General features: G+C 38.7%; 3 protein-coding genes and 2 long non-coding RNA genes across 11 annotated transcripts; 2 read left to right on the top strand and 3 right to left on the bottom strand.

Annotated features, from left to right (window-relative positions):
* Positions 1 to 45377: 45377 nt before the first annotated feature.
* LOC102083508 (cytochrome c oxidase subunit 7A-related protein, mitochondrial) lies at positions 45378 to 56255 on the bottom strand. 2 transcript variants are annotated; one of them, XM_065058327.1, is made up of 3 exons: positions 55821 to 56255; positions 47948 to 48082; positions 45378 to 47072 (listed from the first exon to the last, which is right to left on the bottom strand). In XM_065058327.1, exons 1-3 carry the CDS (start codon positions 55890 to 55892, stop codon positions 46929 to 46931), a joined length of 351 nt encoding a protein of 116 aa, XP_064914399.1. In that variant the 5' UTR covers positions 55893 to 56255; the 3' UTR covers positions 45378 to 46928. The 2 variants fall into 2 exon arrangements, with proteins under 2 accessions (XP_064914399.1, XP_064914400.1); XM_065058328.1 differs by lacking the exon at positions 47948 to 48082 and having other exon boundaries at positions 55821 to 56207.
* Positions 56256 to 56280: 25 nt separating this feature from the next.
* LOC135579120 (uncharacterized) lies at positions 56281 to 84088 on the top strand. Its single transcript, XR_010471600.1, has 3 exons — positions 56281 to 70378; positions 76406 to 76529; positions 83412 to 84088. It is a non-coding gene; the product is annotated as an uncharacterized LOC135579120 (long non-coding RNA).
* On the bottom strand, positions 71690 to 85173 carry KCNG3 (potassium voltage-gated channel modifier subfamily G member 3). Of its 2 annotated transcripts, none has more exons than XM_013370160.3 (2): positions 84083 to 85173; positions 71690 to 75247 (listed from the first exon to the last, which is right to left on the bottom strand). In XM_013370160.3, the coding sequence occupies exons 1-2, from the start codon at positions 85156 to 85158 to the stop codon at positions 74602 to 74604; spliced, it is 1722 nt and encodes a 573-aa protein (XP_013225614.3). In that variant the 5' UTR covers positions 85159 to 85173; the 3' UTR covers positions 71690 to 74601. The 2 variants fall into 2 exon arrangements, with proteins under 2 accessions (XP_013225614.3, XP_064914398.1); XM_065058326.1 differs by having other exon boundaries at positions 84116 to 85173.
* An 18677-nt stretch (positions 85174 to 103850) lies between these two features.
* Positions 103851 to 237311, top strand: MTA3 (metastasis associated 1 family member 3). 5 transcript variants are annotated; one of them, XM_065058321.1, is made up of 20 exons: positions 104317 to 104470; positions 106672 to 106739; positions 108641 to 108734; positions 127588 to 127714; positions 142042 to 142105; positions 143323 to 143440; positions 159092 to 159194; positions 168479 to 168578; positions 169899 to 170087; positions 175603 to 175677; positions 180865 to 180923; positions 182512 to 182636; positions 183226 to 183377; positions 183887 to 184109; positions 192743 to 192829; positions 197968 to 198114; positions 207658 to 207689; positions 214956 to 215110; positions 220409 to 220436; positions 233053 to 237311. In XM_065058321.1, exons 1-20 carry the CDS (start codon positions 104443 to 104445, stop codon positions 233062 to 233064), a joined length of 1986 nt encoding a protein of 661 aa, XP_064914393.1. In that variant the 5' UTR covers positions 104317 to 104442; the 3' UTR covers positions 233065 to 237311. The 5 variants fall into 5 exon arrangements, with proteins under 5 accessions (XP_064914394.1, XP_064914395.1, XP_064914393.1 ...); XM_065058322.1 differs by lacking the exons at positions 104317 to 104470; positions 220409 to 220436 and adding an exon at positions 103851 to 104054 and having other exon boundaries at positions 233053 to 233384; XM_065058323.1 differs by lacking the exon at positions 220409 to 220436 and having other exon boundaries at positions 104315 to 104470; positions 233053 to 233384.
* Positions 237312 to 263246: 25935 nt separating this feature from the next.
* On the bottom strand, positions 263247 to 270213 carry LOC110365680 (uncharacterized). The gene is made up of 3 exons (XR_010471961.1): positions 269675 to 270213; positions 266489 to 266819; positions 263247 to 265068 (listed from the first exon to the last, which is right to left on the bottom strand). It is a non-coding gene; the product is annotated as an uncharacterized LOC110365680 (long non-coding RNA).
* Between the last annotated feature and the right edge of the window lie 18145 nt (positions 270214 to 288358).

Below are 288358 nucleotides of genomic sequence, written 5' to 3'. Positions count from 1 at the left end.
GTCCTTTGGGTATTGGCTTCAAGTTCCATTTGGCTCTGCTCTGCTTTGTTAAAGGCTATGGAAAGAAAAAAAAAAATAATTATGTTTCTGCCTCAGCTGAATTTGAACAGGAAAGATGATCACTTTTCCTCAACAGCTCTCCTAGGCTTTTCCCTCATTAGAAGACTTGCTGGAAGTTCTTGCTTCTGACTAGGTAAAGGAGTGCTTGGTTGGCTATGAAACCTCTGGAGAGAGGAGATCATATGCAGTCCTGTCTTTCATTATGTTGGCTGTTGTCTGGCTTCAGGGAGTTTCCTGCTCAGTGGCTTTCTTGTATCCCTATCTTTTGGAAAGTTCTGGTTTTTCTTGTCTTGTGCAGGAATGCTAGATGCCTAGCTAGGGATTTAGATTTCACTTTGAGGCACTACTCTTTATAGTTTAGCTTTGAAGCTCTTAGGTCTTTTGCTGGTTCAAGGCATTAACATATGGGCATAGCATTAACATAGTAAGGAATTGCATCTGGTTTATAGACATTTACCTAAGCCCTGCTTTGTCCCTCACACCCTTGCTATTCTCTTTCTTCCATATCTTTGCTTCCATATCTATTTCGTAGCTTTCCTGTAGATCCCTTACATTACAGTACACTTCAACAGTTAATTCCGTAAAGATCAGAATCTGCAACATTGTCAGGTTTTAAAATGCCTTTTCCCAGAAAAACGGCTCATTTATTCTTAGGAGGCTAGTGTGGTAAATGCAAACTGCCCTAATGGTTTCCATATATTGCTGAAGGACTATTCTTCTGGTAATCTTGACATCAGAAAATGTCTGGATCAAAAAGATGCAGACTCCAGATCTTTTCATTCACTCTCCTTGTCAGGTAGCATAATTTTCACTTGTCAGTAAAAGTTGGATTAGTGATTTTTTTTTTTTTCCCTCTTTCCATGTCAGTGCTCGTATGTTTGAAGTGTCAGCACTTCAAAGTCCTTGCTTTCAATAACTGTTTTCATTGTATTAGCCAAAGCTTTAAACAACTTTTTTTTCTCTACCTTTTCAGTTTCTGGTTTGCCTTAACAAGACTTTCTATTGTATTTATTGTTGTACTAAATATCCAACTCTGATTCTGCACCTTTTCCAACATATTCATTTTTATCTTGTCTTTCATTATGTTATTTTCCTACATCCTAGTTGTTCAGTTGAGGTTCACCTGCTTTAGTGTTAGCATTAGTCTTCCAAAGTAGTCAAGTTTGGGCAATGTAAGATTAAAGGAAGGGGAAGGAGAGAATAGAAATGCTTCCTATCTTATTTAAAAGGAATAGGAATAGGAATAGAATATGTTTCCTTTGCTACTACTGTTCTAACTTAATGACCTATGCAATATAATTTCCTCCTAAGTATTCCTCTGGTGCTGTTTTAGGCTACTGGATCGAAATAGTCGTTGCCGCTGTCATACTCTTCTCTGTCAATTAATACATTTAGAGTTTCTAGCCATAGTCTTCTCTAAAATGACCTGACTACAAGTTTTAATAATGTGAGGAGGTTTGTGGATCTCAGTGATGAGGTGTTATTCTCTAACATTCCATTTGCTGCAGCCTAATTTTGACATTTAAGCTTTTTTTTTTTTTTTATGGTATTGCAATGAAAGCACCTGAAATTCTTGCTTAGTTTAACATAGTACTAAAAACAAAAGCAGCAGACTATGTGCTGTTCTAGCTGTCTAGATAAACCCAAGGTCCATGAAACTGAAAACCATTTGGTGCTTAGATCACCTGCTGTTTGTGGTATGCCACACAAACATTTATTTCCTTCTGCATCAGCTGTTTGTGCACAAAACTGTGGAAAAATAGAGCTGAAAAAAGCTTGGCAAGTTATAGAGTCTGCTCTCCCACAACACTTCTGACTGTATCTTAAAGACTTACCGTGATGGAGATCCTGATCCTGTCAAAGCCACTTATTCCAGTGCTGTAGTATTCTTAGCATTAAAAAGTCTTTCTGAAGTTCAGTTAGCTCTTGTTTCACCTCAGGTCAATAATTTCCTGCCCTCCCTGCTACAAATATGGAGAATAAGCTGCTCTATTCCTTTTTTGAAGACAGTTAACGTAGTCTTGTTTTTCTTTAGAAGAAATGATCCTACTTCTTTCTTCATTTTTCTCATTGTCCTTGGGATACTTACCCTCCCACACATACACACTCTCCACCCTTGACTGCAAGGGACTTTATTGTTCATTTGAAGTGGACACAGCAGTGGTAAGGATCTCTTAGGTTAATATTCCCCAGTCTTTTCCTTGAAGATACTTAGTCACGTTAACCTGAATGTGGACTCCCGTTCAGCTTGAGATCCAGTGTCATCCATAGGAGACCTATGCCTAGCTCGTTGTTTTTCAACCAATTAGATCCATTTAAGTGCAAAAGCTTGCATTCATCCAGCTTTTCATGGTAGCTTTGAATTATAATTTTGTCTTTCAGCATCCTCCTAGTCCTAACTGGCTTTGTCATCTACAGATTTGTTGTCCATTTCATATCTATTTCTTTCTATTGACAACATGGGGAACATAGCTCAGCCATAGCTGTCCAAATTGGAGATTTCTAAAGTCGGGCAAGGTTAATACTCACCTGGAAGATGGAGAGTTAAATTTAACTCACATAGGAGTAACTGAGAGCATAGTTGTTACTAAGTCAAAGTAAGAAATACATGCCTAACCAACTCCTCAAAAAAAAAAAAAAAAATCAGGCAAAAAAACTCCACATCAAAGCCAGCTGATTTTCTATATCTGTCAAGTGAAGGCAAACACTTGGATAGATCTGAGAAGGTGCCTTTTTCTTCTTTACATAAGAGCCAGCATTCTTGCAAAGGGCTGGGATGAGGGCGATGGAGTGAGAAGATACTACAAACCATTATGCAGACCATGTGGATTGTCAGTTGCCGAGGGGAGATTTTCAGGTCGCTGAGCAATGGCAGCACAACTGCTACTCCTGGGTCCTTGTAGATGTGCTGGTAGTACCGTATCGGGTACTTCAGCCTGCACTTGTTAGGTGAGAAAGTCACCTCTCCCCCTGTGTTTCATTTTTCCAAACATGACATGAAGTTTCAGATTTCCTGCATAAATATTACATGGGCCTCAGAAATTATTTATAACCAGTGCATTTGAATTCAGAACCAGCCATAGAAATAAATGTCCAGTACTTCAGAGGCAGTTTTACTTGTAGCAAATACAGATTAAATATGCATTTTGCCAGTTTATCACCTCTCAAAAACATAAGGAAAAAAGTGATAAATGAAGTTATTAAGATCCAAGCATGATATCAAAGTGCCTGAGGTTTGATTACTTGTAACTCTGCATAAGTAATCAAAAGGATGGGTACCAAAATAAAGACTCACTATGCCTCCATTAATAAATAGTGATTTTTGAATCTTATATCGATATGGATGTTTGTAAAGATGGTACATTGAGTAATTTGGAGGGAAAGAAGTAACCTGCAAACTACCTATCCTCGAGCTGAGCCTGGCAGTCTTCTGACTACATCAGTCCCTCGAAACGGGTAAGGAATAAGCTCAAGAAAAATAGTAAAAAGTGTATTTGACTGTGTATTTAAATTCTCTACTGTTCTGCCAAGATCAGCAAGTAGCCTGCCAGACTGGGAACAAGCAAGTCATAGTGCTGCAGAAACTTTGCATTGTCCTAAAATCACTAAGGGCATCAAAATAGACCCTGGGGAAAACTTCTTGCGTAAGAGAACAACCTTTTATTTTATTTTTTAATTTTTTTTAGACTGTGGCAAAGAGGTTTTATTAGCAGGGAGAGCACAGGGGAGAAGGGAACAATAGGGACTGCGAGGTATTGTTTTGGGCTTTGAGGCTCTATAGGGCTATAAGAAGCAAAGTGTGATGCCGAGTGCTGAAATTGTTATAGATGGTGCCTGGAACGCACAGTATATGTTCTGGTTATTATTATTCAAATGTAGCTTTATGGTTTTTCTGAGTCATCAGAAAAAAAGATTCAGGAACAAAATTGACAGTTTTGGCTCTTTGTTTCACATAAACAACTGAAAGGCACTAGTTTGCTCCATATTTTCTTGAAGAGGACTTATTGCAGGATGTTTTTTAATTCTATTGGGATATGATTGTTTACAAAAATTAAAAATAAAAAATACTGCTGTCATAGTATTACCCATTATTTAAAGCTGCAAACGCATTTCTGTTCCGTTCGAGAGTCAGATTCCAAGTACGTTCATCTTTGGGCACGACATTAATTGTTAGTGCCAACCTGAAGGTTTCTGGGGCAAAATGATATATTTGAAACTACTCTGGAAAAAGAGAACAAATACTCCAAGTTAGAAAAATGATCTCACAGTTCAGAGAAAGAGAAGTATGAAAAGCTGATTCCAGGGTAGCCCTAGCCTTTACTTTTTAAAGTATTGCATGGCTGAGGAAGTATAAAGTACACTTTGAGCAGCTTCAAACTATCTGCTTTCAGAATATATATGTTTCAAAATGCCATGCTGTACGTCCTGTCCTGTGCTGTGTCTTTGAAGTGGCTATTTCAAATGCAGGTTCAGCGTTGAGGTAGCAGCTGAGAATCTCCGTTCTGCCACCTGATGATATCTCTGGCCTGAGTCTGGAAAAGCATTCTCATCTCATCAAACTGGAGGCTCAGTGCCCTTCAGGAGAGACGACAGAAACCCAGACACAGTCCAGAGGGGAGAAATAACAATAGCCAGGTTTGAGGAAAACATAGATTCTGAAAGGAAGCTGAATACATTGCTATTATTTAATCTATATAAAAGCAGATTAATTGTAAGAGTCTTCTATAAAGACAGTGAGAGAGTGAATTAGAGTCGCAGACTAATTCAGGTTGGGAAGGCTCTCAGGAGGTGTCTAGTGTAAGCTCTCCTGGAAAGCAGAGTCATTGCTGAGTTCAGACCAGGTTGCTCAGGATTTTGAATCTCCAAGGAGGGGAAGTCCACAACCTTTTCTAGTCTTTAATGATCCTCATAGTGAAAATGTTATCTTGATGTCCAGCCAGAACCTCCCCTGTTCCAATTTATAACCACTGTCTCTCTTTAATTTATGGCCACTATCTCCTGCCATGCACCTCAGTAAAGAGCCCAGCTCTGACTTCTCCATAACGTTCCCCTAGGTATTCAAAGGCTGCTATTAAGACCTTTTTAAGTGTCAACTAGCTATTCTCACCATCCAAGATACGTAAGACAAAAATAAAATAACAGGTCGCCAGCGGAAGTCTCAGGTTTAACAGAAGAATTCCCAGTAGTGAGCACAGAGATGCTAAGAATGGGGATGTCAGCAACGTCCTCTGTCCTTGGAGGTTGTTAAGAATAAATTAGAAAAATGTAGTTATCCATCCACAAGGTGGAAATGCCAGAGGATGCTCGACAATCCCTTAAAGTTCCCTGCAGCCCTGTTTTCTGCTGTTTTGTTTCTATGCTAGAAGAGCATGTGAACACAAGCTCTAGTGCCAGCTGAGGGCCACAGAGCTATGTACATCATCAGACTGAGCCCTAAGTGCATAACAAATTTCAGCACTTATTAATATTTCAGAAAGTTATGAATGCCTGACAGTCATCAGGGAAAGATAGTCATAATGGAAATAATGTTGTAGCCTGAATTATTGCAGAGTTAGCATATGTCCATTCTGCTTATGTCCAGTCACCTGAGATAAAATAAATGAGTATGCTGCCTTTTTTTTTTTTTAAGAGGTCAAGGTCTACCAACAATGGACCTTTAAAAATGTATTGCCTCTACTACCAGTCAAGAATAATTATTTGTATTTAATAATTTTAATTTAATATTATTTGTCCATGTGTCTAAATATCTACTTGGAAGAGATTGCTCATGATATTACTATAAATACAGTATTACTATAGATACTATAGGTGTGGAAACTGGGACTTAGGTTATCAAGCATACTGTTATTAAAACAAGAAAGAGAAGTGTAGATTTGTTGACATGCCTTCCCAAAGCATCCATGCCATCCCAAAGTCTTCCCTGGAAACCAGCGGACTGAATTGCTCAGACCTCTCTCTTTACTAGTTAGGTTCTCGAGGTGTGTGCACAAAAGCACTTGAAGGACTCCAAATTAGTGGCCACTTGTGGAAATTTTACCTTTCAGTCACTCAATAGGAGGACACTTGACAAAGTTAGACCAGGATTAAGGGTAAGCCAGCCCTCAGCAGTCTGACACATCCCTCACCTCACTGGGCAGCCTGCGCGGATGTCTGAAGTAGTATGAAAGCAGCATGCAGCAAAAAATAAGCCGGGCATCGCTTTGTGTGTCTTCAGACAGCAGGGACCCCTTTCTGACCTATTCAGTGTGCAACATTGTTCTTGCACTCTGTTTTTTTTTCAAATCCTTCATCATTCTTTTCACCATCTCCATTGTATTTTTACAAAGAAACATGTTTCCTTCAGCAAGGTTTTGATACCCAGCGGAAGAACACCCACCTCCTCTCTGTAATCGTTTCTGCTCTGCTGCCACAACCTGCTGATTGCAGAGAGGGCATTTCACTTCCATTATCGTTTAAATAAAATGAGAGGCTGGCTACATAGGGAATCCATTAGCCTTTAGCAGTCTAGTCACCATTAATTACAGTTTTTAGACTTCAGAAAGCCGTGTCAAAATTCTCTATTTTTTTCAATGGAAAGCTATAGACATAGCTGTCTTCTGTGCACTGTTCATTCCCAGTTCTGCTGCTCAAAACTCAGCAGCAACTCTTCTGTGGTAAGTGAACATCTTTTTTTTTTTTCAGTCTGAGCCCAGAACAAAACCTAAAGCAAAACCCTCATTAAGCAGAGTTGACTCCACAGGCAAGTCATTTGTTTAACAGTTTGCTGGTGTTAAGTGGAAAACACCTTGTAAAGCTGAAGCTTGTAATGTTATCTAAAGGACAGAGCTGTGAAGGAGAAAGTGAGGTGACAGAGGCAGTTTGGCAATGATGTTATTGCAGTGTTTGAGGGTTTCTCCAGAGCAAAGTCTCAATTTGGGAGGGGAGCCTAGAAGGGATGTTTATTGAAAATGGAAGCCTTTCAAATGGAAATGGATATTTCATGTAAAACCTTTTAGTCAGCTGTCATTTTGTGTTAAGCTTAAAAAAATCTCAAACACAATGCTTTGCATTTTTTTTTTAATCATTCCTACCATGCAGTTGAAGGAAATAATCTGTAAAAACCTCAATACTGCAGGTTTACCTTTTTACGGTCTGTTTTGAATGCAGCGGCTAAGGCCTCAGTGCTCTGCTTGCATGCGAGCAGAAGAAGAGGGAGGGAGACGCAGAGTGCACGGCCTCTGCCACCCACCCTTCTGCCAGAACTGCTCGGAAAAGGGGGGCTGTGTTTGTAGAAAGGCTGTATCCTCTTGGTTGGGTGTGCTTGGGCAGGAAAAGTCTTCCCGGCTGCTGTCCCGGTCGAAGCAGCTCCCAGGGCAGCTTGGGGAGCACCATCAGGAGGTTCTGCTCTCCCCAGGACCGTAACACAGGGTAGGCAGGAGCAGGGGCTGCTGCCTGTCTCCCATCCCGATTCCTCCCACAGTACAAAGCAGTGGCAGAGGGGCAGGAACACAATGAAGCACAGGACAAATATAACACCGCTTTCTCCTCAGGAAACCTAAAGGGAAAAGTGCTAAGACAGTTTGGAAGTTGTAGTTTGGGGTTTTGTGTGTGTGTGTTTTTCCCCACTTTGGTGGTAATTCCCAGGTGGTAGCATCTAAAACCACAAATAATTGAATGTGGTGAGAAAAGTTGTCCTTTCCTGGCAGCATATTAGTGTGTTAACTGATAGAGGCAAATAGTAGGAAGACTTGCTGAAGGGTATAAAGGGTTCAAATGAAATCCAGAGTACCAAAGCCACGAGAATTTCAGTGGGCTGATTCAGCATGAAGTATGGACTGCAGAGAAGAATGAGAGTCACTGCACTGACGTGTTATCACCTCTTTCTCACTTATTTCATTTTTTCCTTTATAACAAAACAATTCTTTTGTTACATAATGAGAACACTTTCACTCAGGAGATAGTTGAGTGATGAAGTTAAGGCATTCAGGTCAGATATCTGCAACACTGTCTAAACACAAATTAGTTCAAAATAGTGAGTTAGCTTCACGTTATACTTCATTTCCCACTGAAATAATCTTCAACAATTGTTTGATCATGAAAATTCAAAACGGTGACAGAGTGTCAGCGAAGTAGGAGTCCAAGCCTCATTTGACTTGTGCAGAAAGCCATTGTGCTAGGGTTTAATATCCAAAATCTTATAAGCTGCTAAGTCTGGGGGATTTTAATGATCAGTCTTTGAAGACATTGCAGTACTACTTTTCTTGATGCATTTCTGAAATGTGCTTAAAATGGTAGGGTCTCCACCAGAGTTCAGTAAGTAAAAAATTACATTCTCATTTAATGTGGTCATGCTGTGTCTGTATACGACCTAGTCCTCCCATATATAAGTTCCTAAACTTTGTGGGAATAAAGTATTTATGCACGGTGGGTGTTTAGCTGTGAGCATACTCTGTTCGAATTTCTGAAATGACTGATATGCTTAAATGTTTCAGTAGATCCGTACCTCTACCTTTATCAGTTTTTCTTTGATAATACCATATAAATAGCAGAAGAATGAAAAAGAATGGGTTTACATGTGTCAGTGCAGGGATAAATATAGCATCATTCAGGTGACTTCTCTTTATGACTCATCTTTGGTTAGAGTGACAATTATTTGAAAGTAATTTAACATAGATTCATGAAAGGTGAATGGTATTTTTGCTTTAAGGGAACTGAATACAACACAGATTTTGCTTGCAATACGAATCTAACCTTCATTTTCTTTAACTGCTCTTCTAGAGCAATTTCCTGTGAATCTATTAAGCTATAAGCAAGCTTTTATTGAACAGAGAAGCCTGCATTAAGGTAAACTTAACACAATCCAACTTAAAAGGTTATTTGTTACCTAATGTGTCAACGTCCTTACAAAAAGTAGTTGTTCATTTGTTCATTTAATTATTGCTATTAACATTCAAAACAAGTGTAATCTTGCAATTTAGAAACACAAAATATTACTTCCCTTGATCTGTACGGTCAGGCATCAAATCCTAATTACGGAGGTACTTCCCTCTAGCGGACAAGAAGATATTTCAATCGCAGTATTTTACAATCCCCTTTCCAAATTTGATCAGGATCTAGGGAAGAGCATGCCTTTGGAAAGGTAGGGAGCAGGAGTGGGGATGAGCAGTCCCTTCTCATGGGGGAGAGCAGTATGAGGAGGGAGATGTCTGAGAGATGGCTCGGGGCCAGTGTTGCTGGTCACCGAAGGCGGGCGATCGCAGGGTGCCACCGCTTGCAATTGCTACAGGAATAGTCAGGATAGTCAACACAAAGCTGCCTGAGGGACTGCAGCAAGCTCTCCTGATGCTGTGAAACTGGCTGAGTGATAAAACAGCAGGCAGGTTTCAACACTGATAAATGCAAAGTGTGGTGTACCTGAGTTAAATAAAGCAGGTAAAATAATAGGCTCTATATTATCTAGTTGTCAGGGCAAGGTCCTGGAGTCACTGTGATCTTGATGTTTGTTCTCCAAAAACATCATCAGTGGTAGAAAAGGTAAACTAAATTTTAGAAACTATTAGAAAAAGAACGGAGTTAAAAAGAAATATCATGCCTATGTATGCAACACTTTTGAGATTATAGTCCCTCTGCCTTAAAGATTGAGAAGAATAATAGAAATATGGAACAGCTTCCACTTGAGAAGAGACTAAAAAAAGACCATAAAAACTAGAAATTAAATACAAGAGGACACTCCAGTCAGAAAGAGGCAGCTATAAGAAGGTATACTGGAAGTATATCATATCGTGAAAGGTAGGAAGAAGGTGGATAGGGCTTATTATTCCCGTTTCTCATCTCAGAAGGAAAGAGACATGTTCTAATATCCTCATTATCACAAAAGGTTGAAAGTATAAATAGCCTCCAAAAAGAACTGACAGCTACTAGATACAACAGTCTCTTTGAAGCCTCTGTCTCAGAAAGCCCCTGAACTGCTGACTGTGAGACACTACCTGGGTTGGCCATGGGGAAAAACACTAAGGCTGTTCTGGTTCCATATGCTCTTTTTATAAATACCCAACACTGGGTTGGGAGATTGACTGGCAATTTTAAATCTGTATGTGAAACACAGACAACCTCAGTCATCCTTACTATACTACATATACCCATAGGTTTTTTTTTTTTTATAACCTATTCAAACATGTAATTATCATTTGCATTTTGAGTGGATACATTTGCCATGTTACCAGTTCTTGAGATTTTTATCACAAGTCTTCCTTGCATTAGTTGGTTAGTTTTTTTTTTTTCTGACAGTTATAACCACAGGTGATCTTGTAGTTGAATGCATAATTAAAGAAAAAAAAAAAAAAAAACCACCAGAGATTAAAAAAAATTCTAACTGCAGTTTGTGTAGAAAAGTTTCACAATGCATATACATTTATTTGAAAAAGAGGGAGTAAACATTAAGAAAAAAACCAGCATCAGTTGATTCCATTTTTAAAAAAGTCAGTAATCTTATGAGCTTTCCTTATTAATGTCTGGACTTGCCAGCATGCCTTTTTATAAAAGCAATGGTAGTGAAATGTTTTAATTACATGCTATGTAAGTCAGCATTAAAATCTTGGGTCCTTGTATATCTTGCAGGAATATGGTTTAAATTGTGTCTAGAAAGATAATGTAATCGGTTTCAAGGCAGTTTCTCTTAAGTATAATGTGCATGTTTAAAACTCAGCAGCATAATATACTTCTCTATATACCATGAGAATTTGTAATAGTGGTAGTAAATTAAACATCAGCATTTACCTTTCTTCCTTGATGGCTTAATCACCAAAGCCCAAGAGCTGCTTAATGTCCCTTTGATGAATTCTTAGAAGAAATAAGGAGCCAATAACCATAAGAGCCGTGTACTGTACATAAGTATGTGTTGCACATCACTCAGACACCTTGTACACAAGAATATGCTACAACTCATTAAAGGAAAAACAGAAGCATGGCTGGAAAGCAGGGACATTTGTGACTGCTGAAGCAGTGAAAGGACTGAAGGTAGCTGGGCATAAGAAAAGGTTCATGCAAAAATAAAGTTGGAAATAGAACTCAGGGGAGGAGGGAGGGAAACCACCACACACAAACACCTGCAGAACCATTCACAGCTCATTTATTTCTGCCTTAGTGGAGTTTTAATAAATTTTATGTTTGAGTACTTGAGAGTGAAATTTTCAGGTTCCCTTGTAAATAATCACGATTAGTCAAACATATTACTTTCCAGCATTTTCTTTGCTCAAAATGCTAAGCAGGTCCTTTAACTAACAAGCTATTTCAAGGTTCAAACAGCGTTTTTGGATGTGTACTTATTTTGTGAAAGCAGAAGGAAATTCATTATAAGATCTTTTGCTTTCTATCCATTCTCTGCTCTGCCACACCATTCCCATCTGGGAGGACAATGTAGATACGTGTCCTATTTGAGCAGATCTACTTTTTTCAGAAGTGGGAAAAGGTGGGAAGGTCATGAAGAGTGTCTGATGACTCTGAATTATCCCCAAACATTGAACTTTCCACTGTGTCATACCTTGTTTCTTATAGCTTGTATGCATTCCCAGATGAGGATGTGAAAACATACTACCTTTTCCATAGAATATTTCATTAAAATAATTCTCTGCTGTCATCAAGTGATGGCCCATAAAAGAGTTGGGTCCCCAATAAAAACAGGACCCTTAGGGCTTTTATATACTCCTCACGTGTTTGTTCCATGCCAGAGAGCTTTCCTGGCTGACATTGTTCACTGGAAGACAATTTGCCTCTTAGGCATGGTTCTCAGATCAGCTGCAAGTGTTTTATTTCACAGTGAAATGTATGGGATGACCTAGAGCCCTGATGAGCATTTTCTGTGCCCTGGCATATTGAACGCTGCTGTTTACCAGCTCCTGCAGAATCACTCTTCATTCAAGCCAAGTTAAGATATGAGTAAAGAAAAATGTTTATTTCTAAAACAGCCAACCTGGATAGAGAAGTTTATCAAGACAAAGGAGGCAGAAATTAAAGATCTATCTTCAGTCTACCTGTGTGGAGATCAAATCTGAGCTGCCTCGCTGTGCCGCTGGCGGTGTCTCCCTAACCCAGGTTGTTGGGGACTCAGGTCTCTTGCACACCTGCACGCTCAGTAAACGTGCTGCCAAAACACAGAGTCTTTTTTCTCAAACCCTTTCCTTGGACTTCCATTCAGCTTCTTTTTATCAAAGATTATTGATGTTTAACTTCTCTGGAAGAAATTTTGCCCTTCTGTATTCTGAAAATGCTCATATGCCTTCAGCAGAACAGTTGTGATCTCTTGTACATGACTAAATTATTAGGAAATTGTTAACTTATAAATGGGAAAATACGAAAATCACATTGAGAATTTTTTACATGTTACATACGGAGCTAATATTTTGTATTCATATGTTAACCACAAGTACTCCGATAGAAAAGTGTAAATATAGTTGATGTATGTAGCTTGTTACTGGCTCTGGCTCTCATTCAAAAGCAGAAGCCTGCGTGACTCACTATTTTGAGGCGAGAGTGAGCTTGGGGCAACTGAATTCAAGCAATGAGTTATTTACTTTATTCCTTAACAAAAATTGTTACCTCTGTGCCTGATGGATAGAGCCCACACCATCTTGAAATCAGCAAACACACCAGAAATTAAGAGTGTTGCATAATGTACCATCAGCATAAGGAACAGTATGCTTGTCAGAAGTAAAAATCACAATTAAAAAGATTTCAAGAAATAATATAATTATGCTTTGGAAATGTCAGTATAATCATTAGAGCTAGGAACAATAAAGGCACGGCAGGATGATTTCTGCTCTGTCTGGATTAGCTAACTAATGCAGGAAGAACTAAGCTTTTGCTCTTTAGCATCAGTAAAGGGGAAGGGGACGTGAATCTGTCAATGTAATATCCCTCACAAGGAGGACCAGCCAAGGTGCTTTTTCCATTGTTATACTCAAATCCAAGCAATGAAATCTGCCAAGGCACAAAATGTCCTTTGCTTGGAACATCATCATGTTCTATGACAAGTCTAAGACAAGTTGGAAGAGAGAAGTTGAAGATGAGGTGTCAGTATGTTGCTAATACTGTTCAGATCTATGAATCATTACCAACAGATGTAGAATAAGTGAAAAGTTTTCTGTAAATTACAACAGTGAAATTCAAGAGCTGCTCTAGTGGGTTTACTTTGGATTTCTATCCAACTAGCTGATAGAGAAGTATGGTGCAAAGATGCTAAGCTTCTTAAGAAGCAATGTTTCCAAAAGAAAAATAAATAAATAAATGAAAACCAATAGCAAAGTAAACTTCACTAAAACTAATTTAATCGTGTGCTTAGAGAAAACATAAGTATAGCTCTAATTGGGATTTAGTGGTCAATCTTTGTTCAAGACACTTGTAGGGCCCCGAACACATATCAGCATTGTGACCTAAACCTTGTTGTTCAAAGCAGCAAAAATCAGCATGGTTGTGCCCAACAGAGTTTGCCTTAACAGAAACTAATGATGCACAGGAAGTAAACTTCATTTTGAGTAAGGTAAGAAAGGAAAGCATGTGAATTGTCTCCTTATCTTAGTCCTACATTGAAAATGCTTGAAATGCATTTGAAGCAAGAATTCAAAATGCACAGTTTTCTTTAACATTATAGTTTTTTTCCACATAATCTATATTACATATATATTACTTTTTTACTACTAGATAATGGTGTATTCTTCCCAGAATACATCTGAAACTTCAGGAATAAGTCTTATGCTGGAGAGAACATCTCTAGAAGAACTGAATTGCGCATGACTGGCATTTTGTCTGGCTCGCACAAAACATGCCCTCCATCTCCTCAGACAAACACACAGCGGTGCCCTTTTAGGAATACATTGAAAATGAGGTATGTGAAGAAGTCTGTTTTTTAAAAAAAAATAGAAAAGAAAAAAGCACACCTCTTTAGAACTCCGGACTGTATTTCATCTGTTTAATGTGGAAACTCTATAAAGTGCGGAAGAGGTCATTAGACTACAGGTGTTGCGACTGACTCTTTTTAAGTTTTTTGTCTGCCACTTATTTCTGGATCATCAGAACATTCTAGCTTCTGTGAAGCTACAGGACAAATTCGCCCCCTTCCAATAAATGGGGCCTCTGATAATTCAATCATTGATGGCTTTGAGTGCTCCCTTTTTCCTCCGTTTCTGCTGTGTAATACCACCTTTGCCATATAAAGCTTCTCCTGTTGAAATTTCTGGTTGAAATGAAGGAAAAAAAAAAAAAAAAAACAAAGGAAAAGCAGAAATAAAGGAAATAAAGTTCTTGGACAAGTCTTCTCAAGTGACCTGGCAGTTTAAGGAAACATTGCCATTATAAGAAATGAGCTGTGAAAAGTGCAGCACACATACATATGTGTGTGTGTATGTATGTATATACATATATATATCTAAGCTAGATAGAGATATTCTACCTGGGGTGTAGGTAGCAGTCCGGCTCCAGCAGTTCAGCTGGATCTCTTGCCATGACTTCAAGTAGCTTCAGAGTTCCTTAAGCTTTATCCTTAGCTTTTTAAAATCTTATACCATCTGTGTGCATGCTTGTACATCTGTCTTTTCTGTAATTCCTGTATTTCTAGGTACAAACAACTAGCCAAATTCAGCAAAATACAAGGAATAAATCCTGGATGGTCACTAAAGCCAGCAGTATCCCCAGCTCTGGAGGCTGAATTACTGCCGGAGTTGCCCAGCCTAGGCTGCATTGCATTTGGTACCGGGTATAGTGATGGACAAAGTGTCAGGGTGTCAGGATAGATTCTGCTTCCTGCCAGGTGGCTGCTTTTCCTCAACCAGAGCCAGCAAGCATAGAAACTGTCCTGATCAGTGGCTCTTTTGATTTCAGCCATGAGAAAGTTCCAAAGAAGGGCTGAGAATACATACAATTTTGAACCTGAGAAATACAAAAGAGAGAAGGCAAGTGTAGTCATTGCTCCAAGACCACAACTAAACAAACGGTTCTGATTTAGCCCTTTGTATAGATTTTTAATAGAACTTGCAATGTCAGTGCGCTCCCAGGCCCAAAAAATCCTTTCTTTTGATCTTCTCTTCTGAAGTATCTTCTTGCCTGTTTTGAGTGCTTTTCTAGATTTCCTTAGTTGATATAGTGTTTAATCTACATGCTGTGCACATTTTTTGATATGTATGTTTTTGAAGATTTGATTTTTCTTGCCTTGAATCATCAAATTTGACATGTTTTTATGTAACTGCTTTTTTAACTTTATAGTTAATTAAACTCAGATGTTATGCTCTAACATAGAATTGCCATTTTCAAAACAATTTACTGTACTTTTTAAATATTAGCTTGCATAAATTTAGGAAAAGGGAGGGAAATTCTTCAATGTACTTCTCAAAAACATCTAAAAGTAGCATAGGGATTTAAAAGTACAAGTCATTTGACTTGGAATAGATTTTCTGCAGCTTTCTCCCTTTGGTGTGTGGTTTGGTGTGTTGTTCTGTTTTTTAATCTACTGCTATGTGTTTAATACATATTTTAAAATTGCTTGGAAAACAGCATTAGCCACTTTAACAAGGACTTTAATGATTTAGATGTCTGTGAGACTGAAAAGATACTCAATACCTATATGGATACCTTTGTTAATTCATTCTACATTAAAATGCTGAAACTCATTTTGAGTCTTATTTGGCTGTTTGGTGGTTTTCTTCCTTTACAAGTCTACTCATTTAAAGTTTTAATAGGTTTTTCAATTTAGATTAAGTAAGAACTAAGCCAAGGACTAAAGAGAGACAGCATTCTGAGTAGAATTTTCAAAGCCTTTAACCACAGGTCTACATGTAGTCACTCAAATATTTACAGTGTATGATGTGAGTGTGTATGATGTGAGTATCTAGGTTACCCATATCATAATTCATGCACAACGCTGCTTTGGCAATGCAGAAACAAAATTTTTTAAAAAAGGAGTTATAGTGGACAGGTACCTATCCTGTATATGATCTGATATCTTAAAACTTGACTCAGTTTGTCCTGAGCTGGTAGTTCATTAAGTACAAACTTATCCTAGCTGTCAAATATTTTAATTCCACAAAAAATGGGAGGTTGCAGCCACTCAATCTAGCCAAAAGTTGATGTATTTGGGTAAAAAGCATTGATTTCCTTGGCTTTTAAATTGGATTCATATTATATTCTTTTTCTCCAGGAAGAAAGGCAGGCATTTAGATTAAAAGTTAATGCTTGGAGTAAAACACCAGATCTGCTAGAGCTTTTCCCCTAATGCGTGGGATTCGTAATTCCCTTGTACATATGTAGATGCCTTTGTAATATATTTCATCAATTCCATATGAATACATTTCAGAACAACTCTCAGTCCCAAAACTGTCCTATTAGCTATGGAATATGCTCAAATACCATGGTGACAGCCACAGAATAAGAAGCCTTGTTAGGTTTTTTCTCATATTTCCCACGTACTCTTCCCAAACTAAAAGAACATGTTTTTGCACAAAACTAATTTATCTTTGTGCAAATGTTGTAGTACCTTGCAACAAGGGAAAGTCTGTCCTACATACTGCTTTTATACAATAAGCTTATTGAATATTCTACACTTCCCTTGTGCCTTTGAAAGCAAGAACCAAACATAAAGCTCTAGTCCTTGAGAAAGAAATGTGAACAAGTTCAGATAAATGAGTTCTGTTTGTGATATATTGCCCTCAGCCTGACGTGCAACTAGCAATTACTGTCAATGTATATTGCACAAAAAAATCTGAATTATTTTCTTTCTGCATTTTACATTCTGCTTGATTTCCTCCCTCCCTCTTCCACTGGAAACTGCTACCTTTTCCTTTGAATTCCGTATTCCACAACATTATTTGTTTAGAATAAAGCCTTGTGTGTGATGACTGCTACCTTGTTAACTCCAGGAGCCACTGGAGACAAAAAAGGTTGTTTCTCTGCCTACCTCAAAGCTGGGCCCTGGGAAATTATTGAGCCCTCCATGATCTGCAGCAAGAAGGGACAATGCAACATACCAAGGAGCATCAAAAGGCAGAAATGTCCTCCTGGCCTCAACCTTATCTTGGTACAACCTCAGTATGCACTGGCACTGAGGTCATGCTGAAAGCAGTAAGACTACATGAGCATAGTGTTACATTCCCTGCTAGAAAAACCTTTATGCACATTATTCCCAGTGCCCTCTTAGTGATGAAAAAAACTCTGAGCTATGTTTCTGCCCCATTCCCCATTGTGCACTGTACACATGACACCGAAATTATGTATTCAAGAGTACAGTGCCATTTCTTCTTGAAGATTGCTCTGTGTCTACATTAGCAAACAGTACAGTGCAATAGGAGCAGATCTATGGAATCAAGCAGTTGATGCTGTGGATGCAGCACCCACGCTTATACGTATTTGTGGAGACGGGGCAGTGGGTAGGGCAGCCAGACCAATTCTTGCCTGGAACTGTGGGCTGGCTGCCTCAAAGTGGTTGAATTACAGTAGAGATGTTCCCTGGGCATGTTTTTCAGCTGAGCATGGATGTGGAAGGAGCCAGGTTTGCGTGCTCTGAGACAGCTTCGCAAGGTGAGCCACGGCACAAGAAATGGGTGTGGACTGGAGATTTACTGCAAAAGATTGATCCAAATACATGTACCTGCTGTTAGCTCCTGCTTCAGCACCCACTTCAATAAAACTCGACATGTGGAACGTTAAAATCATCTGAAGGTATGATCGGTTAGCACCAGCAGATGAGTGCTCTTAGAAATCTGGGTCTCACCTACTAGCTTATATGGTCAGGAAAACTTAATTGCAACATTAGTCATCTGAATACACAGCCCTGAAATCTTAAGAATCTGGTCTGCAAAGGTTCTGGTTCAGCTGCTTATTTGTGAAATGCAGTGATGTGATTTACTGATGCCAGTTCTTAGACTTTTATTGCGAATCTTGTGATTTCAGCATCCTCTGTAAACTTTAGATCCAAGATTCATGAGACAAGCAGAAAATCTTCTCCCTCATTTATGAAGCAAGTTTCACAGCATACAGTTTTAAGAATGCTTGTAAGTGAATCCCATTAATTGAAAGGTATGTATTCTAATTTTTAAGAATTCTTCAATAGCATTGCATATTCTTACTATTTGTCTTTTTTGCGCATTGACTGTTTCGCAATCTGATAAAGAGCTTACTAAAGAAGCTTAAAACACAGGAACGCAGTTAGTAAGGGGTTGAATAACATTGCACTTTCCTGCCATTAGGCAGGAAAGATGAAGCAAACATTGGTTTTGTACTTTTTAGGAGGCAAACCTGACAAAGGCAGAGGTTTCTTTGATAAAATAATATTTCTTTGAAAAGCACGTACAAGGTTTTATTTCCCTGTATGCAGTTGAATAAACCAGCAGCAGATCTGTTTCTTTGACCCCAGCTTGCATCTAATTGTGCACTTGGTCCACAGTTCTCTGTAAGCTCATCTTGAGTCTTTCAGAGCACTCACCTTGTTTGCTTCTGGGGTTTTCTGTCTTCAGTCTGCAATTTGCAAAACTAAGTAGAGAATGTCAACATCTATCCACACATTTACATACCTACGGAAGTAGTACACAATGCCATGCAAATTCCTGAGTGGCCTGGCATGCACATTTATATTTAATTCTTACATGCAACTGAGTTTTGATGTTAAAAGTTGAGTTGTTTCATAAAGGAGCTTATCTCTTTCTGTTCTTTTAAGCAGAAAAAACAGTTGTGCTCACTTGCTTTGATATATTTTCCCCAGTTCACAGTAAAAAAAGTGAAACTCAAAATGTGAAGGTGTTTCTTCAGGTGGCTGAAAGGTAACAACCTTGTTTTGAAGGAGGTTTGTAATATGAAACAAATTTAAACAACTGCTAAGGCTGTGAAAATATCAAAATGAAGTCATTTTGGCAGAAAGTGAAAGATGAACAGCTTTCATTTAGCACAAGATCTCCCCAACCAATACTTTAAAGCGGTTTGCTAGATGGCACGTCTGCTTCACTCAGCAGAGAAGACAGATTTTTCTTGAATAACACAACTCCTCTTTTTTTTTTTTTTTTTTATTATTATTCTTAAGCTCTCTTCATGCCATGTGTCAACAAAATCAGGGTGTCTGAGGACTTTTTTTTTTTTGGTCTGTAACTTGGAAAAGTAACATAGCAGCTCGGACTACAAAAGAGATGTTAGATGATTCTTGAATTCTGTAAACTTCCACCTATCAAAAATCCAGATATGATCTTGTGATACACACACCTTGCAAGTGGATGTCTAGTTTTCCGTGTCAGAGGAACACTTTAATTATTTCAGTTACTAAAATTCTGTTACCTTGCTTCTCAAATTAACATCCTAACCATAGGCTTGACCTGCAAAATGATGAGTCGTTTTACATGCTTGGTAATATCTTTCATAATACATCAGTTCAGCTGTTTTCTCTGCAATCACCTTCCCCCTCATGAAGTTTGTGCCAAAACATAAAACTAAATTTAAAAACGGAAACTTTCATTTAAAAATGCAATGTTAGAAATCTGAAAATTCATGTATCAGGGAAGAAGACAATTTAAAAGAAGGAGCTCAAGTGTGGCAAGGTGAGGACATGCCCTTTAACACAATAATTTCAATTTGTAATTAAAAATGATTCAATATAAAGCAAGCAGTTCTTGCAATATGGCCCAGGTTACACAGTAGAAGGGATTGTTTGCGTTAAGTCTGAGCAGGATTTGAAAGCAGAGAAGGATGGGGAATGTAATAATTTACAGGACAATGTCTTACAGAAAGGTTTGGTAAATTTTTATTTCCCAAAGCTTTCTGAGGAGTATCTGAAATGAAGGTTAAATCAAATCTAATGTTGTATAGCAAATGGTCCAGAAAAGTAGAATCAGATTCCATAGTGGGGTAAGGTAAATCCAAACGAAGAGATGAGTAGACAAGTTCTTCTGCTCTTGTTGCAACCTGTCAGTCATAAGCACATGGTTGTAATACATCCGTACCATTTTCAGAGTGGAAATACCAACTACAGGAGATAAAGATTTGGGGTTTGTCTGCATCTGTCCATGAAGACACATTCTTAATTCTGGAAGAAATCAGTAATGAGCCTGGCAGAAGCTCTTAGGTAAATTATATCCTCATAAAAATTCTATCTTCTGCATTATTTATTGCTAAGACAGCTAATGACCTTCCAACTTTCAGAAGCTTGTAGCTGCTTAGATGGAGCAAATGGTACAATTCATTTCTGTCCTGATCACATAGCTGGTGTCTCAAGATTTGCCAGCAATACAGGTAAAGCTGAATTTTGCCATTCCAGGAAAGAGATGGCTGAGAATGGGTCAGGGAGAGCTGTATCCTGGAAAGCCACTTGTGTTCATATCACTTGCAACTCTAGCAAGAGCCACCACCTCTCATGACCAACCCTCTTCTTGCACAGCAGCAACAGCTAGCCTGGCTGTCCAGGTGCCAGCAAAGGTGGTGTGGCCACGCAGCTCCCTAGGGCATGCCATTGCCTTCTTTTGTGGATGGGAAGAAGCACAAATTACGTTTGTATACACCATGTTTAGCTTTCAGTAGAACAAAAGGACTGTCTTTAAAAATCCTGAGACTCTAGCACCAAATGTATTGTTATCCACTGGTAAAGAAATACAAGGGGTACTCATCCAGTACCTGGATGCTACCTTCGATGGTATGACTGTAGATGAAGAGTGACTTGTCTTTTACCGTAAGAGCTTTAAGCAGTACATATCACTAATATCACAATATGTATGGTTAAGCTTTTTCTAATACTCTTCAATCCTCTTTTTAGGTTGTGACCCTAAATATTTTTGATCTGACAGAGAGAAAAGTATTCTGTTTGGTATTTAAATTAAGTGAAAAATGTTCAAAATCAAGCCATATAAATCTTGAAAGATAAACCCTCATATAACAGTTTTCACTAAGGTACAAAGATTGCATAAAGCTACTTCTGAAAACCCATGGTGGATGGTATGGACTGGCCACACCTCCACTGTAGCGCCATGGGACAGAAACACATGGGGCACAGTGAGGTTGCATTGTAAGGATTATTAGTATGAAATTATTAGTTGTAGTTACAAGATATGTTTTGTTTTCCAAGAAGAACAGTGAAGATGAAATCCTGGCTGCAGAGAATGCCAGAGCAAATTCCTGCAGACTCCATTCCATGGTGTTTTCACACTAAACTGTTTTTTCCTCTGTGCTTCCCTCAGTGAATTTTCTCATACCCCACTTTCCTGAAGGGTTGTGGTTGATGGGCTGAAGATTTTGCTCACTAGCAGGGCTGTGCATTTCTTTCTGCCCAACATTACTAGTCTTAAGGGAGTCCACAGCTCCAGGTTTGACCCTGAAGTTCCCCTGCACCCAGACCAGCTCTGACTGAAGCTGCCCAGCAACCTCTGCCTAGGAAAAGCTTTCACATGCATCCTACCACTTGCAGAGAGAGACTCAGATGCTGAAGCCCAATCTTTAAGGAAGCATCCTTGTTCATCAGGGTTCACACCCAAAAATCTCCTTGTCAGGGTGCAGCGGGGACTGACAGTTCCTTGAGGCCAGTAGCACTGGCTGGTCCCCAGGGTGGCAGGACAGGGCCCGGCAGCCAGAGCCTCTCCTACGTCCCACCATCCCAGCAGGGCAGCCAAGGGCACTGGGGCAGCCCTGGGCATTGGGCACCTCCCTGGGGATAGGCACAGGCCCCACAGGCTGGGTCACGGGCCCATGGATGGGCACAGCTTGTGAGAGCCCATGGCTGAGCAGGGCAGGGCTGTGGGAAGCTGAAGACCAGCCCTGCTGCAGCATTGCTGGGGCAGGGGCTGACATGAGGTCCTGAGCTGTGAGCGGGTGAGGGGAGAATTGTCAGAGGATGTGACAAAACCAAAATGAGAGCAGGACAGGAGGGACAAATTGAAGAACTGGGCAATCACCAGCCACATGAAGTTTAACACAAACAAGTGCTGGATTTTGCACCTGGACACGGCAACCCTGGCTGTACCTACAGACTGGGGGACGAGATGCTGGAAAGCAGCTCTGCAGAGAGGGATCTGGGGGTTCTGGTTGACAGCAAGTTGAACATGAGCCAACAGTGTCCCTGGCAGCCAAGAGGACCCATGTTCTGGGTGCATCCAGCACATTATTGCCAGCCAGGCAGGAGATGATTGTCCCACTCTGCTCTGCACTGGTGCAGCCTCACCTGGAGCACTGGGTACAGGTCTGAGTGCTACAGGATAAAAAAGATTTTAAGCTACTGGAGAGTGTCCAGAAGAGGGACACAAAGTCGGTGAAGGGTTTGGAGGGAAAGCGTATGAGGAACTGCTAAAGTCACTTGGTTTGTTCAGCCTTGACAAGAAGAGACTAAGAGGAGACTTGATCATGGTCTACAGCTTCCTCACAAGGAGGAGGAAGGGCAGGTGCTGAACTGTTCTCTTTAGTGACCAATGACAGAACCCAAGGGAATGGCAGGAATACGTGCCAGGGGAGGTTCAGGTTGGACATTAGGAAAAGGTTCTTCCCCCAGAGGGTGGCGGAGCACTGGAACAGGCTCCCCAGGGAGGTGGTCAAGGCTCCAAGCCTGACAGTGTTGAAGAAGAGACTGGACACTTGGTGTGAACTGTGGGGTTGTCACATGCAGGGACAGGAGTTGGACTTGATGATCCTTGTGGGTCCTTTCCAACTCCAGACATTCTGTGGTTTTATGATTCTGTGACTCTTCACAGCCTCTGCTGATGTTGCTGCAGCTGCAGCAATGGCTGGGCCGGGGGAAGAGGAGGATGGCAGAGGGGCAGGGGCTGCCATCACCCGTGGAGTCTGTAAGGAGTAGTGTCCGCTGGGGAGAAGGTGTGGCCAGGCTGACTTTGTCTCATGCTGCTTGAGGTGTCTCTCCTGCAAACTTGTGATCAAGGTCATGAGTGAGGCAACTGTTCTTGCACGGAGAGATTTCAAGTAATTTCAATGTAACCTTCAAGATATTTTGTATATAACAGAGAACAATCAAAATTTTAGAGTAAGTATGCATTTTTCCACTGGCTTCAAAGGGCTATGAATCACACAGACAAATTCTTGTTAAAATGTTTCTGTCAATAAAGCAATATCCCTGAAATGGTCATATGTTTCCAATTATTCTTTCAGAGGTGTTTTTCCCCCTTCTCTAGATAATTTTTATCTTGCTGTATTATGTTTGCAATAACTTAGGAAATCACTAATGGTCAAAATCAACAGAAAGCTTTATTCTGTTGTATAATTGCTCATTTAAAAACTCTCAAAGTTAAAAAGTTACTGAGCTTGGTATTCATTTCAATAAATATTTTATGGCAGCAACAGTAGCTGAAGATTATGGTAAATTAATACTTGCTCTTTAAAAAAAAAAAAAAAAAAAAAAGTTAGACAAATCCTGCTAAAATTACAAGGAACTCTTCCATTTTCTTAATTCCGGGTGGCTTGATCAAGGCAACCCACTGAGTACTTCATTCTACACAAAGTAGCATTCAAAACATGGCTATTTTTGGACTGTATTTGTCTGAAACAGCAACATGACAATCTAACCACTGAGTTGAAAGAGTGAAGTAGTGTGATACTGGTTTTACTTTTACTAGAGAGGATCCCAGGACCTGACTGAGGAGATGAGAAAAATTAATCCTGGTAGCTGGTTAGAGACACCCTCAGGCAAAATTTAAATTTACTGAGTAGTATGTTCTAGACAGAGACTGAGGAGACACCATTCAGATTTCTTTGCTGCATAGGCTATAGACCAGCCCCAGTACTTGCAGGGGTTAAAGTAAGGGCTTATTCAGTGTGCGTAATGGAGACTCTAGAGATTTCCAGACAGCTGCATTTGTGCAATACAATGCACCATTGGATAGAGAGACAGTTCAGGGTTTAAAGTGGCATTGCCACGTCTGCCTGAGCCTGAGCTTGTACATCTCACCCTCCCCCTAGCCCTTGCTGGCCTGGATGCTTTGCCCCACCCTCCGGTGCACAGCCTAGTTGTGCCTTTTGTAAAATACAGAAAGTAGGGGAAGAACTGCAAGTTTCTCTACTTTTGTTCTGATATGACTTGGTACAACATAGCTGCTTTTCCTCAAATGATGCTAAGCAATGTCCTCCTCCTGTTGGGAGCTGTGCTGCTCCCTGAGAAGATATAAAAACAATGAGATCCTTGTTGCTGTAGCTCATGCAGCAGTATGAACTCTCATCTATTCCAACAGCATCTTCTGGGGGTGATGCATACTGTATATTATGTGGCATAGGCTTCTTGTGTAAATGATGTTCACTAAAATGAGGTATAAACACCTGTCTTATGGCTTTTGGCACATATATTTGTTGGTGTGTGCAAACTATGTCACTTGTCACTGTCATCTGCTTGCTGTCATCTGAATATGTAAGCTGTATATATTATTAACACGGATCTAAAAATGTAATGCAAACACAATTAAATGTGTCAATGCTTTCACCTTGGCAGGAATTGCCCTTTTCTTCTGAAAGCTTCCAAGATGGGTCCTCTGCATGACTTTCACTGAGACAAGCACACAGCATACATTTAGACTTTGATAGATGCTTTGCTCAAAAGGTGGAGAAACAAAATAAGCAAGAGATCAAAGCAGCACACAGAATCTTATAAGTTTTAATTAAGCATAAGCAGCTGCATCCTGTCTTCTTAGAGAAGTCCCATCATTTGAGCTATGTAACATTAATGCTCACTGAATTGTAAAGCTCAGGGGAACTCCAGGCACAATTTGCAAGAGACAAACATTTGTTTTTCAGAAACAGATTCATTATCATTTGAAGTACTGGTTTAATCTAACCAGAGATCTTATGGGAATATCTTTGAAGAGTTCTGTCTCTGCAAATCAATTTAGTTTGTAAGAAAAGGAAATAAAGTGACCAAAAAGGACCAGATTAGTATTGCAAAGAGAACATTGATGATATTTCTTCAAGGACACAATGACATTTTACCTTTCAGAAAATCACCAGGAAAAAAATGTACACTAAAAAGAATTTCAAAAAATTGATTGTTTTCTACCTCATGGAGTGCTGAAAAACATGACAACGGAGATGATTTTGGCCACAATCTCTCCAAGGGGGATTTGAACTTTTGTCTTTCCAACAAAACAATCTCAAAGTGGCTTAGAGCAGTACTAATAACAGCCAGATATTTCTCTAGAGACCCTGGGAACAGAAGAAGCACAGCCTCAGTGTAGCTCTCGTAATCCAAGCATGGCTTTGGAGTACGTGCCCATACCCAGCCTCTGCTTGCACTTGCAAGAGCTTTTTGATGGAGTCTGTGTCTTCAGATGTGTGGTAAAAAGTTGGGGTTTTTTACACAAAACTAATCATATAGGACTGAATAAATCAAATGTTTATCAGACTGCTTGGGTCTGATTGATTTCTGAATTGTACTTGATATTGGAAATAAAACTGATTAAGAAGATACCTTAACATAAAAGGCTTGTACCATTGGAAAACCTCACCAGGGCTGAAACTTTCTAGAAACACGAACTAGAGCCAGCTCACTATCTTCAGTCAGTCTTCAGTCTTCAAAAATAGCTGTTCCTGTAGTACTTCCATTTTTCATTTTCATTGCACACATTTAATCATTTTCAGTTTATTCAAAGGAAATTGCAAGAGATTCATGTTTGTTAGCACCTGCCTACACAGCATCAACACTTCAGGAGAGCAATGTGGCCACGCAGCAGCTCAGGATAACAAAGACAACTGGATTTTGCCAGCTGAGTCCCTCAGTCATTACTTGTATTTGAAATGTTGTGTGATGTTATTATTGATCATTAATTCTTGTTAATATGTTTGGCTGAGAAAAGGAAGATGTGGAGTACAGCACCTCAAAGAGGACACAACCTGAGCTGTCTGGAGCTGTTCAGTGTGTTATTCAGTGGTTCATGTTAGATACATGTTGACTGGTTAGCACTTAGGCAAATCCCCATTAGACTTCCCAGCTGGAAGACATTATTGAAGAGTACCAAATAAATTCAGATCCTATGACCAGCAATTAAACTGTCTATAATGTTCCTCAAAACTGTAAGCCTGTGCCTGGAGATACTTCTCATACCACAACACGATAGCTCTGAAGCTCTTCCATTTCTTCATAAAACTACCCTAATGATCCCTATAAAAAAGACCTTTTTTTAATGTAATGAAAACATCAGTGTGACTGGTGAACAAACCTTTGACCTGATATTATCCCTTTTTTGATGTCAGTTTAGCTGACAGAGATGTGAGCATGCCTATAGCTAATTGACAACCTAATTGTTGTCACTAGGCAGAATTGGCTAAAGGTGAAAATCTACCTACCTGTATAGGTACAGAAAGGCAGAAAGAGCAGCTGAAACTGGATGTAAAACCATGATGACACCTTCTTCGCAAACTGTCTTTGAATAAGAACTTAAAAATGTGATGTATTTCCATAAATATGATTTTGAAATGGCAAACAAATATAAAAGATACTAGAATAAGAAAATCCTTGAAGAAAAAAAATGGACTCTGAATATAGGGATTTTTAATGTTGTAAAAAGATAAATGCTTGGAGAAGAGTTTGCGCTTGTGTTTTTTTTAAAACCATTATCACTCTATCTCCCTAATACAATTATAAGAGTATCTAAGGAGGTCAAACATTTTCTGCAGAAGTCTTCATTTGGAGTGTTAGTTCTTTAACTAGAATAAAAGATAGAAAATTATCAAATATAATAGCTGATTTTCTCTACAGATCCCTAAGCAGAAAAGAAAATCTTCTGAGAGAAAAGAAACAAAAATCTATTTGAAATAAACTTAAAACTCAAACTATGGGATGAGTGTGAGTCAGTTGCAGGCCTGGCTGCTCATTTGTTTCTAACTTCATATGAAATTAAGTTGGTGATTTTTCTTTGGATTTTGTTTGCTTTCTTACTTGAAAAAAGTGTAAAGATGTATTAAATCTCTTGATCCAATAATCAGACACAACAGCATGCCCTTTAACATGTGTGCTTTACTTTTTCAAAACAAAACATTTTAATAGTTTTCTTTTATAAGGGAATATCACTGAGCACAAATGATTGTCTCAGCCCTCAAAAGGAAAACTAGGCTTACTTAGCTTGTCCTTGCAAACACAGGTGTGTTGCATCCCAAGTTATCTTCCAGATTGCTCCCAACAACATTGGCAATTCTCATATCCAAAACCGAATTGTGAAGTCTAGATTTTCACAGGATGTCTGTTGGGTAAAAAAAAACAGTCTCTAAACCAGCTTACCCTTCTAGGCAAGTTCTTTTGTTTCCTAATGTTCATGTTTCTGTTTAATGGTTATTTTTGCAATATTTCTGAATATTCACCTTTTATTCTTATAATGATGGAATTAGGGACCAGACAGAAACAAAGCTTATGTATACTAAAAATTTTGCTAAAACACAGCATGTAGAAATTCTCATTCTTCAAAAGAGTGAAGACTTGAAATGGGAAGAATAGAAAATGATGCATAAGGTGTACGTAAAGCAATCAGTGGGACTGCAGCAGTGGTAAGCTTGTTTTTCTGATGACTGCTTATCTTTTCTCTTCTCTTGAAAAAGGAGGATTTCACTGTGCTTTCAGAGTTTTTTTCCCCTAATTTTTAGAGTAAGACCTTAAGGATTTTCTACCAGAGAGGAAAAAGAGTAGAAGGACAGATAAAGCAATACTGGGATTAATGAATTGCACCTGGAGCCAGTTAGCAAAGTAATAAATGCCAAGTCAGCAGAGAGTGGAAAGTATCAGCTCAGTCTTGCCCTCACTAGTTGCTTGGGGATTGTTCTTGCTGCTGTTGCTCCTGCAGGAAATTTTCCTTGGTTTGATTCCCTGCTACGAGTCCTTCCTCAGCTCAGGAACAGCAGTGCTGTAACAGTTCAGCTGTTCTCAGAGGTAAGTGAAGACCTTCTGAGTAGAGATTGGTAGTTTCCATGAGGTGATGGTGGTGACCTGATACACCTCAGAGCCTGGAAGCAGAAGAGGAGGCCCTTAGGTGAACATGACTGCGTTATGGGATCCCAGGACCTGGGTCTGCCAGTGCTCACCCAGAAAGGAGAGTTTAAAACTAAATGTAACCCTGTCAATGTAGGGCAGGATATGCCTGTAGGATCAGATCTAAACTATTCTGAAAGCATCACAGTGGAAGACATGTTGTACATTAGTCACTTGAAACTAGACTTGGAGAACTGAAAAGCTGAATTTTGTCTGGAGACTGAGCATAGAGAGGGATTTTTGGATGAGCCAAAGTGAATTTTCATATCTCTATGAATAAAGGTATTAAAATTGTATTAGTTTTACAATATTCATACTGTGTGATATAGTGTTCCTGGAAATAAATGTTAATTGCTGACAGTTGTTCAGAGTGCATGAATTAATTAAAATGACAGCTAATTGGGGTGCTTCTTGAATTTAGCATTTATTTTCACTAGAAGAAACAGGCTGTGGAGGTCATTCTGAAAGAAAGTATCGTAGTGTATTTTGATATTGCCTGTGTAAGACTAAAAATCTTGTGAAAACTCTGGATGCTTAATTTTGATAGGGTAGAAGTCTGGTAATCTTGTGCTGTTGAAGTGTGTGTTATTTTCTTTAGTAAAACACATGTTGATGGAGGCCTTCTGTTACTGCAATTGTCAGTCACTGCAATTAAGGTTCATTTAATCGTTTCCAAGTAAACTTTGCAACCATGGACAGGGAGACTGCTGTCTCCCCAGCAGAAGAGAATTTAGTTTCTTTAACATCTCCTTATACCTTCTGGAAAGCAAGCGGGGAGGGAGGAATGAAAATACTTTCTGTCTAAAATCTTGAGGGACTCATATCCGTCATATCTCCTTGACTTCACACGGGGTTCTCCCCTTCATAGTTTCTGGATTCAAATTACCCGTAGCAGACTCTGCATAGTTGTTGGTTATTTTGTTGCACTATTTTAAAGGCAAGAATAAAACTTGGTATTCTGCTCACAAAATATTTTGAGGTATAATACCTCTGTGAGCTGGATTTCCTGGCTTAGGGGAGAAAGAGTAGACACTGCTAAAGAGTTCTTAGATCCTCTTTATGAAGTAACAGTTTCTGTAATGTTAGGTTTTTGGAGGGTTTGTTTGTCTGCTTGCTTGTTCTTTGTTGTTTGTTGTGGTATTGGGTTTTCCTATTTGTTTATATTATTTTTATGTTGGTTGGCTAGAACATGAAGGCTTTTCCTTCAGTACTGACAACTTACAAAAACATCCCTATCAAGACTTCTCTTTCCAAGCTGTAAGTAATTTGGTCTAGGTGTCTCACTGAATAATTACTCATCCCTTCTGGCATTTCATGAAGCTATTTAATCTCTTATTCCTTCAAACAGCAAAAGTTCCATAGTTGGCAGGTATCATTTTTAGCTTCTTTCATAGTGCAGAGATAACATTCACTTTGGGGCATGGTAATACCACCCTGCTCACTCATTAACTTCCCACTTATGTTCTCACACACTCCTTCAAAGTCATCATCTGGTTGTTTGTACTGAAGAAATTAATCCACCAAAAAAAGAAAGTGTTTAATACTTATTTCAGATATTTCTTTGAATCTTTCTGGCTGTAGCTGCATTTCATGCTGTGACCTCAGGTGTCAGCTATTTCTCTGGCAGTGGTGTCCTAAGTCTGTAACAGAGACTGTTGTCCTGCAGCCTTATACCTGCATGTGGGGTGAGATGGCCCTTTTTCTGAAGAACGTGGAATAAATGTTGTGTGGGATCTGCAGAGATCTGAAGGGAAGTGACTCTTGCCTTCTCATGGGCTCCTTTTGGAAATACATGATGCAGCAGAAGCCACAAGCTTGCAGGATCTCCTTTATTGCCCCACATGTACTGTGGTTTGTAGTTGGCCTGATAAGCAGGACAGAAACACATAAGTCTGTGATCTTCTGTCTCTCCTTAGAAGTGGCCCTGAGGAAGAAGCATTTAGGTACAAGTAATTGCTATTCCTATGTGGCATTTTCTTGCAGATGTAAAAATGGTGGCCTCTCTGCCTTAGTCGTAGCTTTTTCTGTTTGGGTACAGAAGTAAGTTATTATTTATGGTGAGTTTCTAAGTGACAAATAATACAAGTATTATTCTTCATGCCATTAACGAAGTTTAAAAGTAGTCATCTTGGTGTTTAGTTGGCTTGGAACCATGCAAGTAAAATGATCAGTGTGTACTCTGCAGCTGTGAAAACAAATTTTGGCTTCATCTGAATGACTAAGAGAAAGACAAGGAAGGGAGGGAGTTGTTCTTGATTTTTTTTTTTTTTTTTTTTTTTTTTTCTTTTAAAGGGAAACTGTAGTGTATGTGTGAATGTGCAGCATTCAAACTAAATAATTTTGGTAACTCATAATTAAAAACAAAGGAAATGGGACAACACAATTTTTTCCCTCCAATCTGTGACATAGCACAGTGGAGTAGTTGAATATTTACCTAGGAGAGGCTGAAGACCAAACCAGAGAGTGAGAACATTATGTGCTATTTGATAGAGCACTCACCTGGCAGAAGGTAGACCTCAGTCTCAGCTCCTGCTATGTAGTCTGTGCGAAGTGCAAGAGCATCAAGACATCAGAAGCAAGCCACTGAGTACCCTCTGGCAGATACTTGAAGCATTTCTTTGGAATATGAGAGGATAAGGTGAGTTTATAGGCAGGAAAGGTTTGATCCTGAACTGCTCTGAGTGTAGCCCTTCATCAATATGTGAGCATGTACTCTTATTAAGAAGGACTTGATGTGTTTATTTATATATATCTTTATAAGGATTTGATCAATATTTTTAAATATCTCAAGGGTGGATGTCAAGATGATGGGACCAGTGGTGCCCAACAATAGGATGAGGGGCAATAGGCACAGACTGAACCACAGGAGGTTCCATCTGAATATGAGGAAAAACTTCTTTACTCTGGGGGTGCCAGAGCACTGGAACAGACTGGCCAGGGAGGTTCTGGGGTCTCCTTCTCTGGAGACATTCAAAACCCACCTGAACACATTCCTGTGTGATCTGCTCTGGGTGAACCTGCTTTAACAGGTGGGTTGGACTAGGTCGTCTCCAGAGGTCCCTTCCAACCCCAGCTGTTCTGTGATTTGGTGATATTGCCTGTAGTGAAAAAAAAAAAAAAAAAAAAGGAAGACTGGGTGGCCGGGCAGGAGAAGAATCCAAGGAAAAACTAAGTTGGACAGAATTGAGCAAGGGGAAGACTGGAATTAGAGTCATAGAAAATTGTAGGTTGGATGGGACCTCTGGAGATCATGTGGTCTAGCTTCATTCTCCAAGCAGGGCTCACTTCAATGTTAGATAAGGTTGCTTCACCTAAGTGTCCCGTCTGGTATAATTGGACTTCCTCTAATCTTCTCTCTTTTACAAAACAAAATCCTAGAAACTGTTGGAAAAAATATCTCCTACATTTGCATTACATTGGTCTAGTTCAATAAAGCATCATATGCCAGTTGTAAAGGTGACACTGAAGGAAGGTGTTTCAAGCTATGCTAAGGAGTAATAAAGAACTGCGAAACTAATCTAAGATTTGAAGACACAAATGATACATAAAGAACCAACATAGGAAGGTTAAGAGAGGGAGCACAACTCAAAGAAAACATCAGAGCAGAAAAGTTCAGCTGCTTAATAATTTTGCGGAGTTAGCAACAGCTAACATGGAACAGGAGGCACAGACACCTTTGCAAATCTATCTTTCTTTTTTTTTTTAAATTAAAGATCAGGAGATTATGGTGTTGGAAAGGGAAGGATTAGGATATCCAGAGATTGCTCCTGAAGTGGTTAGTGTGAAGATAAAAACTATAATGGATTATATGGTTCAGAGTATAAGAGCTGGAAAATTGTAGTATGACAACTGGAAGAAGTATTTTAAGGCAGTTAAAATAATGGTGTTTCACTGGAAGCACAAACAAGTGTTCAATTTGAAGTCTATGAAGATGGAAGGAAACAGTATTTAAAACTGTCAGCCTGAAGAACCCTCAAAGTGTTACGGTGCCTGTTCTCAGTGCTATTCAGCTTTCAGAAAGAAAAATTATACCTTCATAAAGGGGTTTTGGTGCCTTTGAGAACGGTACATGGACAAAGAGTGTTTTCCTGCTTGCTCTCATCATCTTCTGGGAAGGGGAAATTAAATTATTGCAGCCTGAAAGGGCTCAGCTGATTTCCTCTTGCAGGTGGCTGGGTGCCCTGGACCAGAGGGTAGTTGGGCAAAGAACACAGCAGGGACCCATCCTCTGCTTTATTGAGTAACTTTCTAAGAAAGCTGCAAATGATAGGGCTTTGCTGAACACTAGATCTGGATACAAAATTTGGATCTTAAACTGGGTAGGACGGTGAGAAAAACCTTTGGTAAGGCAAGGTGAAGCCATAATCACCTATTAACTGGAAGAATCACTGGGGTATCTGTGTGGCTCATGCTGCATTTCATCACTGCATTTGGATTTTTGTACGCCCTTGCTGTTTACATAGTAAGGGTAACATGGAGAAGCCACAAGGTGAAAATGTGTCCGAAAACAATGTAGTTGGTGGGCATGAGAGGTCTGGCTGTGCCCACGTACCTCAGCGTTTCTAACGTTTCTAACATTTCAGGGTAGAGTTTCTTTAAATTTCATAAATTATAACTCATTTTCTTCACGTAGCTAAGAGGTTTGCTGCGCTGGGTGTCTTTCTCTGACTCTATTCAGATTCCAAACTATATATCATATTTCATATTGGAATATCTTTGAACTTTTTTTTTGTTTTGGTGGGTGTTTCTTTGGTCATTTCAATATTCTTTTGTTAGGAGAAGGTGTATTTTCTTCCTTTGTCTTCAGTTTTTTTTCTTAACCATCTAGTGCTCATGTTTCTTAAATGCAGCCTTGGATAGAAATTTGTCATGTTCCAGCTCAAAAAATAAGGATGAATAGGTAACTAAAAACTGAAATTAGACTGAAAATGTGTGTACAATCCTCTCTGCAGATGTTCTTGCACTGTGGTACCCAATAGTTTTATGAACAGGACTCAACTTTACAAACAGATGTGAACATATATGTGCCTATTTTACTGATATTAAAGACTAGAAATACAGGGGTTGAGTTGTTTAGCTGAAGTTGTTTGTGTTAATAGTCAGCAACAACCCAGTACTGTGAAGCTAGAATAACAACACTAAGGAAGGAAATTAATGAGCAGTAATGTAGTCAGATGAGGAAGGATTTAGAACATGCTAGTACCTGGCCTGATTACAGATGGAAAGAGGTCTGTTTAATTTGTAGATAAATTTAGAATAATGAGTCTTAGAGTGTAGACTACAGTGAAAGAATAGCTGCTAATTGGAAAGTTGTTGCTGAATGCTGAATAGGAAGATGACTGGTGAGCTAATTTAGAAATAACCCTAGAAGATTTCTGATTAAGGCTCGATGACAGAAAAGAAAGGGCATGAGGATAAGAAAGGCATTGAGGGTGAGCCAGAACCTTCTTTTTCACGGCTTGCAAACACAGGATTAGCTTGAATTGCACTGAGACCACCTCCTTGTCCTGGCATTAGGAACTCCTCTGGTCTCAGTGGACAGCCACCCTCCGTTTGCAGGGGAGTTTATAATCCTGTGACAGTGAGTTCAAGCCTCTGAAAGAAAAGCTGCAAAACCAAAGATATCTCTGCTCAGCAAATACTTTCACTACCTCAAGAAGATAAAATGCAAGTGTTAAATGTCAGGAGTGGAAAGGAAGGCTTGGTAGTGAGAAATGCTATGGTTTGAACTGATAAGATTCTGAACATCTGTGTGCAAGCAAATACCATTGGTACCATTTGGTGAAATTCTATTGGCAGGGAGGCATCTGGCAGCACTATGATGTGGTATTTCAGCTATGTGACCAATGCCAACAAGTGGGAGTTTGTGTGAATTTACCAGCCTGGCTATAAACCAGTCTGTCAGCTATTGTCCCGCCTTCTCACTGGAACAGAACCATGCCCAGGGGGTGGGATGGTGGGACTGAGACTCATCATGTGCTCCACGATCTCTCAGGGCAAAACAGTTCCCACATGGGGTGAGTTGAGGTTACCTCCTCTGCCTGCCTGACCTGGGACCAGGAGGCACCCTTTAGCCTCATAGTCCTGTTCAGAGTCTGGGGAGGAAGCCACGGTGCCTCCTTTTGAAGACTGACTGACAGGAGGGGGTGTGACACAAGGCCTTTGCAGTCTCAATTCCCATTCCCTCCAAATTCACTGAAAAAGAGAAATACTCAGTAGGACTCACAATCCTGTCATTAGGTGGAATGAACTGGGAGTTGTGTATATTGTCTATAACTGGAACTAGAAGAAGGTTAGATTGCAGGCTTGCCTTCCCCTTCATGGTGGGCATTGAAAACAGTCCAGGTTCAGTTTAGTAGCAGATGTCTTGCATATTAAAGAGAAGTGCTAACTGCGTGGCTTCTGAACATCAGCATCCTCGCCAATAGGAAACGTCCCTTGTCCTGCTTCTTTCATTACTTTTTGTTTAGAAAGCGATTCAGTGCTCCCTGTTGAGATGCAAGCTAGAAACCCTGTGGTGGGGGAAAGGACATCTCATAGACACCATGGTTGAGAGCAATGCTGCACAAGTAGAGCTGTGGCACTCAGCAGCTTGAAAGGACAAATTTTGGATATCCTCTGTGTCTGAATCTGCAACTCAAAGGAGTTGCATCCCGTGCTGTGTGTGGCAGCCATACTAGTTAAGAGAGTGCTCTGAGAACAAGTTTTGAAGGGCAGGAAAGATAATTTCTCAGTAAAAATAGTTCATCCCAAACCTGAACCCCTGTAAATTGATTCAGAAGTACTTCACATAAGAGCAGAAACACATTAATATGGAGGGTGAAGAACAAAACAAGATTAAGTAGAAGTTTCATCCAGGAGGAGGCATCTGGGTTGTAGCTGAGTCAGGAAAACATAGGGCACAACAATGCTGAAGGTCTTCCCTTACCCTAATTTCCTTGTGAAGCAGAGGGCTGCAGTCCTCAACTGTCTTTCCAAGGACTGGAGGATTATACTCTACAGTAACAGTTCTGCTGCTTTTAATACAATTCATGAACTTCTAAAATCTTCTTAGTGGACATGGGCATCCCATGTGCCAGCCTAACAAGAAGCATTTCTAAGAATAAGGCGGAGGGACTACTGTGGTAGGGGAAATAGCGGAAAAAAAACATCACCATGCTGGGTGCTCAGAGCTTGGTGGTTAAAGCTAAAACTTATAGCAACCTGCCTGGCTTCCCCGTGCAACTGCTCAAAGCCAGTTTCAGCACACAGCCCACTTTAATTGCTTAGACCTTCATTTTCACAGGATTCATTTCTCCCTTGGGGGAAAAGCCTAGTGTGTACAGCTCTTCCTTTTTACCCTTTCCCCAGAGAAGGCTTTAACATAAACCTGAAAGCACCCTGAGAGGCTATAGGAAACTGACTTTTTTTTTAATTTTTTTTTAGGGCAATATGCAACAGGCTTTGTGGATTCTACTCGTATACAGAATTAGTGTAATGATTTTTAATGAGACAACATATTATGATTAAAACACCAGCTGGTGAATGAGAGCAATGAAAGTATTAGAGGTTTTTATCTTCTGAGTGTTGTGGGCTCATAGCTCACTAATAACCTTGGGACTTAGATTGCTAATAATAATGCTTCATGTTGCTAGGGAATGATGCTGCATGATACACGGTGAATGCTGTGTGGAGAGGATATGCCTAAGGCATGATGGCAATTTTTTATTATTTTATGGAACATAAATACTGTTTGATGACCCACAAAATTGGATGTGGTTTACAGTGTGTGTTTGATGTTGCTTGTCCTGATTAAGTGATTAGCTAAACAGCATTTTGCTGCACACTCATGTTTTCAATTTTGGTTGCTGGTGACAATACTCTAGATGTAGTAGGATGCAGTGAGTAGGGTTCTCCAAAGCTCTGGCTGTTGTCTGCCACTGAACTGCTACATGCCTCATTGTACCAGCTTGTACCTTTGCCTACAAAGATGAGGCTTACCAGCAAGTATTTTATGGCAAAGCCCATTTCTTGCTCCCTTTTTATACTGTGCGATTTCCATATTTAGGTGGGGAAAATACAAATTTTCAGGTCTGTGGGGTTTTCTTCATTCAGATATTTAATTAACATTGTTATCAGAAATGCACGTTTACTCTGCAGTATAGAACTGCATATTGACTCCAGTGCTTCATTTAAAAAAAAAAAAGTTAGACCTTGCAGTACCGCTGTGCCTGGCAGAAGACGCAGCTGAATTACCGTACTCTGACAGATGGGGACAGGGAACAGGGAAGCACCCCAAAGAGGACAGTCATGCTTGCAAACCAACTTGGACACATCATTTGGGTCCAATGGGCCATCATAAGCTACATCAGCTACTACTCTTACTCCTACAGAGCATTAGTCTTGATGCACTGTCACCTCTTTGCTTTGGCCAAAGGACTCATTTGCAGCTCTGTCTTCTCTATCAAGGAACAAGGTTTATCGCAATGCAGTGAGTGAGTTAAGCAATATGTGGTTTAATCTACTCTCCATCTATCAGTCCCCCACTGACAATGATTTAAACCTGTTTGTTGATCTCCTTTAAATTACAGAAAATTAAATTCTTGGAAACATCTTAAAATTGATGCCTTGACAGAGTAGAAAGCTGAGAGATTTGTACTCCCAGTGTCAGGAAAAGTGGCACAATTCAGCTGCTGCTTGTGATTTGTTGGGGCTAATTTGCCAGCTGCAATCTTGTCTGTCAGGCTGTCAGTAGCTCCAGATTATCTGCATGTTGCCTATTACCTGATCAAAATACTAAAGAGGACCTAGGATAAGTGTTACCTTGAAGGGAAGGAAGCAAGTTTGAGAGAAACCAGGACTAATAGCTCTGGTGCACACAGAGCAGCTTGTCTTTAGTTTTACCTACATCTTTCCGTGCTGCCCTGTGAACATGGCATGCCCTTTCAGCTTTGGCTGGAAATATCCTCTCCTAGGTGGTTAGTTAATACAGATTTATTCAAATACATCACATGGATGAGGTTTTGACACAAGAAGAACCTCCAGAAAACAAAATACTGGGCACAGTGAGACCACAAGGCAGGTAGGCATCATATGTACAACTGTGTGTTGAAACAAATCAGTTCTTAGAGTTTGAAGATCAAAGCCTTATTGTTCACATGTTTTTGCTTCTAACTTTGGTGTTCTGCCTGCTCAAAACATGTCCTGAGCTCTGTCCCTGGCCCTCCCCCCCCAAGTTTTTCAAACAAGATAAATTTCTAAGGTCAGTCTTGAGCCAAATCATCATGTAATGCTGTCAAGTGCTGAATTCTTACTGTTTCCTTCATGAAGCCGAACTGCAGGTGTCTGAAAATCTAAAAGAAGCCATGGTGTTCACCAGGGTGAAGGACCAAGTCAGTGTTGGATAGGGACATTGATAGGGCTCATCACAAAATATTGCAGATTTTCAGTAAAGTTCCTATTACAATAATTAAGTTATTTGAATGGAAGAAAACCAAAGAGAATATTTCATTTTGCCAGCCTTTTGTGTTTCCTTTTCGTCAGTCTCTATAAAACAGACTTTCATTTCTGTTTGGTCTTAATGCCTCATGTCCCTTTTAGGTGCTGAGAAATGTTCTTCTGAAGCCTGTGTTTCTTTCAAAGTGGCAGTCGGTCTTGGCACAATCTTACGTTGCACTAGTATTAGATTAAAAATATTTCAAAGATATGATTACTTTATTAAGTCTTCCACATATTTCGAATGGAGAAGGACAGGTCATCAATAAGGAAGAGATGAACATATTTACAAGAAACACTGCAACATTAACATTCAATAGCTATGGTAAAACACAGAGATCAATGAATCAGAAATTATTTCTAAATCATTCTAGGTAGAAGAAACAGTATAGTCACTTTAATTAATGAGTCTTAAGCACCAGACAGAAAACACTACCTTATGTTGTGTTGAACTCGAGTGTTCTGCATCATCAAAGTTCTACTGAATAGTAGAAATCAAATAATTTTAAAGTGTTCATCCACAGGCCTTGTCATCTTGAGGCCTATGATCTCAGCATATATTCATCTCAGAAACACTTGTAAACAAATACCCTCTTCACTGAGATGTCTGAACACCCTTGTTGCTCACGCAGAACTCTTAATGGTCTGTAATGGAAGGTCTGCCCCTGCCATCCACTCCTAGACCAATGTCTACATTGTAAATTTAATTATTTGTATTAGCCCTGATAGAACAGTAAGAAGTAAAACTATCTGGATTATGACTTTGCATAACAGCTTGGACATTCTAGGGAAACATTGCAGGGAAATTCAGTGTCATAATTTATATAATTTCAGTTACTTGGATGTTGCTTTCAGTTTTGCCTTTATGAAGCAGAGTGTAGGTTTCAGCTCATGTATATGAGTCTAGTTTTATTAAAATCTGTAATAGTTTACTGTAAAACCTCAGGTTTTTATCTCCATACTTTTTTCTTACAGTCTTCATTATGCTAAATTAGCCTTAAAATTAGTCTCTGTCCTAATTTCCTATTATCTTTTGCTTTGTATGCTCTATTCTAGTGCGTGCACGCTGGTACTTTAGCCCTGTGAAGTATAAATGCACTTGTTAGAACACCATCAAGCCATTTACACTAGAGCCAGATGAATTTTATTCTGTTTTAATAAAAACCTTCTGTTCAGGGACTCAGTTTCTGTGGAAGCTAAATGATGCTCAAGCTTGGGTTGAATTCAGTGAATAGTTTCATCTGCACAAGGAGGAAAAAAACAGTAAGAAACAGTGTATGTGTTTCTGTGTGATGGTCTTATTCCAAAAGTTCTAGTGTTTCATGGGGTTTCTTTGTCATTTAAAGCTTCAGAAATAGTACGTACTTTTCTTTTAAAGTTAACAACATCTGAAGGTTAGATTACCTGAGATCAGAACATCTTGTTTCAAACTGAATGGACTGCTTTAAGATCAACTTGAAATAGAAATGCCCCAGAATTATTCTTAACCCTAGCTGCCCACTAAGCTAAAACATCATTGTCCTAAGCTTACTTTGAATGGATATAATAATTGCAGCATATAAGTGAGAACCAGACCTCCTCTTTCTTTTTTTCCCCCAAATTCTTCTTGTGCAAGCTACGAAATACATCTCAAGCTTTTTATTTCTGCATTAAAATAAATATCCTGCACAGATACTTTCTAACAAAATGCTATTAATCAAGGATTAATAGAGTAAGTCACATTTGATTTGTAACCAAAATGATATAAATAGCTAGAAATAGAGGATCATTTTGCATTTGTCTTTTCTAAAAATTGAGCTATTGCAATTAATATTAGAACTTGTCTTAAATTCTACAAAAATAAAAATGTATAGTGATAAGATGATGCTCTGTGGCTGTTCAGGCTGCCAGATCTGATGGTCTTGTCTGGCTCACAGAATGCAACTGCTCATCGCAAACACAGCCGTGAAGTTGCTTATAATTTCTGGTGCCACCACTATTTAAAAATGCTGCTGTATCATATAACAGACTTTGTGTGAGACAAAGGTGATTTCAGAGTAAACCTAAGAAATTAAATCCACTTTGGATTTATTCTAGTGTGTCCAATCCTAAATAGTTCTTTGTTGCAAAAGTTATAGCAAATATGCAGTTATTTCTATAACAGATTCTGCAACTCTCATATATCACTCAGGTGAAATTCCAGCCAAAATTCACACAGACTGTAACATTTGGCTTCAGTGACATGGTTGGGTGCATTGTAATGAGTGCTATCAGTGGATCAAGAGAACTTTGATCAAAATCAAAAATTATAAATTGTATTATATACAAAATATAATGCAAGGCTTCAAGGAGCTTTGTATCTATAGAAATATGTTATGAAATAACTGAAAAACTTTCAGTCTTAATGGTACAAAACTAGTTCTTGCTCCTCCTACATGCTTAAGCATGATAGATTATTTTTTTTTTGCATATTACTCTTGCACTCTTTATTTTCCCTGTTGGAGTAAAGAATAAAGTCTGAAAAATAAAACAAATTAAAACAAAGCTGTAGTGCCAGGATCAGACAAAGCACGTTTGTCTTTGAGGTGCAGTCAAATCAGCACCCCAGGTTTATAAATTATTTGGTACTCAGTGCAGAGAAAAAAACCAAAACACGCACCACCACCAACAACAGGAAAACTTGGTGATAGCTGTTGACAGTGTTTGGTAAATGGCAGACTGCGAGTCTACCATGTGCAGTGCTTTTACTAAATGCTCTGGTCTCATCACAGAAAATGGGGGGGAGATCTAAAACCCAGCAATGTCACCCTTCTTGCAGCCTCTAGGTTATATTGTCTCTGCAGATGGGACAATGAGAACTGCATTTGTTTCACCAGGCAGGTATGACAATGAAGGTTTCTGTGGGATACCTTGGATGGCAAAATGACCATTTTAGTATAACTGCTCTAGAGTTTGATCTATACTTTGTGTCCTGTAAACTTTTTCAGTCCCAAAAGATAATCAAACTGGGTCACATACACTGTCACAAATTCACAGTTAGCACTTCCATTGACGTCAGCATGAGTCCCATGTCTGGAGCTGCAGAGATGCGGCTTATTACAAACTGCTTCAGAAGAAAGAAATTGCTCTCTGCTATTTGATTTCTCTGATCGGGAGAGATGGAATGTGAAAGGAATCTCAAGAGGAGAAAACTCTGTAGGGATTTCCTGTCATAATCTGTAAAAATGGACAGAAATTCTCCCCGGTTTTTTTTTGGTTTTGGTTTGTCCGTTTTGTTTTGTTTATCCTAAAGCCCCTTATTCTAACCTCGAATGTTTGTGTAACAGACCATTATGACAGGAATATAAAGGACTTTTCTTTCACACGTGTCATTTCCACTTTGGCCTGGATTTTGCCAGTAGGAATTAAACTTGAAGAGGTTGCTATGCAAACCTGAATCAACATAAGTTCTGCTGACAAAATAGTAATGAGTATAGAAATACAGCCTGAAAATGAGTTTATACTTTGCCAGAAACAAGACTTGTTCCGATTCAGACCTAGGAGAGACAATGTTAAAATACAAATATAGACAGTGCAGTGACAGTTAAACTCTAAATTGTCTAGAGTGGATTTCAACAGGTTAGATATATTATTTTGTTAAACTTCTTCTTTGCCTTGTGAAGACAGATTTTGCTGGGTCTTTCATAGTTTAATTTCTTCAAGCCAGTAGTGAAACTATGCAAAACGCTTGTTACAGGTTCTGGATTTTGTTCTTTTATTGTCGCTCCTGGAAATATGTTCTTCTTGAAATGAAACTGAAAAACAGAATTAAACCTGAAGGCCTTATGTATGCATATGAGCCTGTTGATTCTGAGAAATAAAGGTCATAATTGCTCATTCATGCACTGAGTTCAGCAACTTTCAGGCTCAGTTATTAGAAGCAGAACTGTTCATACAAGAGAAGATACTGTATAGCTCTGTTGAGCAAAAACTTAGTAGAAATACCTAATAAAAGCAATGGAAGTTAAAAGAACAGTTTAGGCTTGATCTAGCATTTGAAGACTTTTATGCAGCCAGTTAAAATTTAGAGAGACAGAAAGATAAACACAGACCAATGATCCTGATGAGATGTGTGTATCAAATGATCTTTGGAGTTTGCAGTATGTAAAAACAAAAGGGCATATGCAGGTGTTCACACAACAGATTGTTATATAGCTGGTGAAAGTTACTGACTTTTGGAAATATGGAACCCAAAGCTTATATCTGAAATAACATATGCACATATTTTAGATATATATATATATGGAATAACTGTCTGACACATGGTCACAAGTGGCGTTCCTCATAGACCTACTGGCGTTAATGTAATATAACAAGGGCAAGTGTAGAGTCTTACATCTGGGCAGGAACAACTCCAGGTTCCAGTATAAGTTGGGGCTGAGCCAATGGGAGGCCTTCCCGCCAGATGGCACCGGCCAATCAGTGGGCATCTCCTCGCTCCCCTCAGACAAAACGGCGGAAGGTTAAAAAAGCCAAATTTGTTCCCGCTTAAATATTAATTTAGTAAATTATCGATAAATAGATTTTGTGTGGCTTTTTCTCGCAGCCCTTTGGTCAGTGAAAGTAAAAAAAAATATCACGCACAGATGAGAAATTTCTTGAAGGGCGTGTGCCTCTTTCAATTATTCAAACATTTTAACGTTGTCACACTTGAATATTTTACCATGATTACATTTGCTACATGTTATAGAAGAGAGAGATCAGATACACAGCTTCTCTGCAGGTAGACCTGACGGGCAGTATGGATCAGGCTCTGCAAAGCTGGGAACTTGTCTGAACAAAGGTTCAGACCCATGTCTAGTGAGCCATTCTTCAGTGGCCATGGGAAGCTGCTACAGAGCTTTACAAAGTTCCAACTGAACTTCTGGGAAACCAGTAAGTCTCTGAGGTTGTCAGAAATCATTCTTTCAGTCTGTTTTTGAAGTATGTTTTTCTGAAAATAGTGTAAGGAGGGCACAGTGCTGAAAGCAGTTTGATTGGTTTCCCTGCGTCTTGGTGAGCCCACGTGGACCCCAGCCTGCTGTACCACAACGTGGCGTTCTGCTGCTGCTCTGGTTTAACGAGAGCCTCAGTCGTGACTCCTGCTCATTCTGCAGGGTCGGGCTGCTGACAATCGCTGTGCTGAAGTGTGGGTTTTGTTATGCATATAAGCAGACTTGCTCAATCAGTTCCAATTAGAAGACTAATACATTTTTCTTCGGCTTATGCAAGAATAAACTTTAACAAGCAAGCACTCGCTCTTTATGCCAGAAAAACAGTATTTCATTGGTTTTGCTTTCTTAGCTACATGTCAGGATTAAGTTGGCGGAATTGACACAACTTCTCTACTCCTCCAAACATGCTCTCTTTGCCTTCTTCCAAAGAAGTGCTCTTACAGTTCTAGTTGAAGACACAATTTGCACTTTTGCAGTATTGTGAATTAGACAATGCTCCATCTTCTCTTGTGAGTAGGTAAGCGACTAAAGATTACACAGATTATATTCCTTACACGTAGCAAGAGGAACAATGTGAAATGCTCGGGATGACCTTGTGTGGTCAGAACACGTGGCTTACGGTAGTACGTTGCACCAAACTCTGCTATAGATACTGTCAGCTGTCTCTGCTCTATGCCTCAGGTCAAAGTTTTGTAATAGACACACATTATAACTAATGCTTAAATTTCTGATTTTGGGTGCTCAGTGATGAAATTGGAAAGGGAGTCTAAGATGTTTGAGGCAGCACCACAACACAAGCAATTAACATCAAGACTGATGCATGTGACTGAATTGCAAGGAAGATATAAAAAGGGTATCATACACATTTGAGGTAACATGATGTGCAGGTGTAACAGTTTGTGACAGGAGTGGAAAAAGCTGATCTGTGAGTCTTCCAAAGCCTCTTGGAAGGCTTAAATTTAGAGGAAGGAGAGTAAAGAGAGAGCAAGTACTATGCTTATATTTGTGAGGAAACAGCTCCTAAAACATTCTCTTCAGCTTTTTGATGTTTGCAAGATTAGATTCTCATTTTCCTAGTTTCTCTTGCTTTTATTCCTTACACTGCCTTTTAATTTGACAAGTTTTACTTTAAGGCAAGACCAATCAATTAAGGTCTTAGTATTGAAATAATCCCTATTGACAATCTAAGATGTTAAGACAAAAGCCTGTTGAGATGGTATGGTCATACTGACATGGTGCAGAGGATCCTCTCATTAACATTTATTCTGAAAGCAGCTGAAAGACATATGTGCACACTACCATCTTTTCAAGCACATTTACTCTCCTACTCCCACATAGAAAGCAGGAAGGGAGATCTTATTTTAAAACCACTACAAAGATGTAACTATTGAATTCAGATTGCTGGACAGAGCATTTAAGAAGGAAAATCACTGTCTCTCGACAATAAGATAATGCCATGGGGGACGGATGATGATATAATTTTGTTCCCAAGTATTGTAAATATCAGCTGCTTCCCCTTCCAAGCCAGGCACCTTGGGGTATGAGAACTTATTATCATTTATTTTCTACTGTGCATTCAAGCCAAAACACTAGAGTATGCAAGCTATCACTGAAACACGCATCTTATTTTCTCAGTTTTTGGTACTGGTAGGTGGCATAATTTCTAGGGCAAAACTGAGAGGGTCTTTAGAAAAAAAAAAGGCAGAACACAATACACATACAATAAAGTTGTAGTAGGCAAGTCAGATTCTTACTTCTGGGAATGACAACTCAAAATGTTGAGTAGCCTTTTCGACACTGCAGTTCACTCCTGGTTGTCCTTACTGAAGACCATATTTAACATCAGGCCAGGGCCAGACTACTCCTTTTAAAGGTAAGGATGTTCTTGAAGGCTTAAAAATAAGATTAGGTCTCGCTATCACAAACAATAATTCAAAACACTGGAACTCTCTTCAATCCTCACAGAAGTCTAGTGTCAGAAATACTTTAAAATAGATATTTAACAGTTTTTCTCCTCGGAAGAGAAAGGATTTACCATGTTGTAAATTCTTTATGATGTTCTCAAAGCTAATTGAGAAAAGGGGCAAGATTTTGCTGCTGCAGCCCAGCCTAACCTTCTGGTTACAGCTTGTGAGCTTTCCTGTTCTTCAGAGCACTTTCTGTGAGAATATAGAAACACAGTCTCCTCTTTTGCTCGCAACTGGAGCCCTGCCCAATGGCTGCAGACAGGCCATGCCTTTTTGTTCTGTAACCTTCAAGTGAACCAGGGATGTGAATCTGACAAGCTGAAGCAGCATTCTCATCCTGTTTCAACTGGGTCAGTTTTTTTGAGAAAGGCAAAGTGAAAACAATTTTTCAAAATCTAATCACTGTGAAAGCAAAGGGTTATCTAGTATCTGTTTTGGTGGGGGGGGTTGTTTGTTTTTTTGTGTGTTTTTTTTTGTTTGTTTGTTTGGGGTTTTTTTCCCCCAAATTTGATGGTGTTTTCCCTTTAGCATGTGTTTTTAGCTGCTGACAAAGAGCTGGAAAAAGCTAGACGCAGGGCAATAGGAAGACAATTCTGATACTTGTAGCTCCACCCATGACCTCTATAGCAATCCATGAACCCAATTTCCTATTTGAGTTCCCTTTAAGCAAGCTGGTCCTGAGTGATAAGTCTGTGGTTGTTCTTTCCGCAAGTACTTGGAAGAGTACTTCCACTGGTTAATGAGCTAAAGTTTAGTTACTTTATCCACACCTGCCTTAGCAACTAGCAAAGTTATCCTCTATGTAAATTCTAAAATAGTGTTCAAAAATAAGAAACCAAAACCTAAGAGCATAGAAATTCTCTGAGCAAAAATCATCCTCATTAAAATCTACCTGTCAACTTTGTGTGCAAAGTATCCTTTATTAGAAGATTCTTGTAGGCAGTGCTTAATATATGATATGCACGGAAGACAGAAAGTAACCAACCATGCTGCTTTCTCTTTCTCTCTTTTTTTTAATTTCCTTTTTAACAGCCTACAGCACAAGATTCTTAGTGCCACAGAAGCATAGATTACTGAGGATAAAATATTTTATCAGTAGAGGAAACACAGCTTTCAGTTCCTGGATAACTGAATAATTCTCTGCTATTCTTTGAGTCTTGCTGTCCTTACAACTTCATCTCTTAATCTCTCGCATCCTGAAATACCAACATTGACTGAAACCCAAGATGACAGTACAACCAGCTCTTTTCTTTCCTATGGAACAGTAATAATGCTTGGATTTAACTTGACTGGAAAAAAATCAGAATGTTTTTAGTAAAAGATTGAAGAAATGGGAGTTTTAGGTTCCTTTATCAACTGTTTTCCTTATTAATGTGCAATACGATTTCTGCACGGTTCTGGGAGAGATGGCTCATTACAGAGGGCAGTGACTTCATGCTTATCCATAGCCTGGGTGACTAAGAGTGAATACTTGATGTTCACAGAGGAGGATATATCAAAATAGAACATGATTTTTGTGAAGACTTGAGTGAAACTTGCAGTTCAAGGCTATGATATTACGAAGAGAAGAGGATGAATAAAGACTTTTATTGGCTTCTCTGTCTTCCACACAAACAGCAAAGGAAATGTGTATGTGTGTACACAGATATGTGCATACACTGAAAATAACACACAGCTGCGCTATGAAAGGGACCTCTAAGGGAGGGTTTTAAGAGGATAAACCTCTCAAAAAGATTACAGTAAGGTAACTGAATCAATTGTCTGATTTGAGATCTAGAAAATGAACCTGAACTGAAGTGTATCATTGTTTTTTTCAATACCAAGCCAGCTGTGGTCTGAAACTTTCGAGAGTTGCCTGATTTATTATTCATGTAGTTATCGTTATTGCACAATAAGATAGTTTGACAAATTAAAGTCCAAAAATTGCTATAACTGCTGCTACAATACTGGTGCACTCTGCTGCATACAGTGATACTACATTATGGAATAAAACCACTTTGAATGCTCCAAGTAGATAATTCCTTTGTCCTACCACCAGAAAGAAGTACAAATACTTAATAACATACCAGCAGTTGGAAAAGTTTCACTGCCACCTGCTTATGTAAAATGAGCTGTATGACAGAAGGTGGTTCCTAGTATGTTATAAGAATTACAGAATTTGCTTCTACTGTTTTGGAAACCAGCAGCATCCTTCCACTAAGAAATGTGGAGCATAGCCTGCAAAGTATTTGTCCTGTTCTATCTGTAACATTGTTTAAGTTGGGGGAGGGAAAGAAAGAAAAGCTTAACTTTCTCCAATTGCTCATACACTCCTGCAAGACAAAAAATGCAAAGCTACAACCGTATGTTAGAATGAAGTCTTTAAGTATGTTTATATTGATTTCTAAATCACATTAGGCAACCGATTTAAAAACATTTTCTCCAATAAATTTGATCTGAATAACGAATGTTACATGATCACAGAATTACAGCAAGTGCAGAATGATAGATACATGCAGGAGGTCCTTCAGAGAAGTGTCCTGAGTCCCATGAGTTGTGGTTTGTTTACTTTTGGTTTCTTGGTTGTGAGGCCATGTACAGTGCTATTAGACAGTAGATAGTCCCGCCTATAGTTAGAGCCATAGTGGTCCGATAAAGCAGCTTATCTGGAACTCCTCTTTTCAGGTGTACTGGCAGTCCATCTGCTTTCTGTGGAAGAGTTTAAAAAGAGAAAAAAAAAAAGAAATGAACATCCACATCAAGGCCACAAGAACAAGCTACTTCAGGTAAATGAAGAGACTTCCATAAAGGAAATCTCCTGACAAATAGGCTATCTACAATCAAATGTATTACGTGTTTTCATTTAGCAAGACAAATGCAAAAGCAAGTTAATTTTGTTAGTCAAAGTTGCTAAGTGCAGGCAGAAATAACATATCTTGAAATATTTCTAAAGAGGTCCTGGATGGGAAAAGTGTCACTAACAAAAGAATGTGAAAAGATATGTATAAAAGGTTATTCACCGAGTCAGACTGACACATTCCAAATGCAAGTGGCATGTAAGAGAGAAAAGGGTACATTTATATAAAGTACATCCTTGATGTTTTGATTTTTTTTGTTTTTTTTTTTTAATTCTTCATTTATTCATTTTATGTCGTCCTCGTACACTTAGAAATTGCATAGCTAACAAAATGTATCTGAAAACTTTACTGTGCTCTTCTTATTCTGCATTATAAACAGCTTCAGTAATATTCAAATTACTATACACAAACCAGCAATGATCTGCTTTAAGACATAGGCTTGGATTCCCAGAAAGAAATTGCTTCCAACACTCAAATACTACAACAAACATCTTCTGAAGCCAGCAAAAAGACAATGCTACTGGACTTTCTATTTCTGTATCCATCTCCTATACAAGGCATATATACCTGGTAGTATAGTACAAGTATACAGGTTATACTGTACTTAACACTTTCTTAACTAGACTTTACAAAATGTGGTATTGTAGAATGACAAAAACAGTTAGCTACTTTAAAATAAAGATATGTCCCACTCTCATTTTAAGGTATGCTGAAAGTTGTTGTTACCTGAAAAAGTTTCTGTAGGTCTGGCACCTTGTTTTTACCCAAGAAAGAATCAGTTGCTGGTAAATCTGAAGCAAGCTTAGTTGTTGTCCCAAAAATCAGAGCTGGGGATTCAGTGGAAACTATTGGTTTGAGTCCCTGCATAAATAAAGATTAAAATATCAAGGTATATAACACTTGCAAATGCAGCAATTGTCACATTAGGCAGGCACACTGCCAGTCATTACAAGGATACATTATGAAGATTATTTATCTGGTATGAAGACCTGTGACAATGAGCTAAAGAGACATTGTTGGCTCACTCATTTCTCAGCTACTTCAGGTCAGTGCTTAGCAAGAAGAACAAAAGCCTTAATTTTTTTTCATTACATAGATTCATATCACAAGTTTTTTCTGTGCTGGTACTTGGTCCAAATTGCTGCTTGTTTTTTGCACACAGTCAGCCTATCCAGGGCTCTATCCAAGTAATAGGTTTAGAAGCAGGGGGTCAAGCAGAGTGAGGAAACTACACTGAACTCTTCCTCCTGAATGATTTATAGCTACTGCTTGCATAACTGGACATTAAATAATTTGGATGTATAGTCTGAAGAGGGGAAAAAAAAAGGGGGTTAGGACCACTTGTTTACTACAAAAGTAGCAAGTGGTGCTCAAGGACACTCCAGCAGCCCTGACATGGTAGATATTTTATGCAGGTGTGATTGCACCCTATAATTCACATGCTGCTGCAACTTTTCACCCCTCAATGAGCAGCATAATTTCATTTCCTTTCACTTCAGGTAGTTGTACTCTACATTTGCCATAATTAAAAAAGTACATAATCCAGTTCTATGGATAAGATTAAGCGTATAAAGTCACAGCCATCATGAAGTGATATCCTTGCTTTTATTTTTATAGTTAGATTTAACAGTTATGCCTGGGCACATGGCAGTGATGTTTTACATTATGGCTCCTGAAACAGCTGTATTTTTTTTCTAACTTGCCACGGAAATTAAAAGCACTGTAAAAGTAGGTTAATGCAAAATGTTTTCATCACAAACAGAAGTAGTAATTCTCTCTATGGGTCAAGGCTGCACTGAAATTCTAGCTTCTGTTCAAGGGACTAGTTGATGCATTTTGTATTTAAAAGAACTGCTTGAACAATATTTGGAGCTGGAAGCAGACTGGCACTCTTTCTCTTATGCTTGCCATAGACCAGACATGTTTTTTCCATATGTATATTCTCTGAATTCTCTGACACAACAGACACCTTTAGCAGAAAGGCTGGATTTCTCTGCATCCCAAAATAGCCTACGAAATGGTCACCAGGGCTCCATCCTGAAGACATGGGTCCAGCTTCCTACTTCTTTAGTGCCTGAATTAACTTAAAATCCCTTCATTACCTTCTTGGTTATGTTTTGAAAGACAGCAGCCAAAACTGGATTCTCTGACACATTCCATAACTAGTGCCTTCCTATGAACAGGCTTGCGCAGAAGAAAAGTACTAAATTATTTAAGACTAAGCAGTTCTGGTCACACCAGTAAGAAGGAAGCATCTAAGAAAGTAATATTAGCCAGGAGAAGTCCCTGGTTATATAATCAAAGCTAACTGCCAGCTACATCAAAATACTTGAAGAAAGCCATTTTGGACGTGTATTTTTGTCTGCAAGAACTTTCAGTACTTTATTAGATTAGTCTTAAAAGGTTGGTGGCTTGATAGGCAGAACTATAGAACAGATGTTTATACCAAATGTGCAGGTGACTTTTCCTCCAAAGCTTTTCTTACATTCTTGTTTGTCAGCATTGCAGTAACACGCATCTTTCACCTTCCTTCAAGTTTCCATATCTGAATCTCACTTTTGCATTCCTGAGGGCCAAGTTTTTCAGAAGCAGCCTTTGACCTCACTTCAACAGTTACTAGATCATGTCAATTCCTACTTTTTGTGTTCATGCCTACTTTATTTCATGAGCTACCTGTAGTGTATAAAAACTGAAAATACTGAGGACTAGAGTAAGCTGCAAACTACTTCAAATAGTTCCATGATAAACATACTTCTTTCGTCAGTCCTAAATTCACAGATAGGGAGCTTAAAAATGTGATTATCCACCCCCATCATTTCTTATTAGTGCTAAAACTCCTGCCTCTACAGGATACCATGTAGGTGCAAGACACACTCTATGAATTACTATGAGAATAGTGAAATCAGTTGTGTTAACAACTGTAAGTTATCACATACTTTTTCAGGCTTTAGAAATACATTCCTGTTCAGATAGTTATAAGTTCCTCTTCTGCTGAAGCAACAGGATATTCAAAGCTGTCTCAGGTCACTAATTTCATCATGAAATCAAATGAAACCATTTCAGAAAACTCATCAGTGTACTCTTGTAAATTACTTCCAAAGCAGCATGGCATCAGTTTAGAATATCAAATTGCAATTTAAATAAAAATCATTGATATGGTTCATTGGCATCAGGAAAGATTACAACAAAACACATCCTGCAGAACACAGACAGTTGAGTTTGCCTAACACTGACATTGCATTACTCAGCTAAACTATAAGAGTGTGGCTGTTCCAACTCAGTGCTTGTTGTGTTCATCAAGAGAAAGTGGCAAGTGCTTTATCTCACAGCCAGCTTCTTGCTAAGCTTAGTGTGTGTGAAGAGAAATCCTCAGTACTACACGTAAGAATTTCAATGCAGATCATTTTTAAGCAAGTCCTTAAGACGCTTTAAACGACCATGAATTGTCACTTGTATATGACATGACTAAAACTGCAGTTTTACTTAATAACATCAGTGCCCCACTACGCTCAAGATGGTACGCAGGAATGAATGGGTCTACACATTTGACCTATGCTTCATAGGAAAATGTTTCACATTGATAATTCCTCTTCTGATATTAAGGTGTTAATCTTTTATTTCTAATCACATTAACAGGAATTTGTTCCAATTCTTGAACAAAGTACAACAGATCTACTGGTACAGAAGAGTCAACATCAGCTGATTACATCAGCACACTTACAGCAATTATTTCCTCAAATGCTGAAGTCCTCCATGAAAGGTCAGGACATGTAGCTAATGCAAAACAACACAATTCTCTGCCTAACCCTTCTGTAAACGGTGTTTGTTTTCCTGTCAGAGGTCTGAAGGTCTTAGAACGCAATCTATCTGTTGGTTGGCCAACATACTCAAAGTTGAAACAAACTTATGCCTTGCTAGAATGAATTCCCAAACTAGATTTATGTTTTTTCTGACAGCACAAAACAGTTAAAGATTTGGAGCACAATTTAATGGAGATAGCACCACGCTTAAGTTTTTACATGTTAGGAGAATTGCTCAAACAGATCAGAGAATGAGAAAGTAGAGAAAACTGAAGGACCAAAATGAAAAGGGGAAACAGGAAAGTTAAGCTGAGAATTATTCTTGCAGAACATGCATCAAAGTAACTTTCATGAACTTGCTGAACCTAGACACTTCTAACCTAAATAGCAGATCCTTGATAGAAGAACATACCTCACTGTGTGAGGTTAAATATATTTGTTATTTCTAACACAAGAATGCTTTCAGGTAGGATTACTAGAGTCTTTGTTTGTATTGGGATGACACATATAAGTAAAAGTGATTTTGTATATATTTTAAGTATCATCTACAGCATAAAGGGTTAATCATTATAGTTTCTCAATGAACTCCAAAAAATTCACAACAGCTAAAATCAAAAGATCTGTGGAGGTTTTAAATAGCTACAAGCGCAATAGGTTGTATCAAGTGAAGATAGGGTAATATGACTTGAATTCCTCCTAGGATCATGGTCAGCCTTTGAAGAACTAGGGAAAAGTTCATATAGTCATCCTCACCTGACAGCATTTTAAATTGCTCCCACTATTCGTACTTTAAATGTAAGCCAACTCTTTGAATTAATGGTTTTTATTGCATTTGTAATGGTTATGGCAGTCATTATCCTCCTAAACACAAGCAGTAGTTTTTAACCTGACTCCCCACCTGTACAAGCCGAGAAGATTCCCATTTATTCAAACAGGCTGAATTGTTCATACTACTTTACATAACTTTGTTAAATGAAAAATTAAGTCTAAGAATGCTAAGACTGAGGTGAAAAGAACAACACAGGTTTCAAATTAAGCAAAATTTTTTGTTAGTATAAGTTGTTAGTTATGTTACTGTCAGCAAAATAATTTCTGAAATACATTTTGACTGATATTTTGCAAGCTCATAATAAGCTTAAATCTGCATCCGAACAACACTCCATTGGGAAGCATCAAAATGCAACAGTACAGAATAGAGTAAATTATGACACTGCATATTTTATCAAGCAAAATTTGAACACGAGGATTTCATCATTTTGCCAGAAACATCAAGATAAATAGAAGCATAAAAAGCAAACCATTTCACATGCTGAGCTATGTTTTCATTAAATATATAAATGAAATCAATAGGAAAAAAAAATTGCTTTGAACTTAACACTTACTTACGTGATTCCTTTCATATTTTAATCTCTAGTTATTTTTTCTTTTATATTTTAATCTCTACTGCAAACAGTTCTACCAGTGTCACCTGGGAGTAAGTTGAACTACAAAAAAAAAAAACAAAAAAACACCTACTAAACCTATCAAGAGCTGGCCTAAGAATATTGTAAAAGGGGACTGAATGTACCTTTTAAAAATGCAGCTATTCTATTGCACAGCATGTTTGCATGCCTAAGTTGAGGACTAAGCTGTGTGAATGGTGAGCCAGATATGAAAGATAGTGTTTCCTTCATCAATATGAAAAAAAATTATAAACCAAGACAATATTCATAAGATCGCTGTGAAATGCTCCTGCTTGAATACAATCTTATCTTCTCAATTGCGTTCTCTTAAAAGTTAGGTTTTAACATTTCAGTGATGACACTGAAATGAAATACAATGCCCAATGATGACCTAAAGAGAAATCACTACAATGTTCTAGAAGAAAAGTATTTGTTCCTTGGACATTCTCTTTCCTGCCTTGCAGAGGACAGAGGTGAGATCTATCTATTTATTTTTTTACCTATCTGCAATGATACCTATATGTGAAGCCAGTTTTGCATAGAACCTTTACAAACTGATTTTGATATATGACACTACAGCATTTTAATCTACATGATGTCTAGAATTCAGAATGCATTATGTCTATCTGTATTTAATGCAATGATATTCATACACACCTAATATTCATTAACAGAACAGAGAATTCTGTAATCCCCTCTTATCTTGCTTTTGCCTTTTTAACCCCTAAAACATAAAGATGTACTTAAAACGGGGTGATTGTTATAATGTAATGGACTCTGCTGAACAGAAAGGTAGCAGTATTCCACAACCTGGGCTCCAGCAGCCCAGAGTGTTGTCTTTAGGACAGCTTTATTCCAGGCGGTTATCAGAGCTTTCTGTATTCCTGTGGGGAGGCTTTTCTCTTAGGATCCTAAAAAGGATGCATCATTTGCATAAAAATAGTCACAATGACCTAGAGACTAACACATAATGTTCTACACTATACTTTTCCAGAAAGGAGGTACTTCAGTGCTTGGGCTTGAAGTCTTCCCTGCCCCATTTCCCCAGTGGTAACCCCAGCCTTTGTTTTCCTCTACACAAATGAAGTGTCAATTAATTTTTATTCTTTTAATATAACTTTGTGTAGAAGAGGTAAGAAGTGCCCCAAACACTGCAAGAGTGGCAAGAGTGTCTTCTAGCACAGGTGCCTGTTGGACATAATCTTAATGAACTGACATACTTTTAGACTAGAACATATTATTTATTGCACTGCCTTCCCTGTGCCCCGCACTCCAGCTCCCCAGTAGTCATTCAGGAAGCCTTCCAAAGAGTGATGGGGAATGAGGATAAAAAGCTTGGGATAGAAATTGCCATATCAGAAAGTCATTGGTACCTCAGTGTTTACTCAAGATCGTAGGTTAGGTGAGGATGGAAGAACCCTCAAGCTCTCTTCAGTCAAAACTGACGTGAAACCAGGTTGCTATGGGTTTTGTCTGGTCTGGCCTTGAAAGTCTCCAAGGATGGAGACTGTGCAGCCTCCCTGGACACCCACTCCGCTGCCTGACTGTTCTCACCACAAAAATGTCCTTCCTTTGATCCAGGCTGAAATTCTCTTGATGCAGCTTATGCCTGCTGTCTTTTGCCCTCCCACCATTCACTGTTGTGCAGAGCCTGCCTCCATCATCTTGATAACCTCCCTGTAGGTGCTGGTTGGTCTTAGGTCCCCCCTACACCTTCTCTTCTCGAGGCAAAACAAGCCCCATTTCCTCATCCCCTCCTCACAGAGCAAGTGCTTTGTCCTCCCGATCATCCTGGGGACCTGTGCTGAACTTGCCCCAGTTGATCAAGAAAATTCTCATACTGGGGGGCCCACAACTGGATGCGGTACCTGGATGTGATATGTGTTATAATGCACAACTTTTATTTCATTTCTGTGTGTAAATGTTTCTACTTTTTTTTTCCTTAAAAGCCTCATGTCATATGAGGTAGGTTTGCTCTCCGGAGGCAGTTCTTCAGAAGGCTGACTTTTTTTTTAAAAAAAACCACTCTTCCAATCCTTAACCTCCATGTTGTGATTTTTGTTGTTGTTTTGTTTGGCTTTTAATTACTAAACTGTCAAAACTTAAGTTTTTCAAAGTCTACTCAAACTTCAACACTCATGCTGCCTTCATCCTGTGACAGAATCACTTTTAAAATCTTCCTAGTATTACATAGGAATCTGCACTGATGTACATAGAAGAAAACAAGTTCTGTGATTTTTTTTTTTTTTTCCACTGCTATGCAAGTCTCCAAGGCCTTGAAATACCCAATGTAATCGGGATCCATTCTCCCGTCCCAAAGAATGAACCATGTATTTTAACTATAAAGTATGGAAGTATAAGCCTGTTTAATGAAGCCTTTAACCTCTACACAACTAGTAAATAAGCCAGCATCATACAGAGGAAACGCTGTTTTTCATTTTGCTTTAAACAATCATAGAATGTCTTGCATTGGAAGGGACCCACAAGGATCACTGACTCCAATTCCTGTCCCTGCACATGACAACCCCACAGTTCACACCATGTATGAGGGTGTTGTCCAGTCTCTTCTTGAACACTGTCAGGCTTGGGGCTGTGACACCTCCCTGGGGAGCCTGTTCCAGTGTCCACCACCCTCTGGGTGAAGAACCTTTCCCTCACGTCCAACCTAAACCTCCCCTGGCACATCTTCCTGCCATTCCCTTGGGTTCTGTTATTGGTCACTAAAGAGAAGAGATCAGCACCTACCCCTCCTCCCCTCGTGAGGAAACGGTAGGAAATGCTAGGCCACAATAAGGTCTCCCGTTAGTCTCCTCCAAAGAGACTTGTACAGATGTGTGTCTTCTCTAATAAGGTTTTTAATGCTTTCGGTAATGAGTTCTTTGGCATGCATGAGACAGGAAGACTTGCTGCAGTGCTGCCATTTTAAAACACCAGCCCCCATTCTAACTCAGGAACGGTCCTTCATGACGAAAGCGCGTTAACTCCTGCTGGAGCACTCACCGCGCCCCAAAACTGAACCAAGAGCCGCCCCGCAGCGCGAAGCGCCTCACCCAAGGTCACACGGCGGGCCCGGCTCGCCGAGCGCAGCGTGGGTGCGTGCGGGGCAGCGGCAAGGTCCATCCCCCGCGAAATCGCCGCCGCCGGGGCCGCGACCAGAGCAGCAGCCAAGCGCCCTCCGCCCGGGAACGCGCACCCGCCCGCCGACTCCAGCTCCCCGCGGCCCCGCCGCCTCCCCTGCCTGAGGCTCCCCCAGCGGGAGGGGGCGGCGGGCCCGGCTCGGTTCGGTTCAGCGGCCCCTGGGGAAGAGGACGGCGAAGGTCACGGCCGCGAGGGCGCCCAGCGAGGCGGCGCCGTTACCTGCGGGTTGTAGGCGGCGGAGGCTGCGGCCCCAACCAGCCGCTGCGTGACGCCGTTGAACTTGTAGTACATGGCGGGGCCCGGCGCGCCCGCTCCCCACGGCCCACCGGGTGCGACGCGCCTCGCGGAAGGACCCCCGGCCCGATTTTTTTCTTTTTTTTTTTTTCCCGACGGCTGAACGTGCAAGGACCCAGCGGCTCGCGGAGCACCCCACGAGCGCCTGCGGGCGGGGAACGAGAAAGCCCTGAAAGGAGCGGCGTAAAAAAGAAGAAAAATCAGGCGAAACACACGAGTCGTTACTAAAGCAGCGGGACTGCGTCTTCCCTTCCAACGCCTGCCGCTCTCTAAGTGAGGCCGGCGGCAATTTTCACTCAGGCAGCAGGCTGACCCCTAAGAGGCTGAGCTATAGTGCGCGTGCGCACCGCTGCCCCCCGAAGGACAGCCGCGGAGGGATGCAGACTGACGGGTGCTCTGGAGGGGTGGGGTTGCCGTCAGCCAATCAACGCAAAGCGGGTACGAGACCCCGCCCCCGCGAGGGGCGTAGCCGGGGCGGCAGTGGGCGGTACCGCACCTGTCAGGTTTTAGGGCCGCGCTCCCGGCGGCGCCTCGGGTTGGGCTGCGCTCATGGACGGGAGCGTCCGGGGCGTTCTGCCTTTGTCCTCTCGAGAGCGGGCGGCTCCGGCCCCCTCAGGCCGCCGCCGAGGTGATCACGGGTGTCCGGCCTGGGCGGCTGCAGCTGCTGGGCCCCGGGAGCTGGGAACTTGTGGGAGCACCGGCGGCGTGTTCTGGAGTGTTTGGTTTTTGGAGCACAAGTGTGATGAGGAGCGGCTGAGGGAACTGGGGCTGTTTATCCAGGAGAAAAGGAGGCTGAGGGGAGACCTTATTGCTCTCTACAACTACCTGAAAGGAGGTTGTAGCACGGAGGGTGTTGGGCTCTTCTCCCCAGTGGCAAGTGACAGGATGAGACAAAATGACCTCAGTTTGTGTCAGTGGAGGTTTAGGTTGAATATTAGGAAAAAATTCTTCACGTAAAGGGTTTTCAGGCATTGGAACAGGCTGCCCAGGGAAGTGGTGGAGTCACCATCCCTGGAGGTGTTTAAAAGGTGCTTAGACAATGTTCTTAGGAACGTGGTTTAGTGCTAGTTAGGGTAGGTTATGGTTGGACTCAACAATCCTGAGGGTCTCTTCCAAACGAAATTATTCTGTGATTCTATGATAGACATAAGGTTGTGACAGCAGCAGTTTTGTGTTCCAGAACTTAATCTTTGTGTCCCTGTGTTATCAAATTATTTCCTTCTGTGGCACCATCTTCTGGAAGCATCTGAAATCTATCATTTGTCTCATGAGATAGGCTTTCATTAAATGAAATCAGCATCGTGAATGAGGGGCATGTGATGCACCGCTACTTTTGTGGTGAACTTAATCTTCTCCAGAAGTCTGGCAGCCTGAAGGTTCGGTGTGGCAGGGTTTTGCTGTGCTTACAGCTTGGCCTGTGGGCAATGAGTGCTAATTTGGCTTCTGTGCACACCTTGAGTCACAGGCAGTTGCAAACTGAGAGTTTCTTTGTGGTAATCCAGAGCATCCTGCTATTGTCAGGGTCTGACAGTGCAAATGCATAATTTGAGTTCATCCTGTGAAATGCCTGCTGTTGGTTAAGGTTAAACATAAGGATTATCTGTTGGTACTGTTTAATCGTTAATCATCCACACCAGTTAGGAGCATTGCCTGTTAGGAGTCCCACATACAGTTTTGCATATATATTTGCTATTAAAATGTCTGTGGTTATGCAGCAAGTGAAAACTACTAAAAATATACTTTACTTATAAACTGGGGGAAGATCTAATCATATGGGATGTTTCAGAAAGTAAAACACCCATATGAAAAGATGTATAATATGGTTTCTTTACCTACTTATAATGCCTTCTACTTGGTTTTTAGAATTTGAGTTTGGTGGCAGCAAAATGGATCCTTGAGCCTCCGTGGGTTTATTCCCTTCTTAACAGACATGTCCTACACAGGGTAACCACTGCTTGGTAATGAGGAAAGCCCCTGCAAGCCCTGTGTGTCCCTTTACTCGTGAGAGCAGGGCTATGAACCTGAAGTGTAAGTGCTTGCTGCACCAGTTCTTTTCTGTGCTTGTTGCCCTGTAGGCAGGTTTTCTTCTTGGTGAGACTTCAATTCTACAAGCGCTGTCTCTGCTGTCCTCTCATCAAGAGAAGCAGCTGGGTGCCTCATACGTGATACCCTGAGTTGATGTTCTGACTCTGTGTTAGGAACATTAACTGGAGAGGTTGTGTTATTTGCTTAGTAAGTAGGAAATATATGGTATTTTGTAAATGTTACAGGAAGAATTGTGAAATCCCTGTAGCTTTCAAGACTAGGCAGCATTAATGAGCTGGAACATGTGCTGTGTAATTTATGGTAGAAAAGAATTTGCTGATCAGGTTTCTATTTATTTCTGAGAAAGCTAAACTGGAAGTTTTGTTTGATTACAAATCTGCCTGTAATGCAGCAGAAGACCCAGAAGATGGGATGTACGTATTCTTTTAGAGTGGAATGCTGTGAATCATGGCTAGGTTTGTGTGGAGGGAGTCCTCACCTGTTGAAATTTGTGGGATCTGGCTTGTATTATAACTGCTCTGGAGCCTTCCCTGCACATATCTGTGCAGATGTGCTATAGCTCTTCTTGTCCAGGTCCTTCAGCAATTTTCCAGAAGAAATAGGTATGCCTGGCAAGCTCCTTTACTAAGATATTTTATATCTTTCTCTTTTACCCTTTTTCCCAATATTAATACATGCTACAATCCCAGAGGAGCACTTTTTTGTGACAGGTCATGCGTGGAGATAACACCATTGTATAACTAGTCCTTGCTCCACTGACGCTCTTGAATCAAATTTTTGAAAAGTCATTCAATATCGGCTGAAAGCCACAGAAATGAAAGGTTTGTACCCTGGAGCTCTGAGGCGGCTGTGAAAAATATACAAATTTAGCTCCTTTTTCAGTTGATCAATTTAAGTCATGATGCTTAAAGGTAAGCTGTGAAACTTTGCTGCTGCAAGCTGTTGAAACAAAACCTAGGTGCTGTCTCTGTCCTGTTTTAGCTCACAAAATCAAAGATGGAGTATTGTTTACCTTGTGAAAAAGATGCACAGGAGGATGACATGAATAAAATTACAGTTACAAATGAAGCTTTTGCTGTTTTTCTTTTAACACAGGAGCATGGGGACATTCCGTGAAAAGGGAAGTAAAATCAGAATAGCGTAAGGCCTTTCCTTTAAAGGAAGAAACTTGTTTGTGCCTTAGGCTTTTGGTCCATCTTTTGCTATAGTCTCTAGACTTTTGCCAAGGCTGCTTTGCTTATCAGACTTTCTGACGTATTGGGTAATCCAGCTGTACAATTTACTGTCATAGGAAGCAACTGCGGCAAAATGAGGCCACTCACCCTAGCAGGGTTCAAAGAAAGACTGGGCATTTTCATGGGACACAAAACTATGTGCAGTTAATGCAAACAAAGTGTCCCAGAAGGAAAAGACTTCCTGCACTGGACTTGAAGCTGAGCTCTGACTTTTAGACACTGAGACAAATAATTCGTGGACACTGGCAGTTCTACATCTGGTCTGTTAGGGATTGGTATCTTCATCTGCAGTGTGGTATTGGCAGCAGCTAAAGACAGTACTATCCTATAGGCTACACTATAGTTCAATCTATTCAATTTTTTCCAGATTTTTAAGACAACTTGCATATATGCAAGTTTGTTTATCATGGCTTGTTCCTGGAATAGCACTGGGGTTATGCTTCAAGACGAGTAGATTTCTAGGAGTGAATGAAAAAAGCACAATACCTTGAGCTTATTCTGCTTTTTTTTTCATGTCATTGTTGTGAGTTTTGTGTATTTATTTTCTTTTTGAGGATAAAATAAACAAAAAAACAAGACCTTATTCTGTTGTTTAATGAACAAAACCTTCATATGCTGATCATTATTTCAGCACAGATGTCTGTAACTCAAACTCTATGAATCTGCCCATGCAGCTCTGTTTTTGAATTGCTGAGAACAACTGTGTGGGTGGATTTAGAACATGAAATTGCTGTATGTGCTTATGTTTTGTTTATGCAGTACTCATTTTTAAGAGTACTAGACTGGATTTGCTTAATATTTGCTTTGTGTGTCTCTGTGTGCGTATACATAATATATACAAACCCCCAAACTAGAAGATGATCGCTAAGCATGAGCTCTATTAATGCAAGAGTTTGTGATGCTGTAAACATGTTGCATTTGAATCATGTTATCAACTGAAAGAAATAAAGTCAGTCTATGCACAGAATAAGGTGGTAGTTGCTTCTAAAACTTGTGCCTGAATTTGTTGGTGCTTTGTTGCCCCTGTGTACTGATACAGCACAGGTGACTCTTGGAAACAGACTGCTATTGTCCACTAAGAGATTTCTCTTTGACAGACTTAACAATACTGAAAATTAATAAAAATAGTTTTTAATTATAAAACTGTTCATGCAGTTACAGTATTAATATAAATTGAAGCAAAGTTTTTACTATATGTCTTTCTCGTAACAAAATTGTTGCCTCTTCAATCCCATCTCCCTCAGAAAAAAGAGGCAGCCATTTATGTCTTCTTTATGAATTTAGAAATAATGCCACATTTCACTTCTGTTGAATGGGCACTTTGTCTTGACATAAGGCTTTTACATGTGAAATACTTGATAGCAATAGTTACTTAATAGCAATTTTGGCAATAAGGCCATTGTGTTAACTGTAGTATGATGGGCATCAGGAATCTTTTTAAAGACGTTGATTTTTATTAGGGGTATCTACCTCTTGTATAGTTTTATTTCCAGGTTCTCAGGCAGAACTTGTACGAGAAAGTAATAGAAAATTTGACGATCTAATTACTATAAAGCCTAATGATTGCATAATGCTTCTGGGCCAATAAGTTTTGCTTCTTATAGGCAGTTTATCTGCAGTTACATGTTACCGGTATAAAAGCAGAACGGAAACTGTGAAAGTAACAGTTTATTTTAGGTTAGCAATGAAGTATACTTTTATTCTCCAGTCTCCAGATGTAGAAAACATTATAAGAGCCTACAGTAAATTTTGCTTTCACTACGTTTCAGCTTTGTTGTCTTTGCTTTTTTTCCTGCTTTTATTTTCAGAATTGCAGAAGTGAAGGTAGATTTTTCATCTAATTTAGACATCAGTGTTGGCTGTCAGTAAAATAATTACATAAAAGCCCTATTTATTCTACTTTTGAGAAAGTAATCTTGCTATCTCTATGGCTTGTAACACTTCCCACTTTTGAAATGCTGTACTGGAAGGCTGGATACTTTGCCTCTTGCTGTTGACTTTGGTAGGGTCAACCACAGCTCGAAGTCTCTGTCTGCTTTCTGCTGTGACATTTTTTTTTTCTCTCAATGGCATTACCTTATTCTTCCTGAACTTTTGCTTTAAGCATTATACAGCTAGCGAAATAGGTTTCCAAATAAAGTGAGCATTATCTCTGGACATCTAGAGGTAAAATGTGTCTGCAAGGTTGTCTGTTTTCACACTGCTACCAAAGTCTTCCTTTACCACCTCCTTCTTGCTCTCTAGGCTGTAAGTGTAATGTTTATTTTTCTCAGATCTATCGTAGCTACTGGGAGGATGATGCATTGTCCTTCTATTTAATTTCTTCTTGGCAGCCTTTTCATATGCAAATCCACAGACTGGAGTCCAGAGGCAACCACATTCTCAGTCCAGTATTGTAACAAACTTCCCTGAATAAGGCAAGATTTATAGACAAAAAACCCCTCCTCTGCGCCTGTGTTAGAGGAAATGTTATGTACATTTGTATAGTGTGAAGCAGAGAGTATTGTGATGGGGTGAGGCAAGATCCCATGCACGGTTTCTCAGTATTAATAACTAAAACACAGTTGTCTTGGAAATGCACGGGGCAATTTATGCAGGTGGCTTGACTTGAATACCTAATTATTTTGCTTTCTTGGTCCAACGCCCACTTGTTAGTCATTCGTACTTAATTTTAGTTATTTTCAGTTACGTTTCAGAACTTAGGCTTAATTTACCCTTTCCCAACAGCGACACTGACCCGCGTTTACTCTAACAGCTCCTTGGCAGAGACAATAATCAATGAACATGCAGGATTGCCAACACCAGCTGTTCAAAAATCATGAGCTTGGCTTTAATAATTGGTCGATTTATTCATGTTTTAGCACTTGATCATGTTTTACCACTTCTCCCTCATGCCTCAGGGATATAAGGAACATGAAGAGATGAAAACCTTGTTTCATATGATGGGTTTTTTTAACAACTATCATAGGTAATACATTTCAAATGTTGTCAACTTCTGGGTTGTGATTTCCTGAAGGAGATATTGAGTCTTGAGGGTGGAGCTCTAATTGATCGCTGAGGCGATCCTCTTTGACAGAGTGCATTGAATCCATGCTGTTCAGGACAAAGAAACAAGAATAACAGCAATTCTTCCACCAGGATCACTGTTTGCTAACGAGTCTTAAGGTGGTGCCATCAAGTAGCAGTACTTTACATCTAAGCATCTTTGTGACAGGACTGGACATGTCTTGTAAAATCTTTTGTTTCTGTTTTTAGCTAAGGATATTGTCTAGGAAGCAGAGCCAGATTCATCTCCTGGTTTGTTCCTGGACAGAGTTTTCTATGGGTAGGAAACTACTGCAACCTTTGCTGAGTCTCTAGCCTGAGCACATCAGAAACTAGGACCGTGCAGTGAAGAATTTTCCTCTAGATGTACTCAACTAAGAAGCTTTTAATCAGAAATGTGCTTTTGAAGTGAACTTCCAAGTTCTACCTGTGCTTTAGTTGGTATCACTGAGCAGGCTTGGAGCTCACAGGTGTGATACCTTTTTGGATGAAGCTGGACTTTCTGGTGGACTGTAAGATGCACTTAAAGAACAAACCTAATATGCTCCAGTTGCTAATGAGTGTTCAGACAATAGGACCAGACTAGAACTAGTCTGAAGTAACTCCCCCTCTGAAATGTGTTGGGTGTGGGTGTCTGGTCCTCAGTGTCAGCTGTTTCATTCTGCACATCACTCCTCTTGTCTCTGCTGCTTCCCACAGTAGCCACAACCTGGTAATTTGTGGAAGACAGGATGTGAGGATGGATTTTCTAGATCCTAATGCCTGCCTAGAATCGCATTCACAGCTACTCCCTCTAAGCCCTTCTTCCAGGCACTGCCATGGGAAAAAGCCATTCAGAGCTGACTGAACTATCTCCATACTCAAGCAGAAGGTCCAGCTTTGCCCAGATTTTGTCATCAGGCTGTACTCTAAGGGGTTTCTATTTGACTGATTTATTTTTTTTTCATTTTTTTTGAAGACATGCTTCAATATAGCAATACTAATGTCAACTGTGGTTACTAGAGAAATCTTTCTCATAGAAAATATTCATGTTTTATGAATAATTTAGCTCATCAAAGGTAACATAATAAAAATAGATTGCTGCTATGAGATCAGTGTCTCCTGCATTGAAAATAATGCATAGTTTTTACTACATTTATTTTTGAGGATCATGTTCAGCCAGCAGTAGGAACCATTACCCTGTGGTACCTTTACAACTGACAGTCTCCTAATTATCTTTCCTGGAGAATCCTATAAGCTCACTGGCATTCTATAAGCATGTAACTATTCAGGTTTAGTCTCTTTGTATGGTAGGGTAGCTTAAATCTGTTTCAGGAAGTCTTGCAGTTTTTTTGATGTATTTCTTCTTTGTCTTGCCACATTATAAATGACGGTTTGGGTTTTTTTTTTTCTTTTTTAAAATTCTGTCAGCTCTTCTTACTGTCTGTGCCTTCTTACTGCCATCAGAATAGGGACACTGTAGAACTGGGAGATTAAAGAACTTACCTGCTTCCTTATCACAGCATTTCCCTGCACAGGAGAAAGAAGTTCAGAAGATTCGGTGACAGTGTGGGAAGATACTGATGAAGCCCAGAGGGAGGGGGAGAGGGAAGCTCAGTAGCAGCTCTGCAGAAAAGAAGGACTGAGGTGTGCTGGAGTGCATAGAGTAACAGCAGGGAAAGCTGATGGGGACTGCTCCTGTGCCAAGTCAGTCCACGCATGGAAGGGTGAGATAGATGGAGAAGTAGGGAGCCCTCCAAGCTGTGCTGCCTGCAACATCTGCCTCTGTGCTGGGCAGGAGCCTAACAGAGCCCAGGGTTAGATCAGGGCTCTTCATGCTGCGCTTTGCATCTCTATTTATAGAGGTGACCTGTGTGAGTGCATGGATGTGTACGTGGATGGAAGCAGAGTGATTCTGTTGCTGACTGCACTTCTGAGCAAAAATCATTGTTGAAAACATGTCTTTTGACAATATCCTACCTCCTAAACATTTTTCACAGTAAATTTTGCTGAACTGGATCTGGCTCCCTTGTCAGGTTTTCTGATGCCAGTTTTAACTGAGAGTTTCATTTGGCTCAATATAGAGGAGCCTGGGCTTTTTAATGGGAAAATCTGAGTTCTGTTTTCTGAGGGAGTATCAGAGCCTGCAGTACCATTGGTGATGCAGGCATGTTCATTTAGGAGTGCTATATCCGATTCTGCAGCCTGAGGGGACTGAAAAAGGGTGGTGAGGAGGTGTGGAAATGGAGATTTGGCACCAAGATTTTACTTGCTTTTTACTTTGCATACTCTTGATTGTTTGCTTTCCCCAATATAGTTCTCTTTTTCAGATTCTGCAGTGTGGCGCTGATGTGATTATGGTTTCCTGAAGGATTCCCTGTCTTCTCTAGACTACAGTATTTGTTGCTCATCGTTCAAAGGCAGAATGAAAACTTGCTTCTATGCATCCTCGGAATTGCTGGAGGCATGGCTTTGACCCCATTAAATTGCTTGTCCTAAATCCAGTTGCCACCAAACAGACGGTATCAGATTGATATAATTTGAACCCACAAACTCAAGCTTCTTAGCAGCAGCTAAACACTTGCCTCATAGTGTAGAGATTACACTAAAATAATGGGAACCAAATTACTCCAAGTTCTTTCCTTGCTTCCACTAGATTATTGAATTATATCAACATGTTTATAGTGCTTCAGGGAGAAATGAATTAGGAGTGAGATCTACACGCTTGCTTTACAGGGAAGTTTTATGGGTAGAGACAAGGGAAGCATTCTCCAAATGCTATTAAAAAGATTTTACTTAAGATCCCATATATTTTCAGTGTAATCTAAGAGCTGACCTTGATTCACACATAAACCGATTTGAACTTTGGAACAATACCTACGTGTGTTCCCTTTTGGGTGATTGCAGTCTTAAAGCTTAAAAAACTTTCTTAAAGCTAGTTAAAAAAATCATAAAATATGATTTGTACATTTGATAGATGAGGAGGAAATGAAAGACCTAGTGGAGAATTTATGGTTTATTTATGGCTACTGGTAAATAACTGCAGGTTTCTACAATGGACTTAGCCAATCTTCCCTCTGAACTGTGACATTCAAGTTGAACATCCTTTGATTCAGGAGACCTGTTTCTCTCCTCTGAGAAGTGAAAATGCCTGATCAAGTACTATAGTGAAAGTTTTCTTGCTCTAGTCTCCGAGACAATGGGTGGTGATTTAGCTGAACTTTGTTTTATGCTCTTTTGAAAAGCAAAGTAGTACATATTGTTTGTAGTATATCCTGGTTTAAAACAGTAGGAGAAAATGGATAAAGATGTTGCTTGAGAGCCCAGGTTAGGGAGCTGGAGGCAGCAACATTTGCTGCATGTGTTGTCATTAGCCTGAGAACACCAGGAGTTGGCTGACATGGTGCTGACCCCAACTTTAGTCTGTGCAAGCAGCAAAAGGTTGTGCTTAGTGTAGCAGCTACCATGATGAAAGGTGAGCGGAGGGACCCTCCATGCTGAGCTGGCACACTACCATAGAAATTTTCAGTGGTCATCTCTGAAAGGAAAGGATGTAACTTTTGGGGAGGTTTTAAATCAAAGCCCTCTGTCTGTTTCTGTGCATATTTAGAGTTGTAGCCTGGAGAATCCAGTCCCTGGGTTCCCATGGTGTGGATGCCTTGTGCTTTTTGGTAGTCGTTAGCGCCCAACAGAAAGGGAAGCGACTGCTGAGTGGCATGAGGTGGTGCCAGGTTCTCTTTTATTCTGCTGACCTGAGAGACTGCATCTGCAAGCAGACACATTCAGAAAACATTTAGAGGGAAGTAGTAAATCACAGATGCTGGCAATAGTTGTTGTCACAATGTGTAACCCAAAGAAGTGGGTGAAAGTTTTTAGCAAAGTGGGCAGGTATCAGTTGGGATTGGTGGACTGGGGAACTGCTTTTTAGCACAGTTCCTTGACGGGCAGGATGCTCTATTTGTATAAGTGTGTGCCTATAAAAATGACAGTAGGACAGAGAAGAATGGTCAGAATGGGATGGCAGACAGTGGACTGTCACTGCAATTTCAGAAATACTTGGTGCCAGTGCAGAGGCCTGCCAGTGTGGCTAGCAGCAGAAAGAAAATGGGGCAGCTAGAAAAAGGGTACAAACCCTTTTCCTCCATGAGGAGGAAAAGAGTTGGGTGATGAAAGTCTGGCAAAGGAAGCAAGCAGAGTATGGCAGGACAGTAACAGTGATGTAGAAGAGGGCTGAAAAGCACAGCAAAGTCCTGTTGTGTCTAGTGTCTGAGAGTCATCTGCATTGCATGATCTTAGCTTTTGGTGACTCACTTAGCAAGGACTTCATTACTAGCTCAGAGCCTTTGCGTTGTTGGATTTACTATTTTGAACCTCTCCCTATCCCTCCACCCCATTTTCTTTTTCCATTAAAAAGTCTTCCACCTGCTCTGCAGTGTTCTTTCAGTTGACATGACAGTCCTGGACTCTGAGTAGGGATAAATCTCCAAAGCAGGGAACAAAAAAAGTAGCAATTCCCCTTATGGATCTTAAAATGGGATCTTTAATACTAGAGTGAAAGCCTACCAGTTTCTGAGGTTGTTGGTTGCTTCTAGCATGACTCTATTACATGCTGGTGGAAGTGGACCAGCCAGTGGAAATGTACTGTCCAAGCCGGTCCAGTTTGGTTTACAGTTTCTTGGTAGAAACACCAATTTAGGGTAATCAACCAATAAGTGAAGAAGTACAAATCTGTATCTCCATGTTGGGAGGACTAGGTGGCCAAAGGTAGATGGGTGATCTCTATTGCAGAGTTGTGAGTGGATTTGAACGGTACCAGAGTAAGGCTGTAGATGAAGGGTGGGATGTGGATGATTTAGGCTATTTTGTGTTGCTTTGTAAAAGCTTAGCTTTTCATGACTGTTTCTTCCCAAAATATATGACATTTATTGTGGGGGAAGAAAGAACTTCTTATCCTACACTGAGACAGAGAAATATATTGATGTTTGTTCTTAGCTATCTAATCTGGAGTTGAACTGCATTTCAAATGTGAATGGGACAGTCTATATGAAGAGAAGGCAAAGGTAACAGCAGCCTCAGTTCCTGGAAGTTAATGTTTAACCTTGGAGCTCCTCGAGTGAGGATCAGGTGAAAGGAGAAAAGTCTAAGAAAACAAGATAGAGATGCTGAAGATGGAGTCTGCTATAAAGAGCGAAGCAATGAGCTTCATGGTTGCTGGTCCTGTTGAGGGTAACCTGGCATTTACATCCAAGACTTTGTCTTCCATAAGCCAGATGACAAACAGATTTTCTAAAACAAAGCAAAATTCATCTTAGCTGGCTTTTATTCATTGCTGGTTGCCTGACTCCCTTGAAGAAGATTTCTGGAGACCAAAAAGCTGCTATAGGCTTAGTTTGTCTCAAACGACCCAACAGGTACAGCCTAAAGACACTGCACGCAAAGGCGGGGGTACTCAAGGAATCCATATAAATTTGAGGGCTATAAGCAAGAATCTCTGATAGGAATCCACACTTCTAGATTTGTTTTTGTGTTTTTTTTTTTTAATTTAAATAATTAATTTTGTTACTGATGCTTTTCAGTGGGCCTCTGCATGACTATACTTAGTGTATACATTGTTGGGATTGTTTTTCTCTTTTATTCTTATATGGCATCTACATAAGAGCATCCTTATATAACGTCAAGAATTCAAGATGCTATTCTAATAAATGGATCCAATTTTACTCGTTCATAGCATCCCATCAAATGACATCAAACTCAAATGTTAAACCCTAACAACAAAAGTCATGGTTAGAGGCTGTGCCATCTTGGCACAGCCAGTACAGCTGACAAGGCCTTTAACAATGTAGGAAGACTGTCTTCTAAGTGCTGTGTTATCTGGGAGCCTCTCTAAATTGAAGAGAAAAAAAATACGTATTTGAACACTTAGTATTTAAAAGTACCTCAGACTCAACAGATAAGCTACACTCATGCTACAGTGAAATGTCGTGATGTTTGATTGTACTGTTGTCTGCATACAGCTTTTGATTTGTGTATCAGTCTTGGATCATATGGTTTTGGGGAGCAGCACTGTGATTTGATTCGTGGCTGTGGAGCTCTTAGTACAACAGAAGCCTGGTCCTCACTGTAGTTCCTAGTTGCTACTTAGATATGGGTAGAAGAACAGTGAAAACAGGGGGTACAAGGGAAATAATTCCAATTTTGAACTTCTAGATTCCCTAGATTTTAATGAATCTCTTTACTGTTTTCCTTTTTAAATTCTTATGACCAAAAAAAGTATAAAATGTTCCTGAAGACAGCAAGGATTGACCTTATTTGTGGGGAATTCTATGTATTTACAGATGCATCTCAGATTGCTAGGAAGTGCAAGTGGTGAGCATATCTGTAAAATAACAAGTGTTAAAACATTAAAAAAAACCTTTCTGCTTCCAAAATATTTTAGAAGTTCTTTTAGAAAAACACTTGTAAAATGCACTTATATGACTATGTGGACATCTGCTTCATTTCTTCACTGATTTTATGGGAAGCTTTTAAAAATAATAAAATATGAGAAGTAGAAATGTTGATGACTTCTAAGCGACAAGTCAGTTCATTTTCATAATAATGCTTTGGACTGGTGCCAGAATAGCTCATAATTCAGTGATCTCTTAAAATATTCAAATTTTTTTTTAAAAAAAGAACATTAGTTGCAATTATTTTTGGAAGTACTTCTGAAATGGCTGCATTTAAAGCATCACCAGAGTGTCTCTCATCCATTCACAATAACGGGAGCATTGCACTGGTGAAATTTTTGGTTGTTTTGAAATTCCAAAATGAACACCATGTTGATGTGTTGGGTTTTGTTTTTAATATAAATACATTTCAGTGAACCTGAAGTCAAATTCAATCAATTTCTCCAGATTTATTCTTATCATCCCTGAGAAATAATCTATATGTTACATGTTACTTTTTCATTTTGTTTTGACAGTTCTGTTGTCCATAATTGTAACAGATACTAAGTTGCTGAAAATAACCCTGTGTAGGTGTAACTTTTTTTTTTTTTCTCAGATTAATTTCTGGATCAAATATTCAAATTTCCTATTGAGTAAAACTCCTATGTTCTAAATATCAGACTTCTCAGCAGCCAAAAATTGCTAAAGGAAAAAAAATTTGCTGAGGTACAATACCAATATGAATAGCCACATAATTCATTTGTTGAAAAGAACACATTTTACAAACATTTGTGTTTTGACCAGTAGTCCATGAAATATAGCAACAAGACCAGCATATTTTATGATGTGATTTTATGCATCGAATTCTGCATTCTCATCAAAACCCATTTATTACCTTTTCAAATTATATTATACATTTTTCTTTATGGATAAGCAAACAATATATAAAATTAATGTTCTATAAAGTTATAAACCTTTGCGCTTGTAAAGAATAAAGGAGTCTAAAATGTGGAGTTGCAAACATTCACATGGTATTAATTTGATTGAAGGTTTACATTCTTCTTCTTCTGCGGCTCTTAAAATCTCTTGTCAAGCAGGTTGGCAGTCTTGGTTGCTCACTGTGCAGCTTTCTTGATGCTCAACCTCTCCTGTCGTCTGCAAAAGATACTCCCTACTTTGTGTTGCGCTTCACAGGTCCCACATCACATTAGTTTTTCACTATGGAACCAGCAATTCTTGTTTCTTCTGTATGGGCTGGGGCAGCTCTTCAGCCGCTGTAAACTCTTAGAGCTCTAGCAAAGCTGGGAGACCTTTCTCACTAAGTCTATTTATTTTCAACAGGGATCTGTTTTATCTAGCAAATTTAACTAGCATCACACATACTGACCTGCATGCTTGCTTTTACAAACAAATAACAGAAAATGAGAATCGATTTCAATTTTTTACAATTATAGTGAAAAAAAAAATTATGAAGCAATATATGGGGTTCTTTTGCTATGCACAGCTTATTTAATCTTCCAGCAAATGTCTCCTCAGAAGCTTATTTGAAAGGATAATTCTAAAATTCTCAAGGTAATTCAAATGATCAAACTTTAATCAGTAGTTGTATCCTGAACCTCTTAGGTGGGGGCAAATTGAGAGCCCAGCAGCCTTCGTTGGTTGTGCGGGTTCCCAGAAAACTGGCTGGTTTGGCTGCTGAATTCAGCTGGCTGCTGTGTGCACACATCCACGTCCTGGCAGACCTTCAGATCTGGTAAGATTCTTATTGTTGTTACCCAGAGGGGAAGCGTTTTGAACCTATAAGGACTTCAGTTTTATTTTGGAAATGAGAGGGTTGAACACTACAAGAACTGAAGACCGATTCCTTTACGGGCACAAACTGGCACATACAGTATGAAAATCCAGTACCTTTTCCTTTAAATACATGGGTAGCAAGATGTGAATCTTATAGTTACAGGATTGTTATCTTCCTCAAATTTGCTGCTATGTACACCAGGATAAGCCATTGTACAGTAAGAATGAACATCACATATTTAAATGGCTGATCTCTTGTGCTGTTAAAACTGTTTAAAATCATCAGTCAATCCAATTAATCTTTGTGTGTGTGTGTGTATTCATCAAGACAATATCATTTCCAAGTCTTGCATCAAGGGAAATGATAATCCTCCATTCTTTATGATTTTGGGAATGGTGCTTCATGTAGAACTGTAGAAGGAAAATGCACCCTAGACAGCTTTCCATTCCAGTGATTTCATTAATGATCAAATGCTTTTAAGTGGCACACAGTAACTAGAAGGATTGCAGCCAATATATGGTTCCCAACAGGTCAGTCCTAAGGATTGAACCTACCATATAATGTATGGTTAACCTTTGTTGCCATCAAAACATACAACGGCAGTTCCAAACTCCTTGGCATTGGTTTTAGTTTTAGATTAACAGAAAAGCTGGATCACAGTTATATCCCCAGTTTTATTATAGTTGTATTTCATCTAATTTGTTCCAACTGTGAGTATTTCAAATACTGGAAGAGGTGCTGCTGATGAAATACTTTGTTGTATAAGGTTCAAACTGGCACTGATTAGGGATGAGCCGGCTTGTCTTCACTTGGCTTTGAAATGCTGTATTTCTAAATAGATCACTGCACCCCATGTCTGCATAAAACATGGTTTCAAGTAAACTTCTAGTAAAACAGTTCCATCTGTTTAAAAGCGTGCTTATTTTTGACTACACATTTAACTAATTTTTTTAAAGTTGCACTAAAAAAAAACACTGGTCCATTGCAAATAAGATGGCATCTGTTATTAGAAGTCAGGAATCCTATTTACTTTATATTAAATTATGTTTTAAGGCTACTGTTGAGATCACGCTACTTCAACTTGGTTTTTAAGAAAACTAAAGTCTACACGCTGACAACCATACAACAATAAAAAAGAAAGCAAACAAAACCACGAAAAAAAACAAAGACCCAAAACAAAACAAAAAAAAACAACCAACCAACCAAACCCCAAAACCAAACAACAAAAACCAAAACCACAAACCACCCCAGTATCTCTCCTTAGTGGGCTTATATAGAGAGCAGTTTCAAAATAATATTTTATTGTAACTCAAATTGAAAAATACATTGGTTATTCTGTTCACATTTTGCCATATAAAAAGTGAACATAAACTGTTAATTAAAAAAAAAGTACAACTTAAGATCATCTCCACAGACTTATTCCTTTACACAATTATTTTCATTACATAATTTTTTTACACTGGGAAAGGATTCTTTAGCTGGAAAACACTTTATAAAGGAACAAACATTTTGTTTGTATACCACATATACCCTAAATCTTTGAAAACTTCCTGACCTTAATTGCTTATACAAAATGATTCATGGTACAAATTGCTATTCAGAAGTTATTATATGCCATCATTTCTATTTTTCCCTTTGTACGGGCATCTAAAAATTAGATTTATGGGTAGTGCTGAAATGCTTTTTATTTTGTCTTGAAATCAAGATTGCAACGTACTCTAAAGTATATTCACATTCTGTATGGATTTCGAACTATTGTGGTTGTGATGACGGTTTGGGCGTCTTGAGGGAGGAGGGTTGTATCTCAGAGTATTGGTTTGGTTAAACCAATACATGGACATGGACAAAAGACAAAGTAAGTTTCCCAAGCGTTAAAAACAGCATAAGAAAATCTGTAGGGCTAAGTTCTTATGTGTTGGTTGGCAGGGGGGGAGTTGGTTGTTTGTGGATTTTTACCTATTTTTAATAGGAAAAAAAAAAGGGGGGGGGGGCGTTTTCCTCCTAAAAACCAGTTTTGATTCTGTCAACATGAACTTTTCATTAAAAGATGAAAATGTCATTTTCTCCAACAGCTGTGTTTGGATTTAAGTCTGAAATTTCAGTTTAGTCAAGGAAGAAATTTTTTGTGAGAAGAAAAAAAAATTGTCTGACTATAATATATAATATATGCAGGATATATATAGGTACACATGCAGGAATACAGAGCCAGCATCTCCACTGGTGTGAAGTCACAACTTAGCTAACGAACATCAGCTGTGAATCTCACCTTAGACAGAAATTTTTGCTTATCTCATTTTCACCTCTCTGTGGAATGCTGGAGCCAGTTTCTGAATGACGTGGTTCTGATATAAAAGGAATAAATACAGTAGTACAGGGAACTACAGAGGAGCTAACCTGAACACCAGGATGCATCAGTGGCAAGAAACAGAGGTACAGCTGTAACATCACTTAATGATGTAGTCTTGAAAAACTATTGAAGGTAAAGTCAAGCTTGTCTGCAAGAAGGCTACTTAAATTCTTTTCAGGTCTTCAGAAAAAAAAAATTGCATTTGCAATGTAATTCTTTAAGGCTACGACCACTTAAAATGATAATGAATTTTTCAGCTCTCAGGGTAGAGCCTTCAATGTTGGTTACTGACCAATGTGGTACTTTTATTTGAGTGAGCAACTCCGGAGATGTGTTTTCTAGGTGGTACTCGTTTCACTTCTAAAGCTTTTAACAAATAAGTTTATAAAAGATGCTTCTACAGCACAGTACTAATAAATGCAGTATTTTCAGGCAAGCATACCAAATTCAACTATGCTGATGACTCTGAACCTTCCTGTTAATAAGAAAGCTCCCTGTTGATGTTTATTGGTAGCCAGATTTGCAAAGCTGCACCTTAATGTGTTTTAGTATCTAACGGCACATTTCTACGTAGCAGCCTTTCAGAATTATACTGAATGACGCTATTAAGCAGTACTACACAAGAAATGTAGTGAACAATATTTCAGAACCTAACTTGATTCATTTTAATTTTCTGGTTACATTGGAGAATATACCATTTTGCCAAGTACAACTCGCACTTCTATATTTTACATTCTTTGGTATGCTCTGGGCTTTTTACAGTTGTTTTTAAAACTTCTATTAAATTGTATCCTTCTGTAAGGATTGCAGAATTAAAAGATCATGAAGAGTCTCATCTGATGGGGAACAGCTACTCCTATTTTCCAGCACTTTCTCCAGACTGTTTCAAGTGATGAAGTGTTATAATCTATGATATTTGTGTTTAATTAAATGAGCAGGAGGAAAAGAAATATGTGCTATGAGTATGCAACCTCAGATGGATGGACTTGAACTGACCGTAGGTAAAATTTGGATAGTTCCCCCACTAAACTACCAGAAAATATATTTATCAATGCCTGATTTTTTTATGCTGATCTTTATAAAGTACACCACTTGCATCTACTAACAATTTGGTTCCAGAAAAGAAATTAATTGTGGCTAAGGAAGTCCTTGCTACAACATTCAGAGGTGTACTTCTTTGAATTATCAAATTCTGAGCAATGCCATTGACTTCACTGGTTTTCCTGAAGATTTGTGTGCTTCATCAAAGATCAGAATCAGGCCTCAAGACTTTTTGTCCTACAGACCTATATTCTTCATCTTTCCTGAGTTACAGAACCAGCTCTGCTGTGTTGCGAAGCTCAAAAGTTGCAGTAATTCTCCTTCAGTATCTAATTTGGTTATTGGAGTTAAAAGCAGAGATAGTTCAGGCAAAGAGTCATTAGTGCCTCTGTGGAGCATTTAGATTTTGAAATCTCTGAAAAACTTCTGCTACAGGTTGCTTAGAATGGTATAGGATGTCATTATGGGAATGACAGATCTCAGCGTTAAGCCCATTTTTTGTTCTGCTTTTGTATGGAAAGGGAATCCAGAGACCAAACTGGTCTGGTTGAGGACTTCTGAATCCTCTTTTGCTAATTTTGTTCTCTCAAACTTGAAACATGACTCCCTCTCCCTGCAAGGTGCCCAAGGCAGATGGCCATCCTTCCTGTCTGAATGGTGATGGGCTTTCTCCAGGCTGGCAAGAGTGTTGTTCCATAGGACCATCCAGTCAAGGAGGACACGTGAAGGGACCTTCCACCATTCTCATCTAAGACAAAGCTTAGCAAGTAACTACAACAGAATGCAATTTTGGTCAGTTTAAGAATTCGGCAGAAAGGCTTCTACTGTACCTAGCGGATCGGAACTTGAGCTCATGGTAACATTGCACAAAGCTGTGATAAATGAAAGTGATCGGCAAGGCTAATAAAACGATGCCACTAACCACACAAATTCCTCCAAGAATCCTTCCTGGTACAGTGATGGGACACATGTCACCATAACCAACCGTGGTCATCGAGATGATCACCCACCAGCAAGCAGCAGGAATGCTGGCATAATCCTTATTCTTTGTTCCCAAGTCCAGCCCATTTTCAAGAAGCTGGGAGAGTGCACTGAAAATTGCCATAGCAACACAGATAAAGACAAGTAGCATCACCATCTCTCTGTAACAACGCTTCAGAGTCAGACCAAGAGTTTGAAGGCCAATGAAATGACGAGCCAGTTTAATCACCCAAAAAATCCTCATCATTCTTAAGACCCTCAAGGTGACTCCAGCCCTCTGAAGCTGCGAATTTTCCCCTGTGAAAACTGTCATGAGAACAGAGATGTAGTAAGGAGTAATTGCCAGTAAATCAATGATGTTGAGAGGTCTTCTGACAAACTCACACTTGTTTTTGGAGACGATGAACCTCACAATGCATTCTGCAGTGAACCAGCCTATGCAGATAGCTTCAATTATCCTGTCAAAAGAAACAAAGTACAGCATTCATGTTCTGTGCAAAAGTTTTAGTGGATGTTTGGTTTGTTCACAGGTATTACCAAATTGACACTCAGACCTTCACAAATGACAAACAGAAAGACACGCTATTCTTACCCTACGCATGTAGCACCAGATTTCAGCAATCAACCTGAGGATCTAATGAGGAGTTTGAACTGATCATTGCTAAGAACTCAATCACTGATCATTTTCTTCGAATTATAGATTAATACTGGTCTTAGCACTGGGAAAACATGCTTACAAAAACTGGAACCATACAGGAAAGGGTATGCTGTCTGTGCCAATGGGTTACCTAAACCACTTTTTTTTTTTAAGTTGGTTGGATTTGGGGAGATTTTGTTCATTTTTTGTTCTCTTTTAAATCTATGAGGCCTGATCCACTTGGGAACACCAAAGACTGTGGATCAGTGAACTGGCAAGTTAGGAACAGCAAGGGATAGAACCAGACTGCTAAACTAAAATGGCAGTGAAGACCAAGTAGGCAGAAATCAGCTTTTTCATTGGATAATTCACGCAAATTGGCTCTTCGGGAACCAAACTAAACCAATCTGCCTGATTTGCATTCCAAACAGGGGCTTACTTAGAACTATTTTCAGAACTCTATAGATATTGCCACTAAATACAGATGTTATTTTATTTTTCATCATTGGGTACACAAAGTAAAAAGATTTTGTCCTCCAATTTACCACTATGCTCTGCATTACTGATTTTTTTTTCTTTTGTTTTAAATGTAACTCCATCCACACTGTGTTGCAGCAAAAATGTCAAGATACCCAAAGCAATAGGCAAGATCATCTTTCCAAATACAAGTATGGCCTTAAGAAAAGAAATCCTGGAAGGTGACTTCAGTATGTTCTAAGTATTTCCAAGTCCCAGTGCAGAGAATGAAACTTGATAATATCTCAACTTGAAACCAGTGGAAGGTAGAAACAGAAGATGAAAATGTTGCTCTAAGATTATTTAATAACTATTGTGCATGTAGTCTGAAATCTCCCATCTGAAAATAACCCTTTTCTTAATAATTCAGGCTGTGCTTGCTTGCTTAATAGAGGATGCGAATGGGAGCTAATCTTTTCCTCTTTCCTTTGTTTATCCTTTTTCACCAATGGTTTGAGCAAAGAAAAAGCCAGTTCCCGATGCCTTCTCAGTACCAACAGGTCTGAAACCCAACTGATGTGAGACTTGGGATTTGAAAATACTACATACAACCAGAGCTTTTTTGCTACTGCAGGAATCCTGACAAGGTAGTGTCTATAGAAACGTAATGATTTGCAAGTAATAATCCCACTGTCTTTTCAAACCTAAAATTTTGTTTCCCTAACACATCTGCATAATTTTTTTACCAGTTATGAAATCTATTGTTATTATTAAGACAACTGCCTGTTAGAAAGACAATTTTCTTCTGTAACTTCTGTAATTATACTAATAGCTATAAGCTAACATTCATAAAAGTTTCATACACTGAAGTTTTACTTATTTGATATTAATTTAATCTTATTTGTTCATTCACTTTAGTTTTACACTAAAAAATGGAGGAAACAGTAAGAGTCAGTTGATGTAAGGTCATAAGGTACACTGTGACTCCAGCCACAGCAAAGTTAAATGAACAGAAATTAATTACTTAAAGGAATAGTTATTCATATAAAATAAGACCTTGCTTTACCTTGTTTCATGACTAACCATGAAAATTCTGTAAGCAAGTAGCCTTTCTTCATAAAACACTTGTTCCTGTTGGCACCTTTTGATGGAAAGACCTATGAATTTCAAAACCAGCTTGCTCGTAAGTATTATGTGTTGTCTTAAAAATTAAGCTTTTTTTTTTTTAAATACTATTGCTTCTTTTAATAGTGACAGTGAGTGCTAACTACCTCAGAAATTGATTTAATTTATTTTTAGCTCAGATTTTTATGCTCAGATCATGATGTCTTCCAAGCAGAAGTCATGTATAGGATATATGAAAGTTATTGTATGAACGTGGATTATGTTTCTTTATGTTAAAAACATAAAGAAAAAATGTTACTGGGTAAGTTCTCGTAGACCTTTTTTACACATGATGAGGAAATATCTAAGACTTTTCCTAGTAAAATCAGGCAAACAGCAAGACCAAGGTAATGGGCACACTGATAAAGTCTGAATGTACTTATATGTTGGCTAGCTGAGATCTCATGTCATGATTAAAAGAGAAATTGCATCTGAGTAGAAAGTTGCAGCCAGGAATATTCAACAATTTCAACAAACTCGATTTAGTTACGTTTTGCGAGATTTCTCTGTTAGTGTTGCCTGTATCCTATAACATGGAACATTTAAATGAAAAAGCAATTCGCAGTTAGACAATTTAAAGCTTTTTCACTCTGCATTTCCTCCTGATGCCCTGATAATGTTGGAAATGTGATTCCTTGGTTTTGTCACGAATGAGGCAGGTTATCTCGGGGTCCAGCTTTAAGGAGGTTTGGTCCTGATCATTGTGACTCAGTGGAAGACTTCTTTATGAATCAATGCTGATTCAGTGGTATGGTATAACTTTGGGGAATAGCTGTGCAAGTGAAAACAAATGAAATGTGATCGATCCATTGTTTTACTCTGGCAGTTCCCAGCACAAGAGCTACTGTAAATCAGTCTGCTTCAGTAGGAAGGACTGAAGAAGACTTGTAGTGTAGAATGGACTTGAAGTTAAGGAACATCACTGATGCAAAAATGACCAAGCAAGATCAAGACAGTGGGAGATGCATTACTGCCACTGCATTACATATTGCACTTTCATTTCTCCATTCGTTACATCTATCCTTCCTCATCAATTATATGCATCCTGGATAGCGAGAAGATAATGAATAAGGGTGTCCCTTATTTTTTCCTTTCCTCTCCTTACTTCTAAGCCATTTTTCATTTTCTCTCTCTTGTCACTTCTTTTTGCCTGTGTAGATGGATTTTGCCAGTCCTGGCAAATCACGTAAAACTGCTTCAGTGAGAAGAACTAGAAATCTCTGGCCTGTTGGGAAATCTGGAGTGCTACATACTATGTTTCCAATTTCCCCCTCCTTGTAGTGACTTATCTTTATAGCTAACCTTGTTAATGGATAAATAGCGTCTAATAAGGAAAGCAAATTTAACAGCTAGTCCTCAAGAGAACTCAGAACTGAGTATGAAGCCAAAGCCAAATAAAATGCATGCACTCAGAAGACTAAAATTACTGTTTCTTCAGTAATCAATTCTTCAAATATTTGCTGCATATTCACAGGACAGACTGCCTTTTATTGCTTATTCCTGGAATAATGCTGTATTAAAATCTATAACCATATAATTAAGTTATGAGCTTTATATGGTAAAATGCAGTACCTATTTTATAAACTTCCATCAGTTCAGCTTTAAAATATCTGGTATTGAAAAAAGGAGAGGGGAAATTAAAAACAAACTCATGAAGTGTTTACTTAAGATTCCCCACAAAATCTATAACTAATCCATGAAAATACTAAGTCCTAATTTTTATTCACTTACAGGTTATTCCTGCTCAAAGTTATTTTGTCCCAGACCTAGGCACATGAAAGAGGGTTTTTCTCCTAAAATTTTAAGCCTCTTGGCACTTAACAGTCTTTCAAGATTGCTCTAATGAGTCTTTTGTCCATAAACGGAAGATCAAGCCTTTGTGAGCCTAATTTCTACTGTAATCCCATCACTGTTCAATTTTCTGTTCCATCTGATAACTTCCTTTCAGAATAAGCTATTTTATGTGTAATGAATTAAACTACTTCAGAAATTTTTTCATTCACTAACAAGATTAGTTTGTTATTACTAAAAAAATCATATTCTGAATATCTTAGAGTATTTCAACTTAGCATTATTCTTTGCTCCAGTATGCCAGTTTGGATACTTTCAACATCCCCTAGTGAGCTGGCTGAAATCTAGCCAAAATATTTGTTAGTGACACTATTATCTATTAAGCTTGTAAATAAAACACGCACATCAACAGGACACATGAGGAAAACAGGTGATATGATTAAAGACAGTATATGACAGGATTAAAGTCTGTCAGCACTGATTTGTTAAATTGTTGCTAAAGCCTATTTCCATGTAAAGCACATTAAACGTGAGAAATGTCCAGCTGGTAGCCAGAATGATCAAATTCCTGCTCAGGATGACTCCTAGTCATTTCAGCAAAGGTCTTTTTTTTTTTTTTTTTAATCCTTTTGAAATCAACGGGTTTTCTGTCTCGCTATAAACTGCAGAGTAAGTGCCATGAAACAGCTCGTTTCCCTGCATTAAAAACCTTGCTGGCTTTTTTCCACTCTGTTGCTGTTTGGGTAGCAATAATGCGTTTTGACGCGTTAAACTCCGGTTTCCTATGTGGGAGGCTGCAATGACCCAGCACTCCCCAGGGAAGGGGCAAACGCCTTTCACAGCTCTGGGAACACCTGGATATGAACATCTTAAGCCCTGGAGTCATCAGCATCTTTGCCATATACTTGGAACACGAGTGGCACCCAGCCCTGGTGAACTCGCTAAGGTTCTCCTGTGGCCAGGCAGCGATACACATCTGTTCTTTGTGTCATCTCTATTTCTCAAAAAGCTCATAAATTCATTAGAAGAATCCACAACCATGTTTTTAACTTAGGTCTGTAGTTCCATTCTTTACCCTCAGCCTACTGTTTTACTGTTTTAACTTAGCAAAGATGCGGTGTTGAGGTTAGATCTTACCCAGGAAAGAAGTTTTGGTTCTTTGGTTTGTTTTTGGTTTTTTTTTTTTTTTTTTGAAATAATGTTGGATGTGAGCATTCAGGTGTTCTGAAATCTCACCGCCATAAAGGAATAATGATTTTTGTGTGTCTAAATTAAGCTGATGTTTTGCAGAGATGAAAAGAAAGCCCACTGGCAACAGTTGAGAGATGCTGAACTTCCTGTGTTTATTTGCTTTTGCTTAAGAACACAGCAATCATATGGGCTTGATAACCGAGTGATTCTTTCAAATTTAATCACGATTAGTAAGTGGAAAAGGGGCAACAGTCCCTCCCCCAAGCTACTTGTATTTAGCATTAGGAAAATAGTTTAATGGCAGGTAGATAGAACTACGCTGGCAATAAGTCAGGCATCTTCAAATGACTTCCTATGACAAGCTTGAGAAGCTCTCCGCAAAAGATAATGCTTTTGATCAGTTTATGGATGTGTCCCTGATCAGAGACTCACCGTATGCAACTGCTGGCAGTGTTCAGAGGAGAGCAAAGATGACTTGAAATTGCCAGAAGCAGCAGAAGGGGATACAGGTGTCCCTGCTGTCTGCTCCTAAACTGTGCAAATCTGATGCAAATCTTTAGCTCTGATGAGTGAAACGTGCCAAGGCAGGGAAGAGAGCAAAAATCTTAAAATGTAAGAAATTTAATAACTCATCCTTCTTCCTAAGAATGGACCTGGGGAAGGCAATCCCTCTGCAAATCAAGGAATAATATTGTCAATGTCTGTGAGGTTTGTGAAATTCAGAGGTCAGATTCCACATCCCCCTCTCCTTAAAAAGGCTTACTCATGGAGTTCTCCGTTGCCCTCTAACGGGTGTTTCTCCAGCAGCCATAGGCTGTTCACCCTTAGAGAGTGTGGTCAGCATGAAAAGTCATAACAACGTAATGGTTTCTGAGAAACGTTTGGTGGACTCAATTCCTCTTCTGGTGAAGAGGTGTTCACACAAGAAAAATAAACACAGCTGGTATTAGCTGACAGCCACACTAACCCTCACTGCAAACCTCATTAAAGAGGCTGATTTTGAACGTCACAGCGTTAGTGACCCACTCCCTCACATCTAGAGATGATGTTCAGGTCAGCTGGAGACACGGGGCCAGAGTTGTTTTCACTACAGCTGCCCAGAACGGACCTGGGGACAGTTACCACAGTTCAGCCACAGAACTTATCCATGTGGCACCTTTCTGAGCTGTAACATAACATCAAGGGAAGGACAGGGGTTTTTATTAAGAAGCATTTGAGAGACTAAAAATATCAAAGTTGCTGAATTTCATGAGGCAGTTCTCGCCTCTTCTAAGCAGTGGCTTATGCTGATCTGAATAGTTGGTTACATCAAAAATCTACAGCCTAAGGACTTCTAGATAAACCCATTTCATTTTCATTTATAAAGCTTTTCAAAATATGATTTGAGAATAATGTAGCGTTTTCATACTAGTAATTACAGTGCCATGTGAATCAAAACTCGTATACAGCATTAATGTCACAATTTCTCTTGACCAAAAAAAAAAAAATTATCATGCTTGATAGAATTTCTTTATTTCGATGAGGACTCTTGGTTAACAAAAAAAGACAGAATTTGGCTTCAAACTGTATCAGAAACTAGCGGCCAGACTTTTAAAAGCCTTCTCACCTAAGATGGACAGTATTGCCAGAATACACCATCCCAGAGACTCCTGTGTAATTTCTGTGGTCAGACTTCCAAATAAGACACTTGGCTACTTAGGTTTTGAAAACCTACTTCATTTTAAATGCAATAACTACAAACAAAAATAAAAGGAAAAAAAGTCAAATGACAACTGGGCATGTTAGGTCAAATCTTAGGGCATGTGTAAGTAGTCGTAACTAAACTTGATCACTCAGTTAAAGGCAACAGTAGCTCACCCCTTTTTTTCCAGGCTTTTTAGTCATGATGCAGGACACACAATAAAGGAAGAAGTGGTTCTCGTAAGAGAACTAGGCCACCTTGGCAGGTGACCAGCTGTGGACAGAAAATAACACATTGGTATCTATCTTTCCTGTGCACATGGGTTAAGTCACATGTGAAATCACCCAGCATGTACTGGTGTTTATATGTGGCAGATTTTTGCAAGAAGATGGTTAGAAACCCTTTGGCCACAACTTTTACTGTTATTTCTCTTTTTTTTGTTGCAACTCCATGGAGTACTATAACCAGTACTGAAGAAACCCTACTGTTGATAGCAGTCCTTCTAGTTTGAAAAGCAGCCTTCACTGCCCTGTGAAGTGTTTGGCTGCACTGTACCTTACAAGTATTTAGGAGTTTATCCTTCAAATGCTTGGTATAAAATATGCGATTGTTCAGAAGAGTAAAATTATGTGTGTATATAATACACACATGTTCTTGAAGACAGAGGCACTATGAAAGGAAAAATTACACTTATATGCCTTGTTCCTCTGCAAGTTAAACTCTTTCAGGAAGAGAAAATTGCTGTTGACTCCCACACCATGCAGATGTGAACAAAGATATGGCCGATGTGGCTAATGCTGTGTTAGTGTTGCATCTATTTTTCCCCTGTCTATTGAGGATATCTAAGCAATTTGCTGACTTACAAAAAGATCACCCAGAGCATCCATCCTTTGAAATAATCTTGCAAAGCTTAAGTAACTCTTTTTAACTGGAAGAACCCCTAAAGACAACTTTTCACATATCTGAATCTAAGCAGGAATCAACAGCTTCTCAGTCTATATCTGCTTTCTTTTTGTTCATACAATTAATTCTTTGACTCAGCCAGAATGAGAAATATAGAAATACAATTCCATTAAGCTAATGGAAACTATGAAAATACTTTCCAAGGAATTAATTTGGCTACTAAGAGATAATATATCACATTCCGATTAACTCTATGGTAAAAGAGGGTGATTTCATAATGACACGGTTGCGATTTTACTGTAAGGCCCCTTTAGCAGAACAGAAGCTGAAAACTTTTTATTGAATATCCTATCTGCTTTAAAAGAAGGGAGAAGCTAGGAAATACAAGAAACATTTACTTCTGTCTTTATGTGTCAGCCTTATTTACGGGAGAAATCCTACCAGAGTGGTCTTGATTCTGTTCTCTAGGGAACAGGAAAGAGAGAGAGAGAGAAAGGGAGAGAGAGAGAGAGAGAGAGAGCGTAATGATACTGAAGTCAGCAGAGTTGCATCAATGTAACCCAAAACTGAGGTCACAAAGAAGATGAAAAAGGGTTTGTTCTTAGTAATAAGTCTTGGGATTGAGCCTTATACCCCAGGCCCTGGTTTCTGCAACTGTTCTGCAATTTTTAGTGTGCTTACATACGTTTTATCTAAAGGAAATGTAAACCTCTGTTGCATTCATACAATGGAGTGCATATATGATGCATTTGAAAAAGCATAATATACAGTCTGATCACCTCCTCTGTTCCCCACATAGAGAATCTGAGATGGAAAGAGGAACGGAGATAAGGCTGCTCCCACCTACAAGATTTTACAAGATGAGAACAGTAACAGGCACTGGATCTGCTCCAGTAGAAGGACCTGTATGAATACACGCAGAGTACGCACAGGACTGTATTCTTCCCAAAGGAAATTAAAAGGGAATTGTATTCTTTTCCTTTAGGGTTTTAATTCCCCTTTTTCCACAATCGCAAGTCTTAATGTGATTTGCCGAGTGCTGGAACTTCTCTATGTGGATACGGAGTCCCGTGGCTCCTAAAAGGGGAGAAATAAGAGCTCCGAGATCCTGCAGAGGAGGAGGCACCCTCACACAGAAGAGGAGCCGTGTTCCGATGGCAGCTGCCCCGCTGCCCGACACGCCAGCCTGCCCCCGGCCCCGGGCTGCCCCCCGCCCCCCAGCGCTGCCCGGCGCTCGGAGCCACAGGCGCCCGGCAGAGCCCGGTGGAAGGCAGAGCTGCAGAGCAGCGCCCGCTCCCCCGAGACACCCCCGTATCCCTCCCGGCTCCCCAGTTCAGGGCCAGGGGTTTAAGGAGCGCAGGCGATCTCCGCCGGCGGCGTCTACAGCTATGGACCGTCAGGACAAGGGGCAGGACAGACTGGACGGGACACACGGGGAGCGGACAGCGGGAAAATAAAGGATCCTCCTACCCTGAGGGCTCCCTCACTGACTCTGCTGTGTACCTGCTGTGCTCCTCCATGCTGCGGTTCTCCGGCGCCCGCCACTCGGGCAGGGTGCTGGCGCACAGCACCACCATGGACACGATGACAAAGAGGATGGAGACAGTGGCCAACACCTGTGCGGCCACGGAAGACGTGGGCTCCTCGAAAGTCCTCCTCATCCTCTCCAGCCACTTCCCGCCCTCGGATCCCGGCGGCCGCCGGCCGTTGCCCTCGGGGCCGCTGGCCGCCTCCCCGGGCGGCTCCTCTGCCGAGTAGTAGGTGCACGTCTCGGACATGCGGTCGTCGAGGCGGCGCTGGCAGCAGTAGTCGAGGTGGGAGCCCTCCAGCCCCCAGTAGATCATCTCGTTGTAGAAGGAGAGCTCGCACATGTGCGGCACGAAGCGCAGGTGGCCGTGCCGCACGTACAGCATGATGAAGCCGAAAGCCTCCGAGTGCCGGTCGAAGAAGTATTCGTTCCGCTCCCGGTCGTAGTCGTCGCACACCTCCAGCACGTCCTGCTCCGAGAGGCAGCCGTGCAAGCGGCTCACCCGCCGCAGCGGAAAATCCTTCAGCACCTCCCGGGAAAAGGAGTACCGGGTGCCCCCGACGTTCAACACAACCGAGGGGCCGCGGCCAAAGTTCATGGCTTGGGCGGGACGGAGGTGGGGAAGGGTGGGCAGGGCGGCGACACGGGGGGCAGCGCGGGCGGCGGAGGCTGCCCCGGCTCCGGCTCCGCTCGCACCGCTGGCGGCTCCCGCTTGGCGACGGGGCGGGTGGAGAGGCGGGAGAGGCGCCGCTGCGGGCGCCCCAGCGGCCGCGCAGCAGACGGGGCGCGGCGGAGGCTGCGCGCCCCCCCCGGCGATGCCGCTCGCAGGTGCGGCCGCGGCCTCAGCGCCGGAGAGCGGGCGGCCCCGCGGGGCCCCGCCGGGGCGGGGGCACGGCCGCGGGCATAGTGGGGCTGGGGAGCTCCGCGCCCGGCGCCGCTCCCCTCCGCCGGTGCCGGCTGGCAGGCGGGCGGGAGGCGGTGCGGCGGGGCGGGGACATGCCTCTCCTCCCGCGCACATGGCGGGGCACAGCGCCGCGCGGGGGGCTGCTGCGGAGAGACCGCCCAGGGCCCGGCCCTCCGGGGACCCCTCCGGGCAGAGGGCTTCGGCTGCAGCGGGGCAGAGCCCCTCCGCGCCCGCCCCGCCAGGCGGCAGTTGGGCGAAGTTGTTCACCAAACCCAAGTAACACTTTGGGCCGTTCCCCCCCGCCTCAAATAAAAAACAAAGGTGAAAGTGAAGCGTTTGAGCTTGACACCACTCGCTTCCTGTTCAAGACAGCCGGCTGCCAGCGCCTGTCGCTCCCGTCTCATTTGTTTTCCACGGCCCTTCGTGCCGGGGCGGCGGGCAGCTCCCGGGCCCCGGCACGGCTCCGGGTCGGGGGACAGCCGCCGGCCGTAGAGGTCGGGCTTTCCCGCAAAACTCGGGTTTCCTTTCAAATCGCTCCCGCTCATGCACATCTGGCGAGGGAGACACTTCTCTTTTTCCTTCTCACATAGTGTACGGGAAGCAGGAATAGTCGGGTGCTTTAGGCAGAGCCTTCTTCCCTCCTGCTGCCCACCTCAGTGTCACGTCTGCGCTCCTGCAGCTCCCTGCGTTCATGTGTCGTACACCATCAAACCAGTCGTGAGCTGGTACGACCCTGTCTGCTCTCTGAAGTTTCGATTTCATTTGGTTGCATTATGTACAGGGAGTTCCTCGTTTCCCCTACTGACTTTGTTTAATTCATTCTTTTACCCGAATATGACAGTTGTCCAGGCTGGGGTATTTTCCTAGGCTTATTAACATCTGGAGAATCATGGGGTAAAATCAGCCAAGATACAGCTTTCCCTTTCAGTGAGGTGCTTCCAGTCGCAAATGTGCCTCCAGTTGTCAGGAGAAAGGGCAGGTGAGTATATCCTTTCAAAACCAATGCCAAAGATTTGTCACTCAAGTGCTATGTCTGTAAAAGGACATCCAGGTTAAACCAGCGTTTTACCACCCCCGTTCTTTGTTGCTCTGGATATATGTATTTGCCTTTATGGGTTGGATTTGGGTTTTTTGTTGTTGTTCTTGTTGCTGCCATGTTACTTTTTCAGCTGAGATTTGTAAGGCATGTTTAGGTGTATCAAAATAAATGGATAGTCATCTAATTGTGTAGTAAAAATTGTTGTTTTAAAGGAGAATGGTATCAAGCGCTACTATTTTTAACCCTGTTTGTCATCCTATAAAAAATACTTCGAGAGACATTCGAATAAATGTCCACGTTATGACGAAAAGAGTCCTGCAAGCTCTGCCGTGGTTCTTATCCAGTGTATCCACTAGAGGTCACGGTTACTCATCGTTCTCTGTTGATTTACGGAGATGACAAGAAACCCACCCAAACTACAATTACAAAATGTAGTAAAGCATAGACGGCAGCGTGTTGTTCCACAGTAAGGTCATTTTTGACCTCTGTTCAGTCATACTGGTGTCTGTTTTCACATGGCTGGAAAGGTTTTTCCTCCAGTAGCTGCGTTCAGTTGATGTCTCTTGGCTGCCTGTTAATTTTATAAGCAACAAGCACTGTTTTAAACCTCTTCACCTTTCTTTGATGTGTATGCTTCTGTATTTCATTCATTCAGGAACAATTACTAGAAGACCTGTTTTTTATAAATAAATAAATAAATAGATAAATAAATAGCAACACCTGACTAAAACTCTGACAGTGGTGATGAGTTATCCAGGTGCTTCTGGCTTTGCAATTTGTCAGGCTTCCTGCTCCATACATTTTAACCCCCTTCATTCATCTTAGGATGCTCACAGGGGAATGCAGATAATGTGGCCTGAAGACATGCATTTAGTAAATGTATAGCGATATGGGTTGGAGTTGTATGTTCTAGAAATCACTTCAAGATGACCAAAGATTTAAGTGCTGCGTTGTAAAGCTGGCAGAACAGGTAAAGTGCTGGGCTGACAGGACTTCTGACGTGCATCACTTGATGAAGCATTGTAGCTTGATTTGATGCCTGTTTCTATTTCTGGTTTTCAGCTTCTTTTGACTGTAGAATGCAGTGATTTCCTCTTTCAAAATAACATTGTTAATTGTTCTATGTAAGCAAGGCTAACCTGACAACATTGATATTTTCTTTTCCTCTGTAGTCTGGCATGTTCAAGTTTAGTTATTTTAGTTGTAATTACTGACTTTTGATTGAGGAGATTTGTTCTAGTGAGCTGGTGTCAATAGCTGTAAACAATGCATTCTCACACCAGGAGCAGCAATTTACTGGGAACAAAACCTCAGATTTTAGACAGGATTTGTAATTTTCCAGTAGATGTTCTGATTTTTGGCATTTTGAGATTGGTCACCCTATTGTAGTTGTGAAATACCTGGTTCATAGTACATTTGTGGTAATTCAGGTTGTTTCATGGGTATTACTCAGAATTTACAAGTGTCAGTTCAGTGGTCATTGTGGTATATCTGTCTTATTTTCCAGGAAACTTCAATAAGTGTAACCTTCTTTTGTTGCTGTTGAATTTTGAATTCTTAAGACATTCAAAAAGTAGGATGGAGAGCCTAAAAAAGATAAAACAAGACTTTGTGTGGCTGTAAGCAAAACACTTGGTAATATATTAATAAAAACCTTTCTAAAGGCTACTGCGGAAATGAAGTGTGTTTGAAAGTTCCAGCTGTCCTGATTTGAAAGATGGTACCTAATTAGTAAAAAATAAGTGAGCCAATAAATCCATTTAAATAGGCCAACACAGAAATTAGTAAAGAATGTTCAACCTATATGTTAAGTGGTAAATAATAAGGCAAAAAGCGAATCTTTAGAAGGACTCAGCTGGTAATAAAAACACTATACAAACCTCTTTCAAGTAATTAGTTGAGTTCAGGTGGTTGGAGGGTTGGTTTGGTTTTCTTTGGGGATCTGACCTGGAGATAAATGCTGGAAAATTGAATCAAAGCAATTACGCTTTTCCTGGTGTTAATAGTTGTTATCATTTGCTGCCCAGAAGGAACTTCACAATTAATAGTCATTATGTAAAAATAGCTTTCTTTGTATCAACATTTATTTTCATGGCTTGTACTGTGCTCTTGCATCCTAGGGGTATTTAATGAACTTGAAATATCTTCTGCAGTTTCCAAATCTTTCTGGCCCTGTGCTGAGACCATTGCTCCCTGTTTTGAGTGCAGCTCTTTGTGTACTTTTAGAAAAGAGATTCTTTAGTTGCATTTTGTGTGTGAACAAAGTGGTATAGTTTGTTGACAGGTGTTTTTCATATCTTGGGATGAGTTTCTGTTCCTACTGAGGTAGTTACTGAGTGCTGTTGACTTTAGTGCAGGTAAAATTGGCTTTTGGTGGAATGTATTCTGTCAGGAATCTTGGTTATTTTTATGACCACAACACGTAGCTGTGGAGCAGGTTGCATTGATGGCAGACTTGTACACGCAGAACAAAAAGATCTTCCTGCCCAGGGAGTACACTGTATGTAACATGTAAAATTGTGGAGGGTAAAGCCCAGTGTTGTTTGGTATTAAACATACTGCGTTTAGCAATATCGATCTTAATAATTTGAGGAGCCAACACATAAAGAATGTAACAAATGCTTGGAAAGGTTCTGCGTGCACAGATGGACTATGGTTTGCATTGAGCTTTAATTTAGATCTTGGGGGGAAAAATGGTTTCCAATAGATGTTTTTTTCTTCAATCAAACTTCTCTGCACCAAAGCCCCTCTATTGCATTGTGATTTATGGGCTACATAGAAAACCTTGCAGAAGATGAACCAAACAAACAGTCTAGTGACAGATGCAGTTTGGATTGTCAGTGGCACCTGACATAAGAGTACAAGCTCCCTTGTCACTAAGGCACTTATAAAAATCTGAATAATTTTGAATATGAATGTTTCTAAAAGTGGATGAATGACATTTAGTAGGGAACTGGGTATTCACATATATATACATGTGCACAGAATACAATCTGTAGTTGACATTTATGATAAGACTAACTTATTTCATGAAACGTGCTAACAATTTGGGAAATTTGGCAGTGAACAATTAAGATCTGACACTGGAGATCCAATGTATTTGTAGGTCAGACTGCAAGCTGCTTTTTAATGTGAGAGAAAACTGCATTCTCTGTTTTCCTTCACCTTCATGTTGAGAAAATCCCAGCAAAACTTCTTGTACCTAATGAGGGGCTAACTAATTATTATAGGTTATTAAATTTCAGTGATCATTGAATCAAATGAAGCCCTCTCAGAGGCTGTTATGAGCTGGGGTAAACCAGTTTTTTACATCTGAACTCCAGGCAGGCAGATACAAAGCACAGAGAGAAGGACATTTCTTGCCTGGGGAAGGTGATTAGAAGAGTTGCTAATGGGGAATTCAAAGGCACAAACCCATTCTCACAGGAGAGAATACCACAGGAATGTGTTTTCATACCAGTGAGATATCCTTTTCTAAATGCCTACCAAGGGGATGGGAAACTGCAGAGAAGACAGAGGGAAATACTGAGATATAGAGAAGATGTGCGTGGGTGAATCCAAAGTATGCTCTCAAAACAGGAAGAAAACCAGGCCAAATAAATGCATATAAACATTATTTTGTCATGATTTTTTTTTTCGTTAGCTAACAGAAAGAGTTACTGTTCTGCTTTTTTGGAGGTATGTTTTTTTCCCCTTGCATCCTCAGCAAAGCTGAGAGTTCACTTGCCTAAGCCTACATCAGTTAGTGGCACTTGATGTCCTCCACTTTTGTTGTTGTCCACCTGCTACTCCAATAGCACCCAAACTTTCTGTGTCCTGTCCACCTACCTCCGTGGATGTCCTGGATGCCATACAGGCGACACTTCATAACTGTGTTTAGGTAACTGAACTGAGCCCTAGGCAGTGTTGAAGAACAAGATTGGAAACTTAGAAGGTGTGTTGGTTGGGACTTGGGGCAGACATGTGCCTGAGTGTCCAGTGAGTCACCTGTGGTCTTTGGGAAGGAAAATCAGACAGCTGTGACTCTGAAATTCCCACTGCTGGGGACCTCTGCAGAGCTATCAAAGGCAGCACACGTAGCCTTGTCTGCTCATTTAGAGGAGATTATAAGCCTGGAGGTCTAATTTGGTGAGGCTTCACCACATAATGAGGTAGTGTCCCATGGGTAATGGTTTTACTGGTTTTGTAGGGAAAAATATTCTGAAGAGAAGGTTCTGGAAATACTGGTTCATTTATTTTATTCCTTAGTGAGAAATAGTGTACTTTCCCATCTTATGTATCTAAGCGCTCAGGAGAAGGAGAGTTAGAAACTGTCTTGCTATTACACTGCTCTAAGCTTCACACTTCAAAGGAAATAAAGTTAAATAAGGCATTTTTGAAAACCTTTTCACTTGTTTTCTGATGAATAGGGGAAATATTACCTTCTCAAATGCTGAGTTGTTAACAACTGACTACTCCATTGTACTAAACAACTACAACAATTGATATGGAATCAGGTCTTGTATAACACTTGAGCGTGAACAGTTCAGTCACTTTGACTCCTTACATACAGGTTTTTATTTAAAAAAAATAACTATTTCTCTTAGACTAATCCTACAAGTTCTTCTAGAAGTCCAAGAAACTCTTCCTGTTGACTATACTGATTTATGAAAATGATGGAGCTTGTGAACATAGATTAATTTTAAAATAGTTATGCAAATGCTAAAGATGATGCTCAGGTTCTTAAAATACTAAATCTGAAATCAAATGCTCATGCAGTTAAAATTAATAAAACCAGTAGTGTCTTGTGTTCTGATCCTCAGTGAAAATGAGATCAGCCCTCTCTGTAAAAATCTGCTTTTTCTGAGCCTGTCGCAGCACTGGAGAGTGCGGTGTGCTCATACCCTTCCTCAGGACACAGGCAGACCTGGTTCTGCAGCTCAACTAGGTGTTAAAACCTTTGCATTATCAGAGCTTCGGGAACAACTGGAGCATAGCTCCATTACCATTACAGGGAAGCCAATAAAGCTGCTCCAGTCTGGGTTTATCGTGTAGGATGTTAAATAGCAGCTTGCCTTTTGTGGCTGTGCAGAAGTAAGCTAAAGATCCCTCAGTATTTCCTGTAACTTATCTGCAATATATTGGGGAGGACTCCAGCTTCTGGCGAAAAGGTACGATGTGAGCGGTTCTATACAGGTCTCCCCAGGTGCCTACATAATCACTGTCAACATTTAAGCAAATTACATAGATATTCCCTGAGTTCATTGCTGTACCGCTGGCACCAGTCACTATCTGGAGCAGTAACTTCTCGCCCCTTACACCAAACTGTTCCTTCGGAAATCATGCAAGAGACCAGGTTATGTCCCAGAATTGGAAGTGAAAGCGATGATACCATTATCTCCATTACACAGCTAGAAATGTCTCTTGGAGACAGAATGAGTCTGTTTTCCTCTGCCTTCATTTTATGAAGGTATAATATTTCTCATGATGGTATTTATCAACTATGATTTCAGGATGTAATCACTGATGCTCTGGACCAGGTACAAATACTTGCAACGAAATCCACCAGAATGATCCAGTAGATTGATCACCTCCTAGCAAATATCTGAGAATCTGGTTCTTGAGATTAAAGAACTGCATGAGAGAACATTTTTCTTTCTTTCACACTATAAAAATATACATTTTCACACTATGAAAATATACATTTGTGTACTGTGCTGTATTGTTCCATAGTATAACTTACTATAGCTTCATTTTGTGCAATTGCTGACTTCATTTTTTTAACACTTTTTTTTTTCAACACACTTTTGTTTCTCCGCTGACAACTGCAGATCCTACTTACATGCAGACCTGCCCCCACATTTTAAGTCAGATGTCACTAAAGTTGCAGCTCCTGAGTCATTTTATTGGAAAGCTGCAATATGTTCACTAATGGTTCGTCTCCTGCTAATTAGAGGAGGGGAAGGTGCACTCCCTGCACTCCTTTTGGGGAGGGAGGAGTGGGTTTCAGAGGAGGAGCTGCACGACTTTGCCATCAAGTTAGGACTGACTCGAGCCTGGATGTAGCAGAAAACCAAAATGTCACAACCTTGATGACAAACGGGATCTTTCCCAGAAATTCTGTCTGAGATACAAGTTATTAACGCTGTCTGCAGAGCTATGCAAATGTATTGTGATAAAGATCTTTGCTAAATTTTCAGCGTGACTGGGTTTTTGCATGTTCAGCTCCCCATACAGGTTTATAGATGTGCCTTTCAATTGTAAGAGACAGAATTAAAATGATGGCTCGTTTCAGATTCTGAAACATGTTTTCCTTTGATCCATGGGAGTTTGTTTCTTTTTTTGTTTGTTTTGTTTTGGGTTGTGAGATTGGTGTGGGGGTTTTTTTGTTCGATTTTTTTTTTTTTTTTTTTTTGTGTGTGTGTGTGGTGGTGTTGGTTTTGTTTTGATTTTTTGTTTGTTTGTTTTGGTTTATTGTTTCTTTGGGTTTTTTACTATTGCACAAACAAGGCAGGAGACATCAGTAATCTTGAAATGGTAGTAGTAAGAAATTTATGTCTGTCATTTCAGAGAAGCTCAACATCATTTAATGAGACACAATGCATTGTGTTGCACCTCAATTAATATGATATTACCCTGTTTCTCAAAGGTGGGGAAATTCTAGTAAAACCACAGAAGTTTACTTCATGAGGCACATACCTTTATGTCAAGGTTTGATTGTGGGGTGACAATAAACCATGGCAGATATATTGTTAAGTCCCTCTCCCCCTCTAGCCCCTCCCTCTCTCCCCTTCCCACTAAGGACAAGCAATTGGGAGAGAAAGAAAGACCAAGAGAGCTGGAGAAATCTAAAATGTTTTACTAATGCTACTGATAAAAATAGACAAAATAATACAAAATATACAAAATCAATCTTGAAAGTCCCAGCAACTGCTTTGGCAGATGTAGGGCCGGCACCCGAAGTTCTGGACCGGACTCTGCAGCCAACCGGAACTGGATTCAGTCTGTCACTAGGCCTCAGTTTGCAGGGATAACTCGCAAGGTCCTCTCCTAACATCCGCCATAAAGAAAAGGGATGAGATCCTCGTGAACTCCCAATTTTATATGAAGTATCGCGTGAATGGGATGGAATACTTAGTTGGTCAGTTTTTGGTCACCTGCTTCAGTTCACTGCTTTCACCGGACGTGCATCAATCCTTACCACATGAACTTGCATTCCATTGCTATGTCTACCAAAACATGTATCTGGCTTTCAGAAAAGTGCAGTTACTAAAAAGACTTTAGCTGACAGGGAAATTCACTAAAAGAGGAACTTGTTTTTAACCAAACCAGAACACCTTAGCAGAAAGTCTCTGCCCATGGGCTGCAGCATTCTGGTACGCCACAGAGGCTGCAGGAGTGTCTTTCTGTCTGGGGGCTTTGCAGTTGTTGGGTTTTTTTGGTTTTGTTTTGTTAATTTTGTATGGTAGTCTTATGCTGAACACTGCAAAACACGACCTTACGATCATGTTGCTTTCTTAATTTTCTGAAGGTTATTGTTATCAGATCATCAACACATTTTTCCCTTAGCAGGTTTAAATGTGACTCTCTTTTTCCTCTCTTTTTTAGAAATTTCATCTGTTAAAACATTTGTGCTGGCAAACAGACTTCAAACTGGGAACAGACATTTCATGTTTGCAGTGCCTTGTTTATTTGATTTCTTTCCTCTTGTAGTCATAGCTTTAATTCTGAGATCTGTCTTTAATGCACCAATTTATATGCCTGGCTTTCTGCGTCTTCTACCTAACACTTCTTGTAATTCAAATGTTAAAAATTATTTCTTCTTTATTCTTCAAAAGAGAAGAAGAATGGGGAAAAAAGAGCACTAAAAAGCCTCAAAAATGAACCAAAAACCCCCACAAGCCTCCAAACCCCAAGTACTGATGAAAACATAGATTGAAATCCTGTGCTTCTGTTTTCGAGGAGCTGTATTGGGAGCCCTACTTTTGAGTGTCCTACTCAAGAAGTCATATGTTCACCCTCTATTCTTAGCCTCCAGCATCTTGTGCCTCTTTCTAAAAAGAGGATGCTGAGGAGTTCCCCACTCAGCTTATAGAGCATTTTGGAGGGCTGTGGTCACCTCTCTGAAGATGCAGACAGTTGCCATGGCCTGGGTCCCAGCAGAAATTAGGGATGTGCCTGGTGTTCTCTCTTATTACATCCAGAGTTTATTTTGAAAATGTTTCTTACAGTCTCCTCATCTCTCAAGTACAATGTTTCAGTGACTTCACAGAACATGAAAAATGTTACGCCTTTGCAAAATACATGAGCAGTTTGTCTAGTCGTACGGCTGGTTTTTACAGTCTCTTATATATCTGCTACTCTTGGTATCAATGGATTTATTCTCAATTTATGGTGGCGTGAGTGAGAGTTAATTATGGCCCTGAATTTCTGAGTCTCTGTAGGCAAATAAAATATTACATTTTTGTGGATAATGATGGTCTGCCTAGTATTCCAGTATTCCCTGTATGTAAGGACTTTAGACAATAAATTTCATTGAAAGGAATCTGCATTGCACAAATTGTGACCATTTAGGTCAACTGGCTTGAGAGACTGATATCGTAAGAGAAAATTTATTTCTTATAGACAAATCACTTGGTACAACTGTTTACAGGCAGTAGATTCTTTGTCTGTTTTGTTGACATAAAAGGAATCCTCCCTGTCTCTTACAACCGGAGAAATAATTCCATAGTAAAAAAGAAAATAGCTTGTAGGTTCCTTAAACCTCACAGGACAAATTTCAGCCTAGTGTGAACTTTTACTGCCAAGTTATAAAACTTGGGACAGAGCCTGGTAATGGAAATAGTGATGGAGAAAAATTTACAGTTATGAATGCTGACATGATGGATTTTCTGTGCCTTGAAGTTTTGCACTTGGAGGGGATTGCAAGACTGGTGTGTCTGAAATACCTTTTGCTGTTCAGAACAGCAGACTCCAACAGAAAGTGAATTTTAATACACAATTCCAGAAAGATTATGAAGAGCTGTGATTACTTTTGTCCTCTCTGGTGGGCAAATAATTTTGATGAAAGTGTAATGGTGTTTCTCAGTGTTTGCAGGAAACAGCTCATCTCCAAATAATGAAGTTTTTGAACTGTATACTGCATTCGGAAATGTACTCAAATTTGTGAAGAACTAATACAGCAGAAAGTATAGTTTTCAGTCCTTGTGATACTTCCATTGTAGAAATCTGTAGGTGAATAAGAAAGCTACTCAGCAGCACAGTTTGTCCCACAAAAAAGAGGCTGAAACTACAAGTTGATATTTTCATTTTTACATTTTGATGTATGAGGAAAACTGTAAAAGGCCTTTAATAAGGACTGTTCACCTTTAAGTCACGATTGCTATTAAGCAGTCTACATCTTCAAGTTTTAAAAGTATAACTAGCATAAACTTAACGTGTTTTATAGATGGTAAAAGAGCTGAGGTGGCTAAAGAGCTGAGGTAAAACATCAGATTAAGTAGTGTAAACTCCATGATGTCCAGATTCCACCCTATAGAGGGCAACACTACGCCCCTACCCAAACACCTTCTCCTGTTTCTCCCATCACAACAGATCACCATGCTGTACTCAATGGTTTGTTATTCTATTTTCTAAGCAGGAAACGTTGATAGCCAAATACACAATGGCTCATGTTGAGAAGAAAATATTCGTCAATCATAAATAACATTCCTCATCCCAAAATGTTGGGCAACTACCAAAGAGAAACCAAATCAAAACATGAAATCTTAACATATTCATTAAAAAGTGTCATATTCTGAAAGGCTTGACAGTCACTATGGCTAGGATACCTTTATTGCAATTTCCCATTCCCTGGAACAGGGTACTATTTTCAGCTGTGTTAATGAGAAGTCTGTAGGGAACTGATGCTATGAATAATTATTACAAGAACTTACACAGTATTCTCTAGCACTGCAAAGTTGGAGAGCCTTCTACCTGTACTGCACATCAAGTGTCTTCCAGTTGATGTTCATGAAAGCAGATAGCATTCAGCACCTGAGAATCACCAGACAGCGATGGGTTTGGATGTTGACCACTGCTTATTCACAGACCCAGCCAGTCATCAAAGGGCTGAGTCTTCACTTGGGAAGAAGATGAGAACTACTGGAAGAGTAGATCTGAGAAATATGCATCAGCAGGCTGCTTCTGCCTCAGAGTAAATGAGATTTAGCAGCATAAGCTGTGTTTATTTTCTGTCTGATGTCTTCTGGGCATAGTAACATACACAGATGTTTGCACTTTGATCTGGCTGCTGATTGTTATTCTGGTGAAATTCAGGAACTGGCTTCAGTGAAAAGAGTCCTGAAGAACTTCTTGCCTAGTTTTGGGGGTTTTTTGGTTGTGTGTTGGGGTTTGGGTTTGTTTTGTTGATTTTTGAGGTGATTTTTTCTTTTTTTCCTTCCTGTTGCTGTTGATACACATTAATTAAACTTTTACAGATCGCTAAAAGGAAATTAGCTATGACATTATGAAAGGGGTTATTCTGGTATAGCTTATTCTTCTATTTAGAAGAATAGGAAAACAAGCACATTGGATGCATGTGAGCCCAAGCCTCATTCCTTCTTTCTATGCACCATTAAATATTTTCTGAGTTGTATGGCAGAGCCACTGATTCAAGGAATCTGGATTATTTCAAAGAGCATATTGTAAAAGATGCTGCTTTGGTCATATTCTTCCTGCAGAGCGAGAATTTGTGTTCTTCCCTAGCAGTTCTCCTCGTTGCCAATTCCCTAGTTCAGAGTGGTGGGCTGGATAGCTTTGAGGAAGACGGGGGAATGGAAACATTCCATTTTGGCTCTGTCTGTTTGTTTGTCTTGGCTATATGCTGTACTCTTGTCTCCCATTGGAGCTTCATGAGGAGATTGATGCACCCTGCGATTTTCATTCATATTGAAATATAAATGATAAGAATAATTTGTTTGTAAGTACATAAAATATTCCTTGGTATTCTAGACAATATTGTAGAATATTACAATTCACATGCTTGCGGACTGCTAATCTCAGGTATGCAGATTTTACAGTTTTCTATCCCTAGTTGTAACCAAGACATAAACTGCAAAAGGGTCTAGTTGCAAAGGTTAAAGAATAGCTAGAGGATCTTCTGATAAATGAGCCTGAAGAGCGTAGAGGCAAAAATCTTCACTTTGCCAGGGAGAAGAGTGAAACTTGGCAGACTGAGCATGGACATATAGACCTATCAGACAGTAAAACTGGCATCTGTCTTTCCTATGAAGTAGAGAGACTTAACTGCAATAGTGGAGAGGTTTTTACTGAATATGGATGTAATATGGAGGTAATATGTTGAGGTTTCTCATTTGTGCCTATTTGGCACAAATAGCCAAATTTGGCACAAATTTGCCTGGTTTTGTGTGTATTTTGGCACTAACAGCCATTATTAAAGAACTTGCTGGATGTGTCAGTTTGTACGACATCCAAAGTTAGGCTCCTTGCTATAGTTCTGTTTAGAAAACATGTAAAATCTCTTTTTCCCTTGTACACAGGGGTAGTACCCAGGGTATTCTGAGCGCACAAGTGTTCTCTGTCAGCCTTTTGTACGCTATGGGGAAAGAAGGTTTTCAAATTGTTTATTTCTTTGTGCCAGGTACAAGGCATAGCTTATTTTAATTAAAGAAATAATAATTACAAAAATCAAAACAACAACAAAAACACATGCTAGATTTGCAAACAGGGAGCTCTCATTCTTACAATATTTCTTATGTCATCCCCTATTGCTTAGTGCGGTGACTCTACCTATCTGCAGTAATCTGGCTATCTAAAGACGTTACTTGTTCTTTTCCCTCATCCTGAGAAAATACTTCATGCACTTCAGTGACTTCAGTGATTGTCTCTAGGTAAAAGAAAAGACTTGCTTAAAAGCGACTGCCAATACTTTCCAAAATAATAGTATTACTACCATTCTGCAGAGTGCTGCTTCTCTTGCTCACCGGCACCCAGGATAATTTTGGAAGCAAGTCCTCTGTTATTCAGGCAAACTGACCTCCTCAGTGCTACTGCCTGGTGTTAGAAATAAAGGCCACTTGAAGGCAAAGTTAAATTCTCTGTGTGTAAGCAGGCATGGTTCCCCAGATTTAAGAGGGGTGGGGGTGGGAGTGTGTCTGTGTGTATGTTTATATACCACTGATAAATGTGTCTCTGAAATTCACCCATTCATTGCAGAAATTAAGTTCCTTCTACTCATGCAACAATGAGCAATTGTAGCTGTGCTGACCTGGAGACTTGCTACCTGCATAAAGAAATCATTCTGATTTTCAAAGCTTAAAGTGAAAGCAGTACTTGAGAATTTCAAGTCAAATGTGTAATGGAAGCACCAGGCAGTATTTAGAGGCAGGGTAAGGCACTGAGGGTACATATGATCAATGAGTTGCACTTTGGTGTTGCTTGCCTGTAATCATTCAATCCCCAGAAAAACTGAACTGAACAGATGCTGAGTCCTCGACTTAAATTAATTCTGCTCAGATGAATGTACTGTACTCTACTTAAATATGTGTCATTAAGCACCTTTGGCAGCTTTTTAGCAGGTGTTTAGCATGGAAAATAGATCAGTTGAGAGAAAGGGAAAGATAAAGAGTAAATCCAGTGTGGTGTGTTCAGTTGTGCTCAAGCTTGAACTGTGTTCAAGCCCCAAATGGCTTCATTTAGGAGTGCTGCAGATCTATGCAATGCTCCCGCATGCTTCTGGCTACTCTGATTTGCAACCTCGCTTACGTCAAAGATAACAAAGGCAACTAATGATCTCATCTGAGTCCTACCAGAGTCAACCACAAAATGCACGTTGACTTCAACAGAAGCAAAATGCGAACATTGGTCTTCTCTAAAACTGGCAAACAGAATGGGGTACAACACCAAATTCTAGAGCTGTGGGCTCTTTCTTCATTACGATGGGAACTGCAAAATAAATTGGTAGCTGTAACAAAAGCTCTAGATGGGAAAATATTCTCTTTTCTTAAAATCCAATTAGAAAACAAGATCTTTACTCTGTTACTGAGATTATTACCATAAACTGTGAGAGTTGTGTCTGTGGAGTGGAAGAAATGCATTGCTTGCATTATCTGCAGTAGATTAATAATAAACCCTGCTTTACCATCCCTCCCTCTCTCCATCCAACCTGTATTCTTATTTCCATTTGCAACAGAATAGTTTTCATTAAAGCAAATTCAGTCAGAACAAGGAGACAGGTATATACAGATCTGATTTATTTTGCACAAAAAAGGTCCTTAATTCAATTGTATAATTCATGGGAAATGAAAATATGTGTGGTGTCAACACAGTGCCATATGGTAGGCTATAGCATCTATCTGTATAATGGTATTATTGAAAAATCATTACCAAATATCTCTTTTTCACTACCCACTCAAATAATAACTTGTTGCCAGCCATAAGCACTATTTTTCTCTTCATGTTGATTTAGTGGCATTCTTACAACTTTAAGATTTGGATTGAACATCTAAATCTGCAGACTACTGATAATTTAGCAATTAACTTAGAGCTGTTACTTAAATCAAATTTTATGAAAATAGTGACATATTTAACTAAGAGTCTCTTGAGAGATCTGACTCAGAGTCAATAAAAAGCCAACATTATTTCTGATGCCAAGAAAAAATGATTTTCTCTTGTGAGAGGGTTGGGATATTTTTTCTGATTTATAAAGAAGTTGATATGGAAGCATCTATTACAGTTTGCACCTAGCTTCTGCTTCAGTAGAGCCAGCTATTTTTTTTTAATGCTTATGATAATGAATAATAATTAATAATTGAATTTCATATATTAAATTTAAAAACCCTTATGTAATGTCTGTTACAAAATGGAAGTTATCTAAGGCTTCTATAAATATGAGTATTGACATGGAAAAATGTTTTTCTTTGGTGACTAATTAAGTGATAGCAACATGAATTCTGTTGCTGCTACAAATTCATTAATGAGGTTTTGCAAGCTGTGGTGTGTCTTTGCATTAGTCAAAAAAAAAAAAGTGCCAATCCAGTCCAATCAATGTGCAGCTGTATGAGCTGGCATGATTGTCCACACTAGATGAAAGTGACTTTGTACAGATTATGTATTATTTTTGAACCTCAGGACAAGTCCGTCAACTACCGAAGTTCTCTGTGGTGGTGGATTACTCTCTGTAAGTAGGAGTTTTGGCTGATAAGAAATTATCATTTGTAAAGACCTTTGTGTTGTGCTTGGTGTTTTTTTTTGGTTGGTTGTCTTTTTTTAACCCTTTGCATGGGTTACATGCATGCAGCCTGTTTATTTGTTGTAGCAAAGTTTTACTAGCAAGGGAGCCATGTTGCCTTGATGTGAACTCAGAAACTTGAACTGCTTAACATTTCCTTGTGCTTCCAGATCACCCATGCCAAAAAGAAACTCCAGGCTGGGGTGTCAAACTAATTTTCACCGGTGGCCACATCAGCCTCACACTTGTCTTCAAAGGGCCAATGGTAATTGTAGGACTGTATAAATATAACTACTCCTACAGTTGCACAGTCCTACAATTACCATTGGCCCTTTGAAGACAAGTGTGAGGCTGATGTGGCCACCGGTGAAAATTAGTTTGACACCCCTGCTCTAGGCTCAGCCAGTCTGAGTTAGGCAGGTCCTGTAAATATGGCCCAAGGGTGGAAAAGTCTAAATGCTTTTTCCCTTCTGTTGCATCAGCACAAGGGTGAGTTTCCATGAAAGCTCTACAAGGAGCTGAGAACCTTTTATTATGCTTCAAGCTACTCTCTGCTCCAATGCTTTTGTTCATTTCAATATGATGTTTCTACCTGTAAGATCCCAAAGTATTCTGTTCTTAAAGACACTTCTATCAATATGTTTTACTTTAGACCTCTGAACTGCCGGTTTAACCATTTAACCATTAAGTAATTTAGGAAGAAGATGTCTCTTTAGTACTGGTGTCTTTTGGGAGCAAGTTTGTGAGGTTTTATTGTTGTTGTTAGATACAGGCTTTTATGACCCAGAGAAGATGCTGGGCTGGAAGTTTTGAAACTAAGTTCTCTGGACACAAAACAAGATGTTGCATGACAGCTGCACGGGAAGGTCCCTTACTCTGTCACTTTCTGGGTTGATAAGGTTGTCAGAGCTTTTTGAAACTTTCATCTTGGCTCTGCAATAGTGGGAAAAATGTCATGAGTTTTTATGTCTGCAAGAATCCTTGAGGATTTGTCCTAAAACCTCTAAACTAATATGAACAGCCAAAGTTCTGCCACTGGCTGAACATGACATTTGGTCTCTGAAAAGACAGGGAATTAAAAATGAAAATTCAGGAATAAAATTATCTGATAGCACATTGTCATTCCCTTTGTCCAATTGATTCCACACATGAGTAAGAAGCCTTAAATTGCCTACAAAGTGAAATTTTTGTATTATCCCTACTTTAAAAAAACCTGTATTTTATCATTGCATTTTTTTTAATACAGTAAGAAAATTGTGTAGCTCAAGTTAGCTTAATGGGTTTTTAATATACACACTTCAGATGCATCTAATGATGCTGAAGTGGAAAAGGCAATAAAGAGGGTGCAGCCTGGACAAGGCAATAGGCACTGTATTGTTAATAGAATGGAAGGTCCCCAGGCAGCCCTGCTCTCAGTCTCCCATCACCATTGCCTTCAGTACTGATGATGTAGCTCACGTGGGCCAGAGGGTGAGCCTGGGCCTGAACTGTTCTGTGCTTTACAATTATCCGTTACAATCTGTTCTTTCCTTCTTGGCTATTGTTTGGAGGAGTATGATGAGAAATGATGGGCTGCTTGGGATGGCACAACAAAAAAAAGTTGTAAAATTATGTTCTCAGGTAATCTGTGTCTCTAACAGGAATAATCTATTTTGCAGCTTCAAGTTGGCACAGAAATGTGCTTTATTTCGAACAACACAAGGAATTTGAGTCTGTAGCTGAATACAGTTCATTTACCAGGTTAAGACAAAGATCTTATCTTTTTTTTTTTTCCCTCCCTCAACAATGCTGTGGTTGAAACTAGAGTTTTCCATTATATTTAATCTAGAAAATTGAAGATGTTTACATAACTTTAATTTTTTCCATTCTGTGCACTGAGATAGCACAGAAAATCCACTGTATCCAAGCTTTTGTGTACATTACACAAAAGTAAACTGTACTGCCAGTCCTGCAACTCGGTACTCAACTGAGCTGGGTAGTTGTGCCCACTACCTCCTTCAGCTCGCTGCAGTAGTGACTTAAAATTATGCAAATACAGCAGCATGACACTGTACAGTATCAGGTTGTGCTGTCTGTGGCTATACAAACTGTCTTAGTGTGAATAGTAAGGTCCAGTGATTCAGTACTAAGGTATATAAATGTCATTCTTTATTTATCTGCTTTGTGATGCGTGCCTTAGATGGGCAACTATAAATTAAGTCGGGATTTCTTTTACTATTTTCAGGCTGTCAACCTGAAGGGGCAGGCTGGGACCATGGGCTTTCCCAGGCTGCTCTCTCACATTTTTGAGAGGTTAATTCTGTATCATCGGGAACTGCCTTCCTTTTCCCACAGGCCATGCCTTCAGACCATGGAAGCAAGAGTCTGTTTCTATTGAAATTCGTTCCTTGCTGGATGAGGGTACCTTGTAAGCTTCAAAATGTGGGAAATTCCTCTAATGTCGCAGTGCAGACTTAAGCCTTGGAGGCATTTTTGTTTCATTGATAATGACTGCGACAAGCCAACTGTTTGAATGAACTGTTCTCTTACCTTGAAAGTTTAACCTGCTTCACTTACCAAACACTAAACCACAAGAGTAAAAATAACACTCCATTTTACTTCAAGCTATTTGTATTTTAGGTCTCTGCTAAGGAAGTGGTATTGTGCCTCTAGAAATAACCAGCTGGATAGAGCTGTTACTTCCCAAGGAGTATCTGCAGACTTTCTTTTCAGCTCCCACAGATGTTCCTGTTGGGATGCAAAACAGAAGATTTCTAATTTTTCCTTTTGATGCACAAATGTGGTGCTGTTTATTGAAGAAGACTAAGTCACTGAGTATCATATGCCAGCTTCACATATTTCAGGAATGTGGTAGTCAGTTGAGTGCTTGACACAAAGTAGTCATTAAGGAAATTAAAAGTGCCCTAAAAGTAGAAGAAATTTAACCTCATAGTCCCAGATTCACTTAAAAGGGGAAAGGGAAGAGAGCATACTGTCATTTGACACACCAGGGAAGCTCATCCTCCTTCTAATCAACATGTTCCCCTGCAGCTCAGGACGAAGTCAAATGTTAGCTCGGTAATGCCCAAGCTGCAAGCACAAAAATCCAGGACACGAAACAAATAATATATCATCACCTTCCTTGAAAAAAAAATGATAAAAAGCATTTCTCTCCCAATGAAGCATTCCACAGCAGGATCCATTTGATTGTAAAGCGTACAGATTGTTTGCTATGGTGTGAACTTTGTATAAACACGGGGAGATGGCTTCGCGTTACATCAATATTGATGGCTCTTGAAGCGCCCCTCTCATCAGGTGATTTGTAAGCATCTCCTTCAACGCTTCCTGACTCCGAGATGAGCTGCTAGATTTATCTGTATCCCGCCGGGGATGCTTTCTGCTGCCTGTTTGAGCAAGCTGGCTTCTCCGGGAGCTCTGGTACCCGGGGTGCCCCGGAGCCGGGCTGGTTCCCCCCGGCCCCGTCCTGCGAACAAACCAGACGCCAAATCGACCATCAACAGGTGCTGCGCACACGTGTGAGAAACTTTCTGTGTGTTATTACCCGGAGTTACCTAGGCGGGGAGATGCCTCGGCTGCAGCGGACAAAGCGGCGCCGGGGGAGAAGCAACCATTATTAAAAAAAAAAAATCCAGCGGGGCCGGAGAGGAGACGGGAAGAAGGGGGTGACAGCCGCTCCCGGCAGCGCGGCGCCCCCGAGTTTTGGGACAAAGCAGCGGGAGCCCGCAAAATGTGGCGGCCTCGGAGGCCGGCGCTGGCCGTGAGGTAAGGCACCTCGCTCTGCCCCCGCGGGGAGCGGCACCGGGGGGTCGCGCACCCCAATCTCCGCCGCCACCGCCGTGCGCGGCCCCGGCCCCAGGCCCCGCTGGAGCCGCCCCACCTGCGGCCGGGCCTCCGACCCGCCCCGGGGCCGGTGCGCGGGGGGGAGGGGAAAGCGGCGGGGGGCGGTTGTTTAACCCTTTCCCCGCCGGGCGGCTCCGGAAGCGGCCGAGGCGGCGGCGGCCCCGGGAGGCGCGGCGCTGTCCTGTGCCCGGGCGGGGAGGGGTGGCGCAGGGTGGGGGCGAGCGCGGGGCGGGGGGGCCGCGGGAGCCGCTCCCTCCGTGCCCGGCCCGGCAGAGACGGCGGGAGGAGGAGGAGGGCGCAGAGCGCAGACATGGCGGCCAACATGTACCGAGTGGGAGGTATGTGGGGATGGGGCAGTGCTCGCCCGGTGCCGGGGGACCCTGCGCCCGGCAGCGGGGACAGGACCCAGCCGGGGGGCGCCGCCGAGCCGCGGGCTGTGCGCGCCGTGCCGGGACCTGCGCGCCCCGCACCGGGCTGCGGAGAGGCGCACCGGCCCCTGTGCCTGCTGCGGCCCGCGCTATGGCCCCGAGCGGGGCGGCCAGGCCCGGGCAGGCGGCACAAGGCGGTAGCCGGCCCCGGTGAAGGGGCCGCGGGCCCTCGGCGGCGCGGCGCGGAGGGGGAGGGCGCAGGTTCGTTCCCCACCAGCCCTGTGCGCCGGGTGGGAGGCCGGCCCCCACCGCCGAGGAGGAGAAGGGCAGCGCCGCCCTCCGCGGGGAAGGGGGGAGCAGCGCCGCCGGCTTCCTGCCCCCTCACGGCGGCGCGGGCTGGGCATGGCCTCTCTTCGCGCCTCGGCGAAGGGGCCGCCTGGCGGACCCCCGGCCCCGCCACCCGCCGAGCCGGCGCAGCGAGCTGCCCCGCTTGCGAGGCGAACGGGGGGCGATCTACCGGGGCCGTGCGTCCCCGACCCGGGGGCCTGCCTCGGCCCGGCCGTGCTGCGGCCTGGTGGGCCCGGGCGGCGTGGTTTGGGCAGCCGGCGCCCGCCCCGAGGGGCGCCCGGTGGCGCTTCCCCCCGAGCCTCCCCCCGACCCCCGCTCCCTTCCTTGGTCGGCGAAGTTTCGCCTTGTCTTCCTTCTTTTCCCGGGGATAAATAATAAATCCGGCTGTGTAACCAGGGGATTTCTGTCAGCTTTCATGCTGACCGACGTGACCCCAGAGGAGTGCGCGGATACGTGACTGCTTGGCATAGGGAGGCACTTGGGCGGTAAAACCCTGCGAGCGTTCATGTCCCGACCCCTCAGCCTGTCGAAATAGACACCGATAACTTCGCACTGCCCTCCCTCACGGCGTGAGCATGGCTGTGTTCCTGGTGCTGTGGCTCAGGTGCACTGCTCAGAGTTGGGCTTTCAGTACTTGGTGCTCAAAAATGGCTTGTCTCCTCCTCCTCTCTCCTCGGCAGCCTGAGGTGAGATGTAAGATGTGAGGGAATGAGGGGTGGTAGTAGTTAGTTACAGTCTGCTTCTGTTTTGGGATACATCCACACACACGGTCCATCTGCATGCTCCTTCATTAGGTGGTGTAGGTTGTAATCCTGTCAGCTTTACTCGTTAATGTAGACCTTCTCTGAGCAGTACTGTTGAAATCTGGGTAGGGTTTGCTTCTTCGGTCATCACTTCTCTTTTTTGTTGTTGTTGTTATTTTAATAAGCAATTTTGAACAATGTTTAGCGATCATATTCCTTCTTTAGAGCCAAATGAGCTCCCTGATTCTCGTATTTCACTCTAGCCTAGTGTCAAAGCACTGCAGAAGAGTTTTATACCTCATTATGGTCCCCCCACCCAGTTTTTTTAAATAAAGTTTGTGTGGTGTGGAGTCAGATACCAAATGTAAAGTGTGGTTAGCATTTGGTGGACACTTTTTCATTTGACAAGAACAAGTTTTGAGAAAACTATTGAAGGAAATGTGCTGCATGTTACATGGGAGTAGCTTTCAGGATATGAGTAAACTTCCATATGCTCTGTGAAAATATTTTCCTATTCGTGATGCTATAAGAGATTTTGTCCTGAAAGAACCTCACTAACCTCATGACTGTTATTGCTTAATATAGTCTGCACATTACTGGACAGAGACAACAACAAAAGCAAGTGTCATAAAATGTACATTACTTGTTTGGACAACTGTGCTGTCACAGCACCTGATAATAAATGTGAGGTAGCATATTTTACAGAAATATTTATCTCCGTAATATCGAAACTCACTAAAGCGCTCAATTCTTAAATCTTCCCTCATCAATTGTGAGAAACTACAGCTTTTATATCAAGATTTATGAAGTGTGTGGATTGCTGAATTACAATGTAAGCTCCAGCACAAGGTGTACGTTTCAGCATGGTTGTTAAAGCTTGTGTAGTGCAGTTACAACCAGAATTTAGGAACAAATTACGTTACATCTCAGTATAGAGATAATTCACCGTTTTAGCATTTACTAAAAAATCTTAGCTTTTTATCAACTTCTAGATTTAGAAGAAAATTTTTGCACTAATAATGATATGCTTTTACGTAGTATTTTTTTATATTTTAATATCTTTCCTTTTTTCTGTTGCAGATTATGTTTATTTTGAAAATTCTTCCAGCAATCCATATCTCATTAGGAGAATTGAAGAACTTAACAAGGTACGCAAGTGTCTAAGATTCTTGATTAACCTTTGACAACAGTCAGTGCACTTTTCAAAAACTGAGAATGATTTTAATCCCATGAGAATTTATTTGGGTAGAATTTTCTGGTGTGGTATTTTTATTTTGGTTTTTGAAATTTGCTCTGTGTTTTGTGTATGTTTCAGTTACTGAAATCTTGCTATGTGATTGACATACTGTAATTTTGCCTTGTTATCTAATGAAACACCCAGTTGATGATTTCTGGTAAACAGGAGTACTCTGCTGTAAAACAAATTCCAATCCAGTCCTATGAATCCTTGAGGAAGGGAATGAATTTAGTTCTGTATATGGTGATGGCACAGTTGAATCCATGTGGAATGATAGTGATCATGCCATGTGTCTGCTTCTGGATGTATGTGTAAAGAGCTAGTAGGTATCAGTGAGACTTTGTAGTGATCAAATAACAGCATATGGGGCTTCTGTGGCTGGTTATTGCTCTGCTTATTGGCAGCTGTGAATGAAGGATGGGCTTTTGGATAGAAATAGAGACAGTATTCATTGTCTTTATTCTGAGTGTGTTTTTGTAAAGAATGGAGACTTTAGTGAGTCATTTTGGGGAAAACACAATTACTTTCCTTTATTCTTGTACTACCAAGAGTGGTGTGGGATTGTTAAATTTTTTTTTTAGCATGACATATTTTTAGTACTCCATCAAGCACTATTTTTATTAACTTTACACATTATGTGTAAAGTTAATGATCAAAATGCCTGTTGCGATGTAAATAATGATAAAGGTGTTGTTGTTGTTGTTGTTGTTGTTGTTTTTTCCTGTGGCTAGAAAGTAAATTAAAAAATTGGTGACCTGCAAACAGTTTTCGTCTTATTGATGGAACATAACACAGCTCCATAGCAGACATCAACCACATTGCCTGCTAGTGCTGTCTGACACAACATCCACTGAGCTTCTGCATGGCAAATCGTTTTTGGACTTTTATTGGAGAAGAATATTTTTTTATTTACAGTGATTGAAGTGATTCCAATCATGTTCTGGATGTAATGTTTATTATCTTTAAACTGCATTGCTATAATTTAATCTTGCTTATGGATGTTAGAGCAATGGAGTATTGATTTTTTTTTAATTATTTTTTTTTTTCCCCCAAAGAGAGTTTCAAGGATATAGTCCAGATATCATAATTGTGAATTATGTGCTTTCATGTGTTAAAGGCGTTCAGCAAAAATGGAGATGTTATACAAACATATAATGAAATGCTTTGGTTGTTATTTTACTGCAGATAAGATGCTTTCTTTTTTGGTAAGAAACTTAATTAAAACAGGATACTTTTCAGTGCCATATCTTGAATTTTAAATAAGTAACTCCAGGTAATTAACTAATCTTGTACTTTATGTAATGAGAAAGAGGGGACAGTTCTTCAAATATTAGTGGATTCTTTATGTTATCCAGCTGAAGAGTGTCATCCCTGTAATGAGTCATGAAAACAGCTCTGAACTAAAGAGCTCTTTCATGAGCTGCAGAGAGATTTCAAATAAATAATGTTTTATTAAATATGAATTTGAAAAAAATGCCATACATTTCTGTCTAAAGCTGAATTGCAAAGAAATCTTCAGAAGCTTCTAATATTTGTTAAGGATTCTTATGTTAACATGATACTGGTATTACATTTCTAACCAGCTGAATAATGTATACATTCTTAGGACTATATAAGAAATTATTTTATTGGATCGGAAATTGATATTGGCCTGCATCAGGAAGTTTTTTCTTGAGTAATTCTGTTGATTTCAGCCTGACTGATCGTGTGAGAACTACTAATGTAAGGGAAAATTGGAGACAGAAGGCATTTAATTTGTATTGCTCAGCTGAGAAAGGATACATTCTGACTTGATTCATCTTTCTTTTGTAGACTGCCAATGGAAACGTGGAAGCAAAAGTGGTGTGTTTTTACAGGCGAAGAGACATTTCCAACAGCCTTATAATGCTTGCAGATAAGCATGCTAGTAAGTAGATTGTATAGGGTGTTTTTTCTTTCTATCAAAGCCTGTTCAGTTTCTGCAGCTGCTTAAAATCGCATTTCTTTGGCATGAGGGATATATATTTATACTAGGTATTAATTAATATCCAGTTAGATGCTTAACATTATCTGATACTGGCCATGTTCCTAGTAGTTGCTTCCAGGACTTAAGTTAAGCTGTATTAAAGTGATTGAAATCTCTGTTTGGAGGAAAAAAAAAAAGGAATTTTTTTCAGATATGTTTCTTTTTTATATCGAAATGAAATCTTCGGTGTAAGTCGATTTAAGCTCAACAGCTTTCGTGGAGGTTTGATTTGACTACTTTTGAGTTAGGCACAAACACGTGTTGCTTATTGTAAAGAATGAAAGGTATCATTGGAGACTGAAAATCATGGGAGATTGTAAAATAGCTGTTATGTGCATTTATGATAATTGTCAATATTAATCAGTAAAATATTGTAAGTATCATCTCATTAGTTTTTCAGGAAAGCAACAAGTGGTAATAGGGAAAAAGTCCTGTTTTCATCATGAACTTAACTTTTTCTGGTAGCTGCCATTCCGTCTACAACTGAACTACCTTTTTTTTGATAACTTGATAATTAAAAAGGTAATTCTGAAGATAAAATCAGAACCTAAAAAACTGAGGTGTTTGAGAAAATAGTTATTTGCAAAATACTTCACTCATGTTGGTAAATAAGTGAAGTGTTAAAAAGTCAACATCTGGTAAATTTCTTGCCATATACTATTAAATAACATTTTGATTATAAATGATACTTGAAATTTCAAAATTAACATGTGAATAAGTGATGTATGGATTATAAATCTCAGTTCTGTAATTTATCAGGATGAATTTCTTTAAAGACATTACCCAGTGCCATATTTTGTGTGCAGATATATGATGGAGTAATGTAAAATTCTGGTAATTTTACTCATACAAGTGCTTTTTAGTGAAGAGAAATAACCACATTTTGGCTTTTGTTTTATCCTTTCATTGACCCTAGAGAAGTGCAGGTGCTTTGAGTACCTAGTGTGAAGTACTAGCTTGGTTTTTAAAGAAAAAAGATACATCTTGTGTATGTTCTAAGAGGATGATTTATTTAAATGTTTTTCTAACATAATAAGGTACGCTTTATAATTATTGGTGATCTAGTTTATGGTAGTCTGCTCCCACAATCATTATAGTCTTTTGAGTTCTTCCATATGAAATGTATAGAAATGTAAACTTCTTTTGAGCTTCACTAAGCTTTCTAGAGATTTTTTTTGGTTTGTTTTTCTTGTCTAATGGAGGGGGCAGAGAAGTATGAAAAGGATAACAGCTTGCTGGAAATAGAGTTGTTTGTTTGGTGTTTTTTTTATTTATTTGATTTTTAAAACAAGAGGGCTTGGCTTATTTTTCAGAACAGGGTGTGTTAGTTTTGTGGGCATCATTCAACATGGAAAAGTGAATAAGATTTTTCTGTTTCTTTTGTGAGTTGTCGATTGCCATTTTGTCAGCACTTTGGTATAAAGGACTTGTTGACGGTCTGTTGCTCTTCTACTATAGCATGCTAGGGGTTCGTTGGTGTCAGTAGAAGTACCGTGGAATCTTCCATCACGTTTTCTCTATTGGGGTTCTCTTGCTGTTTTCTAGAAAGCAAATAGAAATGTAATTTCTAGCTGATTGAGCAAGCATCTTTAGGATGCCTCTGTCTCGCAGGTCATAAGTCTTCTAACTCATTGTTCTTATGAATTAGGTTTCTCTGTGGACGTTTTCTTTGTACATAATATTTTCTTTCTGACCAGTCTGTAGAATCTGTACAGCTGAGTTATTTTATGAAGCATATTATAGTTATAGGGGACAGCACATAGTGAAGGATTGCTCGCCTGGATCTTCATACAGCTCATACAGCAGATGTAGTTAAATGTCAAATCAATTTAAATGTTTTGATTCTGGAATACCACAGTGTACTGTTTAAAAATATGATGTATGTAAACAAAATATTTGTATATTTATGAATTGAATGTTTGGGAAATGTTTTATATACCTAAAAATGTTGGTGCTTCAACACTTCTACCTAGTTTATTACAAAATAAATGCTAAATTAAGTGAGTTTCTTATGGAATGAAGATTCTAGTTCAGTGACTGCGTACTCCAGCATACATGTCTAGAGTAGTCTTTTAAGTATAAGATCTGTTTGAACTTTTCTAACCATGTTTTGTATGGCTAGCAGTTATTTTTTTTTATTTCTGATAGGGAAAACTGTCCTGGGTAATGCACTTCTGAAGATTTTGGCTGGTGGGGATTAGGATGTTTTGGGTAACACTTTGGTTTCTGAAGGTTGCATTTTGTGACATAGGTATGGTCCCATTAATAAGAGAAGAAAACCGCTTTGTAAGAAAATATTTTGCAACTTTAAGAACAAATTTTCAATAACTTGAATAAGTTTCAGAACAGTTTTAAAGAATAATGGAATTAAGTACATCTGTGACATTATCACTGGCAAAGAGTCAATATACTGTTTTTTTGAGGGGGAGTGTTTTTTGGTTTGGGGATTTTTTTTTTTTTTTTTTTTTTTTTTGAGATGCCTTCAAATAAGTTTCAGCATATAAAATAGGGAGAAAAAAAACGAAGTTTTCTTTAGGTCATTCTGAAATATTCAGGGGCAGAGGAGTTCCCTTGATTTCAAAGCATCTGACGCTGATCTGAAAAAACGGCATTTCCTCCATTTTTTTCCCTGGTGTTTCTGGTGGAAGTTAATTAACAAGCATTTTTATTTATCTACCAGCATCATGTGTGATGTTAGTCTAGATCTGGGAGTAGTTCCATTAGTTAACTGCAGCTGCTGAAATCCAGGGGTTTTGGATGTTTTATGGGCCCTTGAAGATGTTATTTTTTTCTCCCCTTGATCTCTGTGAGTATAAACCAGGTATAAGACCACCTTGAAAGTCAAACCAAAATACTGTGCAGCCTCCAGTACTGAGTAGGGGATTCTTCTTGGACTGTAACACACACTAGCTGTTAGGTTGTAGCTGTTACTATAGGTCACTGTGAGAGGATCTTTCTTTTCTTTGTGCTGCGAAGTAAGGCTTATTTTAAGGGGAAAGAAGGAAAAGAGCGGAATAGAAGACCACAGGCAGTACAAGAGCTATTGCAGCAGATGACTGAAGTACACAAGGAAATGAACTTGGAGAGATGGGACAAAACCACACAGCTTGTTAAAATGGGTGAAGCAAACCTAAAGGGGTGGCACAGAAATGTTCTCTAACTAAATGGTGTGATTGAAAGAGAAACTGCCATCTGTAGCTGCATGTATAGAATTTAGATGATCCTTTACCTAAAGTGGAGTTGATGTTAATATTTTAAGGCAAGGTTTTAATAGCAGGGGAGGGGGGACTGTACTAGTTCTGCACCAGCACTGGGTTTAGGCTACAGTGAAGGGCTCAACTTCTGTATTTCCTTCTTTTGTAGTAGATTTATGCACTATTACTTTCTTGAAGCTGAGTAAGGCAGCCTGAGTGCATGATACCATTTTTTACAGTTTTAAATCCTTTATCTGGTCATGTGCTCTCTTGTAATAATATGTCTGAAGTCATTCGCTTATTGCAGCTCCTGAAACAGCTTTTGCCTAGTCAACTACCTGCGGAGGAGATTAAAAAAATTCCTGTTGTCAGAGGCCTCTGTCTTCTGATTTATTAAGAGAACTTGCTTTGACTTAGGCATGCTGAGCACCTGACCAAATGCTCAGAATTTTTCTGGGCCTATGGTAAAGCACATGTACTAAGTATTTTTTTCTCATTAGCGAAACTGATGCCCTTGTGAATGAGACAAGAGTCAACTTAAAAAAAAATCTGAGACGTTGTTTCAGTGACTGAGAGATCAAAGGTAAAACTGAGTTTTTCTACATTACAGAACCTGTAGTCAAAATTTTTTTTCAGTCTCAGTTGCTCTTTGTGGGGATCATGGACTTCTCATAGTCACACTTTTTTTAGGACTTTTCTTAGCCTTCATCTCTTGAACACTCATGTTTCATGTCACAGTGCTTTGCAAAATCGTGTCTCTGCTACAGATTTTTTGTACTCAATAGATTTATAGGAACAAAGGAAGAGTCCCACTAGTGATCTAGCGATTCCTGTTGAACAGTTGGGAGTCCGTCCTCTGTTCTGACCTTGTTATGGCACTGATGGGTTGTGATCAGAAACCAAGAATTCTCTCTGTTGCTGTATCTGTAAAGTGATGCTCTTATTAAAAGTTCTTGTCAAGGTTGGTAAAGACTGTTTAATACATCAATACCTATTTATTTATATGTCCTACTAAATATCTCAAAGCACCTTACAAATGAAAACGAAGAGTTTATTTTGTATATTGATATCAAGAGTGTTTGAACAGTCCTGGATCTTACACAGCAGTTTTGTAAAGATGCTTTGTATTTGTGGGGAAAAAACCAACCAAACAACCAAAACAAAAAAACAGCAAACAAAGCCAAAAAAAAACCCACAAAACAAAACAAACCACCACAAACCAACAGAGTTATTTTGCATATTATCAGCCTACATTAGCATCATAATACTTGCCACATGCATTCAAGAGAATGAAGCTGTGCATGTTCCATCTGATTTTTGGGAAGTGTTTTGTTCCAGTAAAGCAACAAGTAGTGTAGAAGATGGCAAGAAAATGAGATTAACTTGAGAAATATTGTTTAATATATTTAACAGTAATGCAGATTACTCATTAATATTCCCAGAGACAGACAAATATGAAATGTGAATTCCTTTCATATGTCATCAGATTTTTTAATATTTGGTTGCCTTTGCATAGTGCCATTCTTAATACTCGATTCCAGGAAAATCACACGAGAGTTTTTCCTTTCATTTTCAACAACTGAAGAAATACAACTTAGAAGGTTCCATTTTTCAGTATTTTTCTCAAGTGTACGTAGAACTAAAACAAGAACAGGGCAATTCAGATATTCATTGTATAAGAAAATGTTCTGTGTGTGTGGAGATTAAATAGAGAACTCTAGAGTAAACCACTTAAATGCTTTGTGCTCAGTGTTCTTTTATTCACATATTGGAGTATAATTCAAAACATTTAGAATTACTGGGTTATTTTTGTCCAGTCAGATGGTAACACAACCAAAAACTTGGTGTTGTGTTTGTTGTTGTGTTTCTTTTTCATCATAGTAGTTTGTGTACATCAAACTAAAAGGCTGTTATTCAGAAAGTATATCATGTTTATTTAATCAGTCTCTTTTCTGAAAACTTGCTTGAAGATGAGAGACTCTTTCTGTTACTTAAATCATATAATGTCTTGGCATAAAAAATATCTTTTGACTGGAGATTTTATTTGAAACCTTAAATTGGCTTTTTTTTTTTTAGTTACATTAGTTCCCTTGAATGCCTCTTGACTCCATAGCCTGTGTTTAGTTAGTAGCACCTTTGGTCAAATGAATGTGAGAGATGGGTGTTAATTCTTCCCTTGCATATGATCTATTTTCTCCACCCTCTTAATTTTAAAGGTTGAAATATATTTATTTTTTTTTTACATGATGAATGCTTATATTGTTGTATCCTACATCCCACTTCTAGGGAATGAATTAAGACAGTTCACTCTGCTGGTAGTGCTAGTAGAGATTGACATCCATCCTACAGGAAAGGATGTTCAGACGCACATGGAGTTCTTAGTTACTCTTTCTGGGGAATTGAAGTTAAAAGAGCTGCCTGTTCAGCAGGTGATCCTTTGAATGAAAAGGTGGTCATAGAATCACATTGGTCTTGATACAAGTAAACCAGAAACAAAAGCTTTTGGGTCTTACTTATGGTCAGGTGTGTGCAAAAAAGAAAGAAGTCTTTGCAGCTTGAGAGTTCACTTTATTTGCTCCTCTTGCAGTAATGTGTATGTGGCTCTTCTATGGAATTTAGTGGCTTTCTGAAGGTTTTCTGTTAGATTGCCATTTATTTTTTAATTGTACTAGGTGAGGCAGCCTCTTTCCTGCTTTCTGTTAAGAAAACTGGTCTGTTGATACCACGCTATGACAAGGGATACTGTTTTGCTGGATGTTAAACAGGAGGAAAAGGAGCTGAGGGGTGGGAAGGCAGAGCTGGGAATCAAAGGCAGGAGAATCTCATGGAGCATTTATAAGGAAGAAGGCGGCTGGGCTGCTAGGTATGCCGGGGGGGTGGGTGAGCAGACTGGTGTGACTGGTTTGGTGAGATGCTACCTTCTTAATCTCAAGGTTCTGTAAATATAAACTAGTGTTTGTTTGCAACTCAGTGTCACTGGCCCTGTCATCTGTGTCCACTTGCCCTCCCCACCATCCCGATGTGTACCCAAAATTAGGAGAAAATTATTTTTGTCCTGACATATTTGACCTCTTTTCTTTGAGGAAAAGGCAAGTCTTTCAGAAGTCCACGTCTGTGAGCAAGCCATCAGAATACTCCTGGGTTTGCTTTGAAGATGGGGTGGTGAACAGAGACAAAAACACATATACTAAGCCAGGAATGTTAAGGAGAATGAGTTTGCTTGAGACGGGAATTTTACGCATTATACTTATTTACAGTCAACTAATAGAGACATATAAACTAAGCACTAGCAAATTCAAGTATGTTGTGTTGCTTCTGGGGATCCCGAAGTCTCTGATGTGGGTGAGACATTTAAGGATGATACAGATAACAAATTCTTTAAGCAGTGGCGGAGTAGTTTTTATGCTAAGGTATTTTTATATTAGTGTAACTATCACTTTTATGGAAAATGAGCTGGAGGAGTAGGGGCTTTTTGTCAGGAAGACGTGAACTTTTTGATCTCCTGAAACAAGGGAACATGAAGTTTTCCTTCATTTGCCCAAGAGAATGCTTTCAGTTGTGATTTATTTGTAGAGGGGGAAAAATTCATAACTTCCTGAAATAGAGCAAGCCTTGTCCAAAATTACATCCTTTTCGCCAAGGAGAAACTTGTCTCAAGGCTCCCAATTATCCTTTCCAATGGCACTTAGAGTAGGCTCATAAATTATGTGTTTTGTTCATTTGATTTTTGTGCAAGAACTACAAACTTGTGAATTTTTTTTCCCTTCAACAGTAAAAGCAATAAAGAAGCAGTAATGAGGAGCTTTTTGCTTCTGACAATATCCGAGCCGTCTTTTAGTGAATGACATTTTAAAATTAGTAGTTAACTGTAGTGTGCGTTGTCTCATTAACAAGTTCACTGTCAGCTCTAACTACCTTGTGGAGTTATTAACTGCTGTGGCCGTTCAGACTCTTTCTTTGGTGCAGAATGTTGTGTTACATTGTGAACGTTAATGATCTTCTCTTAATAGAGTGAATGGATTTCCAACTAAGTTCATAATTTTAGGAGTTCTTAGCTCTGATGGAAAACCTGTGTAAATATATCTTTTTCACCTGAGTATATGTGAGCTGTGTTTGGGTATGTAGGGTTCTGCACATATAAAAATACTGTCCACTCGATGCAGTTAGTTTGTGTAACTGTGTGAACTAGTACTTCGTCTTTTGACCTCTTAAAAATGATATAATTTTGGGCATTCATACCTAGACTTTTTTTTTTTAAAGTTCAAAAATCTTATTTTCTGAACACAGAATTTAAAAGGCTTGAACACATTCTGCCCATCTCTGTCAATGTAAAAACAACCAAAAATCTGGATTAACACTGTGAGTTTGCTGTAGAGAGTGCAATGTGGCGAAATATCTGTATTTATGCTTAAAGCTGTTTAATAGATATCTGAAATTCAGCTTTTGTTTTTATTACTTAAATGACTGAAATTATTTATTTAGCATGTTTCCTCAGTGGAGAAGGGACTCAGTGGGGTACATAAGAAGGTGACACTTTTTTGAGCTCTGTTCACAAAATAAATTCTTCACATTTGAGTTGTTGAAAGGAGACAGCATTTATGGAAACCTGCCCAGGCGTTGTACATTCTCTGTTTCCCTGTGTTCCTTAGGATTCATTTCCCAGTGTTCGAGATTAAATGTGTGCTTCGGTATTGCCATACTACTTCTTCTGGGCTTCTTTTGGTTTGTAGAAAGCACATAACTGGTGTCTTTTAGCTGTTAACCCTTTTTTTTCCTCTTTAACGTTTCTTAATTGTGCGGGCCAATGATCCTACACTGTTTTCCTGATGAGCTGCAAAATACTAGTAACATTTAATTTGATATTACTGATAATAATTTTTTGTCTCATGAAGACAAATAGGATGTTTCACACATCCAAGATTTCTATAATCTCAGTCCTACTTTTTTTTTTTTCTTGGCTTGTAAATTTAAGTGACTCTTCCCACTTTCTCCCCAGTGCACCCACAGTGCACCGCAGCACCTGAGGCATAAATTTTAGTCTACGAAAATATTGCTAGCTTATCTCTATCTGTAAAGTTCCAATAAAAGATGCATTTTACATCTTCAAAGAATTCTCTGATATTCTAATTGAATCAGTAGTTTGCATCTTTTACAAATCTGAATGATGTAAATTCACTGTTAATATAGAATGACTTTTTTTCCCATCGTACAGTGGCAGTTAAATGTATGTATTTGGGATCAGGCCTGATGGCTTAAAGGCTTACAGGCAATAAATCTTGAATATCTGTATCATGCAGTGGAATGAAGTCTGGAATAGTTGTCCTCAGTAACCCTCATGCATGCCTGTGACTTCACACATGATGACAGAGATGGATCTTACTCGCTTTAGCGTGAAAGCGCTGAGTGAAAAAGATCATAGTGCTTCCTACCCAAGCTGATTCATGCACTGCTCAGGATATATATGGCGTGAGGCATTATGGAAAAAGTAGAATTAGCAGATAAGATTAATATGTGTAGTAGTTCTGTGGTTTGTCTGTAAACTCTTTTTCTGTTAAATATACCCTGCATAAATAACAGGATATGGGCTCGAAGTTACCGTATATATTGAGTTTGACATGCCACAAACTACATGGAGTATCAGCATGGGTGGCTGGAATGGCTCTGCTGTTTGGAGATGTGATTTGTCTGTTGGAACAATACGTTTTTTTTTTTCCCCCTCAGCTACTGTTTGAAACCCTATCCGAGCAAGGGAAGATTTGTAGTGTGAACCTGGTTTTTATTCTGACTTTGATGTGCTACATAAGTGCTTTTGCAAGGATCCTTGCAGAGAGGTGTTTCATGCTAATGCAGAATACATCACTCCTATGAGCAAATCAAGTCTGAGTAGTAAAACTTGCAATTTTTTTTTCAGTGAAAGCCTGTTCTACAATACCAAATTCCTAAAAGGCTTTCGGGAGCTAAGTAGTTCATTTTGACTGTTACCCACTGTCTGAATCCAGAACTTGTTTGCAGGTTTCTCACAATGCATAAGATGACTTCCCTGTGCAGATTGCATAGTTGCTGGGCTATGTATAGAGCACTGTATATGCATACATCCAGAGGTTATGTAAGTACATGCGCACTTTCTGCTTGTACAACAGGTTAAGCATGTACCAAGAAACAGCAAAACTAAATTAGTAATTTTCCCATTTTTGATATGCTGAGTGACAGATTTTCATTTGTCTGTTCTTGTTTCTGTGAGAGATTGTGACAGTGATATGCAACGCTGAAGAGACTTATGTTTCAGTTTCCTGTATCAAAAGTGCAGCCTTGTTTTGGCTTAAGCCAGTGCAGAAATTGTTAGTGTTGGCAGGGTCAGTGACCTGTAACCTATTCCTACAGGGTTCTGTGGCCCTTTGCTATGTGACAGTTCCTTTAGGCCAGACCCTTTGAGTGATGCTGCTGTCAGGAGTGAAATCCTGATGCTATTATTCTTGGTAGGGCCTCAAGGGGCCAAGGACTCAGTTGCCAAGTATCATACAAGAAAAAGGGCTTTGATATATGGACAGCTTTTATATTTATATTTGCCTTCAAAGGGTGACTAGCTTGATATACTTTCATAATGCTCTTCCCTCTTTTTATGTTTTTAATTTTTTTCATAATAAGAGGGGAAAAAAAAAGCTGGGATCAGAATAGTGAACATTCAACATGTATGAAATGAATAAACAATGATTTTTGATATTTTGATACTGTAGCAAATGTGGTATTTGAATGTGTTGTCTACAAAACAAAGCACTGAGAGTAAAAGAAAAGCTTCTTTGCTTTACTTGACCTCTATTTCCGTTTAGTAAAAAAAATGACAAAGATGGCATATGTATTAAGGATTTGACTAGTTAATACAATATGATTTTTATTCTTATGCTGATTGGTTGGTTTGTTTTTCCCACTGGCATAAGAATTTATAAACAAAACAGTGTTAATAATTCCAAATTGATACATATATTCATATCTCTTTATACCTTTCTCAGTTTGTATGTATAGTTCCCATTAATTAGAGTCTTAAGATCCTTTTACATGCATCAAGAAAATGATATATCCTGGAAGATAAATCTCTAATGTAGCTGAAGATGGAAAAAAAGGAATTTAAGTCTTACACAGACTATCAGAGTGAATGAACTCCTCTTCCTGCTTATCTTGTCAGGTCTGTGAACAGAAAAGCTTTCTTACCGTGCTGGCATTGAGCAGACATTATCTTGGATAACATTCTTCTCATTTTACAATCCTGCACATAGAGCTTTAATGTATTTTGGTTAAATTTACTCAAGAACAGGATATACAAATAATTTTCTTTTGTTTCCTGGTTCTTCTTTCCTCCCTGGGGAAAAAAAAAAAAAAAAATCAAACAAAATTCAGCCCTTCTGGAAGGAGATACTGTACAAGATAAAGAAGTTGTATTTTATAAGCAGAATCATATGCCATTCTGAGTAGGGGTAGGAAAGTGCTTGTACAATCTGTGCTTTTTGTCTCTGCCAACAAATTTTGAAATGCTGTTTACCTGCTATGGAGGATGTGAATTGTATATTAGAAAAGCAGTTTAGATCTCTGAAGCTCTGTATTTATCATTGTCACACAGTGAAAGAAAATCATAGAATCATAGAATCGTTTTGGTTGTCAAAGACCTATAATATAACGAAGTCCAACCATTAACCTGACACTGTCAAGTCCACCATTAAACTATGTCGCTAAGCACCACATCTATGTGTCTTTTAAACCCCTCCAGGGATGGTGACTCAACCACTTCCCTGGACTGCCTGTTCCAATGCCTGATGACCCTTTCATCCTTACCTCTAATGCCAGTGTAGATCTTAAATGTGGATTCTGAGTTCCTACAGAAAACTTCAGAGAATTTTGTGTGTGTGTGTGTGTGTGTGTTCTTAGTTTTCTACATGCCTCCCCCCTGGCTTTTGTTAATATTTACATTGCATTTTCTTAAAGATAGGCCACTATATAACTTGTTAGCTAGATCAGGCACACTTGTTGCCTCTTCTAAAGGAAAGACCATCATGTTGTAGCGAGATATTACGAGCAGGAGGTCTGTATAGAAACAGTGAATATCCAAGTGATGGGAAAAGTTAATAGCATCAGTTTCATGAAAATAAGAGAGACAAATCTCCTTGTTCTCAAACACAGGTCTTAAAATTATTCATTCAGGCATTGTTGCAGGTAGCCTTTGTATTTGTTGAGCTAGATGATAGATTTTAAAAAATGATTTATTGGACGGTGTCAGACTCACCATGTGTGCTTCTGCTCTGTGGGTTGGTCAACCAGCCTGGGTTTGAGGGTAGAACAAGAACTTTCCACTTTCCCGCCACAGCTCTAAACATATTTATGGTTTGGAAAAATTATTAATTGGCTTCTGATTCAGCTGATGAGCTTGATACCAGTAATTAGACATTGAAAATATTCATCACAATTTAAATAACTGTGTCGGTGGCACAATTTTGAGTCTGCTGCTTGTGGCTGCTAACGAGCTGCTTAAAGAAACGTTGTGCAGGACTGTTGCCCCATGCGTGCTGCAACAGGTTGTCACAGTTTGTACAGGTATACACATGACCAAGCACATTTTGAGCCCTGTAACAGGATATTTTCTTATTTGGAAGAGTTTGCATTTGAAGAGGTGAGACAAAAAGTAAGAGGGAGAGAGGGGAAAACTATAGTTTAGATTTATAAGTACAGAATTGCCTGCTCCTTCACCGTTGCCTTCATGTTACTGTTTTCATGCTTCTGTGGGACTCTTCTGTAGTGTTGCTGTAAATTAGTTTGCAGTTCTGAATCATAGGGTTAAAAACTAGTGTGCTTACTCTTGCGTTTATTCATGTCATATTTAATTTATTAGGATTTATTTACTAATGTAGCACATCATTACTCATACTACTTATGACGGTAATCCTTCCCTGCCTTCCACCCGTGACCTCCTTACTCTCAAAAATCTCCATAACCAGTTACCCAAAAAACCCATCCATCAACTTTTGGAAGGTGAAGTTTTCCAGTAATGAAAACTGTGACAGTTTTCATTAAGTATTTTTGCTATAGGCCTGTGACAAACATGAGTTACCTGGTTGACTATAACTTACTGTCTTGAAAAAACCTTTTGTATGATTTTAGAAATAATAAAATTAGAAATAATTTTAGAAATAATTTAGAAATAATTATTGGAGAGAAGGTATGTCATATTAGCTCTTAATGGTTGTGCAGTGTAATTATTTCTTTATTTTTCTAAAGGAGGTCATAAACAATTACGAGGTGGTGTAGGAGGATCACCTGGATAATTGTGTGAGAAAACTGGGTAAGCCATTAGAGACCATGTGTATATCTGTGCTGTCCAGTAGAAATGAAAAGTATACCTGTTCTCTGTAAGCACAACTGATCAGTCTTTTTTTTCTTCTGCTTGCAGAATTGCTCAGATTCACACTTTAGATAGTAATGTGCTATCTATTATAAATTACTTGTAATCCGTGCAAATGGTGCTTTAGATTTCTAATCCTATCTGACAGTAACAGCAGGTATCAAACTGATGTTAGATGTTGTAATAGCCATCTCAACATTGTCCCAACAGCCATGGTGTAAGTAGAGCTAATTAATTCAGCTTTGGTAAATGCTTTCTCAGTCAAATTGACAATATAACCATGCATAGTCTAACTCACAGATTGATTAAACTGCTTTACTGCAGCACTAGGGGGTTAAATATCACAACTGAGTACAACATGTGTGGCAAGAAGCCTCATGCAGATGAGCAAATTGGCCAGCTGCTCACTTAAGAGAGTGCTTCATTCACGGTCTGAATAAAGTTGTTCAGATGGTAGGACTTAATGTTTATCTTTTGTACTCATTTTGGCAGTAAATAGATTTATTCCCTCTCCCCCAAAATCTATGTTTGTAATTCTTTCTGCTGTAGCATGTCGCTGCCAAATGTGCTTGATGTTTTTGCCACAACAAGCTAAGCTTAAGAGAGACTTATGCACAGCCATCTTTCCTTTGATGTGTGTGGTAAACTTGCTGCTCTTCAGCATTCTCAGCTTTTTATCTCTGGGTTTTAAAATATGTTGGTGATACCTATGATGTGTATGGTTTTTGGGATGAACATAGAAGAAAAAGTTATGCAGCAAAGGAAGAAGGTTTAGAAACTCTTCTGAAAGTAAGTCTTAGTGATGTTCTTCGAACTGAAATTTACACTGATGTAATTTTAAAGGTGTTTTAACAACCTTAGTGAAACTGCTGTAACTTCACAAATCGTGATAGTGATTTAAGTCTCTCCATCGAACTTTGCATAAACGAGATGCAGCTAAGCTGAGATATCGTTTTAAAATTAAAAGCAATGAAGTTTAAGTTAATGCACCTCAGTTTTTGTTTACACTGCTGATTCAATTTAGCATTAGTCTGTGCTACTGTTGGAAGAAATGGTCTTGTTTTTTCTCATGTCTTCCCAGTCTAGGTCTCTCACTCCTGCTTTTTTCTTTTGTGCTGTCACGAGCATTTTTGGTAGGCACACCAGGCCAAGGAATTGGAATTGATCTGGGGACAACTGGGTGAATAAAAAACTAATTGCATGGTCTGAGTCAGAGTGTGGTGGTTAAGGGCTCATACTGAGTGCAGAGTCCCACAGGTATCTATATGGGCCCTGCCTTTATCAGTGACAGGAGCAAGCAATGTGGTGCAACCTTATCGTATTTTCAGGTGACACTATGCGGGGCGGATGACCAGGTGATATGCTTAAGAGAAGGGCTGGTAGTCAGGAATTCCTAGAAAGCAGGAGGAATTTGAATATTGAGAACCTGAAGATGGTCTGCAGGGACAAATTCCGAGTCTTGAACCTGGAAGGAAGAGCCCCTGGCAGGAGTACAGGCTGAGGACAGGGGCTTGGGAGACCAGCTCTGCAGGAAAGGCCCTGGGGCTGCTTGCACACAGCACCTCCCTGGCAACCAAGTTGGCCAGCAGCATCCTGGACTGTATCACCAAGCATGTAGCCAGTAGATTGAGGCAAGTGATTACCGCCCCCCCCCCCCCCAATTGTTCAGCACTGCTTGCTTCACATCTAGGTACTGCATCCAGTTTTAGGCATCTGATACAGAAAAGCTGCTGATAGCTTGGAGCAAGTTCAGCAGAGGCCACCATGATGGGCACTTGCCCTGCTAGGAGAGGCTGCAGGAACTGGGCCTGTTCAGCTTGGAGAAGAAGTGGACTCCCCATGCCTGTGGGAAAGTTGTAGAGAAGATGGAGTCGGACTCTTTGCACTGACTAAATTGAAACAGGAGTGATTCAGATTAGATATAAGATTTCACCATGCTGGAGAGGTTATGGGATGCTGGAGAGGTTGCTGGAGAGGTTATGTGATGTCTGTCCTCAGAGGTGTTCAAGACCCAACTGAATAAAATGTTAAGTAACCTGGGGTGACCTCACAGCTGAGCCTCCTTTGAGGAGGAATTTGTGCTGGAGACTCCTGAGGCCCTTTCCAGCCTGAATTACTCTCTGTTTCCATGATTCTGTGATGCAGCCAACCTCGAGCCGAAAATAACACTGTCAGCAGTTTGGTGGCAATAGAGGGACAGCTTTCTTCTTCCTTTGAGGATTTATTGCTCCTCCCTGAAGGTAGCCTTCAGTATTTAAACTAATCTCTCTTTCCTTCTGTTGCAGTAGACAAGGGCAGAACATGGTGGGTTATTTTGACTGAGTTAAGGAAGAGTAATTTGTTGGAAGTATTTAACTTGTTTACCAGCTGATGCTTAACTATAGAGTGGTTTAATTTGCATTTAAAACTTTAAGTCTCTTTCAGGATTTTTAGTTCTAGCTATTTTTAAACCATTTTCTATTAAATGGGTGCATTGTGTGTCTAAAGGCTTGCCCTCAGTTTAGTTTGATTTTACTTGTAAAAACAAACAGTTCTTCATAGTGGTGAGTTTGAGTCATCTCATTACTTAACTATAAACAAAGGCACTGTATACAGAGTTTAGGTGGCATGGACAATTGCATCTTCATTTCACGCTCACTAACACACCATTTTCTAACAGTGAATCCCACAAATTAAATGGAAGAAGGAAAAAAAAAAAGAGTTAATCATGTTTTTAAGGTGGTGGTGCATATGTAAAATGAGTGAGGGTTACTGTTTATTCCCAGTATTGGCTGCTTGATTGAGTCAGTTAAGTCTTCTTTACATCAGAGGAAAAAAGGGAAAGGGCCTGCAGTACTGCCACTGAAAGTAGCACCAGATCTCTCTAGTTTTCGGGATCAAAATAAGCGTTTACAGTTGCTGGTTAGAAAGCCCATGTATAATAAATAGACCTACAGCTTTAAAAGCTTGCTGAAGATGCCTGCTTTTGCTCTCCAGGATTTTTCTTTTAAATAATGAAATACTTCTTGTAAGCCAGGAAAACTACTACCAAACAGCGTTATCTTAAACCTCACCCAGGGCCTAAAGGGGATTGTGTCATTTTCAAAAACTGATTGTATTCATCTTTGTAGTCATACCTAAGACTTTCAAAATATTTTTAAGCTGAACAATATGAAATTGTGTTTTGTTTTCTCTCTAATCTTGGAACAGTGAGGCCTATGGGTGTCATCACCATATTGCTCCATTAAAATGTTTGCTCACTCTGAGCCATTGCTTTATTTCTCTTCCTGAGTGCTGAAAATGTGCTTAGCTTAGTGCTTTTTTATGGTTTCCTGTAGGTACTTTCCATTTCACTCCTTTGGACAGGAATATTCTCTCCTCGGAAAGTTGAATTTCACATGTGCTGCAAATCTGAGTCAAAAAGGTGAAGAGACCACTAAAAGTACTGGAAGTTCTTCACCACTTTTCTTCTCATAGGTGTTAAGGCCTGATCTGTGCAAAAACCTGGTTTGAAAGCAGCTATCTAAAGGTTTGTTCAGGTGGAGAATTCATTGTATTGCCGTAAAGCAAATCATTTTTGTATTTGCCGTCAAGCAAATTCAGTTTTCTCACTTCTTCATGTTCTCCAGTGTTTCCTTCCGTGGTACAGGTTTGTGTAACCACTGGGGAAAACTTACTTAATACTGATCATACTGTTAGGATTTTTTTTAAATATTATAAAATTACCCTGATGATAAATTATATTGTGTTAAGAACTTTTCTGTGTCTGGTCGTGGTTTGTTCTAGTTACTGAACTTGTCAGATCATTGTGAATAAAACATACATGTTTTATTTCTAAAACTCCAAAAAAAGTTACATTGTTTCATGTTTAGGTGTAGAGTGTTTCCAGAGGTGTGTGTAGGAGACATTTAATTTCAGCTTCAGACTCTTAGATCAACAGTTTCTTGTTATGAATAAGTTTAACACGCTAAATATATGATTAAAGTTGTGGGGTTTTTGTAAAATTATTTTAATTGAAATTCTTAGTCTGGGGGAGCTTTTGAGATACTTGAGCATAGGTGTCTAAAGCCATTTTAAACTCTCTGGAATATAATCTCTGGCTACCTGCAGCCACTTTAAAATGGCACATGTTCTCCCATGTTTTGTGCCATATCCGCAGTCAGATGTTTTGGATATGTCAATCTGAAATGGCCCCAGACACCTGTGTTTGGATGCCTAAATTTTTTTTCAAATGGTCTGCTTTATGTCAGCTGTTTTCAGATGGTTATAACGCAATCTTGCTTTGATATTTTTCAGGAAGGAGAGAGGAAATAAATAGCCAACTGAGAACTTTGGACCTGTAGAATACTGCAAGCAGTAACATTTAAAAACAAAACAAAACAACACAAACCAACTCAGAACAATAGAGTAACCACTGGCATGTCTTGGTATTTTAGGAAGAAATAGGAATGCGTGAACATAGAAATACAAATATAGCTTGTAATGGTCATTTTCTGTAATGAATAATAGCTATTAATTGCTTTAAACATAAGCCCTTTTAATTTCTGTTTTTTAATTAATTATTTAAAACTGCTTTGCCCTTGCACAGATTTTTTTAAGCTTTATTTATTGTTAGTATTATAGATGCCAGAATAATTCTGAACTGAGTTGTGGTCTGACTTGAACCTGTACATGTGTCAGGTGAGGCTGGGGCAGGTGTCTTGTTTACGTTTTTGTTTTTCTTACTGTATCTCCCCACAAAACATGTTAAAACAAGGAAGGTGACTGGGGAGTCTACAGCAAGCTAGACTTAAGTTGTATGGAATTGGGTTTGAAGAAGTTCATTATATCAGAGTGTATTCTTTATCACTTTCTTGGAAAGAACTATTAGAAGTGGAATCAGCTGCACACAGGCATGAGTTAAAAAAGAAAAAAGAAAACGAAGTGTTGCATTTGGAGAGAACTGTGGTTGCCATGAGGATACAGGGAGGCTTCATTTTGAGAAAGTGTCTGTAGGTTGTTTGTAAAAATGGTTATGGTTGATAGAGTGGATGACGTGATCTCTTGTAGGTAGTTATTGAAATACCACCTAATGCTGAGGTTTCATTTCTTAATTTCCAAGAAATATTTTGTAAAGTACGCTTGGTTTTGCAGCTGATGGATAATGAAGCAGTTAGAAAATTGCCAAATGTAGAAGTTTTGAAGTGCCTGTATTTTTTCATACAGCATTCCTGGAGACTTTTTGTCTTTTCTGGGGGAACTAGGGGAAGTGTAGATTCAAGTTCTGCATGTCCCAAGAATCCACTAGGAAGGTAGATTTCAGCCGTGAAGATCCCAGGGTAGCCATTTTACAGAGCCTCTCGTCTTGTGGCATGTTAGGAACCACTGTGAACTTTGCTCTTTAACTCTGTACGTGACACTTTCTAGTATCCGCTTTTATCTCTTCCTTTCTGTGCTCAGTTTACAGTTGCTTTAAATCTTTAAAAGGGAATGATTTCCTTTGTTTTATCATACATGAGGTAATATGAGATAATTTCAAAGTAGCTGTAAAACTGAAAAGATCCTTCAAAAAGAACTGTATAATTTACAATTTGCTGTTATAGATGCTATCTTCTAAATTAAATAGTGCTGTCTTGCTTAAAATAAAAATAATTTCAAATCTTATTTAAATATGTAAGTAAACTATTATGTTGACCTTATTAGATACTGACTACACAGAAGGCTTTTTCAGTGTTCTTAGACTCTGATTTGGCAGTCTTAAACTGCAATTGTGTTTCAGTAAATTTCTGTTCATAGAAAGTATGCTTTTTCCTAGGACTTCTGTAAAAGTTTTAGTAGTACCAATATCAGCAACAGGAACTGTAAGCCAGAACTGATCAGGAAGCAAGAGGCACCTCCAGAGGGAGAAAAAAAATAGATGAAAGAAGATGAAAAAGAGGAATGAGTAATGTTCTCAGGATTGTTCTTACAGCCGTGTGAAAGACGTTGGCGCATAGTACAGTAGGAGAGGAGCATAATCTTTTAGAAAGTTTCAGTAGAAGGTATACAATTCAAAATACTTAATATTCTGTTGAGTTATGTAAACTGTAGTCTTGTTAAACTCCTCTTTTTGAAATACAAAGGGAGGTTGCTAAGGGTGGGGGGGATATCAAGTGAAATGGCTGCAATGATGTTATGCAACAGAGTTAATTTCGACCTACGCTCTGCTTCTCTGCAGAAGAAGTTGAAGAAGAGTCTGAAACTACAGTTGAGGTTGATTTGACGGATAAACAGAAGCATCAGTTGAAGCACAGAGAGCTCTTCCTTTCTCGCCAGTATGAGTCCCTTCCAGCAACGCATATCAGGTAAGAAGTAGTATATAATTTATATGAGTATTCTGTTGGGGTGGGTTGCCTGCCAGTAGCCCACCTGCTTGAACACTTCAGCCTTTATCTTGCAAAAAGAGGTGATTGATCACAGCTGAGTTGTGCCACATTGTCTCATGAACTGCTGTGGAACTGCCTTAAGTTTTTCCTCTGTTACTTTGTGTTGGAGCCTTGGAAGGGACAAGAATCTGAGAGCTCTGGCTCGCCAATTAGAGAATCACTGGATAACGTAGCATAAAGTCAGTCTGTCCCTACTTTGGAAGAGTTGTTTTATTAATTCTTCTTCTGCTGGCTGGAGGAACTTTGACCATTTTGTCTGCCCAGGGAAACCACAGGTGGGTTTGGAAAGGAGGCAGTGACTCAAATGTGGTCAGATCTGCAACTTAGGGCTGCGTGCATTTAAAAATAAAATTACTCCAACTTTAGTAAATTTGAAGAAGTCATGATTGACTTTGACTAAGTGTTGCAAAAGCATTTCAAGTATTGTTTTAAATTGCCCTAATGCTAATGTAGGAAGAAGCTTGCTAAAGCTTAAAAAGGGTTTGTTGGTTTCTGTCTGTAAATGATGCAAGGGCTCATGTCATCTCCTATTTAAGCAAATTCTTTTGGGTGGAGGGGGGTGTGGATGATGTATCTGGAAATGGAAAAGAAAGAGCACAGTGACAGTAAGGCGTGTAGTAAGTGTAAAACAAGGGCTCTTATATTGCATTCTGAAGGAATTTTGTTTTCTTATTACAGCCAGCTCCTCTCAGTCATTTCAGATCACAGATGACTCGAAGCTACCAAAAAGCCAAAGTGTATATGCTTCGATAGGAGAAACACTTTGTGTATTTTTCTCTCTCATTGGCAAATGTGTGGCTTATCTTTCTCACTCCCAACATAGAACCTGGAAGCTGGACATTTTTGTATTAATTTTCTGTGCTTGATTCAGCTACTTGTTCTCTGACTTTGAGAAAGTAATTTAACTGTCAAACCTCTGCTTCTCCAACTATAGCATAGAGATAATAATCCTGAGCAGTTTCTTTTACTTACTTTGACATTTAGATATCGAAATAAGGTGTTCTCTTCTTAGAGAGAAGATTACATGGAAGTATTGTAAATGTCTTTTCACCTCACAACTCAGGGAGCAAATACAATAGAGGTTCTCCAGTACACACTTCAAAAAGAAGCCAGAAAAACACGTGAATTCGAGTTCATGCAGCGCTGTACAGCAGGCAAATGCAGAGTGATGACTTGCATCTTCTTTTCAGAACAGAGAAATGCTGTAGGGCTGTGCTGTCGCGTGTTACTAGGGCCTCTACCAGACAAATTCTGGAACAAGCTGTGTGTGGTCTAGTGACATTTTAACAATCATAACTCTATTTTAACAAGACAGAAAATACACGGCAAAGTATTCTTTATTTAGCTTTTTAACTTATTATTGTTCAGATTCTGTGATTCTCAGTAGTTTTCATAACTGTTATTAATTAGCTTGTCCTGTAAAAGGGGATAGAAATGTTGTGAAGGTGGCAGTCTTCCAACTTTCTCCCATCAGTACTACGGAATATCCAAGAGTGTAGATTCGATAGCCTCTCCGGGTGTTTGTTTCACTGTTTGACCACCATAATGGTGAATTTTTTTTTCCTGTCATCTAACTGGGATTTCCCTTGTTGAAATTTACTGTTCACTGCTTCCTGGCCTATTGCTGTGCTTCGTTGAAAGAAGCCCAGCTCTGTCTTACTTATAAATTTTTTCATTAAGTAATGGAAGACAGCAGTAGGATATCTCTCTGTAGTTGTCACACCTTAAGAGTAAACAAATCCAATTTAGTATCGTCTGCAGATTTGCTGAGTGTGTATACAGTTGACTTGTTCAGGTTGTTAATAAAGATGTTGGCTCCGGTATCAGCACATAGGGGATGCCCTCAGTAACCAACTGGACTTTGCACCACTCAGTACAACCTTTTTAGCCTGGTGGTCCAGCTATTTTATTTTTTTTCCCAACCTATTATCTACTTACCTAGTCCATATGTTACCAGTCTGGTTAAAGGACACTATGGGACACTGTTCAGACATAGGTAAAGTCAGGGTAGATAACATTCATGACTGTCACTGGTCTACCAAACCATTCATCTCCATATAGAAAGCCAGCAGATAGGCATGCAATAAAAGTCTGAGCAGCTTCATTCTGTGGACCTTTGCTCTTACCACCTCCAGCTTTAGTCCCTAGATAGAAGCAATTGGATTTACAGGAGAAGATAAATGGTACAATGGAATAGAGTGGAAAATGGATATAAGTTCTCTCAAGAGTGAGAATACAAAAGCGAAGTCCCTTTGGAAGGAAGAGGAGAAAGCTAAAGGTGATTTTACGAGAAGGGAGGAGGCTGAACCATCTATAGTTGGTTTTGGCAGCTACAGATCTTTTACTGGCATCTTCAGACAAGAAAAGAAACTGAATTTCCTTGCCTTTCTGCTTGTAAGTTAAGGAAATAAAATAATCTTACCTTTTGTGGTATGTTTTTATGTAATTTTTACTAATGTATTGCTTTTGTCTTATTTTCTTAACTTTACTCCTTTTGTGTTTTTTAAACACAAAATTACAGCCCACTTCCTGCCTGAAAAACCCTATGACTGAGATTACTTTTATTCTAATTCACAACTACAAATACCATAATGTCTCATGTATACACCTGGTGCCACTGTTTTATAGTTGAGAGGCCTTGAAGTTGTTGTAGCAGTTTAGATTTGTTTGATATGCAAGTCTAATTCTGAAGCTCTTTGTTCTGTATTGTTGAGTTTCAGATAATTCTGATGTAATTTGTTGGCTTTTGAATTACTGAAATATGGTTTCATTCCTTATTCTCATACTTCTTATTTTGCTTTATACATTACATGTAACTCTCTTGAGCTATAATTTGTTTTATTATAAATATTAGGGGTTTTTTTAGATTTCATTCTCTTTCACCTTTATATTAGGTGTCGCTATGCCATTTTAGTAGCTTCAGGAAATGGTTTAAGTTTTGGCACCAAAAAAGCTGCTAGATTTAGAAAAGAATTAGAAGCAGGTAGTGTAGTAGTAATTAAACATGTCAGCAGTGCCCTGTGGGTGCAGTGTTCCTGCAGTGCGATGTGCTTGAGAGGGTGAAATTGCCCAGCATCATTCTGGAGAGCTGGCTTGTGGTACAGTACAAGCTGAGCTACTAGTCTGGGTCTCCAAGACAAGACTTTTGTTACCTTGGTGCCTACTTGTCAAGTTAGAAGTGAACCAGTTCCCTCCCCTGTCTGCTCAAATGTGTAAGGGTAGTAGCACCCCTCCAGTGGATTATCTCCTTCGTTCCTAATCCCTGGATGACACAGATGCAGTTTTGCTGGGCACTGTGATCCCCAAATGTCCCTGTAACAGCCAGATGCTTTGAACGCTCTCCTGTGTTAATGTTTTGCGATAAGCAGGCCTGGAATTCATGCACGTGGCTCTTGTAAGCAATCACAGTATCACAGTATGTTTGGGATTGGAAGGGACCTCAAAAGATCATCTAGTCCAATCCCCCTGCTGGAGCAGGAACGCCTGGGTGAGGTCGCAGAGGAACATGTCCAGGTGGGTTTTGAATGTCTCCAGAGAAGGAGACTCCACAACCTCCCTGGGCAGCCTGTTCCAGTGCTCTGTCACCCTTACTGAGAAGAAGTTTTTTCTCAAATTTAAGTGGAACCTCTTGTGTTACAGCTTGTCCTGTCAGTTACCCCTTGTCCTGTCGTTGTTTGCCACCGAGAAGAGCCTGGCTCCATCCTCGTGACACTCACCCTTTATATATTTATAAACATTAATAAGGTCACCCTTCAGTCTCCTCTTCTCCAAACTAAAGAGCCCCAGCTCCCTCAGCCTTTCTTCATAAGGGAGATGCTCCACTCCCTTAATCATCTTCGTTGCCCTACGCTGGACCCTCTCCAGCAGTTCCCTGTCCTTCTTGAACTGAGGGGCCCAGAACTGGACACAATATTCCAGATGTGGTCTCACCAGGGCGGAGTAGAGGGGAAGGAGAACCTCTCTTGATCTACTAGCCACCCCCCTTCTAATACACCCCAGGATGCCATTGGCCTTCCTGACCACAAGGGCACAGTGCTGGCTCATGGTCATCCTGTTGTCCACCAGGACCCCCAGGTCCCTTTCCCCTACACTGCTCTCTAATATGTTATTTCCCAACCTATACTGGAACCTGGGGTTGTTCCTGCCCAGATGCAGGACTCTACACTTTCCCTTGTTAAATTTCATTAGGTTATTCTCTGCCCAACTCTCCAGCCTGTCCAGGTCCCGCTGGATGGCAGCACAGCCTTCTGGTGTGTCAGCCACTCCTCCCAGCTTGGTGTCATCAGCAAACTTGCTGATAGTACACTCTATTCCCTCGTCTAAATTGTTAATGAATATATTGATGAATATTAATGAATATATTGAATAATATAGGCCCCAGTACTGACCCCTGAGGCACTCCACTAGATACTGGCCTCCAACTAGACTCTGCACCATTGACTACCACTCTCTGGCTTCTCTCCTTAAGCCAGTTTGCAATCCACCTCACTACTCTATTGTCCAGACCACACCTCCTCAACTTAGCTGTGAGGATGCTGTGGGAGACTGTGTCAAAGGCTTTACTGAAGTCAAGGTAGACCACATCCAATGCCAGTCCCCAAGAGGGGCTGAGCTGAAGTGCCGTGTACTTTAATTGGGTTTTCAGAGATTTGGACATTACCAAATAGAGCATTTTGGAAAGGCATGAGAACGCACAGGGGCAAAAAAAAGGGTTGAAAGTTGTCTTAAAGGTGGATTTGTTTACCAGTGTTGTAAAATTTACCATAAAACTTGACACATGGTAAAATGGGTCCCTTCCATAAAAATCTACAAATGGTTATCTTTTTGGATAGATGCTCTGGGTTATCTGACTTAGGCTTGAAATTTATTTTTCATTCTTAAGCTCCCAAAAGTTCATGGGTGATTAACATATTTAGATTGCTGTAAAAGATTGCATTAACTTGTAAGATAATTTGTAATTACTCTTAAATTTAATACTTCTTATGAGTTGTGTAGAAGAATTTATCCATCAGGGTTCATTTTGCCATTTCATTATCTTTGCTTAGTTCTTGTTTGCTAATAACAGCGTTTCAGCCTTGGGGTTGTGGTTTTTGTGTTGGATTACTATTATTTTTTTAAGTGTTTGGAGAGCATACGTAATCCAAGCATTCTCTCATGTTGTAATAAAAGCAGGTTTGAATCTTTCGGGCTGCTCTATACTGCAATAAAACCACTCCTAAAAAAAAAAAAAGCTGAAACTCACTTATGCAAAGTAAAAAGAGGCTTGTATACAGACTGTTTGAGTAAATTCAAAATGACTTGAGAACGGAGGAGAGTTTCAAAGAGTGGTGGCCAATTGTGATGGTAAAGAGAATTTCAAGTATATATATTTGATTGCTGTCATGTTGGTGATTTAGTTGGTTGATACAGTTGTGTGAGTTTCTGTTAAGGTTAAAGAATAAAGTACTACTTTGTCAAAATTCTTTCTTAGTTGCAGCAGGGTGACATATTTATCTTGAGTAAATAAAGTGAAATTCGCTGAATTACTTCTCTTCAACAATCTTTCTGGTGAGTTAAAGTACAAGTTTTTAAGGATCCATTCCCACACAGAGAGGACTTAATGAGCCTTTTAAAGATTAGGATTGCATACGATAATTTTATTGAAAGCTGATTAATGTGATTGAGGAGAAGGTAAATATTTTTGCCAAATACCTGCACTCATGTGACATTAAAGAACTCCCAAGCAGGCTGAATGTGAGAAGAGTGATTTAATTTTTATTAAAAAGCTTGGAGTCTCTGCATACTTTTACGTGTAAGCATACAAAAATGTGTACTTAAACTTGTAAAGTATCGATGCTGTAAGAATTTTTCTTTCTCTCAGTTCTGAAATTGTATCCTGTATTAGTTTAAAACATTTTTTACTATCTTCCCCCCTCCCATCTTCTGACATAATTCTGATCACTAATGCAGGCCAGATAAGATTGTAAGATTGTGATGTTTTTAAGATGCATAATAAATGGCTCAGTTTTATCATACAGCTTTCTTCATGCTGTGCTTACTCCTCTATGATCTCATTGGGACTCACTAATATTGCTACTTCAAATAACTAAGGTGTAGAGAAAGATATATATATATAGATAGATAGTTAGATATGTATTTTTTTTCCCCCTAAATGTGGGATTCCTTCATTTAAAACACATTAAATGATCTGGCAGGTCATTTTCTAGAAGAAATGTTGTGACTTTTTAAGGCATGGGCCCTTAGGATTTAGTGGTATTACCTCAGGATATGGAGTTGTTGTCATTCTTGGCAAACGAGAAGTTTCTGGCATATGGGGATGTGTGTGTATGTATATGAGATACAAATTTTAGCTAGCTTCTAAAAGCTTACTGTGGGCCTTATAAACCTGATTTGTTTCCTGGCATAAATCAGGCTGGGTAAGGAGTGAATCTACTTTGCATAGGCCTGTGCTTACAGATGATTTGGATCATTAAGAAAGGAATGCTTCCTTTCTGGATTGAGTTTATATAGAGCAAAGGGACTTTCAAAGCGTGTCTTTTTTCTTTCTCCCAGTAGAATTCAGAGAATTCTTACAGGACTTAAGATCAAAATTCAGTCTAGGCCAGCATCTTGTTTTCAGATTTGGTCAATAGCCAGTACTAATAACTGTATAAGAAAAACTGTATTTATCAGTAGAAGTACAGAGAGATGTACGTTGCTTTTGAGCTGGGCAACCCTGTAATGTCACACTGAAAAATCGGTCCTAAGCAGCCTCCTGTGTTTTTTGTTCAATACATGTGCATTGTTGCTGCTGCGCTAAAAGCTAACTTTTTTTTTTCTTTTTTTTTTTTTTTTTTTAACATGAATTAATTCCCCATGGGGAAAAATATCCATGACTTGAATTTCTTACAATGGATTATAGCAAATATATATACAGTTATGCTTATTTTGAGATATCAAAACATGTAGTTTTACTGTGCCCAGACCAAGAAAACATTTAGCTCTCTCCATGGCACTCAGTGGAGTTTTCTTTCTACTCAGTTTTCTTGCAGACCCTCTTCAGCTACAGAACACAAGATTTAGTCAGTAATATAGACTGAAACAGTATTAGTGCAAATCCATTTTTAAGTGATAATGTGTTAAAGCTTTGGTTCAAATGTGTGTATGTTCATTGATCCATACATTTATCTCTTAACATTTTCTACAATGATTAAGGTAAGATCTTCTGATAGAGTTGTTAAATGCTTTGGCTCTTCAGCTAAACATAGTAGTTCAAACATATTGTGACTTAGAGAACAGTGGTGAGAACTCTATAAAAGTTGGAACCTTAAGACTCTGCAAAAAAATTTGAACATTATCTACAGCCTGCTTTTAAATCCGTGTCAGTAGTGTGTGATTGCTCCGATAGATTGCCTTTAAATCTTAGCCATTTAGAGCTCTCAAAATCAGCACTCCAGCTCTAATTAAGATTAAAACTCTGAATTTTTTGACTGAAAGCCACATGCAGCATAAAAAGCCTGGGCCATCCATACGATCTGTGCATATGTTACGTGCCAGGCATGTACTGGTTCGTTTAGATGCACATAAATCAATTTGCTGTGCATTCTGTTTTTAATTTTATTTGATCAAGAGTGTGTTAATCAGGTAGTGCCCATTTTGTTGATCTGTCTTTTGGCCATAGATACGCAGTCTAGTACTGTTTGGGAGGTTGGCATTGTTTTGTTGGAGGCACAGATCCCAGTAGTATTCACCTATCAAGTGTTTTTTTTTTTCTTCTCCCTCATATTCGAGATGGCTCTGTAAATGAGCAGAGCCAATCTCAAGACAATGAAGTATGAATCAATACAATGCAGATCTTTCTTGTGTCAATTATAGATATTGATTGAATATTTTAGAAGTCACACTTCAGTTAGGGGTTTGCTGCAGACTTAAATCTCTATGTTGATGCTTTTATTTTCTTGTTTTTAGTCTTGTACAATCGTTTGCTTCCAAGTTGTAAATATCTTTGCAATCTGGAGAACTTGGAAGTTGCTGTAAAGACTTTGATGTGTGTCTGTCGGCATCATTCTGTGCCCCTTAAACTGTGCTTAAAAGTAAAATGCACAAAAGTACTCTTAGTATTGGTTTCCCATAACTGGGGAATCAATTTCACATAATTAGCAGAAGCTCTTTGGGCTCCACAGTGTGGGGTTTGGTGATCATCATTGCAATTTAGGCTGCTTGTAAGGGATCAAGACTTGGCTCAAAATGGTTGTTTGATTGGAAATCTTCAAAACGCTTTCCCTTTTAAGGCAGTTCAGGAAAAACGTTTTTTGTTTAAGGCAGCTCTCTCTTCCTCTACTCAATATCTGCACCTTTTTTTCCCCTCCTTTTCTCTTTATGCCAAATGCTGGAAAGATTAGTGTTGAGTTCTGCTCCTGCATAAAACCTTTCTAACCCTCTCTATTATGCACCTTCTTTTTAGTTTAATCTCTGGTTGTCCTTGAGTAACAACATATGCTAAAATCAAACCAGATGTTCCTCACAAGCGTGATATTTCCTAGTATTATCTCCTGTCAATTTATTCTCAGACTCTCTAGCTAGTGACTCACACTTCTGTGTTCCAGCTCTCTACTGAGAGACCAACATGTCTTGATGAACATAAGTAAGAGACAATTGATGTATCTGTACAGAATTACCCAATATCATTCTGTCATATTCAGGAGGGCAATGAATAGTTGTTAATAGCAGAATTTCAAAGTATGTGGGGCCATGCCTGCATATATTATTTTCTTTCTTTAGCCTGTATCTGAATGACCAATGCATACGAAGTTGCGTTGACTTGGTGAGAACCCAGAGCAGTGAGGTCTGAGAGTTCTGCTCTCACTGCATCAGCCTCACGCAGGCTGCATCCACTTTACAATAGATGTACATGGCACAGTACCAGACCCACGAGGTTGCCTTTTCCGCTCCTGTGGTTCCTCCTGGTTAACAGGCACTAAGTGTTCTGTTTCTTTTGTCATTTCTTTCTGCTATTTTTTGCATACCTCTTGTCCAAAGAAATACTTAGTAAAATCACATTTGCATTTTGGGGGCTGTCTTACTCATCTGGTGAAAACGTGAAGAAATAGCCTTAAAGAATAGCAGAATAGCAATTGTAGAGCTGGTTTAAAAGTAAGGGCTGTGCCAAAACAAACAAGGACTTTAAAAGATCAAAACAGTTAACAGTTAATTTTGAATCGTTTTGGTAGTTTTAAGAGATCAGTGTTCAAATCAGTGTTTTGAATTTTGGTAAAGATTTTAAACTATATTTTTGATAAAGAGAAAATTTATCAAAGGACAATTACCCAGACAGTGCAAGAAAGAAGTCTGTTTGTTTGCTTGTTTGTTTTTCCCCCACCTGCCACCCCAGATATGCATTAAGTATATTTTCTGGAGAACTTGGTGTTCTGTTGTAGCATGTTTAACCAGGCTATATTGCAATCTCTTAATAACATTGTCTCGTGTAGTAGTCTTGGTACCACTTTTTTCGCGCTTTAAATTTTTGAGCTGGTTACCATCATCTTGTGGCTTTGTTGGAATAAGTTAGTACGAGAAGTCTTCTTGTACTTGTCTGTTCTAAATATTGATTATTGTCATGGTCTTATCTGAATTGTACCCACACGTGTTTTTCATTACTCCACTGACATCTCCTATAGACTGTTAATTTTCATTAGCACCTTATTGAACTGTCCAAGACATTCTAATCTGTGAGTGTGCCACAAAACTGCCATTTATTTTCTAGTTTTCATTTTAGCTTCCTTTATTTTGTTCCACAGTAAAAAAAAAAAGGGGGTGGGCAGGCAAAAAGTGTTTTTTTTGGAAGTAGTATCTTAGAGAATTTTTATGGAAAGTGTTTGAGTCTTATTTCTGTATTGTAGCAACAGGACTTCACTCTAGTATGGAAGTAGATTGTAGGGGTGGAGAAATAAGTTGTTAGGTGTCCCTTAGCTGAGGAGTGTAAATTATCAGGAATTGTCAACCTGCTGGTGGAGTCACCTGAAAGACATAAAAAAATTGACAAGTACACAAGAGCTTTTAATGGATGGGAGCAAAGGAAGTTGTGAAAACAGCTTTCAGATGGTTAATGCTTTAAAGAAGGAAAAAAGATATGAGTTGTAGCTCTGGTTCCTGGGACAGGGGAAGCAGTTGAATCCTGAGTGGTTTATATGAGAGAGGCTGGTAGTACTATGAGCATATATATAGGCAAGCTTTGTTGCCTCCTTTTACTGCAATACCTCTAAATTACTTTTTATTGCTGGCTGATGTAGTGCTATAACAAGTTTTGTTGGTATTGTTGTCACCTCAATGAAAGAACTTTTTATTTGTGACGGGTTTAAATAAAAAGTACATCTAGGAGCAGAAGGGATTCTGAAGGGATAATTTTGTCTCGTCGAATTAAATTGTAAGTGAAGGCATTATAACTAACTTTTTTTTGGTTGTGGTTATTTGTACTTTGCTGAGGTATCTGCAATGTATTATATACATACAGGATAAATTTTGCCTAATTCTATAGGAAGTAAAAACAATTTTTCTGAATATTTTTAATTTAAAAAAAAAAGGTCAAAACCAGAAATGTAATTTTAACGTCATTGAGCCCTTACGATGCTATTTACTAGCAAGTAATTCACTGTGTTGATATCGGTTAAGAATGCTGCTTGGTGGAGGAATATAGCTTAAATCAGACTTGTATAAGAGGAAGAAGGTTTCATATCTGAATATTTCCCCTTCCCCTCCCCCCCACTTTATAAAAGCCGGGTCATTATTTTTGATTTTTAGCTTGGTTTGCTTATTTTTTGTGACATATTTCAGGTAGGAAGATCTACCAGTAGAACAATGGAAATATGGCATTATACTTTACGAGTCTAAATAATAATCAAAACCTCCAGAAATTCTAGCGTTTTTGCAAGGAGAACATAACTTTATTTTGGTGTGTAACTGATTTTACAAGCTGGTGCATATTCTCTTTCACTTGTCTCTGTAGGTAGCTAGCTCACCCTTTTTATCCTCTTAGATTAATCATATCTTTTTTCTCGTTTCTCGTTTTCTTGTTATTTGATATAGCTCCATCTATCCCAATTATCTGAAATTGTTTAAAAACATTAATGGGTGAAGTTCCAGAACACTGTGAGAAGGAGAAAATTATGTTCAAATCTGAAGAAGCTCTGGGTTTTCAGATACATTCCTCAGAACTCCAGGTTTTATTGTAATGTGGTTTAAACCACATCAACTTTCTCTCCAGGACATTTTGAATATTAGTATTGGAAGAAAGGGTGAGGAGTGCAGTGGTGGTTGGAGTATATTTAGGGACATACCACTGCAAAACTGTATTCACTTAAGTTATTTCCTAGGCATCCATGACTGAGAGATGCCAGAGACAATGTAACCCAGTAGATCATTTACAATAGGCTGAGAGGATTTTCCTCTGTTGGGGAAAAAAGAGGAGCTGTCTAAATGGTGGGATTTTATGTGTTTGCTAAAGAGTCTAAATAATTTGTAGTAAATATTTGAGGTTTCTAGATTATAGAAACTGGTAACTGTAATACAGATAACTTTTTCTAATTTTGACTCTATGTAATTTACCTGTTGTCAAATGCCTCCCCCCCCATTTTAGCAGGGTATCTACTATTCTATGCCTAGTATTGTCTTTTTTGAGACTATAGTCCATGCATGTGAGATATATATGCATATAAAATGTTACCTATGTGTGTGACCAGCCATTAGATGGTTAAAATGCTGTACAAAGAAGTATAGCATCGAATAGGCATTTACTCACTTAGAAAACAAGTGCTGGGGGGATTAATCTTAATGAAATTTATTACATTACCAGCAGTAAGGTATAAAATCAGTTAATAAAATACTCTTGCAGTGGCGATGACAGTGAAGTAATGCCTCTGCAATAATTGGAGTTAATTAAGGGTAGACTGTAATGGAGAAGAGAGCACACTAGGAGTATACAGAACAGAAGCAAACTGGAAAGGTAAACTCCTGTTTAGCCTGTAACGCTAAAAAAAAGACCCATTCAAATAAAGTTGACAAACTGACTTAATGGTACAAAGTACAATTCATTTTTAGAAGTGAATGTTCTGGAATTATCAAGGCCAAAAGCTTCAGAAAACTTTCAAATATATCACAGAATCACAGAATCGACTGGGTTGGAAAAGACCTCAGAGATCGAGTCCAACCCTTGGTCCAACTCTAGTCCGTTTACTAGATCATGGCACTAAGTGCCATGTCCAATCTCAGTTTAAAAACCTCTAGGGACGGCGAGTCCACCACCTCCCTGGGCAGGCCATTCCAATGCCTGATCACTCTCTCTGTAAAGAATTTCTTTCTAATATCCAGCCTAAATTTCCCCTGGCAGAGTTTAAGCCCATGCCCCCTTGTCCTATTGCTAACTGCCTGGGAGAAGAGACCAATCCCCATCTGGCTATAACTTCCCTTCAGGTAGTTATAGAGAGTGATGAGGTCACCTCTAAGCCTCCTCTTCTCTAGACTAAACAACCCCAGCTCCCTCAGCCTCTCCCCATAGGTCTTATGTTCAAGTCCCTTCACCAGTCGTGTTGCTCTTCTCTGGACCCGCTCCAGCACTTCAATGTCTTTCCTGAACTGAGGGGCCCACAACTGAACACAATACTCCAGGTGTGGCCTCACCAATGCAGAGTACAGGGGAAGGATCACTTCCCTTGTCCTGCTGACCACGCTGTTTTTGATACAGGACAGGATACCATTGGCCTTCTTGGCCACCTGGGCACACTGTTGGCTCATGTTGAGCTTCCTGTCAATTAGTACCCCCAGGTCCCTTTCTGTCTGACTGCTCTCCAGCCACTCTGCACCCAGCCTGTAGCGCTGCAGGGGGTTGTTGTGACTGTAGGTTGGCTGTAGGGAAGGTTTCCTAATTCTCTGCTGCAGGAGTCTTGCCTGCTGTTTTTATTGTGTTCAGCTTTCTCACCCTCATCTTCCCACTATTTCTCTTCGTTGGTGTGGTTGTTCGTGAAAATCCATAGTGTAAGAGAAATTCAGGAGGTTGTATACTGCAGATTTAATGAGTAGTTTAATCCCATTTCCTATGATGTGCAGTGGTGATGAATAAGACATTAGCTAAGTACCTTTGCTTAATGATCAGCCGTTAACAATTGGCATTTAATCCTTTGTATTGACTTTAACAGTCAACTGCATTGATATGTAGGATGCTTTTTTCAGTAACATCTTTGTGTTGTCTTAAAATCAAGGAGGTCTCTGTAAATAATTATCTTTTCTGTATTTGTGTGCTGTTGTGTTCTATGTGAGAAGGGTGTTTTGAACGGGGATCCTGTAGCCATAAGGCCACTGGAACCTCCTGTTAACTGCTGACTAAGTTGATATAACCTGAATTAAACTTAGGTGCATGAAATACAAGGTGATGTATTTAAGGGGCAATAAATATATATTATTATAAAATGGTAGTTCAGTTGAAAAGGATAGCTTAAAAATGCCAGCTGCTAGCAAGATGATTCAGCACACTTAACATTTTTCATCCCCATCTATATGTGTTTCTTTAAAATACCATGTGTTAAAATAGTTCTGCAGATTATTTGCAGAAAAGTCAGAGGAATTTGAAGCCAAAGGAGTGTTGGGGGAAAAGGGGATGGGAGGGAAAGGGTTGGGGCAGAAGGGTCAAGCTCCCATCGCATTATCTCCGTGTGTTGTACATGGGCAGATCTCTGCCACTGCTGGAGAATGGGATGCTTTCTGCTGACCGTGGACATTGTAGCGTGGCCATAGAAGAAATGAATACAATTCCATGATTGATTATTATAAATAATTTCATTCAAAAAGATCAAGTACTTCTGCAGGCCGTTGGTAAAACCTTACACTGTTTGTAGTTTGGATTATTTGTTTTCGAATTAGGCACTGAGCTTACTGGAAGCAAGTCACTTGGAGGTGATGTTTCATTCACTCAGGCCTTCTTATTAATTGTATGTGTATTTATGGTGTGCCGTAGTATTTCTTAGTCCTTCATTGCTTCACTGTTTCTGAAACTGCTTCACAGTTTTGCAGAATTCTCATGTATTTGAGTGCTTGGGTCAGTACAGTTGTTCATTTTGTTCTGTAATGTTAATTTTGTAGCTTAAAATATGGCAAAATACATTTCATTAGATTTTTAATGTAAAAGTTTATGTCTAGATCGTTTCTTGCAAATAACTTTTGGATTTAAAAAAAGATTAGAACTTTATATGAAGTAACAGTTCTCCCTTATGTTTGTGTAGGGGAAAATGCAGCGTTGCACTCCTGAATGAGACAGAATCTGTGCTATCATATCTGGAGAAAGAGGTAATGTGTGACTTCTACTTGGCTAAATAGCAAGATGAGTTTGTTTTCTTACAGCTTTGTTTTTAATAAATGGGCAAGCAATGCTTTGAAAATATTTTCTTAAATGCTAAGTTAGAAAAGCTATTGTTACAAACACAGATTTTAAAAGTAGTATTGGATAAAAACTTAATCAATGCTCTTAAATAATGGTTTTGTCATGAGTATGGTTGTATTTGGAAAATAATTGAAGTAATTCATATGATGTCTTAGAAAAATATACAGGCTTTTTTCTGTAGCAGGTATTTAAGAGGGAATTCACATGGCTGCTTTTTTTTCCCCTTATTGCTCTCCATTTTAATCTATTCTTTTTTTTCTTTTTTTTTCCTTTTTTTTTTTTTTTTTTTTTTTTCCTAGAGGTGTTGTAGGAAAAAAGAATCTTGTGTTATCAGTGGACAGGGGGAGGAAGAGAGACTCCTGTAGAGGGCAACTTAGCATAGGAGTTTAATTTAAGGGCTCTGAATTACTGTATTGAAAGTGTCTCCTCACCTTTAATTTCCTGTGGAAGGAACTGAGGTGCTTAGCCCTACCAGAGGGGAAGAAAATTCCACAATAATTTGGAAGATAATTGCATTGCAATATACCTTTCAAAATAAATTTATTTTTCTTTTGAATGTCTTAATATAACATCAGGCAGACAGTGTGTTTTAGCTGAAATTAGCATGTCTTTATTTTTTTCAATTTCTACACCCAACACACTGATAATTGATAAAAATGTTTCTGAAAACAAGACTTGCTCTGTACTTCAGGTGACTGTACCAGAGAATGCCAGCACTATTTTTGTGTAAGCCCTTTTCAGACGCTGATAGTGTTTTACACTTTTTGAGACTAATTTATAATGCAATATCACTATGATAGAGATATTTAGGAGAGGAAATGTGTTAAGTTCAGAAAGCAGTTAACATCAATGCTTTTCAAATCAATTATATACTTCTGTGTATGAATCTTTTTGCTATTGCTTTGTTCTGAAATAACTCCTAGTGATGAGAGAAGCTTCAGTTAGCCATTTAAAATCAGTCACGAAACATCTGCATTATTTAAGGATTAATGTACCAAACCTGTGCCTTGTAAAAGTGTGCAAGGGGGGTTTACATTAGTTATTTCTAAATGGAAGATGATACAGACTTATGAACCTAATTTTAAAAATCATTATGCCATTGCAAATGTGTATTCTTTTTTAGGATTCTTTTTTTTATTCGTTGGTGTATGATCCATCACTGAAAACGCTTTTAGCAGACAAGGGAGAAATCAGAGTGGGCCCTAGATATCAAGCAGATGTGCCAGATATGCTTGTGGAAGGTAAATATATGATCTTTGATTAGTCAAAAAAAATCCTCATCTTGCATTATTATTTATGGCTGACTTTCTGAACTAAAATAATCAGCATAGAGACAGAGAAAGTAAAATAATAGGTCTTAGGAAATTGACTGATACCAGTAGATATTATGAAGAAAAAAAGGATACTTGAGTAGCTGTTAAAAGACATTGTCTGTTTCAAGTTTGTGCATAACACAGTTTAGGCATTCAGTGTTTGTTTAACCCTCATGGAAAGATGTTGAAGATAAACCTATTTTGTAGAATAATAACACTGTAACAAAATAATTGAAAAATGTATTCTTTCTCTTTTCCCTTTTAAAACAGACTCTGTGTAGAGATTGTGTGTCTCTGTGTCTTATTTTAAAATACTGGCTTCTGTCAATGCACTTGTCCATTTTGTAGCAGGACTGAAACAAATGTTTCAAGCCTTTGCATATCTTTAAAATCACTGATATTTTAAAATTTTATTATTTATAATGTGGCACAGCTACCCGTGCCTTAATCTTTTGTTACATAGAAACTTTATTATTTTAAACAAAATTTCAAGTACAGTATTTATTTAGTGTTTGGATGTTATTTAAGAGGCATGAGAAGCTGTGTTTTATGTTTGCAATTATATTTACTTAATAAATTTTAAAATGAGCTGGTTTTGTCAGTGAAATGTGCACTCTACGTTGAGTGCTAACAAAGGTTGCCTGAACCATATCTAGACATACTGTTTTCAAGAATCTTGGTGTTTATTCCTTAAGAAGAAAAGATTATGTGACAGGGATGTCACTCACACTAAGTCAAAGGGATTCTGAATGCCACAGAGATGTATTTTTGTAACATTAAATGGTGTGTTTTCCATTCATCATGGTCTCTTTTTTTTCTGCTATACTTTTTCTTTCATACAAAACAAGCAGTATTTCTACAAAGTGTATTTAATAAACTGTATAAAACAAGAATGATTAGATTTTTGGAAATGGCAGATTATTTTACAGTGGATGACATTTAGTAGCTCACCTGCATTATCATTCTGACTTTTCTTTTATTCACCAGAAATAAACTATAGGAAGTCTTCTCCAGATTTGTTTATAAGGCGTACAGCTTGTTTCAGAACAAGTTTATGACTAGAATATGATACACTGCCAACCTTGCTGTCAAGGGGAAACAAATAACTGTGTAGACATTCATATGCTCAAGAGGAAAGCTTCCACTTCCCAGAGGACTAAGAGAAAATGACTGTCTCAAAGTGCGTATCAAGTAGCCAGGAAGTACTGATGTGCTTCTGAAGGAGCTGGTTGAATTGTTGGGTTTTCTGGGCGAGCTGGGTTTTTCTGCCAGGCAGGAAGTCTTTTCCAACCGAATTCTGCTACTTAAATTACTTGAGAGCGCCTAATTATGGAATAGTGAATACTAGATAGAAAGTAAATGGTTTTTTCCCATGGAAATTTTACTTATTTAATTTTGTTCTACCATTAAATTCCATATTTATTAAAAGTTAAATTACTAAGTTCTTCTGCAGCTTAGCTTTCTGAGTTAAATCCCTGAGTGGATGATCTTTCCCTTACATCCTGAAGACAGGATCTTATTGTGTGTTTACTGTCTTGTTTTTCTCACTCCCCAGTAATCCCCGAAGTGCAGTAAATGATGCAGTCTTCTTGTTGATTTTAGTAGGCAGTAATAGTCCATCAGTTGTTAAGGTTCAGAAACACCAAGTTGCCCACAAAACAGAGATCTGGTGGTATACAGAGAACTTCTTCAGCAATTTAGTTGGATTAATCTGCACTTATTTCCAGAGACTGGTAGAAAAAAAGAATTTGGTTTTGGGAGGATAAAAATATCTGAGTTGTTATGGTTTTGACTGATTTTTGTCTAAAGGTTTCTGTAGCCTTCTGACCTTCAAGAAAAATAAAAATATTATTAAGTTGTTCCTCTTTATATAAGCTGATGGCCTCAAAGTTAATCCAGTCACTGTCAAGCCTTCCCATTCATTAAAACAAATCTAAACAGTGTTTAAAATAAATAAACTAAAATAGGTATATTTGGAAAATATGGGGTTGTGTGGAGATTTCTGCATCTTGGAATAAATTTTTCAGCCTGTAGTTTTAGATGTGGCTTATGATCTGTGTGTCCAAATTAGTGTGCCATAATGCATGACTATGACTTAAGCCTAGAGCAATCACCTTAAATTAAAAGAAAGAATTTAGACAACTTTGAGTCAGTTAGGCATCACTTGAGGAAAATTAGGTTTTATGTCATCTGATAATAGTATTATATGATAAATAGAAAGCATTGCTAACTATTCACATTTAGGACAAATTTTTGACACCAATATTAATGTAAAGGAAGTATACCTTTTTGAAAGTTGTTGGTAGGCATATTTTATGTTTCCAGAAAATCCCCAAACTTTTTTTTAAAAAGCTTAAAAAAAAAAATGAATATTCACACACCATCGGTTACTTCATTTTAAAAGTTACTGGCATATAAATCCAATTCAAATGACTGAAAACATGCCAGTTCAGATTAGATTTCAGAAGACCAGTCACAAAATGGCTAAAAAATGAAGAAGTTCTTTGAACTGTGAAAGTCCTTCCACAATTTCTCTGAACATTAAATTATTTTGATGTAAACACACTGACATATTCTAGTAGATGAAAAATCCAAATTGCTTGCATTTTCTATATAGTGTGATAATTTATGTTCTGTCTGAATAGACTACTGTGTGGTTTGGGTTTTTTTTAGTGTTTGGAGAACTGCAGGCATTTTTTGGTGGGAATAGGTGTTTGTGTTTGGTGGTTTTTTATTTTCTTGTTTTTTCCTTGCACTGATTTAATTTTTTTTCCTTGAATAAAACATACTCTAAAATCTGGTGCTTAGATCAAACTTTGGGTAATACGGTGTACTTTCTTCACCCCATCTTGCCCCATGAGTAAATTGGATAACTTTATATTCCTCTTCAATTTTTGAAATTAAAAGAATGTTTTCTTTCTAAAAGACTAAAAGTTTTACTAAAATCAAGAGACTTGGTGATTCTGAGGGTCTCTCCCATCCAAAATGATTCTATGATGCTTCTATTGTAGATCAACTCTTTTCCACTTTGAGATACAGTGAATCATAAATACTTTACACTGAGTAAACAAATATAGACAAAGTTTATATCTGGTTGAAAATGCCTAAGCTTTGTTTATTTATGCTGCTTTTGTTTATGGTGGTTTAACTAAATCGCTTGGATTACACAGTTAGTGAAGATGGTAACTTGGGAAAAAGACCAGACTAGATTTCTTTCAGCAGCCTGTTAGGACATTTGATGTGAGCATCTTTGGCAGTAAAACTGATGCAGGTTGTCAGATTCAAATGATACTATGGTTGTGTTAAACCTTTCTTCTCCCCTCAGTGCCAAGTGCTCCTGTCTTTCTAGACTGTAGTTCAAAGATTTTGAGAATCTTTTTAGTTGCTCTTATTACACTGGAGAACAGGAGATTGTATTCTACAACATTGCCTGAACTTCTGTCTAGTATGATGCCAAATAAGGTAGTTTTTTCTGCTTCTAACAACATATTCTCCAGTGCCTTATTCTGTGAACACAGCAGTTGTTTATTTTCAAGTTTTTTGCCAGTGTGGGGTAAAATACTGCTCCTCTACGCAAAGCAAGAATAAAAAGGTTTATCTCGGAGAGCCAAAGCATGTATTTGGACAAAGAGTGTCTGGTTTCAGGCGTCCTTACTCTGCAGTCCAGGAGCAAGGTACCTGCTTCTTCTCTGCATGTGGGGTACAGAAGCTGCTGTCTGCTTCATCCATGTACTGTATTTGATCAGCAACTTATATGTGACTAGTAACTTAAAAAGAAAACAAAACAAAAAAACACAAACAAACAAACAAAGCAAAACTCCTCAAACAAATAACAAAAACCCCAGATACAGTTTTGCTTTGGGCAAGTTATTATCATATTAGTTATTTGCTTAAAAGGCATACTTTTATAAATTGTTCTGAAGATCAGATTGCTATCATGTTTAACTAACAGATTTAATTTAGTCCTGTTTTGTGTACAGGGGAGTGTAAGTATGAGGAAGGTCAGAGAAATTGATCTGAAGCAAATCAATTTAGATACTTGGTAGACTTTTATGGAATGTTGATCCTTCCTTATCTCACAACTTGAGCTATTTAAAACCAAATGTTTTTAAATTCTGGAATTTCAACCAGTATTTCTCACTGATGCAGTGACAAGTTGTGTTACATGGTTGGCTGGAAAACAGAGAATGAGGGAGAGAAAAGTACCATTGTGGTGTTAGGAATGTAGAAGAATAATAAAGTAGAATAATACTTAAGAATGAGAGTAACTGGGATTTTTTATTATTTTTTTTTTCCTCTACAGGGTTTCTTGTAATGCATTAAAAAAATTGTTTCTCTCATAGGCCTGCACTAGCCTTTCTGCCTCATACCTAGTAATGGACATATAATTGTATTTGTCACAGAGTAGAATGCAGGACTGCTAAACTAAACAAATACAGTCAAAGTGTTGTTAAAGGTAGGGTAGCCAAGTGTCCAAAATAACCTCAGTGACTAAGTCAGTAATTTCTTAAGTAATGGCTTACTTTTTATTTATTCATAGGATTGTGAATCAGGTGGAAAGACTGGGACAAAGGCAACAAAGGTCAATAATTGTTCCCCTGTCTGTTTAAAGCTTCTGAAGTGAAGGGTATTTTCTAAATAAACCTAATAAAGAACTTCATCATTACTGTGTTCTGGTTGTGATATGTAAGTCTGGTGAAACTATTTGGAGTAATTCTTTGACTGAAAAAAAACACACAACCACACAAAAAATACTACATTGTATTGTCAAGAAAACTAATAAAATTTAGAATAACACTCTCCTGGAATAGTAAAGGAAATTAGAGAATAAGTGTAATTTGTTTAAATCCATTTTCTGATGTTAGAGTTGCTTTGTCAAGCAATAATGTATGTATGTTTTGTGTACCAGGATTTGGCAGAAGAGTGCTTTGTTGGGCAGTGTAAGACGTTTCCACGTTGAAATCGGCATTTTCAAGAAAACTTAGCCCACCAGTGTAAGAATGATCATCCATGTAGGTCTCTTGTGGTTTCCTATTTTTCTTAAAACTTATTTAAAGCCTATTCGGAATCCAGCTTCCTTATCTCTGATCTCTTTGGAGAACTTCAGTAAGTATGTGAGGTGTGATTTTTCTTCATAAAAGGTGTGCTGGCCTATCTGCAGTGTATCTTTGTTGCAATTTCTGCTAATTTGGTTAGTATAGCTGTGAGCCTTGACAGTGCTTAGTTGTCCACATTATCCCTTTAGCTCAGATACCCTCCTTCACAGCTTAGGTAACATAGATGGATTTGCATTCGCATGTCAGTATTAATAGCTATTGCATCCTTGGCTTCCTTGAGAGGATGCTTGACCGAACTCCAATAACTCGTTAATGTTAATTTTTGTACATTTGTTCTGCACCCTGTCCTACAGATGCTTCATTATGAGGTAGTGTGTCATTAAGTGTCTCATGAATCATGTGAACCTCTTCAGTTTTGTCCAGTAATCACAAACACAGAGAATTAATTTGATTTCTCTGCTGAAGTTAACTTTAATTTCTCTTATTCACTCCCTTTTCAAACAGATCATCTTGCCAAGGTCTTAGGCCCTTAGGTAGTTCATAGACCTTTTGAGTCTCTTGATTATCTGAGAAAACTTCAGTCACATCTAGATACTGCATCTAGGTCTAGGTCCTCCAATATGGGGAAAGATATTAATAAACTGAAGTAAGTTCAGTGGAGGCTATCACACTTTTGGGGCTAGAGCACTTGCCGTGCAAGGACAAGCTGAGGGAATTGAGTTTGTTCAACCTGGAGAAGAGGTGACTTCAAGTGGGGGACCAACAGCAGCCTCCCAGTGACTGGGGGGAGGTTGTTGAGAAGACAGAATGGTTCTTGACAGTCGTGTGTAGTGGGAAGATGAAATGAAAGCCATCCAGCTAGAAATCAGATGTTCAGAATGGCCATGAGCAGAAATTTTTTTGTTTTTTCCTCTTTGAGGATGACCAGGTGGTGGAGCAGTACCCAGGGAGGTTGTGTCATCTCTGTCCTTAGAGGTTTTTGAGACCAAAGTGATAAAGCTCTGGTCTGACCTCACAGCTGAGCCCCACTTTGAGAAGGAGGTTGGGCTGGAAGCCTCCTGAGAACCCTTCCATCTTGAACTGATCCTGCTGTGGTGTTCCAGCTTAACCAAGCTACTGACAAAATTCAGTCCACAGTCATCTGCTTTTATCCTGGGGAAGTGCTTCTTCATCTGTAGGAATGTAGTTGGGACTGGAAGTTTACCTCTCATTAAACAAGCATGTGAGTGGACAGTCATTTAATCAAAACACCTATGCTTCAAAGGTGAGCTTAGGCCACATCTTTTTCTGTGCTTACATAAAATCATTTTGCATTAAGAGAAGCTGCAAGAGAAATCTCCAGCTGCTACTTAGTCACCTTCCCTCCAGTGATGATGCTGGGTAGTACGTAAGTTCCTTGCCTGTATTCAGTTGTTGCTATTAGCATGCTCAGTTTCAGATGACTTTCCCATAAAGGCTTGAGACAATATGTTGAGCTTTTAGCAAATCTCAGTCTAAAAATAAAAGGAACACCTGAAGATTAGAAAGTGCAAAAACTAATGTTAAGCTAACAGTATTAATACCTACCAAAAAGTCTTCAGTATCATTAGATTATAATACTTCAATAGAAGAAAAAGTATATAATGTATGCATAGTATGATGCAGTTAACAGAGCAACTACTAAGCTTTACAAATGTCGTTTCTCTGTTGTAGAAAACGTGGGGTAATTTCCGAGATTTGGCACAAAACCATCAGCTAGAAAGAAGATTGTAGAGGGGTTTAACTCTGAACTTTCTCTACCTGTCTTTAGTTCAGATGGTTGAAGGGTGTCTTTGGGCACACAAGAATTCTCAGTGTGTATTATACCCGGGTACTATCACAGTGGTGGCTGATAGCAGCTATCAGTGTGCACATGCTTACCTGAACACTGGAAAGTGCCTGGTAAGAATGTTTTACTGCTAATTAATTGCCCGTGTGTAGCAGCAGCTTCTGTCAGCTCATCAGGTTCTGCTTGTGGTGCTTGCTGTAAGGACACTGAGTGCTGAGCAGGTCACCTGGAGCTCGACATTGCTGGGCAAAAGGGGCATGTCAGAGCGGGAAATGTGCTTATGGATGCATGAAGGGTTAGGATGATTGGCAGATGGTGTGAATGAGATTTTAGTCTCTGTGCACAGGTATATGGCAACAGACGAGCAGCAAGAGGTTGACAGGTGTGGTGCAGAATGATTAGGTTGAAAGGTTTATTTAGAGAACTGGCTGCTGTTACCAAGTATCACACAGAATCACAGAATGTCAGGGATTGGAAGGGACCTTGAAAGATCATCCAGTCCAATCCCCCTGCCGAAGCAGGAACACCCAGATGAGGTTACACAGAAATGTGTTGAGGCGGGTTTTGAATGTCTCCAGAGAAGGAGACTCCACAACCTCCCTGGGCAGCCTGTTCCAGTGTTCTGTCATCCTCACTGTGAAGAAGTTCCTTCTCATATTTAAGTGGAACCTCCTGTGTTCCAGGTTGTATCCCTTGCCCCTTGTCCTACCGTTGGTTGTCGCCGAGAAGAGCCTGGCTCCATCCTTCTGACACTCACCCTTTACATATTTATATTTATACATATTTATTCCCCTCAGTCTCCTCCAAGTGAAGGAGACCCAGACTGCTATTCCTGATTGAGTACTGCCACCAGCAATGGCAAACTGTTTGCAAATCCCTGTTTTAATTAGCCTGAAGGACTGATCTTAATTAGAGTCACTGTTAGGGTGATACCTATGTACTGCTGCATGGAATTTTTCTCATGCTAACGGTCCCATCCCAGCTGCAGTCTTGTTCCTAGCCCAGTGCTGGTTATTCTTCTTTCTAGGTTTAAAAGAAGACTGCTGTGTTCTGCTCCATAAAGAAATAAAGAATTCCCCAAGAATCTGACAGTTAGGTACTCTCTGGCTGTTTAAAGCAGTGCAAAGAGTTTGGAGTTGGCAAGGAAGAGGACTGGAGGACTGCCCCCTAACTAAGACACAGAGAAGTAGCCTGTAGGAAAGACATTCTGTTCAAAGCTTTTTTTTTTTTTAGTAAATAAAATTATAAATGATATTCAAAGTATCTGTATAAAATCCCAGAGTCCCTCTTGCACATCTGAAAACAACCAGAAAGCACTTAAAAGCAGCACTTGCTGTGCAGTTGGTTCAGTTTCTTGAAGGCAAGACATTTTAGGAGTTCAGGTAGCTGAGTGCTTAATAAGAAGAAGGGGAGCAGTTGGGGAAATTTAAGCGGTACATTTTCAGTGATGTTCAGAGAACTTGTATCCAAGACTTCCAAAACTTTTCTCCATTTTGAAAAAGAACTAAGTGATTCTTCTAGAGGTATTTCCTAATGTCTTCTCTGTTGTTTTGCTTCTTACTGCAATTCAGCTGTAGAAATACGTTGTTTTTAACAGACCAGACACATCAGATAGAAACTATTAAACTCAAGAGTTCAAGCCTGTTTATGAATATTGCAATTCCAGAATTTTTAAATTTAAAAATTAGTACAACTAAAGTTATAAATAATCCAACCAGTGAGTAGATGAGGTTTTTTTTTAACATTGGGAAACCACAGGATGCGTAGACTTAGTGTATTGTATTTTCTGCTTCTTTAACTGCTTCCCATATACACTAAAGTTTTGTTTTCATTTAATAAATGAAAAATACATTTTAGAATAGTGGAACCCAGCTATGATCTCATGGGGAGGGATCTGTTCTGTTATTTCATAGTATATAATACTCCCATTTATTGGAAGAAGCACTGCATTTGAAACTCACCCTCACTTGCCAGGGATGCTGTTTGAGTGGCAATTTGGGTTGTTCTGCTGGGGGATTGTTGGTCTTTTTCCCCCCCCCGTCACTGCTGCAAATCATAACAGCAGGTCTGCATTTCTCGAGTTTGCTGTATATTGGAAGAGAAATCAGCTGGAGTTTTGGTCTCCATAACAAGAGTTTTGTGTTTTCTTGATGTCTTTAGCTTCTTGAGGAGACTTGAGGCATCTGTTCTCATTCTTACGTTTGTTACAAACCTCTTATTTTTCAACAACTTGAAGGAAAAGGTTAAAGTAGCCGTCTTTTCTTTTGCCTTCTGGTTGCAGAGCAACACAAATGGTTTGTGCTGTGTTGTTGGTGTGGAAGGTTATGTATAATAGTTGTTGGAAAAATTTCTTTGCTAATAATAGCTGTGGAGCCTTGGCTGACGTTGTTCAAATACTGAATGAGTTCTGTCTGGTAGTCAGTCTTAGGAAGGATACAGTTATTTATTGTGTACCGTGTATGTGCTTATATCCCAAATAATGTATTACATTGAGTGCTCAAATTGCCTTTCAAGCAGTGACATCTTAGGGTTTAATTGGCTTTGCTTTTTTTTTTTCTACCTCAGTAACTTTGCCTAAATGGACTTATTGTAAGTTCACATTTTTGTTTCCTTTGCTGTTTTGCTGTAAGTCTGATTTGCTTTTAAGTTAATTCTATAGAAGATGAAAAATACCAGATGAAGATGAAATGTGTTTTTACACTTGAATAAGTCAAATATATTTAATCGTAAAGAAAAAGTTATTCTCTAAATTATAAATTTCATTTAAATTTATGCAAATGAACAGCCTATTTATCTTCAGAATTGTATAGTCAAGGGGAATTTGCACATTCGTAACATTAGGTTTATGTAAAAAAAAAAACCGCAGGACTAGAGATTTCATTTTAATTTAGTGGGCTTTTTAAAAAGAATTCAATGCCATTACATTATGGTATCTCTCTTTCCAAAATAAGTATTTCAAATATTGTTAACATTTATATGCATTATAGTATTGTTATTTTTTTATACACAGAATCATTTTCACTATGCTTTCCTGAAAACTTCATTTACCTCATGTATTGTTATTTTAGGAATTCAGAAAACCTGTTGCAATCTTTCTGTATTCAGATTGGAATACGTCCTAGACCATTGCACAGTGTCTACCAACCAAAAGAATAATGTAAAATGGGGACAAGGGGCAGGGAATCCTGGTGCAAGTGAACTTGTACAGGTTCATTCACAGATATGAAAGGGAGTACAAGAAACTAATTCTAAAATAAAGGTGGATTTCAGGTATCTGTTCATCAGTTGAATATTTGTTCTCGCCTTTGAACTGAAGGTGACCTTGTAGTTTTATGCAATATATTAATTTAGGTCATTGCCTTTAGAATTGCTATAAAAAGCTAAAATGAAAGGGCTCACTTTTTATTTGATTTCTGTAACAGTGGGGATTCTACCTAATGTGATTTAACATAAAGACTATAAAGTGAGGAATGGTCTGTTCTTAGGACATGATGTCTCCATGTTCTCTGATCTGTGGAAGCTCCTTTCTTCATACTGTTCTGCAGGGTTTTAAGAAAGATGTAACCTAATTTCTTCCTTTCTTCCACCACTGGACGTGCCCGCAACTCAGCCGTTCTTGATGCAGCTTTGAGGAGAAGTTGGTCATTACTGTGTGGTTACAGTTTAGTTTATTCTGAGCCCAGCTGTAATTCTTCCTGTTTATTTCTAGGAATTTAGAACATGATTAATTAAAGCTCTTTTGAGTGGTTCGTGAGGTCTTGTCTTTTGGTCATCAGTGGTTCATTTATTAGCACTGCAAGGCTGATGAGCACTGAGAGAGCCCTAAGGTCATTGGAGCTGGAGACGGTTTTAATTCTAAAGGGATTTTTTAAGTGAAGAATAACTGAACTTTTTTTATAGACTAGAGCTCTAGAGGATAGGAGGTGATTGGACTATGCATATTTTATTACTTTAGAAAGTGCTCAGTAGCAGTTTAAATTGCTGTAGACAAGTAATGGGATTGTATCACCTGATACCTTTCATCTGTAGTCTTTACATGGAGTCTATATAGGCTGCTTTTATTTTCTGGTCTTCACACATGCACTATGTTCATAAATTGAATTTTACCATAGGATTTGTGTAAATATACAACTAGTTATCTGAATGACTAATTGAAATATTAAATATACATGTCGGGTAAGCTAAGGGTGGGAGGATCAGGTCATTCTGCAGTTGAACGGTAAACAGATTATTTTAGAATTGTAGGCAAAAGGAAAATTATCTAAGCTTTCTCATGTTGCTTTAATCAGAGTAGTTATTTGCACATAATTCAGTTTGATTTTTTGCAGTGTTGAGTGTAAGTTTTTGAACTTTTTTTCTGGATAATTTTTTATTATTGGTACTGACAAATCATAAAAAAATAAAAAAAAAAAGAGTAATAAGCATTCAGTGTCTGCAGAGCTTTTATAGTGGGAAGGGTTGTAATTTCTGTTAAGACCAATGGTCAGCTGACTGTTTACACTGAATTCAGTTTATGCAGTTGAACTTAGTAAGTGTCAATAGATGAAGTTTGTACAGCCATCTGAAAGATGTTTTTCCTCCTGTACTTCATGTAAAACTACTTCTTCTAGTGGCAATTACTTTGACATTTTGTAACCGGCTTTCTCAGTTAAGCTGTACATCATCCCCCCTCCCCCCTGGCCCCAATCAGTTTCTTGCCAAAAGCTGTCTGGTGTTTTCTCATAATTAACCTCTGTGTATGAATGTATAATTCATATTATACAGAGTGAATATGCTGACTGTTTTAGAAAGGAACTAATGAGCTTTTCATTGAAGGAGAAAACTCAGATTTTACTTTAGACAGGCAGGCTCAGTGTGTGGAACTTTGTTCGTACCTAGACAGTATGAGGAAATCCAATGTGATGTTATTTTTCTCATCTGTGACTTTGAGAAGAAGTTTCCAGACAAGCAGTCTAAATAGCAGTATGAGAAGTTGGTCCATGAATTGAAACCTCATTTTCAGTGATTAGTTGCTTACTTTTACAGTGCTGTATAGCACATGAAACTATGTTCAAAAAGGCATTTAGCATTATCTGCAGTTAGCATACTGCCAAAGAGTTCTGGCAAAAATCTGTTAAACGCTCTGTCTTTTAAATCTGACCCCATATTTCAATAACAGAGTTGTCATTGTGTTGGATGCTGGTTTGGACTAAGGGAGGATAAAAACTGATATGTATCCCTCTTGCACATCCTTGCGGTGTAGCTAAGATACACTCCTGGTTTACAGGTATAAAACTGAAAAACAAAGATGAAGACACTGAATTTACTTCTTAGATACATGCTAAGCATTAAGGATATAAGCATCTAGAAAGGGCCTCCTTCTTTATGTGCTTAGGTATCTAGTGGTCTGGGTAATTAACACACGAGTCAAAACTCCTGGCTGATTTCAAGAGATTGCATCAAGGCCTGAATTAATTTCCACAGTAGGAGGAATTCTGCAACACAAACTGTTGGTCTGCTGTCCATGGATGTGTCTGCCTTCTTACTATGACCAAAAAATTGCAACCACAGATTTTCTGTCCGATGTGATTAAGGATCCAGCAGTTGCTACCTCTGTTTTGCGTACTATGTAAGATGGGTTCACTCAGAAAGCCGAGCACTGCAGGTGTTTAGGTTTTATGTTTGGATTAAAGTGACTGCTAAATTACCTGTTTAAAAGGGAAATCGAACTATTATATTGAAAAATAGTGAAAATTATGCAAAATACAAAACCAAGAAATTTTAGCTGACAAGTAGAGTCACTGAAAACCATCTTCCTGGCTATTTTTCAATCAACTGCCTCATCAACTGTTTCTCATTAAAAGCAGAATTTGCATTGTTTCCCTGAAAACAAACAATCAAATCTAACGTCTATAGATTTCATATTTCAGTTTCTTAAAAGGATACGCTATTGCAGCATTGTTAGATATGTGTGAAATCAAAAGAATCGCACTCTAGGAAAATGATGCAATTTACTTTAGTGGGGTATGTTATAAGAATGCTGAATGTAATGTACTAATTATCTTGGGGGTGTTTATCTGCAGGAAGTAAAGTCTAAAAGACTAAATAGTTCTTTAATTTCTTGTAGTTGATCTTAATTGCATGCTGTTAAAAGTTGCCTTTGGTTTACTTTTGTTTTGTAAATGTTTCTTACAGCTGTTTTCTGGGGGGCAGTTCGTGCTTTCCTTTGTTTAAAATGACTGAGATCTGGAACGTTTTTAAGAAAAAAAAAACCCAAACGTTTTCCTTTTTATTAAAAATGAACCATGAGAAGTAAGGCATTGAATGATTGATGAGGAGAAAACCAGGTATATCTCTGGCCATGTACTAATGTTTTCCAGTAAAATTAATATTCAGGATTAGATTGAGTACAATAAAATTATTAGCAGTGCTTGAAATGAATTGGATACGTTGGTATGTCATAGCAGTCATTCAAAAATAGCCTATCACCTCTAAGAAGCTGTAATTGGTGTGTTGGTGGTGACAAGGGAAGGTAACACATAAATAACACTTCTCAGATGCAACAGTGAAAATGTGCAAAGGAAAACTCCCTGATTCGTTTGGGTTCTGGAGTCTGCAGTATAAGGAATAAATCACACATCGTCTGGAAACATCTCTGTCCACCACTGTTGCAAGAATATATAATATTGCAAATATTATATGTGTTTTGTTTATTTTGGTATGGATATTCCATTGCTCATGTTCTGTTTATGTCTACTGCCATTATAAAATATTGTTCGGCAAGATTTCAGATTTTTCTTTATCAGAGTTGCAACAACATTTTTTATTAGCAGTTCTTCAATTACCTCTAATTGAAGACAGACATGTAGTATTGCAGTGTTATTCATCTTTTTGCGAACTGGATTCAGGAAAGTGACTTGTTTTGGTTAGATACTTGTGCTGTGCTTATATGATGTCTCTTTGTGATAAGAATGCCCTGCCTGAGTATTGTTATTATCGTCAGGACGTGATGTCCTGAAACAGTTAACATTAAAGATACTTAAAAACTACATATTAACAGATTGAAATGAAGTGCTCAGAGATTATTTATAAAATGTAGAACATCACCCACAATGTGTCTGTCGCAGATGGAAAAGATGAATGTATTGACAAGTGTAGTCCATTGAATAAGTTTGTAGACCTAAAATCCTACCCGAGATTGCCAGAAATTAAGTTTGTCTCCAGTACTGGATGTGAATTAGCTAAAACAGAAGCAGAAGTCCCATTAGGCAGGCTTTATTCTTTATTGCCTGCATATCGGAAGAAAGTAACTTTGTTTTCCTGAGAATGGGACTATGAAATTTATTCCTGAAACATCAGCCAGACAGCATGGTGCAGTTTCTAATGTGTATTTGGTAGGGATAAATGTGTACCACGTGTTCATTTCCTTCCAGAATGAAATATATCATATATGTTCAGATTTCAGAAGAGCCGGTGTGTGGTTTGCAGGCTGTTTCCAGATTCTCAAGTGTACAGGTTATTTCATGTCTTGATGATACCGTGCGTGTTTAGATTGGCTGTTTTCCTTAAGCCATAAGAAATAGCACAGACTAAAGTCATCTTCAGAGAGGTACCTACACAGCCCAGATTTTCAAAGGAAATGCAATGGCTGTATTAGAGAACAGGTTTTTATTCTTGTCGTAGCTCATAAAAGAGACAAGTACTGGCAGTCAGCTAAACATTGGAGTATTTCACATATGCACCTAAGGAAGAACATGCTTGTATTCTCGAATACCAAGTAAAGACAATGATTTTAACTTTGCTCTTGCCATCAGTTGTAGCCATGGATGTGTTGGCCACATCCCACAGGTAAATCTTCTCATACTAGTAGAATATGTGATGCCTACGTAATCAGCCTCTGTAATGTTTCACATTTTGCAGGAGAAGTTATTGGTGTAGTAGTCAAGCCAAGACTTAGGCTTCAATATGAACGTGAATCATTGCAGCGTCTTCACACTTGACTGTTCTTCCAAGCAGTACAAATGCCATACTGTTTTAGTAATGAATAGATGGCAAATTAAATTTCGGAAACTGCCACCCTTGTTTCAGCCGTGTGCATGTATTCAAATTGCTCTGTTCAGACAAATGGAGTTGGGAAATGATGATGGAGTATGTAGTAGCTTTCTCGTGCTGTAGCTTTATATATTATTTTATAAGAGGATATAACTTGTCAACATAGACAGCAGTTTTAATAGTACATTTGTGTTAACATTACAGATAAGGTAGTGGCTGAGAGCAATAAGAAAAAAATAATTAAATGTAGTAAACGGCATTTTTTCCATAATGGTTTTTATTTTGGAGCCATAGAATACAAATGATATAGAATTTAATTGCTAAAGCTGGTTAAGTGTAAAGTTAATTTTAATATGGCTTAAGTGAAACAGTAACTTTAACATAGTTGAGAAATACTTTAAAGAAACGACTGATTGCTTAAGTTATGTTTTAAAGTTTATAATCACATTTTATGAATGTTCTTTGATACTATACTTCCTTAAATTGAAATTCTGATACTAAGGGAAGATACTTATTTTACTGATGCTGCATTATAGAATTTAAATGGATAATTGCAATTGTTAAATACTGTGTGTGCGTGTGTGTTTAAAAATGTACAAATGTCTCTTTTAAACATAGTACAAGAAATACAGAGAGAAAAACATTGTAAGTAATAAGTGTTTTGTCCCATCTACCTTTTGACAGGAGAATTAGATGACAGAGAACAGGCAAAGCTGGAAGTTAAAGTATGGGATCCAGATAGCCCCCTTACTGACCGTCAGATTGACCAGTTTTTAGTTGTAGCACGGTAAGATTAAAATCCTCTAATAAAAAAAATTTAATTTCCTACTGACTATTTATCCCCCTATATCATGTTACTCAACGTTTTTGCCATTTTCTGAGCCCTTGTCTTTCCCACAGTTAGCTAAAAGAAAATCAGACCATAACATTCTGCGTATTTATTGAAGCTACCAATACAGAAGAGAGGAAAAGAGAGTGAGCTTTGGAATAATGCTACACTCCCTGTATTTCAGGTTGCAGTAGAATTTGCTACTTCAAATGTAGACATCAGTCTGTTTTCCCTCAGAGTAAATAAAGCATGATTTCAGTGCTAATGTTTCAGTCTTTTACTATAGTTCTTTGAATTTCATGGTGTAAAATAAAAGTTATGAGTAGAAATAAAGAAAATGTTAACAAAGAATGGACGCAGAACTTGCACAATTGGCATTTAAACTGAATAATGTGCAATGCAGTTATTTTGGGTGAATGTTGAAATATAAGTTATGAAATGGTATATTTCATTAGTGAAAAAAATCTGGCCAGCTCAATTTTATAAATTGACATGATAAAGCACATTTATGAAAGGAACATCAAAGCTCTTGGAATTAATAAAAACCTTTAAAAATAATTTCTCAATTTAAAAAAAAAAGACACTTTCTATACTCTGTAGACTTGTCACTGAATAACAACTCTGCACTCATAAGATACAGCATGTTTTGCCTGTCTGGTAATTCATAATTATAAATACAGTACAAAGGTACTGTTCTAATGATGGCAGAGAACTTCTAATCACAGCTAACGTAGGAATTTTATCCTGAAGCACTTAATCTCCTGTATTCGCTGTAACCTGGTTGCAGAGCTTAGTCTCAAATCTTCTTGGGCAAATAATCCTTTACGTTCTTTCCAGGTTTTGTTGTTTATTCTTTGTCTCTTTTGAATAAAGCATTTCAGGAAGGAAATAGGGTGAAGTTGCTTTATATTTTCTAGCTTATGTGTATGGTGAAACAGGTTGCTGATCTATTGTTTTACAGTTCAGATGCTGATCCACCTGGCTTTCTTCTTTCTCCCCCACTTTGTACTGCTGTAACCTTTCTATACAGTGGTAAAAAATGACTGTCCCTGTTGAACTTACAAGCGAGCCGGGCGGTTATAGGTGTGAACGTGTCTGTTCAGAAGATCACAGTGCCTGGTAGATGTTCCATAGAACAGAACCCATAAAACGGAGCAACTTCTATCACTAGCAGTGTAATACCTGGACATGTGTGTGCAGACTGTTATGGGGTGCCCTAAAAATACCATCTGCCTGAAGATTATGTGCATTTTTGGAGAGTTCATTCATTGCCTTTGCATCCCTTCACTCCCCATCCTGCAGCCACTCTGGGGGGCTGAGGTAGTATACTGTGAAGTGTCCCCAGAGGGATGTACCAGTAAGCAGTCTGCTGGGAAGTGACAGAAAATAAATGACATTTTTAGAGAAAAACACTCTTCTTTCTACTTATTTAAGTCATCTGGTGCAATGCTGTGCCCTGGCTAAGACTGCATTTGTTTAGAGGTTGATGAATGTCTGTAAATAAAGTTTCTGTTATGCTGGGAATGGGTCTTGGCCATAGCTGACTAGTTGCAGCTATCCGAGATCTTGTTGTAGGCAATCACTAACGGCCATCTGTAATCAGATGTTACTCAAGTCCCACTTTATTGATGTTCTTCCACAAAACTCTGTTTGCCTTTGTATGCTGTTTTTAAACTGACAAACTCTTTCAAAGCTCTTCTACACTTGTACTCACAGGCTGTAAGCTCGAATTTCTGTTGTATTAAGTACTTCTGAGACAGATTTTCACCAATTTCTAGAGATCATGATCGGGACAGCTATAAATTCAGTATGTTGTGTGCTTGCAGGTAAATACTTGCATTATACTGAACCATTAAAAGCTGTTTGAGTGCCAACGTAGTTGATGTAAACTGTGCTCACACACTCGGGAGATGCCTCTCTCTGCTGTGGCCTACCTGCAGTTCCCTTGGCGTTGACTGTGCCTGCTGGGTTTGCAGTGAGAATGGCATTTCTCTGGTTCCTGGAAGTTTAGTTTCACCACTTTGAAATTCTGGCAATAAGAACTTTTTTCTAAATGCATTCCTGTGTGTGATTTTGATTAATTGTGTGTATGCTATCTGTATATTAAGTTTCAAAAGCATTTTCACATGACTTTTTTTACATGCTGCATCAAAGGCATTGACTATTTCTTCTCAGTTCTTCAGTCTGCTCTGGCTGAAGCGAAAGTTGCTTTTGTCCTTACAGGCTTTAGCTTTTTCAGTCACATAGGCATGCTTCTTTGGTTCTTTAGAACGTGTTCAAATGCTCTCATTTTCTATTTGTGTTGCCCATTTTCAAGAATATTTATATTTGGCCTCAGGCATGTAGCTTTCCCTGTCTTAGCAGGTTTGTTTACTGTTTCAGGAATGAGATGCCTTTTTTGTAGGTTTATATGCTGGGTCAGTCTGGGCCTGTCACTAAGCCCTAGTGTGCAATAATTTGCTGGGTATGATGGTGGGAGGATGTGCCTGTCCTGTCCAGAAACTGGAGGTAGCAGTGCCAGAAAAACCCATGGAGATCTTGAAAACAGTATAAGAGTACTTGAGTGGAAAGATCCTTAACCGTGAGCAACCTGAGTAGTCTTGTTTGACTCTGTGGATTTACAAATCTTGAAAGTACTTTTTTGCTACTACAGAAGCATAATTTGGGTAAGGGTTCTTGCTTAACATAGCAAAAGCACCTGTTAGGAGAGGCTTGAGGCATCAGACTAATGTATTCTGGTTTTGAGTTGTTTTTTGGGTAACATGCCATCATTTATACTCTGGCAATGAGAATTCCAACACCATTTTCTACTCCATTCAAATAAGATATGGCTTCATCAACTGATTTTTGTTCTGTCATATATATTGACAACAGTTGTTCTGTGTCTTCTGGCTTCCAAGAACAGGGCTCTGAGAAGCTGCACCAGCAGTTTAGATCTGTCCACATTGGCAAATAGTACGGTAGAGTAGAAGTAGATTTGTAGAGTTGAAATGTTTGGTGCTGAATCCACACTATGCACATTTTGAGCAGTTTTATTTTTTAGGCTAGCTCTAATCTGATCCTGTGGACTAAATAACTGTGAGTATGTAGAACATAGCAGAAATCCAGTTTATATTCTACATGGTACCTTCTGAGGTTGGCTGAAGTGCAGTAGACAAAAGTTGCTCAGCAGCTTCATTGCCAATATGAACTAAAAGACTGGTGTAGGTGCACCGTGTTTTCTTCAGTCATCAGTGTTTGTCATTCCTAATACTTCATTCTCTTGTGAGATCTCATGTTTTTGTTCTAATTCTGGTCCAAGTTGCATAGTATTAAGAAATAGAAACTTTCCTATTGTGTCTATAACGTAATAGTCCTGCCTATTTTTTTGTTGTTAAGTGTGTCAAGGAGCCAAAAATGGTCCCGACCAGACTCAATGTGGTAGGAGTTGTGCACTCCAGTCTGGACAGATGCTAAGAGCCATAGATGTCACCCTTTTTTTTTTTTTCCATTTTCTTTCTACTAATTTGGACTCTAATTCATTACATGCTAAGTTTTTGGTACATTCTAGTTCTGGTTATGTACTTTATGATGCAGTGAAATAGTTAAGAACTTAGTTAATTTATTCAGCTTCATCTAACTAGATTATCAACGTAGTCTTCTGGAAGGATTATATCTCTAAATGAAGCTATTTTCCAGACATTGTAGTCCCAGCTTAATTCCAACTAAAACAGAGTTTTGAAGACTAATTAAAATAGCCTTTAAGAATTGCATCTCTACCTTAAAATTTTGTTCCTTGATTTCTTTGAAATTAAAATGGCATTGCAATACCTCTGGCTAACACAGTGTAGTCTCTTCGTTTGAATGCCTGCTCAGAGAAGAATGGAAGGTTATGTGTTAGTCATTTTGAATTAGAGCTTGATCCTTGCTGTGTTATTTCCACTTTTTCATTTTCTCCAGGATGGTGATTATATTAATTTTCTGTTTTTTTACTATTGATTTGGTTAGAAGTGCTCATGGTATATGGAGGTGTATTTGTTACGTGAATTTATTTACCTTACAGTGAGGAAGGGAACACAATGCAGCTCCAACTAGCAGTGTATCTTTCATCATATTGAAGAAAAGAATACACTCGTCAACTGAGAACAATATGTAAACACATTGTAAAATGTGCTCAATACTCTATTCTTGCAAGGTAATTCAGTGTAGTCAGTGGCAATAGACAGGATTCTCAAAGCTCATCGATAAAAATAAATACATAAAAGTCACTAGTTTGAAAGCTTTGATGTTAGTTTGCCTCTGCATTCTCTTTAGGTGGTGAGAAGTATGAGGAGTCGGAGTTCATTAAAGAGGTAGTGACATTTAATGACAGAATTTCAATGTAAAATTATGCAGTAAAGATGTTGAAAAATCCTGACGTCAGTGCTACACTAGGAAAACTAGCTGTTCACTAGCAAGGTGAATTACAGCATCTAGTGGTAAGCAAATTTTTTTGAAATGAAAAGTAAAAATACTTTCAAAATTCTTTCACATGAAGTTTTCTAGGAGTATGAAAAATGCTACGTTTCTGCGTGTCTGTCATGCTTGGAAAATACACATTGATTCCTTTGTGCCTTTTGTGTTACTGTATTTCTTCTTGACAAATTAATTTGAAAACGACTAATTCAGACGTGGAGATGAATTTTTTTTTTTTTTTTCTTGATGAATTCTGTTGCATTATATAGAAAAAAGTTCTGCAGTAGCATTTTCATGGACCTACTTTTTAGGGGCTGTAATTCTCCTCTGTGACTGTGAAATTGCAGGATGGGAGTACAGATATCACTTAAATCGTACCATGTGAATTAAACTACTTGTATGTATCAGATTCTATTTTTGTTGTACAATAAAGATTTTATGTATGTTCAGTTTCTGTTAATTTAGTAATGAAATTGAAGGTTACTTGTGGTGCATACTTGTGATCTCCCCTAACTTGGAGAGTCTTTCAGAGAAAGAATAGTTGCAGGTGACTTCTAATGCTTATCATGTCATCTCCCTTTGCACTCTAAATATCTGAAGTGATGATGATGAAGTATAGCACCATACAGACAGTTGCTTAGAAATGCAAGGAAAATTTGTCTTGTGGAACTCACTTTGCCGTGAATATGCTCTTCATGTCAGACTTCTACATTATCCAGTAGTAAAAATCTCAGGGGGATTTCTCAGCTTTAATTAATACGCTGCGGACATGTGTCTCCACTGAAGAATTATTTTTCTTTTTTTTCTTTTTTCCAGGATTTTAAGTGTCACTAGACTCTCTTCAGGAGCAATCAGATATTAATTGACTGTTTGTAAAATGCAATTATTGGTAGCAGTCTAAGAGGTCATCTTTTAGGATAGGTTCCAACTCACAGTGAAGGGGAACATTGGTGTAATAATAAGGAAAACAAAAAGCTTTCCTAATATGTAGGAAACCACCAAAGATCCATTTAGTTGTTTTCCTCACAGATGTTAACTCTTGAGGGGAGACGTAGGTCTCATTCGTTTGCAATACGTGGGAAAAATTGTGAGTTTGCGGATTCGTGTATGCACAGAGGTGCTTCACTTTAAACAGATTTGTCCAGAGTATTACCCGCTACTCATCTGGTATCACTGAAACAGAGGAACAAGGTATACAAGTTAATGATTTTTAAAATAAACAACCTTGGGTTAAAAATTATATCTGTCTTAGCTGGATAAAATTTTGAGAATACAAGGTAGAAGAAAACAGAGTTACTAGCCTGAATGCAGAAATTTCTGGATGTGATTTGGTGCTGGACCGCTGTTGCTACTGGGGAGACAAGTGACTGTTTTCATCCTGATGTATAACTGCAGTGGTTCCAGATTTTCTTTGGTAAATAATGGCCCTTTTCAGAACTAGATACTGATGAGCAATTAAATCTTTAGAAATGTGTTATGGCAGTCTTTTGTGTTTATTGCTTCATAATTTAATTGGCTACCAATACTAATCTTATGCAAAAAAATGAACAATTACTTCCTTTAATGTCTTAGACTTGAGTTATAAGAAATGTCGAACAATGTATTTTCTGTGTTCAGTACCTAATCTGACATTTTGCCTGAATGAAGGGCACACTGGCACAACAAAATGATGATGAGCTACTCCACCCCTACAGAGTTCACTGTCAGGTTTTTTGGGGCACGGATATCGCTGAGTTTTGCTGAATTAGTGGATTTATTCCATCATCTTAGATCCTGGCAGTGGATTATCTTGATTTGTTTTATGTTTGTACGGTTGTCAGCTGCAATCTCTAAGTCCTTGAGAGAATGTTCTTGACTCTGGTCTTTGAGATAATTAAAACAAGGAAAACCTAATTAAGGTAATTTGCTCTAGCCCTTAAAGCTCTTATACCCGCTTGCCGATACAGCCTGTGCAGGGTGGTCTCTCTGCTGATATCACCAGTGGTTTATCATTCTTGTCCATCTCTCTGCCACATGTGTAATTCACTGACCACCTGCCTTTTGGCTGTGGTGTATTTGGGAAGGCATGAGGAGTGTTGGTTTCTGTTTGAAATCACAATACTTTAATTACTCATTGAATAACTAATCAGTGACTAGCTGGCTATGTGAGTTTATTGCTGTTATATAGATTCCATTAAAAATTTACAGATATCCTTTGGATTCTACCAACTTAATGGAACATTTACATTAAAGAGTCTGCTTAAAAGAAAAAAATTAGTAGTTAGGGTCTGACTGTTCAGCCTGCAGTGGTTTAGTACTGAGTTTTATTTTGGTAGCAGGTAGTTGAAGACAATAGTGTGTCTTCTGGGAAAATGCATTGGTTAGTTATTTGGGTTTTCATTTTAACATTTTAAAAATACTTACTAGTATTAGAAAAAAAATCATACAAAAAAATGACAAAGGAAATGTTTGACCTTTTAATCAATGTGTTCCTCATACCTGTATTCTAATTGGATAAACACAAAAGCTAAGGTATTTTAATAGTTTCTAAAGTTAATATTGAATTTGGATTTGGTTTGCATAGCTAGATTATACAGAGCCCTACATATCACTGTTAAGTTTTGAGACTAGTTACTATTCAACAGCCAAATGCTCTAGCATTCCTACACTTACTTTCATCGTCTGAAAAATTCCCTGTATTTCACAAGTTTCCAGGGAAAGGTAAAATGTAAGTTATGTTGATTTCAAGTTATAACCACTGAACAGACACACTCCTGTTCCCCCCTCGAAATGACACACTGCCCACATCTTGTGGTGGTTCTTACGTCTTTTGCACTCTCGTACCCCATGCTCCAGTACATTCCTCTCCTACTCAGTGCAGCACTGGAAGCGATGTCAACTAGTGCATCAATTCTTACCTCTTTGCCACTTACTCCAAATAAATCTAGCTTTATATTGTGTCTTAATTTTGACTTCACATATTGTGAATATAATTCACATATGGTTGGGCTCTGAAGTCAGCCTAGAAAATTTGAAGGCAGCTTAATGTGTTAGAGTGCTGTAATTTCCATAGCATACTCTGATTTTATTTGAGAAGTATGGCCAAAATAAAATAGTGTTAATTATGCAAAAGGAAGATAAGAAGCTAGTAGGTAGCAGCAGAAGGCATATGCAGTCACACCACATGCTGCTTTCCTGGTTTGAACAGTAGTGACAGAAGGATTCCAGGAAAGACTGTCTAGCTACAGCCCTTACCAATGCCAACATGTTTAGAGGGCTTGACTGACTATCAGGAAACGTGTTCACAATAGAGCCATATTCTTGGGACTGATTTGTGGACCAGTACTGTTCTATGTACTGCCAAACTTTAAAAAAGAAGATAGAACGTGTGTTTCTGTGTTATTCTCACATGTTTGTCATCTCTGCAAACAGGGAGTAAAGGTTGTGGAACAACATTTGAATATAACTTATTTGTTCCGATCTAGAAATTTTAGCAGTTAATATCTGGAGTTGATCTGCTGTTGAGTCTTAACTGTGTCTTACAAGTTTTTGGCAGAGAGTACTGAAACATGCATTCAGTGTTAAGTGTTTTGAGAGGCAAGATAAAATTGCAACAGATGTTATTACCAGTTTCTCCATGACCAGGGATGTACCTTAGTGAGTTAAACTCTCGGTGCACGTCACATTATTGTTGAATATTGGGGTTTAGAGTACACAGTAAGGTGGCACCTTCAGTGTGTTGATCTCTGTCAATGGCATTCCTCATTAGTGTAATTCTACACTGAGAACTTGTGTGAAATGCTGAATAAGACTCTAGTCCTTTAGTCCAGAGGCTGACACTGTATTAAAAATAGTAGATGAGTAATTGGATCTTTGAATTTAGAAGGACTGATGTTGTAACTGCAACAAATAGTTTTTTTTCTGGTATGATAGTGACGTGATGCGCCTCAAGAGTCATTATGCAACTCAGGGTGCAGGAGCAGCTTCTGTTCTAATAATTAATAATCTTTCTCATGTGTCACTGAATCTTTTCTGCCTCTATGATAGGCAGAATCTAGTCAAATTCTCTTAGGCATGTTTCCCTTCACCATGTGTGCTATATTTTAGATGTGCTTCCAAGAAAAGTTTGCGGTTTAGAACAGTCACTGTCACACTAATTCTTCATCTCTATTTCTTATCTTTTGTTGCTCTGGTGAGTCTAATAAATGCCTTGTACAATACATCAATAAAAGTGCAAGAAAAAGGTAAAAGTTTGGAGAAGAATGTGTCCAGTTCAATGATGCCATATTTTTCATTATTACATAAAACCTGTGACAAAAATATAGTTCTAGAGGTACCTAATAGTAAACTAATATGCTTTCTTTGCCTTATTAATGGAAGTAGTGGACCTGCATTACTGTTATTTATTTCCTCATAGGAACACAGTGAACTCCCTTTCTAAATTGTAATTTGCTAAACTGTATTTTAGCTTTTTAACTTTACAAATAATGGTCACTGTTGCAAAGCGCAATCTGAGTAAGGTCTTTGGCTTCAGAATTAATATGAAGTTGACACATCAGAATTCTCTTGAATATCTTTTGTTTCCATGCTGTTTTTCTTGTAGGTAGGTGGTTACTTTCGGGGGGAGGAGGTCAGAATTTTTACTGCAGTGCTTGGTGATTTGTCCTTATCAAATTGTGCTTTATTGGCAAAGATCTGAAATCTTAAGAGTAACAGTATGCAATTTGTATTTTTAAAATAATGCTTTTATAGATATGACATTGAGTATGGTACTAGAAATTAGGTTTAATATTTCTATGCGTTTACTGTCTGCTGTTTCTCTTTTATAGTGCGGTTGGCACGTTTGCTCGAGCACTGGACTGCAGTAGTTCTGTCAGGCAACCGAGCTTACACATGAGTGCAGCTGCTGCTTCGCGAGACATCACACTGGTAGGTGGCTTCTTAGAAACCCTACAGCTCTTTTTACATCTGTAAATTCAACAATACCTATTACTCCAGATGCCCTATCCTCTGGATATCTGTTTTCCTTTAGATGCCAGTGTGTATTGTAGATAATCCTGTGTGTTTTCTGGGTGTTGGTGTTGCCTTTGTAAAGTAGGTAAATTTACAAAGACATTAGCAGTAGTTGCTTATTATTTTAAGTATTTGTATACAGAATCATGAAGATGATATTTAATGCTAAAGTGGATCTGCTACTCGCCAGATACTTGAGTATTTGACCTAGAGGACACTCAGTGAAGCTAACAGATCAGTTTAAAATAGTTAGGGTACTGCCTTATATCTGTAGAGCTCCTGCAATTTAGCTACACAAAACTTTGTGAGAATGGACAATATCAACAAGTTAAATAAGAGGTTAGAAAAGTTATGCATCATGGGTCCATAAGGGGGTACTGAGGAGACGAGGGAGAGGTGTATTGTCCAACATTCCTTATTCCCAAGATTTGTAGATGCTAGTGAATGAAATGCAAATTTACCTCAGACTGTGGTTAGACTTGTGTATTTTCTCTGAGTGACATCCCTGTTTCACACTTCCTGATACGACCTTACCAACACAGTTCTGCTCACATTAGGTGCTTGGGTTTGGTTTTGTTTTTTTCCAATGAAATGGTTATTTAGTTTAAGATTTTTCATTTTATGAAGATTTCGTTGGATTAAGAATTTTGAATAAATCCCACACATTATGCATCCTTCTTACTGTGTTCGGTGATTAATAAAATAGATTCATCCTTATAGCAGTTTCTTCTTGTTTGAAAGTGTATGTGCAGTGCTGCTAATAAAGGGATACTTTTAGTGTTTGAGTTCCATATAAATGTTTCTCCATTGCAAATGATCCATTAAGTTCCATTACACTTAATGAAAGGCATGTCTTATAATGAGGCACCAGAGGAGCCCCCTGCCATGGTTCAATTATTGTGTCTGTCTGTTCTCATATTCCTATCCCCTCAGCTTTTTCAAACCCTTCTCTCTTGCTCTTTGGCAAAGTACTTCCTTCTAAGTTAAGAAAAGACATATTTGTCATTATAGTAGTTATTCTTTCAGATATTCCCATGTTAATTGGGAGCATATTTGGAGCAGCAGTTAAAGTACCAGTTCCACAGCAGAAAGCCTATGATATCAGGTTAGATTCTAAATTTAGCATTAGTTCTGGCTTCTTGCATGGCTTATAGAAAATAAGACATTGAATTTGCATTAACCAAAATGGACTGCTGTCTATTTAAACAAACTTTATTATCTCCTTCTCTTTGCTAGTTTCATGCAATGGATACATTGCATAAACACAACTATGATTTGAGCAGTGCCATCAGTGTTCTAGTGCCACTTGGAGGGCCTGTCTTGTGCAGAGATGAAATGGAAGAGTGGTCAGCATCAGAAGCTAGTTTATTTGAAGAGGCATTGGAAAAGTATGGCAAGGACTTCAATGACATTCGACAAGACTTTGTAAGTATGAAAGTGGTAACATTTTTTTGTTAGTGTTTTTTTGCATAGGTGAGCGTAACTGCTTTCTGTAGGCTTGGAAGGTTGGCTAGTGGAGAAATCTTTGTAGCTGATATATGTAATAAACATACCTAGACATTTTATCTGGATGAAAGTCAATATGCTTTCTTGTTCAGTGCCATTCTTTGGAGAGATGTTGACAGAAGATAATTTGTTTAATGGTATAATACCAGGTAAGATGTCTCATGCTGATGTGTTTTGATAAGGATTTTTACAAGGATTTTACAAGCATCTGAAAATGTTTCAGTAGCTTTTCAGAACTTTTCCACAATTTCCAGTGAAATTCATTAGCAGCTACATGGCTGACTCCCATGAGTGTTTTTGAGAAAGCTGGGGTTTCCTTCTATGGTTAGCAGAGGGAAATTTATATTCAGATAGCTTTTAAAGTGCACTACAGGGAGTCATTTTGAGATATTAAGTATTTTGGCACTTTTGAAAAGTAGAGGAAGTGTTTTCCAATATGTTCTAACTACCCTGCTTTTGGTACTGAAGTATCAGACTATAGGGCAGCAAAGCTTTAATTTGTTAAATTCTAATGCAGAGTAATTAAAATAAATAGATTCTAACACTGATTGCTGGAACTGCTAGTAATTTGACTGCAATTTTTTTTACACATTTCTTGAAGAGCCTCTTTCTTTCAAGCAAAAATATTTTCTCTGTTGTACTAAGTTCAGATTGGCCTTTGTGAAGAGGTTTGGATTTGAGTCAAAGGAATGCCATTATTTAACACCGAAGTTGATTGAAACATTTTCACAAGAACTTATTCTGCCTGACTCAGAGCTCAGATTTTTTTTTCTTTGCAGATGTTACTAATAATCTCTGTGAGGGGAATATGTTGCCGTATGGTAAATGTAGAAGGCCCCCCAAGACAGAGTGCGGGATGGTGGGAGGAGGCTCGGCACTGTGCTAAGCTATCTTGTCTTCACTTTGACAGTTCCGAAATGGAATAGATAATTGAATGAACTTGGGAAGGGAAGGCTATTGTTTTTCTGAAGGACTGCTATTTTAACAGGTGTATTAGATCTGTGTGCTAATTTTGACATTCCCAAGGGAGAAAATGTTCACTGTATTCATCACATAATGTTAAAAATTCCATCGTGGATGAAACAGATCTGTTAAGTTCAAGAAAATATGATTACAAAAGAATATTTTATGGAGTTTAAGAACTGAAATCCTAATGTAATCTACAATTCCTTATTATTTCTCATACACATAAATGGTCCTTAGCTGTAATTGTACAATAGTTCAATAGCTATGTCTTCTAACTAAATGTTTCCTGATACATGGTATTTGGCTTTTCAAAATGCCCAAAGCGTATATTACAGATTTTATTGGCTGTTTACAAGTGGAGTCCTAACACAGTTAGTGAGCAAGTACGCCTAAGCCTTGTCTCTAAGATTTATGTAGTATTTTTATTTTCTGTATAATTTCTGTGTTATGTTACATGTAATTCTGTTGATATTCATACATTAAAGTGATACAGTGGAGTAATGTGTTGCAGGTCTCGCTTATGTGTTTGTACTGCTGAAATGCTAGACTCTTGAGTGAGTCTACTAGGAGCTGTTTAAAATGTTCACATTTTATCTCGGGTAGACTCCTGATACCGTCCCTTTTTCGCTGAATCTTCCTTCCCAAAATACAGATATTTTTCCTCGCCTTCCTCCCAAAGTGAAAGACACACACGTCTAGAGGTAGGGTTGCGTAGCCTACCGAGGGTACATTAATGATGACTCAGGGTGCAGCAGAAATGGATGTGGGCCACTAATCAATTATAGTCTCATTTATAATAGGGATATTGTCTAAGCTTAGTCACTTTCTTTTTACCTTTGGAAGAATGGCATGTCGTTTTTAAAACCTTGTGAGAAGAACATCTATTTTACATATGAATTTAGATGGTAACTTAGTGCACACAGTCTTGATCTAATTCTGTGTAATCTGAAATATTTCAGCTATATTAAGCATTGTGTAATCTTGAGAGATCTTAATTTCTCTAGAGTAAAATTTGTGTACTAGCTTGCTGTGTAGTGTTCTAAAAGTATAGGGATTTGAAAACAAATATTTGGTTTTAAGTAATCATCTAAAATAGTCCTTCAAGATTTAGGTCATGGATATATGAAAAATTTCTGCAGGGTGAGGTAAGTATAAATACATAGCATTCGAGAAATGATTTTTCATAAGAATACGTTTATTTATTATCAGTATTCTCTTCAGTGGCTATTCATTGAAAAGTAAGTACTCTTACATGCGTTGTAAGAGCATGGACGGAGTAGCTAATGCACTGGTAGTGTACACGCTGACTTGTTGGGGTGTCCACGTAGGATCTAACTACTCTTACATTTATACAGTCCTAAAATTACATGTGGCCCTTTGAAGGCAACCACGAGGCTGATGTGGCCTCTGGTGAAAATGAGTTGGACACCCCTGATCTAATGATAAAATTAAACTCTATGATTCACGAGACTAAACCAGAGCCTAAGCAGTCCCGCAGTGGTGCCACGGTACAGGCAGGGCTGTCATGCTGCGTGGTACGAAGTGGCTGGTAGCCCTGGCCTGAAGCAGAAGGGTTGTGTATTACCTGCTTGAGTCTTCCTAAGCCAGAGGAGCTGCCTTTCTGAATCAGCCTGCATTTGCAAGGCACAACAGCTGCAGTTGCAGCCCTTACCTGATAGTTATCTAAAGGGCAGGTTCATTTACTTTCCCAGCAATTAGAAAGAACTAGCACTATTTGACATTCAGTGTGCAGCTCAATCATTAAGCTATAAACATTAAATATTAGTGAGCAAGACAATTATTATAAATTAAATGGTGTAAGGGAGTTTACCTTTCCTTTTAATAGACAGAAGCAGCTCATTTGTTTTCAGATTACCAGTCTAGCCTTTAAATAATGGTTTTCATCACCTGTTGACTCATCAACTGTTATGGGAGCTCATTTGTTGAGATTCTGCTGTCTTTAAGAACCTATGCGAATCCTAATCAAGCTAAAATTTTAGCTTAATTGAATTTACTTGATATACTTGAATTACTTCACATCCCAGGGTGGTAGAATAGGAAAAGAGTGAATATTTTATGTTCTCCAAATATAACTATTTTTCCTAATTATATGAGACAGCTGTTATGCTTGTTAATTCTTTGTTTTTTGTTATCAACAGTTTTCACAAATTTATAACTGTTAAATTTTGCATATGGCAGGAAAGGCCTTGGGAATCGGACTTGAACTGTTCATGGAAAACAGGAGGAACTGTTTTCCAACTTCAGAAAATTGTGGAGACATGCCTTAAATTTACCATATTCATTTTAATATACTTGATAATCCTCAGTTTTTCATGCTGATCTGATTTGAGTGGTCCATTTTTTACCCAGATTGCTGCAGAGCAAACGCTTTCGGCATTTAGGCATCGCTTCAGCATGGGGCTGAAGGAAAAGGAAAAATAGATTGTGTTTACTAAAGAAACTGAAAATTCCTTCTCTCGATTTTTGTACTGCTCATACCTCTCTGCTAATTTTCTCCCACAAAAATGTCATGCAGCTTCTCATTTATACTTCTTTCAATTAGTGTTTAATAACACTTTGTCATGAGAGTACATTACTCTGTGGCAGTTCACAACTTCTCTGGCAGTTGAGAGCAATCTGTGGAAAATTCACATGCCCCTACAGTGTTTTGTCCTTTTAGTAAACAGAATACAGGATAGTCATGCTCAGTCTATCAAACAGGTTTTCTGGGTTGTGGATCCAAGTGTAGAAGGATTATGGTTATCCAGTCCAACCACATTAATAACCCTTCTTGAATTGTGGATGCCTACTGAGTATATGAACATACGGGTGTCACAATCATAGTTAAAACAGATTGAAGTATTTTCTAGAGAAATGTCAAATATAATCTGTAGCTTGAATATGTTAATAAGTGTTCAGGAAGGAAAATGAACATGAAGAAGCTAAAATATACTAATTGACAATGACAGTTAGTTGGGGTGACAGTGTTTCACCTGGATGCCAGGAAGAAAATGGACCTAGAGACAGAAGTAGCTCATCACCTCACACTAGACACGTGTTTCTATCCTTTTCTTGATCTTTTCTTGGGCTCATTTCTCTTAAGGCGTAGCTTACCTGAGAAAGTAAAAAGATTTTAGGAAACCAAATGTGTTGCTATCTATTGCAACATCAGCTTATGCATGTGTTATACTGCTGCATGTTAAAAGCAAATGAACAAAACTGCTATTGTTTTCACCCAGGATGTACACACTGTAGTACACGGCCTCAAAAAGAATTCACAGCTGGGTATAGACCTGAATCCCAGCTCCTGAAAGGCTGAGGTGGGAGCAAGACCCAGTTTCTCTAAATATCTGCAAAAAAGCAACTTGAAAATCTGCCTGTGAGCTCCTGCTTGTTGGCAGAGGCAGCTTGGTACAGTTCGTTCCTCTGGTGCTTTCAGGAACCTATTGTTTTGGCTTAGGCCATGGAGAAAGCCCCAAAGTGGAGTGAATAAGGTTGGAAAGATAATGTTACCACTTTCTGTATTTTCTTAGACTTCTTAAAAATTAGCCTGTTTCTGCAGAGTAGAGAATATTAGCTTTAGTGCATGCCTCTCGAAAAAAACATGAACAAAATAGTAGCATTTTTCCAGGTTATTAAGAAAAATTGCATGAATTCTGTAAGAGAATTACTAACTTAAGTGATAGGAAGAATTTATGGAGTTAAATAGGGGATTCAATGGTAATTAAAAATGACTGCTGTATGCTAAATTTTCTCCCCTAAACTTAGGCTAATAGAGCTTCACTTTACCAATGAACATGTGCACCCAAAATAATTATGGTATTAATAGTCATCATCACTTGCCCCGAGTTTGCACAGAGGTTTTTGCGGAATATTGTCAGTGTCACTCTTGTTGCTCAAGATAGAGTTTATCTCAAGCATCCTTTTGTTTCTTGTTTAATGGTCAAGAGTGTGCAAAGGTTCATGCAAAACCAGTGGTATTGAATGAGCAGCTGAGTTGTTATGGGACTTGAAAAACTGTGAACTGAGTACAGTAACCATTGTATTTTTTTAAGATTAAAACTATCATCACACTCGAACACGGTCTTGTCAAGATGATTTATTTTAGTCCTGATGTTGTTCTCCATCTGATACGCTTAGTAATAGAGATATTACCCTCTGTGTTTCCTGATGGAAATCTGGATTCTGTTTTGATCATTTTGTTTAACCATATGGCTTAAACAGAACAAATTACATTTGTAGTTGGATGTGTAATATTGTTGTAATTCTGCATCTTTATTAACTGTAAGGAAAGTTCGTCTATTATTAATTGTAATATGTATTTGTATATGGATTTTAGTGTAGGGATTTAATATATTCACATTTTAGAATTCATGTATCAACTATACTTGATTTTAACATGCGTTTAATAAAATGTGGACATTGAAGTTTCTTGGAACCACTTTAATTTATAACAAATGTTTTTCAGCTCCCTTGGAAGTCACTGACTAGCATCATTGAGTATTATTACATGTGGAAAACCACTGACAGATATGTACAACAGGTAATTTAATGGCTATTTCAGCATGAACCAGTCTGCCATGTTCTTAAAAAATCTGAACTTGTTAAAGCATAATAATCCCTGTTCTTAAAAAGGAATGTGGTGGGAGGCCTATGATAATATTTAAGGCTGTAGACCAGTGGTTTTGTGCTGTTCACAGGGTGCCTTGTCAGATCCTCTGATGCCTACTGTACATTGCATGGCTGTGAAGGACTTTTAAAGCCATTTCTATTATATGCTGGTTTGTAGCGATGTGATTCCTGGGTCTGACTGCTGCGTGGGGTAAGAAGGAAATGGGCTGCAGAGCAAACGCTTTCGGCATTTAGGCGTTGCTTCAGCATGGGGTTGAAGGAAAAGGAAAGATAGATTGTATTAGAATGGCTGCTAATGTTATGAATCTTTTATGGGCATTCCATGATAGAACATTACCTTGGCATTATCAGGATTTAAAAACAAAATTGAGAACATTCTGCACACCGTGGATGGATTCATCTTTCTGATTAAGTGTTCAGTTGTTTGGGTTGCTCTGGAGCAGAAATGTGATAAGATTGTATTGGGTACAATGAGATATTTTAAGCAGATTTAGGCAAAATTTCTATGTTGGTGCTTTTTATATAGTGCACTCTTTATATATTTACTTCCTGATTTAGATATATAAAATATTTTAAAATACTCTATTTTAATTTATGATTTAGCATTTAAGTTTGTAAATCCTTTAGCTGCTACATAATTAGTGGTGAAGTTATGTACAGAATGCTGAAAATAAGTACTTTGCAGTAATGTTTACAGCTTTGTTAGATACATTGTTGGAATTGTTCCAGATTTTGTTGCAGTGTGTCAGAAGGATAATTGCTTCACCTTGTTCTTGTTTGTTTGTAATTGTTTCTACATCATCCTGTTAGGGTATGAAAAGTGAGGGAAAAAGTCTTTCACCACGTAGTAGTCTCGGACTACCACTGGGATGTTTTACTTCTGTGGATAATGCAAATAGAAAATAACATGCTGTGTATTCACGCTTGCTCTTCTGGGTTTGTTTCCATTTATTTCACTTTCAACACTTCTTTTGCACTGTTATTTTTTAGCCTAGAAAGGTATTGGGAGCAGAGATCTGCTGTGCTGTTTTTAAGGATTGAGCAATGGATTATCTTGAAGATGGGATAAAAAGATTTTATTGATACTGAAAGCCACGGAGTAAGGATAAATTGAAGTGTAAATTGACTTCTGTCAACACTGTGAAGTTGCTCAGAGACTGATCTTGTTTCCTGTGAATTTTTTCTGAAAAACTTGCTCTGGAGTGGTTGGTAAAAGATGGAAACTCCTTTCCTTCCTTAGGGCTTCATTGTGACTCCTTTGCTACAATGATCAAGGTGTATTGAGTTAGTATATGCTTTTGCAGCCTTAGGTTTTTAGCCTCACATGCAAGAAAAACACATTTTTTTTTTTTGTTATTTGCACTTGAGTACTCTTATAAATGCCTGTGTTTTACCTGTATTAATAACTAATTTAGAACATCCTAACTCAGAACATGGCAATACACCACAGTATTTAATGCTTTAGACATGTTCTTTCAGGGTCAAGCATGGTCATCAATAACAAAACCAGTGTAGGCCAAATACCTCATTTCTGTCCAGGTTAACATTTCTGTTATCCTTCCTTACAAGAGATAAGAGCTTCATCCTACCCTTCTTTAGTTTGTTCTGGAATGGTAAAAATAATATAGTTCAGAAAAAACTACGTCTGTAGGCTTTTTACCCCACCAGAACAAGCTGTGATAATTGAATGAATTTCAGGGAGAAAGTATGTTCAGTAAGAAAGTGGCAATTTCAGAGTCATTCTTCTCTAAATATCATCCTTGAAGGGTAGGACAGCTTGGGGGAATGGGAAGACAAAAAGGTCGATGTACATACTTGAATCTTATGCATAAAATACAGTCTCTGAATCCTACATCGGTGTGATTTAATGTGAAAATTTGCTCTTTATCTCTATTTTTTTGTGTGAATTGGCTGCATTGTGTCAGGCATAAGAAAGGTTTCCTTACCATAATTGCTACTAAATGTTGTTCTTGCTTGGTAGCTGAAAGTGGTGGTTTGATTTAATGGCAGTGGAGATGCTGCTGCTACCTTCCCTTCAGAGCATGTTCCTTTCCAGCCAAGGTGAAAGCAAATACACACATTAAGGTTCTCAGCCTGTGCTGAACCTGTCTAGCAAAACTAATTCAGTCCTTGGGTAATCATTCTTGGTCATGTGGCATTTCTCATGACCACTACATTATATAGTGCCTGAGGAAGGCCGGGCAGTTCGTTCCACTGAGTGAAATGTATTCTCATTTTTTGTGGTGTTCTTTACAAATTTGAGTCAATGCAAAAAGACTTTTATTGAGACTTCGCGACAGAGAAACGGAGAATATGTGTAAGGATAACTACATGACTGTACTGCAACAGTATATTACATTTCTTTCTCATTTATTTATTTCCACTGTTGAAAACAGGACTAACATAGGCAAATGGTAATTTCTTGGGATATTTGTCAGTTGATGTTTATAACAAACGTGCCTATAGAGAAATAATATTCAGTTTCACAGATAGTTGATTAAAAGTAGTAGAGCCCAGATGAAAAGCTGAGTTAGTGTAGCTGAACCTCCCCTACAATGCAGTCTGGAAGACTTGTTTGAAATGGTTACTGTTTAAGATCAGATGTAATTGTTTGTTGGTTTGTTTGGTTGTTTTTTTGTGAGTTTCTTTTGTTTGTTTGTTTTTGAGCTTGTGTTTGGGTTTTTTGTTTGGGTTTTGTTTGTTTTTCAGGAAAAGCATCAGCTCTCTCTGATGCTTTGTATCTTGTCCTAAACTTACTCAATTTCAACTTGCAGCCTTTAGAGTTTACCAGTTTTCAGCCTCCAGTTTTCGACAGAGGTTTCTTCTCAGAAGTTGCAACTATTTGTTGATAGTTTTGTTTCTGCATCCTTTCTTCTCTCTCAGTACTTAGAAGTTGATAGGTCAGTGTGAATTCAAGCTGTAACATTTTCTGTTGCTTTTAGAGAGCAACATTAACCATAGTTAATGCATAGCATAAAAATACAGCTTATACTGAAATACCATTGTCTGATTATTTTGTAGAAGGCAGCATATTATTCACTTCAGTAAATAAAGGAAGAAAGTGATTGCTAAAATTGCATTTCTTACAACCCCAAGCCGGTATTAAAAGTACGCTAAAATTTAATTAATGTGTTTAGTCACTTCTCACTGACACTGCCATCAGGGCTTAATACAGCTTCCTACAAATACCTTTACATTATGACAGTGCTCCAAGGTTCCTTTCCTCATTTCTTTCCCTTTATTGCATTTTTCTCTTTTGCTCTGATCTTGCTAAGTGTGCAGTGAGATTTATTTGTTCTTTTTGTAGAATGGTACCGGTTTGTTACGAACCTCTGTGGAATTCATGTTGCCTGCTGACCTGAAGTCTCTCATTGCATTTTCAGTTTGAAAACAAATTCTGTACTGTTTGGTATAATATGAAAAGGAAACAGTTGTGGCAAGCCTGTGGCCTGAAGCTGTTAAGTGGGAAGAGTTCACTGTTGAGAGCTCTTCTGCTTGGGCTGTGGAATGTTCTTGGATTGAAAACTATCAGTTCATGAGACCTGGGGCATGCTGCTGCTGTTCTTTCTCCTTGTTCTTGTAAAAACTGACTTAGGCAGGCAGAGCATAACCGTGTTTGCAGTTTTGCTATGGGCCTGTTGAAGGTAATGCAGTGCCACCAAGCATGGTGCTGGGGAAAGAGGCGTCTGTGAACAGCAAAAACCTGTAATAACCAAAAAACCCCCACCAAACCTATCTTGGAAGTAAGTGGAAAAGGGCTCTCATATTCCATGGGAATTAACTTGTGGTGGCATGGACTTCTTAGGAGTTTATTTGTCATAGATTCCTCTTCAAATATGCTTTTTTAAAATTTAAATTAGAGTTATGGTGATGAATGGCACAGAGGCCATTTTCTGAAAAGGAAAAGAGCAGTGATTTACATGAGGCTACTCAACCAGTGAAGCTGATTAACGCTGTAACTCACCCCGTGGCTCAGGGGAGAGAGTCCCAGAGTGGAGTCTTTTGATGATACTTTTCTCAAGGTGAGAAATATCTTCCTGGATTGTGAGCCTTCCAAAGACTGGATAGCAGAAAAGAGGGGTATAGCAGAGAAGAGAATTGGCTGCTGTAGGAGAAATGAAGGACTGAAACACCTGATAAAGGGGGAATCTTGAGAGACAGGCACGTAGCATTGATATATTATTGCTGCATATCAGTGTTTTTTTCCTCATGTGTAATAAAATTGACTGAATTTCAACTCCTTTTCATCCCCCTCACCCTCCTTTTTTTTTCTTTCCTTCAAATGAACAAAACTAATGCCTTAAGTACAGGAAGTGCAGATAAATAATCTTTTTTCCTTCATCTTTTACATACAGACAAATGTTTCAGATAAACAGCAGACTTCTGATCTCTCTGTTTCTTGTGCCACCGCCAAAAAAATGTCATCTTGGTTACTTCTGTGACATATAGCAATAACTGAAACTCCCTAACATTTTAGAAGTAATACTATCTTGAGTGCAACATGTTTTGAGTTTGTTATGAGTATGAAGAAGGTAATAATGTAGTAAATTAATAGACTATCTTAATAGTAGTGTCGCTGTCCTGCGACTGCTGTGGTCCTGAGCTACAGTTTTAATGGCACTTAATGTTTAGTTATTTCTGTCAGTGGGCTTTACTGTTCCGCTCCCTTATAGTGCTTATGAAATACCAGACTCAGGTGGGACAGGGCACACAAGTGTTGAGTTACAGGACTGATGAGGAGCTCATTGTGTCAATTTCACTCATTTATTTGCTTCTTATTCTGCAGTTAGAGTTAACCACAGTGTCCTACGTGTTTATGTAGATGTAGTTTATGTGAATTGTAGTTGTCATTTTTACAGTTTTGTTGTCATGTGTGAGGCCTGTGAGTTTTACTGGGGAGGACAGTATACTATAATCTCAAACTAATAACAAAAACAGAGAACTCGTTTTTAATGGTTTTCATCTTGTAGATTTCTACACTTGTTTTGGAGGCTCTTGTGGAATCACAGGAATAATTTAAAGTTGAGTTGTGTGCAGTTTTGTGAAACCTTGCACTTGAAAATAATCAAATATTTTAATGTGTTAATTTTTCAACTAGAAACGTCTGAAAGCAGCTGAAGCAGAAAGTAAATTGAAACAAGTGTACATCCCTACCTAGTGAGTATAACAATAGGCTTTTTTTTTTAATAATGTACAAGAAAACAAGATATAATCTGTCTCTTTTATATTCCTAATCTCCTCAAGATTATGGAAGAGAAAGGATTAGAGGTGACATTCTTTCAGGTTTTCTGTGGGTATATTCAATTTACATACATGTGAATTTCCCATTTTATGAGTGTTTGTATAAAAGAAGACCAGAATACCAAATGAAATACTTTGCAAATGCACCATTGTCTTTTTGATGACTTGTATAAACTGCATACAATAGAGCTTCATTTCCATATTTCATACAGCCTTTTCTCCTAGCCAGATTTAATAATACCAACAGCAGACTGTTAAATTCAGTCTTCTAATCTAATCTCCACAGAAATGTGAGTTTTAAAGCCCAAGCCTCTAATAAATGGCACCTTTTCAAAAACGCTGAACACTCTTAAGAATGTTTCCTGACCCTCTCAGGGAAGTGGCTGCTTTAGGAAAACTCAAAGATGCTCAGACTCTACATAATGCTTTTTCAATTTAATTTCCTCATTCAATGTGGGCAGTTCAGAATGTCTGCCATTATGTTCACAGTAGAGATTAGTTCTATTGGATAACAAAACCTGATTTGAAATGTAGGATTTTTGCCTTTTTGATCTTTCTTAATGTTTGTCTTTTGCCTTCATGTCAAGACAAAATCCATAGTCAACAGAAAGAGGGTAGGAGTTCTCAAATCTTTGATAATGTGCCATCTGGGACACTCATAAGCAAATGGATTGCTAATGCTCCATTTCAAGACTGATTTTATTGTATTTGAAATCAGAGTAGGATTGATTCTCAGAGCTGAATACCTTTTTGAATTTGAAAAAAACAAGATTCTGTCCTCAATACCAGAGAATCCCTTTCAATTAATGGTTTCTCTGGAAGGTAACTAAGCAACAGATCATAACGTGGGAGACTTAATAGTCTCTCGATCCCTCCTCCTGTACCTTGTGTCCAAGGTACTTCGTAAAGAGTATTGGGAAATTGTGAAAGTGTCTCTCACTGGAAGGAAAAGATAGGAGATGGAGTTGCTGGCATTTGGAGTACAGACTTGATACAGCAAAGGTTTCTTCAAATTAGTCATTTTATCTAATCTTGAATATATTTTATGCTATGTAAAGTACCGAATAATCATCTTAGGAATCAATGTATCCAGCCTTGCACTGTATTGTGACAATAGCTTGTCAAAGGAGTAATCAACACCCACAAAGCTGGAGCTTTGGAAATACTATACTTAACCTAGTGCGGAGTATATTAATTCTCTGTGAGTTAACTGACCTTAAAGTCACTGAAGTATTAGTAAGTAAATTAATCATCATAATAATATAACAAAAAAAAAAAAAATCAGAAGAGTTCTGAAGAACAGTTCTTCAGCCTTCTCTTTACATAGCAAATCTCTTATGGTGCTGAAAGTAGTAGAAGAGTATAAAAAGTTGCCTTGTTGTCTAGAACAGTTTTTACAGGTGTGGTCACCACACATCAAAATTCCAAAATTAGGTGGTTTGTTTTCATGTTGAATAACAGGTTAGTAAAATCTTTAAATCTTTTTATTTTATTTTCTTTAAAGCAATAAACCAAATCCCAATCAAATATCCAGTAACAATGGGAAGCCTGCTGCAGTCAATGGAGCAATGGGAGCCTCTTACCAAGCGCAGGCCTCTCTAATAGGTCGAGCTTGTGAAAGTTGCTATAGTAAGTATTTTTTTAAAAAATAAGTAGTATTTTAAAATACTAATATTATTTTTTTAATATTAAGATGACCTTTTTAAAAAACAAATGTATGTACTTCTGTTTGCATGCCTAAAATAGCAGATGATTTTCAGTTATTTGTGTGGAAGAAATAAATTTTAAGTTAGAGCTGGCTTCAACATATTTATTGAATGTCACTATTCAAATCCACTTTCATTTGGGGGGAGGGTTGATGGTGTTTGTTTGTTTTGCTTTGGTTTTTTCCTTTTGTTTGTTTGTTTGTTTGGGGTTTTTTTGTTGGTGTTTTCCTGACTCTTATTTTAGTCCCCTGGAAGAAAATCTCATCTTGACAGTACAAAGTCACTCATTTGAAATTAAGTAGGGAAGTATTTTGAAATTTCCATTTGGACTGGACTTTTGGGGTCTGTTTTTTTAAAAAATAAGCTAAACATCCAAGTCTTTATTTTTGATATGTGAAATATATTGAATATCCATACAGTGCTCTTAGGGAATAGCATCTATTACAGCATTTGGAATTATTATATTGAATGTAGCATGCACCACTTTAGCTGTGCTTTTCTTTCCTCCTTAGCTCCACAGTCTCACCAGTGGTATTCTTGGGGTCCTCCTAATATGCAATGCAGATTGTGTGCATCTTGCTGGATTTATTGGAAGAAATACGGTGGCCTGAAAATGCCCACGCAGACAGATGAAGATAAACTCTCTTCCAACCAACCTACAGAGGTACGATTGTGTAGATAAGACTTCCTAAACCAAAGTGTGGTGCTTTCACAAGACTACTGTGACTTTAGTGTTTTAATGGAATGGGGTTTTTATATATGTGTTCAACTTCAGCGTTGCAAAATCTAATTTATTAACCTTTTTCCTGTCTTAAGTAGAACTGCACAGTGTGCAAGTCCTGCCGTGTCTTTATATGACCAAGTCTTAGATAAACAAACATCCACTGCATGCATTTTTGGTGGACAAATGTTATCTTGTTGATGAAATGGTGTGTTATCTATAAAACGTTAATATGGCTATACTGTATCTTGTGTAGAATCACATTATATATCCACTCACAATAAAGGTCTCTACTGTGTTATACAGCTCCTTACATAAGCCCCAGGGTTTTGCATAGTGCTTATACGTATTATTTGCGTAACCTTGTGAATTTAACCAAATCCTCTTTTTTTCAATGCTGTTATTTGGACATAAGTGTTATGGTTTTGTTTGTTTTTTGTCTTATTTTGTAGGAATCCCATGTTAGAACTCACATGTCCCGGCAGGCCACACAGGGAACTCCAGTTCGTAACACTGGAAGTCCAAAGTCAGCAGTGAAAACACGTCAAGCTTTCTTTCTTCACACAACGTATTGGACAAAACTGGCCCGTCAGGTCTGCAAAAATACCCTCCGGCTGCGGCAGGCAGCAAGACGTCCCTTTGTCCCTATTAACTTTGCTGCCATTAAGGCAGAATGTAAGATGTTTTTCTAATTCTTAGTTCTGTGTGTTGTGCTTCCCACCCATTTTTGTCTTTTAATTTTATTTTCTTTTTCAATAAACATTTCTTGTCTATATGCTTTTGCTTTTCATTTTTTTCATTTGTTCAGCATATCACCAACACATTGGATAAATTCTGGCTGCCTTGAACAGATTTCAGGCTGGGGGAACATTTCAGTGAATTACAAGGGGAGAACTAGTAACTCATTCACTGAGAAAATTGTCATTAAAAAAAAAAAACAGGGGCAGGGAGGTGAAATCAATGCTGTGACAAAAGCCATGCTTCCTACTAGGCATTGTGAAATAAGTTCACTTTTATATTGTTCATTTATTCTTTCGCTGAACAGAAAGTACAGATCTGTACACGTTAAACTTTTTATTGGTGGCATTGGTCAAGGAATAAGGAGCCAGGGATACGTAAGAATTTAATTCTGGCCTGTAACACTGCCCATTATTACTGTGGTGATAGCTGTGTTTATTATTTCATCATAGTTGCATCATTGTTTGTTTGTTTGTTTTCTGTCTCTTCCAGTTTTTAATTTTAAATAAAAATCTATAGTATGCATTCTCTTTTTGTAGCCAAAGTATAAGAACGGGTAAATTCACCAGTAGTATAACAAAAGGTTATGAGTTGTTGTAGATAGCAACGGTAACACTGTGTGTGTAGGTGTGTAAATTCTGCTGCAAAGTCCCTGAATATTCCAGCAGGTTTTGCATCTGCACAGAGCACGTTGTGTTACTGCTGGCGCTGTTTTGTTGTTTCCCGGTCTGCCATAGAGGCCGTTCTCAGAGCAGATGCTTGGTATTCCAAAATGAGCCGCGCTGGCTCATCGTGCCGTCAATTGTATTAGAATTGAAGACACCTTTTTAGAATATTAGATGTTGGGTTTATAACTATGTTTAACTAGATTAACGCTAAATGTTTTCCCAGCATATTTAACTGGGATGCTGATGATGTCAGGGTTAATTGTAAGAAATTTACTCCCCAGAGGCTTAAAATCTGGTTTTGAGTCATTATTTTCCCCTTATGTACTTTAGTACCAGCCAGTCTTCATATGCACGCTGTTCATCTACTTCTGCAGTCATCCAGAATTTGGTGAATATTTCTCTTTGTTGTTCTTGTTGTACTTATTTAGTTGTCTTGTTGGCCATTTTTTTCTTCTTTCAAAGATAAGCAAGGCAGGAGCAACTTTCAGATTTAAGGAAACCATATGTCCATTACGTGAATAAAATGGATTGTACTTTCATAGAAAAAATGTGTCTTAAGGCTGGACTAGGGTAATATTTTTAATCCATAGTACAAAGTAAAAGTTATTTTCTGAGAGGAAAGCATTGTACCTTTTATGTAATTGGCACTGATTTCTGCTGAATCATGGAGGAAAATTAATTTTAAAAGTTCATTTGAATCTTTTTATTCACATCCCTATTTCTTCTCACTCACTGCAGTAACTCAGTTTGGAAGAAGATGAAGCTTTGTTTAAGGAAGAAGAAAAAAGTTTCATCAAACCGTTAATCTTCATACTAGAGCAAGTGTTATATACACAGTTGAACATTAAAATAAAGGGGTGAAATGCTGAGCTTTTCAGCTGGAAATAGTCATCCTTGTATCAGACTGGTAGTGCTGTGAGCACTTCCTCTTTACTCCTTTGAATGAAAATATGCCACATCAGGTTAACATCAAGAGCAGAAAGATACTTCTATTTTCCAGCCTTTCATTACTCTTTTTACATAAAGCAAAATCTGTACCTTGCAATTTTGTCTTTTTGAATGCTGATGCTTCCTGATTACCTAATGTAGACCGGGGGAGAGAGTGGAGGATTCACAGTTGTCAGTGCTTTTTGAACACATTTGAATTATTTTTATAATAGTGGAAACCAGATTATAACCTCATTTAAGAAGTCTAACTCATGTTTCCCTTTGTGTACACACATACACACACGTATCTACACACACATATGCACATGTTCTGTTTCTGGAAATGTCTCTCTCTGTGGAATCACACAGTGCTTTTGTCTGCATCATCATTGTCATATTCTTACTCTAGTAGCGCCTAATAAGTAAGTACATAAAGAATTTGTTTTCTGTTTTTGTTCACGTACTTATATCTGGTGACCTGTGTTCAGTGCGCTCTGTACATTTTGTTGTAACTAAACAGTGACTCTCTTCCTGAATGACTTGAATCCTTTTCTAAGGATAGCCCGACACGAGTAATTTTTACTTTTTAAAACAAATTTTTAAATGAGATATTTAATTAACAGTAATGCTTTTGTATGTTGAATATCACTGAACAATTACGAGATTGAATGAAAGGTCTGTGTTTGGTGTTACGAAAGTTACAGTCATGCTTAGATAACAACCTGGCCAGAGTAGCAGGTTACCCGTGATGTGATGTGGCGTGAGGTGGTTAGGACACCCATGAGCTCATTTGGAATTTGTTTTCCATGTCGGTGTGCTGAAACCTGAATTTAATCACTGCTTAGATGTTTTGTCAGACTCACCTGATGCTTTGTGTGTGCCAAATCAGTGCTTGAGAAGGTAACTGCATTTCACAACTGTATTGCAGTAGGCACTGTACCAACACTCAGAAACAATAAAATCTGAAGACAGAAGGATGGTAGAGCACTTAACCCAGCAGCGTACCAGGTTTTACGGCTTCTTAGTCTTAGGCAATTTGTTGAAGTGCCAGGTTGTAAATGAAACTAATTCCCAGTTCTGAGACAGAAAGTCTGAACAAGCCAGTCAGAGCTTGCTCATAAAATAAATTGATTTTTGCATTCCACCTGAACTCATCTGCGGATACTCCTTTTGTCTTGGAGGGGCATGGAAGCCTCTGAGGATGCTAATCTCTGGCCCAACCATCTTTTAGGTGAAAACAGATTTCAGAAGGAGCATTTTTTGTGATTGCAATTCCACCCACATCATGTCATGACATTTGTCTCATCAGTGAACCGTATAGGATATGACCCCTGCTTGGATGTCAGCAGGGGGTACTGGCGATGATGCGTTTGCATCCCAGTGCAGTCTGAGGATGGTCTCCAGAAGACTGAGAAGGCATGGCATCTCCTGCTAGGGGCACAATCCAGCGTGGACACCTCAAACTTTGTTCTGCCTGAAGATGATGGATGTGCTGGAGTTGTTGACAATAAACATAACCGATGGGTTTTCAGGAATAATTAGAACTGGCTGAACTGTTTCAGTAAGAGGAAATACCCATGCTCTAAATGAGGCAAAATGCATTCTTTTTAGTTTGAATATATTAGACGTGTTTTTTAGGAACTTCAGCAAAGCTATCTTGTCTATGGAAGGTCTGTTAATTAGGGGAAACCAAAGTGGGTGTTCTGCCAGTGACCGTGTGGAGAAGGATTTGATCTGTCTCCGGTTTATACAAGCATGTCGATATGAGCCCCGTGCATCTGTGAACCTCATCACTTCAGCACAGGAACATTTTGAGGGATTTTTTTTCTCCTGTTCAGATAAAGTTTTGCCAATATAAATATATGCATTAATTATAATAATTTAAATTTGAGTAACTGTACTCCATCTATGTAGACATGATTGTCAGAAGGTTTTCAGTGGATGATAATATACCTGTATAATATATATATATATATATATATATATATAGGTATCTGGAAATGGATGTATTGTTCATGATCAAAACTTAACATGCCTTTGAATTTGCAGATTTAACAACAAGTTTGGTACACAGTACTTGCTTGTTACAACTGGTTTGATAAAACAAAAACAAGTGAAAATTCAGTAGACTGCAAAGATCTTGTTACTGATTTGCCTTGGTAAGCATACAGCCTGTGTTTTATTGACATGAAACTATACATCCATCTGAAGTGAGTAACATTCACAAGTATTGAGTCACAAATAACTTGGTTGTTCTTGATTTTGATAGCTCTGGAAGATCTTTTGGATGCATCGAGCATGAAAGTACTTTCTCTGCTTTCTCTCATTGTCTTTGAATATAATTTGTGCTAAATTCTAGTGGCCAGTAAAACAAGAACACACTAGATTTTTTTTTCAGAGTTTCTAAGAACAGAATTCAGACAATTACAGAGCACAATAGATCCATTAGATAATCTGAATTTTTGATAGAGATGTGGTGGAATATGAAAGAGAAATAACTCCCCAGTGAGAGTCTTCACTCTTTATAAAGATCTACAAATCTAGTTTTTAAAAAAGATATAATTTAAAAAAACCCTTTCAAATCTAAAAGAACAAACCTCATTTGCTATCATCTTCTTCATAGCATTCCGGATTTTATTGACTTGTGTAATATCCACAGCAGTCATCACTTTTCTAGGTTAAGAACTTGCTTTAAAACCTCATAAAAAAATCTCTTTCACACTGGGGTTTGTAATGTTCCCTGTAGTTTTGCTGATTGTGCTGTTTACTTGTTAGGGTTATGGTGCCCCAGATTACAAGCACATGAATATACGGCTTTCCCATCATTTTAGAGAGGGTCACGTGAGGTGTTGCTTTTTCATCCTATCATCGTCATTTCTAGTAGTCTGATTCAAATTTCTTTTTAAGTGGCTGCTCTTGAATATTGTTTAGATGTTTTTTAGAAAGCTGTTGACACTCCATAAATTCTCCTCTTTGTGGTGGTGGTGGTTTAGCACTCATCATTGTATGTTACAGTCATTTTACCCCTGAAGAATTAATATACATTTGCTGTTTGATCCTGCTGATATCCTTTGCAATCATTTTTACCTTTGATTACTGTAAGTAACTTCTTATCAGGAAACTTCTAACTCCCTAATCACCTCTTTTCCTGATCTTTCATATGTTGACCAGCACAGATTCTTTGGCAATTGTACAGACGATTGATTTTAATCAGGTGATAATCCCTGGACAAAAATTTCTCTTTCACCCTTTTACAGCTGGACAGCGATGGTATTTGGTGACACAGTTTCACAGAATGTCAGGGATTGGAAGGGACCTCAAAACATCAGCTAGTCTAATTCCCCACTGGAGCAGGAGCACCCAGATGAGGTTACACAGGAATGTGTCCAGGCGGGTTTTGAATGTCTCCAGAGAAGGAGACTCCACAACCCCACTGGCAGCCTGTTCCAGTGCTCTGTCACCCTCACTGAGAAGTAGTTATTTTTCTTGTCCAAAAAATATCTGTCTCCAAGAATGCAGACTCCGCAGCTTCTCTGGGCATCTGTTCCAGTGTCTGATCGGCTTCACAGTAAATAACCTTACATCTAAGCAGGATTTCCCATCACCCAACTTGTGCCTGTTGCCACAGACAGCAACAGCATGACTACCTACCAGGGAGGTGTCATGGCCCCAAGCCTGACAGTGTTCAAGAAGAGACTGGGCAACACCCTCAGACACATGGTGTGAACTGTGGGGCTGTCATGTGCAGGGACAGGAGTTGGACTCGATGATCCTTGTGGGTCCCGTCCAGCTCAGGACATGCTATGATTCTGTGATTCTGTCCTCGTGTACCCCCGAGCAGTGTCTGGCTCGGTCTCCTCTCTGCTTGTGATGCAGTTACAGGTGGCAGTCAGGTCTCCCCATGGCCTTTTCATCTTAAGGCTGACCAGGCCCGTTTCCCTCAGCCCCTGCGTGTGTGTTCTGTACTCCACCCCCAGCCGACTGGGTGACTCCAGGAGCTGGGCTTGTTCCAGTGTGTCCCTGTCTCTCTTGTGGTGGGGATCCCAGAACCCAGCGCAGGGCCTGTATGCGGTTTTGGGGGTGCGGAGGGGAAGGGCTACTCCCTCGCCCTGCTGCCTGCCCTCAGGCCAGGATGGCCAACCTGGAGCCGTCTGGCTTGCTGCAAGGACATACTGTGGCATAATGTGAACACACTGAATGTGTTTTCCCTTGACAAGGTCATTTTTGGCTCCCTTGATGTTTGCATATTTAACTGTTCTTCTCTATTAATAGTTCGCCCCTTTTGCCAGTCTGCAGACCTGCTTACTGAAGAATGTTACCACGTTTGCTGTGTTTTTGTTCCCTTGAACCGAGAGCAGTTTAAGAGTTAGTTAAACACCAGTAGTGTGCATGCTCAGCAGTTTCTGTTTGGATGGATTCCACCTGCTCCTGGTAACTTGTTTTTATTCATTAACCACTTTGTTTTGAAATACTTCCTATGGACACTTCGGTGTGACACAGTTCTCACACTTTACTTGTAAAAGCATGTGGGAAGTGAGCTACTCACACTTTACTCATGAAAGGATTTGGGAAGTGAACTTCATGTGCAGTGAGCACTGATGCAGAGAATTAATTCAGCTTCTCTGCCATGCCTTTATCTTTCCTGTGCATTTTCCTCATACTTTTATCATCTCATATTGCTACAGGCACTAGCACACTTTCTCCTTTTGAAATGTTTGAAAAAATACATTATCAAATATAATACTCCAGTTATTGGGTTTTAATATTTTTTTTCCTCATAGCTGTTTCTCCACTGTTTCACTGATCTCACTGAAAATTTTAGTGTTCATGTGTAAGCCCATATTTGATTTTAGGACTTGGTTTTAGTTCTGTTTTTGCCAAATTTGTACCTAAATTTTACTCTTATGTTTTTACACTTGAGAGTGATACACGGTCTAACTTCTGTGGTTTTCTGTATGTAGTGCATAAAGATCATAATCTTTATGATACTTTTTATGGGTGTACTATATTGTGGATTAAAGTTTGCTGCTGTTAAACATATTTAACTATTTTAATAGATAGGTGTGCTTTGGAATACCCACCTAGTACCTTTGGTGAACATGCTTTGCCTCAGGCATGGGAACTGTGTTCTCTTTGCAGTCTGTATTCTCAGTCAGTATATTAATATCTTGGCACGATTCAAGGTCGTTTTTTACAGTGAAAACATAGATGGAAATTTTTTTTCATGATTACTTCTTAGGTTATGCTTTGCTGTTCCCAGAGTAACTATAAAATACACGCTGTGTAGTCTGTGCTTATTTTACTAAGGGAGACAGTGGAGACACATCGTTCTACTCTGTGACTTAAAATATTTCAAGCATTGTGGAATATTAAAAATATTCCAGGCACCAGGTTCAGTGCATTTTTTTCAATGAGAACAGTATATTTTGTTATTAAGATAAAATAGAAAAGTACTTAATGTATACAGCATCAGGGCTTTGGAACCTTTGGGCTGCCCAGATACCAGCTGGCATTTCCAGAATTTCAAGTAGATTTCTTAATATATTGAAGTAAGTTGTGCATTGTCTCATCCATTGAGACATCTGTGAGCGTACAGGCATTGCTGATTATGTGACCTACATGATTTTTGCACAGAGCTAGATAAAATAAATGAAGAGATTGTATTGTAAATAGTTCCAGATAGCGTCTTACCTTCTTCATATGACTATGTGCTCCATCTTGCGTGCTGGAATAAAGCAAGCAGGAACATTTTGGTAATGCATAAGGTGGAGACAAAGTAGAATTACAATTATTATACTCCGTAATACCTACCTCCTGTAAAGCTTGTTAGAAAGTGCAGTTCTGCATGTGCATGTGTGAAACCTATACAAAGAAAAGTGTACATATAGGTATGTATATGTGGGAAGTAATTCCGTGTGAGAGAACTCTAGATCTACACAATCAACGTATGAACATAGTGTTGTACAAAAGGGAAAACCTGTGTTCTAGGGATACTGGAAGATCTATATGGTGACTATGTATGTGCCTTGGAAGACAGATAAGCAAATTGTTCTGAGTAGTTTAAAAAAAAGAGAAGATGGTACAGTTCCAGTAGTCTGGAAACTATTTACTGAAACTTGGTGAATTTTAGTGAATTTTTGCCTTAGGTCAACTGACTATGCTATCTAAGCCTGAACCTCTTCATAGGAACACTTCTGTGTGTAGGGCATTCAAACAGATTCTCTGCTTGTGTATTCACAGTGCCTTTAAAGGTGTGAGTTTGCAGTTGTAGCATCAAATTTGAGGTGGTTACTGACCTGCTTATTTTCATTTTCTTTGCAGGAAGTTACAATATTTGAGACCTTTGAGCTCTGTCATACTTGATTACAATTGACAACTTTCTTCAAAAGTTTATAGTAAAGGGTTGTTTGGTTTGGTTGTTGGTGATTTTTGTTGGGTTTTGGTTTTTTTTAAGCTTCATGTTCCCATGATAGCCCACATGTTCTGTGTTACTTATTAAGAAGTATATGGATCACCATATCACGAGAGCAAGACATGACAAATCGGTGGTCCCAACTTTAAATGCTTCTTACCTCCATTACCCAGTTTCAAGCCAGACAAGCTTGTAGAAAGTATTGAAGAATTCAGTGTGGATTATTTTTAATAGTCGGAGCAGCTTTTATTTTAGTACTCATGTTTTCATCTTTGTTTCATTTGCCTAGCTGTCTCCAAAAAAGCCTTTTTAAGCAAAAACTGCAATGAAATTTGTGTTACAATTTGCATTAACTTTTTAAAACCAACATAACATCACTTGCATGAGGACATGGCTTGCTTTTAAATAGCCGTCATTATTAGCGCTGATGAAAAAAAGAACATGTGCTAAAAGGGAAAAAAGACATTTGTGGCAAAAATGCAAGTCAGAAACTGGTTGGTGCATCCTAATTATATTTGATATGGTAAATATTTAAACTGAGTTTTATTCTTTAAAATTCTCAGATGCAGATCGACACTTTGAACTTGCTGGAAATCCTCTGAAGATAAAAAGCACCAGAAAACCACTGTCGTGTATCATTGGCTATTTAGGTGCGTATCCAGAGAATAACAAACCAAATGAATGTTCACCGTGTACTGATACTAAAAAATCCAGTATGCATAGAATGAGAGACTTATGCTTTTGGTAACAAGAAAACTAAAATTAATAAAAATTCTGGTCTACTATCAGTTGCAAAACTGTGTGATTAGACTTGCAGGATGTAGGCAGAAGGCCGCCTGATACTGGTTTAAAATGGCAGAGTGAAAACTGATGTAATTTAGAATGTGAAAAATAGACTGGTAGTCTAAATTAAAAAAAAAGGCACTCAAATGAGAGATTCTCAGTATGCTCAGTGCTGCTCTACTGTGCCCCTGGAATCTATTTGTAATACTTCTACATATTTAAAAGGAGGAGACCTCAGTCACGCTAAGACACTGTTCGTTTAATTTGATGGCAGAATTTTAAAAGATACGGTGAAATCTCTACTGAAATCACAGCCAAGATGATGATGAACTCACCTAAGATAAGAGGGAGAGGAGAAATTCTAGTAATTGTGATTCCTTATTGAAAAAATGGAAGTTGTCCTCTTTGCAAGGAACCACCACTGACCATTAAATATTTACACAGTCATAAGAGCTGAGATACCCCAGAGGCTTTTTATTAATCCTTGAATATAGAAATTAAACCGTTGATCAGAGAAGCAGTGAATAATTCTGTACTCTATTAATCCCATTTGTCAGAAGTGAAGCTGAGGGTAGAAGTCAGTCTAGATGTTTTGCTCAGAAGTTCAATCTACATGAGGTTTTTTTATACTAGGGCGAAGCAAACAATAATAGTTTATTGACTTACTGAAATAGAATTCAGCTATTAATGAGCTGTACTGTTCTTCCAGAACATCAATTTTAACAAAATCCAAACTTAGAAAAGAGGGTAATGAAGTATTATAGCCACTCTCACTGAATTTTGATTCCTTCTGCCCTGGAGTTTAAGAAAAAAGCCAATGATCGTTTTCCTGCGGGCACCTCAGCTGTGTTTGTTGCGTATGTTGTCATTTTGGTGAAGGAGGAAAGGATTGCTTTGATTGACCTGGTGGAGCTGTGGTCGCAAGGGGACAATCTGTCAGGAGGCAGATGGTTCATCTGGCTGACCCCGTCTGTGCAGTCAAAGGAAGAAATGGCAACAGGTGTAATCTTAGAAGATACCACATCTTTTTAGTGCCACGTTATTTAGCCAGCGAGGGGTCGTCTTGATACCTCTGGGAGCATAAGTCTGTAGGTTTGTTGGAAGTGAAAGGATAAACAGTGTCAGATAGGGCTATGTCTGCTTGGGTGAAGGTTTTGTAGACAATTACTGTGCTAAAATATACCATGTGTCTGTAGAGTCTGCTTAGCATTTGACAGCATGGGAAGTGGAGTTATCTTACAACGGTTGAAGGTAAATAGTATGTGTTGCAGGGATATGAAGTGTAGCCAGCATAGTTACAGACGTGCATCTGAATTAGCTGTGTAAGGATGGCTAGAAAATATGTTTTTGTTTGCTGTCTGGCTTGGTAGGGTTTTCAGTTTAGTTCGTGATGGTTTTTCATCTGTTCGGGATGTTTGTTTGCATGTTCCAGTGAATAAGTAATGATTGCATTACTTTTTCTTATAAAATTTAGTATTAACTCTCATTTTGTAGCTTATACAGGAGGCATTTGGTTGTTTGAAATTTCTTCCATGCAGTTCCCACAGACATTTACTGTAATATAGTTAACTGTGCCTCCCAGGGCGCTGCTGTTCTCAGCCCTGTTGGTAAGGCAGAGAGGATTTTGGTGCCCTGCACATCCTTGGTCATCGTGTCCTTTTATCCCTGTTCTGCTTTTTGGCTGTCAGTTCCATAGGTGAGGTAGTTGCAGCATTAAAAGCAGTCCCTGTGCTGCAGGGATCTGGGGCTGATCCCCTCTAGTCTCTTCAGTCATTGCTGTGTTTACTGAGCAAACCACCTAAGGTGAACCCCTGGCTAATTAAACGCCCTATATTGGTGGTGTCAGACTCATTTTCACCAGGGACCACATCAGCCTCGCAGTTGCCTTCAAAGGGCCAAGTGTAATTTTAGGACCGTATAAATGTAGGAGTAGTTATATCCAAGATGCTTATTTAAGTCACTCAGTAGGAGACTTCATTTTTTTTCTTGGATTATTATTTTTTTTTTTTAACTTAGTGACATTAATTGAAATGGAAGACATTTTTAGAGTTTTTATTGCTATTTGCCTCTTTGAGGCTGCACCCTGGTCTTATAAAAAGGGGTTCTTAATATGTAGTTCAGGTTTCTTACTCATGTTTGATTTTTATTTCAGAAATGATTGTACAGTCTGAATCTGGCTGAATGGTTATTTGTTGTTTAACTGAAAGGGATGGTTTGGATTATCTGGATGTTACAGTTCTCTGAATTAGCAGAAAGTGCTGGTGGCTAGAGGATTTTCAGTGAAGTACTGAGCAATACCACAATGGTAACAGCAGGAATTAAAACATCCATAATTACTATTATGCCATAATACAGTAATATGATAGGATAATATAGCTCAGGAAGGACTCAACCCATTGAGAAGTGTTCCTAGCTGTTGAAGTTCCTTTCTGGAACTTAAAAGGGGAGCTTGGTCTTGCTACCTTCCTTTACCGCAGAAAGAGAAAAGACAGCCTTTGAGGTAAACTAATGGGGGATTAGTGGCATCCAGGCTGAAGAAAAGTTGACGGAAGGAAATGCTTCTTTCTTCAACTCTTCACTCGTCCTGAAAATATAAAATTGCATCTCCTATACACTGTAGATGGCAGGGGTTTAAGTGTTCTCGAATGTTGATCCAGCTGCTGGGATTATTGTGGATGCTGCTGGAGCTCTTTGGCAAATAAGGGGATATTTTATTGGTATTAGACCTGAAAATTAATAATTTCTTTCAGAAAATTGGAGCAGATTGCCAAATGAGCCTTTTGGAATCCAAAATCCAATCATCTTAGCAAACGGCACAAACCTTTCTATTTCAGCCTAAAATTTTGTTTCAGCAGTCAGTAGTGCTCATGACATTAATCATGCTTCTGTTCCCATTTTAGTAAAGAAGCAAAATAGACATTTATTCTTCATAACATGAAGAAAGGGCCATGCCATGTAATCCGTTGGGAGCTTAGTGTTCCTAAACTCTTTTATTTGAAAAAGCAGATGAGTACTGTGGTGAGTGGCAGTACAAAGCTCTCATCTGAAGTGGTGAGAAGATCGGCGACATCAAACTAGCCGTGGCATGCACACGCAAATCTGCAGGACTGCTCCCAAGCAATTTAGCTGCGCCCTGTTTCTGTGTTTTTCTAATGCCGGCCCAGTGCGTTGCCCTACTCCACTCTTTCTAATCTGACCCTCTTGAAGCATCTTGGATGAGGGTGTTCACGCTTTGAGACTATGGTTGCAAGCTCTGACCAAAGCAGTGGTTAACAATTAAGCAAAGTCTTTTCAAATATGAAAGTCATTGGCATTGTCTCCTGGCATGCTGTTCCCAGTACAGCCTGGCCGGGTCATAGTGGCCATCCTGCTCCTTTCCACCTGTGTGGACACTAATGAAAGTGTTCGACTGGTACCACCTTTCTATTTCTGCCTTTTAAAGGTTTTCATGACTGTTTTGGTGGTGACCCAGGCCACAAATGAGAAAGAACTTCATTTTTGTCTACTGATCATACTCTGGAGGAGACTGAGGGGAGACCTCATGGCAGCTATGGCTTCCTCACAAGAGGAGGAGGAGGGACAGGCGCTGATCTCTTCTCTCTGGAGACCAACAACAGAACCCGAGGGAATGTCAGGAAGACGTGCCAGGGGAGGTTTAGGTTAGACATTAGGAAAAGGTTCTTCACCCAGAGGGTGGTGGACACTGGAACAGGCTCCCCAGGGAGGTGTCACAGCCCCAAGCCTGACAGTGTTCAAGAAGAGACTGGACAACACCCTCAGACACATGGTGTGAACTGTGGGGTTGTCACATGCATGGACAGGAGTTGGACTCAATGGTCTTTGTGCGTCCCTTCCAATTCAGGACATTCTATGATTCTGCTCCCCTTGGACAGCTGACTCTCCAGATCTGTCTCCCAGCCCCTCTGCCCTCATGGTCTCAGTTCAGAGGTCTCTTCTGCTCCCGGGGGGAAATCAGGTGTCTGGCCAAAACTGGGCTGCAGACACCTCACAGCCTGTGCAATGCTGGGATGCGGTGCCCCACAGCTGTGTTGGAGGGATGGGTGCCTTCTTTCAGGCAGCCTGGCTTCCCTCGCAAATTCAGGTCTGTCTGAGGACATACACAGTGGTGACATTTTGAACCCTAATATGTGATAGGAGTAAGTTAATTGTTTCAGCAAGTTCCCGGGGAAGGACAAGCAGACTCTGCTAAGGCTTCTTTTTCCTGGTTTCATCTGAGAAATTTCCATACAACAGTATCAATTTTTGGCAAACATGGCGGCTACCACCCTGAAGTGTGCTAGCCAGAAGCATTTCACTCCTCTTACCTTTCTTCCTCCTCCAAAATAATCCTGCTTCGTGAACCAAATTAGATACTTGGGGTTATTTGAAACTCCCCCATAATGATTCTGCATGGGAGTCTGGCAGTACCTGGAGAACTGAACTTAATGATTTTAAGGAACACTCTTAACGATTTTTCTCTTCCTGCTGAAGTGTTGAGGTAGTTTTGGCTTCAGAGCCCATCTGTGGCCAACTCCCTGGTCACTTGTATTTGGGAAGATCCTTCAGAGCTTGTTATTGTGACAAAAAATTGAATAGCTTGAGGTATCAAGGTGATTTCACTATTGTAAAATGCTTTTATTTTCTTGCTAAAGACCTATAGGTGTGTAGCTCCAATGCAAACCTCCAAAGGGCAAAAAAATTTAAACATAGACCTTTTTCAGATTGATTTGTATTACCTCTTCAATCTCTCAAATCCTTACGCATCTACACCATAGTATCAAAGCTGGGCAATCTAAAGTGAAATAGAGGTTTTTCTTGGGGGAACTGTAGGTATGAAGACATGCACCAATTGTTATTCAAGCTCCGGTAAACACTCTCATGCTGAAGAAACCTTTGTGGAAATACAAATGTAAATTTAATATGTTGAATAGGCTATTTTTATTTATTTGTGTATTTAAAAGTATTTACAATCTCTCTCTCTCTCTCTCTCTTTTGTCTCAAACAGAGATTCATCCTGCAGTGAAACCCAATGTAATCAGGTCAACACCAAGCCTTCAAAGTCCAAGTGCAAAACGACTGCTTGCACCCCCCAATCACTCTTCACTAAGTATTTTGGGAAAAAGAAACTACAGCCATCACAATGGTCTTGATGGTATGTGAAGGAATATAGAAAGAATATTCTTTAAGTCTCTGAATTGCAAAACTTTTTGTGGATCTGAGATGACATTAAATAAAGGGGTACAGGCAGACAGAAATGTAAGATACGGAAAGCATATTTATAACATTGATCCTTAATGCAGTGAATGGTGATGTTTATTCATTGAATATGGAAATAGTAATGCAATCTCTTACAAAAACTACGTTTACCATTTTTCATACTAATATTGGTAGAAAAACAAATTTGTGAAGGCAGAGATGCAGCAAATGCTTTATTTTGATTTATTGCATTGCATTTTTATTTTAAGAAATATTTTGCAGAGATATGCAAGACCATTTGAATCACTCTGTGTGAAATTACTTGATACAGAGATAAATTGCTAAATACTGGACCTGCTAGTTTACAGCCAATCTCTTTGCTAGTGTGTAAATTCTAAACACAGTTTAGTCCATATTCTCAACACTGTGATTGGTAATAGAGGGAAAATAGCTTGTGCTATCTTGGATCCCAAGACCAGTGTCACAGGGTCAGTTGAAACAATGAGCAGTCCTGGCACTACAGACTGATGGAAGGTGGGAGCTCCTTAGAAAAGCGACTGTCCCTGCATTTATACCACTGCAGAGGAGGTGGGAAAGGGTGTGTCACCGAAGTACAGGGGAGGCTCTTCCTGCACATGTGCAACACCAGAAGTGATGTTTAAACCTGATGTATGCAGCCACTTCATTACAGTATGGTACAAATGGAGAGCAGATACGAACCTGTGCAAAAAGCAAAAAAAAAAAAAAGGATGGAAATTTGTGGGTAAGGCTAACTTTTCTTAAATACTCTTTTATTTTGAGAAGTGACTCTGTACTACTGATTTTTTGAAAAATATGTTTTAAATGATTACCAAAAAGAAAGATTTTCAACTGGAACGGTGAACAGTTTTACCTTGTGTCCAAATAAGAGGAGAATCCAACAGGGTGTTATTTGTTTGCACATAAAAGAAATACCTGTGTTCCTGAACTCTCCTTTTGTGAGATGTAACTTCTGTAAACCATTAGTTTATTTGTTCTGTATTGGAATAAGGTTGTTGAGATTAGAAATCTGAAAGAAGTTAGGCTCTGAAATAGACTGTTTAGGACATGATCTCCATGAAAGCGGTGGCTGTTTTCATACTTCACAGAATAGGTTGAGGTAGAAATGAGGAGGACTCCCTTTTAGACAAGCTAACAGAAATAATATTCCAAATACAGGAAGGAAAACTCGATCTGTTATCCATCATCTTCTCATAATGGTTATGTTTCTCTGTCATTGCCAATGCTATTTGTATCTTGCAGTGAAAAGATCTGCTGTACAGTTAATAATGCCTACTTTGACAAAAGTGGACATTTAGTATCCAGAGAAGAGACGATGGTTTGGTCCTCTGCCTAGTGTGCAAACAGCCGCCGCACTGTAGGCAGATGACGTGCGTGGCAACACGAGCTGTTTGGTGGACCGAGATGGCAACCGTGTGACTCTTTACTTAGATAAAATGATGATGCTGTTGATCGGCATAGCCATAAATGCTGAATTTCCGTGGCAGCTTTTGAGCATGAAGTTCTGCAGGGATGGTCTGGTTGTTAATTGGTGGGAATGTAAACGAGTACTGGCCATTAGACTGCACTTCCCGCAGGAGCTTTGAGTGATGAACAACCTTCACCTGGAAATAACAATGGTGTTACATTTCTACTGCAGAGAGGGCTGTAGCAATAAGTTCAAGGGAAATATTGTTATTATAGTGTCCCTATAAGGAGGCATGCTTGGAAGTATTTATATTTTTGCTTCTATTTAGTATGTATATTCCAAGTGAAGAGTTTATAAAACCAGTCATTACCCACACTGATTAGTTTGTATCAAACAGTCAGCTAACTGTGTTAAGGCAATTTGCACAAAATAACATCTAATTTGAAAAATTAGCATTGAGAACTGGAAGTCATTGCTTTAGGAGATAACAATTTCTGCTTATCTAATTTCTGTGAAAACATAACCTTCTGCATATATCCTAAAGAACTGAAATCTGTATTTTGTTAGTGTAAAAATAGCTGTTTTAGTATTTAAAAGTGTCTATTTCAGTTCTTTTGCTAGGTCTTGTCTTTAATTAAAAGCCTGCAAAGTGTAAATAAAATGCAACGAAAAAGCAACAAACCAGTAGTAATGATACTCGACAGCATTAGATCCTCTGTTCCTTTTGACTTAAAAACTATTTCCTTTAATATTTACCATTTAAACCCTTCTCTGATTATTAGTAAATATCAAATACATTTTGGGGCTGTAATTTATCCAGCTTCTTTGCAGTACGCAGCAAAAACTCCGTGACCAGATCAGCTTGGGAGATGGTGGTTTCTGTGTAATTGCATGGACCACAGTGTGCTAGTTGCATAATGAAAGGTTTTGCCAACCTCTGGAGTTTTTTGTTACTATAAATGTACTAAAAAGCTCCTTTGGTTCCTAAATACTATTGATTGTTGCAGGGCTTATTGCATTTTGTCAATTAACGGTATCCAGAAAGCCAGCTATGCAGATGATCTATTCTGTCTTTCAATCAATGCTTTGATGACATGAACAAACAAAAAGGAGCACAGTGGGCTTATATTAAGTCTTGCTGTTTTTGTAATGTTATTTACATAGAAATGTCTGCATGTTCAGGTTTGTTTGTTTTTGTTTTTTTTTCAACAGTACTACAAATTTGTCATAAACAAGCCATATGAGTGTGTTAATTTAAGATATACAGTCATTTACAGCATTCAAGTAAATGTCACTGAGACTTGTATAAATATATGTTTAGACTGGCATATTTAAAGTCAGTCTTACTGCCTTGGTGAGTTGAGTGCCATATTTTGACAGAATTTGTTATTAACAAAATAATAATTATTGTCTCAGAAATAAAGCAGCATAGTAAAGAGATGGCACTTCCTTATGCCTGTCCAGGGAAGTGGGGGAGGATTTTGAGAAACATCATTAATATTTGGTTTAATGCTTTTAAGAGCATAAACAAGAACATTATTATTTCTTAGGGAGTTGTTATGTTGGTTTGAGTCTTGATTTTGGCCAATGCAGCACAAGTTCCCCTTTCATTTTTGCACAGATGAACAGTCTGTCATTTCTGAGTTCTGTTGCTCTTTATGGTGAATGATGAGGGAGCTCATTTATCTCTTCATAAATGGTGGGGTTTGTGCCCTGATATCTTGCTATTAACTGAGCCATTTGTCAGTCACTGGTGGCTGAGAGATGTAGTTGTATGCGTGAACCAGTGGGTAAGGCAGAGGCATAAATAAAATGGCACTGCTTATGCATTGTTTATTGCAACTGGACAGAGGGAAGATCTTGTAGTTGTTTGTGTCATTTGTTGCAGGAGGAAGACATTTTCTGAGTGGTCTTAGAAAAGTGGTTTACTTTTTTATTTTCAAACAACAGTAAATCTTGCATTCTGTAGGAGGAATGAAAAATGTCAGAAAGTTTGGGGTTTTTTTCAGTCTGGAAAAAAGTTGCAGTGCTTTAGGGAGTTTTTGTGTAATATGCATGCTGGTGCTTTAGCTATTCTGAGATACAGAATTTCCATCGTTGCTGAAAATAAGGTCAACACAAGATATTTAACTGGTTCTCAGCAGTGAAGACAGTCTCTTTCAAAGCAGAAAACTCTTGTCTTCAGAAAATCATGGCATTGCAGAATGTTACGTGTATCCAGGTTAAGACTGGAGTTGACGATGGGAAGATTTAGGTGTGACTGTAAAGTGCTTCATAGATTTTTTTTTAACCTGATCTTTTAATTACAGTGTCTGAAATTATTCTGAGCAATTATATTCATCTACAAGCCGCTTAACTGTGAGCAGCAGTACATCTAAGTAGTCAAGTTTCACATCAGGCTATTGTTTTGGCAGGGTGAGTAATGATAATTTTCCGTGTAATAGTTGGAAAGATCAGGTAGAGGTATTTTACATGAAAATAATCTCCTGTCAACTGGCAGGCATTTCCTTACTTTCACATGCATCATAACCAGAATATCCACAGGATGCCCAAGATATCAATGTCACTAATGAGCTACAGAAATCAGTCTGTGCCCGTTGATACCATTTCCAAGACTTGTGGCCAGAAATGAGGCAACAGGTTGTTCACATCTGGAAACTTCAGTCAACAGCCCTGACCCTCTTCTTCTCTTCCCCTGCCCAGACCTTTACTGCTGTATTTCAGGCCGAGGTGTTCTGATGCCTTCAAGAGGATTCTTTCAACGGTCAGATTTCTATAAGTGGCTGTATCTAAGGAGGAGACCGTTGTCCTAGGAATCTGCACATCTCTGGCACATCAAGATGAGAAAGTTGACATAAGCAACTGGCAAAGGGAGAAAGACCTCAAAAAATGTACCTTCTCTCATAGATGCTATTTTGGTCAACCCCTCTCTCTAGTTATGACTAATAGCATTGGCTATTGAGGAGATAAACAAGGAAGAAAGCCTTGTATTTCGCTCCTGTTTTCCTATGGGGAATTTGAAACTCCCCTTGGACAAACACATGAAAGTAAATGTAGCCTAACTGATAAGCAGGGAAGACAGGAGCCTTTCCTGCCCCAAATTTTTTTGAAACAGAGAAAACAATTGTAATATGTGCTTCCTGTAACCCTATATGAAAGTACATGTGAGTGAAGAAGTTTTCACTTTAGAATGGAATATCTCAGCAGAGGGAGTTGTTTTTTTTCCTCAAAGATGTCTGATCATTGTTGTCACAACACTATTTTTCAGTAGAGATGGAAATGTTCTACTGTGGTAGCAGGCTAGCAGCATGAACACATACCAGAAAACATCTGGCACTCCATTACTTTAAAAGCTAAACCTTAAATTTTCTCTTACATATTAATAAACTGTAAACCTACCTAGATTGTTATAAAACTTGTTTTACATACCAGTGATTTCCAATCGAAAGAGAAGAGATGAGGCATGTTAAACAAGCTATGGGAATCCACTTTTACTGTTTGTTCTATGCTGAAACATGAAGTATGATTAATATTGAATTGTTTATACTCACTCTTTCCAAACGTGAGAAATAAAAGTTATGTATTGTTCCACAGTTTTTCCTCTGACATTTACTTTGGGCATTCACATCCTTGGTATAGCCAGCAAATGTTTTGAAATATTTTGATACAGATCTTTTACTGAAATGTGTGCACTGATGTTGATGGAAATGTGAGCACGGAAAGCAGATCTTTCTGGGAAAACTGATGTTGTGTTACTGTTATCTACTGGAGAAGCAAAGGACTATGAAAAGGGTGTTTATGACTCTTAGTTTTATCCCAATATGTATTACTCAGAGTATTTATTCATGTCGTGATACGAAAAGCTTTATAGTAAGATCTTTGTTGTCTCTTTCTATATAAAGTTGTTAGCACTATTGTTGACCCTCAAGGAATGAACCTAACAACTCTTTTACCTTTGATTTTTCAACTTGCACATGAGTAGCCAATTTCTTTTGTCTTTAGTAGCAAACTAGAATGCTCTAAAGCTTGCATTTCTGTGGCCAGTATATCCACTTGTTTTTGCAAAACTACAAATGATGGTACTGGAGATGATGAACCAATGACAATTTCCAGAGCAACCAGATTATGTACCTGGAAAATTACACAGTCCCTAATTACCCCAGGGCGTACCGCTGACATTGTCAATCATTTATAGAAATGTTACTGCGTCTCATGTTTGCATGTCTCAAACCATTTTTTTTTCTGTTTAAATTTTTGAGTCATAAACCAATGTTCTTCCTTCAGTTAGTTACAGTGAGTCGATGATTTCCACCCTCCACAGTTTGTTTTTCATTCTTCTACCCACAGTAATGCAAGTGACATTGTGGCTTAACATGAAAAATAGTCAGCAAGGAAGAAAACATTGAAATCTGTGTTCTTTTTGTCCAAAAAATAGAAGAGAAATGTTTTTGCCCAGTATTTCTTAAAGTAGAGAAAATTATTTATTATCTTTTAATGATCAATGTGTGGTCATAATTTGCCTGCATTGAATTCACATTACAGTTATCTGCCAAGTATTTGAAGTTCTTTGATTAAAAATAAAAGAATGGCTTTCCATGCTGTCTGAAGTCTTCTGAAACTACAGAGTATTTTTTCAGTGGATAAAGGTAAGCAGTGTGACTTTTGTGTGATGGATTTGGTTACATGAGAACCTAGGAGGAGCAAAACCATTTCTGCAAACACATTTCCTTGAATTTCCTCTGAATAGCAACTGTTCCTAAACATGAACATAGCATATCGCTGTGTTGTGGGCTTTTAAAATATAGAAAATGGTTGCTTTTCTTTTGCAAAAGTGGAAAAAAAAAATCCATTCAATTGTAGTTCTCAGACCTGTTGCATCTTCTGAAATGCGAGTTATTTCCAAGGGTGGAAGTACCCTAGAAACTGAATAGGGGCTTTTTACTTTTTTTCCTTTCTTTCAAAAATGTATCTTTGGACTTAAAAGGCTGCTTTGCATACATTTTTTTCAGGAAAAAACCACAAATCTAGAATTGCAATCATACTTTGACGCGCCACTTTGAGTGGGCCAGACATCACTACCGCTTTGTTGTACTAAGGAAACAAATGCTTATGAAAATATTATAGCATTTTATCTTTGTATTCACCAGTGTAAACACATGCTTCTGATAAGTCTGATAACAGCAGGGGTTAGAGCGAGAGAGATGTGTGGGATTTCATATGGAGGAAAGAGCACTTCATGCTGAATGGCCCTATTTTTGCTGCTGAATCAGTGTATCTTTTTTTTCAGATACAGGTAGTGCATAGACATGAAGTTGCAGCAGCACTGGCTTTTCTAATTAGCGGAATAAATCAGCTCTTAAAACAGCAAACAATAAGAACAACACTATAATTAAGTTAGCATTTAAAACACAATACCAGAGCCTAATTCCTGAAATCACTACTTTCCCCTGGTAATATTTTAAAGAATTAAAGTTACAGAAAGAGAATCCTGTCTGTTGGGTAACAGGATTAGCAGCGTATTACCTCATGAATTACGTGGTCTGGATTTGGGATCTGGAGTTGATACTTGAAGTGCTTCTGTGTGTGATTACTGTCAAGTAGGTTTATTATTTTTTGGAAGCTGTGATTGCAGAGCAATAGTTCTTAATTTTAGTATGTAATGCAATAGGGGAAGCACCTTCAGAATCTGCTTAGGCAGTATAACTGGAAAGATGTTGCAGCTGGGAAAAATGCTTCATGCTCATTTTGTACTATTTTGTGCTTTTTGCTCTTTTTATCTGTATGTTGTTTCTCCAGTGTTTCACATTTCTGTTTTGGAAGATCAAGGGTCTTCCTCAAATCAAGTCAAACTCAGTATGATTATAAGATAGAGATATATTTTATATATATCTATGTATATGATTTTTTTTAATGATACTTTTGAAGTAACATCTAATGTCACTAGTCCTAGTGCTACAAACTGTGTGTATATATATATATTCATAACCCAAGTGGAAAAGAAATAATGATAGTCTTCCTTTCCCAGCTTATTTAATAAGATGCTCCATCCTGAGTGAAAAGGTTCTTTATACTCTTATGCACCATGATAAGCTGAGAATGTTACTAGCATTAAACACCTCTGCTATTGACTGTCTGACTTTATTTTCCACGTGTCTAAATGACATTATCTTGAAGCATATTTATATCTGGAAGCATATTTAGAAAACAGCACCTTTCACCCACTGGTATTGCTGGTGGCTCCATTAATATAAAAGAGAAATATGAATATCAGATAACTAAATTTCCAATCAGCAGGCTGATTAAATAATAGTATGTATAAACACAACACATGAACAGCTGGAAAAGGACTGGAGTGTTATTAAGGATGTGGTTTCTGTCCTAACTTGAAGAACCCTGAAGGTAAAAAAGAAATTAATATGTTGCTTGGGGATAATATGTAAACTCGAAATAATTCTGTAGTTGGAACCATGCTTTAGCAGTGGACTTTTTCTGATTTAACCTTAAATCGTTTTACAGTGGGAAATCTTATAGTCTTCTAGTGCCCGTAAACAGGGAGAAACACTTGATTGGTCAGTATGGTTGATAAAGCAACTTTTAATGTGACAAAATTTCTTTTTATGACCTGCTCATTTCTTTTTGAATTCAAAAAAACATGTTGTAGAAAGAGCATACAAGCATCCTAGGCTGCCATTGGTCTATCAATTTCTTCACAATAATAAATTTCTGCACATCTTGGCAGTACTGAAGTTGCATTTACTTTGATTTACCTGCATCACATCACCAAGACCTGTTGTTAGTGATGTTGTCTGACCAATTCTGCCTAAAGTGGAGTAATCTGCATCACTGTTGCTTCATCAGCCATAAGGGGAGAATCATTCTGTATCCTGGAGTTTCCTTTCTACTGAAGAAGTGCAGGTTATTGCCATGCACAAAATCGTTTGCCTGCAAGAACTCATTTATAAACCAAGTGTCCACTGGTGCCCGTTTCACTGAAATTCGAGCCCGATTATTTAAATCTAAGTCATTCTAAAACTGAAAGTTCAAAGTTTTGACGTTTGTGGTTTAACTAAGCTCTGTTGACCTCAAGCTGCCACTGCAGGTTGCATGGGTGTGTGGACCTTTTGTAAAACACACACTTTTGAATGCTGTGTGACTGCCTTTATAATTGAAAACACACCTTTCTTCCTTAGTTGCCTTAATTAAAAGCAAAGTTTTCCACAGAATTGGCTGTTGTGTGTTCATGCATAAACATTGGTCAGAATCCTGCCAATTCAGGGTGTAATTATTTTCTGGAAGAAATCAGTGTCTCCTCAATTCTAAAACCTGAATATTTGGGTATCAGAGTATGTAAGAGTTTAAACTGAGTAACAATGATTCTTTAATTAGCAGCCTCTGCTAGATCCTAGAATCTTTTGGCTATGTCTACTTATTAAACTGTTCTTTCTTTAGCTTTTTATTTATGCATATTTATGCATTTATTTAACAACTTTAAATACAACTGTGAGTGAAGTTGACTGATACCTGATTTATCATATAGGAGAGAATAATTAAGATTTCAGGTTGTTATGCTTCTCAATATACTCTGTCAATTTCAAACTGAGAATCAATCTCAAAATTTCTCAGAAGAGGGATTGTCTAATTTTATAAAGCTTTTTCAAATGGGAATAGTAATGGAATTATGCAGATACTATTTGTATTTTTTTCTGCAGAGCTAATCCTCCATGTTAAATGATGCCATATGTTAAAAGCAAAATGACTTCTTGAAACATGAATTATGAATTAGTTCCATTTTTGTATTTTCTTGCAGAAGAGGATAATTAAGCAAAGGGAGCGAGTGCAGTTAACAGCATACTATAGTGTGCCATATATTTTCAGGACTAGTGATGTTTCTCATGCTCATTTCCTGAGAAATCTTTCCCATCTCTGCATTTCTGATACATTTGTTGTGGTACCTGAACAGCAGCATCTTAACCTTCAGGCTGAGCATCAGAAAATAGGGCTTTTATGGATAAATGCAATACTCTAATACACTGTGGTTCTTTTGTTTTCCAGAATCATCCAGCCATACAACAAGAACAATAATGGTAAGTACAGAAGAGATCACAGGTCTTGATCTATCTATAGATATGATTTTTTTGCTTTGAAAATGAAGCTTAAGAAGTACAAGCGCTGTCAGTTTGAATAGGTGAAAAATCAAGTTACAATTCTGTGTGTTATATGTTTAAGTGATTTTTGATTATTTCGAATCAGTGCTGAAAAAATCTCAAGCATTGTATGTGTATCATGTGTGCCAAACCACGTTTAAAGTTCAGAATAGCTGAGTAATTTCTTGCATCGCGTTCCTGTGTGGTTGGTTTGTTACTTTACCTTGAAAGTTCAGGTTCCAGAAACAGAGAAATGTTTAAATGGACAGATATATCTCCGAAAATGAGATTAAAAAGTTTTATGTATAAAAATGTCATGGACTTAATGTCCATCTTGGGTTTTTATAGCATGAGAAATTTTATTAGTCTCTTTCTGTTTCGAACTCTTAATAAAAGTTAGACAAGGACTGAAAAAAATTCACGTAGATAAAATGTTTCTCTGACTGGGAATGATTCATGACTATCCTGTAGATATTTGGAGGAAAGGCTATTCACTTTTGGAAGATGAGCAATTCTTGAGGCAAGTTTTGAAATTTTAGAATAGAACCCGCCAAAAAATGATGTGAGCTTGTTATTTTTCATTCCTACAGGTTTCAGGCTGTCCCTTCAGGTTTATTATCTCTTCTGTATGTAGAGCGTTTGTGTAAATTCCCACACAGATAATTGATTCCACAGGGGACAAAGGGTAAATTTAGTTCATTGCCTTTGACATCGATTGTCATTAATAGTCCAGTGCAAATGAAAAATAAAGATGGACTACAGATCACAACATTTCAAAATAGTAGAGATATGTCTGGCAAAAGTGATGTTTTCTACTGGATGTGATAAAATTTTTCTTTGTCATGAATTTGGTTTACATAGACCTATTTCAAAATAAGATGCTTAGAGTTATTTGACTGTATTCCTCTGCTATAAAATTTTGAAAAGAATTGAAAATTTTTTCAGTATTTCTTTCCAGTTCTGCATGGGTGTCAGGAAATGAGCTCAAGATTAATGTTGAAGTTGGTGAAAAATTACCCTTCATTTCCCTGTATGTTTTTTCCTATTAATTTTATTCTGAAGATAAGACATTTTTTCAGTCTCTCTTTTCCATTAATATATCAGAACAGCTCTACAAACTGACCCAAAGAAATGGGGATTTTACCTCTATAAATTTCTCCTCACACCAAAACATGGCCAAACTTTAAGCAAAGGTTTTAAATCATTTGAGTTCTCGACGTTCCTGTGTTGTGAACCTCTGCAGACCTCTCTGCTGACAACTCAGGCTGCTCAGACTGATGTTCTGCAGTCAAAGGAATGTGCAGTAATTGTCCATTGCACTTAAATAAAGTACAATTAAAAACAAGTTTTCTCTTCAGACAGTGTGAAAAGGTTATAGCAATATTCACTGCAATTAAACATAACTGAATGTGCCATGGAAAATTTCTTACCCTCTAATGAGTAGGCAGAATATGTCAATCAAACCAGAAAATATACTATTCAGTGCATTAGGAACAGTGTGAGATTATCTATTCAATACAGACATAGTAAAGCAATACTGCTGAGATCAGTTTTTCAATGACTACTGCAATAAATAATTACTCTGAAATAAAGTCCCCTTTATCTGGCTGATTATGGTTAATATTATAACAGATAAAAAGTTAAAGCGTCTTCAGTCAATCAGGATGTGAGAGATATAGCACTAAATCTATATACTGCCTCAGATCCTGTAGTGTGAAAAAGCTTTTGTCTTACCAAGGCAAAATACTTGAAGTTGCATTTGTAGGTGGTGAAATAACATAAGGCATTAAATGTAATCCTGTCTCCAAAGATTCAGATTTATGTTAAAATCAAAACCAATGAGGAATATAGTGTACTTTCCTAAGGAAAAAAGTGCTGCAGTTTGAGAACATTACAAGAATTCTTCTTTGGTATTTAAATACAATGGTGCTTCCCAATTTTTTGTTTCAGATATCTATTCATAAAACCAAAAAACTAGAAAATGTTTTAAGGGTCTCTGTGAGGGGAGGGCAAGGGACGGGATCCTCTGTGTTAACCACAAAATACATTTCCTCTTGTTCTGTGGATAGATGCCTAGATTAGTCATTCATTACCAATTTACCCATTTAGAGAAATAAATATTTGCTTCAAAATGCTACTTTTAAAAACATGGTTTATTCAGACATTGTATAGCTTGTGTGTGACTTCTATGAAACACAGAACCTATGAACATTGTAGTATTTTAGCCAAGATGCTTTGGAAAGTCAACTATTGGGATTTTGTTGGTTTGGGGTTTTTTTTTGTTTGTTTGTTTTGGGTTTGTGTGTGTGTGTGTGTGTGTGTGTGGGTTGTGTGGGTTTTTTTATGTTGCACAGAAAAGTCAGTGGCTTGGATTTCAGTATTCGATCTATTCTATGTGTTTTGTGACAGGTTTAATAGCAAATCTGGAGATTCGAAAGTAATACTTGTGTTGTCTATTTGGTTTATTTCTTGCCTATGATCTATTGTTTGAATTTTTTTTTTTTTTCCAATAGCCTTCAGGTTTCTTAAGTGAAATTCTGTACCCAAAATGAATGTGTGCCTGCATGCAAATATCCACATTGGTGACTGCATGCTGTGAGGAGACTCTGTTTTGTAATTTTTGCATTCATTTCAAATCTCTATGAATAAGTAAACTAAACCAGTCCCAAGCTTTGACGCTTATTAGAGATATAATGCTAATGCCTTTACAAATAAAAACACTTCAGGTATGACAGAACATAATCAATACCCAATTTAACTTAACTAGTTCTACACTTGTTTTACACCATTTCCTGTACAATTTGGTCAAGGCAAAATATATTTAAACAATGAATATGGATTATTACCAACCCTCTGCGTATGTCTGATTTCTTCTAGTGATTTCTCCTCCCTCCACCCCATGTAGTAGCTTGCTTTGCTTGGCTTGATTTATTTTAAGATGCAACAAAAATTTTAAAAATGCTAATTTAGGGCAGCAGGGATTTTTTTTGTTTTTGAAAGGATGGGCAAAACATAAGAGATCGTAAATTCAAGTCCACTTAGGAATTTATGATAATCCAGTTAAACATTCTTTCAGCCGCAGTATAAACAGTCATCATGAACTTCTACACTTGCAATGCCTTTTGGTGTTATGTATTTATTTCAAAGCTGGATGGCTTTTCAGAATCTTCAGTGGCTCTCAGTGAATAAATGTTTGGCCACTTATATGCCAGTAAAAGTTGAGAAACTTATAGACAGGAACCTCAACTGTGATTTGAGATCAGAGTCCCACTTCTGAATTTGAACAAGATTGCTCTCTTGAATTTACAACATGCATCTTAATGTCCTTGTGCTGGAAGTTCTTCGGGGAGTTGGGGAGGATAGGAGATTTACCCTCCATAATAATGATGCACTTTAAGGTGTTTGTGGGGTATCTTTGTAGGTGTCTTTGGACTAGTACCAAAACTTTGTTGGGTTGGTAGCTGCTGCTATGGGACATATCACATGCCTAGTGATTCTACACAGCTAATTCCTCTGTTGCCCAAATACAGCACAGCCTTAAGTCTAGTGCACCTTATATTGAAAGACCTGGATTTACTTACGGTTAAGCAACTGATTGAATTAGTAACCCTGTGCTGCTGCTTCCAGAAGATTTGAGAGGGAGAAACACATTCTTATGTAGTTTCTCCATGAAAGGGACTATTGCATTGATTGAATATTGGAGGTGTCTCAGTTGTCCACTGGGAAAGGAGTGTGTGTGCAGATGGGAAATCCATGCCCCTGCCAGGTAAGTTTTGATGAGCAGCACTTGCAAACAGCTTTCAAAAACTGAGCTGTGTACCAGCCTGTGAGAGCAGTACCTGAAGATGGTGTCCCAAGATGAGTGTTTTACCAGGGGACAGGTGAAGCTATGAAGGCGTTATGACAAATGGTCTTCCCATAAACTGCTCCTTGTTGAAGACCTTGCAAAGATTGCCTTTGGTCTCAGAGATCTCTGAGGGTGTGTTCAAGCTGTGGCATAGAGACCTCCTGCTTGACAGGTGAAACTCTTCCCAGAGCTAACTCTGTGCTGAATTAAATATTTGTGTTCTTTGTTGGATGTAACATTGCCCAGATCAGAGCTCCCTTCTCCTGGCGAGGTGTTTCTTTCAGGTTCACTCCAATATAGGTTTTCTCATGATGTCTTTTGGGCGTGGAACAATTTTGTCCTAGAGATACGAGAGATCTCAGTGAATACCCAGGTTGAGATGAGGAGAAACTTGGGGAGGGAGTCACTCAGCGCAGAGAAGGATTTGTCAACACAGAGTTAGCAAACCCTGGGTAGAGCTCCTGCTGCTCAGGTGCTGTTCTGTGATCTCCTGCTGGTGTGTGGACTCTTAATACCAGTGGTTTCATTGCAGAATCACAGCACAGCGTATTAGTGATGCACACAGTCAAAATGCCAGCTGCTAATGGCACACGGCAGTGTTGCGATGGAATTACTGGAGCTTTCTGCATGAAGGGCTTCTGTGGTAGTACAGGTAGTATTCCTGGGGCTTTCATAACCTTTCTAGCATAGCTATGTGCTAGAGGGGGAAAATTTAAAATAATAATAATGATTAAACAAAAAATGTAAGAAGTATTATGTCTGAATGTTCATGTTGCTCTTGGTGTTGATATTAGTATTACAGTGTCATTGAATGCTCATATTCATACACAGTGGCAAATATATATTTTGAGAGGAACTAATGAGCTGATTTTCTACTCAAGAACTTCAGTTGTTTTGATTAACTAGAAATTAAAGATAATGCAGTCCCTAGCACAGACTGGAGAACAATGATCTTATTTTCTCTTGTCCTTAAGTGAAATGTAATTAATATTTTCAAATAGCTTGAAAGGGCAGGAGGAGAAGGGAAATAAAAGAGAAAATTCTAAGCGATATGATGCAACAGAAATGAAATTATATTGTAACCGTTGCACTGTTTTCTCTAATGTTATCTCTTGCCTTGAATAAGAGGTAGAGTCTAATAAAAGTAGACAAAGCAGAAGTTCATAACTAGTAACAAAATCTGTCTCTGCCAGGGGAAGAAAGTATTATGAAAAAAACACATACTTTTTCCATTAGTCTTAACTGTTCTTCAGAGTTTATGCCATAGGAAATACACTTTTTGTACCTTATACGTTTCCTGAACATTTTTTGCTTATGCATGGTGCAATGAATAAAGGAAACATACAGTGGTGTATTAGAAAGCAGCCTGGGAAAATATATAAACCATTGTATTTGATAATTTAAACCCAATTCTGACTGGAGAAGCATAGCAAAAAATTGCTCTTCAAGTCCTTGAATGTTCCTCTGTAATGTATGGTACTGACAATTGTCAGGTGAAAATAAATAGTGCAAAACCTGATGTAAGGCAGTGTTTTTCTCACATGAATTCTTATTTTTTGAGCACTATCCACTTTGTACACTGAGATCATCAGTAAAATACCTTTATGAATTTCTAATTTCATCCAAACTGTGTATTTTACTCTTAATTAATTCTAAATAACGACTGAATTACTTCTGGTAGCATATTCTTTAGTTACTCCTCCCCACCAAAGCCAATACAAAGAAAATATGTGAAAACCAAACTTCATTCTAGACAGAAAATGAAATAATGGAAAAAAAGAGGCAAATATTTAGGGGGACCACCAAGATGGATTTACAGCCCTGTGTGTAACAACTGAATTCACCATAAACCTTGTTTGTGTCTAAGGCATAGGAAAATAATTTAGCTCTGAGAAAGCTATATGTGATTCACTCAAATTTGATGTCTTGTTGCTCATGTTTGGTTTTGTTACATCAGACCTAAGGAATCGTACAGGAGATTGTTCAGTTATTTGCACTAAAGTAATGAACGCTGGAATTTTTTGTCAAATGCATTGAATTTGTCTTACTGGAGGGAGCAAATGACGTGGATTGGTGTGTGTTGAAAGTTGTGGCCTAATGTGAGTGTAATACATTTGAATACGAGTGCAAGAATTATGCAGAAGAAATTAGGCCCTTGTTTTGTTTTGGTTTTGGCTGCTAGGTTTTTATGACATGATTTAAGAGATAATTTTGCATTCTGTTCAACTAATCTTTGTGGATGTTACCAGCCCCCTCCTTACTTGGTGACTGTGGAATTGGTCCCCTGATTAGAGGGTACTCCTGTGAACGTGCTGCATTGTGCACATTTTAGGAATACTGCAAAAATGCTGTCAGTAATGTGGATTACTGGTATTATTTCACCAATAAAATAGTACGTCTTCCTAAGAAAACATGATGTTGAATCCATGTCAGAGAAAGTAAGCAAGCTTTCATCTTTGCATAGTATCTTCCAACATGTGTGTTTTAATTAAATAGGGTTATTAGTTAGTCCTGCGGATAATCAGTTACGTGAGAAACAAGATCCGAATTTCCAAGATTAATGTATTTGTTGTGGGATGTTCTTTCTTCTGACACATTACTTATAGACGATGTAGAAAACATTATTTTCACTCCTTTTCATATATCAGAAGGCAGCTTCTCTCATTAGATCTTAGTACTTGATCTCATTCCAGGTAAAGGCTTAGTGGAAAATTAATGCATTGGTTTATGTTTAATGCTATCTGTATTAAAATAAATGCAGGCATATTGCAGTTAGCTCTAATATATAATGACTAGTGAGTAAACCTAAGAACAATGGTACCAGCAAGGTGATAGAAACCTTTGTTATCTTGCTTCCATTTGGGTTAACAGCAGGACTAAACCACTTGTCTTATTCAGTGACTTTTATTTAAAAATTAAGACATCAGAGTAAGGATCTATGAATTGAGAACTATGGATTTTAAAAAATTAGATTAATGTCATACTTAGATGAAGAAACAAGTTTCATGTCTCGTTGGTTGAGATGCCTAGTTTTTGCTCAGAAAATGTGAATTCTTTCCTAAAATCAACAGGTTTCTTTTGTGGAACTGCTTAGTTTATGACACTGATTCATACCTCAGTTTCTCTTTGTATAAAATAGCATTAGCAACAGTTAATTATGTTTTTAAAGAGCTTTAAGGCCTGTGGATAAAAAATGTCAGTGTGCACAGGGTGTTATCTGAGCCCCAAGTACTGGTCGAGGAAGACTAGCTTTTTTTTTGAGAAGAGTGCTGAGCTGTAGGCTGCCCTTACAGCAGAATTAGTTAACAGAATTATGCTTATTCTCAGGCAAATATCTTTCCCTTTTATTATGATTTCAGCATGCTGCTCCCCATGTTCACATGACTAATGGTAAGGCCTTGCCGGCCAGTGCAAGTGCCATTAAGACAAGCACCATTCCAGTGATCAAGAGACAGAGGCAAAATTGGCTTGATGCTTCAGATGATGGTTTCTTTATAGCTACAGAAGAGACCAGGTAAGAGAAAATAAATGTAAGCAGGGAACGAGACTTCACTGCGTACATGTCATTGATCCACTGTTTGAATAACAGGTTTTGCCATTATTGTTCAAGGTTGTATTACAGTAAAGCGCAATGTTACATCAAAACATACATCCAACTTGACGCCTCTTGCATACTAATGATATCAGTATTTCACTAATTGGACTTATTCAGTCAGAGCTACTTCTCTGTGGCAAAGATAAGAACTTTTTAATTGTTACTAATTGTAGCCCATGTACAATGAAGTTTAAGGCACCTCTGATCCCTCACCGAAATGTAAATGCATCCACATTGTATGTTATACTCTAAAATTTTTAGAATTAGAAAATATATAGTGCACAACAGAGAAATTTACAGCAGATAAGCATCTTTTCCAGGCTAGAAATTGATTTCCTTTAAAAGCAATTAAGATAATCGTATTTTCAGTCTTTCATTTACAGATTAATTGGTAAAATTTAATGAGCTTTTGCTTTTCCCAATAGAGCTCGATGTCACAGAAGAGTCACTAGTTTTCTGGAGGCTCCTCTGTTCTTTTCTTCCCCTGTTAAGTTCTGGCCATTCCCTGACTTAATTCAGACTAAGACAAGAAGTTACAGTCTATTTTTGTAAAATGTGGTTGCTGGGCCTGTTATTTAAAAAACATTAAAATATTGCTTAAGCAAGGGGATTATTACAGCAAGTAACATCAGACTGCTCAACACTTCTGCGATTATTTCATAAGCCTAGAAAAGCTGGTAGTTGAACAAAAACAAATAATAAAATGAAGAAAGAGAAAGAACGTAGGTAAATTTAGAGCTAACAGAGGAAAATGTGCATATTTAGTCCCATTTATGGTAGATTCAGCTAGGGAAGACAAAATACTAGTATGTGACAATTTGGTGGTTATTTCAAAGATCAATTAAATACAGCACTTCCTTTTTCTTTTGTATGAGTATTGAGACAATTCAGAGAGTGGTAGTAGGATGATGAGCTATTAGGCTTCTGCTATCTATCCCAGATTGATAGCATTCACTATTTTGACAGATGTTTGATGAAGAGGGCTCAGACTAATCCCTAGTGACTATACCCTCAAAGTGAGACTGGTAACCTTTCAAAGTTTTATAGAAAAGTGCCTGTCAGGGGATGAGATTAGTCCCACTCTGACAGTTCTTGTCTCTCCCCACTGATCTCAGAGGTAGCTCAGACAACTGGCCTAGACTAGATGTTTAGATTCCAGGTGATTGAACTATGGTGACCTGAATCCTGCTTTTGCAAAACACTCATCTGTGTCAGCCCTGCCTGTTCCCATCCTGGGACACCTCCCTCCCCACTCCCGTGGCTGTGGGCACCATACCCAGGCCAGGTGGCAAGGCAGAACTTGCCTTGGTGTCCCACTCCAGACTTCCAGTGGTGGTAAATGAGGGGCTTAGTCCTCAGGTAACATTTGAAGTCTCTTGGTATGGGGAACATAGTCCTTATTGACACTCGTTCAAACAGGGAAGGGCCTGAAGATGTTGTGCCTGAAGATGTCACAGTGGCCGGTGCTGAAGAAGCACAGCAGGGAACGCTTAAGGACTGGTGTGGGTTGAGCCCCCCAGTACCTGTCCCCAGTCTGACCAGAGCTAACCCTGTAGGTTCAGTGCTGGTACATATCCATGCACCTTCCTTCCGTGCTAGCAACACAGCAGGAGTAATAGCTTTTCACTCACATTAATCTTTAAACTGTAACCAGTGAGAGAAAGCAGCTTTTTATTTTTTGAAACTCTGTTTCACATGAGATCTGTCCCTTCTCTCTCACAAATATTTTCCTTTTTTTTTTTTTTTTCTTTTCCCCTCCCCCTGTCATCATCCCATCCCCATTAATTCCTTCCCTGCCTCAGGTGGTTTTCTCCTTTCCAACTCTTTCTTTTGATCCTGTCCACCTTTTCTCCAAGATCATTTAGAAGAGATGGTGTAGCTCATTTTCCTCTCAGCTCTTACTTGCCTCCAGCCTTTACAGCTTGAAGTGGAAAGCACTGCCTGGTTTCTGCTGCTAGGAATGCACTAATGCCCAAGAAAACAATTAAATGCTCTTTTCTTTAGTCCCTGACAGCCAGCCTGTCCTGTGATAGTTCATGGAGCTGAGCATGGCCATGACAGAGTTGAATGCAATATAATTGCAATGGGAGGAGATGTTTGTGAAAAAGTAGCAAACAATTTATCCGCTCCTGCCACAGAAAGAAAAAAAAAAAAAAAAACTGGTTGCCAGTTTGCAGCCTTTTAGGTGTTTAAATATGTTCTGAACACAGCTCGGAAATAATCATCCCGTATGAGTCAAGAAAACAAATCATTCTTTAGGGCATTTGGTTTGTGCTGCATCAGGATATAGTCTGTTTTATCATGTGTATTTGTTCATTAAAAATACATGTAAGACAGACACATATAGAATGGTTTGGGTTGGCAGAGACCTCCAAAGGTCATCTCTTCCATCCCCTCCACCATGACCAGGGATATGTTCAATTAGATCAGGTTGCTCAAAGCCCAGTCCAGCCTGGCCTTGAATCTCTCCACGGATAGGGCGTCTGCCACCTCTCTGGGCAACCCCATTTGATGTTTCACCACCATCATCATAAATAATTTCTTCCTTATATCTAGTCTAAATCTCCCCTCCTTTAGTTTAAAACCATCACCCCTTGTCCTATCACAACAGGCCCTGCTAAAAAGTCTGTCCCCATCTTTCTTGTAGGCCCCTTTTAAGTACTCAAAGGCACAATAATGTCTCCCCAGAGCCTTCCCTTTTCCAGGCTGAACAACCCCAACTCTCTCAGCCTGTCCTCCCAGCAGAGCTGTTCCAGCCCTCTGATCATCTTGGTGGCCTCCTCTGGCCCCTCTCCAACAGGCTGATGTCTTTCCTGTACTGAGGGCTCCAGAGCTGGACACAGGACTCCAGGTGAGGTGTCACCAGAGCAAATCAGAGAGGCAGAATCAACTCCCTCGACCTGCTGGTCACGCTGCTTTCAGTGCAGCCCAAGATACAATCGGCCTTCTGGGATGCAAGCGCACATTGCCGGCTAATGTCCAGCCTTTCGTCCGTCAGTATCCCCAAGTCTTCCCTGCAGGGCTGCTCTCAATCCCTTCATCCCCCAGCCTGTGTGGTTACCGGTGCTTGCCCCAACACATACTGATTATGAGAAACGTAAAAATATTTTTTAGTATGATTACAGCCTGCAAAAAGGAAATTATTTTTTTAGTATAATGTTTTGTTTACAACAGTCCATAATAATTTTAATTTTTCCATCCTGACACATTTTTGTTTGTGCAGTGAATTAAGGTTTAAGATGCATATTTCCATAAAATATCCAGTAGGGAGTCTAGAGGGTAAATTTTCTCAGACAGCTAAAAAAAATATACTACAATATTTGGTTGAGAACAAAAATGTAATATTGCTGCTAAACTAAATAAGGTGCCAGTGTATTTCATGCTAACCAAGCCAAAGATGCATAACACAAGCATTCCGAATCAATAGATAAGATGATTATATGTATTAATGCCTATAGCTCCATTTAAGAAGGTATTTAAATTACCATCCTTCCCCCTCTGAATTTAAACACCAGTCATATTTCTGTAAAGTTAAATATTGTATATCTGATTGCTCGCAGATTCCAGATATATCTAATGATGAACGAGTAGGGAGCTAAATATTTAGAGCAGTGAAAATAATTGTAGAAAAAGTTAGCATGAGCGTATATATCATCAAATCAAAATGGCTGGAGTTTACTTCTGAAGTTAAACACACTTTAGATGCTGATCTGCTCTTCAGAGTAGAACAGGAATGTACTTTAAATCCATCGTAATGTGCATCCTCATACATTTCAGATTTTTTTTTTTTAAGCTGTATCTATTTAAAAGCAGTTTCCTTGGCATAATTCCCATTTGCATTGCCCTCTCTCCAGGCCCAGCGGCCTCTGCACAGCTGGGCTGCACATTATCAGATGCTGAGCCACAGTTGTTAGGGCCCCTGGCCATTTTGGGGAAGAGACAGAGTGAGTTTGCATCTACCTACATAATAGTGCCGTGAATTAATCACCCATATGAATTTCTTGATTGATCTATACCTATATGGAGAGATCTCCCCTTCTTGAATACCTACCAGCATGCTCAGTGAATTTTGCCAAGGAATACAGAGGTCCCCAGTTTTGCTGTTTCGTCTGTGGTGACAGGCTGCACTCCCCATGCAAAAACCTTCCTTGTGCCTGTGTGAGTCCAGCTCACTTGGGATTTCCATAGCTCTGTTCAGTCACAGGCTCTAAGCAGGGATTAATCGAGGCCGGAAACCAGGTGACAGTTCAAGAACACTTACCCTCACATTACATCATAATTTTAGGTTGACCTTTGCTGGATTCAAAAATTTTGTATTTCGCTTTACTCTTACCCTTTTTGAATGAAAAAGGAATTCTCATTCCCTACTGTGAAATATCTTGCTCAAGATTTTATTCCAAAGTGCAAATCTGTTTATGCAATTCATTGAAAAATCATTCTTTAAAGAACCTTACATTTATCACTACTCACCAAGGGAGACTCCTTGCTGCTTTTTAATTTACTTAGATATTAACTGCTAGGATTCTCTTAGCACTAAGTACATGCTTTAGGATCAATCAAAAGTCTCATAACTAGAAAAGAACTTTATTCAGAATGTTGTACTAAATCACCTTTGCTATAAGGAAGCTTTTTGAGTTTTATTCCCCTTTCATTGACTTGCTGTAATGTGGATTCTTTTGTAGGCCCTCTTAGAGGTTAATGCAGAAAATTACTATATTGTGTGAAATTAAATTCTTTATACTGAATCACCATTCTGGGAGTTAAAAAATAATTGAAAAAATGGGATAGTTCATATTATGGTCTCCAGAAGTCTCATGAAAATCTAATATATCAGCTTAATATCTGTTGAGTTATGTAAGACATAACCATAATCTATGAATAAAATTATTAATATTGCTGTTGGATATAAAGGGAAATGTATCAATTTATTAAAACTTTTATGAGTTCTAGGTATGTAGTGTGCATACAGTTCCTATACACATACTCTGTCCATAAGAGAACACAAGTGCATGCTAATGATCATGCTTGTATAGGGACAGCTAAAACACTGTATGGAAAATGAATTTTTTTTTCAGCATTTGCATTATAAGGAATGTGTGGAAATGTTTGGCTGAATGGGTTATAGCAGCAGATTCCATATGCTTTCCCTTCATGGGTCAGAAAGCGTATTTGCATATAGAACTGCCGTTGAATGACTCGATGCTTGTTTCCTTTCAGTGCTGAAGCAGTTAGAAACCTTCTCACGGTAAGTGCAACTCCATTGGGAATGAGTTAACTGCAACTGCTAAAATTAGAACATGATCTTTAGCTGTTACCAGCAGACATTGCTTCCTTTTTGCCAATAAAATGATTTGAGAGGCATCCCTGTGGCAGAATTGTATAGGCAATTTTCCTATCTTGCACTTTATGTTCTCTCTCCAAAAGAAAAAGCATCCTTTGATTTGCTGAGGCGCTGTGTTAAGGGTATCACAATTGCTGTGATAATTACCTGATGGCACTCATTTTATTTCTGCATGTCTTGTGGCACACACAGAAAGCTCAAAAGCAAACTTGCATGTTGAGAAAGAAGAGAATGTGAGGCTGACAGCCGTCTTTGGCAAAATCCTGGGTCTTGCCTTGCTGGCAGCAGTCTGGTTCTCTTGCAGAAGTGGGGGAGAGCAATACTGGTGCTCACAGCCCTGCCAGCTCCTGCATATGCCACTGGCACTCTCTGCAGCGTAGCTTGCTCTGTGTAAACCCTAATCTGTACTTTTAAAAGCAAGCTGAAAACTCAGGTGAACCAAACCCTTCTAAGTATCACCAGTCTTGAGAGTTGTGAATGACCTGCCCTTGACCCTTCTCCCTCCCACATGTGTTTTATACGATGATTAGACATGGACAAGTTACCACTTGTGGCATGTTTACTGGGAGAAAAGGGAGAAGTGGAGGAGAAATATAGAGCACATAGCTGCAAGTCTAGATCAAAGTCAGAGTTGCAGCACTAACTGCTCTGCTCCTTCTTGCTATGCACACATATAGTTCACATGACAGAAATGTTCATAAGTATGTTTTAGGTATGTTTATTCTTTATTTTTTTTTTCAGTTGTCCTCAACTGTGCAAAAAAATTGTTCACCAAAACAAGTATTTTTAATATACACTCAGGGATGACCTCTGCTTTTCATAAAGATGAGGCAATTTGATTTGAATTAGGATCCTGGTTTTGAATTTCACCATACTTGGACCCAGAGCACAGTGCATTTCCAACTCTTACCTGCATGGCATTGTGGCCATTAGACCCCGACCCTGTAACCGGCTGCATGAAGACACCTGGCTGCACCCTGGGAGCACCAGCTGCAAGCCTGAGAATGTGATGCACCAGCTTCTACCCTCTCACCAAAAAATCAGCCTCTCAGGATGTGATTTTCTGGTTCCTTCTGCTGTATTATAATCACTTAGAATTATGTCGAATCCTCATTGATAGGATTGCAAATATCTTATTGATTGGCTGCAGCTGAGTATAGGTGAGCTGACAACCATTTCAATCACTGTGACAATAGTGTATATGGAGAACTTGGGGGGGAATTTGGGAAGGAACTGTGCTTACTGCAATTCATGAGTACTCCAGCTTGGCTGGCTACTGCTCAAAGATGTTACATAGTAATGAGAGTTAAAATCCATAGTCTAATAGTTCCCGTGAGCTATCATTTTGACCTTATTTAGTGCGGACTGTTCATGAATGATACGCATTGTTCACACTTCTTCCTTGACCTGTAGCTGAGGTGCTGTGATACAGAATTGCAACCAGCGATACGGAAACTAGAACATAATCTCTTGCCATTTATTTCTCATTGAGCAGCTTTCGTGGAACTACAGTTATATTCTTTCACATGACTACTACATGAATTTTTCCTCTGGCTCCTTTTACAGTACCTACTAAGTCAAGCTAACACTACTGTGATAATGCACAAGTTTGTTTCTAAAAGCAGGATCGTTCCATGAAGCTAAAATCAACTCATTTGAAGAATGTGATTTTTTTTTTTAACTTATAAAAGGAATAATATATACAAACACAGAAAATATGCACGTAACAAAACCCAAGGTTCAGTGTAAGTTGTGCCATTACTTAGAGCTGGTAGATTTGAAGACTATATGGTATTAAGAGTTTTGCTTTATCAGTCTTCTGAACAAATGAAATACAACCATTCTGGTTTGGAGTGATATATTAATCTTCTCACAGTTTAAGATGAGGTTTCAGTGGCATTGCAGTAAGCTACTCACCCTGTTTAAAGCTACATGGGAAGGGAGAAGTGTTGCAGTGGTTGGAGTGCTTACCTAGGGCTTGGGAAAATGTGATTCAGTTCCCTGCTCCCTCACAGACTTCCCGTGAGACCTCAAGCAGGTCTTTTGAGTCTGTATCTCCAAGCATTTTGATGCCAAATTCCTCGTATCAAAATTAACAAGATGCCTAAATACTTTCTTTGCCGAAGATTTGGAGGCAGTTGTCGATGTACCCTCTGTTAATTGCCTGGAGAATCAGACAAAGAGCACTTTCTTCTTTCACAGGTCTGTTGTACATAGAGCAATTCAGAAGCCTTACAGGGGATCTGCTTTTAGAGAAAGAAGATTTTATTACCTTTATTGGTAATAAAATCTCACGGAAATGCCACCCGTAGTAGTCTAGAAGCTACTGACTGAAACTGAGTGATGTGTTAGTTTCAGAGTTGTCTCCACTGATTAGCAGGTGAAAATTAATTAGCGCACAGCTTCAGTGATGAGCGCAGGGAGACTGAGGCTAAAAACAGATGGTTGGAAATGACCTACTTACTGCTGCCTGAGAAGTCACACCGTTGGATCTTGTAAAACGATCTTGTCTGATCCTACCCTGTTGTGAGCAGAAATTCAAATTTGTTGCCTCTCTATGGGGGCTTAGAAACTGAAGTATATTTTTGCACTTGCATCTTAGTAGGAGCTTGAATATGGTTAATTCACAGGACTCGGCTATAGAGACACATTTAGAGGTGTTACTCAACCACTTGCAGTCTTCTCTGCTCCCTTTGATGAAAGTCATTTTACATTCAGACAGTAGCTGCGCAAGTAGCCAGAGCATTTTACATTTGGGAAGGGAAACATAATTTCTGAAATGAGACTTTTTGCAAAATTTTATTGTCTTAGGAAACCTGGGGGGAGGGAAGAGAAGAACTTAAATGAAATACTGGGATAATAGTAAGTGCATTAAGGATTGTCTTAAACACAGATGTTGATGGAGAAGCTCCTGTATAAATACTTAACTTTTCCATAAATCTCATTTGCTTTGTTAGACCTTCCAGAGCCAATTCAGCAAAGCTCTTAAGTGCATGCCTGACTCCCACTGAATGCAGTCTGTCAGCTAAAGTACATCATGTAGTCAGTAAAATGCCTTAGATGTCAGATGTTAAATTGAAATCTCATACAATTCTTTTAACCTGTTTTCTTACGGTTCTTGACAAATTTTGAATTTCCTGCGGTATGGTTGGCCATTTCAAAAGGTTTTCCTTCAGGAGCTGTCTTTTGTGTTTGTGCAGAGGATTTGATGTAGCTGAACCCAATCCTCTTTACAGGATGTTTTCACTGAAAGTCTTGGGGCTTAGGTTTTTGTTAGCTTCCTGCTCAGTTTTTTCCTAAATCCATATCCCCATATCCCCAGTGGGAATGTGTCATCTTGTAAGATTTGGTTGTCTTTTATTGTGGGAGTTAAAACCAATTTGGTTTTGAACAAGAAGAAATTTTTCTATGAAGAAATATCTTTGTATGGGAAGCCAATTTCTCTTTTGAAGCCTTTGGAAACAGACAAAATAACAATAAAAATGCTAAATTGTCAGACCAGCAGAATCTTCTGCATATTCAAGTATCCAAGATAAAGACAAGATCAATTATACAATTGTTACCTATGGCAAGGCTAGAGTAACACTAGTTTAGGACTAAAATTAGCCTGGTCTCAACATTCCTATGCCTAAAGCACAGGGCTGTTGATGATTGTAATCCGCAAACACTGCCCAATATCAGTCTTCAAATATCTTTTTCCCATTTTACAATTTTTGTGCCATGTAAGCAATAGTAATTTTAGTATAAACTTGGCATAGGGATAATTATTTCATCCGAAGGCAGAGAAATACACAGCAATAATGTGCATGTAGATATAGCAACTAGGGAAGTCCTGTGGTGAACAAACTGTTGCTCAAGTTAAATGGCAAAGAAGATGGTAAAACTGTACAGTGGTGAACATGTTCAAAAATATGTCAGTGATCCTCACAGTCTTAAAATTCACACACAACTGCCCACTAACTTTCATTTATAAGTTGTTGCGTATTGGATTCTTCATTTAAATTACAGGGCTAATTCTGAGTTATATCTTGATGGATGTGTTTAATAATTTATTCTTATTGTATTCCCCTATTGTTTCTGGTTTGGTTTGGTTTTGGTTTTTGTGTTTTGGTGGGTTTTTTTATTGTTGTTGTTGGGTGGGGGTTTGTTTGTTTTGGGTTTTTTTGTGAGGTTTTTTGTGTTGGTTGGTTGTTTTTTTTAACTCATTAAGGTCTTTTAAATGCATGAACCTCTGGCATTAATGTAAATAAGGCTGTGGAAAAACAAATGTTATTTGGTCTCTTTTTGTGAATAAGCTTGCATAAGTAACTACCTAGGCATTTAAATGTAGAATACCGAAGAGAACATAATGACTGAGATTGTGAAAGCCAATCACAGAGATAACAGTTCTTGTCAAACATCTGAGGAGATGTTTGGCTGTTTGTTTTCCTTACTTGTGTTATGGATAGCAGCTCAAACATTTACTTGACAAAATACAATGAAAGCGTTGTTAGTGGAAAAAGCACAGATCCGCACGCTAAAATTCCTACATTGCCTCTGTTGTTTGATGATACCAGACAAGTAATTTAACCTCTGAGTAGCTCCACCTTTTTGTCTGTAAAAATGAATGATATTGATGTATACCTATTCTTAAGGATGCTGTACAGTTTTTAATTAAGCAGTCCAGCAAGCACTATGAGATACTGATATGAAAAGTGCTGACTGTAGGAGTGAAGAGCAGGATAAGCATCAGAAAATGAACTCTAACAGACCTTTGGTAACATGAATATTTATATATATATATATATATATATATATATATATACACACACACACAATATTTGAAATGAAGCTGGCCTTAGAAATTAGCATAAAATCATTCTGTGGCAAAGCTTTCTCTGTTGATGCCACAGTACAGATTTCTAATCCATATTCTGCATCCAAGTTTCTGTGTGTAGAGTAAGTGCTGTTTATGCAAGAGATCGATGGTGTGGAGCAGAGCCCCGGGGGAATGTTTTGTGAGGGAACTTTTGTTCTCCAGCTCTTTCTGGTAAAACTGATTAATTTTGGTTTTCAGCTGTTGCTTAATAGCAAGTAGCCAGACTGCCAACAAGCTCCTCCCAATATACTTTGTGTACCTGTATTATTCCAGGAAAAGTATATGCATAATTGATAAAGAGAAAAATATTGTCAATTTTTGAGCCTCAGATAATATTATAAGCAGTAATACAGCATCCAGGCTGAAAATCTCAGATGAAACCTACTTTGAAGTAATCAAACAAGGTAAGGAAAGAGAGAGGGAAAAAAGAAAGAGAGAGAAAGAAAAGATGAACTAATGGAAAGCCATACAAAAAAGTTTCTTATCCTAATAAATAAAATGCTGCGGTAGTTAAGATGGGGTGTTTGAAGTGTGTCAGAGTTGGAAAGAGCAACAGAAATAAATTATCTTCTCCCCTCCCCCACACCCCAGAGCATATAATGGAAAGTTTTCTGTTATCTTGGACTTAAATAACCATATTTAGTTAGCAAAATATTTTTGGAAGTTTTCAACACAGTATTTAATGTTGCTGGAGAAATGCCACTAAATACTTAGAGCCCAGTGCTTAGAACTTGTATATTCTGAACATTTTCATCATCTTAAAGACTGGGATAATGCTTGAATTTTGAATTAATATGGAAGATGTTGGGGAGTAGTTGCAAGCAACATTGTGTTCCACTCTTAGCCAGCTCTGATGCACATTCTCTCCAATTTCTTGCCGGTCTTAGGAAAAAAAAAATTAATGCTGCCATGTGGGTAATATTTTCATGCAATAACACGTGACATTTAATCAGTATAGAGAGTCGCCATCCTTCTGCAGGATAGCTAGATGCTAATAAAAATCCCTACTGGTAGAGGATAAAGTTACGTAGTGTAGGAGTTCACCCACACCCTGCTGATACAGTTAGGAAGAATAAAAGATTAGCTTTGAGTTCTTCTGGTGTTTGTGAGCTGTAGGAAGCTTTCTGGCTCCTTGGATTCCCAGGGTGCCTACATATTGACATACCTGCAGTGATCTTGTGTGTGCGTTCATGGGGAGGAGAGGTTAAGCAACTCTTTCTTTGGCAGAGCAGGCTTAATGCCTTGCAACCTCTCAAGTCGATGGTAACTAGAGAGAGGCTAATGAATTTCAGATAAGGTGCAGAGCAGCTGTCCCATAGCTCAGGTTACGCGTCTGTTGAAGCCTGAGCCACTGTTTTTTGTTTTTTTTTTAAGGAGTATGAATAATTTACTTTTTACCCATTCCACCGCTCTACCTTTGCTGGGACTTATTGGTTGTAATCTACTGTACAAAGCTGGACGCCGTGGTGAAGTGCCATGAATCCAAAGACAGACCTTTCTCCCTTCCTTTCATTGAGCTCTGTGGTGTCCATAAATCCTACCAGCTTGATCAAGGTTGTATTTTTTTCTCTAAACTGTGCCTACCACAAATCAGTCTGGTGGGGTCTTCACGCTGCTGGTTTCTGCAAGAAGTCAGCGTTACACTGACACTGGAGTGTAATCATTTCTGTCCTGGCCATCTGCAGCAGGTGACTTTGGTCTCTTGGTGGTACATACCAAGCTCACAGAGGAACTGGGAGGATAATTTAATTGCTGATTGTTAAGATTTAGATTCAGTCATCATATGTTGACTGCTGGAAGACAGCATTTCTTTAATTTCTTCTCTCTGAGCATCCTAAACCCCTTTAAAATATTAATGAAATATGCCATTTTCAGGGAAAATGAAAGCATGAAAAAAACCTGTTGAACGAGATGATTTTTCCAAAAGCCATGCCAGTTGTTTGCAGTAAAACTGGATATAAATAATTTCAATAATGGGTTAGGTTCTAGGCACTCTGAAAATGGCACAAAGAGATGGTTTCTGCTCTGAGGAGATTTTGATCCAAGTAGATTTTAAATCAGCAGCAGGTATAAATACACAGGTAGCTTATGCCATGCAAAAAATCAGATGTGACACAGTTATAGAAGTCTGTGCTTTAAACACTTGACCAGAATTTTTCCTCCCTGTAAATAAAACACTCAAAAACCCATTATTTATTTCTTCATATATATATACACACACACACACACATATACACATAGTATAAGCTGTTGTTCTGAAACACAAAACGTCAGAGAAACCCTCAAGGTGGTGCAATGCTTGAAAATACTATATTAAGCTGCTTAGGAAGATCTGACACTGTAATTTGTAACTGGTGTATCTGTAAATTATTGTTCACAGAGAACAGTTTTTCTCCATAAATATTTATACCAAATTGGAAGATAAACACCAGCAAAGGAAAACATTTCCTTGCTAGGAGGAGAAAAATAAGACAAGCTCTTAAAACATTTAAATGATGCTGGCATGTCTACAGCAGCACCTCTTTAATCTTATAAAGGTTGTGCCACTCTATCTGCCATCTGTATGGGTTTTATAATGCAACTAAGTGGCTCATGGCAACTGCTTTCTCGTAGTCCAATGCTTATTAAAATACTTCCAATTTGTTTTATAAATGAAAATTTCACAAAGGAGCTTAATTTTAAAAAGCGTATGAGCGTCAACCCACTTCTGCCTTCCAAATATATATCTCCTAGTTTCTGTCATTTTGAAATTAGATGAAAACTTTAATGGAATATGGGTAAGCTTTGGCTCAAAGTCCTGAGGGAAAAAAAACAAACTGTCTAAACCAGCAAGCCACATAGACAGTTAAATAAAATACTTCTCATTTCCACACAGGTAGAAATGTAGGAAGTGCTGGGAGTCATTCAGTCTCTTTGTAACCTGTCAGGTTTCCAAGGATCTGTGCCTACAGCTTCCTTTCAGTTAAATTCTCTTTCGGCAGACTCAGCATTGCCCACATTTCTGCCTTCCACTTTGTTTAAAAGCCTGTTCAAATTAATAGAAAGTCTATCAGCCTCCTAAGATAGTTCCCCACCTTGTAATTTAATCCACCGAATAGTTACAGTGTACCTCTGGATACAACAAGCCCTCAGAGAAATGAGTGATAATTAGGTCTAATAACCCCCAAGGAATGATAGTTATTTTTTAAGTAGTTGTTTTTCCTAACTGGGCTTGAGCTTGCACTGAAAATTTACATTGCACGAAACTTATATTGCCCTGGAGCAGCAGCAACTTCACTAATCTTTTGTGTGGAAGACTTTTTTCAGTTTAGTTTTTCTCTCTGAATGTCTCCATGGTTAGACTGGCTGCAGATTTCACAGACTGCAAAATCCTGCCTTGCTGTCATTAATGTGTAAAACTCCACCTCCTCCCAGGGTTCGACGTATTTTGTAAACCTGACACATTTTAGTTGCTATTTACAATTGCCAAGTTCTACCACAATACTTCACCCCAGTCTAGAGACTGGATGGAATTTTGGCTACAATTGTCCAGGGGATCAGTTCTCTTACGCCCACTTGCCGACCTGTGCATATCAACAATAAATGGGTAATAATAACATTTCCACAGTACTAGGTCTTTGTATATAAGGATGTTGCTTGAATCGCATCAGTCTAAGAAAGACTCGGGCAAAAAAATCAAACTAATTTTGGTAGACGATGAAACATAATACTATGCTTTTCAACTTAAAACTCTGCAGCCAGGTTTGTATTAGGTCCTTAATATCTTTTTAGTGGAAACAGCATCAAAAGCACTTCTGGACCTCGATATTTAAGAAGGGTTATGGGCATCTCAAAAGTGTTTGTGTGTTGGGGGCAATTCCTCTTCATAGGAAAATGCTGTTTTTTTCAAAATAAGGTTCGTCACCTGCTAAAATGTCAGTGGGCCTTTCATGCAATTAATTTTTCTCACAGTAAAAAGCTTCTGCCATAACTTGAATTTCTTTACTATTACTTTGGAAGCACTGTTAGTGTAGCTGAGTAGACCAAAGTTACTCTAGTCATCACAACTCTGAGTCTAATGCAGAGGAGGCGAGACAGATGCATAACAGTTTATATATAGAAGCAGTAACAGACATATTTACGTGATATAAAGAGAGCTAAAGCAAGTAATGCCTTTAATTCCTATTAGAAAAGGCTTGAAAAACACATTGTTGACTAACATCAGTGGAAGGTCATGTTTCTTTGTTTTATTCAAGTTTAAAAATTGCTGCTGTTTCAATGTATGGCATAATTAGAACAGGGAAGTTTTGAGTCAGCTTTTACAAATGACAAATTTTGATAGCAACTATCCTATTACTGAGAGATCTGGACATATCAGACTATATACCATTGTGCTTAAATTCACCAGGTGGTTAGTTACATGGAATTCACTTAGACCCTGAGGAGGGGTTGGTTCATTGAGATGATTTGCCTGATTAAATTTAGGCGTGGCATAAATACCCTATACAGCCTAACTATTGTTTCTACCCAGTAGGTTCTAGTCTGTGTATGAAACCTGCAAAGAGAAGCTAGACCTCAATAGTGTGTGGTATTGTGCACGTTTCCATATTTCCCTGAATAGGTGCCAAGGGTTGTATGTAGCTTTATCTGCAGTTACTAATTGAAGTTTCATGCAGCCATAAAGAATTTGTCTTATTCCTACATTAGCAGCAGTGCATCACATTTGACAAAAAAATGAGCACAGTGGGCTTTATATACCGATCACATGTTAAAAGTTTGATTCATTCTCATACCTTTGGTCTGAGGAGGGCTAGAAGTAGGATACAAAGGCTATAAAATACTTTTTAATTCGCATTTCAAATGAAGTCTGTAATGCATCATACTTCAAGCACTAGTTCAAAAGTCAAAGGAAAAATCGGGGGAAAATTGCAATTACTCTTTCATAACAACTGCAAAGGATGTTATCAATGCTACAGTTATTAAAGCCATTTATTGCCATCACCGAATAAAAGCTTTATGTAATTAAAACATATGGCTGGTATTAACTGAAAAAGGGACAGGAAATTGAACATTAAAGGTAAGTCTGCTCTTAATTCACTGTATTGTTGTGGGAGGGAGGAGAGTGTGTTGAAGTGCTCTGAGTGAAAGGGCCACCGGCAGCCTTATCTTTGAATTTCCTGTCTTTCATCAGCTTCTATTACAACCTGCACGTTAAAGTGTTAAGAAAGACTCTGAAGCATTACAGAACCTGATCAGTGCCTCTCGAAAAGCTTGACTGTATTTAGATGCTAAATTCTGTAGTGAAAAGAATCAGCTCCATCCACCCTTTGTATTTTTTGTCATAAAAAGAACAGTTTGGGCTTTTAGTGAAATGCTTGTTTTAAATATTACGTTTAATGAAGTCAGTGGAAATTTCCATTCTTGGAATTTTATTTCTGAAAGGCTACACCCCAGAGAACTAATTTCTAGAAGCATTTTCACTATCCTGTTTAAATAGAAGTGCTGGTTTGTCTTTTTAGAGTACGTGCGAGATAAGTACTTCTGTCAGTCTATATTGAGCTGCTTTTGCTTATACTACCTGAAGAGTAGACTCTTTTTTGGTTTACTTTATGTAATGTTGATGATGACTCCTTTTTTGTTCTGCCTTTTTTCATTCTAGTTTTGAACTAGTATTTGGTGAGAATAACTGCCTCTTTGGACTTTACTGTCCTTACACAATAATCACACATTGTAATCTCAAATACTTTCCTGTCCTTACATATAGTGATAGCTGCAAATTGCTTTCCTGAGTAGGAACTTCTTGGCAGTTTATGAAGTTGCCTTATTAAAAATTCAGAAGGGCAGACTTTTATCTAACACTTTTTAAACTGTGATATTCTCAAATGATTAATGACCACGTATTCAGTAAATAAATACAGAGTTTTGCAAAGAAATATGTCAAAAGGGATCCAGTTATCTAAGATTTTGCTGGAATCATCCCCGTTATTAATCAGTGTGGGTAACAGCTATTGTCTATTCATATGAATTTACAAAACCTATCTGTCTCATTATTTTAGAAATGCGTGCTTCTATCAGTCTCAGGTTACATTTCTATGATCTTACTATACTGGAAGGTATGCAATATCTTGTCAATCAGTGTAATATCTTCTTAGGCCTAATTTAAGACAACCATGTAAAGTAAGTTTGTGTCTCTGTGGGACTGTGTGAAAAGCCTAAACTTAACTTTCTGGCAATTCCTTTTCTTCTGTTCTGCTTATTGCTGAATGATGCTAAATCCTGATTTGGGATTCCAGGCCCTGAGACACTCGTGACATCCTTCTTTCAAGCATCTAAAATGACTAATTCTCTGAACCTTTTATATATATTAACCAAAATAGATGTATTTTTCAGGGTCCCTTTAGCCTCTAAAAGCACAGTATATTCTCCTGATTCTGGCTTTTTGTTTTGTCTTTGATTATGTTATCTTTTGTGGTCCTTACTTGACTGGAAGCTTATATTCCTGCAACTAAACCAGTAACTAAATATGTGTTTGAAATTTCATATGCACATTATTATTTTAGTATTCCATAGATTTTATTTTAAGCTGATGCTGTATTTTCTGTGTTACATGCCAACATTTTTCAGTTTCAGTGTTAACAACCCATTAAATGAAAGGGACAAATAACGTCTTGAGTTACCATCTCAAAGCCTTGATGCAGGTAGACACATCATCATGCTGTAGTTTGCAGTCAGGTCACATTTTCAACTTGAAAGTTTAAATTAGCCTGTTCTTATTTAGCGTTCGAGGCCCCACTTTCATTCATTTCCATAAGCTCAAAATCTCTGTAATTTATAAAACTGCAGAAATGAAAACTAGGCTTCTGGACTTGAGTGAATTCAGAAAAGAGGTAATTTTCCAGTAACGTCTAATATTCAGGACTGTGCCCATGAAGATGGTTCTTTACATACTCTGTGTGTGTCATTTCTGTGTTTTCTGATACTCTACCCTGGATACACTCAGCATTGTAGTTATTGATTTATAATAGTAGAGAGACAGAGCAGTTGGAACATAACAAAGCTTTTTGTTTCAGAATTAACTATCCTTGGATTTATAAGATTACAATATAAACAACATGGTTGCCTGTAGTCAATATGTTTGATCTATCATCTGAAAGTCTAAAATTACGGTGAATTTATAGCACCTGGAAGGCACTAGTACAAAAAGCCCAGAGATTTGTATCATGCGTTATCTGCAGAATTGATACAGCGCGATTAACAATTGCTCCCAGTCCATCACTTCTACAGACGTAACATGCTCACTTGAGTGCCAATGAGGTTCCTTCTTCTGTGGTCCTTCATGCCTGTACTGAGACATTCCCATGGAGGGGTTCCCCATTTGAGCATTCTGGCCCAAGACTTCATGTAATTGAACCTTGTTGTCCAAATATTGTCTTAACACCGACTCACTTTTCACTGAGCAATTGTCAGTTACTAGTCGGAGACAACTGTGAATCATCAGTTGGTGGACAGGGCTCACTCTTGTTGAGTCTAAGTCTCTTTTCCATGAACTAGCCTTCCTGCTCTGGTAAGAGTATTTGTTATATTTGTTATTGGCTCTTGAACAGTCTTCTGTTAAAGACTGAGATTTATTTCTTCTGTTGTTTCTCTCTTTCTTCCCCTCCTTTCCTCTTTCTCTCCATACAGAAAAATCCGTAAGAAGTTCACCAGATCACAGCTGAAGAGAGCTTCCAGAACACCTTGTTCTCCGATCATTGCCAAGACAAAGTTTCTCATGAACAATAGGCAGGCACAAACAGACCCAGGAGCCATCATGCACTGAAGACATAACAGCATCAGCACCATAATCATGTCAGAATCATGTTTAATTTGAATGCAGATACAACAGGACCTTCCACATCTTCGAGACAGAAACAATGTATGGACAGATTGTGGCTGGGTTCTGTGTTCTGGTCACGATCCAACAGCAGCCCTTGTTTTCCCTCATCTCTGCAGGGGCTACTTCTGGTTAACTGTGCAGGTCTATCCCAGATTATCCTGCTGTTCCCTCCGTTCCCAGTCATCGGCATTGGATGGTCAAGGAGGGACTGTTTGCACTGACCACACTGAAGGAGAATGGATGCAGAGTCCACCCACCACATTTGTCTATGCCTTCTAGTGGCTTGGTACAAAAATATGCAGCTTGCGAATCTATTGCAGTGTCCTTAAAGTGGGATTAAGCCTTGAGGGGCTTGCATTTTCAAAAAGAACTGCAGTCTTGGGATGTTCATATTTTTCAGTACTGGCTTGAGTCACTTTGGATTTGATTTTCTGAACTGCTGAGCATCCAGACCCTGAAATGTGGACAGGAGTTGTTTAGCAGTTCTGAAATTAGACTGAATTAAGAAGTGCCCATGATTAGTGTCCAGTTTTCAAAATGCTGGCCATATTAGCTTTGGTTAATATCCTGGAAAGTATGTGTGGCAGTGAACATCCAGCTGGACTAGTTGCATGTGTAGGAACTGGTCCCATTGTCTATATATTTGCAAGCATCTACCTATTTATTTGGGTATTTTTTGCATTTCTTGAAGCCTATTATAATAGTGAAAACCAGCAGAACACCATTCCCAGGAAAACATGAAGAAATAGAGTATTTTCAATTAGAAATTTCTCTCCACAAAGTAATTTCTACATTTTGATACATCTGGATAAAAAGATGTCTTGCAGAATGCTTTGAAGTTCATAATTGTAAGGCTACAGGTGGATACTTACCATGGAGAGATGATGTGCCTTTTGAAACTACTTGTAGGAAACTTGTCCCTGTGAAGGTGGGAATGGCAACAGAGGCAGGTCTTTTTTCTACTCAGGTACTTACAGGTGAACAATCTCTGCCCTGCTTTGAAATCAAAGGCAACAAATGTGTAGCACTGCTGTGTAAACCTAATTGGGATATGTGGATTCTGTGAGGCAAGTTGTGTGTCCTTCAATAGGTTGTGTTTCCATATGGCTTTTTAAGAGGTAATCAGACACTAAACGCGTCACAGTAGGCTGAGATGAGCTGCAAGACTTCTTTTTTCTATCTCTTTACTAGGTAGCTCTAACAGTACAGTATAGGTGTGAGGTTTTTCTCCAGCTGTGGATGTGCACTCAGCTCTGTGGTTGAAAAGACAGATGTAAGTGGTGTCTCATACCTCTGGGTGATTCCCAGAAAATCCTTTTCCCCCAATGCGCTGTATGGTTTCAGCCTGAAAGAGCATCTGTAATCTCAGCCTATAACTAGCCATGCTTTCCCTGTAGGATTTTGAGCTCTTGGAACAGTGATGCAGATGCTTCTTCAAAAAAGAAAGCACATTGACCTCCTGAAGGCACTTGCTGATCATCTGGAGTGATGGATCCAGGTCTTGTCCACTGTCTTTCACCAGCAAGAGAAGGATGAATATGAAGGAGAGGTTATGACATGAAGTGCTCCTAGTAGTACCCTGAGCACCCTGGTGAATGTTGCTGATTTGCACTCAGTTAGAGAAGACCTGGGATTCATCTGCTTACAGTTCTTTCTAGTAGCCGCTGCAGTGTGCAGCCCTAGAAGTCTTTCATAGCCACAGGATCTGTTTTTCCCTCACAGCAGGAGGGCTTTTTATCAGATAACTGAGCAGAGACAACCTATTCTTATTAGTAAGAATTGCCTTTATTAACTACGACATATGGAAACACCTTCTGTATAATAGCTTCCTCACCCGTTAAAATAAAGGAAACATGATTATTCAGCAATTTGGTTGACTGAAAGTATGAAAAACATTAAGAGAAAGAGCTTTGTCTCCCTCAGGCATCAGTGAAATCACACACAGCAGACTCATTTTCAAAGTGTCATTAGATGTAAGGTGGTGGATTTTTTTATCCTGCCTTATTATGCTTGTACTCAAATTGTTTCTTTTCTTGTCAGTGTGCAACAGTGTCTAGCCAGTATTTTGTAAAATCTGTGTGTTTCTGCTTTTGACAAAAGTATTAGTGTTCGTAATCGTCTGATGTGAAGTCATTTTTTTTTCCTTCTTTCCCTCTGAGGAGAGGGAGATGGGTAATGCAACTCCGTTACGCTGTCAGCTGCCTGATACTGTTCTCTTTTGCACCAAATAGCCAAGGTAAGGAAGAATCCTCCTTTGCAGCTTCAAGCTGACGTGCTTCATCTGGAGGCACTGGAAATAATGCTGTGCCCCTGCCTGGCAGAGTCGTTCCGCAGGTTGCAGTAGCTGGACCCTTGGGGTGGGTAAGACACAGAGGAGACTGCTGAAATAACTTCTGCTCTGTCTTTAAACTGTTTCGCATGCAGCTGCACAGAGACTTTCCCTCCCCTGAAATGCACAGTGCACAGAGAAACTGCACGCCACGTATCGCACGTTTGTCTTTACCTGCTCTCTCTCTCCATCTTACCTTTCCTGCAAGGTGGATACAGGATTTACCTGTGAATTTCAACCGAAAGCATTGACAGATTAGCTGAAGACACGTTCCTGCTGGGTTTGGGCATAAAAAAATATTTTTTTGTAGAAATTGTGACACTCCTTACCACAATATGATGCAGTTCCATGCTTTCTGTTGAGTTAAACATTTTTCCACTGGCTGTGAGCAAAGACGGCACACTCCTGTGGAAACTGGAACAGTATATCCACAGCAAATCATAGCTCAGTACTGTTTTTATCAAGCTTCCCAAGATAGTTATTTTAAAACTAGCTAGCATATATCAACTGTCAACAATGACACTGAGTATAAACATAAACCTGAGAAGCAAGGACAAGAAGTATGGATGTGAGCAAGAGAATCTAGGGAGCATCAGCACTGCGTTTGCAATATGATTTGTTTTCCAGTTAGCTAAAGAAGAAATTATCTGAAAACCTGCCTCTCCTCTTAACAAATATGGGGCTAGAAAATCACACAAAATATATAATCTTTTTGTGTCCAGCAGTCTCATATAAAAAGCAGGAAGATTGTTTTAATGTTTAAAATGTCTGTGTTGCCGATTTCAACTATATAGCTATTCTGCTCTCTTGAAATATTTTGTATATTGTTTTCAGATCATTTTTACAGGCCACTGTTTAGTGATGGAAGCTTTAGTTCTGTAGGATGGAACAATGAGGCTTTGAAATACTTGAGACTGCTTGAAATGTGTTGGTGACATGAAAACATCTTTTAAAACAGTGTTGTGATTAAGGGCAAATATAGCCTTCATTTCTGTAGTCCAAACCTTGCAGCTTGTTATGAAAATGTGGGTATTGAAACAGAAATGGATGACAAATAATCAGTAGAAATAGTGAAATGGAATCTGCACTTACAGAAGGTACACTTTTTATTAATCTAAATTAAGATTTTTTTTTAACAAATGTAATTTCAACACAGCTACTTTCCTAATTACGAAGTCTAAAATAAAATGGAATGGCTGCATTGTAGTTTCTGATATAGTCACAGCACAACATGCCACAGCCTTGCGCAGAGAACAATTACAGTCCTTCAGATATATTATATCGCGAAGTACGACATATTGGACACAGTGTCTTTATGTATGTATACTGCTGTGCTAATGGAAGTGTTAGAATCCTTTGTAAATTTCAGCAAAATAATATTCATTTTTATTTTGTCTTGAAGGTCCTTTATATAAACCTGTGTCTTCATAAGCCAGAGTGGGTGTCAAGAGATCTGAGTTTATATAACTGCACAGTGGAATTTTTTGGAGTAAGTCAGGACTTTTTTAATTCAAATGTTGCATGTTGAGGGAGGAAAACTAATTTTGGAATACATGGGTTTTGGATAAGAGTTTTAGGTTGTACTACATAGTGATCAGCAAATTTGCAGAAAGTGCTCCTGTTGCTCATAAAGATTTAACAGTTGGTATTGAATTACAGTATTGATTGGATAAAAAAGAGAAGCATTAAAGAGAAGTGGTTTTAAAATTCTGTTGTTTAGACTAAAAGTTGATTTCTCAAGGGAATGGTAAAACTGGGAAGCTCAATGTTGAGTGTTTAAGGATGTGGAGCACCTTAGAATGAAACAGTGCTATTTAATTTGCATTAAAGTGTCTTTGTGTACAAACTTTGTGACTCTTGGCCCTTTTTGCAGGAAACTAAATTTCTGCATTGACACTGTCATCCAGTTTTACATTAGACTATTGAAGAATCAAGACACTGAAAATTGATGAGCTGTTTAAACTACACTAGTGTTAAAGACACAAGTAGATGAAAGGATGAGGAAAGAAGACCCAAAAATCAGGGAGACAGAGACGAGGTATTGGTCACTGTATTGGAACACTAGAAAAATTCTTAGGATTGAACTGAATCCAGGCAAAAGGACTCATAGTCCACAAAAAAATACTGGAAGTTACAGTGCATTGCAGTCTCCAGTGCACTGGCCCATCTAAACTTTGCAGGTCAGCATTAGTGTCAAAAACCTTGTCTGTTCATTTGGTAGCACATGGAACTGGTGGCTTCTATGTGGATACGGAACGTAATCTGAATTGTCTTCCTTACTAACATTTGAAGTAATTTTCTCAAATAAATTGAACTTTTTTGCAGAGAAGCATAATCATACAAAGGGCTTCTGAACAGAAGTAATGGCTGCTACTTCACAGGTTTGTTCAAGGCAACTCTTTCCACCTCCTAATTTGCCCATCTCTCCTGGGGAAGGCAAGATTTATGTGGATCCGTGCTGCTTGGTCCACAGACTAACTTTTCTTTCAAGTGTGTGCATTAGAATGGATTATCTTCCCCCCCTGCCCCTGCCCTAAAGAGGCCTGTGCAGATTCCAGTTAACAAAACTCAAGTTTTTCTGTCCTGTTTGGAATTTTTTGGCAAGATGCATCACATTTCCTAATCCTTTTGGGTGAGGAGCATTGGTATCAAGGAGGTGGTAATCTCTAGACACATTCCTTTGCTGGGGGAACTGGGGAAGTGGTCAGCTCTTTAACCAGGCTTACAAGGAACCTCAGTCAAAAAGGAGGAGGTTAAAGATACTCAGCACTTTCAAAGTAAGACTATAAAGCCTTTCCTGTATCTGTTTGAACTATGTACTTGAGGGACCACTTTATTCTCAATACTTGAGTTGACTACAAAGGTATTGCTCACACATACAAACCCTCAGCAATGAAAGGACATGAACTTAGTGTTTTTCTTTCCTTTGCACTAGCAACCAGAAAAACAACAACAACAAAACAACGGAACAACAACAAAAAAAACACACAAAAAAAAAACCCCCAAGGCTGTGCTGTGTACTTGAAAGTAGAAGTGATTGGAGAGGACATTTTACTATGTTCTGTTTTGGTCCTTGGTATATGCAGAACTTTCATAAAACACTGTAAATGCAGAACATATTTTCTGTGTGACTGGTTTGATTGTTTCATACAATAGAAAACTAGCAGGCAAGTGACTACTACCGTTTCAATTTAATGTAAAAGCCCTACTTGGGCTTTAGGACCCTGTTTTATTAACAGCCACTTGTTCACTTGTTACCACTGTGGCAAGACCAAAGCTTCTTCAAATATGCATTATCTGTGTATACATTAAATGTGTGTTCCTTTACTGAAATTGAAATGAAAACTCTTTATTACTCATTTAAATTATGATAAAACCTAGGCTTCAGGACAAAGCATTGTCTCTCACCAATAATTTTTGAAATACACACTCAATGTCTGCTTTACATAACTAGGATGTTCCTTAAGCACTAGAATTGGCACAAGTGTTATGTGATGAGGACATTTGTTTTCAAGTGGCTTAACAAAGTCTTGTAAGGAACAAAATCTCCTTCGGGATGTAAATCTTAGTCTGTACTGCTTTGGGCAATAGAATGGGAGGAAAAGGATTCGAGCAAGATTTCGATGCTGGAGGAGTATGATGACTCCCTAATTTGTTTGTAGGGTTTTTTTCCCCCGCTTGCTAGCTGTGTTATTACTCTAGAGATTTGCTCCTCAATTATCTCAATCAATAGCTAGCTTCATTAATGTGGAGGAAGCAGTTCATGTCAGTTTTGGGCTACAAGTGACTCTTTCTCTACTATCTTCTGCTTAGGCACGTAAAAGAACATTCTGTACAATAATAGCAAAAAAAAGAATGTCACAAGGATTTCTGTGAAGCTGCGAAGTAAGTGACGAGTGTATGACCTTAAACTAGAATGGCAGCAGAACAGGACACTGAACATGATTTTCTATTGTTACATGGATACAACTGTCCATGACTGAAGGATCATTCTTTCAAGCAGTGCTTTCTGTTCCAGTTCTCTGGACATTGCACTTGCTTTTGCTGTATTCATCGAACTCCCTCATTTGTGCCATTCACTCTGCCCAGTAGTCACATACTGGAAAAAGGAACCACTCATACCTTAATTTTTCCATAAGGTAAGTTATTGGGGCAGATGCAATAAAAATTTAGAGACTGTAATAATATGAATAAGATTAATGGTTCTGCTTTTGTTTTATTTCTGTCATTGAGATGAGCACTTAAAGTCTGCATCATTTTTTTCTCGCAGTCAACAACAACAACAAAAAGCAAAACAGAGCAAAACGAAACAATAACAACAAAAAACAAACCAAACCAAACAAACCCTAGCCAAACCCACAGAAGTACAATAGGTTATTTCCCAAAAAAAGTTTCCAGAGTTGGGAGCACTGCTCCATGCAGGGAAATGAACGGATTTGGCAGGAGATCAGTCTAGAATTCCAATAGAATTTTAATCTCTTTTTCAGACAGTGAATTTAAGAAGAGTTACACTGAATGCCTTTGATCCTTAGAATACGCATTTAATCCATAATCCATAAGGCAGTTGTGTTGCACGGTCTGCAGGAGCTTGACTCTATCCTAGCTGTTTCTTAATCCTGCCCAATTGTTTATTCTCCCTGTTAGTAAGTGCAGTATTGCCTTTTCAAGCGAACTAGACTCCATCCTGCAATTTGTATATGCACAGTTAAGGCATGGTTAAGTATTTTTAAGGTCTCTGCTTGCTCTCCTGCTTCCTGTACATGTTTGGAAGAAAGGAGGGCATGATGCTGCTCCCCTTCCCCAGGTGTTTGGGTTTGGCTCAGTTGCTGCTGAATGCCTGGGAGAAGGAAAGGCTGGATCACTGCTGACTGTCCCTCTGTGCAGATTGCATATGGGATGCTACAAACCACTCTGATGTTTCTTATTCTAAAATGGTAAGTATGGGGACAGCCTGTCTGGCTGGTGCTGCTGTCACCCCTGGTGTGATAGTGTCATCTTATTGTAACTGCTGCCGTTTGAACTGTAATAAATGGTTCAGAGTGACTGAGCCCTCTGGAGAAGCTCCCATTCCACTACTGCATAACTGGAACACACTCCCAGCCCTCTCATTTAACTGCATATTTGGACCCTAATGGCATAATTGGATCCACTCCCCTTCTAAGTATCTTCACCCGTGCTCAGGCATCTTCATCCTGCCATGTTCCGTTTACTTTGCTTCCTTGAGCCTTGAATTTTAACTCACTGTTCAGAATGATGTAAAGGAAGATTATAATTAACATGCTATAAGCATCTATAAGTTTTTGCTCCCTCCCTGCAGCTTCATTTTCCAGCTTAAGGCCATTTTTATTCCATTACTTTTATCTTCCTTTCCGTTGGTCTTCACATGCTCAGATCTTATTTGAAATATGTTTTTGTTTTATTTCCTTCATTGAGATGAGCACTTAAAGTCTGCATCATCCTTAGAATATGCATTCCTTTTTCCAGTATGTGACTACTGGGCAGAGTGAATGGCACAAATGAAGGAGTTTGATGAATACAGCAAAAGCAAGTACAATGTCCAGAGAACTGGAACAGAAGGCACTGCTTGAAAGAATGATCCTTCAGTCATGGACAGCTGTACCCATGTTATCAAAATCACAAATTTGTACCTATTGGGATGATTGCAGTGAACATCTGACATGGGCTTATATAGCTCAATAAGCCTAGATGGCATGTTGGCCAAATCATTAGAATTCAAGTCCAGATTAATATTTTAAACCTGCCCAGTTTCTTGAGTATTTGGAGCCACTGGTTTTGTACTGTCCCTTCCAAAGACTGGGGCTTACTGCAGACTTGCAGTCTCAACATGTTTGGCTTTTAAAGCCTTCCTTAAGGCTTAGAGGAGTTCTGCTTTAGCATTTGGCTTGGCTGTACCTATTACACATGCCCTGCCAGCCTGTAATTAGACCTGCTGAGTAGCTTTCTTCTGTTCACTGCTTGTGTGGATTAAATTTGAAAGATTTCGGTAGAAGGATATAAATGAAATGGCTGCCTAGCTCTGGGTTTTCTCCATCTTTCCTTGGTGCACTAATAAGAATCAATTGCAGTTGCTTATTATTTTTAAATAGCAGTTAATTTGAGAAAATCTGATTCACTAGCTCTTTTCATTTTGCTGATTTGATTTCAGCCTTCTGCCCATCTGGCCAACCTACGTATACTGTTCTAAAACCAGTGTGTAAACTCATTGGTGCACATCACCAAAGTCACAGACACTCAGCCTGACAACCCAGCCAACTGCTGTCTGCAACAGTGTGCGTTGACCCTCTGTCTTCTTGTGGGTAAAATTCTCAATTAAAGGGGGCTTTGCTCTGCAATTCATTCTCTCTTGTGCCTGGGAGAGAATCAGACTAGCCAAAACCCTCTCATTTTACCAGTCAGTTCAAAACAGGTGACAGTATATATATAAGACTGTGGAGTTGCATAGGTGGAGAAATTATTTCCTGAGCAGATCAGTTTATCCTGTCTGGGGATGTTCTGGAAGAATCCCATGCCGACCCTAAGAAAGGCAGAATTAATCTCCGTGAAGTTGCGTGACGCTTCTAGAAATGGCCTTCTGGTCAAACTCCTGCATCTGTGCAAATCCCCTTGAAGGCAAAAAAGAATCCTGAAGTAGGATTGTAGGCTAAGCTGTGGGCTCTTTAGGTTAGGGCTGATATCCTCCTGTAATTATTTAAAAATGCTTTTTAGGTCTATAGCTTTGTGGCAATGTCTGTGATATTTTAAAGAATATATTCAAGAGCTGGTAGTAGATACAGGGTCGTCTTAGTGATGAACACAGGAGAGGTTGTCACTAGCTCCTACGGAAGAAGCATGCTGTTATCTGATATAAGGAAGAAAAAGATGTATTATTCTTCTCTGAATCAAGGAGTGGGTGAGAGTTACTAGCTTCTAATGGTCTCCCCACATTTAAATCCATTGTGATTTCTGTTCACAGCTTTTTAAATGCTTTTCACTTCATTGCAAAAAATAGATAGGATAATACACTGAAAGGTACAGGATGGCTGTATGTGATGAAACACTGTTTTTTTTCATTATACACACACAGAGAAGTTGAAATGTTATTTGTAAAGGATAAAGGTGAACTTTGCTCATGATTTTATGAACTACTTTATTGCACAGTTCTTTTTGTGCAAACAACACTTGACACTCTCTTGCCTTTTGTTATTTCCAACAGATTGGAGTCATTTGTTTTTTAATGCTGAACTGTGACAGAGCAGCAGGTGTTGGATAAAAAGAATCAAGACCACTGTTGGGTTTTGTGCAAATATTTAGGGGTATTTGTGAAGTACTGTAAAATTCAATTAGATTTACTTCCTACCTCCTTTTCCCATTCTGGAATCATTTGCAATCATTTTTCCAAAACTGGAGCTGGTAGCTGGACAGGGCTGAGGCTGTGGGGTTGGTGTTCACTTTGTAAACAGCCATGCTGGCTGAAGATGTCACCCTGGAACTGCTGATTCGTACTAGTTGTCTGCTGGGAAGTTCTGCCCACTCTCAGCAGAGAGAATAGTGTGGACTCTGCTTCAAAGTTAGCTGGAAAGATAGGCTTAACAGTGTGGTGTTTTCTGAAATGAAAGAGGATTCGTGTGAATCTGCTAACAAGGAGCGACAGGAGTAGAGGAGAACCTCTGATGGCCATGGAAGAAAAATAGGTCAGTAGCATGTTCAGCTGCACAGCTCGATCTGGAAGAGGACATCTGTCCACAGCCCAAGTTAGCCTCTGGGTTTGCCTAAGGAATTATTAACCTTGCAGAAATAAATACCTTTCCATGAGGAGCTAATAAGGTAGAAAAGTAGAAGAGATCTCAAATTAATCAGTGTAATGTTATAAGCCAGATTCAAGCATTTATATATTTCTAAGTAATTCAACATCTGCATGTATCTTTTCCTGTGACCAATCCAGCTCCTCACCAATTTTGTGTTCTCATCCGTGTCTGATTGTGACCAGTTGTGTTCAATCACTGCCTTCAGGAGGGTCTATCAGTCTTCAGCTGGGGCTGGACACCTATTAAACAGCATCAGACTCTGAATTGCTTAGTCCTTTCTGTGATGCTTTGAAAAGAGCCTGATTTGCTCAGAAATTAGACTGCAGCTAAGATAAAGGTCAGTGACATACTTGGTACAGTTTGTCTGTTTGAAATGTCAAGTAATATGATAACTTTTCCATAAACTAATAGGTTAATCCAATATGATCACTGAGAGAGAAATAATTCTATTCTCAAATGTTTCCACAAGCCAGTACTGTCATGAACACAGATCTTGAATTTCTGATGGCTGGTGAAATGTATTTCTGTGTTATTTGTACCTCATACTTATATTCGTGCAATTCATTCAGCTCTCAATAATGCAAGATGCTATAAGTGACTGCAAAAATTTCATAAATATGCAACTAAAAGTCAGTAGTGATTATGAACAAAACCAGTGAAATAGAATTTTAGGAAAATGCGTGATGATCAGCAGTCAGGAAGACAGCTGGGTAAATAGGCAGTTTTTCCTGATTTCTTGTTTTAAGTACTGCAAAGGAAGAACACGTATTTTGCTCGTCTCATGAAAAGTTTATTGAAGTTGCCACTCATTTTTTAACTTTAGCACCATCTAGCGTGCATGATAAAAATTATTTTAAAAATAAGTAGAAGGCCAGTTCATTATGGCATTTAGCAGTGCAAGTGCTGACACGTTTTCAGTGTCAAAAGGAAACAAGCACATCAGAGTTTAAGTCCTGCTGACTTTCAGTAAAACAAGCTCAAGTGACACACATTCTTGTGAACCCCTTCTCTCTTTTTATTTGTGCCTTACGTATACACTTGCTTGCATTTAAAATAAATACAAGAAATTAAATGCAGAAAAACTAAATGTATCTATTTACAAGCAGGTTAAAAATACAAAAATAAAAAATCAACAGCTGTTTAGTTTGTTTTTTTTTTTTTCCAAATGCAAACACCTATTTGTATATTCATGCAACTATAAATGTGGAGTCCTGCACATTGCTGGAAGTTGATGCTGTCTGCTCCACCAAAACCGTAGCTTTCAGCTAAATGTATCTTGGCAGATGTTCTCTAGATCTTGCCCAGACTTGGAACACAGTCAGAGATGAATTTCTTTCCTGTATGCCTGTATCAGACTGGAGTGCATTATGAGAAGTTCAGCCTGCTGTTACTTTTCCTATTGGCATTGCTCCGTGCAGCTCGTGCTCCATAGCACGCATCAGGAGAGGCACAGCCGTTATTACCGCTGCTAATGAACTTCATGCTGCTGTTTCCAATACATTTTGTTTGCACCTGTGTTGCAAAGTCCCTCGTGCCATAATTTCTGCCCTCTTTCTAGTCACCTCACATTCCTCAGTATAACAAGATTTAGAGCTGCTGCTGGGGAGTGTTGCTCATTTTCACGCATCCATCACCAGTTCTGGTTCTTCCTTTTGTTACAAGATTTCCTGTGATGAGGGTAAGATCTCCTGCTCCCATGTGTACTTCTGGCTTCTGAGTAGTTTTAAAATAAGAGGAGATCAAACCCTACAATTTGATTTTTTTATTATTTATTTTTTAAAAAAGCTTATGGTTTGTTCATCAAGTGAATTATAGGAAGCGGAAGGCAAAGGAAGGAGACATTACCAAGATTTTTTTAAGCTTTGGGCTTGAGATCCTGTTGATTTTTTTTTTCCTGCCGTTATTTAATGAAGCAGAGGCTGCCTATGCAGACAAGACAGTATTATTTTAAGCCCTGAAATGAAAGTCAAATCTGGAAAAACTAAGCCCAGGATATTAACTTCTTAAAGGACCACGGAAAGAAAAAAGCTTATTTGGGGCATTTCTCAGTTCAAGCAAGGCAAGAGGGTTCTGGGAATGGACATCCCTGGTCTCAACAGGCCCATGTGCTCTGGCAAACTTCAGAGTTCCTTGCTCTGATACTGTGTTCCTGCATGACCTAGGTCTAATCTGAATTCAGATCAATAGCTGCAAATTTTAATGCTTAATAGCTGTATTTGGATAGAGCTTTTGAACTTGACCTATCATTCGCTGACTCACTACCCAGACAGCTCGTCTCCAGTGCAACACAAACTGCAAACTCTTCATGTCAAGTGAATTTTTAGAATATCTTGTCCAGATAATAAGTGATAAAAGCTACATTACAGTGAGTGACCCTGTTGCCCACAGGGCTTTGAAAACTGTTGATCATGTTGCATGTGTGAGAGTTGTACGCTGTATGATCTAGGGGACAGATTTAGTAAATGCTTGTTTCAGGGGGATCCTCTGGTAGGAATTACCTTCTCCATCCACAATACTTTTCTTTTTCTTTGGACTACTCTAAGACTGTGCAGGGTGAGGTCAGCTCTATAGACAAAAGAAGTTATCCTTTTCTAGCCATTTGATACACTCTAAGAGTGAGATACCAGATGGAAAATACACTGGACTAGAAAGAAAGGGATAGCTCAGTGTAAATTCAGGTGAGATGACAGAAAAATTGACAATGCCAAACATTAATAAAAATAACATTTTTTCAAAATGTTAAAGTTAGATCCTCTACTCTTATTAGTGTTGTGTTTACTGTCTGGTAGTTCTGTGACATTTATTTCAGTTCAGATTGTAATATCAATACTATTGAATGATTCATTATAGACTAATTCAGTTTTTCTTTTGGAAAGGAATATCTTGCTGCAAACCAGATGTTATGTCTGATCTGAACTTTCATGAGTAAACTGATTATAGAAACATAACACGAATGTGTACTTTATCAGAGGCTCGAAAGTGGACAGAAACTGTTTATTCTCCCTTAGCTGGAAATGTGTTGAAGAGAGCAACAGTGATTTACAAAGACTGCAAAATTATCACTCTTCAACATTGCTCCCCCACCACACACACATAACAAAAGACTTGCATCCTCCTACATCACTAAGGTTTGATTTCAATTCCAGTCTTACCAAAGGTCAGGCAGAGTTGTGGATTTATAGTACACAGCATAGAAAATGCCACCAACCTAAGGGTTAAGCGTGTTGCTTCTAGCGCTACTGGGATTGTTTTGCTTACCTGAAGCACACAGAGTGAAGAGAATTCGTGGTGCAGTCTCTTGGAAAGCTCCGCTTCAGTGGTTCTCCATTTCTTTGTGTAATTTCTAAAAAGTTCAGTGTTTAATTCCTAGGTATTTTAATACTTCTTGCACAGTCAGATATTAAAGGCATCTGCATGGAAAAGAACGGCTTCCCATTAGTGTTTTACTAGCAATACAGGATTTCAGAATCTCACAGAGGATTTGGCTTTAGCATTTGGAATACATTTTGAGAGCTTTGCCATTCTACCTTCTCTTCCTGGAATATGCAAAGTTGTATTTTTTGATGGAATTGTTAAATGGAGTTTCTATTTTGCAAGCAGAGATAGTGTTCTTTTCTTTTAAGGGTATGATTTTAAAAGTACTTAGATTTGGCTTATCTCCTTTCTTTTTCAACAGTAGTTTTGTAATACTTGAAGACTGTTACGTCTCCTGCAAACACTCATTGGTCTCCACCCCCTCTAAGAGTTTATTTAAATGGCAAAATCTAACAGATGGGTGAAGCAGCTTGGGCCATCGTATTACGTGGGACGAGGAGGAGACATCTGACGTCTCAGCATGAATTGTGGTCTGAAGCCAAGCAGAGTTAACACGACAGAGCTCACAGTCTATGTAGCCACTTACAGTGCTGGGGCAAGGGTCTGTGCTTCAGTGCTTGTGACGAGTCACATACCAAATATTAAAATGGAAACAAATTTGTGAGGGCAGTAAATGAAGAAGAGAGTTACTGGTCTGATGCCAGCAAATGGGGAAATCTGAACACCAGGACTCCACGCTTCCTACCAGCACAACTGAAATGGCTTTGAGAGGGGTATCCTCAGAGGAACAGCATAAAAGTCTGTCAAAATTTTGTCGTTTTTCTGTCATTTCATTCAGTGGAAAAAAGTAGCAACTAGTCCTATTCCCTGACCTAGTTATGTGTCTGTGTGCCACCGAAATACCACCTGTGAAGGTGAGGAACAGGCTGAGCTTGCTGTATTCCCATCTTACCAGATGTTCCTTACATGTTGATATCTCATGAAAGAAGACAGACTGCCTGACTGAACGAATAGGTTATCTGCATTTCTAGTTTTCATATACTTATTTGTATATATACATATATATACACATGTATAGTTCATATACATATATGAATATATGTATTTTTTTAAACTCCAGGGACATAAAATTTTCAACTGTTGCTTTATTTTTTTTTTTTGACCATAAGTGAATACTTCTTTGTGCCAGAGTCAGACAGCCATACACCTGCATGTTTACATTTCCTTACTCTAGAATTAACTCCTGAGAGCAGCTCCCAAGAACACTTAAAATCTTGTTGATATTATAAACATGAAACATCCAGCCTTGGGATAATTAGTTCGTTTAACAGGGAGAGTTTATATAATGACTCTAGAAAGGAAAATTAACACCAAATGAGAAAGAAGCAAACTAACATCTGACTGCGGTTATATGGAAGAGCCTCCTTTATGGAGTATTCCGACTGTTATTTTCCATATAGTTCTATTGCATAATGTGCTTTCTGGAGTAAATGCTTTAGATTATGTTAATCTCTTCCCTGATTGTGTCTGGTCGTTAACGTGACTGATTTTTTTTTTTTTAAATCTATATGTGTTATTCTTTCAGGAAAATAGAAATAGACAAAAAAAAAAGTTCAAATAGATGTGTTGTTCATTGTTCTGTTTATTGGGTTGGTACAGCCAGCAATTTGGTAACCCAACAGTGGAATTACGCTTTACAGTATCTTCCCTGCCTGCAAGCCTAGCACGGGATTTCAGATTGATAGAGTCTCATCTAGAACTACTCAGTGCATGATTTAAGATTCTTCTTCATTAGTGGGCACAAGTGTAGCCTGAGATGGCCTAAGTAGTTCCTTTTAGAGAGTGTATTTACTGCTCTGAGTAGCTGCTGATGAGCCATCACAATTTAAAACCCAGCCTGTGAAAGTAATCTGACCTTAGTACTCATTTTTCTAAATATTTTGGACTAATAGCTGTGATTCAGTATCTGCTGTATGACCAGCTGGGTTGTTCTTGCAGCAGGAGGTGATGCACCTGTGACTGTTTTGCTCAAAAGTTATGTTATTTCAACTGGCAGCAGAGTAACTGGAAACTGTCCTTATGCAAGGTCTTCTTTTCCTCATGTTGTCATTTTTTCCTATTAATTCAACGCAACCCCTAAGATACTGTGCTACATGTGTTAAGGATGGTTTCTGGGGTGGACGTGCAAAACAGGAGATTGTGAAAAGAATCACCTTCAAGAGAGGGATGTGAAAGAGAAGCCCAAAGAGGCATCTGCTTTGGTCTCCTTGTATTTGGAGTCCAAATGGTCATTTAATGTACACATAAGAGTCTCCCCCTAAGCTGTCCCCAACCAACACAGCTCATATGCAGGGTATAGGCCTTGGTCAAGGCAAAACTCCCAGTGATTACAGTGGGGATCGGGTCCTGTGCTTCCTTGTAGTCACAAGGTAGAGTAAAAGGACTGACTCTGGGCTGTCACCTGGGAATAGGGCTTCTCTAAAACACACCATAATGTATCCGTATTCAAGGTGTTTTACTAAGAATACTTCCCCTTGGACAACTCCTGTTAGAAACCCAAAAGAAAAAAAACTTAAGGAAAGACAGGACTAAATGGCTCCCAGTTTGCAATAGATAATGCCTCAGTCAGATTTTAAATGATCCAAACCCTAGATCCTTTGTCAGGGACTAGGTAAAATCAATCTGGATTTTGCTGCTTAAAACAGCTCCTGCCTCTGTAGATTTTTCAGCATAGAGATTTTTCAGACTCCATTTTATACTATCACACTTGTCTATCGTGTCAGATCCACAGCTAACTCTCAGCAGCTGTAAATCAATACATCTCTTTAATTTCAGTGTTAATATGTTTCCTATTCACTACCTGAAGATCACACCAAAAATTTACTGACTTTCTCATCTGGGTTGTATTCTGTATTTCTAGTTACATACCTATAGTAACTGTAGTTTTCCTTCTCCTTTGAACTTCTCCTTTGGTCTAGGTTTAGTTACTTGATTAAAGATGTATTTTAATGCATTCATCCTATTCTAGCACATTACTGTGAAGTAGCTTACTAAATCACAAAGCACAGTAGTATTTTTTAATGATAAAAGGAGAAAACATGAAATCTCCATCATAAAATGTTCTGTTTTCAGAATTATTGCCTGGAAGTAATTGGTACATTTCTGCGCCATCCTATACACCAAGCTTTGTTTTTATTATTATTTTCTTTATTATTATTATTTTTTTTTCCATCCAGCATCTCCAGACTGTAGCAGACAGTGATGAAAGATCCGTGCATGGTGCTGTGTAGCTTTGTGTCTTATGTTTCCTTGCACAGATGTAGCTAAAAATCTGGAACATGTCCTTATATTTCCATAACAGCAAACAATTGGAAGGTGTTACTTTCAGCCCTCTGGTTTGTCGCTTCCTGTAGAAAACATTTGGAGCCAGGCATGTTTTATCTGTGATCTCATGGTCCTACTAAAGCTTTTTAAAAATCCAGAAAATACGGTTCAAATACATTTTTCCATCTATTCGAAGCATACTTAAATTTGTATTTTCTTGTATTTTGCATGACAAAAGCAGTATCTCAGTAAGTGTTTGCATATGTAACTCCTGCTGTGTGTTACTAGGAGTGAATATTCGCTTTGTGCTCTTACCTTTTAGTGGTTGTGCATGTAGTTCTCCTTATGAAAAGACAGCTCTTCTGAAGAGGCTCAACTCATTTTTCACCTCATCCAGAAATCAATGTGTCTTAAACTGCTTAATTCTGTTCAAGACTTTCAGAGGTGGAGATGCCAGCTGGAAAGAGCTTTGTCTTCCCTTCCCAAGTGCTTACTCAAGATACACTCTCACCACTAAGAAATGGCAAGTGTTACTTAAAATAACTACCATAGCTGCAGGTAGTGATCTCTGCACCCTTCAAAACTGGATTACAGATACTCTTACAGCCACTTAGGAACCTTCTGGTAGATGGTAAGAGGGGTTTTTGAGAAAGATGGGTAAAACATCTTCCTGGGGTCTCTTTTGTTGTGAATAATTATGATACTGTACAGCCATGGTCAAGAAAGGAGCATTAGGATCTCTCTGTATCCCTTTCATTGTTTTGTCTTTAGGACAAAATCCTTCCCAAAAGCGTAACAGAGGAGAAGTCTCACTTGCTGACTGTAAACTCGAAACTTCAGAACGAGGCAGATGGCCACTGACAGTATCTGAGTCACGATGCAGCGCTCGCTGTGCAATGTGATGTGCAGTGTCATGGGGTGACTGTCATGCTCAGGGAAGAGGAAACAAGGGAAATCTGTTTTCAGTGAACAGGAAAGGGACTGAACCTCCAGCTCCTTGAAAATAATTCTCTTTCGTAATCCATTTCAATTTAAAATGAAGTAAGTTGATTTACTGTTGTCAAAATCGTGCTTCCTGAAATGATGTATATCCTTGGATGAGCAGAAAGAAACCAGCCGTTTGCAATGCCCGTCATCTTGAAGAACACACAACATTAATAATGTCTTCATCACAGCATAGACTGCATGGCAAAAACATACTCAAGGACTGAAAAATAGGGGGAAATGAGAGTAAATTGTAACGTGATCTCATGGTAGTTTGTGAATAATTTACAATGGATGGAATATAACCTTGTTCTCAATAGACTCTTCTGAAGTTTCAAAATTATGGTTTTGATGAGGTTAAAATGTGAATGATATTTTTGTCTACATGAAATCAGTGACTTTGTTGGACAAGGTGGGGAATAAAGGTGAATAGTTGGTTATGTCTTGCATGAAAATATAGCTTTTGGCACTTTGTCTGTATTCATAGGAGAGGGTTACCAGCTGCTTGTAAAGGCTTCTCATCTAAGTGTGCTTATTAATGACTTAATTTTTATCTCTTTCTGAGAGCATGAGGGTTTGTAGGAATGCCTGTTGCAGTTAATTCTGTTTTATCTTTTTTTGATGTTTGGATATGGCACAGAAGAGTGATAAGGGAATTAATAAATACAGATTAACACAGACTGTGGTTGGAGTTTCTAATCAGAGAGTAGATGGGGTGCTCTGGTGTAATTCCAAGGGACAGACTGGATCATCTCCTTTCCGTAGAGGGGACAGGTCATCAGGATTCCTTGTGTTAAGGAAGACAGGGCAATATCTCTGCTGAAGACATCAAGTGTCATATCTGCTCAGACTGCATCAGTAACCTAATATCTGAACAAGGCAGAAATATCAATTAGGACAAACAAGGAGAAGTTGAACTGAAATTAAGTTGTAATATCCTAATCAGTAAAATAGCTATGGTTTGCATTAACACTTTATATTAGCGTTTTATATTATCATTTATCACAGGAGGGCTGAGGTTGGATGGGAATTCTGGAGGCTGTCTTGACCAAATGTCTGCCTAAGCAGGGCTACCTACGGCCAGTTGCCAAGGGCCACATCCAGGCTTTTGAATATGTCTGAGGAGGGAGACTCTACAGTCTCTCTGGGCAACCTGTGCCAGTGCTCAGTCACCCTCACTGCAAAGAGTGTTTCCTGATGTTCATAGGGAACCTCCTCTGTTTCCATTTGTGCCTATTGCTTCTTGTCCTGTAACTGGGCATTTACTGAAATGAGCCTGGCTCCATCATCTGTGCATCCCGCCCTCCTCCAGGCCGCCCCCCGCCCAGTATTTGTATATATATTGATAAGAACTACCCTGAGTCTTCTCTAGGTTAAACAGTCTTAGTGCAGCTGGTTATTCTGCTTCACCCTAAAGGAAGATTATTAGCTATTAGACAGTTTCTAGATGCTCGGTCAGTAGCTGTGATCAAGAAGAATGAAGAATCTTTTTCCAGGTCTTGACGTGAGTGTTGTTGATACGGCAAATTTGAATTGACAGGGCAGGTGGGGCAAGGACTTGTGACATTTCTTAGCAAATGGAAGGGAGTCACCTGAAATGACTTTTGTGTATAATGACAAAAATTCTTACGGATTTTACCAAGTCAAAGAGAGACTGAGAACAGATCCTGCTGTTTCCCCTGCTCTGTTAAGAAGAGCATGGCGGAGACATGCTGTGGAGGGACAAGTGTGATGTGGTAATCACCAAAGATTGGTTATAGAATATAATATACTAATATAATATAATATAATATAATATAATATAATATAATTTAATATAATATAATATAATATAATGGAAAGTTAAATAAATTTCTCATTTTTTTACAGAGATCTTCTTATTTTTCAGGACCAGTAGGGATGGAGTAGTGATGTGCTTTGTGTGTTTAACCTGTATAGCTTGGTAGGTCCAAATAATCGGTTCCTGGTAGCTGGGGTCTCTATGCTTCCTTGGACCTTCCCAGGTCTGGCAAAGAGAGGAGCTGCGCTCCTACCAATCCTGGTGTATTTTCCAGAGAGTAACTCTTCTGCCTCAGCTGTCAGAGAGAAGTCCAGGCAGGACATCTCATGCTGCCCGTTTGTGGCACATGGAGCAGCTGCTCATCCCGTGGCCCGTCTGCCGGTGACACATCTGTGCAGTCAGAGAGAACTGGCTCTGGGAAAGAGCTGCTGTGCCCTCCAGCTAGACCTGCCTTTGGCAGCCGCTCAAGAGTTCTGCATGAATTTTGACTGTGCCTTTACACCAAAATATTCTGTATTGCAGTGGAATTGTGCTAGTGTCATGTAAGGGAGAACAGCATCTGCTTCCCACTTGCTTTCAAATGGGCTTTAAAATGAAGATGTCAGGTAGTGTATATTGCAGACTATTCCATGCAGGTATAACAATCCTGATGTGTGAGTACTGTTGCATACAATGAATTCAAAGAGAAAGATTTTCATGAACTTCTTTCTGTATTTTCTGGGAACTAACTTTTAGGTCACATGGGAACCAAACTAACTAAGAAATTGTGTTGTAAAAGACATTGGACAAATTGATATATATTTTTTTTCAGTGCATTCTTATTCTAGTGTTGTTTAAAACTTGAGGATATAAGTGACATAAAATTGTTGGGGGGTAGTTAACTTATTATACGATACATCAAATGAAATGTCAAAAGAGATATTTTTTACTGACACCTGAGTAGCCAAAAAAAACATTAATGCAAATATGCAAAGTTGGATAACTTTTTGCAAGACTCCATGCTACAATTTTCACCACCATTGAATTTGCTGCAATTCATTTGGATTAATAGTTTTTAATTAAATTTGGAGTTTAGTTCATTTTTTAGAAAATACTACAACAAAAGTCCAAGAGGAAAGCAACAAAAATGCACATAGGCTGCATACAAGCCACATCAGGGGAAAAAACCAAGCCTCTTTCTTTGTCAGCATTTGAGATAGTAGAGAAAGGAATTAATTAATAGGTACTCTGGAAATCACCTTTAGCAAGAGGCTGTCCTTTGTTCATAGATGTGTAAGAGGCAACCAGTGTAACTTCAAGTATGTGAGACACAGTGATTGACAACCTGCTTGCCATCTCCTTCTCGACTTCCTACATTTTGCATGGGAAAATTGGAGAGAAGGGGTAGTGATCAGGCTCACTTCTCCTACAGATATTCAGCTGTTTTCCCAGCAATGTGAAACCAATCCAATTTATTTCTTGATTTCAGAAGATTTCTGTATCATAAATGTGAAAGAATGGGCTTCCAAAACAAAGCCAAAACTGTAGGGAAAAAAAAAAAAAAAAGAAAAAAGGAAAGAAAGAAAAAAAAGATTCATTTAAGGGTTGTCTGTAACTCAGGAAAATGTTAAAATTCTTGTTATGAAACTCAAAGAAAAAAATGCCTTTAATATGAATAATTTGCATCTAGCACTAAGATTCTGTTGGTAAAAGTATATCTTGAGATATTTTTATGTTACTTAAAATTGTTTTCCAGGATATGATATTAGCCAGGAGTTTACAAGCTTGAGCTCAAGCATGTCCTTAGAAATACAGTTGTCACAATTTGCAAGATCTCACCATCTCTTATTGCTACTCCTCCTCAAAAAAGAAAAGTAGATAAAAAGCTAATGAGATAAAAATATTAAATTCAACAATCCCATCAAAGTTTCTACTTTTCTGAGATTTCAATCTAGAGATTTTATGTGGTCTTAAACGTGGCCCCAGGAAATAGCACAGGCCTGAAGTAGAAGGAAGCACTTAATTTCATATGGTTTGATTCTGATATTTGAACAACTTGCCCCCATCTTTAGATATACAATGCGTATCTTTTAAATTGGTTGATCAAGACTGTAAGGTCTCTGGGGCAAAGGCTTTTGTAAAAATTCCTTTTTTTAGTATTCTGTAAGGATCTGTGGTAGTATTAAATATGTAAGAAGAACAAATCCACACATTACGTTGCAGAATTTTTATTAAGTAATGATCACTCTGCATGAATATCTTTGTCTTAGTGTAATGAACGCCTTATTTCCTTTATTATTGGCTACATCTAAATGGTTAAGCATTTTTAACAAGAAGTATAAATATCTGAAAATCAATACTCAAGAAATACTTTGGAGATAAAGTATTTGAGGCCAAACTGATGATGTTTATTATTGGTAAGTACCGATAAATGTTTCTGTTTCAATGATTGGGAATATTCTTCTACCAGAAACATAGAAGCATGAATGTATGCTGCTGCTCTAAGGCAAAGACTATTTATTTTCTGTGCTGGAGATCTTCTCTCCCCACATGACATGTTAGTATTGTGTCCAAATCAATTATTTCATATAGTGACAGTAAAGATGTAGTAATGGTTCTGTCACAGCAGGAATATTTCCCGCTTTGAAAATGAATGTCTTGTCCTTGCCATATTTGTTGAACATGTGAGGGAGACCATTTATTATTGAAAAACTCAACATCATCCCTTCACTAAATTGCGGGAGCCTTATTTAAAGACAGCTTTCATTCAGAAGAGTTTGGCGAGCAAGGACCGGCTTGTCCTGGCAAAGTGCTGAGTTATACATGCAGGCTTTGCTCTCAACATTTTGCCTTTTATTTTTTGTTCCTTTTAAGCTTCTATATATCTGTCTTCTGTCTTATTGCAAGAAAATTAGAATTTTAAAGATACAAAACAGGAAAATAAAAGCTTTTCTTTTAATATTAATTGCAGCAGCGAACAAAAATTCAAATCCTCACGCAGATCATATTTTTGTCTGAGGTGCCTTCCAACCTGAATTATCCCATATATTTTAATTTTAAAGTATTTAAAGTCACTTTTAATTAAAAGTGGAATAAAGTATCAAGTAACCCCTTCCACACAAAGCTTATTTTATTTTGGGAAATACACCTGCCTTATTGCTGAAATGGAGACGATTTTCAAGAATATATGCTGTATTTGCAGGCTCTGATGCAAATAGGCTCCTGTATCCTGAAATAAACTTAACCAGATGATATTTGCAGTTACAGGTATGTAATTTAAAGGCATTGACCGTGGAAAAATTGAAAGCATTCTGTTGCTGTAAGAAATACAGGCTCAGGGAGAGCCATGCGTAGCTGGACTCTCCATCTGATGAGGCATCTAGGAGCACTCAGAGCCGATGACTGGGATGCACATGTTGTGGGGCATGATAGTGTAATACATCAAAATGGAAAGGGAAGGCAGCAGGGAATGTGGCCTCTCAGCACCCTGTCAGCCCATGGCTTCCAGCTGGGAGCAGCTTTGATGGCAGGGAGCCCTGAAATGGCTGCCTAGGAATGGCCACCCTGAAATGACCACCCTCCAGGAGAGTTGGTGTGTGGCTGAGCGTGCCGGAGGTGGGTCACTCGGGATGGCCACTCTGGGTCTCGGCAGCCACTGTTGATGACTCTGCACTCAGAGAGAAGCATCAGTGCTGTGATGACATCTCCAGAGCCAGTGACAGACGTTTTTCTGGGTATACATGGTTTATAATGGGTTTTTCAGTAACACTGGTAACCCTTCCTACTCTGGCCCCCTGATTTAGGAGAAAGCTTTTAAAAATCTGATGCACTTACAGTCACTTTAAGAATTTCAGCCTGGCTTTTCTTGCACCAAGATAATCCTCATAGACCTCATAGGCTGCCAGAGGAAATGGGCAGCACTTCATGCCTTATGTCCTGACCCATAACAAATCACTCTCCAAAGTCCATTACAAACTAGTCAAGAAGGGGCTGTTACTTCGGGAAAATGTTCTGTAATGCAGACAATTTCATTCCTCTGCCCGGAATGGAAAAAGTGTCCTTTCCAGTGCATCACACCATAAGAACTGGGCTCTTTACTGCATTAGAGACCCGCCCTGTGGCGTATTACATAGCCGACTTCTTTTGCATGAAGAACAACTAATGAAATTCTTGTAAAAAGAAAAAAAAAGAAAAAGAGAATTGACTTACACTTCTAAAATACCCTTCAGGCTTGGTAAAAATCATGTTTTTTTTTCAAAAAGCATTCAGCTCTCTCAAACCTAGGGGAATGCGTGAGGCATATTCTCAAGTCTCTCTGCTCTCTCCATTCCCTTAGAAAAGTTTGTTAAATTTTTCATACAATCCGTGAACTCTGAGCACTTTGGCATCAAAAATTTACTCACTGTAGTAATCAAGATGTGAGAACTGACGTTCTGCTGATACCTTTCTTCCTGTGTAGTAGTTTTGGGTGAACTATAGAAAATATAGAAATAGTTAAGAGAAAAGAGGGTATGTAAGTGGATATGTAAGGTAAAAGAAGCAATGAAAAGCATTTTTTCTAGTCAGCTTCCCCCCCCCACTAAGCCTCTGCAAAATGCATAATTATGGAATATGCTATTTTCTGTGTCTGACTTATGACAAAGCTTTGAATTAATAGTTTGGTAATCTATTATAAGAACCATTTTAGAACTAGTTATGAACAATGTTGTTCAAACATTTCAAATTCAGTAAACATTCAGAAGAAACAACAATAATAATCATGGTAGATGGCAAGCAGAGACATAACTGGCTTTGAATGCAAACCTGCAGTTTATGCACCCATTTTGTTTGCTCAGTGTTCGTCTCTCAGAAGTTCTTGCAACCCAGATGCATGCAATTAATCTCATAGAAATCAATGAAATTGTATCTGGTAGTGTGAGGGAAAAAATAGGATCCTTTTCAAGTAGGTAGCTATTCCATTTAATAAAGTTCCCTACTTATGTTTGTCTGGCTTCTACATTTCAAAGGCTTCTGAATAATATTTACTTCAACAGTTGGTCTGTGGGTCACTCTGCCCGCACAGTGTCAGAGGAAGCTGTGGGCAGTATACTGCTCTGAAATCCAGCCTTCGCGACAGAAACAGAAATACTGTGGCATCCTGAAGGCAAAGTTAAATAGGTAAATAATTTACCTAACCAGTGTAGCTGTTTGTGTTTACACCCGTTTACATTTTTTTAGTCAATATTGCTATTTTGTAGAAAAAGTGGTTTTTTTTGACAAAACAAATATTTTCACATCTCACTTGGGTCTGTTGTTTTCCTTCAAAAATACAAGTGGTTGAATATGACCATATGATCATAAGACATATAATTAAAAATGATCAAAAGACATATAATTCAAAAATTCTGCTACAGTGCATCATGGGAATCATGGTTGTCTTCCTGGAATATAAAACTGTGCTCTCAAGCTCGATTAAATTGTTCTTGATTGTGCTCTGACCACAGACTCCGATATACCTGCCTTCCCTCGATGTTCTCTCGTGATGCAAAATATTATGTTGTACCACTGAAAATGTAGTGCAGCCTAGAAGGCAAATCTGTGAGGGAAAGTAGTAATATGAAATATTAGAGCTACAACTCTCTGCATCTCCAAGTTTCTTTTCTTCTGAATTAATTTTTGCTGTTAGGTTCCTTTTTTGGGGGGTGGGAGGGGTGATGAGGAGCAGAAATAATTCCTTATAAAAATGCTGATAGCCGTTTTTCATTATTTTTCATGTTTGTTAACATTTTTTCTGGGAAAAGTCCTTTTTTTTTTCCTACCAGCTCATTTAGTCAGGTACTTAGTATTCGTGATTAATAATGAAGCTGTGTGACATGTTATATTATGAATGTGCGTTACTGTTTTAGTTCTTTGAGTCAACAAATGAACCTTTAAAAGTGCCTTACACTTGAAACAAAAAATGTAATCTCCTTATGTGTCTCAGCCATGGATCCAGAATTCATTTCTGTGAATATTCCTTTGAACAAAATGTCAAACATATGGATGTTTTAAAAAGGAAACAAAAACGGGTGGTAAAAACATTAAATCACATTTCTAATTAGAAGCCAATTGAATGTCTTTAGTGATGTTAATGCTACTTACACAGTTGCACTGGCAAATATTTATTTTTAAAATGGTGACTAATCTGTGTTTTTTCAGGGAACTGGCTTGAAAGTTGTATTTAATGCTGGTAAAAAGGATACGACTGTCTAAATTGGGGTTGTGAACATGAACTCCAGGTTCACATGTACATGCTGGACTTTTGCCTCAGTTCTCTGTGGTTCAAGCCACCGAGCTTCATGTCCCATGGAAAATACTCGGGTTTTGCTGGGTAAGATGTATAAATTAGATAACCTGGCAGCTGCATATCTGTAATAAGCATAGAAGGTGAATACCTAGTAAAATGACATGACAAGTATTTCTCAGGGAATCTGTGGTCTGATTTATATTCCTAGAAGTAATTTTTTTAATATCTCCCAAAAGCTACAAATTACTAATACATAGAAAATCTGCAGGTGGGTCATTTGCAAGAAGGGAAAACTGTTAAGAAGTGCTTCAGTCGGTGTAGCATCTCACTGATGTTTGATGAGCTAGGCCAGCACAGTCAGCTGAAAGGCAGTCTGCTGCACCGAAATCTGTAAGTACTGGTTTCCTATCGCAGCAGGGTTCCCAGCTCTGAATTAGTAGTCTCTTTAGGTTGTGCTGGTTTTATCCTGGCCAGTCTTTGGGGAAAGGTCTTTTTCTTACTCTCTGGTATCATGTGAGCTGTTGAGAAATAGAAATGTGTGAACTGTATACTATAAGTAGCTCATCTGGATCTGCCCACATTCCCCGATAAAGCAAATGTCACAATGGCACTTGAAAGGAGAAAGCTGGAAATATGTGCCAGTGGAAAAGAAAAAAAACCCCAAACCTAAAGCCAAGCAGTAAACACTGCCTGTAGAATAGCAATAGCATGCCTTTGTAATATATGCAACAACTGTAATTTCCAGATTAAAGAGGAAAAGTTATTTGTTGGGTGTCAGGATGATCAATGGATTGTTTTTACATTACATCAACACAGCTTTTTTCAATATGTTGCAGCATTGAATCAACATGTTACAGTTCCTGAATGGAACCCTAAAGGGAAAAAGAGTTGTTAGACCAGTAGCAAGAACCAATATTTTTCTTATCTATGGCACTTTCAATTATTGCAATGAATAGGTGCCCTGAAAATATATTCACCAAAAGCTGGCTTCTACTGTGTACTTTGAGAGGGATGTTGAAAAGCTCTCCTGATGTCTGTTCCAGCTGAGGATTTGTCTCTTTTCTTGGTACATGCAAATTGTCTCAGGGTTGCTCAGGATTCTCTTATTGAAAGGATGTAAGCAATAAAGTCAACAGCAGTAGAGATTATGTCAGAGGATCATAGAAAAGCAGTTTGGAAAGGACCTTAAATATTGGAAAGGACCTCTGGAGGGCATCTGGTCCAATGCCCACTAAAGCAGGACCAAATTAGAAAAGATTTCTCAGGGCATTGTCCAGTGACGTTCACATAGGAACTTGCTTTTGGAACAGGTGGATCATCTGCTACTTGATGGTTTGCACAGGCACTCTGAGTAGAATCTGGCTGTTTAATGTGTATCTAGACAATAGGAGCTGAGCTCTGTCCTGAGCATGTTGTGGGAACATCTTTGTTCAGATTTTCTGGTTTGCTTCTATAGATAATGGCAGGGCAGTGGATGTGGTCTACCTTGACTTGAGTAAAGCATTTGACACAGTCTCCCACAGCATTCTCATAGCTAAACTGAGGAAGTGTGGTCTGGACGATCAGGTAGTGAGGTGGACTGCGAACTGACTGAAGGAAAGAAGCCAGAGAGTTGTGGTCAATGGGGCAGAGTCCAGTTGGAGGCCTGTATCTAGTGGAGTGCCTCAAGGGTCGGTGCTGGGGCCAGTACTGTTCAATATATTCATCAATGACTTGGATGAGGGACTAGAGTGTACTATCAGCAAGTTTGCTGATGACACCAAGCTGGGAGGAGTGGCTGACACGCCAGAAGGCTGTGCAGCCATCCAGGCTGGAGAGTTGGACGGGGAAAAATTTAATGAAATATAACAAGGGCAAATGTAGAGTATTGCATCTGGGCAGGAACAACCCCAGGTTCCAGTATAAGTTGGGGAATGATCCATTAGAGAGCAGTGTAGGGGAGAGGGATCTGGGGATCCTGGTGGACAGCAGAATGACCATGAGCCAGCACTGTGCCCTTGTGTTCAAGAGGGCCAATGGCATCCTGGGGTGTATTAGAAGGGGGGTGGTTAGTAGGTTGAGAGAGGTGCTATTGCTGTAGACCAAAAGGAAGGGGCTAATTCCACACACCAGTGAAGCACTTGAGGAACTCAGCTGTGGCTCTGAAGATGTGCAGGGTATGAAATGACCCATAAAAACCCAATGTGCTGTAATCAGGATTTTAAACAGCTTCTCCCTTTAAAGCATTGGACCTGATTCTCATCTTGTGATATCAGCATAAGGTAGATTTCATTCATTTGGAAGAAGATCAGATCAGCCTTTTGTAGCAATATGGCATAGCCTTTCCTTCTGGAATTTTTAAATTAAAATTGAGGCTGGATGGTAATTCTGAATATATCTGCAATAAACCTCTCTTGTAAGAATTACTGGTGATCTGCTACCTCTCTCCATCTAGCAGCCTGTCAAAGAACTAATTTTACAATAACCCCTTAAAGCAGCAATGCTTATTAAAAAGGAAAGAAAAAAAAGGAGAGTTAAATTATTTTTTCATGACTGTTGGAAGAACATGTAGAAGTATGAAGTTCATCTTGCCATCCCTAGCCATTAAGGTCGCTTATTTAGATCTGGAATAAGCAGGTGAAAACTGTATTTCTCCTGCTACTGGCATTTGTTTTGGTAATGCTTTCAGCCACACAGCTATGGCCTGCTCTATGGTAGCTTAGAAATTCGAAATTAACTTCAAACCTTGGCCAGCTTCATAACTGATATAGTGTGACATCGCTCCTATGGCTTTGCGGTGTTGACTATCACTAAAGGAGGAGAAGGCACATGATTTTTAATGTTTTTGAAGTCAAGAAGGCTTCAGCCGTATGAAAAAATCTAACCACTGCGATCTTTAAATGAAGCATGTGAGAACTCTGATTTAACACCAGGTTGATACTGAGTTCATACCAGGTCGATCAACACTAACAGAACAGAACTGCTGTTTTAGGAAAACACTGTGAAACCATAGCTGAACCAGATACTGGTACCAATAAAAATATACGCCCAGGTTATTTTCGTCATGATTTAAAGAAGATAACTTACAACATGATATATGATTCCTAAGGGAACCTGGTCTTGCTATTTAGCCATTTTCTCGAGATGAAGTAATAATGTAACCATGAGTTTACACCTGACTTCTCACTATCTGCTATTCAGTACATTGTTCGTGCATTGTTCATTCTATGCTGGATACAAAGAGAAGTAAAATTGGATTAAGAAATTGGGCTTGATTCTAGATTGTGATAGTCAAGTTATGGAATATTGGTAACCAAGGCAGAATTTACACTATGAGAAGCCTGTTTCTGATCTTAGTACTGGAGTGTCAGTCTGGAGTGGTACCATGACTTCAGACTCCTGTTCCTCTTTTTTTCTGCCTGTGCTCCATCTGTTCACTTCTGCTCTCACTTGATTATTCTGTCTTCCACTTCATAACTCAGTGCCTCTTTTGATACATGTCCTGTACTTGGACCAGCCTTTCATTTTGTATGTCGGACATGTAAAATGCATTACTGAAAGTGGTTCTCAAAACCTATTTCTCATACTTTGGTGTTCATCTCATATTTCAATTTCATAAATGATATTCTGACTTCATTGAAGATAATTGAAAAACTCCCATTGGCTTCCTGAGAAACAGGTTTAATTTTCTGCATCTGGATTTGTCAAGGAAAGATTGAAAAGTATTTGGGGCAGAGACAACTGGATACATCTCCAGTTTCTGTGGTGGTACACTGGCCAGATTTGTAATTTGTTAAAGTGCTTAGCTCTTCTAAAAAGAATTTTCCACTCCCGTTAAATGGAAGCTGAGTCCCTCTGAGACTGGGACTTCAGAGGAAATATTTACACTCTTATTCACCCTACCTATTATCAGAGATTTAGCTAAGGTCTCCATATCAAGAACTGAATAATGCTAGATTTTCTCTGTAATCGGTAGGTGGAGAGAAGCAACCTAAGGAGACAAGTCTACTTCTCTACCACATGTATCACCCTCTGGATGTGCTGCTGTCTCTCTAGTGACTGCAGTGGTGTTTGTGCTGACTAGACTCCACATCTGCTGAATCCATACAAAACTAAGTGAAGCCAATTCAAAACACTGAGGCCACTTGACTTGCCCAAAGTTTACCTGCTGAAAAAAGACTGTAAATGTTCATGCTTCTCTTTCTTGAAATTCTGAGCCATGATGCCTTATTGTATCCAAACATACACGTATCCATGATGCCGTATTGTATCCAAAACCAAAAAATCATAAAATCATAGAATAGTTTGGGTTGGAAGGGACATTCAAAGGTCATCTAGTCCAACGCTTTTGCAATGAGCAGGGACATAATCTTCAAGTGGATCAGGTTGCACCCTTTTAATTTAATAAATAAAAATAAGGAGAGACAGAGGGACGCAAACACAATTCTGAAGTAGTTCTACTGTTGTAACATTAATACTTTGAGAGACTGCAGTCTTTGTTCTACATTTCTTGCTGAACTCATTTTTGTCTGCTACAGAAGTCTCTCTAAATTGGTGTAACATTTTTTTTCTCTCTTTTTTTTTTTCATCTATTTATGAACCCTGGACTTTAAAATCAATACACACCTGTTCAGACACATTGTTTAGGTATGTAAAACCAACTGAAGCATGGAATAAGGTGACTACAATGCCAGCAGTTGTTGTAATGCTTTCCGCAGTGGCAATCAGAACAAACAGAAAAACAGAAAAGAAGCAGCCAATATATACAACAATGAACAAATAACAATGCCTCTTAGGACTTCATAGCTCTTTGGACTGTGTTCCTTTCAGCCAACTGATCCAGTTTGAAGATAATGCAAAAAATTCTGAAGAAAATGCCTAAAAAGCAGAAAAGAAATCAAGAGCAATTTGCCATACAATGGCTGATTATATCTTACTGGTCATGCATGGCATTTTGACAAGATTTGTCATAATGAAAAACTTTCATGGAAATGACGTGGAGGTTCAGCAGCACAGCAGTAATCCAGACTGTAACTACTGTTTTTATAGCACAAAGTATCGATATGATATTCAACTGGTGGTGCAGGTGAACCACTTTAAATAACCAATCTAATGTGATGATAGCAAGAAATACAATACTGCCTGTCCTGTTCACTGTCAACATGAATAGATTAAAACTGCAGGGAAGTTATTTGAAAATCCAATATTCTCTTTTCAGGTTGTACTGCATATGAAATGGCAGACTAATCATCAGTAAGAAATCAGCAACAATTATGCTGAATAGATATATGATGCTTGGTCTCCGGCTATTCCTATAAAAGCTCAAAAGATGCTCGAAGAAATTCTACTGCCAAGCACAGGGTCAAGAATTATCAAAAATGTATAACGTCCACTTGTAATTTTAATAATTGCTGCAGTTCTGGAGCTTTGCCTGGCTTCATCATCATTGTTGTTGCTGCCCAAATCCTACTACCCACAGTCAGTTGGTAAATTGAGCTTTTTTATAGCCAAGAGTCTGTGAAGTGAGCTGCAGAGGAAGTACCATGAGGTTTCAAGATATGGTATATTTATATGCAAATCATGAGTCATAGTATGATGGACTCTTTCAAACTGTTGAGAGAGGTGACTAGTGAAATATTTGCTCAGATAAAGCATTGCCACCACATGCAGAACCTGGCTGTACTGTTTGTAGGTCTGCAGCAAAACCATGTGTACACTAAAACCATTAATTTTGTTCTTGGTTTTGTTCCATCTCATTCAGTGAGAACTAGTCCAACAGCAACAAATGGTTTCCTTTATTCAGGATACTAAATCTGTAGATCAGTGTTCATTAGTCAACAAGTGCAGTGTAATTGTCAGAGTCACATTTGTCGAAGTGTTGAGGCATCCAGCTTCCTTTTGAAGTACATTAATGTCCATTAGTGTTTGTATGTGTCTGTTCAGTAGTTTCTTTCTATGAGTGCCATCAACAGCTGTATCAGAAGGAAGGAACTCTGTAGCTAAGAAGCCTGGTAAGATAGAAAGATTCCTTGCGTTTCCTCATCAGATGTACCAGACCAGTCTCTGAAACAAAACATTAAAAGTTGTAATGTGTTTTAAAATTTTAAATTGTCACTAATTAAACCTATTATTTTCCCTTTTGCCCATTAAAATAATAGATTCCCAGGGAATCTTTCTAAGCTGTTCATTTTATTCTTTTTGTTCTATTGGGTAGCAGAGACCATTTGCTTGGATATGGTCTTATCTCCAAACAGTTCAATTTAATTGTGAACTGGGGCAAGGACTTAAGATTTACAGGAAGTCTAGCTATCTAGTAGACATTGGTTTCACAGGCATATCTGTACCTTGTAAAATCATGTGTTCTTTTGCATCAATTTCAGGTATGTTGTCTTCTGGAATATCCCCTTTTTCTTGAGTTATCAGAGGAAATAAATAAGAAAAGGGTTGTTTTCAAAGCATTTATCACAGTACTTCTTACTAATTTCATCTGTGATGTGAAGAATTATGTTTTGGGGTTTTTTTTTATTATATATCACAACTGTCTGAAACCCAGAACAAATTCTTAAATAGAAACAAATAATTTTGAAATAGGAAATAATTTGACATGTTGATTTTTGTCATATAATGTGAATTAAGGCCTCTGTTTTGAAGAAGAGAGTAGGAAAATGATGGTTTGACCATCAAACAAAACCTTTCCACAGTTCTTTAGGATGTTCAGAACACCCAAAGCTGGTTTCTTTGCATAATGAATGGTTTCTTAGCATAACCCATGCCTAAAATGTACAGCAGCATTTGTCTTTCATGGCACATGTCAGAACTGTTACAGAAGTTATTTGCTAATAGAAAAGTTTGCTTCATCCTGCAAACGTTTATCAAGTTAAACAGGATGGTTTCATCTGTAGCGGTTCTGACTTTCTTTGAACTGTTGTTGTCTCGTTATATTTTAGATATATAGTGCCATGTTAATTCACCCTGATGTTCTGGAGACTCTGTCTTGCAGAACGGCCAGTGGAGGTGCTGGGGAGACTTTGCCTCATGAGCCTGTTTGGCCTCTAAACTAGCGAAATGAATTTAAGCTCCAATTTGATTTACGTAGTTATTAATCCTATGAGAGTTACTGTAACTCTTTTATTGAGTTAAAGGAGCTGGAGAATGGGGGCAGAAGCCATAAGGAGAAGTAGAAATAATACTAATGTCTTGCACTTTCACGGCATAGCTGATTTCTTGCCACATTTTCTATTGAATACTTTATTTTGGGCAACACAGAAATTGAGCACTGCCATTCCTAGTCATGTGAGCTTTATGATTTGATACACTCTTTTAAGGGCAAGATTGCTTCTTTTCATTCAACCACACCAACATAAGCCCAAGACAGTTATGCTTTGCCACCAAAAGATATTTATATTTTGGATTAAAAAAATATGGATAGCCTGAGATTTTCACAGATTTCACTTCTAGAAACCTCTTGCGCTGTTCTTATCACCTGCTACTGCTGGACCATGCAACATGACAGATGTCTGACATGTCTAGTTGTTTAGCCGGGCTGTGTCTGGTACATGCCGCCTCCTGTGGTCGTGCTCAGAGTAAAGTTGGGTTAGGCTTCAATTGTTTGTATTTTGTGAGGAGAGGACAAACAGGAGTTTTATGTTTTCCTTGGCGCTTTAGGGAGTGAGGTTGTTTGGTTGGTGTTTGTTTGTTTGTTTTGTTTGTTATTGTTGTTTTAAATTCTTTTTGTATGCTGATTTCTTTGGTCTTGTGACATAGTTTCTTCTGTGTTGTTTGTGCCCACCTGATGTCCTGCTTCAGAGCTCTATCTGCAAGAGACCACAAAAGAGGTTTCAGGAAAATCTGTCTCAGCTGAATGTCTCCAGAGAAGGAGAGAATTTCAGGAATGTGACTGAAGGTAGAGAGGCAATGGCTGCTTTTCCTGAGTTGGGCCTGCCAGAAGAGGTTGGGCCCTTGCTGCAGTTTGACATCTCTGCTTACCTGCTGCCAAAATGCACTGAATACTTGTACCACTTAGGTATTGTAAGAGCACAGGACACACAACTGTGTTCATCTGCATTTCAACCGCAATTGCCTCAGAATGAAAGGTGGCTTTTTGTTCCTATGTGTGCTTTTGGACTGTGGTTTGGAGCCCATGCTTTCCAAATGCAGTGACCGAGCACTTGCGGGTCCTGTCTGGCTTTGCTGCACCCCAGGCCCTTCCTGCCCATGCAGACCCTCTGAGTACTTTGTTGTTTTTACTGGGCTTTTGCTTGAGAAAGGGAACAGGATTATTGGACTGTGGCTCAGCTGTACATAACCACTGTTTAGTTTTTGTTCCATTATTACAACTGTTTACACTAATTGAATTTTTAATAAAAGCCCAAGCAACTCACACAGCAGGTTTACTTTGAGGCTAGTCACAGTCTGAGGTCATCATGGCTTTCACAGGCAATTTTGCATCTTTTTTATTTGTTCCCTGCTGTTTTGTTTTGCTTTGTTTTCTATAGGTGCCCAAGAGACAAATAATTGTGTGTTTTCTTCTGCAATTACTTTGTTTGTGGAGGGATTGTACACTCTTCTGATCATTCCAGTGCTTCCTCAGTGAGTCCCTCCTCAGATCATTGTGGTGAAAGCAGTATAATGTGCTTTTCTAACTGCTGGCTTGCTGATTGCTGGTTGTAGTCTATTTTCTGTTTTCTGCTATTCATTTCACCCATAATTCCATTGATTTTTCTAACTCTCCTTTCTAAATTAGACTTTGGCTAATGCAGACTTCTCAAGCCTCTTTTCTTCTGCCCTGTGAGACTCTGAGCACTAATCACTGTAAGAGACTTGACAGGTTCTTATTTCTTTTAAGTGCTCCTTCCTAACAGAGTATCACACAAAAGCTATTAGACAAAATGCCGTATTCTTTTTTTTTTCTCATGTGTTTTTTTTTTTTAATTTTATTTTTTTTATTTTTTTTATTTTTATTTTCCAGAGGGAGAAACAAGAGTGAGGCATGGGCAAGTATCTGGAATTCCCAGAACACGAAGTGGTTCCTGGGGCAGAAGACCCTTGCCAGCATTTAGCTCCCTGTGTTTGCACCCTCCTGAGCCCTGTGCACATCTCAGGGCTGTGGCTCGTGTACTCCCACCATTGTTTATCTGCACAGAAATTCCCAGAGCATCTCTGGAAGTTCACCTTGACTTTTACAAGCCCTTCAGCTGGCCTATATGTGTCTATGGGTTTCCTAGCCCTGTATACCACAGCAAACTATAGGGTGCCCCTGAGTATGCTTTCTCATTATTTATTAGATGGTTACTTTTTGTTACCCCTACCTCAGTTTGCGAAAGCTCAGTGTTACTACTTCAGTTTCCCTAAATATTTATATATTTAGCTGTGCTGTGTTGTCTCTCTAGATACCAGCAGACTCCAAATCATGTGCTTCAGTGTTTGAGCTGCCAAATACTGATAGATGGTAGGCAGGAAGACATTAAAGCATAGTCTTGTAACAGTCCTCCTGATACTGCAGCATATAACCACTTACTGAAAATCATTATCTTCCTGTAGCACTATCTTTGTGTATCAGTGAAAGAAAAAGGTAAATAACCACTGATGAATTTTCCCAAGTACCTTATACTGAAGGTTTGGTCTGCACGAAGTTTTTGTTCTGGCACAGAATTTTTTCCTGGGTGTGAATTTTTAAAAATCTTCTCTTCCAAGTCTGTTATTCCTGGTGAAGCATTCTTTGAATGAGATTGCACTGGTATAATTTAATTAGCTTCTCATATTGTAATTAGTCCACAATAGTGCTGTGATTGCATCACTAGTAATGGATATAAATAAAGCAATTTTTCTATGCACAGGCAAGCCCTAAAAGATGTATTTCCCCTAACATTTAATATCGTTGAAGATCCTGATACTGTTTGGAGAACATTAAAGGAAGCTAGATTAACTATTTTGTCTTAAAAATAGTCCTGCTGTCTTTCCTTGTGTGCCATGAAATAGGCTAGCTGATGTTAATAAAATCTTTCTATCTCAGCTTATGAAATTACTTTTTTTTGACTGTAAGTCCTGAATATATGAAAAACTATTAGCCCTTCAAACCCAAATTCCAGTTAATTCCACTTCAGTACTATAAAATAAAAAATAATATTATAGAGGTAGAAAGGAGATAAATAATTTGAATTTTACAAATATACTTCAAACTCCCTATTTTCTGATTAAAAAAAATAGGTTTTTAAATCATGTCTCTATTTAGTGGGCTGTATGCAGACAAAAGAGCTCATTAGAAATACATTCTCTGCACATCAGGATTATGCCTGAACTACCTTTTCCACATTTAGGGAAAATTTAAAAGCTGTGATTGCCTGAATTGTGTAATACTTTGACAACAGCAGGTTTTTATAGACTTCATTTGTTCTTTTTTTAAAGAATAATTGAGACCTTTGGCTCTTGAGTCTTTTTGAACAAGCTTATTTGCATTCCTATCTCTTCTCCCAGGATTTATGCTTCTCCTAACATCATATTCTTGCTTATAAGAACCTTTTTTTCAAGGCACGCTGACATCTGTGACGTGGTGTAAGATGTTTGGATGTTCAGTACAACACTGGACATTTGAGTATCAGTATTATGTACAATCATCCTCATAGCAAATATGTGCAGAGTTTTGAAGTAAAAGAAATATATTCTAACATACCGCAGAGTATGCAACTAGGTAAGTCTGGTGGAAGGTCCTCATAGTTTCATGCAAGTTCTTCCAAATGTTTCTTTATGATGATTTATAATGATATGGGGCCAGTAAGTTCTTTACTTCTAATGTATGATTGATAGCAGTATGGTTTCAGCTGCTGCTTGTGGCAGAATGTAGATCTGTAGGTCTTACAATCCCAGCTGCAGCTTTGCTTTCCATTTCTGTTGAATCAAGCACTTCAGTGGGCCTGTGGTTCTGGAAAACAGCACGCAGCCAAAAAAAAGCTGTAGTGTAACCTGGTCTTTTTTTGTATAATTACTTTGTTTTTTTCTTTTTTGAATCTGGCTTTCAGTTGTGTGTCTAATCTGTGCCTTCATGTTGCACCTTGTTGAGCTGATAACCCTGCACACTTTCCCCTCCCACACACCTTTGCACTCCAGTTCCTCCACTGCTCTATCTGGCATTAGTCCCTGTAATTAAAATTTATAAATATCCAACACAAATGAGAAGGGAAAAATATATTTCAGTGGAGATGGGCTATTGAATGTATAATGGTGTCACGAACTTTCAGCCTCTGACGTTGGATTCTTGTGCCATATGGGAAAAGCAGCATAGCAACATAACTGCTACTCCTAATTATATAATATAAATGTCAAGCTTGTTAAAAATTCAAGGATTACACACTGCCAGAAGAAACTCTCTCTTCTGTAGTCTGAAGCTTTTTGGCAACTGGGTCTGAAGTAAGAAGCACTTACCCTCTTGTGATCCCATCAGCCTATTTCTTAAACAGCACGGAGATGGACAGAAAAAGGCATTTTTGTAAGGGGTGAGATAATTTCTTGATTTCACCTCTAAAAATATTCCAAGATAAAACAAAAATTCAAGTATACATAAATGTTCAAATTAAGATTAGAAAAGTTAACAAATATTGACTGTTTAAGCATTAGCAATGTTATAAAGTACATTCATACAGATGGGCGTAACCCACTGACCTTTTGGCTGCAGCAATGTAAAAAAAAAAAAGACTTAGAAATTATTAGCTGAGCATTTAGCAAATTATTTATATTATTTATATTTATTTATAATTATTTAGCAAATTATTATAAATTATTTCTGAAAAGATCTAGTAGGTATTATTTTTATAATTTTGCTATCATTCCTACTGGAAGTAATAAGAAATACTATGCCTGTAGTAAAAGGCTGTTACATGGATTTTACAAGCTCAAAAGCACAAAGAATCAGAAAGGAGATAGTCTTATCTCTGCTGCACAGCAGAGAACTGAAAGTTATGCCAATGTTATAAGGAAAATTTCTGGCTAAACTGATCACCAGTTAAGTGGACTCTCAGAGAACTTCAGAACTCCTTGTAGAATCATACATGAAAAGCCAGGTAGGTGTTTGCATTGATTCATATTGATTCTGAACGGCTTTTAAGTTATTCACAATCAACTTAATAGCTGCCAAAGTGACTGTGTGATAAATAGTGACAAATGATTTGGATGTTTTAAGAAACATGTTTTTTTAATGAAACTGCAGTTCAAAGGCTATTTCATATAGTTATGCACAGTAAAATTGCCTGTGAAAACACTTTACAGAAAAAAGTTACTTAAATGACATTTTTTCTTTATATATAAATGATTAAGGCAATTCTGACAGGACCTTTTTATTTATTACCTAATATGACTTGATTTAAAGCCAGAAAACATAGAAGTCAGATTTCTGATTTGACCATGTGACAGAGAACACACATATGATGTATTTAGAATTGGCAAAGGCTCATCTTGGTGAAGAGTGCTGTAAATTACTTTTGATTAAAAAAATCAGCAGAGGAAGTGAAAAGTCATTACTACCAGTACAAGAACAATAAAACATTAGTGCTCTGTGTAAAGAATGATGGGTAGTTGAGAAGTTGATTTGTAAAAGTCACCAGTACCACAGGGCATGAGTTTATTAAGAGTAGAAAAGAGGCAGAGTGAAAAAGAGCTTATACTTTAATCAACAGAAATGGAAAACAAACAGCTCAATATTTGTAGGCTTCTTTCAATGGAATTTTGCTTTGAGGGTAATTTCCTCTGCAAAAACTCCTAAAGACTTTGACCACTTGAAAACCAATCTCCCCCAACCCTAGTTTGCGTGAGGAGCTGAAGACAGATAATAATGAGTGGAGACAGAGATGGGGAAGGTTGACACTTCATCTTCTTTCTGATAATTAAAATATACAAGGAAATGCATGGAAAATCTGTGCGTTTTCTTCTTGCTCTTCTTTCCCTATGTGAGTTGTCATTTTCATATCCTTATGTGTATTAAATGTAGTACCTTACACAAATAAATACATGGCCAACCCCAGAGTGGGATGAGCTATGAGCCATGCAAACAGACAGGAGAAATAGGGCTCTAGGTTTGGAAGCTGTTAGTGGCTGGGATCAGTGGCCTCATCTAATTCTGCACAGGCACCGTGTAAATTGTGCTGCCTTACTGGGGGTCCTGAGCAGTCATGTGTTATGCGAACTGATAACAGATTTCTCACCATCCCTGGAGGTGTTTAAAAGGCGCTTAGACGAGGTTCCTAGGGACATGGTTTAGTGCTAGAGTTAGGTTATGGTTGGACTTGGTGATCCTGAGGGTCTCTTCCAACTGGAATGATTCTCTGATTCTATGATTCTCTGCTCAGGAGAGAAGTAAAAGGCTCAACAACTTCAGTGAAAAACATTGGCTAAAAGTGATGAGTTGACCAGACCTTAATGATCTCAGAAACAGCCATCGTATGTTTGACACTAATAATGTCTGGCATCCTAGCTGAAAATTCAGGATGCATCCTAGCTGAAAGTCCGAGGATCTCATAGGCATGAAATATCTTCTGTTTTAAGAGATGAGTCACACAGATAAGAAATCGCAGAGATGCTGGCGACTACATGTATTTCTGTGTATTGTTTCCACTGTTGGTCTAGAAGAGGAAACTTTCTTGAGAGAAGTCCATGTCCAAAATTATACTCTTGGAAGCTGCCAAACTGACAGTCTTCATACTACTGGCAGAGGTAACATACATTTCTTATTCTATCTAGCCGGTATGCCTATATTTAACTCTGATCTAAAAGCACTGAAACACAGTGCAAGGAAGATATTTTATCCTCTTGCTCATTTGTGGTTTACTGCAAGATGCTGAGCTTTTCTGGGAGCTGGTGGGAGTCTTTAACTCCCACTAGTTTTGCTGCAAATTTGGCATAAATATTTCACAAGAATGCCTGCCATTCTGTGGAGACAAACCCTGAGTCCTTCACCTCTTCTCTGAGATTTTATAAAAAATTTCACTCCAAGATGATCAAAGGCATTGGTATAACTATTGAACAGAGGCTTCCAGGTATCTAATTGTTTAGTTAACTTCCCTCACAGTAAGTTCATTTCTGGGCCTTTGTGTGATTTGTTTTAATATAAAAGTAGGGTTAAATCTAAAAATACTTTCAGTGCCTGACAGGGGAAAAAACCCCATCACTTAGCCTTGGAAAAGCCTCACACTCAGAAGCCCATTCCCTCTTTGGCCTGAGAGCAAGTATAATTTCTAAGAATGCATATGACTCTCTCTGCCTGTCATATGTATGGTAACTATATATGAGGATTTCATACTTCAATACTGTTTACAGTTCTTGTTTGTGGAATTTTATGAGTTTATATTGAGGAGTATTCATTCTTATAATTCATCTTCCAGGAGTCTTGATATTCAATATACATCAAATTTTTACAGCTTTTGGATTAGAGGCATCTCGTTCTAAAAAGCTAAGTATTTTAAAAATGTAAATGTGTGGTAAATGTCTCTCTCAACTTGAAGAATAATGTAATAATCATGTTTATTAGACAGGAAACCAAATAAAATGAGACTTGAGGAGAAGAGGTGCAGCGTTTGCCTAGATTAAGCATGATCTGTGCTCTAGACTGTAGAAATATAAGGAACAAATTAGTGGTAGCAAGGAACAAATTAGCAGTATTAGCTCTCCAGAAATTAGCTTTCTCTTTGTGTGGTAAAGGAAACCTTGATACCACGGAGAAAACAACTACCACATTAGTATAGTTTTCAAAACCTTTAAACAGTAGTCAAAATGTATAAGGAGTTAATCTGGTCAATACAGTGTTCTTGTGTAATAAAAATATGAATACACAACACTTTGTTGTTGTTGTTGCTTACAACAGTAGTTGTAAGATAGAGATAGTTGCATTGCTGTTGTAAACATGATTGTCTGAGCATCCAGGAGATAAAGGTGATGTAGGGGAGGTGATGTCTTTCCTTGGACATGTACACCAGGTGGACAGGCAACAAAAATATGTTTGACTGTTCTGGTTGTACACTGGTATATTGCTAGATTAAATAAAACAATGTGAATTGCATATGGGATTAATTTCTTTTTCACAGCCTTTCTCACCAGACTTTCAGTTGCACACCATGGGTACTCACATAGCTTGCTTGATGGTTCCTCATTCTTCAGCTCCCACCATTTGGTCCAGCCACAATTTTTACTGGGATTTTAATTCCAATTTACAGTATTAATAACACTCAACTGACAGATTTTAAATGTTCTTCTCATGGAAGGAGCTAAGTCAAACTGTTTTTTGTCTAGTTTTAGCTTTTTTTCCTAAGAAATTCCCACATCTCTATAGCCTCACTCTTTTGCTGCGGTGTCGCTTCACAGAATCACAGAATGTCAGGGATTGGAAGGGACCTCAAAAGATCATCTAGTCCAATCCCCCCACCGGAGCAGGAACACCCAGATGAGGTTACACAGGAATGTGTCCAGGCGAGTTTTGAATGTCTCCAGATAAGGAGACTCCACAACCTCCCTGGGCAGCCTGTTCCAGTGTTCTGTCACCTTCACTGTGAAGGGGTTCCCTCTCAAATTTGAGTGGAACCTCTTGTGTTCCAGTTTGAACCCATTACCCCTTGTCCTATTATTGGTTGTCACCGAGAAGAGCCTGGCATCATCCTTGTGACACTCACCCTTTATATATTTGTAAACATTAATGAGGTCACCCCTCAGTCTCCTCTTCTCCAAACTAAAGAGCCCCAGCTCCCTCTGCCTTTCCTCATAAGGGAGATGCTCCACTCCCTTAATCATTTTTGTTGCCCTGTGCTGGACTCTCTCCAGCAGTTCCCTGTCCTTCTGGAACTGAGGGGCCCAGAACTGGACACAATATTCCAGATGGCCTTTGTATCGCATCCATAGCAATCAGAGATCTAACTAAATTCTTATGCCTCTCTTATTGGTGTAGGAGGGACAGGTAAGAAAGAAAAAGAGATAGTACTGTACATTGTCTGTTCTTCTAAACAAATTATGTTGCTTTGGTGTTACCAACAGCTGCAAGTTGCTGTTTCTTTACAGGACTAGTGGTTATCATCATTGCAATAAGAGATGACGAAGGATATGTCTGTCATGTAACACAGCTTCCTGACCTGGTTCCTGTTTTCCTGATCATACACACTTGCCGATATGTTAGTTCACTCCCCAGCTCTCTTCTGAATTGAACTAATCTGTCTGTGTTTATAATTCAGCACACAGGAATATAACAGCAGACTGAAATGGGTGGTACTGAAGATGCTAATCTCTCTAATATTTTTGTGCCACCAGTGTTATGAAGCATGTCATGGGCTGCTGTCCTCCTGTGACCAGCTCGCTGGCATTCCTGCTGACATGAAAGCTTGCTTCTCTCTCATCTTGCACAGGGTTAAGTTGTGGTGTGCTCTGCCTCTGATGTGCCATGGCAAGCAATGGCATACCAGCATGGCCTCCACCATTGCACCCCATACCATGATGTTCTAGGATCACAGGCATATGACATGGGCCCCAGGAAAGAGGTGTGCCTGGCATACCCAGTAGTTTATGAATGTGGCTAGTCCTATATGGAGGGAGAGGAATGTGGACAGAAGGAAATGAGAGAAGGGCCCTGCGTTTAGTCTGAGGACAGCAAATCACTGCCTTGAGTGGAAGACTTTGAAGAGGAAGCAGAATTTGTCTGTGCTGCTCTAATGAAAGATATGCTCTCTATAAACCTCAGTTCTCATTGAAAGGAAGGACATCTTTTATGGGAAACTGTAAAACTCTCATGTATTGTAGGTAGGTCTGAAGATTTATTTTTTAAGTCCTATTTTCAGGGTGCCTAGGATTTTCTGAAACCTGGCTGTTTAAGCAGTCTTTTGCAAGTTTGGCAATTTTATCTGTGGTGTGCTCTTACCTCCTCTCAGCTGTCTTTCTCACTTAAGAGGGAACTCTCTGCCTACTCAGGGAATGCAGAGTCTCTTTACAAGACACTATAGGAAATCCACTGCAGCATGTTGTATGGTGAGTTAAAGTTCATTGGTAGTAATTCTTGCTGAAGGAACAGCTACTGCATGCTTGGAATCCAGAACTGTAACTTCCAACAGCTACAAAATATACTCCACACACTGAGGCAATTTATAGTCTGTGATGCTGATTGGAGAAGGAGCGTGGTGGTAAAATTATTAATATTGAAGATTGAGCAGTCTGGCTAAGATGCAACTTTTACTTTAAGAACACTCCTTTCAACTAAAAGCTAGCAGTTTGTGAGTGTTTCCAACTGCCCACTTCTGAGCTAAGCAAATACGGGGTGTGCCGCTCCTATAGGCGCCCCCAAGAGACATCTCTCCATATTGTCATGTTATTTACTGTTTCATTCCTTAGAAACATGGCAGTTAGCAAGCGACTTAAGTTCATCCCTCCCAAGGATGAATACCTGGCTTTGTTAACATTGAAGTGATTGTTTTTCCTCACCTCTCGTTTTTTTCTGAAACAGTGATATAGGTTGGGTCTCTGCAAACACTTGGCAAAGAACTGGGGCGCAGAGGGAAAGATGCTGTCCCAGTGTTCACAAAGCTTCTGTCTGACCTGTCCTAAATTGTACCTGCATTATGATGCACTTGTAGTCCCCAGATTCTCCAACACAAGTTAATTGTCACGTTCTGAGATGGCAAAATTTGAGTCAGATGGGTTGACTAAGGTATAAGGTAGGAACTATACACACACACCTTTATGCAGGCACACTCTGTGGCCAGATATCCAGAACATTAATTTCTTTTCATGCATCAGCTGGAAGAAAAATGCTGAAAGGGTCTCAGGAAAGGAACCTGGAGCACAGACAGGGATTCTTTCAGGAGCATGCTATTTTTCATGGAGACACTTGGACTCCATAGAAGTCTCAGCATACCCACTATTCCCTGGACTTTAGCAATTATGAATGTCTTGCTATGGAAGCCAAAGAAATCGGTGTCAGATAGGACAATAGTACAAAATGTGAGCCCATTTGTCTGTGTGATTAATGGAATGAGCAACTTCCAGAATACAAACGGAGTTAAGGACACCTTTCCAGAGCCTGTGGAATATGCATTTACACAGAGGTGCAAAAAAGGCTAAGAACTCATATAGCTACTGCTGTTACCTGGGAAATATCAATAGAAAGTGCCAGGTGGTTAAGCAGGAGATCTGATCCACGCATCTTTTACATGAACAGAACCAAAAGCCAAAGGATCCACTGAGTCCAGCTTTGTCAAATTCTTTGTAGAAGCATGGGAGCGAAAAATATTAGTGGTAAACTAGGTGATAAAATTTTATGTATTGAGTCACTCAGTTTCCAGTTAACTGATTTAATTACACAGAGTTAAACAAAAAACAACTTGCCTGGTCACCCACGAGGAGGCAGATGAGTAATTTTGCAAATGGTCCATGTCTCAAATGATATTTATAAAATAATTGTCCTCTGAAGCCAAGACCCTGCCCCACAAACCCGATTATCTGCCATGACTGTTCCCACTTAAAAATATGGGAAAATTCTTGATCTGTTTTAATCTGATTTTTGTTGAGTGACACTGAGATACTTTCCCCAAAGTCCTCCATGGAAATTAAGTACATAGGTTTTTTTGGCCCTTTTCAAAAACGGTTTTCTTTTGTTATGATGATAGAGACCACCACCAAGATGAAGTTAGTGAACTGTGCCCAATGACTATTGATACACCTTGTATCCAAAGCTGTCTTTCTGCATGTAGCACACATCTGGGGGCAAAGCACACCCATCCCACTCTCCTCCAGGCTGAACCACAAGTTTTCTCACTTTACCATTCCTTGCTGAACACAAAACACGTTATCAAAACCAAAGTCCTTTATCACTCAAATCTGTGATCCTGAGACACAGGTAGAATGCTGGGTTTATTAACATGTTGCTCTGGCACATGGTGTTGAACAACTGTTTCTATGGCTTTAAGGAGACTCCTTCAACTATTTTAAAATAGCAGATATATTTAACTGAATTTTGGTATCATGTTGTCATCTCAGTTGCTGAAACTTCCCTAGAACACTGTAGAGGAAATGTGTTCTCTATGACTCTGTTAATTTGGGTACATACTGAATGTGGCTTCCAAAATAGCACTGTCACTTACCTGCTAGGATGCCACTAGGACATCCCACGCTGGTGTCTAGGGCTTGGAAACTTACAGCTCTCTTAAACATTTAGCTGCACTTTTCAAGTTATTGGAAAGGGAACATCTGTTCATAGCTATGGCACTATGATATTCTTCTATATTTACCATTAATATTTGCTCTCTTCAGCATTATGCCTTTTTGGCCATGTAGGAACCAGTGAAAAGTCCTCTTCTGAGAGCAACCATCATGGGATTGTAATTATTTTCAGTGAGGTTGTTTTGGCCCTCCTTCTTCATCACTGTTACCCTTTTTTATTTTCTTCTTCACACATTGTCTTCAGTCTGTGCTTGCTTTTTTTGTATTTCTGTCCAGCCTTGAGTATCATGAACTATTCCCACTGACAATGTTTCTGGTTACGTTTCACAAATGAGTGACAAGCATGAACACAGGACTGTTGGTTGTACTTCATTGTCTTCAGTAGTGCCCTGAAAGGCAAGACCTGTCACACAGACCTCAGTGATCTCTTCTGCCTGAGACTGAAGAGCGTTTGTGTGAGTTGAAGGTCTGTTGAGAGAAGGCAAAGTTATTGTATTTAAATGGTGGGGGGAGATTTGCCTTTAGCCTAAATATAGTAATAGAGTTGTTTTCGGTTTCTTGCCTGGCTACAAATTTCCTGTTTTCTTCCTTCTAGAGACTGCAGTCTTTTCCTGCCTGAAAATAAAAGCAAATTTATGAAAGACAGAGTAAAGTTGAAAGCCTAACTCTTCAGTGACAACAGAAATGCTCTAAGATCTGGACAGCAGTGCTGGATATCTGTTGTTTCTGTGATAGTGCATCATGATAGTTCAGGAATTTTGATCCACACTGGAAGGATGCCTAGTCATTATCATGCTGTCTTTTATCAGTAGAGACTGTGGCAACAAAAATATACCATTATGAATTTGTTTTGAATGAGAGACAAAAAAATGTGCCTCTAGAAATCCTGCAGAAGGCCTATGTCTTTTTGCTGTCTAAGATTTGGTTTGAGAACTTCTGGCCCTCTACACAGTAATTACTTCCATTGAGGAAGTACACACATTCTGCTACTCATGCTAATTACTGATAAGAAAAACACAGGAGAGCTCAATGATGAAACATGTTTCAGGCACTTGTCTTTCTTTTACTAAGCCAAGTTCTGCAAAGCTGGCAGCAGTTACAAAGAGTTCCTTCTGTAATCATCCCCCCTCACTGCAACTGAAAAATTCCTCCTCTTCTTTCCATCAAAAAATAATAAGGCAGCGACTCATGCCTTGTCAAAATGGGCTTCACATGCTGTGTGTACTGACTGTCCGGCAGGTAGTTAGGCAAGAGACCATGTAAATGAGTAAAAAAAGGGAAAATTGCCTTATTTCTTCAACTTTGCTACTCACTATGAAGACTGAGGGAACAGATGCTGTTATAAATACAAGGAAAGGGAAGGAGCAACAGCTTGGCTGGGTTATGGTCTTGGACCCTAGACACTCAGTTTGTCATCTTAATTCTGATAGCCAGGATTGCCAGCTCTTCTTCAGTCATATGATACTTGGCAGTGAGACAGTGAGGGAGGAATAAATCCCAGCATATTTCCTGCTTCCTAGATGGCTCTAGCTCTTCAGATAATACTGTAAAGTTAGTAAATGAGGTGGGTTAATCCTTAAAGTAGATGGGTAAAAAATGGAAATCTTAAATACTTTATTATTTTTACAAAACATGATCTTAAAATCAGCTTTGTGATTAGGATTTTTTTAATTTCTGAAAGTAGCAATATTGACTGTTAAGGGGTAAACTCTTAAATTTTTGCAGAAAGCAACTGATTCCATCTGAGGTAATAGACATTGTATGAGATACAACAAAACATTTGTAAATGTTTTCTTTGTTTAGGAAATGTATTCTGATACAACTTTCTGTATTGAAACCAGCATCAATTTCCCTAATTATACCTGGTTTTACTTTAGATTTATGTTAAGAAAGCATTGAGCCAAATAGTGAGGCCAAAACTGGAAAATTTACATCTTGCTCTGTGTCAGACAAGATGCCTAAAATATTTTAAAATGTAGGCATTGTTAATATTTGCAGAAAAGCGGCCAAGGGTGAAGAATCTTGTCTGGAATGTACATGGTTTTAGAATTCCTTTAAAAAGAAGGCTAGATTTCCCTCTGAGGGATGAAACAGTAATTTATGTCTTCTTGAGCTTCAATGACAGAAGTAGAAAACTTCTGCTGAGTTCGATTATAATTCAGCACTAACACTGTCTGTCCTTGGGCCACTTTGAGGTCATTTTCATTTAAGATTCTTGACTTATGCTTGGTAATGCTGGATAGAAACAGCTCTCTTCTGGCCTTTTATGACATCCTTGGTATCTGTATCAGGGAGTGAATAGGGTCAGGTCTTTCTAATTTGTAGTCTCCATTCGGAGAATGACAAAAAGAATAAGCACCTGATATAGAGACAGTGCTTTACTTATCTCAGTCCTGCTTAAACCCAACATTAATGTGTAGAATTAGCCTGTGCCTAATTATGACACAGGTTCCAAAACTGATACAGACAACTTTTAAAATATTAAAATACAATTTGGGGTTTTTAAAAAAGCGTAAGAGGTTGTGGAAATCTTTGGAAGGTGCTTTGCTTTGAGAAGTCAAGCATATAAACTTTATATGAAGACTCATTAAAAGTATTTATTCGATCTTACTGGTGAAAGTATTCATATGTCACATACTAATAAAAAAAAATTTACTTTTTTGCAGGGTGGTTGTTGTCGGGGGGTGTAACTATGTATTGCCTACCTTCCTCCTGAGATGTGGTACTCAAAAATGGAAGCAAGACTTTGCCTGCAGTCTTGAGTTCCCCATAGACTGGGAGGTCACCCTTCAGGAGTTTGTGCATCTTGATACAGTCTGTTCTTTCCTTTCTAATGCCCTGCTCATAATTAATTTTCATCTTGTGACCCACAGTAACCTCCAAATGTTTTTCAGGAGAACATTCACATAGCAAGTTGTTGCCCATATTTTTATGCAGTTGATTTTTTTGTGCTTATATGTGTTACAGTTCTCCCCATAGTATTTCACTCTATTTTTATTAAAACTTTCTACAAAAAAAATATAAAGAAAGTTTTGAATCCTACGCCTGTCCTCCAGGATACTGCAATTCTATCTGGTTTGGGATTCTATGTGTTTTAAATTTGTATGAAGTCTATTACATCATCCAGGTTACTGTGACTAGACAGCATTGAATGTAAGACCATCTCTCTAATAAGTTGGCTAACAATTCTCTGCAGTGTTTTGGTCAACTAGTTTCGAGTATCGCTTGGAGTTCAGCTGGAGTATTTTCACCTTTCTTGATTTGCTTCTTGTCTATGTGAGCCAGTGTCTAGGGCCTTAGTGGGGTCAAGACATGATAGGTACAATTTCTCCTTTATTTGCCTTGTTTCTAGAAGGAAATTAGATTGCCTCAACCCAATGTTAGTTGTTAACCCATTTAAGCAATTGTAGACTTACACACTATATGTAGTTTTGTAGAAAATTTACTGGTTTGGTACACTGTTCTATGCTGGGTAATGGGAGACTAATAAGATATAAGAAGTTTTTTTTTAAAAAAACAGAGATATCCATATACCATACATAGCATCAGCAAGACTCAAAGATCAAACAAGCTGGACTGTTCCTGGTCAAACTAGGGTGAAGTCAAAGGTATGTATTGAAATATAAAACATCTGGATAATTTTCTTTGCTTCTATTGAAATATTCTTTAGAATAGTAAATGAGAACTAACAAGAATTGGAAAGAAGATACTTTCAGGAGGCTCAGTGGAGGTTTTTCAAAATCACGTAATATCTGCAAGTTGCAAATCTAAATTGTGGTGAAACAACCCCATATTTATTTAAGTGGATTCAGTAGCCAAGATTGGACTATAGAAGTGTTTTGACATAGTGTGATGTGAGAGCTTTAGATGCAAATGTTCTGTTTTTCTTCTGTTTATATGGCTTACTAATTCTAAGAAATAATAATATAAAGTTGAACAAATATGCAGAAAAAAGTGGGATAGCCAGTCATCCTTGGAGAAGACAGTAAGTTTTAAAATGATATGGTAGTGTAACTTCAGAAGCCTACCACAGAAAAAATTAAGTATCATAAGTTTTCAAAAAGACTTTCTATTATATCCATTTCCAGCAGAAATGAACTGCTTTAAGAAATCAAAGTTTTTATTAAAAGCTGAAAAAAAGTACTCTAGCCCTTGTCATTGCTGAGACAAGAAGAAATGTAAACTTACTTCAGAATAAGGCCTGAGACCTAAGGAGAATAAAATGAAACTGTTAAGAAATTGGAATAAAAATCAAGATGGTGCTTGACCTACTAGTCTTTGAGTGTATAGGGAGTTATAATACTGAAAGGCACTGCTAAACCTAAGCTTATTGTGTTAGGTTAGCAGTGCAAAGAAAGACCAGACCACAGAGAGCCATATAGCAAATAGATGATATGTAGAGAATTATTAAAGAGAAGGTAATGTGGTATTGATCACTAAAATGGTTATCCAATAAATCTAACTCAATCTCTTTTAGAGGCATAAATATTAAGGGGGATAAAAATCTATTTGTGTGTGAGGCTAACAGACCAAGAAGCAATGAGCAGCATGAGCTGATGATGGAGGAAAAATCATGTAAGATAAACTTGATTAATATTTTGGAAATTGAATTACAGATGGCTGCAATGGAACAGATGTAATTTGTATGGCTGTCAGATCCTGCTCCTGTTTATACAGATGAAAATCCCAGCTGACTCTGTTGACATCCATTAAGCTTTTACTGATCAAACTCAGAAAACAGGGAACACATCCCTAGCACTCATTGAAACAACATTTTCATTGTAAATATTAATTAGAACATGGCTATGTGTATTAGCATAGTCAGGTAAATGTCTACGTTATAGATAGAGTATAAATACATAGATATGTGGTTTTGGGTGAAGTAGGAAATGAACTGTGGATAATAATAATAATACAGGCTTGTTTTGCCTTGAAAACAAGATGATCTAAATGAGAAGTTCCTAAAAGATAGCTTGAGAGGACATGGTGCACTTGAGGAGCTTGTGACACGTGTTTTATGGTGTGGGATGTGGTATGAGGGAGTCTTGGAGAATGCAAACCATGGTGGGGTGATGCCAGAGGACTGCAAAGGCTGGAGGGAGACAAACCTGTAACCTCATTACAGTGCAGGGAGTGGTCCTTAGGAGAGTGCTTCCCCCAGAGTACTCCCTAATTTTGAAGGGTGCTGGCTGGAGCACCCCAGAACAGCTGTGAGATGAGACTGGGAACAACTCTCAGTCTTGCTTCCAGCACTTGCCTGTTCAGCAACAGAGATGCATCCTGAATCAGAGGGTAATCCTAGACAATTTACTGAATTAACTTGTGCCATGCTCACAGTTTCAAAATGTGAATAGTTTCATTTTTACAACAGGAATTAAGATCCCGTAGACAATATCTAAATTGCTGATAAAGTACATACGCAGATTATGAGGAATATTAAGGTGTGAGGTAGTGACAGGACAGTAATATTGTAGAAACTGATCTGATTAAAGTAGAAATATGGGTTAAAAAAAAAAAAAGAGAAAATTACCTAAAAGTTACTTTTTATGCTAAGAAATATTAGGGTTATTTTGAAACTGGATTTCAGTTTCCCTGTAGCACATTCCAGTGGAATGTGTGAGAGAGCCATCAGTGTACAAACACAGGTCTTGAAGCAATGTTTTGGCTCACTGACTCCTGTGTTACTGCTGCCAGCCACAGCATGCAGTTCTCTCCATAAAATGGAAACACAAGTGCTGATAAGCTTCAAAGTTATGAACTTAGTACAAAGGGATGGAATAATTGGAATTTAATAGTGTCTACAGCATAGGGATATTTTTAAGTATATTCAGGGTGCAGTGTGCCAACTACTGAGGAAAAGACAGTAGGACAGGAGAGCACATTTTATAATTGTTGCTATGTAGCTGGAAGGAATTGTTTGATCACTATATGACTGCTCACCCTGAGAATATTGCTAATTTGATGTTTACACATCAAGAGGTAATATTTTGGTACAAAAGCAATTAAAGTAGTAGGAATCTTTTTCTTAGTCATCTTTGTTCTGCTCTTGGTGTCTTTTCTCAGTCGGGCACCTGAATTTTCACAGCATAGGGTGATTAGCAAAGCAAAGTTTTAACACAATAACTCTTTAATTCAGAGGACTATGCTGTCTTTGTTTCTCACTGCTGGATAAGTATTGAGCATACAGACCTTCCGAAATGCCAGCTCTGATAAAAAACAAACACATGCTGTGGGTGAGGGAAATGGAGAGCTAATGAGGCTTTTGTCAGATGCCTTCCTCTGCTTGCTATATAGCTACCTTTCTCTGGCTTGCTATTAGCCTGCAAGCCTCAGGGAAACAGACTGTTTCAAAGTAAGTTTTTACAGTGCCTTGCTGGGGATGGGAGCTTTACATCATTGAGTATTTGCTTTATTGATCACTCAAATATAGCAGGATTTGCCTTCTGTGCAGCTTTTATTTTCCTTCCTTGTCTCCAGCAATAGCACAAGCCTAAGCAGACGGAGGGTTAGCTTTCTCCCAGAGGACAGGGGATCCTAAAGAAAAGCTCCTCTGAGCATGCAGCAGTAGCAATGCCTACCCAAGCCCCACAAGACCACACTATGTCTTATCCACATGCTTTGTAGCTGTATATGGTAGTGAATGCATTAAAAAGCCTACACAAAGCATGTTCAGGAACTCCATCCCTGGTGAAGAAACACACACTGTTTACTATCTTCATAAATGATCTGGATGATGGGATCAAGTGTAACCTGGTGAAGTTTGCTGATGACACCAAATTGAGTGGGGAAGTGGACACTTCAGAAGGGAGAGCCACCCCACAGTAAGACCTGGGTAGCCTGGGAGAGTGGGCTAACAAGAAGTTATGAAGTTCAAGAAGGATAAGTGCAAGGTCTTTCACCTGGGAAGACATAATCCAGGAGTGCAGCACAGGCTGGGACCCATTTGGCTGGGGGGCAGATCTATGGGGGTTGTCCTGGTTGACAACAAGTTCAGTGTGAGTGAACAGTGGGCTGCTGTAGCAAAGAAAGCCAACAGTCAACAGTAGCATCACCAGCAGAGACAAAGTCATTATCCCACTCTAGTCAGTGCCTGTCAGGCCACACCTGGAGTACTGTGTTCAGTTTTGGTCCCACTATGCAAAAAAGATGTGGACAGACTGAAGAGGATCCAGAGAAGGGCCACAAAGATGATCAAAGGACTGGGAAGCTGCCATGTGAGGAAAGGCATTTCCCCAGCATTGGATGAATTTAGGATTCGGCTGTACAGGGTCCTGGGCCATCTTGTCTAGACTGTGCTTTTGCCAAGAAATGTTGGACCAGATTATCCTTCCAGCCTGGTATTCTATGATTCTATGACTAATGAGCTCAGTGGGAACAACTAAAGACGAGGAGGATATGGTGTTGTCCAGGCTGAGAGGCAGTGACATTAGCTGTGGGGGGAAGGGGAAATAAGTATCCCCTCCTTGTTCAGGTCTGACAATGGAGTTGTTTCTGTGCCCAGTCCCCACTTTCAGGACACTGGCTGATGAGCAGGTATAGGAATTTGTGCATTTGTTCTTCTCTAGCTCAGCTCATCCTTCATCACATTTGAAGGGCACCCACAGCAAAGGCTCTGCTGCCCATCACTGTGATCCTGGGACAAGTCACTTTAAACCTTGCCATCTCCCTTTTTTCTCTAGAGAGTAGATTTTAAAGTATTTTTTAGTGCTGAAGTTAGGCAGAGTAGAATTGTTCAAGGAGTTCATGTGCAGCCTTGCGTGGATGTGGCTTCCTCCAGCTGACGTGGCTGCTGACAGTCTGGCTCATTGCTCTTCCTTGAAATGTTTCTGCAGCACTATTATATCTCTCATGAATGAACTCTTAAATGTCCTTTAAAATGAACAATATGGTTTTGTCATTGTTTGACCAGTCAGAGGATATAAGGAGATGTGATGGTATATCACAGAGAACATTTATTTCAGGCACTTATAGTATAAGAAACTGTCTCTGTGAGCATAGCTCTGAATTATAACCCTTATAGGAAAAAAAGGACATCTGTTCAGGCCTCCCATGAAGTGACAGTAATATCCACTTAATGGAGAAAACTTCCAAACAGGAGACTATTAAGCTTTCATGAATAAATTAATGTTATACAGTTTTAATGCAGGTGTGAAATAGATGTGAGAATTAAAGAGAATATAAGAACTAGGTATTCTGTGAAACTTTACTTGCATTGATATAAAATTCTCTCTTTCAGATGATTGCATGAAAGTAAACTGTATTTTTCAAGCTGACTTTAATGATCTATATCAACTGTGCTATATTGCAGAAGGAGAGTTTGAAAGTATGACTTTAGCTGATGAGTAAAGGGATCAGCTATTGGCTCTGTGAGAGGAATACATTCAGCTGGATCAAGCTATCACCATGAAGACCAGGGATGAGAAGAGTTACTTGGGGCCAAGTGATTTTAGGGCTTGTTCCCTATCAGCCCCATCTCATTATAAATTACTATTGGCTTGCATCTGTGCTGACTGGTTGTGATCTCTAAGGAGTCCGCAGGTTAGGATTGGCAGAGTGTGGTTAATTCTTGCCCCTAATTCATGCTTGGTAAAATCAAGACTACACCTGGAGGGAAGGGAAACAGGTATAAATGATCTGGCTGCTCCAGTGTTCTGTTTGGTTAGGCAGGTATTAGACTGTTTTTTCTTCTTTGCTCTGGAGCAATGCTTATTAATTTAAGTCCCCCTTCTTACTGCTATATCGTGCCAGAACTTCAATTTGTTGTAGCAACTTCAATATATTGGTGAGTATTTATTTTTAAAATATTTTAATGACCGTTGAGCACTTGTCTTCTCTTTGGAATATCTTTACAGATTAATTTCAATAAACTTGAAAATGTTCTACAAAATCTGGTTTTGTGCCTCTTTGGTTTGAGCTTGGTATAATCTTCATGTGCATTTTCTGTAGGCTACCTGATGTACTGTAAACTAGGTAATTTAAGGAACTAATTATTTCAGCTATATGCATATGTAAATGCAGTACTGTTTTTTGCAAGTAAATTGATAGAAGACATAAGGTTTTTTTAAACATAGCAAATGATTCTGAAGTTGGTTCCTATAGAGGGAAAGGGAAGTTAGTTTACTTGGCTCTGAACAAAATATCTCTGTTTAGGTGGTTTACATAGTATAATTACTATAGCTAATCATGTCCCTGGGCTCATGTCATAGGATCATAGAATGTCTTGCATTGGAAGGGACCCACAAGGATCATCAAGTCCAACTCCTGTCCCTGCATGTGACAACCCCACAGTTCACACCATGTGTTTGAGGGTGTTGTCCAGTCTCTTCTTTAACACCGTCAGGCTTGGGGCCATGACACCTCCCTGGGAAGCCTGTTCCAATGTCCACCACCCTCTGGGGGAAGAACCTTTTCCTAATGTCCAATGTAAACCTCCCCTGGCACATCTTCCTGCCATTCCCTCAGGTTCTGTCATTGGATGCTGAAGAGTTCAGTGCCTGCCCCCTTTCCTCCCCTTGTGAGGAAGCTGTAGCCACCATGAGGTCTCCCCTCAGTCTCCTCCTCTTCAGGCTGAACACACCAAGTGACTTCAGCTGCTCCTCATACGGCTTCCCCTCCAAACCTTCTACCAACTTTGTGGCCCTCTTATGGACACTCTCCAGTAGCTTAACATCTTTTTTATACTGTGGTGCCCAAAAATGCACACTTATGTCACTTGAAGTAGTTGCCATGGAAATCCTCACAGCATGAACTTTTTCAGTGAGGACTTTATGGCAGATATCTTAAATTATGTCTGTAATTTCCCTAAACACATCAGGCACTAGAGTGAAAGGGGATTTGTGTGCCTTTGAACCACCTGCACAAGAACTACTATGTGCTTGTTCTAGCACATATTTCACTACTTCTTTAAATCAGATAAGGGAATGTCAGATTCTAATCGTGTGCATTTATGTGAGAAAGCAATACAATGAGTTAAAGAAATCTCTTCTAGCTCCTAGTCACCTCAAATATTTTCAGGTGAACCTCTTTCTTTTTTTAAAAGACTTCTGTATGCTGAGCTTTTAGGAATATAAATATAGGAGACATCCCTGATATTTGAATGCTTTCCATTGCTCTACAACAGAGCCTGTTCTGAGCAGATGTAATCTTTGCTAGGGCAGGGACAAATCTAAAAAATGGAAAA

Source organism: Columba livia, chromosome 3, assembly GCF_036013475.1.
Source record: "Columba livia isolate bColLiv1 breed racing homer chromosome 3, bColLiv1.pat.W.v2, whole genome shotgun sequence".
Lineage (NCBI taxonomy): Eukaryota > Metazoa > Chordata > Aves > Columbiformes > Columbidae > Columba > Columba livia.
Note: the sequence above shows the minus strand (reverse complement) of the source record. Positions and strands in the feature narration are given on the sequence as shown.

Excerpts from the sequence above, each read along its gene's own strand:
- LOC102083508 (XM_065058327.1), bottom strand. The coding sequence starts at position 55,892 with ATGTACTACAAGTTCAACGGCGTCACGCAGCGGCTGGTTGGGGCCGCA. Across the intron at positions 48,083-55,820 it reads CCGCCGCCTACAACCCGCAG|GGACTCAAACCAATAGTTTC; the intron begins GTAACGGCGCCG and ends TTATTTATGCAG. Across the intron at positions 47,073-47,947 it reads ACCTACAGAAACTTTTTCAG|AAAGCAGATGGACTGCCAGT; the intron begins GTAACAACAACT and ends ACTCTTCCACAG.
- KCNG3 (XM_013370160.3), bottom strand. The coding sequence starts at position 85,158 with ATGTGCGCGGGAGGAGAGGCATGTCCCCGCCCCGCCGCACCGCCTCCC. Across the intron at positions 75,248-84,082 it reads TCAGTGAGGGAGCCCTCAGG|GATAATTGAAGCTATCTGCA; the intron begins GTAGGAGGATCC and ends TTCTTTTGACAG.
- MTA3 (XM_065058323.1), top strand. The coding sequence starts at position 104,443 with ATGGCGGCCAACATGTACCGAGTGGGAG. Across the intron at positions 143,441-159,091 it reads GCCAGATATGCTTGTGGAAG|GAGAATTAGATGACAGAGAA; the intron begins GTAAATATATGA and ends ACCTTTTGACAG. Across the intron at positions 207,690-214,955 it reads ATACAACAAGAACAATAATG|CATGCTGCTCCCCATGTTCA; the intron begins GTAAGTACAGAA and ends TTATGATTTCAG.